Source organism: Crocodylus siamensis, chromosome 11, assembly GCF_052110815.1.
Source record: "Crocodylus siamensis isolate JL-2025a chromosome 11, ASM5211081v1, whole genome shotgun sequence".
Classification (NCBI taxonomy): Eukaryota; Metazoa; Chordata; order Crocodylia; family Crocodylidae; genus Crocodylus; species Crocodylus siamensis.
Window position 1 is genome coordinate 22,812,684 of NC_143405.1, and position 288,358 is coordinate 23,101,041.

At 45.9% G+C, this 288,358-nt stretch overlaps 3 protein-coding genes, 1 non-coding gene and 1 pseudogene across 16 annotated transcripts; 3 read left to right on the forward strand and 2 right to left on the reverse strand.

The window, feature by feature from the left end:
• Window positions 1-4,807: 4,807 nt before the first annotated feature.
• Window positions 4,808-161,287, reverse strand: HEMK1 (HemK methyltransferase 1, mitochondrial release factors N(5)-glutamine). 11 transcript variants are annotated; one of them, XR_016438467.1, is made up of 16 exons: window positions 161,200-161,287; window positions 159,703-159,909; window positions 158,858-159,344; window positions 158,234-158,325; window positions 156,232-156,325; window positions 127,389-127,550; window positions 125,347-125,411; window positions 121,492-121,541; window positions 119,088-119,193; window positions 114,945-115,040; window positions 112,593-112,706; window positions 110,848-112,294; window positions 89,696-89,815; window positions 86,181-86,346; window positions 65,927-66,039; window positions 4,813-6,279 (listed from the first exon to the last, which is right to left on the reverse strand). XR_016438467.1 is itself a non-coding variant. In XM_090021817.1 (12 exons), the coding sequence occupies exons 3-12, from the start codon at window positions 159,116-159,118 to the stop codon at window positions 6,267-6,269; spliced, it is 1,053 nt and encodes a 350-aa protein (XP_089877943.1). In that variant the 5' UTR covers window positions 159,119-159,344; window positions 159,703-159,909; window positions 161,200-161,287; the 3' UTR covers window positions 4,808-6,266. The 11 variants fall into 11 exon arrangements, 6 of the variants coding, with proteins under 6 accessions (XP_089877943.1, XP_089877940.1, XP_089877937.1 ...); XR_016438468.1 differs by lacking the exon at window positions 65,927-66,039 and adding an exon at window positions 25,663-25,724 and having other exon boundaries at window positions 4,814-6,279; XR_016438469.1 differs by lacking the exon at window positions 65,927-66,039 and having other exon boundaries at window positions 4,815-6,279.
• On the forward strand, window positions 16,481-16,712 carry LOC149855602 (U2 spliceosomal RNA; annotated as a pseudogene).
• Window positions 16,746-16,942, forward strand: LOC149855603 (U2 spliceosomal RNA). The gene has a single exon (XR_016438601.1). It is a non-coding gene; the product is annotated as a U2 spliceosomal RNA (small nuclear RNA).
• Window positions 161,288-165,008: 3,721 nt separating the features above from the next.
• Window positions 165,009-191,278, forward strand: C11H3orf18 (chromosome 11 C3orf18 homolog). Of its 3 annotated transcripts, none has more exons than XR_016438529.1 (5): window positions 165,009-165,526; window positions 173,229-173,639; window positions 178,360-178,385; window positions 181,477-186,022; window positions 186,121-186,488. XR_016438529.1 is itself a non-coding variant. In XM_090022449.1 (5 exons), the coding sequence occupies exons 2-5, from the start codon at window positions 173,406-173,408 to the stop codon at window positions 186,625-186,627; spliced, it is 471 nt and encodes a 156-aa protein (XP_089878575.1). In that variant the 5' UTR covers window positions 165,009-165,526; window positions 173,229-173,405; the 3' UTR covers window positions 186,628-191,278. The 3 variants fall into 3 exon arrangements, 2 of the variants coding, with proteins under 2 accessions (XP_089878575.1, XP_089878574.1); XM_090022449.1 differs by lacking the exon at window positions 186,121-186,488 and adding an exon at window positions 186,547-191,278 and having other exon boundaries at window positions 181,477-181,606; XM_090022448.1 differs by having other exon boundaries at window positions 181,477-186,488.
• Window positions 191,279-197,949: 6,671 nt separating this feature from the next.
• Window positions 197,950-222,509, reverse strand: LOC149855605 (uncharacterized). The gene is made up of 6 exons (XM_090022597.1): window positions 222,451-222,509; window positions 215,069-215,291; window positions 211,924-212,007; window positions 211,369-211,416; window positions 207,421-207,511; window positions 197,950-198,035 (listed from the first exon to the last, which is right to left on the reverse strand). Exons 2-6 carry the CDS (start codon window positions 215,159-215,161, stop codon window positions 197,950-197,952), a joined length of 402 nt encoding a protein of 133 aa, XP_089878723.1. The 5' UTR covers window positions 215,162-215,291; window positions 222,451-222,509.
• Between the last annotated feature and the right edge of the window lie 65,849 nt (window positions 222,510-288,358).

Sequence of the window (288,358 nt, forward strand, 5' to 3'; positions counted from 1 at the left end):
CACCAGTCGGTGCTCCCCATTCCTTGGCCAGCTAGGGCCAATTTTAGGCAAGGCATGTGCAGTCACCCCCGTGCCCTCCTACATGTTGCCTATGTTCATGAGGGTGCTGATAACTTCCCAGGACCCTCCCTTTTTTTTCCTTAAGATCAAGGTGTGTCAGGTGATCTGAAGGAGGTACCCCAGGGCACAAACCATATTTCCACCCTCCTATAAGGGTGCTGTGGAATTGAGTAATTAGTTCTGCAGTAAAGTGTCACCATCTACACGCGCACCCATATTAGGGCACAGTAAATTAATCAACTCCACTGTAGGGTAGTACTGTCCGGGACAAGAACTATCCTACAATGGAGTAATTTATGCCACTGCAATTGCATGTGTAGATAGTGACTGGGGGCTGCAAATTGCACTGAAATTTATTTCTTCATCCTAATTGCATTTATAGATGCACCCAGGAGGAAGAAAACAACTGAATCTGTTAGAGCACTAGGATGGGAAATATTCAAGAAATGCCTAGGTATCAAACCAACATGTTAAAGCTGAGTATATGAAATTGAGTAATTCTGAACTCAAGCTAGTACAGCTGTGGAGTTAACTGAATTCTATCTAAAATTTTCAAAGAGTTTCAATTAAATACAGTAAGTAGCTTTCCAGACTGAACAATCAATGCCGCATTAAACAACTCAACCCAAAGGCTGCTGCATTTCCCAGTGACTCATGAATACTGAATGGCAATTGCATAACATGTAAACTGCTTCAGCATTCTTTGAGCTGAAGGACACTATATACATATATTTATTAACATTTATTAACATTATTCCAACATCTACTGCCATTTCTGAGCTACATCCCCATCTTAAGTCTCTGCTCTCTTTACCTTCTTCCCAAATGGCTGCATTGCAGCTGGAAGAGAAAGAAAGGGAAAGGTGTGAGTGAGAGGATAAAACAAAGGAGTGGAATACAAGATTAAAAAGAAATGAAGACATATGACTTCGAAGGTGTTGCAACTGCAAGCTACTATGAACATCCTAGACGGCTTTCCAGCAACCACCAAACAAGAATTAAAATGTGTTTGCAAGGTAAAAGCTTCTTCCTTACTTTGTGCTATTTTTAAATTGAATAGAAGCTGCATCTGACTGAACTGATGGGGATACTCACATTGTCTGACTCATACTAAGGTCAAAACAAAAGGCCATGAGGATTTTTCAGCTTTATTATGCTGCCAATATATTCACTTCTTTCTAGTGAGTCCAAATTCCATCCTGAGCTACTACTGTTCTCATGGGGCCCTATTGCCAGTGCAGGCAAGTGTCATTACCCTTTTGCTGGGTAAAACCAAGTTGCACCTCTTAGACTGAAGGTATACAGCACAGCTCAGTCCCGGAGGAAAACAGAAAAAAAGTTACTTTATGTCATCTTTGCACCTTCCTGCTTCCAGGCTGCTTTGGTGGCCAAAATGGCATATGGCATAATATAGACAGCCCAGGGGCCTCCTCTCAGGAACATACAAAGGAACACAAGACTGGAAGGGGCTTCCAGGGCCCCAGAGTCCAGGCACCTGCACTGGCAAGCAACAATTTGTTCAAAAGGACCCACAAGATTGTTTGTTCCAGTATTATCTCCACACTATAGCCAGGTGAAGAGGAAAGAAGACAAGGAACCTATCAGTGCAGCGGAAGAAAATCAGTTTGGCTGTACTATGTGCAGAAGAGCATATGAAGTTGTGTGGTCCGAACCAAGCTACTTATGGGATGTTGCTCACTTCCTCCAGTCCTCAGCCCTGCCCCCCTCAGCTTCAGCCTGCATGGTTAGCTCACTGCAGCAGCATAGATAGATGCAATGCAGTGAAATGCCTCTGAAGACTTCTCCCCTGACCATCCAAGGGGCTTTTACATAAGTGTATCAGGGATATAGTGGTGGACAGAATCCTTCAAGTTGGAACATCATTTCTTCTAGGGAAGGAAAGAACCTGTCCCGTTCCTTCTGTTAGATTAAGCCAAAGATTATTTATAAGAGATTAACTCTGAAGTAGGTACTACCAGGAGTCATAAAACATCTTATTATAAAACCATGTACAGAAAAAAACTGAGTCTTGCTTAGTGGTCTGAACAGCAGTATCTCTCAAAGACAGAATGAAGTAGGCTACAGGTGACTCTCATACTGTATCTTACCTAAAAAGAACAAATGCATGGGGTAATATATGGTAAGTATAAATATCAACCTGTCTAGTGATTAACGTTGGATAAAATATTCACAATCATGCCTGTTACCATGTAACTTCCATCTTTGCTTGTTTTGTAAAAAGAGAAAGAAATTTTGCTTGTAAAAAAAATTAAAAATCACTTTTGGTGACTTCCTGATTTGTAAAAAGGTACCTGAAATCCCTGCAGGTTCTTCATCAATATGAGCATTATCTGCTAATAACATGGCATACTACTGAGCAGACTGGCAGTATGAAACAACTTTAGCTACATACACCAATAAGAGTAACTGAAAGACAGGGAATCACTTGATTTTTTTTTGCCTTTTAAATGCAAATATGAAATTTCTTGTTTCCTTGCACTCTATCCTATTTGTTGCTCTAAAGAAAAGGGACAAGTAGAAAAATAAGTGAAAACTCAGAGATATTTTAAACACATATATGCCCCTGAGAAAGGAAAAGAACAAAAAGTGAAAAAGGAGAGGTGAATGGAAAGGAAAAGAAATGAAATGGAGGTCAGAAAGAAGAGTAAAGGAAAATGAAGCCACACAAGAAATAAAATGAAATAGGGAAGAAGTTAGAGATCAACAAACGAAGAGAAAAGCTTTCTGATAAAGCTCTTTCTCTTATTTTAGCTCACAAAATTCATATACAAACTGTTCCAGCAGTGCTCAAACACACTAAAGGTATTCTGTGTAGCCAAAGGAAAACTCCGCTAGTCCATAGTCTAGTCTGCCCTGTCTCAGGGGTGGGTAGTTGTTTTTTTTTCTGCACTCCTGTGCTGAGCCCTGGACATGCCCAGAAGAGGCAGTATGTTACTTCAACCCAGTCTACCTGATGTGGTTCATGGGTGCTGAGTACCTGCTAATTTTTTTCATTGGGTGCTTGAGCCCCAGAGCACCCATGGAGTCAGCGCTTATGCTCAGAAGCCCTTGCACAGGATTCATGATAGAGAGGTAGGGGGTATATCCAGGGAGTTCTGAAAAAACTAGGCTAACAGTCCCAAGGCAACAGTTGGGAGAGGATGTAGGTGAGAATATCCAGTGGTTGCTCTAATTTACAGCAGGAACTGCAACAAGAACAGAGCAATGAAGACCCCAGAGAGAGGGCACAGATGAAGTGGTCACAGAATTGCCATCTAGCAAGGACTTGCTACCGTGATAACTGTGCACCTTAGGATAAAGAACAAAAGGGAAACCGTGGACCCTTGTAACGTAAAATCTGCATTGAGCTGCTCTACTGAGAGTAGGTCTGTATCTTCCTACCAACTTTGCCAGTGAGAACAGCCTTTTTTGTTCATATTTTAAAACCATGGCTCGGCTTCATAAGGAGCCTTGCTTCTCATTCACATGCAGTGACATACAAGCGCAGTCTGCCCTCATGTGTGCAGAGCAGTTTCTGTGAATGAGTACATTACAGTATACAGCTTCAAGGTCGGCAAGACTGTGAGAGGGGAAACACGAGTGGGATGGCCCTGCCACCCTTTTGCAGAACTATTTGGAATGAACCAATAAGGGAAGCCAGAACGTAAACTAATCTGAAGGGTATTATAAAAGTTAAATAAAGGTCCCTTCACTTTTATTTCAATGAAATGATCATCTGCACTGGGGTGCTCAACCCCCAGGCCATGGACTAGATCCAGCCCCCAGCATTAGGCCATCTGGCCTACAGAGTTCCCCACAAGTATGTGGGGAGCCCCATAGGCTCTGGCCTGGTGCACTAGATCAGCCCCATGCCATTTATCTGGCTCACAGAGTCAAAATGTTGAGTACCACCAATGTATCAGATTTTGCACAGTCACATAATGAAATGGAAGAAAGGGGATGTTCTAGGTTGGATGCAATGGTTCCCTTAAATTAAGTTCACCATTAAGCTTCTTTATACAACCACATAGTTGAAGAAATACAGGTTTCCCTCACTTTATGGGGTTTCTGTGTGTGTGAATTGGCTCTTACGTGATGACCCTTTTTATACCAAAAAAATCATTATATGCGAGGTAAATTCACTCTTATGTGATTGCTGTGGTGGAAGCCCGCAGCCCGCAGTCAGCTGCATTGGGTGATGCATTGTGGGAGTGACGCTCACCAAAATACAGTCTCCTGCATGCATCTGTGCTCTTTGCTCATTGTCTGCAACATGCGTTTCTTTAGTTGTCATCCCCATTATGATAGTGTCCTGTGCTTGTGTGTACTGTCTGCTGTTGGTGAGTACCAAAATTGTCTTGTAAAAGTGGTAGAAATGGGCCTGGGGGTCAGTACAGTTGAGGTCTTGGAACATATCCCTATTTGTTACATTGTAAAGTGGGTTCCCTTTATGTGAATTTGAGTTACGCACCGTTTTCCAGGAATGCATGTACAACATAAAAGCGAGGGAAACCTGTAGCGGTCTCCACCCCAAACACAGGCATATGTCACCACCCAAAACAAAGGCATGTGTGAGAAGTTTCCGCTGACTATCATTTTTATGAAGGTTTGTGTGCCTACTCCAGAAAAAGCAAAGATTGAGAGAAAAAGTAGTAGGAAAGCACCAGACACCTGATAAAAGCCTAGACTAAATGCTTTTTTGCAATGATGAGTGCTAGCTGAAAGAGGCCTGGAGGTACAAGCAAAGATACCATCTTCTACCGCTTGGTGCCTGCTGAATTCAGGGAAGTGTATCTTTGTACAGACACTGTAAATAAACAGCATTGCATCAGAGAGACCCTTGACAACATCACCAATTTTGCCTTCTACCAGGAACAAACCACACAATTTTGATTATTTGTCCAATTGCATGGCTCAAAAAGAGATAACAAGAGTTAAGGTCACAACCTTAATGTAAAGTCCACAAAAGCTGTCATATTATCCACAAAGGATGACCACAGTAAATTCTAAACTCAAGAGCTTTTATTCAGAAGTAACACCCCTGTTAAATTCATAGCTCTTGTTCATGTCAAAACTAAATGCCATTTTTACTACTTACAACCAAACCTCCCACATAACATAGGCCAGAGAATTTTACCCAGTAATTCCTGATACAAGCTCAGTAATTTGTAGTGAAAGCAAACATCTCTTTCAGATTCTGATAAAATGGGCTTATTACACGTTTAACTTGTACAGAAAAAATGGCACTAAATTACAAGAGTACTATAAGTAACTACAGGATTCAGTGCGTTAGAACTGAATCCCTACCTGCCAAGATTATTTTGTCTCAAACCCCTTTTCCTGATTTTAACTCCCTCCTCTGTGTAACTAAGTGTAGCTGAACATAGAAAGCAGTCTAAATATTAAAACTCTATAGTACTGGAAAGCTATGGGACCACATGCAGAGTTAATTTGCAAGGAGGCAATAAAGATAAGGTTAACTTGTAAGAGCCATGCTGAGTGTATTTCCTTAATTGCTTTGCAGGGTTTCTGGAGAAATCTTCACATCATTTCCTGTTTTGAAGGGAGGGAACAAGCAGCAGATCTGTGACTGGGCCAGGAATAGGTGCACAATTAACCGAGGTAAACAGCACCAGGAAACGGCATAGCAAGGGGCAGCACATACCACCCTGAAATGCCGTTCAAAAAAGTAATCATAACGGTGACATTTTCTCATGTTGCTTCTATTCGAGGATATGCTTTCCTGAGGTTTTGGGATTTGGAAACCTGTTGGGCAAATAGGTCTGACACCCTCTCCAACCCTTCACAAAGAGGCTGTGACTGATGGTGGAAAACTCTGACCTTTTAACCCCATATCCCCTTTTCAAATTCCAGTGGTCACTAGTATCTTTTCCTATGTAGTGAGTCTGGCTCTCCCCCCCTCCCTCAAAGTAAATAAACCAAACAACCTAACTGTAAAACTGTTCTGACCTGACAGCAGCTGAAAAAAAAAATCTGTTGAAGACCTTTCCCTGCTGCCTGCTTTCCCTTCCTCCAGATTCTCGTCCCGGGGGCTGAAGGTCAGGGCGCTAGTTCTTTCGCTCTCCTTGGAAGGGCAGAGAGAATTCCAGGAAGCTTCCTCCAGGACCCGCAGCCACAGTTCCTAGAACTGGAATTCGCAGCTGCTGACTCTGCTTGAACTCTTCCGAGAACAGCTGGGCTTTTAATCACTGTCCACGGCTGGGGAGGAAAACAAGAAAAAACAACTGAAGAAGTGGCGGAGAGCTTGTGTGGGGTGAAATCAAAGAGGGAATAATCCTAAAGACCAAGCAATGAGGTGCTCGTTGGTTCATGGGGTGCATTTCAATACCCCGTGTTGCAAGAATTCTAGGCCTTCCCCACTCCTCTGCCAGCCAAATCCCAGGCAAGATTCTTTTCACATTATTTTTAACTGTTGGAGAGCACACCGATCGGAGCTCTGAGCACGGGGGCAGGCCGTCTGAACTGTCAGCTGATGCTGAATGAATCCCAGCTCCCTATGCTGACTCTCTCCCTCCATTGCTGGTATACCACAGGATTTGCTTTCAATAATCAATCAGATCCCTTAAGCTTGAGAGCAACTCAGTGACACTAGGCAGCAACAGTGAGGTGTTGATGGGCTCTTGATTTCATTTCAGGATTTAGTGCATGTTACACATTTAGATGTTTTTGATATGAAACATTCAGGATGGAATTTACCCCAGTGCCATCTTGAGTCTTGTGTGAGCAACTGGCCTTGGAGTGTTTTCCCACAAGAGGATCAACCACTGTTGATTTCCCCACACTAGTTTTTGTGGCTAAATACCTGTGCTGTGTGTTAAAGGAATTATGTGACTAAGATACTGAAAACAATCAGTCGTATACAAAGCATCCTTTTAAAGTTTTTTAAACCACCACTTTTGTGCATACTCAAATGGGAGCTGCCTCCTCCGAGTACTACTCTAAACAGTTTCATGTACATCTTATCACACATTTGGCTGTAAAATGTAGTTTTAGGGAATGAACGCCTCTAATTTTAGCTAGTTATTTGGTGGGTCAAATTCCTCCATCTGAGGAATTTGTGTGCAGCCCATCTGAGTTCACGTAAGTTGCACCAACTTATGTTCCCCAGAAGCTGGAACTGAGTAGAGAATTCAGCCCACCATCCAATTATTAACACCCATGGCTTCTGACTGACTGCAGGTTAGTCTAGGGTTTTCAGAGGCCAGACTTGGAAATAAACTGTTCTTAAAATAACAGTGACTGAAAATAATAGCAAAAAAAAAAAAAAAGAGAGAGAAAGAAAGAACATCAGAAGGTAAAAGGTAGTAATGAGTAAAATGCATTTCCTTGGTCCTCCAACAACACAGTCTCTTTCAGTCATATGAATTGAGGTGGAAGGCAATGATCCTGCTCCATTTACAGTGTTTCCTGGCCTGCCCCCAAGGCCACAATACAGTTTATTTAGTTTCCAAAGGTTAAAAGAGGATGTTTGGGTAGCAGAGAGAGTTTATTATGGACTTTCACCCTTGGCATCTTCAACTGACTGGCAATTCCACAAAAAAAATATTTATTGTTACTAAAGTACATTGAAAGGGAGCTTTGAAAAGGAAGGAACTCATTCTCCTCTCATCCACATCATAAACCCACCACTATCCTTTTGGTTTCTTCAGGGCAGGTGACAAGAGGAGTGGGGGAAGAGGGGGAAAGGAAAATATTGAGGTCTAGAGCTTTAAATTAATTTTAATCCAGCAGCAGGTATTATTATCCTGCCACTGGTGCTACAGATGAATTAGTTATTATTTTAGACTCATAAAATGCAAAATTGTCACTTTGCAACAAGCCTTAGCAAGGGGGCAGTTCACTATTGTGTTACCCTGGGCACAGACCTGGAACCTGCCTGTGAACCAGACAGTCACATTTTTGTCCCCAGTTGCTCTGCCCACTGATAACCCTGTGAAAGAGCTGAAGTAAGAGTCCTTCTTGATAGGCATGTCACAAAACACGCAATCTAACCTGAAGTCATGGGCCTCATATAATCTGTGTGGGCCTCATAACTGTATGACTTCTTTCCTGACTAATCTTTGTAAGAGGGTTTGATATCCTTTGCAGGAAGGCATTCTAAGAGTTTTACATGGGTGTTATTTCACAGTGGTCAATACTCTGGTCTACAAGCTCAACCATGAGTAGCATCCCCAAGCCAAGTGTTACCCATTGACAGCAGTCATATCTGTCAAATGCTCCAGACAAGGCCAGACTGTGGGGAACATGTAGTGTCCAAACGGTTTATTTCAGAATCCAAGCCCCAGAGTTCTGTCTCAGGAGTGGACCCAAAACACTTCCAAAATTTTGCTACAACACATACAATTTGTAAATACTTAGTAACACAGCAGAAAGATCATATGTTTCAAACATATATGCTCAGTCTCTTCTCTTCTGTCCTCATTCACTGTCTTCCAGGTCTTTTTACCCATACACCTAAGCACTATTATGATGGGAATCTGATTGTTTACCTCAAATTAACTCAACCTCTTGAGCCTCTTCAGATATTCTTTGCCAACAGCCACAAATACTGTAACATTCCACACATATTTTAGACTAAAAAAAATATATTTCCAACCTAAAGGCAGGAATCTTTTCTCAAGAGGCTGTGAAAGTATTGTATATCAATCACTAACAAAAGCAAAAGGTGATTTATGATCAGGGATTTCCCCAACTCAAGGAGATGGCAAGCCAATTTTGTGGGCAGAGTGCAAGGTTGGCCACCATTTTTGTGGGCTTACCATGGTGCCCCCCCACTCCACTGATTGGCCAGTAGGCTCCGGTGCCCCACCCTCCACAACTGATTGGTGGAGGGCTGTCCATCATATGGCCATGCCCCTCACTGCTAATTGGCTGAGAAAGCTGTCCATCATGCCACCCCACTTCTCACCACTGATTGGTGGAGAGGGGTGGGGCCACATGACAGGCAGCCCTCTCAGCCAATCAGCGGAAAGGGGTGTAGGCAGCAGCCACTTTACCTGCTTGCCTTGGTACCAAGACTCCCTCTCCCCACTTCCCCCAGTGGGCTATGCAGCTGGGAGGACTGCTGGTTCCCAGTGGGAAGCCAGCATTTAATTTTTAGTAAGTTTTTCCCCCTGCAGTTTTCACAGAGATCACCTGATTTTGCAATTTCCACAAAATCTGTAAAATCATGATTTGGGTAGGTCCCTATTTATAAAATTTTGCACCAAGGAGTTTCTAGTCTATATAGACAATAAAGGAATGTAGGGAATGACATAAAGCAGCATGAATGCACAAGAGTTAAATGAGCAGCCCAATAGTATCACAACTTTTGTTTAAACATTTCAGCTTCTCCTGTTAATTTTTTATGTTATGGTTTCCAGTTCCCTGAGACTGTATTTTCCACTGCTCAGCACTACTGTCATGTCTTGCTTTCTGTATCTTTGTCACATATCACACCTCTGGGGCCGAGACATTCACACAGTGTTTTACGTGGGTGGGCAGAGACAGGAGCAAGTGAGCTGTCTGGGCACGATGCTTTCTTATGGGAACCATAAAAATCCTGTCACAGCTTGTGAACTCAGGACAGGTATAGACATTACACTTTTACTGGTATAAGTGAAGGGAAACTGTTCTATACTTGTAACAGAACAGAAGTTCATCACATATAGACTGGTTTAAAAATGGCAGAACCTGGTATAAGATTTAGCCCCACCCCACCACCACAAAAGGGCAAACGTGTGGTCTATTCACACGTTTACTGGAAACTTCCACATATTGAATCTTAACATATTCCCTGTGAAGAATTTTCATAAAAACAGCCACCAGCAACACAGATGTCTGTCTGCTAATAATACATCCAAAAGAAAGGGTCCTTGTCTCTCCCCCACTCCAAAGCCCCACTGCAAAGACGGTTATTCTCTTTTGCTTGTTTGGAGGAGCACTGGGGCAGTCAGCAATAACATGAAGATTAGAAGGCCTGGCACTGCCCAGAACTCTCCCAATTCTCTTGTATAACTTGTGATAAACCTCTAAGCTTATGACTGAATATCAACTCAAAGGGAGAAAACTGTGTGGACGCTTGAGGGGTATCCCTCAAGGCGAACAACAAAGGTGTAAGTAGTAAGTCCTATTTTCTCGGGTCTCTTTAGGCACAATGTTGCAGCATGCATTTTGTCATACCATTTAAGCGTTCTACCAGGCCATTAGTCTGGGGGTGATAGATTGATGTTCTGAGCTGCTTTATCCCCAATACTTGGCATGTAGCCTTTATCATGTGACATAAAGTTTGTTCCTTGGTCAGTCATCTCTCATGGTACTCCTACCCAGGAAACCCACTTTAGAAACTCTTCTACAATCTGTGATGCAGTAGCAGCCCTCAAAGGGATCAATTCTGGGTAACGCGTTGTGTAACTATTAATAACTAAAATATATCGGTACCTGGTACTGCTTTTAGTTTGGGGTCCCACAACATTGGGAGCCACTCGATCAAATGGCATATCTATGGTGGGCGTCACTTGAAGAGGGGCCCTGGGGGGCCACCTTTCATCAACCGTTTGGCACTCCCTACCAACTTGCACCTGCGAGTTAGTTCTTTCTGCTTGTTGAGCCAGAAAAACCATTGATCTATTTTAGCCAGGGTCTTATCACCTCCAAAGTAGCACCCTATTGGCATTGCATAGGCCAAATCCCATGCCATTTTCCTAAATGATCAGGATACCAGCAAGTGCCACATGTTCTCATTTCTCATCCTCCCCTTCTTTACCCTGTATAACAAGCCCCTTTTAACCTCAAATTAGGGGTCACTTACATGTAAATCTGGATGTACCACCTGGCCTTCTATGCTAAATACTTCATGTTCATGTATCCTTGCAAATTCTGTCTCTTCATCTTGTGCAATCTTGAATTGAGGTCCCATGGTACTATGCTCCAGGTTCACAAATGGCTCCTCATCTGAGGATGTGACCAGCCCTTAAGTTTGAGCTCTGCCTGCTTCTCTTCCTCAAAAACATCATATAGGGGCAGCCAGTTCTGGCCTAGTATCATTTCCCTATCTAATTCTGGGGCAAAACCTACTCTCATCTAGCCCTTTCTATTGGCCACCCTCATGTCCATATAGCCTCATTCATATTGGTCTGTGTGAATACACCATTCAATCAGATTGTGGGGTATCAGGTCAGCCCTCAACAGCATTTGCGAACACCCTATATCCAAGGTGGCTTGTACCTTTCTACCAGCCACCCAAGCAGTGACTGTGGGCTTATCCCACACAGTTATCTCATCCCCACAGCCAAAACTACAGTCCATATCTTCAACTGCATTGGCATCCCCTTGCTTTTCTCTAACCATCTGGCCCCCACTGCCCTGTTTCCATGTCTAATGGGACCCCTGCTGACACTCCCAGGATACATGGGCAAAATGGCTGCACCTGTAACACAACACCCCCTTCCCACTGTACTTTTGTATACTCTGACAGCATTCCTCCTCATGGCAGGCATTACTCTCCGTACTTCTATTTACTCATTCCTTCCCTATCTCACTTTCAGAGGCTGCAAAAATGCCTTCACAATCCTTAGGGTCTCTTTAGAGGATCTGGGCAGATGCCTCTTGACCCACAGCTGAGTATCCTTTTCTGAGTTTCTTACAAATTGTTCTAATAGTATTTGATCAGCTAAAGCTTCCCTGTTAAACATGGTCAGTGGCACCCACATATTAAGGAGGTCTTTCAGCAACTGCATGAATACTCTAGGTTGTCTCTTCTCCCTTCCCTTCCTGGCCCTAAAGCATCTTTTGTAATGTTTGGGCATGATTTCTAGGTGGTAAAGTATTGCAGTTTCAACTTTATCAAACTCATAGGCTTCCTCACTTGGCAATGCCCTGTAAGTCACCTGAGCTTTGTCTATTAATAATGACCCTAACTGACTGGCCCATAATGCCTTATCTAAACCAGCTTGTAAAGCTTTCCACTCAAAAGATTTGATATACGCATCAACGTCATCCTCTTCAGTCATTTTGTGCATCTTGAAAGATGTCTAGTTGTGTCTGATTCATTCCTGTTGCTGTAGGGCTTGCTGCTGCTGCACTTCTAATACTTTAATGACAGTGTGCAGCGTTTGTCCTAAGATATCCACTTGGGACATCATGCTTACATCCATTTTGGTGTTTGCCTCCAGGGTCAGGATATCCCCCTCACTCCTGGCCAATGCACCAAATTGTAATTGGCATGTCAGTCTTTACCCAACCTCTTGCCCTTCTCTGGTCAACTAGCCTCTTCTGTACACTTCCAGAGCGGCAGTTTGGCTTCCTATGCTGGCTTACAAAGGTGCCGACTATTCTCATCTGCCACGACTCTGATGTTAAAACTTTGTTAAGGGAGGAGGTTCTTACAGTGTACAACTTTGGCTCCCATCAGCCACACAGGCTTGTCAATTGGGGTTTTGCCTTCCCTACACCCCACCTAGTGCCAACCCGGTGTCTGCATCTTTTTCAGAATGTGTAAGCAAAATAGCTCCAATCAGAGTCCTTAAGAACTCAAAATCACAATTACCAGCACAATGTCTCTGTTGCCCACAGATGCTGGGCTGTAGCCCTCCTTGATAATTAAGTCCAGTAGCCCAGACATGGTCACAGCTATTCAGGGTGGTCCCAAAAGGGGGTTAGAGCACGCACTGAATAGTGCTCGTTGCTCCCCTTACTCACGATTTTGCCGCCCTCCTTTTTCCCTTTCTCTTACAGGGCTCACCACGTTCCAGCTTTAATTGTCTGGCTCCAGATGCCATGTCGGTTCTCTGGGTAAGTGTTCTGGCTCCTCCGAGCCAGCCCTGGCCGGGTATGCTGGCTCCCACCCATTGCCCCTGTCGGGGCCAGCTTTCACTGGGTGCTGCTCTTCACAGCATGGGGAACTCACTTCCGGTTCCCCAGCTGATTCCCTCTGGCCAGTTTTTATGCCGGCATGCCTGTTCCACGTACTTAACTGGCACCGGTATGTGCTCCCACACCAGTGCTGTTTGTTCTTTTTCCAACCTCACCGCCAAGGACGCTGACTGGATCTTTGACTGCTCCATCATTCTCAGTAAGCTGCTACTCATGGCAGGTACTTCCCCCATGCCACAGTTGGCCTGTGGGTTGTATATTGCTAACTACTGCTCTACAGATTATGCAGCTGGCAGCAATCAGGTCCACCTACATTTGTCATTCTCTTCTTGTTCCCATGATAACAGTAGGCACTTCATGCTCTGTCCTTCTCCAAGAGACCCAATTTGATGCTTCCGCTTTAAGGCAGTATCCCTGAGTCTGCCTCCTTACATGTTCTACTGATGGTTATACCTCTATAAACTGGGTGAAAATTATGAATGCTACAGCAAAATGAACCACATTGCAGCAAAATGGTTTCTCTGGGTTGACTGACTGAAGAGAAAAGGGATAGAGGGAGCAGGCCAAAACAACTGTTCACCTCTTCTTGAGGAATTGGTATTCTTCCTCCTAGTCTTTACTCAGATTTGGCCCAAGCACCGAAGCTCTGAGTCCCAGAAGTAAAATACAAAACGATTTTCACCCCTTGTAACATAAGTCACAAAAATTCCTTCTTTGTGTGAGGAATTTCTGATGTGGACTATATGGCCTGCTGCCATTGGCCATTTTCTAAAATAATTCAGTTTTTTCAGGAGATGGAGTCCTATAAGGTATCTTAGCTCTGTCCTTTACTGCTTCTCATAGCATGAAAATCGCAAAATCTGGCATTGTCCAATGAAAAAAAGAAAACTTACTAAAAATAAAATATTGGCTCCACAGAGGGAACCAGCAGTCCTTACGGCACTGCAGTCCAGCTGCGCTGCCTGGCAGAGTGGGAAGGGAGGAAGAGGAGGCAGCCCACACGAAGGATAGCTCAAGATGGCTGCCACCCCCATGCTTTGCTACTTACTGGCTGAGGGCAGCCTGTCACGTGGCCTCGTCCTTCATCACCAATTGGTGGCAAGGGGTGGAGCCATATGATAGACAGCCATTGAGGCCAATCAGCAGCAAAGGGGGGGGCCACCTGGGCCCCTTAGCCAATCAGAAGCACGGGAGGCCCTGCACGATCAGCTTATAAATATGGCAGCTGGCCCCGTGATCTCCCTGCAAAATCAGTTGACAGTCTCCTCAAGTTAGGTAGACCCCTACTTGTAACCCTGATTGTGGTTCATCCACGCTCTAGCACAAGACAACAGAAAAGGACTTCTATGGTTAGTTTGGAGATGGAAACTGGCTCTTGCGCTTGTATTCCACATAAGTGGCAATTCTATTCCACTCAGTTCAAGTCCTGAGAATCCACCAATGATCTACTGTATAACTTGACTATAAGATGACCCCCCACCCCAATAATCAGATTCCATATATGGAAAATTTATAAATTTGTTATAATTTTCCAGGTATAGAACATAATTATTGGAATTTGCTTTGAATTTGTACTCCTTCCACTACTACAGCAGGAAAATAAGTTTGGGTGGTAAGGTAGCCCCCCTACCCTCTGCCTCCAACTTCTTCTCGCTGAAGTCCCTTATTACCCCACCCGCTGTCAGACCCTGCTGTCCCTGAGCGCATGGAAGTGAGGGGCAAATTTGAAAACACTAACTTTATATTATGGGTACCCATAGACTTATTTCACCCAGAATTGATGCCTTTTACCTTTTTTTGAAACTGCTGCATGTTTTAGTACAGGTACTCCATAAACACAATTTTAAGCATTACTTTTGTACCTATTTATATATAGTACAAACTATGCATGATATTAGACCAAAGGCAAAAAGCTCACAATTTACCATATAGATCATTGGGCTGGGATCTAGCAGAATCAACAGCATTTCATTGCACAGTAACCCCATAGCTCAGCACTGCTCAGTATGTGTGTGCAGTTTCGATGCCCCCCACAAAGCTTCCTTGTGCTAATTAGTTGGGGTGTGTGAAGCTTTGGTCCCTGATTTGATTTGGTGGAGATTAGGCTAAATTCAGTGGCCAAATCTCCGAATCCAAATCGAATTAGAGAACCCTTTAATCTCCCTGAATCGAATCAGAACCCTCCAAATTGATTCAGAGAGATTCAGAAATTGATTCAGATTTGGTGATTCGGACATAGACACAGCTTTAAATGTTTTTTCTACATACCTTGGGGTACCAGGCAGCTCATGAATGCTGCGATATTGGGGTGCATGGAGTGTCCCATAGGAGCACTGGGGGCTCCCCAGTATGCTTGGCAACAGACCCAGAAGTGGAAAAAAAGCACTTTCAGTCCACTTGTGGGTCTGCTGGAGAATGCACAGGGGGGAGGGGCTGTGCCCACCCTGCTTAGCAACTGGTGCCACCTGGGTCTGGGGGGGGGTACCTGAGGTCCCCCCGCAGCCAATTGCCAAGCTGGGGGGCATGGGGGCCCCCATAGCACACTCCCTGCTGGACCTGGAAGTGGTTCAGAAGTGCTTCTGGTCCACTTCCAGGTTTGCCACTGAACACATGGGGGGCCCCCACATACTGCTATGGGACTCTCCATCACCCCCAGCATTACAGCGTTCACGAACTGTGCTGATACCTTAAGGTATGTAGAAAAAACATTTAAAGCTGTGTCTATGTCTGAATCACTGATTCTTTGAACCAGAGTCAAATCTTCAGATTTGGATTTGGCCAAATTGAATCAGCGACAATGAGCCAAATCAATGAATCAAATCATTGTCCCCAATTTGGGCTGAATCTGAATTAAATAGGGCCTGCTTCACACACCCCTCTAAGTAGCCCCCTACTCATGACTAGTACCGGGTGTTCTTGCCATGAGTCTGGGGATCCTGCAAAATTTTATACCCAGATGAGGCACAGGGCAACCTGGTCTGGCTCCACCTCTTGGAGGATGGGGCCACACTAAACATATGCAACAGGCTGAGAGAAGGGGTGACAGAGGGATTCTGGGTGAACTGTTTCAGGTCCCATTTGGTGACACTTGCCAGACGTTTATGACTAGTAAAGAAAGAGGAATCACTAGAAATGGGAAAGGAATACTCAGCTCAGCTGTGGAACTGAAGAGGAAGTTAAAATGTATTCAATTAGTGGCTCACTATGACTTAAAAGAAGCTGGTGCTGAGAGGGATGGAGCACGTAGAGCACTACCATATAGCTTACTTAGATGAGTTATACTAACTTCCCTTTGTTTGACCTGGTATTGCAGTGCTTCCAGGACCGGTACAGAAAAAAAAAAAAAAAAAGCTTGTTTTCTTATTCAGACAGGCTACCCTAACTTAGTTTAGGGGCAGGAGGTCTATATTGAGCAGATTCTTTTTGGTATTGGGTGGTGGAACCGGAGCGTGCTCCATCCGCTCCATGCATTGACCTGGTATTGCAGTGCTTCCAGGACTGGTGCAAAAAACAGAAAAAAAAAAAGAAAGAAAAAAAAAAAAGCTTGTTTGCTTTTTTTTTTGTGTGTGTGTGTTTTTTTGCACCGGTCCTGGAAGCACTGCAAAACAGAAAAAAAAAAAAAAAAAGGTTTTCCCAGGGTAATTGTCTCTGATATGTCCTCCATAGGAGGTCTATATTGAGCAGATTCTTTTTGGTATTGGGTGGTGGAACCGGAGCGTGCTCCATCCACTCCATGCATTGACCTGGTATTGCATGCTTCCGGGACCGGTGCAAAAAAACAGAAAAAAAGAAAAAAAAAAAAGCTTGTTTTCTTATTTACCTGGCAGGGGAAGTAGCATGACCACATAAGCAGGCTCCCCAGGACAGGTGATTGTCTCTGGTATGTCCTCCATTGGAGGTCTATATTGAGCAGATTCTTTTTGGTGTTGGGTGGTGGAACTGGAGCTTGCTCCATCCACTCCATGCATTGACCTGGTATTCCAGTGCTTCCAGGACTGGTGCAAAAAAACAGAAAAAAAAAAAAAAGCTTGTTTTCAGGGGTTCTTTTTAAATCTGTTTGATATTGCCTGTTTTCTAATAAAATGTTACCCCCCCCCCCAAAAGGTAGCTTGTTTTCTGTCTGCATTTCTATAGAGGTAGCGGAAAGAATGGGCCAGAAGGAGGGGATATAGTGCTCTGGCAAAGGCTGGACTTCAGGGGGTTGTTTCAGCCCTGTATAGATATAGGACAGCCTAAGGGATAGCTTTTCTTGTCAGAAAGAGCGAGTGAGGGCTTTGTCAGTACTTGTGTTACGTATCGATGCGTGAACCTGTATTTATATAAGAAGCAAGGGTAAGATGTTCACTGGATAACACTGCAGTTTTAAGCAAGTGAATGAGACATCGTTTATCATGTGAGTATTATGTATTTTCTTGAAATTGTATTTGTATTCTCTTTGTGAGGCCTCAGTTGGGGTCCTTTTTTAAATCTGTTTGATATTGTCTGGTTTCTAATAAAATGTTACCAAAAAAAAAAAGAGAAAAAAAAAAAGAAAAAAAAAGTGGCAGGGGGGACCTGCGTTCCTCAGATCTGTACCCAGGGCAGGTGCAGGCTATGGGCTCATGCTCCCACCTTGCTTCCCTCCCTTGGGCACAACCTGGCGCAACTGGGGACAATGGGTCCATGTGGGGATTCCTAGCTATTGCAAGCTCCCCCATGATCTGGCATGGCAGGGAGTGAAGGAGCCGCATAGAAAGCTTCCTCATCACCACTCATCCCCTGCTGCCCAAGCGATGCGCCTGCTACGTGCGGGGTGGCAGTGAGGGCAGTGGCATGGGGCTGAGCCCCTTAAATCAGTAGGAGCTGGAGGTGTGTCGTTAAGGCAGCGGGAGGGGAGCTCACAGCAGCAAGAAATCCCTGCTTGGCCCCAATGTCCCCAGCCACACTGGGTCATACCTGCTGGGCTGGGGAGGCCCAGGGGAAGGGAAGCAGGATGGGAGCTCAAGCCTGCAGCCTGAACCTGTGCCTGAGCCTGTGCCTGCCCTGGGTACAGATCTGGGGGGCGTGGGTCCCCCTTGACCCTTGGGAGTGCACGTGGCAGGAGGGAGCTGGATCTCCCCTGATGAGCCACCCGTAGCCCCATCCTTTTCCCTGCTGGGGCCTTACAGCCACACATTGAGGCTCCGGGCCCCAAGTCCCACCCAGCTGGGCAGTAGTTCCCTCCCTACAGGGGCCTCAATCCCCCTCTACCCCCACAGTTACCTGCTGGAGCTGCAGGCTGCTTGGGGTCATGTGCATATCTATGCACATGGAGCCCCATTTTTCCGCCTTCCTCCTGATCCCTCCCAGCTTCCTGCAGGCTGGAACTCTGTCAGCCTGCAGGGAGCTTATTGCAAAATGGCAAAATCCACGTATTTCTCTGGTAAAATTAGAACTCCACATCTGCCTCTGGTAAAAGGCAAAATCCGCAGTTTACTCCGTTTTTCTGTGGGAAATGGAAAACCCAGATCCCTGCCCATCAGTGTGGTTTTCCAATCTGGGCCATGTGTTTTATAGTAATGCTGAATGTTGGCAGCATTTAATAAACTTCACAGTTGAAAAAAAAAGTAGTGCAGAGCAGGAGGATTCATCAACCTTTGGCATTAACTGCTTTTCAGGCATGGGCCACATGTAGGGGGTGCACGTGCACCCGCTCAGTGCACGTGGCCCCCCAAGAGTGAGCACTCTTAGCTTAGGTGACAGGCAGGGGGGACAGGCAGAGCGCTGGTGCCCCCCCCCCCCCGAGAAGTGCCTCTGGCACTTCCGGGTTTGGTGTCCAGGCTCAACTCCCTCACCCCCCTACCCTGCCGCTAACATTACTGTGGCCGCCTGCGGATGGTCCCCGCTTGGCCTGCCCTCACTGCTGATGCCTGCAGTGCTGCCTGTGGGCAGTTGCTGTGCCCCCATCAGCCTCAGGAGGTACACATTGCCTATGTCTTCAGGGACTCAAATGGGGGAACAGCATTATATTCAGGCATTTCAATCTACTTATACATGTTCAGTAAGTGCAACAGAATCTGCCCCCCAAGTGTCTAGGGAAAGAGGGCTGGTTTCCATTAGGCTTTAGAAGTCAGGTCATGAATTCCTGAAAGGAGAGCGAAGACTGAACTGTCCAAGGAGAGAACAAGAGTGCTCAAATCCTTACCCAGCGTTCCAAAGATCTGCTAAGCATCAGCCAAACAGTGGCAGGAAATTTTAAGCATGCTTTTAGATTGAAGTGACCTAGAATATGTTGCACAATCTTCAGTTTTCAAGAAAGCTGTAGTACATTTACAAAGAATGTGCTTCAGAGGAAAAGGGAAGTTATTAGTCTGACGTTAGTGGGTGCCATGGGAATGCACTAAAAAAACACAAACACAAATGAAATCCATTGAATAAATGTTAATAATCCATGAGTATTTGTTTGCTTTTTCTTTCCCTGTTTCTTTCAGTCTGTCCCTCATTTTTATTTTCTTCTTTCCCATTTTTTTTTCCTTTCTTTGTATCAGTCTCTGTACTACTTTTTTTTTTTCCCTCTTCAAGGCAGCATGTCATTCTTTTTTATTTTTGCCAGGTCTCTGCTCTCAGTGCCTACAATCTGAATTTTTCCCTGCCCATGTTGCCTCATTTGCCTCTACTTTGGCACCCTCACCATCTTTTATTTCCGCCCCTAACCCATCTTCCTGCCAGGCCTCAGCCATTTGTGGCACCTGGCTCACATATTTTAAATGCAATTCATATTGGGAAAACAGACACTTGCTAGACTCTAGGTAGACCTAGAAGAGGATAAAGTGTCTATGGCTTTAAAAAAAGCCCACACTCTTTCTTGCTGCTCTTTGTTTCTTTGCCTTCATCCTTTCTGAAGGGCTCTTTTCTCTGCAACGAAGTCAAAGGGCTGTACAACATGATATGAGTTTAAACCGGCGACAGATCATTATTCCTCAAGTCACTTCATCCACTATACAAACCATTGCCATATCTTTTCATGGTCCACATGGGTCACAGTTTCACCTCATCGCAGTCAGTGGACACATCTACACAAGATGCTGGCTGCACAGTAGCCAAAACCTACTGTGCAGCAGTGTGTCACAGCACCAACAGTGCTAATACACTACTGCACTGCATTATTAGGCTACTGTGCAGTAGCATTACCTAAAAGATGTTTGCCAGTGCTACTGTGCAGTAACTTCAATTACTGCACACTTATTCAGTATTTCCTAATACAAGTACTGAATATTAGGGATGTGCAAAGTGGGCCCTATTCGATTTGGATTCGGCCTGAATCAGGAACAGTGATTCAGTTTGTTGATTCGGATCACTGCCCCAGTTTGACTCAGCCGAATCCAAATCTAAAGATTCAATGCTGATTCAGAGAATCAAAGATTCATAAATAGACACAGCTTTAAAAGTTTTTTCTGATTACCTCAAGGTACCAGCATGGCTTGTGAATGCTGCAATGCTGGGGCAGATGGAGCATCCCATAGGAGCGTTGGGGGAGGGGGGGTGCCCTCCATGTGCTCAGTGGTGAACCTAGAAGTGGACCTGAAGTACTTCTGGTCCACTTTTGGGTCCGCTGAGAAGTGCACTGGGGGGCCCCCTGCAACCTCCCTGCCTTGGCAATCAGCCATGGGGGGACCCTGGGTACCCTCCCTAGACCCAAGAGGTACCAGTTGCCAAGCTGGGAGGGTGTGGGGGGGGTACCCCCTGCACACTCCCCAGCGGCCCCGGAAGTGGAACAGAAGTGCTTCTGGTTCACTTCTGGGTTTTCTGCCAAGCGCATTGGGGAGCCTCCCACACTTCTGTGGGATACTCCATGCACCCCAGCATCTCAATGTTCACGACCTGCCTGCTACCTAGAGGTATGTAGAAAAAACATTTAAAGCTGTGTCTATGTCTGAATTGCTGAATCTTTCCGAATCAATTCGGAAAGATCAAAGGGTCTCCTGATTCAATTCAGATTTGGAGATTTGGCCACCAAATCGAGCGCCGAATCTCTGCTGAATTGAATCAGGGACTGAAGCTTCACACAGCCCTACTGCATACCTTATGATTCTGCAGCTCCATATTTTGCCATAGAATCTGCCCCTGAAAACATGCTCCCGATTTTAAGCATCCAGCAAAGCAATACAGTTTTTAGCCTTGAGGACTGGGCAGCAAACCGTGAAAACATGAACACAATGTTGCCCATGTGGGTCCACAGATGGCCTGAAACATCGCTGGTGTGATTGTGGTCATACCAATACTCAATGACAAAAACGTCAGTACCAATGCTGACTTCACATTCATGATGGAACCTTCCACCTAATGCGTCCTTCTCACTGGCCTCGTTACTGCCAAGCTTTGCCAGTTTTACCAGCAGAACTTCCAATGGGTCTGTACTCAGAGCTCCTCTGCAGCAGCATAACAATCCTTTCTGCCAGCAGATTCACATCACCTCTGCCCAGCAAAGCAAGGCTTCCTGCTACCATCTGGCAGAAGGTGTGCATAGAATTTCCTGGGCCCTCAGCTGCCTGCCATGGTCCACCCAGAAGTTTGTGCCTTTCCAGAGTATGCTTCATGTTTTGCCAATGTAGTGCTGAGTGGAGCTGCTAGAAATGCCAGGGTGTGCACATGCTCCAGCAGCTTGGGGATGGTGGCTGCTGTCTGCTGCTAGAGCTTCTGGTGGCAAAGCAGCATAAGTGTAGACCTAAGAAGTCTTATCTTCCCCTCCCCAGGTGCCTTGATGTCTTGATTTCCGTTTCCCTTGATGGGAATATAGTTTGCAATACATCACAGGAAGAAAGGCTCCATAAAGCAAGAATATAATGTAGCATACAGGAAACTGAAATAAGGACTTAACAGTGTTTTAAGATTACTAAGGCCAACACCTTTACAGACAATATTGGACCGTCTTTTGGGTTCCTGCCTTATTAAATATGATTTGGATGTGATCAACTGGTATCTGTTTAGGGAAGCTGCAGGGAGCTTTGACTGCAGATGTTATGTGCAGCATACTCATTCTTTCCCTCTTCTCAGCAAGCTTGGGGGAATGAAACAAAACAAGCTCTAAGAACGAGGGTGTCTTGGCTGGCACTGTCCTGCCATACGCCTTCTGCAGAACACCCACCCAGCCAGTCCCTCCCCTCTCTTCCATGTTGTCATTTTAGCTGGCAGCTGGTGTCTTCCAGGAAATCAGACAAGACAAGAGCTGAGTCACTCTTCTGCTAGCTGCCCAATCAGGTGGCAAGGATCAGTGACTGTAGGAGGAAACTCATTTTAAAAAAGCAGCTCTTTACTGCTTCTCAGGATCTGGCTTCTATGTAGAATGACACACAAGAATGAGATCAAGATCTTGGATGGCACCACCCAAAAATAAACCAGAAGGAAGTAAGACTAGGGGAGGGCTGGGAGAAGGGGAGAACAAGTACTAGGTCAGGCATGTGCAACCCCAAGTACATGTCAGGACAAGAGCAAAAGCTTTGTACTAAGAACAAGAGACTAAACCTAATCCCCTCCACTTAGCTTGCCTGCTTGAAGAGTTGTAGATCTCCCGTTGTTAGCCTGAGAGTCATGCTTTTAACACACACGTCTCATGATCTTAAACTAAGCCCTGTTTTGGTACCAGAAAACTTTGCCAGTGTGTAGGGGAAAGAGAGGCTGCTCCTGAACAAAGCAGGGCAGATTTGGGATGAATACAGGATTCTCAAATCCTGCCAGGGTGAATCTGGTGTAAGTGAAAGTATGAAAGCTCTTACGGTGCAAGATGACAAACAGACTCGATATTTTTAAAGGCAGCATTTGCACACGGACATTGGAACCCAATGGTCTACGGTCACAAATATACCACCAGTTCCTGACAGGCTCCAGGGATTTCTGCACCACTGCAATTCATGCTGCATTAAAAGGCAAAGCCTATTTTCAGGATTTTATATGCACTTATATACCACCAGTGAGGAAATAAATACAGAGAACTGTTATGATCCTTTGATGTCAAGGAAGTTAGAGAAGAACTGGTAAGAATGTCCTCAATGATAGAAGTACAAGCAGCACTAGTGTTATATATGCATTGCTATAGCCAGTGTTATCCACTGCTAAGAATCAGGGCTCCTGAGAACCCCAACACATGCCCATGCATACGCACACACTTGATTCATTCAGTAAAATTCCCCTGAAGTGATCTCTAAACTGAGGGTCTACAATTTTGATCCTATGTAAATTAAAAAAGTAATTCTAGATTACTCATCTACACACCCACATGAAGCAGGATGGGTGACTTCAGAGAAATATCATGACTGAAATGTACCAAGTGAAAAGTATGACAGGATAAGATATTCAATGCCATTTCAGTGAGACAGAAAGTGGGCCAAATTAACATCTGGTGTAATTATGCTAATTTCAAATACATGAATTTCGCCATGGGCAATGTTTGGCCAGGAACATTTACCTCATCAAATATGTCAAACAACATCAATCCAGGATACATGTCTAATGAAAAATGAGGCAGACACTTGCCAATGCCCTGCAGTTTTGCTCTGTGCTGGAACACTGGGTATGAAGCTAGGAAGCTTTGACAGCTCCACAGTGTAGTTTAACAGTGCATTCCTCATCAGGTGTTTCAAAATTAAAGTATCTCTTTTTAGAAAGCCACATTTTCCTTTACCCAAGCTATGGTTATACACATATTTTTAACTGAGACCACAACATGGAGTAAACACTAGTACTTGGAGGCCTAAAACTATTTAAATAAACATGAAAGTTCACCCATGGTCTGGATACTAGCTCCTTTAAAAAAAACCAAACAGATTAAAAACATTCAGAAAATGGATAAAATTGTTAATATTTCTATGTCCTAAAAGCTAATTGATTAAGGGCGAGTACTAAATAATAAGCTTGTGCAAAGCAGCTAGTATTTGCTTTGGATTTGGCCAATATGGGGGACAATGATTCGATTCGGTGATTTGAACCACTGTCCCGAATCAGTCTGGCTTAATCACACAGTCCCTTCCCCATCTGCTGTCCCAGCCTGGCAATGGCTGCCACACCTGCCCCAGCTCCTGGCACTTTGAAAAAAAAAATCCCCGACTCACCGGCTGCTGCCGGGCGGGGGGGGGGGGCGATCCCCACTGCCCTCCACTGCATGGGGGCTCTGCACGAACCCCCTCCCCCCAGCCCCCCCATGGCTGCCCCATTCACCCCAGCTCCAGCCCTTTAAAGAAAAAAAAACTCCAACTCACTGGTTCCTGCCCGGCAGGGGGTGATCCCCACTGCCCCCCCCCACCCCACACCACATAGGGGCACTGCACAAGCCACCTGAAGCCCTGAGGCTGCTGCAGGAGCCAGTGATTCCAGGCCTTTTTTTTTTTTTGTTCTTAAAGGGCCAGAGCTGTGGCAGGCAGGGCAGCCATGGGGGGGAGCTGGGAGAGTGGGGATGTTGGGGGGCTTGTGGAAGATCCCCCCATGCAGCGGGGAGCAATAGGGGGCAGTAGGGATCATACCTTGGCCAGGCAGCACCTAGTGAGTTGGGGCTTTTAAAGCACTGGGAGCTGGGGTGGGCAGGGCAGCCATGGGGGGGCTGGGGGAGCAGGCAAGGGATGGAGCCTGGCAGGGGTCCCCCCCAAGGTCCCCTGCCCCCTTCTCCAGCCCCTCCTCCCCTGCCCCCTACGTACCAGCTCCATGTCAGGTTCCAGCCCCCTGCTGCAGTGGGTGGGGACTGCCCGAATTGTAAAAGCTCTCCAAACCTTTTCCGAATCAATTCAGAGAGCTTCGAATCAATATGGACCTTTTTATTTCCCCCCCGATTCAATTCACATTTGGAGATTCAGCCACCGAATTGGGCCGAATCTCCTCCAAATCATATCAGCACTCAAAGCTTTGCACGGCCCTACTAAATAAATAAATAACATACTTTTTTTTCCATGGCCCATATTGAAAAGGCAAGAGAACCCCAAGCAAGAATACCCCAGAGTTGCTCTACTGCAAGCACATGCAGTAACTGACTCATGATAAGGTGTGAAATGAGTCTTCATGCTTTAGAATTTATTCTACAGACAAGTCAATAAGGCAAAGTAGGGAGAGAGTCACACTGACTGAGCCAGCAGCTGGACTTTGAACCTTCAATTTCTTGGCTTCTACACAGCCAAACACAACTTCATCTGAAGGCACCTTTGCCATCCACCAAGTAGATTTGAATGTGCAGTGCACCTGACCCATGAAATTAAAATACAGCTTTTTCCAAGGGGCACCATTATGAAGTGCAGGGATGGGAAACAAAACAAAATAGCTAGCAGCTTAATGGGGGTCTGTACTATCAGTTTTTAATCTTTTTTCCCCAAGAGACATAATCAATTGACACTCATATAAAGTAGTGCATGTATAACAAATCAGGATCCCCCCAGAACTTCAGGGCTGTCACTCTGACGTGTTGGGACTTTTTGGAACTCCCCGAGACCGAATGTTTTTGTCCCCAGAGTTACTGGCATTAAAAAAAATCCTCTTTAGCCATATGGGTTGTGCACATACAGACATTATCCTGAACAGTTCCGATTCTTTACAGCAGAGAGCAATGTACACTTGTGTACACGCTTGTGCCTGCAAGCACCTCTATTCATAATGTATGCTTCCAACAAAAGCTGAGTTACAAAACTATTCTGATCACACACAATCAACTGATCAAACCAAAGACAAGAACCATGAAAAGCATGGTAGTGTTCCTCCTATGCTTAGAGGCAAAGGGTGGTATGAGCTAGGGCTTACCAGCATGAGTGACTTTGTAGTGGAGGCAGGTGAACTGAAACCTGATTCATGTAACTTGAGCCCTGGAGAGTAAACCAGAAATAAACAATATTATTCCTGGAAAGAAGGGGTAGTAGCTGTCCCTCTGCCAATGTACACTCTAGTCCAGAGCTTATTAGCTACAGATTCATTTCCCTGCTCCACCTCCCATTGTCAGGGCAACGCTCCCAGGCCTTGACGTCAGAGCCGCCTTTTGCCACACAGACATTCCCCTTTTGCAAGTCTGTTAGACTTATTCATGGAGCTGGCTGTGCAGAAGAGTCTATCCTGACATTGCTCCATGCCCTCCGGAGCTGCCTACTTGGGCAGGCTCCGCCACTGGAGCTCAGGTGGCCACAATGTCCCCTGCCCTAGCAGCAGGGAGCTCCCAGCCCCTGCTCTGAGATCACAGAGCTGGGAGACCTTATCACACAGCCTGAACCCCACAGTCATGGGACCCAGGCTGGGAGATCCTTCTCTCAGGGACTTGCGTTCTCAAACAAATACTGAATATACTCACTTGGTTATTAAATTATACAATATGGGGGATGGGGATGCTCTCTTTCAATGAATTCCTATGCAGAAAGATACAAACTACTCGGCATCACAATGCAAACTTTACAGGAACATTTGAGATGTACCTGCAGTGACAACTCCCAAGTAGCCTCTGACTGCTACAGTTCAGACAACAATGTTAATGGTCAAGCTGCTTCTACAGATTCAGCTCAAAAGTTTATACTGTCACAGTATCAAAGCATGTGTGGACAACACAAACACAATAGCAAAGCCACCAGCAGACTGTATGTGTTGGTGATCTTAACAGCTGGAGATTTCCACCAAACTACCAGCATAAATGGTACCTTTCGGGTCTTCTCCAGGTTTTCTGATAGTAAAAGACCTTCCAAAATTGTGTTAACCGGTGGGTGACATCCAATCCACCCCATATGTAAAGAGACTTACAGAAAATCTTTTCTGAGCATTCATAGGAACCATTCCTGCTTGTTGAGAAATCTGGTAGCAGCTTGACCTAACTCACATGCCCGAGCCCTTGGTCCACCTGAAACCTGGTCCTTCTTGGAACCAGACCCTCTTTTCTGCAGTTCCATTGGTCATCTACATACCAATTTTGTAGAGCAATACCTCTGTTAATAAACTTCCCATCACAAAGTGCCTTCATTTATATACATTTTCATTTTGGACTATGTGAAGGGGGATTGTGCAAGTAAAGGTGCAGCTCCAATTTTTCAATCAATTCTTATAAATTTCAATATGTCAAGATACAATCTTATTGCCTCCCACATCATTAGAGAAATGAAGGGTTTCCATTACATGTTGGCTCCTTGGAGGTATTGCTTCTCCATCATAAACCAATGGGATCCAGGGGAGCCTCCTGGAATTTCCTCTCTGGTTTGAAGCCAAGGTGGCTTTTACTTCACTATCAGTGTTTTGTTTGCAGTAGCAATCTTGCTGTAGTGATATAAAGGAAGAGCAAGCAGTCCTGAGAGGAAGTGAGTCAGGGAACCTGTACTGTTTCAGAGAGACGTGTGACTCAGAGCATATGGTGCTCAACTTGTTCTCCAGAGCCCTGTAGGGGGTGATAAGATTGTGTAATCCACAAACCAGCTCACTGAACTTCCTAATTCTGCTGATCCAAGGGAGGGGTGCCCTTTCTGCGTACTGCATGTTAGCTGATTTCTTAGAATAAAACCACCACGGCTCCTGGTGAAGTAAGAAGCAGGATGCTGGGCTCCCTGCCTGTGCTGACAGATGAACAAGGAGTCACAGAAGTACTGAATTTATTAAGAACTCAACAAAGATTTGGCAGAAGCCTCTTGTTTAGTGTTCTTGCTTCTCCTTCACAGAGCAAGAGTGTGGAGATACAAGTGCTGAAGGACACAGACAGAGCAGCTCTGGGGGGACTTAGAGTGAGGGGGTCCTAAGGAGAGGGAGGGAGAAGGAAAGAGAAGGAGACAAAGAGAACAGCAAAGTGAAAACAATGAAGATGAAGGTCAGGAAGCAGGAGATCTCTTGAGCAGTTCTGCACGTATGTGGAGACAAGAGGCTGACAACAAAGGATAACTAAGAGAGTGGTTGCAGAGAGGACAGAGACAGTGGCTGCAAAAATTCAAAACTTGGAGAAACCCTAGAAGAAAGATAAGAAGGGGAAGATAATGGCAAAAAAATATGGGGGTAGCGCAGGAAGAAGGTAAGCTAAGTGATTTTTAAGGCAAAGGGATAATAGTGGTAGGAATTGTTTGCAAAGGGCAGGCAAGAGAATCAAGACAGTAAGAAGGAGTCTGAGACGTGGCCTCTCTTCAGTCTCAGCATAACACCAGGGAGATTGTGGTTCTAGCTTCTTCATGCTTGTTCACAACAAGGGCAGTCCCCAGGAAGCTTGCACATGAGTGTGTCAAAACAGCAAGATCTCCCACCAGGTGTGAAGGCCAGTTCAGTGTTTATATATTTCCCTAAACAATTGCGTCCTGGGCTATGGTTGGGACCCCTATGTACAATTACAAATACAAATAATAAATTGCAATACCTTAACACGCTTAGATATTTCCATAAACTCAAAACTGTTAGAAAGTACTTTTTTTTTTTTTAAAGCTCCAAGCTGTTCTCTCTGGAACAAGACCATGCCTGCAGAGTTTCCATCCCCACAAAAATGTGAACCATTTCAAAATGATTGAGAAGAAAGATTAATTGTGGAAATAACCAAGTGCTCACTGCCTCCAAACAGAACAATTTTCCTGTGCTGATGAGAATGCAGAAATGTTACTACTAAAAACAGGTGTTTTCCCCAGCAACTGCACAAAACCTGTCTCTCTACCATGTCTAACAAGGCATCTTTTTCTCTCACTTTTGAAGTTCATTTATCTTAAAACTTTCAAGAAAACCTATGATATAGACTGTGGTAGGAAAATCCAGACCTTGCTGCATGGAAAGTTATCTTTTATAGATACATTTCCCAAAAAGAATCATTTTGCTCTTTCCACAGAGCTTATCTTTCAGAGTCTCAAATTTAGGTGCACACTCTACTGCTTTTTAGCTCAAGCCATAGAAAGCCTGTGCTTTTTGGAACTGGAGGGTGTGTGCTATAACCCTTATTTTGCTATGGCATTTTGAATGGCATTAGAACTCAATGGCATTTGACTGGATTAGAACTCAAGACCTGGATTTAAGTCCCATTTCTGGCCCAAGGGCTCCTGTGTGAGCTTAGTGAAGTCACTATTTGTGCTTCTATTTTCTTTCCTACTGTTTGTCTTTCTCACTTGTTCAGAATGTAAGCTCTTTGGGTCTATGTCACTGCATATTAGGATTGTGCAAAGCTTCAGGTGGTGATTCAGTTTGGAGGAGATTCGGCCCGATTCAGTGGCCGAATCTCCAAATCTGAATCAAATCAGGGGACTGATTAAAAGGTCCGAATCAATTTGAAGCTCTCCAAATAGATACAGAAAAGATTCGGAGAGCTTCAGTGATTTGGATAGTCCTGTCCACTGCAGCAGGCAGTCATGGTGGGGGGGCTGGGAGAGTGGGTGAGGGATGGGGCCTGTGTGATTTGGAGATTCGGCTGATTTGGCAGCAGCCTAATCTCTGAATCAGATTCAGCTGAATCAATTCAGGACAGTGATTCAAATCACTGAATTGAATCTCTGTTCCCCAAATTGGCCGAATCCGAATCTGAAGTGAATGCTAGTCATTTCGCACAGGCCTACTTTCTTGTACTACAGAGTACAAGAAAACACGAATCTCTTTTGGGACCTCAAGACTAGAAGGTCTGGCTCCTCTGCTCAGGGTCAAACTGATCACTATATCTGGGATCAAAAAGGACTTTTACCTCATGGGCCGTGGGTTTTTGCCTTTCTCAGTAGTAGGGGGCATGGATTTCTTCCTGGGGTTTCTCAAGGGTATTTTAACAGGCTATGGAATGGCAGGACATTGACAGTGTCCTCTTTCCTCTGCTTTACCTGTGGTAAGTTAGGGTATTACTGGTGTTTACAGGCACTGTCCCTGGTGAGGGTTGCAGTTTTAAGAGTATGTCAAACAAACACTTCTGTAAAATGGCTTAGATCAGGGTGTGTATAGACTCCACCAGAAGTGCAGGGGAGCCCTGCCCCCTGCTTCCTCGCGGAGTCCCGTGACCTGCATGGCAGGTCAGGTAAGCCAGCCAGCTCTTTCACAGTTCTCCGAGTGTGCTCGAGTGCGGGGAGCTGCATGTGCACCACAGGGAGCTGCATGTGCACCATGGGGAGCCCCGCGAGATAGAGGCAGGCTGGTCACCTGCTCCCATGTGCCATGCTGGCTGGAGTCATGCACTGTTGGGCAGCAGCACCTGAGTGCACCATGAATGCCCCAAGTGCCCACTAGCAGTTGCTGCTGCCACAGGCATCAGGGGCTATGCCCCATGAGTGGGAATGTGTTGGGGGCTATCCTTGTGTTGGGGCTATCCTTGTGTTGGGGCTATCCTTGGAGTCCTCAACAGCTCATCAAAACTCATTAAGCAGCCCTCCAGATGAAATAATTGCTCACTTCTAAGTTATATACAGATGAACCTGCCTTAAGCAGAGGGTTTGACTAGATTAGGGTATCAATGATACCCAGATCCAGCCTGTGGAGCTGGCCCATGGGTCTTGGACTGACCCCATGTGCTGCATGAGGCATATGCTGGCCCTAGCCCTGCCCACTGCATGCAGTATGCAGAACCGATCTGATATGTGCTACATGCAGCATCTGTCCCAAACTGGCCCTGCATGCTAGCTCTGGAGTGGATCAGGCCCATGGACTATCCCTGTGCACCAGAGCCAGTGCACAGGGTCAGTCTGGTACAGGCACCATGTGCCCCATGCCAGCTTCATGCACTGCACGCAGTGCATGGGGATGGATCTGGCACATGCTGCATGCAACACAGGGACCCAATCCAGGGTGTGTGCTGTGCGAATACCTTTAACAGGGTTATGTATAAGTTGTTACATTTGCCCAGGGATTGCAGAAGGGAAAAGCAGAACTGTAGGCAAGGTACTGCTCTCTGAATAAACAAGCTTTATCATTCTATAAGCTTAACTCCTTGATCTTTTGAGAACACATGGTACCAGGATTGGGGTACAAGGAAAGGCAAAAAAATGGAGCAACTTTGAATTCCAGAAGAATTAAAGCTGTCTAGCAGTAGAGCAGAAAACTGGAAGAAATTTGAGCAGAGCTTCACCGTATATATGATGGCCAGTGGAGCTACAGAGAAGGAAGCTTCACTCAAAGTAGCTATTTTTGTTAAATATAGCAGGTCCAGAAGCTCTGTCTCTTTATAATAGCCTACAACTGTCAGAAGCAGAACAAAAAAGCTATGGCACAGTAATAAAAAAAATTTTGAGGAATATTGTATATCCAAACAAAATGAAACCTTTGAACGGTATAATTTCCACATGAGACAGCAGAAAGAATGTGAGACAATGGAAAAGTTTGTCAAAGTCCTTAGATTGCTGAGCCAGACATGCAACTTTGGAGAACTAAAAGAGTCCCTGATCAGAGACCAAATAGTATTGGGTATAAGGGATATAAGCCTCAGGAAAAGACTATTAGAACAGTGTTTCTCAACCTGTGGGTTACAACCCAAAAATGGGTCACAAGAATATATGAAAGGGTAGAAAACAAACTTTAATAAATGGATTCTCCTTTAAAGACAAAAAAGGGGGAAACTGTGGCTTTTCCCTTGGAGACTGGCAAAGTTCCAGCATGCAGGGGGCTGCTTGGGACCCCCATGCCCCACACAAACCCAACCCCTGAACTACACACTGGGGTGCTGGGGCCTGGGGGCAGGGGCCAGTGGTTCAGGAGTGAGGGGCACTGGGTGAACTGGCTTTGATGTTTACAAATGGGTCCTGGTACAAAAAAAGTTGAGAACCACTGTGCTCAAGAATCCTGAGCTTAATTTGGAAAAGGCAGTTAGAGATAACAAATGCCAGGCTGCAGAAGCTGGAGGAAAAAACAGAACAAGCTGAACTATATAGGATTACAAGACTGCAAAAACCTAAGGCAGCACATAAAATAATACAGAAAGAAGGACTGTCGCAGGCTCACACCCCACTCACCACAGCGTTGGGATCCCAGCGGTTGGTCAGCAGGTGGGTGAACTGGCACCACACAACCAGAAGAAGCCCCCATGGTTGGTCAGGCACCTAGAGCCCAGTAGCCAAACCTGGGGGGAGAGAAGAGGCAGTACTGGTGCTGAAAGTGGTTGCTTTTCCCATGGCTGCAGTGGAACTGGCAGATCCATACCAGGGGATTCCACCCAGTGAAGCCACACCTGCATGGCTCTCCTTTGGAACACCCAGGGAGAGCCTGAGCATGTGCCCATCTGCTGTTCTGGAGCAGGAGAATCTCCCTGGGGAAGAAACCTCTGCTAAGCTGGAGGATGCCAAAAACAAGCTGGTACACAAGGGACACAACCCAGGTAACAGGGTGGGAGCAGCAGCTACCAGGTCTGGTTCCACCCACACCCACTCACCATGAGCTATGCAAGGATGAACTGGTCATCTGGGATTGGAAGAGGACAACCCAGTGGTCACTGCCAGGGCCTGTAGAGAGGAAGACCCCACTCAAGATCCCTTCAATCCCATTCATCCCTCCTGAATGATCGCAGAGCCAGAGCCTCCCAGTGAGGAGTTATTAGAGCTGTAAATGTCACATAGGCATGAAGAAATGCTCCACAGGACACTATGCTACGTGGCCAGGTGCTAGCCAGCCCTAGGTTCAGGTCCAAGCCAGGGGGTACCTGCAATGGGGGACCACGTGGGAAATGGGTGAACACACATCTTAAGAATTTCCAGGCACTGAGACAAAAGCACTAGGCACAGTAGGCATCAAAGCTCTGCCTGTTGCATCAACCGAACTGTTTGAGTTAAAGTATTGTTCAGTTATCATTTCATTAGCCTGCAAAGCTGTGGCCATACTCCTGCTGGCATCTACTAGACTAGGACATAATGTGGCAACAGACAGCACCCTCGTTGCACTAGGACACCACTGAGGCCAATCCATACCACTTGAGTGGAAAGGGGTAGGGTGTAGGGGAGAAGAAGCCTCACAGAAGAAGCACCAACAGAGTAGCCCAAATTCTGAAGGAAGCCATTGAACTACACCTCCAGGTGAAATCTACTTCAACAACAAGTCGTGGTGGGTGAGTAGAACCCAGTGTGATGAAGCTAAATAGATAGGGCCTGACACCAGCGCTGCTGCAATCATGAGCCTGTCACAAGGACCTCACTATGAAGCAGGTGTGATGGAGCAGCTTTAGTGGTCCATCACTTTAAGGGCTAGACCAGGGAGAGGGCAGGTGCCTGACGACAGCAATTATTTAATGCTCAGCTCCCTGTGGTTGGGGGCAGTTTGAGATCAGCCAGCAAGGATGAAACATCTCACTGCTGAGGGAATATCTCTGGCTCCAGGAATATCCCAGAAGTAAGGGTGAGGCTATGGGGGGAGGAGGAAGCTTCAGTGGTCCTGGGCATGACCTGAAGCTGTACCCTATTGGGGAAGGGTGGTCTGGTGGGGCTCCTAGTAGCATGGGAGTCCCCACGAAATGCCAGACAAGTTATCTCCCCTGTGAAAGGTGAGGAGGGGCACCTAAAAACCCCAGGCCCCACATCCCTGGTGGGTTCATTCTACACAGGGAGAGCCCAGGCTCCTCAAGAGTCCTGAAGCAGGGTTCAAGTTGGTGGAGGAACCTGGAGCAGCACCTAGGTACCTCATGAGACCTGAGGTTGCAGAGGCCCTGAGAGGGGGCCAGGCACAGCTGGGGTCACCTGAGCCTCACAGGATGGAAGGCCCCAGGGTTAGGGGGCCAGGCATGGCAGCAGCCACCTAAGCCCTACAGGTTGGAAGACCCCAGTGGAGCTCCAATGAGGGGGCAGAGTGGATCCCCAGTGAAAGGAACAGAGGGCTGAGAGCCCAGTATGTGGTGCCAGGTGCCCAGTGTGTGTTTGTGTATATTTGTATGTTTGTCTGTCTGAAGGAAGAACACAGTGCAAACCACTGGAGGAAATATCTGTGAGGTATAGGACACATAAGGAGTGGCTGGAGTGTGTAAGCACTGCCCTATTACAACTGGGGCACTCAAAGGGCAGCCTCCCACCTACTTAACATCTTAATTAAATAATAAGGCATGGCAGGAGAGCAAGTCAGGCGGTTTGCCCAGATACAGGGGTGGGCTGATGCTGGTAATGGGCCTGGAAGCCGCCCTTGTCATGGAAGGCAAGTGGAGGCCAAAGAGAATTGCTTGAAGAAACAATGGTCAGCTGCAGATGCTGTGGGAGCTACCACAAACCCATGCAATGTCATGCATTTGGTAAGCACTGCAACAAATGGAAAACATTCAATCACTTTGCAAGAGTTTGCAGAAAGGGGTAGGATGCAAAACACAAGAAACAGCAGGTGCATGCTCTATGCAACAAGGAAAAGGAAGAATTCCTCATTGGCACAATGCAAGAAGTTCATTCTTCTGAGGATTGGACAATTACCCAGGATACCAATGAACTAATGATAACTTTTAAATTAGATGCAGGGGCACACGTCAATGTAATACCAGAATACATTGTTCAAAAATGAAAACTAAACTTGTGTACTATGAGAATAAGAAAGCAAAACTTAAAGCATATAATAGGAACTAGGGCTTCACGAAACGGCACCGTTCTGTTTCAACTTGTGTTTCAAGGCATTGAGGGAACAGTGTTTCATTTCAAATTTCATTTTGATTTGAAACTGCTGTTCCATTTCATTTTGTTGAAACCGTGATGCTGTTTTGACACTGTTTTGATGTTTCACCCACAGGCTATAATGGGGAAGCTCAAAACAGCCTCTCTCATCCAGCAGGCAGATCGGGGCCCAACTCTGGGAGGGATGCAGGGGCTGTGCCAGGCCTCCCAATCTGCCTGCCAGATGAGGGAGGGATGCCGCCTGGGACCGGGGATCTGGGGAAGGGAACTGAGCCCCATTGCTCAGTTCCCCTCCCCAGCACTGGGATCGATTGGTGAAGGGAACTGGGGCTGAGCTGAGCATTACCATCGGGCTGGGGAAAGGAACTCAGCACAGCTGGGCTGAGTTCCCCTCCCCAGCTCAATGAAACATTTCCCCAGCCCGATTATTGAGCTGGGGAGGTGAACTGAGCCCAGCTGGGCTGAGTTACCTTCCCCAGCCTGATCGTAGGGCTGAGGAGGGTAAATGAGCAATCAGTTCTCTTCCCCAGCCAGATTGCAGCGCTGGGAAGAGGAACTGAGCCAGGGCTCATTTCCCTTTCCCTGCACTATGATTGGCTTCTCGCAGCCCGGCCTCAGGAGGCAGGGAGAGCTAAGGCTGCACGTCCCACCTGGCTGAGCCTGGAGCCATTGGGAGCACAGCCCTTGTTCTCCCTTGTTTCCCACCACCTGGCAGCTGGCTGCTTCGCAACTTGAAATGTTTTGAAACTTTTTGACTAGCCTCATTTTGTTTCGAGGCTGTTTCAAAATCCTTCATTTCATTTTGATTTCACTGTTTTGAGCTCAAAATGAGTCAAAACAGTGTTGAAATGAAACAGCCAGTGAAATTTCGCACAGCCCTAATAGGAACATGATTACAACCAAGGGTATTTGTGCACTGTGTGTTAGACACAAGGGTAATATAGTAAAACTTCAGTTTGTAACCATCTCAGCAAAGCTAGTGCCAATTATTGGGCTGCAAACATGTAAAATTCTAGACTTGATTAAGGGAATGGATGTCATTGGGGGACTAGAAAGCAAGAACATAGAAGAAGAATTTTATAATGTGTTTCAAGGCATAGGGAAACTGTCAACTGAGTACAAGATAGAATTAAGAGAAACAAATGCTCCCACCATGCAAGCTCCAAGAAATGGTTCCTGTGTACTAAGGGAGAAACTGAAAAAGGAATTAGATAGATTAGTTAACATGGATATAACAGGAAAAGAAGAGCAGCCAACTGCTTGAGTTCATTCACTGGTTGTAACAGAAAAAAGAAAGATGGATCCTTCAAATTATGCCTGCATTCTAAGCAAATGAAAAGGTACACCAAAAGGGAGCATTTCCCTATTGCCACCAGAGAAGAAGTTTTTGGCAATATGGCAGAAGCTAAATATATCTCCACTTTGGATGCCTCTTCTGGGTTTTGGCAATTTCCCCTAGAAAAGAATAGCGCTAAATGTATGTACCTTCAATATGTCTTTCAGAAGGTATTACTTTTGTAGACTTCCTTTTGGACTGTGTTCTGCATCTGAAGTATTTCATAGAAAGGTGCAACAAATTTTTGAAGGTCTTGATGAAACTATGGTTTATATTAATGATGTATTAGTTTGGGGAAATACTATGGAATAACGTGACCCAAGCCTATGAAAGGCACTAGAAAGGGCTTGCAGAGCAGGTTTGAACCTGAACAAACGAAAATACAAATTCAGTGTCAAAGAAATAGTATATCTAGGAGAAAAGTTCTCTTAAAAAGGGGTGCAAATCAATCCTGGAAGGGTTAAAGTCATTACAAACATGCCATCCCCTACAGATAAGAAAGGAGTGCAAAGATTACTGGGAATGACCAATTTTGTAGGGAAATACCTACCTAACTTAGCAAAACAAATCAAAAACCTCTTGAGAAAAGAATGCTAAGTAGGTATGGGAACATGAACACAAAGCTGAATTTAAAAACTTGAAGGAAAAAAATAATGAAAGCTCTGGTGCCAGAATACCATGATCCTTAAAGATCCATTAAATTGTCAACAGATGTTTCTAAAGAAGGCATTGAACCAGCTTTGCTTCAAAAACATGGGGATAGCTTGGAGACCAGTAGCATATGCATCTAGGGCACTCTTTAAATTAGAGTGTCTATATGCACAAATTGAGAGAGGAAGTTTAGCTCTGGTAGTTGGCTGTAAGAAATTTCATGTATTCATCTATGAGAAGCCTGTGATAGCTGAAACTGATCATAAACATTTGGTAACTACAGCAAAGAGTTATCAGACATGCCACCCAGATTACAGAGACCTTTCTTTCAACTGCAAATGTATGATCTAGACATATAGTACACACCAGGAAAACATCTACTTATTGCAGATATGTTGTCCAGAGCATATGACACAACAGAAAATGACAGAATTCCAGACTCAGACATAGTACATGTTAATCTAATTAAAAGAGTGATTCCTGTCACAGATAAAATGTGGGTACTTTGCCAAAGCTACTGCTCAGGACACCACATTGCAAAAAGTGATAACAGCTATTTGTGCTAGTTGGCCTGGAAAACATACACCTAGCCCCTATGCTCAGTTCAAAGAAGAGCTGTCAGTACTGAATGGCATTTTGTTCAAAGGTTCACAACTTGTAGTTAGAGCAGTGCTAAAGAAAGACATGTTAAATAGAACACATAAGGGACCTCTAGGCATTGAAAAATGCAACAGGAGAGCAAGGGGTGCTCTATAACGGCCCAATGTCAATATTGACATAAAAGATGATGTAAAGGCTTGGACAATGTGCCTAAAGTACAGTTCAGCACAAACAAAAGAGCCCATAATGGTCATGGAGGAGCCCATTGCTCCATGGCATCAAGTGGGCACTGACATATTCATACATGCAGGAAAAAAATATGTATTAGTACTGGATTATCAGTATCACTCTTAAAATTGCACTGCTCAAAAGCACAACAGCAAACCATGTCATAACTCATATCAAATCAATTTTTGCTAGACATGGGATTCCACAAATTGTGAGAATAGACAACGGACCTCAATTCAGCTGTCTTGAGTTTAAAGACTTTGCAAACAAATATGGATTCTGCCACAACACTTCAAGTCCTAAATACAAACAGACCAATGGTCTGGTGGAAAATGGAGTACAAATAGTGAAAAATATTGTCGAAAAACGCTACAGATTCACACGCTGATATTTACCCATCACTCTTAAATTACAGGGCAACACCCATGAAACATGGATTGTCCACAGTAGAAATGCGGTTTAACAGAAAACTCAAAACCAGGCTCCCAAATCTGGTGGAAGATGCTCATCAGAATGAAAAGCAAGACATGAAAACACTTAAAAAATTGAAAAACTCAAACAAAAATTGTACTATGACAGGAATCTAGGAAGTTACCACAACTGCACAACAAAGATATGGTGCTTATTTTAGATGGATGAACATGGAAACAAAAAACATTAGTTTCCCATCAAGTAGCTCCCAGATCCTATAAAGTAGTCCTGGAAGGACAGTGTTAAGAAGAAACAGGCAACATTTGCAGCTTGTAAAGGGGAGAAAAGAAGCATCAAGAGATTCACCAAAGGAAACACAGCTAACATCAAAGCAACAAGAAACAACAGAGGAGATTGCAAATAACACAGAAATAGAGACATCTGAACAAGGAAACCAAACAAGAACTGAACCAATAAGGTTTGAGAATGCAGAGAAACTATGAAGATCACTTAGACCTAAAAAGCCAGTACAAAGACTAATACAGACCTGTTAAAATGTGCTTCAGTCATGGGTTGAACTAACCTGCCAGTGTTAGTATTATATGAGGATATGCTACATGTAAAGGAGGAAGATGTGTGGATACCTTTAAGAGGTATATATAATTTGCTACATTTGCCCTGAGATTGCAGGAGATAAGAGCAGAACAGCAGTAGAACTGCTGTCTGAATAAACAAGTTTTTTCATTCTATGAGCTTAACTCCTTAATCTTATAAGAACAACACATGGGGTACATGTGGCACCTGACTGACGCTGCGTGCTGGTGATGAGGCCGGTCCAGATCAGGTCCACGGACTGGACCCAGGCACCAGAGCCACCACACATGGCTGCTCTGGCAGATACCTGAAACAGCATGGTTCCCATGCTGGTACATACTGTATGCAGTGTGCAGGGCTAGTCCAATGCACAGGGCTGGTCCCAGGTTCTAGACCAGCCCTGTGTACTTGCTCTGACTAATGGGCCCTGTCTGTGGGTCTGATTTGGCGCACAGATCATGCCTGCACCCTCCATCCAGCCAGCAGGACTGGATGAATTGATACCCCTGAACTAGAAGATAGTCCTGAGGTCCCTTCCAGCCATACTTTTCTATGATCATAGTATCATGATGCTGTGGTAATATGTATAATAAGAACTCCTTGCTCTGTCTAGTACTTCTAAGACTCATGTCATGATATTCTTCTGCCTCAGCAGTTGTCCTGGGAAGGAGAGCAAGATTTTGGTCTCAGTAGGGGACAACTGATAGCAGAATTTTTAGTACCAAAAAAAGGACCCCAAAAAATCTATTAAGAAAAACATTAAAAGGTTAAGTCTTCATCCCCACAAGTGAGAGAGTAAAATTGATTTGTTTCCCTGTAGGAATAGCAATTGCTGGAATTCTCTGCTGGGTTTTGTGAATATTTCCATCAGTTCAAGGGAATATGTTGTGAATATTGTCATCAGTTCCCTCTCCGTGTGGGTGTATGTGTCTGCTTGGCTGGCAGAAGAACAAGCGGAGGTCAGACATTATGACTCAGCAACAAGGGGCAGCCACTCTGTTGCCACAGGCAACATCTGTGTGATTAGGGCAATGGTGGGGAAACCCCTGTTGCTATTTCCCTTTGGACAGTCATGCTGCCCTCTAGCACACTTCCCCCTAACTGTTATTTGCAAGGGTGAAGCTTCATCTAGCATGGTATGTGGTGATAAGCAGTAGTTCTGGATTTTTTTTTATTTTTTTTATTACGTTTGGCAAGTCTGACTCAGCTGCTGGCACATTTTCACCACACAGGATGCCTCAAGTCTTTTGCATTAGCTCTGCTTTTCCCTTCAAAGCTACATTTATAGGAAAGCATCAGGTGAAAGGGTGAATATTTTTCTGGTTACTGTTTTTTAAGATGCTGCCTGGGCCTGATCTGATTCCAAGAACTGAGGGAGCTGAACAAAGAAACTTTAAAGACTCATCAACACCACAAGCATCACTGTTCAATCAAGATCCCATGTGGTGAAGCAACAGCATGAATTCACACAGTCCAAGCTGAGACCACACAAAAACAGAGGGCTGAGCAACACATTCAAAGAACAGCCGGAGACAGTGCCTTCAAGCTGCATGAAGTGCTCAGCTCAAGCCGAACCCAAGTCCTCAGCAAACCTTTGAGGCAGCCTGCAACACAGTACAAACACCACAGATGGGGGCCCACCATTCATAGCCCCAGAATACAGAAAAGACTGGAAAGAGTGCCTTTTTCATCAAACTACAGAGGTCACCTTCTGTTGACTGACAGTGCAGGGGAGAAAGGGTGAAAGAAAGGAGAAGGGGCTGTCCAGACAGCTGGCTCTTCAGATTCCATGATCTGGGAGGGCTCTTAGAGTACAGCATTTTATGAGCTTCAAAACATCAGGTCTAGAAGTTGCTTAAGGGACTTAATCTTAAGTAAGTCTCTTAAGCAACTCCCTTAAGTCCCTTAAGCAACTTAAAGCCTGTAGGTTTCTCCATTTATGCTGGGAAGGAGGTATGGGGGAAAAGAAGGTACTAACCATATCAACATCAATAGGGCCCACTGCACCAGCTCTTCTGCCTTCATTCCCAATGCCTCAGCTGTAGCTGATTTCTGGAGTTTTCTCCTTTTACTCCAGCATTTTGCCATATCCCATACAAACCTGCAGTCAATTCCCTGTCTGCTACTGGAAATATCAACCTTGAAATCTTAGTCTATCCTCAGGTTAGCAATGATATCATAGGAATTCAGTAAGTATCTCCCCTCACCGGTTTCCCTTGCCTTGAGGGTTATCTGTTCTGTTGTTCTGCTTGGAAATTTGTTCTGTATATGGGTGCTGAATACGCTGAAGATACAAAACTGCAGCTCCTCAGTGCTCAGCTGAAGAAGGGACAATTTCAGATCCATTTCCCCAGAATACTGAGGCTGAGCAACTTGAGTAGCCTGAAGCAAGTGGAGAACCTGTACTGATTTTATGTACAAAGATGGAAAGGGGAAGGCTTTTTTTCTCACACCCTAGCGCAGACTTTCCCATCAACAGAAGGCACAGTACAGAATATGGGGAAACCTGCTGGACTCATCTTTCACTGGGCAGTTATATCAGGGAACATAATAAAAGGAACAACCAGAGATGAGCTGCCCTCCCATGCCACATCTAAACAAGACAGGGCATCTGCCACATTTTTTTACCAAAGCGCTTCACAAAGGCATTAGACCAATTCATGGAAAATAGGTCCACCAGGGCAATTTATCATAGCAGTAAGGGATGTGGCTTATAAAGGATGGAAGGCTTGAATCACCACCAAGGAGGAGTACTCAGCACTGGTACCTGCAGGGAGCGAACCAGGAAAGCCAAGGTTGCAACTGAACTCCATCTGGCTTCACATATCAAGAATAATAACAAGTCCTTTTCCAGATATGTAGGGAGTAAGAAAAAAAACCATGGGTACCACTGAACCCCTGCTGAACCAAATGGGACAACTGATAACTGACACCCAGGAAAGAGCCAACCTGCTTAATGGGTACTTTGCGTCGGTCTTTCATCAGCCCAAAGGGACTGCCCTGCCTAGCATGACGTGGGATGGCCAGGGTGAGGGTGTATTTATACCCAGCATCAGTGTAGACCTTGTAAAAGAACACCTTGAGAGGCTGGACACCTTCAAGTCAGCTGGTCCTGGCAGATTGCACCCTACAGTACTCCAGGAGCTGGCAGGTGTCATAACCCAACCATTGGCAAAAATATTCGAAAACTCGTGTGGTGCTCAGGTGAAGTACCTGAAGATTGAAAGAAAGCCAATGTGGTACCCATCTTCAAGAACGGGCAGAAAGTAGATCCCGGAAATTACAGGTCAATTAGCTTGACCTCAATCTCCGGTAAGAAAACTATCTGGAGAAAATTATCCGGCTAACTACAGGCCCATTAGCCTGACTTCTATCCTGGGGAAGATCTTAGAAAAGTTTATTAAGGAGGCCATCCTTGAGGGTCTGGCCCAGGCTAACATTCTAAGGGATTGCCAGCACGGGTTTGTTGCGGGTAGGTCTTGTTTGACCAATCTCATTTCCTTCTATGACCAGGTGACCTATCACCTGGACAAGGGAGAAGAGATTGATGTCATATATCTTGACTTCAAAAAAGCTTTTGATCTGGTATCCCATGATCACCTCTTGGCCAAACTGCCCAGTTGTGGCCTTGGCTCCACCACGATCCGCTGGCTGGGAAATTGGCTTCGTGGTCGGACCCAGAGGATTGTGATTGATGGCAGTCACTCATCATGGTGCCCTGTGACCAGTGGGGTCCCTCAAGGCTCTGTCCTGGGACCCATACTGTTCAACATCTTCATTAACGATGTGGACATTGGAGTTAGGAGTGGACTGGCCAAGTTCGCCGATGACACCAAACTTTGGGGCAAAGCATCCACGCCAGAAGATAGGCGGGTGATCCAGGCTGACCTGGACAAGCTCAGCAAATGGGCAGACGAGAACCTCATGGTGTTTAACACCAAAAAATGCAAGGTTCTCCACCTTGGGAGGAAAAACCTGCAGCACCCTTATAGGCTCGGCAGTGCTACGTTGGTTAGCACTACAGAAGAAAAAGACTTGGGGGTCATCATTGACCACAAGATGAACATGAGCCTCCAATGCGATGCTGCGGCTAGTAAAGCGACCAAAATGCTGGCGTGCATCCATAGATGCTTCTCGAGCAAATCCCGAGACGTCATTCTCCCCTTGTACTCGGCCTTGGTGAGGCCGCAGCTGGAGTACTGCGTCCAGTTTTGGGCTCCACAATTCAAAAAGGATGTGGAGAAGCTTGAGAGAGTCCAGAGGAGAGCCATGCGCATGATCAGAGGTCAGGAAAACAGATCTTACAATGACAGGCTGAGAGCCATGGGACTCTTTAGCCTGGAAAAGCGCAGGCTCAGGGGTGATCTGATGGCCACCTATAAGTTTATCGGGGTGACCACCAGGATCTGGGGGAACGTCTGTTCACCAGAGCACCCCAAGGGATGACGAGGTCGAACGGTCACAAACTCCTGCAAGACCGTTTCAGGCTGGACATAAGGAAGAATTTCTTTACTGTCCGAGCCCCCAAGGTCTGGAACAGTCTGCCAGCAGAGGTGGTTCAAGCACCTACATTGAACACCTTCAAGAGTAAATTGGATGCTTATCTTGCTGGGATCCTATGACCCCAGCTGACTTCCTGCCCTTTGGGCAGGGGGCTGGACTCGATGATCTCCCGAGGTCCCTTCCAGCCCTAATGTCTATGAAATCTATGAAAATTATCAAAGAGACCCTTCTTGATAAGGTGGCTGATGGCAACATCCTGAGAGACAGCCAGCACGTGTCTGTAGCGGGTAGGTCTTGCCTGACCAATCTCATCTCCTTTTATGACCAGGTGACATATCACTTGGACAAGGGAGAAGAGATTGACATCATATATCTGGACTTTAAAAAAGCCTTTGATCTGGTGTCCCACAATCTCCTCTTGGAAAAATTGGCCAACTGTGGCCTTGGCTACACCACAGTTCGATGGCTGGGAAATTGGCTCCAAGGTCGGACCCAGAGAGCTGTAGTCGATAGAAGCAAATCATTATGGTGCTCCATGACCAGTGGTGTCCCTCAAGGCTCTGTCCTTGGGCCGGTTCTCTTTAACATCTTTATCAAAGATGTGGACATTGGTGTTAGAAGTGCACTGGCTAAGTTCACTGATGACACTAAACTTTGGGGCATGGCATCCACACCTGAGGATAGGCTAGCGATCCAGGCTGATTTGGATAAGCTTAGAAAGTGGACGGATATAAACCTGATGATGTTCAATACCAGAAAATGCAACGTACTCCACCTTGGGGGAAAAAACCTGCAGCATGCTTATAGGCTCGACACTACTACACTCACTAATGCCATGGCTGAAAGAGAGTTGGGGATCAAGAGAAGGCTGAGAGGGGATCTGGTGGCCATTTACAAACTCACCAGGGGGGACCAGCAGGAACTGGGGGAGGCTCTGGGTTACTAGGTATAATGGCCACAAATTGTTAGAGAGAAGGTTCAGGCTGGACAGCAGGAGATATTACTTTACCATTAGGGCTGCCAGGCTCTGGAATGGGCTCCCAAGTGAGGTGGCGCTCTCTCCTACCTTGGGGGTCTTCAAGAGGAGACTGGACAGATATTTGGCTGGGGTGATATGATCCTGGCACCCGTTCCTGCCTGGGGCAGGGGGTTGGACCTGATGATCTGCTTAGATCCCTTCCAACCTTAAGTACTATGACACTATGATGATTGACCACAAGATGAACATGAGCCACCAATGCTATGTCGCAGCTGGTAAGCAAACCAAACTCTGGCTTGCATCCATAGATGTTTCTCAAGTAAATCTCAGGATGTCATTCTCCCGCTGTACTCAGCCTTGGTGAGGCCACAGCTGGAGTAATGTGTCCAATTCTGGGCTCCACAATTCAAGGATGTGGAGAATCTTGAGAGAGTCCAGAGGAAAGTTACCCACATGATCAGAGGGCAGGAGAACAGGCTTTATGAGGGAAAGCTGAGAGCCATGGGACTTTTCAGCCTGGAAAAGCACAGGCTCAGGGGGGACCTGGTGGCTGCCTGTAAGTACATAAGGTGTGTGCATCAGGATATGGGGAATGCCTGTTCACCAGAGTGCCCCAAGGGGTAACAAGGACCAATGGTCAGAAACTTCTCCAAGACTGTTTTAGGGTGGACATAAGGAAAAACTTCTTTACTGTCTGAGCCTCCAAGGCCTAGAATAGTCTCCCTCCAGAAGTGGTGCAGGCATCTACTCTGGACTCATTCAAGAAATGTTTGGATACGTATCTTGCCGGGATCCTTTGACCCTAGCTGACTTCCTGCCCCTGGGGCAGGGGACTGGACTTGATGATCTTCAAGATCCCTTCCAGCCCTAATAGCCTATGAAGTCTATCTCTTTATGCTTCACAGTAAGGGAGAGGGAGGTGGAAGTGGTTGGGGGGAGGCACATGTCAGGAGACAGATCACTCTTTACATACCCTGTTTCTAGTACTTTTCCTCTAAAGCATTTACTACTTACCACTGTCAGGGACAAGTTATTAGGCTAGATGGACATTTGGTCTAACTCAGTACAATAATTCTTATATTGTTATATTCTTACACAGTAACTTCCTACCCAGTATCCCAGCTGGTGTACAAATCTTTGGAAAGGACCTTTTCCTTTTCATCAAAACTCATTATAGGTCTGTCTCAGGCTCTCCTTGCCCTTTCAGGCACAAACACAATATCCAGCTTTATCCTGTCTTTATGCTGCCACCACCCACTGAGTGTCTGATGTCTTACGCAGAATCTGTAACATAACCTTTGCCTTAGAAAGAATACTCCTGTGCCCCATATCTTAGGCCTGTTCTTACTAAATTCTTTGTTCCAGATACCAAAGAATTTATTGATCTAGCTTTAATTCCTTCTCCAATCATTTATTTTAAAAGTCTTCTTCCTTGCTGCTCTGTATTTAAGGTAAAACTTTCAACAAGCCTCTTCTTGGTGTGAAATCATCCCATGCTTCACATTTCTTTTCCTGCTATTTCTGCTCTTTCATACGCCATTTTGTTCTTATTTACAATTTTCCTGCATTATCTGTCTTCTCAGCTATTATAAAACAGTCACCTCAGGCAATCTGCTTTCTAGATCAAGTTTGATTCTTCACAGACTTTAGACTCACAAAATATCAGAAAGGGTGTGGACTGGAAGTCTGTCATGTCTGTGCAATCAGAGTACTGGGTCAGCCTAAAAAAGGAGCTAGGCTATCCAGGATCCTACAGACGTGCAGGGAGCCTGCCCCCACACGCTGGAAATCCAGTGCATTGGATCAGACTCAATTAATGCAATAGCACAGTCAGTAGCAGTCAGGACTGGAACCCAGCCATTTGACTCAAAGGTCCCAACCAAATCCCAGATTCAGATTTGATACAAGTGGACACATCTTCTCTTAATTTACTGGAGTTTGTTGTCATTCACTCACAACTAGTCTGAATCTGACCTAAGTATCTTGGTATGAAATAATATTATTAGCTTTTATGTCATCAAACATCAGCAACATGTCCATGACTGGCTCTCTAGCACCTTCAGGTGCAGTCACTGTCTGTTATAAGAGGACTGCATCTCAGGGGGGCAGTCCCGTTGGACTCATCCTTTGTGCAAGGCTCCTTCTGTATTCAAGTCTCCTTTTCTTTGTGGAACAGCTGGCCAGTTGGGCTTTCAATCTGCTTGAGAAAACTGGTACTAATGTTACTCTACTGAACTCATTGGACTTACACATTGATCTTTTCCCACAAAATTCAGTTATTCCCACAAAATTCAGTTATATGCCAAGCCAGCTAACAACACCCAATCCTAGTCCTATAAGGGAGGTGCTTGTCCACTTTGCAAATTACTACCTGGTTCTGCTTGGCGCAGTGAGGGTTAAATATGAGCTAGGAAGAGAGAGAGAGAGAGATTTAGTGCTGCTCATCTTTTCCATTCAAGCCCATCCTAGCGGCAGAAAATGTTGGTTTCTAGATGCTTAGTGTCTCAGCAACTTCCAGGAACAGTGAGCTAAACTCAGCTGCTCTTCCCAGCACCAGCTGAGGGGGCGGCAAGGGATGGAGCTCGGCCCTGTTCTTGGAAGGCAAGGGAAAATAAAGCTTTGGCAGTATTCTCTGAGCTCTTCTCCAAGCCCTCTTCAGCAGTTGTACAACTCCCTGGAGTAAAGCTGCACTAAGGCTTTTTTATGAAACATTCAAGAGCATTGTAAGAGGCTCACAGGCAGTTCACAAGCAGAAAGAGGCTAAATTCATCAAATGAATAAATGATTAGCTCAGCTCAGCAAGCACTCATTCTCCCTGCACACCTCCCCTGAGGATACTGTTCAGTTAGTGTGTGACCTACTGTACATTTTAGTATTTTTCCTAAAATAAACACAGAATGCTCCAGAATCAGCCAGCACACAGCTGCCTACTTTGTCTCTCTACAATACAAATTACAAGGTCTACTGGGCTATCTGGACAAGTTCCAGCAGTGCAGCCCATGGATGGCGTTTACAACCACTTCGCTGCTATTCTTTTGTGGAAATGAATGTCTTTTAGCAAAAGATTGAAATAATCTGGGTGACGAGTTGTGCCACCTTTCACCTCTGACATGGTGGTTCAAATCCAGCCTTGGTCAGGTGTGCCTGAAAGTTTTTTCTGTATGTCAGTGACTGGCCTATGTGAACTGAGTTGATGGATCTCAATACTAGGGCTGTGCAAAATGGCACTGTTTCATTTTGCCTTGAGTTTCGACGGTTTGACGGAACAGTGTTTCGTCTTGAATTTCATTTCAAGTCAAAACAGCTATTCCATTCCGTTCTGTCGAAACAGAAAGGCTGTTTCAACACTATTTCAAGTTTTCCTGGGGATGGGAAGTCAGACCAGCTGGGCTGCTTTCCAGTCCCCCATGCTAAATCATGCTGGCCCCCCGCGATCACAAAGTGCAGATCACTCTGATCACAAGATGTCTGTAAAGTTCGCTGTACTGCCAAGTCTCAGTCTCTCATGTTTACCAGACAAAAGGAGGTTTTTTTTATTTTTAACAGGCATCAGCCCCACACTATTGTGAAAAAAGGAAGAAAGTAACATAGGCAGAACTAACTTCAGCAGAGAAAGCAATGCAAGTTGGCTAGATCATGTGATCTAGCACGGAGGACCAGGAAGCAGCCCAGCTGGGCGGCCTCCCTCCCCCTACTGGATCTTGTGCTGGTGATGGAAAGTCAATCCAGCTGGACTGACTTCCCATCCCCAGCCTAGGGTCAAAACATTTCAACTTTCGAAAGAGTTCAACCAGCCTCGTTTTGTTTCGAGGCTATTTCAAGGGCCTTTGTTTTCTTTTGATTTTCCTATTTTGACCTCGAAATGGAACGGCCAGCAAAATTTCACACAACCCTACTCAATACAGTCCTTAGCAAGTCTGTTGCCCTTGTGGGGAGTGTCAGCAGCAGGGCAAATGAAGGAATAAGCCATGGACCATTTCGGATCTATAGCAAGGCTGTGTGAAATGGAAGCGTTCCGTTTTGACCAGCTTTTGGACATTTCGACAAAACAGTGTTTCATTTTGACTTTTGTTTTGAGTCAAAATGGCTAAACTTTTCTGCCGTTTCAACCCTGTTTCACTGACAGGATATAATGGGGAAGGTCAAAACAGGCTATAACTTTGTCATTTCTGTCCATATTTAGGTGAAACTTGCAGATACAGTAGCCCCTTCTGAGGGCATGATTTGTGCCAGGTTTCAAGGAGATAGGTGCAGGGGGTTTGGAGAAACTGCACTCCAAAATCTGGAGAGAAAAACTTTTGTCATGTGTATGTGTTAAGCCACAGCAGGGTGAAAGCTGCAGGCCTGTTAGCCCCTGATGAGGCCACAAAGCCTGCCATGTTTCAAGGAGATGGGTGCAGGGGCTTGGGGAAAACTGCACTTCAAGCTGCAGACAAGCAAAACTTGTGACATGGGTGACACTGTGTGCGTTAAGGTGCAGCAGGGTGAAAGCTGCAGGCCTGCTAGCCCCTGCTGTGGCCACAAAGTCTGCCAGCTGTGAAGGAAATTGGTGCAGGGGGGTTCTGGAGCCCTGCACCCCTAGCTGCTCACAGGTTTTCCCCGAAGGTGCCCTGGTGAACAATTGTTCACTGAACCCTAGATGTACGCTTCTGACGTAGCGGTAAGCTGCTACCAAATCCCCTCTCAGCCGTCTCTTTTTCAGGCTGAAGAGTCCCAGGTCCCTCAGCCTTTCCTTGTATGGCTTGCCATGCAAGCCTCTGATCATATGGGTAGCCCTTCTCTGGACTCTCTCAAGCTTTACCACATCCTTGTTAAGGTGCGGAGCCCAGAACTGGACACAGTACTCCAGCTGCGGTCTCACCAATACCAAGTAGAGCCGAGTAGAGCAGGAGAATCACCTCTTTGCAATGGTTTTGCTGGAGCTGCATCAATTGATGCATGCCAGCGTATTGTTGGCCCTGCTGGCTACAGCATCACATTGCCGGCTCATGTTCATACTCTGGTCAATTATTACCCCCAGGTTTGTGGTGGCAAGTGATGGGGGAGCTTCAGTCCTGCTGCCTGATGAGAGGCAGCAGTTGCACAAGCACCCATGTCATGAGTTTTGCCTGTCAGCAGCTAGAGGTACAGGGCTCCGGAACCCCCCTGCACCGAACTCCTTGACAGCTGTCAGGCTTAGTGGCCGCAGCAGGGCCTAGCAGCCAGGCCTGCAGTAATTTCCCCTCCCCCATGCCCCAAGATAGACACAAGCATCCATGACATGAGTGTTGCCTGTCAGCAGCCAGAGGTGCAGGGCCCCAGAACCCAAAACCCCTACACCAATCTCCTTGACAGCTGGCAGGCTTTGTGGCCACAGCAGCGGCTACCAGGCCTGCAGCTTTCACCCCACTGCACCTTAACACACATGCAGTGTCATCCATGTCACGAGTTTTGCTTGTCTGTAGCTTCAAGTGCAGTTTTCCCCAAACCCCTGCACCTATCCCCTTGAAACGTGGCAGGCTTTGCAGCCTCAGCAGGGGCTAGCAGGCCTGCAGTTTTGACCTTGCTGTGGCTTAACACGTACACATGACACAAGTTTTTCTCTCAAGACTTTGAGATACAGTTTCTCCAAACCCCCTCCACCTATCTCCTTGAATCCTGGCACACATGATACCATCAGAAGGGGCTACTGTTCCTGCAAGTTTCATCCAAACCTGGCCAAAAATGACAAAGTTATAGGCTGTTTCAACTTTCCCCATTATTGCCTACGGGTGAAACGTCGAAACAGCGTCGAAACGGCAAAATGTTTCGACTTGCCTCATTTTGTTTTGAAGCTGTTTTGACCATATCTGTTTCATTTCGATATTGCTGTTTCGACCTCGAAACAGGTCGAAACAGCGTCGAAACAAAACTGGTGGTGAAATTTTGCACAGCCCTAAACTACAGGTGCTCAGTCCAGGTCAGAGCCAAAGCATGTTGCCACAGGGGCACTTCAAGGGAAGTTTACACTGCTGTTCCCTCTGATGTTACAGTAACTATTCAGTAGATAAATGAGAAGTTTTCAGTCTCTGAGTCTATCAGTCTGTCACCTATAACAACTGCTACATGGACTTAAAATGTTTCCCCCTTAGCAGAAGGAGAGCAGAGTGCAGCTCACTTTGGTCACAAGACGTCTGTAAAGTTCACTGTACTGCCAAGTCTCAGTTTCTCATGTTTACCAGACAAGAGGAGTTTTTTATTATTTTTAACAGGCATCAGCCCCACACTATTGCGAAAAAAGGAAGAAAGTAACATAAGCAGGACTAACTTCAGCAGAGAAAGCAATGCAAGCTGGCATAAACCAACAAACTGGTTTTCAAGTAGATGAGCATTTTCCATTACACAATTAAAATTTTTCAGATGGTGTCTAAGAACTGTGAAATAATAAGTGTCTTGCTCTTTCTCAGAGCATTCTGTTCCTCTTTGATGTGAGTCATTATTCGTCACTGCTGTCAAAGCTGGAATCAAAAAATGAAAAGGCTAGAATGAAATGCCTTTTTTCTTTTTTCACTGTCACTTGGGCAGCTCAGATCCCATCATTTGACCAGATCCTAACCCAGTAGAAATTAATAGGTCTGATTTACCCTAGATGAGAATCTGGCCCATTAGCCTATTTACACAGATACAGGCCCAAGCAACAGCACTGAAATCTAGACAAAGACCAAATGTCTGATAGCCCAACAGCTAGAGTTTTTGTTTGGATTAATTTCTATATTTAGTGTACAGTACTGTAACTGAAGCAACACAAATAAACCCATAAATAGACTAGTTTCTCAGTACTTAATCACAGACCTATTCCTGGAATTACAGAAGGCTGAAATTAAAAGCATGGAATTCATGGTAATCAAGCTCCTGGAAGGACAAAGAAACTGCCATCAGTTTAATTTGCAAACATACGTTCTGGTTAGCTAAATGTGCAGCTGTTAGAGTCAAATGAGCTCCACTACAGTCCAAAGGTCAGGAATTGCATGAAATATCTGTGAGCTTCCAGGAGAGAAAGCTCAGGAGGTTGTAGTTAATACACAAGGAATTACTGAACATGGCTTAATTCCAAGAGGACAAACTGTACTTGGCAACTTTACAAATGGTTTGAAGAATAATGATCCCTTATGCTTAGAAGTCATGATAACTTGGTTATACATTCCCCTGCAAGTTTATTAGAATACTTACCTGGATGGGCTGTATTGTAAACTGGCATGTACAGTATGTCTTTTTAGTATTATGGCATGTTATTTTGTGCATTTATAGTCACTGCCTAGGCTCTACCATATGAAAGCTTCAGAAAGATCTCCTGAATTCACAGAATACAATACAGCTTCAAAAAGGTACACTGGTCTTCGTCTAAACCACTGTTATGTATCTGTTGCTATCACATTTTTGGAGCCCAGTGATGACTGTAGTTCAGTACTGGATGAAGAGATACTTATAAACACGTTTAAAACATTTTTTTCTCCTGAGGCTGGCATGATAACTCCACTATAATATCCACATAATTTATTTCGTGTACAGCACCAACCACATTGCTAGCACTTAAATAACAGATTGGAAAATGAGAAGTGTATTAAGTAAGAATCTTATGTGAAATATTGTCAGGAAGGCTTGAGAAGAAAATATTGTCCGTAGCTATGAAGTACCTTACGAGCCTTTGTGATGGAAAAGCATCCCATAAAGCAGAAAACATTTGGCTTAGACATCAGTATGACATCCCATGGAGAACAGGTTTCTCTAAAATTAAATGTGGGACTGTTCACAGATGGGCATCTGTGGTCTTCTATTCTGATCATCCTAGATTTGGATATACCTCCATAGCGAGAGTCTGTAGGGAGGCTGTTAGGGAGTCTAAGAAGCAGACAGAACTCGGGCTAGCAACAGGGATCAAGGACAGCAAAAACTTCTTTAAATACATAGGGAGCAAAAAGAAAGCACCAGGCAATGTGGGGCCTCTGCAGGACACGCTTGGAAATCTGGTGGTCACACCAGACGACAAAGCTAACCTCTTTAACAATTTCTTTGCCTCTATTTTTCTGAGCAGGGACCAGGACTTCTCCCCTACCGGGATACTGGACAGACTCAGGAGTGACTCCACCAGGCCTAGGGTCAGGGAGGACTGAGTTAGGGAACTTCTGGAGGGGCTGGACGTGTTCAAAGCAGCAGGTCCAGACGCTTGCCACCCTAGGGTGCTGAGGGAACTGGCAGGGGTCATCACGGAGCTCCTGGCATGGCTTTACAGAAGACTGGAAGAATACCAATGTGGTCCCCATTTTCAAAAAAAGGAGGAGGGAGGACCCAGGCAACTATAGGCCTGTCAGTTTTTTTTACTTCAGTCCTGGGGAAGCTCTTTGAAAAAATTATCCCGGAGCACATCTGGGAGGGACCAGCAGGGGGAAGGATGCTCAAGGGCAGGTCCTGTCAGACCAATCTGATAGCCTTCTTTGATCAGGTAACAAAATCATTGGACGCAGGTGTCACAGTGGATGTGTTCTTTCTGGACTTCAGGAAGGCTTTTGACACTGTCTCCCACCCCATTCTCATTAAAAAGCTAGGTGACTGTGGCACTGATGCCTACGCAGTCAGATAGGTCACAAATTGGCTATGGGACTGCACTCAGAGAGTGGTGGTCGATGGGTCATATTCGACTTGGAGGGATGTGGGCAGAGGAGTCCCCCAGGGCTTGGCCCTTGGGCCTGTACTGTTCAATTTCTTTAGCAGCGACTTGGACGAGGGGGTGAATAGCACCCTGTTCAAATTTGCTGACGAGACCAAGATTTGGGGCGAGGTGGGCATGCTAGAAGGGAGGGACAGGGACAGGACCTGGACCTGGACAGGTTACAGAAGTGAGCGAATGTGAATAGGATGGGATTCAATACTGACAAGTGCAGGGTACTGCACTTGGGCAGGAAGAACAAACAGCATACCTACAGGCTGGGGAACTCTCTTCTTGAAAGCACAGAGGCAGAAAGAGATCTTGGAGACATTATCGATTCTAAAATGAACATAGGCCACCAATGTGAGGATGTGGTCAATAGGGCTAACCACACCTTGTCATGTATCCGCAGACGCATCACGAGCAGGTCCAAGTAGGTGATCCTCCCCCTCTATGTGGCACTGGTCAGGCCGCAGCTGGAGTACTGCATTCAGTTCTGGATGCCACACTTCAAGAGGGATGTGGACAACATGGAGAGGGTCCAGAGGAGGGCCACACGCATGGCCAGGGGGCAGCAGGGCAGGCCCTACGAGGAGAGGCTACGGGACCTGAACCTGTTCAGGCTCCACAAGAGAAGGCTGAGGGGGATCTAGTGGCCTTCTATAAACTTACCAGGGGGAATCAGGGGATTGGGTGAGACCCTGTTCCCCTGAGCACCTCCCACAGTAACAAGGAACAAGGGCCACAAGTTGATTGAGAGTAGGTTCAGACTAGATATGAGGAGGCACTACTTCACAGTCAAGGCGGCCAGGATCTGGAACCAGATACCAAGGGAAGTAATGCTGGCTCCTACCTTAGGGGTCTTTAAAAGGAGGCTTGATTACTACCTAGATGGGGTCATTTGAGCTTAAACTTAGTAGGGGTCATAAGAGCCCTGTATTCATTCCTGCCCAGGGCAGGGGGTCGGAGTAGATGATTTGCTCAGGTCCCCTCCAACCCTACTTCTATGAAACTATGAAACTATGGATACAAAAAAGAGATCAGTATTTTACAAAGATAAGCAGCAGCCAAGTTGCTCAGTTTTCTCCAGTAACAGCTCATCACTAGATTGGTATTTGATGGAAGTATTAGGTAGAAATTCAGGTCTAGTTCCTGAGGCTACTGGTCAGATAAGAACTCCTGTTTCAAAAGAAGCACTTCTATATTTCTGTTTCTTGTATTTTGATAAATCAAAACCTTTCTCCCTGCAAACAAGAGTAAATATTCTCCTTAGAAATGCTTTCTCTAAACAGTCATCACATTAATTTTGTTTACCACTCTTAGGTGCTCTTTCCATCTTGCAAATAGGTGTAAACAGTACTGAGGAACTATAATAATAATTACAAGCAGGGCCCTCAGAGACCTTTATGTGTTATTAACCTTCATTTATACATAGGGAAAGTGAAGCACAGATATCTTAAGGAGACTGAACAAATCAATGGACCGGGTAGATGAGGCTTTCTTCAAACAGCTAGTGGAAGTTTCCTGATCACAGGCCCTGGCTCTCATGGGGGGCTTCAATCACCCTGACATCTGCTGCTCACAAACGGATGAATTGGTGGGGAATGTAGTAGTGCAGGGGTGGGAAAAATGGTGGATCTGGCTGGCAGCTGAACTCCATTTCCCAGCAGTCCCTGCCTGTATTGCTGCTGCTGGTTTCCATGGAGACCCCAGAAGCAGCAGGGCCAAGACAGTGGGCAGGGTTTTTACGGAGACTGGACCCAGCAACTCTGGCAGGGTGTACAGCTGGGTAGGAAGCTGCTCTGGAGCTCATCCTGGGAGCTTTTGGCAGTGACAGCACTGTCTGGAAAATGGAGTCCACCCCAGACCAGGTCTGGCCCATGGGCCGGCCCCTGTGCATGGCAATTTGGGCAGCAGCAACGATGAGATGACTCCCAGACTACTGCACCAGGCAGCATAGTTCGGGGAGGAGGTGAGCAGCCAACTCTGGCAAAGAACAGGTTAGGGGCTATTTAGAAAAGCTGGACATCTTCAAGTCCATGGGGCCTAACGGAATGCACCCGAGGGAGTTGGACGATGTAACAGCAGAGCCACTGGCCATCATATCTGTAAACTCATGGCGATCAGGAAGGGTGCCAGGCTTTTGGAGAAGGGCAAATGTATAGTGCCCATATTTAAGAAAGAGAAAAGGAGGATCCGAGGAACTACAGAGCAGTCAGCCTCACCTCAGTCACTGGAAAAAAATCATGAAGCAGGTCCTCAGGGAATCCATCTCAAAGCACTTGGAGGAGAAGAAGGTGATTAGGAAGAGTCCGCATGGATTCACCAAGGGCAAGTCACGCCTGACCAACCTGACTGCTTTCTATAATTAAATGACTGGCTCTGTGGATGCAGAGACCAGTGGATGTGGTATATCTTGACTTTAGCAAGGCCTTTGTTATGGTCCCCCACAAGTTTTTTGCAGGCAAGCTAAGGAAGTATGGGTTGGATGAATGGACTGTAAGATGGATAGAAAACTGGCTGAATCATCAGGTTCAGAGGGTAGGAGTCAATGGCTTGATGTCTAGTTGGCAGCAGTATCAAGTAGACTGCCCCAGGGTTTGGTCCTGGGGCGAGTTTTGTTCAGTCTTCATCAACAACCTGGCAGATGAGATGTAGTGCATCCTTAGCAAGTTTGCAGATGACACCAAGCTGGGGGGAGTAGTAGATACACTAGAGGGTAGGACTAGGATTCAGAGAGACTGAAGAAAGGATTGGAGGACTGGATGAAAAGAAATTCCATGAGGCTCAATAAGAACAAGTGCAAAGTCTTGCACTGAGGACAGAATAATCCCACACACCGGTACAGGCTGGGACTGACTGGCTGGGCAGCAGCTCTGCTGAAAAGGACCTGTGTGTTACAGTGGACAATAAGCTGAATATGAGCCCTTGTTACCAAGAAGGTTAACTGCATACTGAGCTGCATTGGTAGGAGTTTTGTCAGCAGATCAAGGGAAGTGGTTATTCCTCTCTGTTCAGTGCTGGTGAGGCCACATCTGGAGTACTATGTCCAGTTTTGAGCCCTCAACTACACAAAGGATGTGGACAAACTGGAGAGAGTTGAGCAGAGGGCAAAAAAATGGTTAGGGAGCTGGGACACATGACTTACGAGGAGAGACTGAGCGAACTGGGCTTATTTAATCTGGAGAAGAGAAAGCTGAGGGGAGATTTAACAGCAGCCTTCAACTACCTGCAGGGCGGTTCCAAAGAGGATGGAGCTGGACTGTTCTCAGTGGTGGCAGATGACAGAACAAGGAGCAGTAGTTTCAGGTTGCAGCAAGGAAAGTTTCGGTTAGATTTTAGGAAAAACATCCTCACTAGGAGGGTAGTAAAGCACTGGAACAGGTTACCCAGAGAGGTGGTGAAATCTCCATCCTTGTGGGTTTTTAAGACCAAGTTAAACAAAGCCTTGGCTGGGATGATGTAGCTGGGGATGGTCCTGCTTTGAGCAGGGGGTTGAACTAGAGTACCTCCTGAGGTCCCGGCCAACCCTAATTTTCTGTGATTAAATGGTTGCTATTTCTGTTTGTTTTGTGAGTTCTGATGGCTCTTCATTGCATTGTGCATACAGCTCCTTGTCCTTGCTTTCAAGCCCCTCCATCAGACAATCCATGTCCCTTTCTACGTTCTCCTCTCTGTCCATATCAGTCTCAGTACCCCTTTCTTTTTCTTTTCCTACAGACAACTGCCCCAAATATGCCCTCACTAACCTATTCAGGAAACCAGCTCCCTCACCTCATTGAAATTCCTTCTGAAACACCTTTCATGTGATTTCATGTAAGGGGCAGAGGAAAAGGAAAGGCAAGATTATATTATTTTTTCAATTTAAATTTTGGGGGGAAATTAAGGGAACAACTAAGGTGACTGTATAAACCCATGGCATTCTTAGCTTGTAAGCCTTTTTTCTGGCAGACACCACTTTTCCATAGATTTTTATGCCAAAAGCAACCAAGAAGATCAGTCTAACCTAATACTGGCCACAAAGTTCCAGCTAGCAATTCCTACACTGAGTCCAACAAGCTGTGGTTGTGCTAAACCTTTTTAGACCCAAGGCACCCCTTCTTAGACTCCAGGCACCCCTTTGGCCAGGCTCTGGTTTCAGGTGGCACATGCTGCTGCCACATGCTCCACCCCACTTCTTTAGGTGCTTTTTTTTTTTTGACACCAGGATCTCCCTGTGTCAAAAAAATACTGCCATGCTGCAAATTAGCACCCTTCAAAGGATCTTGCGGCACCCAGGTTTCCCCACACCCTGGTTGAGAATCACTGTGTTGGAGTATGTACTTGAGAAAGATACCCAAAACTGATTTACAGGTGTTAAGGAAGAATGTCAGCTGTATCCCTTGGTAAGCTGATGCTATGTCTAACTGTCCAGACTCTAAAGTATTTAGATCTTTTTTCCAGTTTGCATTTTTCTAACTTCAGCTTCTAGCTACTAGGTGCCATAGGAGCTCTGTCAGCTAAATTAAATACATATCTTCTCCTCTATATGTTTGTGGGCTTTTAATCATGTTTGTGTACAGTACCTAGCACAACTGTAGCCGCTGGGTGCTACCATAAAACCAGCATACAATTAAGCTTATTATTTTAATTATTAATAATAATAATGAGTTGTTTCTCTTTCCCAGCACTTTAACCAGTTATAATCACCACTTGTTAATTCATGTTAAATTTAGGCTGTAAGCTCTCAGGTCAGTAACACTCATTTTGTGGCTTTTGTGAGACACTAAGCATGTTTTTGGCAGTCAGATGATGCTCAGACTATTCCCTTTCATATTTTCATGAATGCTTTTGTTTAAAATTCCAAATATGTTGTAATAAATGCAGGGACAACTTTTCTGGGGATCTAGCCCAAGAAAATGAAAGACTGAAGCACCCATATTCGAGTTACAAACACAGACATCAAACCCTTGAGGCACCTGAACTTCATGCATACCGGATGGGAACATGGGAGTTTTACTCTCGCATGTGTCCAGAAGTATCTGAGAATAGGCCTGAGCAGCATGGTGCCTAGCCCACACCCAAGCCTGACTAGGATCCAGACGCTCGCGTTTCTTTGCTAAAGTTCCTTGAGGTGCTCAATAAAGGAGTTGTTTTCAGATCGTGTCTACCACACACTGACAGTACCGTGCTCCTCATGAAATGCAATGCCAGCTGCCACTTTCTTTTGAATGTGGCTGAAGGATGCATTGCTCTCTTCAGGAGAAGGGCGAATGAAGTGCATCTTAAGTGGCTGTTTTGGAGTCCCCTGTGAGGAGTCTAGTACTTCCCATGCACCGTACATGGAACCTGAACATCTCATTGCAGGATCCAGGGCATATCTGGCCCCTTACCTCTCACAATTATTGGCTAACTGAACTGATTGGGTGGGGATTCCCCACCACACCCTGACTTATGGAGGGCTTGTCTTATGAAGATAATTTCCTCTCGGAGCAGCTTTTAATTCTCAATACTTCAGAGCAGGTCTCTTGTGGATATTGTGGCAAAAGATCCACAACTTTTTGCTGGGAAGTTATCATCTAGACTGTAGCATGGCATAGGCACGCGTCAGGGTCTTTCTTTAACTTGTGCTTAACAAACTATATTCTGAGGCCCTTGCCCCAAGGCATGGCATACGGAGAACAGGTGTTCTTATCCCACCTCAGAAGCTAAGCAGTCAGAGGACCTGGTGAGTTCTTGGATAGGAGATCTCTCGGAAACCCTGGATGCTTTAGGTGCGGGCAAAACAGCTTGTGAATATTACATTAGAGACACTGAATGACTAGAAAGACTTAATTTATCCCCCACTGTTGCTGCTGAGCTAATGGATAGGAAAGCAAATCTGTAATGATTACAAAATGTAAAAAGCGAAAGAAGTCTTTCTTTTTTACTTATATATCCTTTAGCCTTTGCATCAGTGGTCCGTAAATTACAGTCAAAATTTTCAAAAATAGGTTTAAATTAAATTAAATGGCAAAATGCAGGAGTAAAAAGGGAAAGGGGATAGAGGTAGAAAAGCTGGTGCAGTGGGCCCTGTTGATGTTGATGTGGTTAGTACTAGAGGAGTGCGAAGTGGGACCTATTCAATTTGGATTTGGCCCGAATCAGGGACAATGATTCGATTAATTGATTTGGATCACTGCCCCGATTAGATTCAGTTGAATCTGAATCTGAGGATTCACTACTGATTTGGAAAATCAGCAATTCGGACATGGACACAGCTTTAAAAGTTTTTCTACATACCTTGAGGTAGCAGGCATGGCTTGTGATCACTGCAATGCTGGAGCGCATGGAGCATCCCACAGGCGTGGGGGGAGGCCCTTCATGTGCTCAGCAGCAAAACCAGAAGTACTTTCATTGGGGAGGATGTGAGGGAGTTCCCCCAGGCCCACCTGGCTCGGCAATCAGAAGCAGGGGACCCTGGGTACCCCTTCAGACCCAGGAGGCACCAGTCACCAAGCCGGGGAAGCATGGAGGGGGGGAACCCCTGCACACAACCTGGTGGACCCGGAAGTGGGCCGGAAGTGCTTCTGCTTCACTTCCGGGTCTGCTGGAGAGCACGCTGGGGAGCCCCCCGTGCTTCTGTGGATGCGCCCCAGCATCACAGCATTCATGAGCCCCTGCTACCTAGAGGCATTTAAAAAAAACATTTAAAGCTGTGTCTATGTCCGAATCTCCAAATCTTTCCAAATCTCTCTGAACTGATTCAGAGGATTCTGATTCGATTCGGAGAGATTAAAGGGTCCTCCGGTTCCATTCAGATTCAGAGATTTGGCTGCCAAACTGGGCTGGATATCCGCCAAATCAAATCAGGGACTGAAGCTTCGCACAGCCCTAGTTAGTACCTTCTTCCCTCCCCCTCCCCCACCACAACAAAGATGGAGAAACTTACAAAAAGTTGCTTAAGAGACTTATTTAAGATTAAGTCCCTTAAGCAACTTCTAGACCTGATGTTTTGAAGCTCATAAAATGCTGTACTCTAAGAGCCCTCCCAGATCATGGAATCTGAAGAGCCAGCTGACTGGACAGCCCCTTCTCCTTTCTTTCACCCTTGCTCCCCTGCACTGTCAGTCAACAGAAGGTGACCTCTGTAACTTGGTGAAAAAGGCACTCTTTCCAGTCTTTTCTGTATTCTGGGGCTATGCATGGTGGCCCCCAGTCTGTGGTGTTTGTACTGTGTTGCAGGCTGCCTCAAAGGTTTGCCGAGCACTTGGGTTTAGCTGTGCAGCTTGAAGGCGCTGTCTCCGGCTGTTCTTTGAATGTGTTGCTCAGCCCCGTTTTTGTGTGGTCTCAGCATGGTCTCGGTGAATTCTTGCTCTTGCCTCATCATGTGGGATCTTGGTTGACATTTATGGTGTTGATAAGCCTTAAATTAGCCCCCTGCATCCTGATTTTGGTGGTTAAATAAATGGGGTGATTTTAAAATGCTAAGCGCTCAGTCAGTCTGAGTGACCTTACTGGGGGTTGCTATGTGCTCAGCACTTTTTAAATTATCCCCCTTATATAGGACTAAATTTTTCCACAGCACCTAAGTGGTTTAGGAGCTAACTCCCATTTAAGCCCTCCTAAGTCACATGATCTTTTGAGATTGAATTAGGATTTGGGAGTTAACTTCAGGGCCGTCTCTTTGAAAGCTTTGACTAACTCCACAAGTGATTCTCAACAGTAGATTGTAGTCTACTATGTTCAGGGTGTTACTCAACTTCCTTAGAAAGTTCTGAAAGTTTTTCCTACTCTGTGGCCTGAGTGAGGACAGCTGTATAAAAACCAGCTCTACAGATCTGTACATTCCCTGTCCCCACATGCAGTTTTTATGAACCACCACCTGGTGAGGCCTTGGGAGGAAAAAGCACACTGAACAGTGCTGGTGTTTAGATGGTGGCAAGTGGGTGGAGTTCAAGCCTTGATGAAATTACTCACCTAAAAGGAGTTTTGTTTCCATGTATCCTGAGAAACTCCCAGCAGCTCTCTAGGTGCACTGGGCTAAATCCTGTTGACTCAGCTCACTACTAAATGTGTTCAGCAAAAATGGGCATAGAAAGAGCGTGAGCTGCTGCCAAGCTCCCTTATATATATATATATAAAATGGGTGCTTCATTGTTTACCTTATGCAACAATCATAAAGTGCCTCAGTCTGTGAAGATTCCTTAATTATATTGTGGAACTTTTCCCTTCTTTAATTAATCATGAATCTTGGAAAGAGTTACATATAATAGAAAAGGCAAGAGCCCATATTTAGCTCCAGGTCATTCTGTTTTAACACAGTGCACTTACTTTAGATGGCTCCAAAGAGCAGGAGTTTTGTTATCAGTTTGAGGCTCCACATTTTAAAAAGGATATGGAGAAGTTAGAGAAGGTCCAAAAGCAGGCAACAACAATGATAAAGGGTTTGAAAGGCAAGTCATACAAGGAGAGGTTGAAGGAAATAGGCACATTCGCCTTAGGGAAAAAGTGCTTAAGAAGAGACATGACAGCAGTCTTCAAATACATAAAGTGTTGCCATAAAGAAGAGGTAACACTTTTTTTTCCTTGCTGTAGAGAGTGTGATGCAGACCAATGGCTTGAAGCTGTAGCAAAGTAGATTTAGATTTAGTATCAGGAAAAGCTTCTTCAGTGTTAGAACAGAGAGGCAATGGTATAGACTGTGGAGGGAGGTTGTGGAAACTCCATCATGGAGGTGTTCAAGAAGAGGCTGGAATTGGTCTGGGATATTCTGGGAGTAGGTATGCTTATGTTTTACAATGAGTATTTCTTATGCTTCTGGGTTTTGCTGGTAACCACATGGGGCTGGGATATTTTTCCCTTCCTGCTGCTATGTGTGTCGGGGAGGTAGAAGGTGAATGCTTTCACCTTCCAGAAAAAGCATTAGGGATTGACTGCAGCCAAGCCTGGGGATTTTGACTGGGCTATGCCAGTGCTCCTGCCTAAACATTGGCAAAGGCAAACCCCAGAAATTCCTGGCTAAAGGGTCTTGTCCTTCTGTTCAGGGTTAGACCAATGGCCCTCTTCCTTAGATCTCTCAAGCATTTCTTAACAACTTTTGCAGCAGCAAAACGTTGGATGCCATGGTCCTTCTGCTCTACCCATGGTAAGTTAACATGCTATTACTTAGGGTTGGGACAGGGCTGACTGAGTTGTTTTGTTAAGAGGTTAGACAACGGATTTGTACAGGGTGGTTTGAACAAGGATGATCCTGCCTCAGGCAGGTGGTTAGACAAGTTAAACTCCATCAGTTCCTTCCAGCCCTACTTTTCTATGATTCTGTGATTTGGGCTCTAGAACACCCCAAGCTTATTAGTCTGGAACTAGCCACCCACTCCCCCCACATGCCTCCTGCCCCACTCAGAGTTGTACCCAGCATTGTAATGGTGTAGCTAGGATGGGGGAAAAGGGGCAACTGCTCTGGGTACTGACTTGGAAGCATGTGGGGAGGGGAGAAAAGGCTGCCACGGGCAGCCACACAGTCATAATTGCAATGCCAACAGTATGGTAGCAACTGGAAGGTGTCACTGTCCTTGTGCCCCAGGCACCCAGCCACATAACTAGACTGTTGCAGAATCCTCTCCAGTAGAATCTGGGCAAGTTAATTTTCCCACCTTGACCTCCACCCAGAACCCATTCAGAGAGGGTGTAGAAATCCAGTTCTGGTTCTTCTAACAGGAGAGGCTCTTCTAGCTTGAAATATTTGAATGAATCAGACGGTTGGAAGGAAATCTCAAAGGTCATCTGGTTCAACCCCTTGCACATATGCAGGAATGAGATTCCTAAACCAACCCTGTCAAATGCTTATCTGACCTCCACTTGAGACTCTCCAGTGAAGGAGATTCTGCAGCTTCCCAGGGCAGTCTGTGCTGCTGCCTTAGTTATCAGGGCTGTGTGAAACGGCACCGTTCCGTTTCCACTTGCATTTCGAGGGAACAGAATTTTGTTCTGAATTTCATTTTGATTCAAAACCGCTGTTCTGTTTTGTCAAAACAGTTTCGCTGTTTCAACGTTTTGTCCATAGGCTATAATGGGGAAGCTCAAAACAGCCTATAACGTTGTCATTGCTAGCCTGATTTGGATGAAACTTGCAGGAATGATAGCCCGTTCGGAGGGCATGATGCCTGCCAAGTTTCAAGGAGATAGGTGCAGGGGCATTGGGGAAACTGCACCTCAAACTCTTGAAAGCAAAACTCATGTCACATGTACATGGTAAGCCACAGCGGGGTCAAAACTGCAGGCATGCTAGCCCCTGCTGAGGCCACAAAGCCTGACAAGTATCAAGCAGATAGGTGCAGGAGTTTTGGGGACACTGCACCTCAAGCTGCAGGCGAGCAAAACTCGTGACACAGGTGACACTATGTGTGTTAAGGCACGGCAGGGTGAAAGCTGCAGGCCTGCTAGCCGCTGCTGAGGCCACGAAGCCTGCCAGCTGTCAAAGAGATTGGAGCAGGGGTTTTGGGTTCTGGGGCCCTGCACCTCTGGCTGCTGACAGGCAAAACTCATGACATGGGTGCTTGTGCAACTGTGTCCATCTTGGGGCACAGGGGTTGAAAACTGCAGGCCTGCTAGGCCCTGCTGTGGCCACAAAGCCTGCCAGCTGTCGAGGAGATAGGTGCAGGGGGAGTCTGGGTTCGGGGGCCCTGCACCCCTAGCTGCTGACAGGCAAAACTAGAACACGCCGCTCAGCGACTGACACCAAGGCAGAGCGCGGGGCAGTTCAAACAGTGCTGCCTTCTGTGCAGTTTTTCCATCCCTCCCCCAGAGCACTGGGATTGGAAGGGACCTCAGGAAAGGATGACAGTCATTGGCCAGCTACACAGCCAATCAGAGCACCCCCTCTGCCTCTCTTTACTTTAGTTTCTGTTTCCATTCAGAGAAGCCCAGCTTGAGCTTTGAAAATCAAAATGTTTCGAAAATTTGGAAGTGTTTTGACTTGCTTAGTTTTGTTTCAAGGCTGTTTCAAAGCTGTGTTTCAGTTTGATTTCACTGGTTCAAGCTCGAAATGAGTCAAAACAGCATCGAAACAAAACTGTTGGTGTAATTTCGCTCAGCCCTATTAGTTATGCTAGAGGGAAGGAGAGTTTATCTAAATAAATTGCAGTGAAGTAGATTTAATACAAATATGTTTGAAAATGTAATTTCATAGATTTCATAGACATCAGGGCTGGAAGGGACCTCGGGAGATCATCGAGTCCAGCCCCCTGCCCAAAGGGCAGGAAGTCAGCTGGGGTCATAGGATCCCAGCAAGATAAGCATCCAATTTACTCTTGAAGGTGTTCAGTGTAGGTGCTTGAACCACCTCCGCTGGCAGACTGTTCCAGACCTTGGGGGCTCGGACAGTAAAGAAATTCTTCCTTATGTCCAGCCTGAAACGGTCTTGCAGGAGTTTGTGACCGTTCGACCTCGTCATCCCTTGGGGCGCTCTGGTGAACAAACGTTCCCCCAGATCCTGGTGGTCACCCCAATAAACTTATAGGTGGCCATCACATCACCCCTGAGCCTACGCTTTTCCAGGCTAAAGAGTCCCATGGCTCTCAGCCTATCATCGTAAGATCTGTTTTCCTGACCTCTGATCATGCGCGTGGCTCTCCTCTGGACTCTCTCAAGCTTCTCCACATCCTTTTTGAATTGTGGAGCCCAAAACTGGACGCAGTACTCCAGCTGCGGCCTCACCAAGGCCGAGTACAAGGGGAGAATGACGTCTCGGGATTTGCTCGAGAAGCATCTATGGATGCAAGCCAGCGTTTTGGTCGCTTTATTAGCCGCAGCATCGCATTGGAGGCTCATGTTCATCTTGTGGTCAATGATGACCCCCAAGTCTTTTTCTTCTGTAGTGCTAACCAACGTAGCACTGCTGAGCCTATAAGGATGCTGCAGGTTTTTCCTCCCAAGGTGGAGAACCTTGCATTTTTCGGTGTTAAACACCATGAGGTTCTCGTCTGCCCATTTGCTGAGCTTTTCCAGGTCAGCCTGGATCGCCCGCCTATCTTCTGGCATGGATGCTTTGCCCCAAAGTTTGGTGTCATCGGCAAACTTGGCCAGTCCACTCCTGACTCCAATGTCCACATCATTAATGAAGATGTCGAACAGTATGGGTCCAAGGACAGAGCCTTGAGGGACCCCACTGGTAACAGGGCACCACGATGAGTGACTACCATCAATTACAACCCTCTGTGTCCGACCACGGAGCCAGTTTCCCAGCCAGCAGATCGTGGTGGAGCCAAGGCCACAACTGGCCAGTTTGGCCAAGAGGTGATCATGGGATACCAGATCAAAAGCTTTTTTGAAGTCAAGATATATGACATCAATCTCTTCTCCCTCGTCCAGGTGATAGGTAATTAGGAACAGAGGATTGGAAAAGACCTTCTGGATTTATCTAGTCCCATGCCCTTCAATCACAGGCAGCACATTATATTATCTCTTTCATGAGCTCGTAAAGTTCCAACTTAAAATCAGTTAGGTCATTTGGCTCTACTGCTCCCTTTGTAAAGCTGTTCCAGAACTTGACTGTTCTCAAGTCAGTCTTTCCTCTAATTTCCAGTTTAGATTTATTCATAGCCAGTTTATATCAATTATTTCTTGTGCCACCATTATTCTTTCACACAAATTGCTCTTTTTCCCTGTCTGAAAAAAAGATATAGAGAACCACTAGTGCTTTTAAGAGTGATAAATCTAGAGTTGCTTCTCCAAGCATGTAGGCCCTTGAAGAGTTATATAGTACCTGAAGGAAAACACTGTGAAAGGTTTAGCAGCACAAGGCTAGGAAGGCAGCATTGTTCATAAATGATGAAAGCACAAAAGAATGAATTATACCAAATAATATCATACCAAAAAAATGAGACAACTGTTATCCCACTTTACCATGTACTGTGTACAAACCACTTTTTTTTCAGATGAGCTAGTTTTGAAATGCTTGAGAGTATTTTTGTAAGTTATATTGGCCCATTTATTTTATTCCTCTGTGTATATACCTAGGGAGTCTTCATTGTACACTGCCAATTGTACAACCACTCAGTGGCAGAAAAAAAGAATAATTTTAGAAACCCCCAGAAATGCCATTTGTGTATTTGTGGCAGTAAAGCTATGAGACTCCATCAGGAGAACTGGCAGAATTTGTAATTGCATTGCTACTTGGCATGGACATTATCTTGAAAACATGGAAAAATTCTTTGCAAGGAATCTGGTGGCACAAGTGGTCAACTTAATATAATAAGCTCAAGGAAGCTGAATATAAGTACCCAGTCCTCTTAGTTCAGTTTAATTATCTTGAGTCTCAGTGGCAAAAACTGAAATTGTCGTAAAGCAAATAAATGAAGGACTGAATGAACCATACAGCACCGCTCACCTGCAGTTCACCAGCACAAATCTACTCTAAATTTCTGGTGAAAATGTATTTACCATCTATTGACTACCCAGTGATCGTGGCAGAAATTGATCTGAGCCCTAAAGAACAGTCCAAGTGAAAATTTCCCTTTGTGCCAGATGACAGTATATGGTAGGTTCTTAAACAAAATTAACAGCCCTATTGGCTTACTATTTCTTCAGATGAAACCAGTGTGGGAAAAAAAAAAACCTACCAGTTTCCACCAAGGCATCCATTTCCTTGTGCAGAGAAGCAGCATTACAAAAATTCATCAGCTTTAGCCCACAGTTGTGAGCAGAATAAGTAGGGTAGTAGAAAACTGGAGACCTATAGAACCGGAGAACAAAAACCACTTGGTTTCTTGGGCAAGGGACAGAAGTTACACATAAACTGATTTAAGTGATCAGAAACTGGTTTAAACCTGTAACAGAACAGAAGCACATAAACGAGTTTCAAAATGGCTGACACCGGTTTAAGATAAACTTGGTTGAATGCAGCATCAGACTTAACTGATTTGAGTCAAACCAATTCATGAAACTTCTGTCCTGGTTCAAGTTAAATCACAGTCCTCCAGGATTTGCAGCCCTGGGCTAGACTGGGCTGTCTGCTCCAGAGAGCAGGGCTGGCCCTTCCCCTCTGCTCCCTAGCTGGAGCAGTGAGGGCTGGCTGACAATGCCCCCCACCCAAACAAGCCCCAGCTAATATCTAGGGCCAGGGAGGAGGTTAAACACCCCTTCCCCTGCTCAAACTTACTGCTAGGTGCAACTATGGACTACAAATCCCAGAGGCACCAGAAAGCAGGAAGGAGAACTGATGAACAACCCTGCAGAGTCCTGCTGTTGTAATTCTGGACTGCAAATCCAGAGACCTTGGAGGCAGCAGGAAGAGGAAGTGAACATGCAGCCAGAGAGCCATAATCTAGTGCCCCCCAGTACCTGGTCTTAGCCATTGTAGGCATGTTGACTACATTTCCTGAATCAAAGATAAATGTCTGTTCACTTCTGTTTCAATTTAATCTGTGCAGTTTAGACTAACCTGCAAAGACTGAATTGATTCAGCCTCTGGCTTTTTGACTGTCTGTACCTAACCTTAGAGAACCCTGAAGGTCAGGTTCATCTAAGCAGGGTGGCATATGGGAGCTTGAACTTTTGTTAACTGAGATGTACTTACTTTATGGGGAGGGTCAAAGGCCTTCAGTCTCATGTTTGGCTAGCATTGAACTTTGACTAAAATAAAAATTAAAAAACTGGGGTGAAGGGAGGCAGAAAAGCCCAGAAGTCCACGTTCTAACCCTTGCAAATATTTACTTTCATGGAGATTTTGCTTCTTACAACATTTCCAGAAGATCTAGTTTTCAGTCATTGCTGTAAACTGATCCTGCATGTGTCTGTCATGGGACCCATGCAATCATTGCTATTAAAAGCTCCATTTGAATGCAAGAGTAAAAGAGTGATTCTCAACTGGGGTTCCATGAAATCCTTTTACAGGTTCCACAGGATTCAAACACTTACCTATGATTTACAAAATAAACCCAGAGATTTCAAATAGAAATCCATAGTATCATAGTGACCTGCTGTGGTCTTGCTAAGGTCTTTGCAAGAAGAATTGCTCTAGTATTTTTCCTATAGTCAAAAAATCAGCAAAAGCTAAGTGCTGGGATTTTCCAAGAGGAGACTTGAGTCTAAAAAGATTGAGAACCATTCCCTCTGACTCTCTTATCAAGTCAAAAAGAACACAGTGGAGATCTCATTGTAACAACTGAAAGTCTGAACGAGGTAGTGAAGTATACATTACATATATAAATGTACATATTTAAATGATCTATTCAATCATAGCTAGCTCATGTATGGTGTCTTGCACACTGTAAAAGCTACAATATAATAAATAATAATGAGGATTTAAATTAGGTCATTTTTCAATTTAAAAAAAGGATTTTCAACCAATCTGAAAATGTTCAATTTTTCACTCAAAAACAATTTTATTTTTTAGGAAATTTAAAAATATATATATTTCCTGTGAAAAGAAATACATTTTACAATGGGTTTTACTAAGGAAATTCTTTTGCTTATATCTGTTGAAATAGATATTTTTATACTATTTTAGGAGTGAGATTTTCCAAAAGCGAGCAGACATCACCGGTATTAAAATAAAGCCAGTGCTAAACACAATCAAAATTTCCACTTTATGACAAGCAAAAAAAAACCTATTTTTTTTTTAAAGTATGATTCCGAGAGACATAAGCAGGAGGTTAAGAGCAGTGTTTGGCAGCACTCATTGACCAAACAAACAAGGGTTTTTATAATGATGCACTTTAACTGGACTCCCCATATCTCTGACCCCAAAATGAGTTAGAATGTATATTCACTAGCTCCTTATTAACTTCAATGTCCCAACTAGAAGCAGGATCAGATATTAAAAAACATTGTGCCATCTGGACAACCTACAGGAAGAAACAATTGCTGATACTGAAATGATTTTTAAAAAAGATTATTTGCTGCCTTTGAAAATATAACACGGGGAATCTAAGTGATTTTTCCGCACAGTCTGAAGTTGAGCCCTTACGGGTCGTTTTCTTCCTTGTGGTGTTCTCAGAGGCTAGGGACAGTCATTCAAAAAGCCAGAGCTTGAATTGATTCAATCTTTGCAGGTTAGTCTAACTTGCCTAGATTGAACCAGTTTGCAACTAAACAGACATTCCCTCAGGCCAGGTGCCAGGGGGTGCTAGAGCATGCTCTTCCCTCCAGGGAGCTGTGTGGCCAGGCCTGGCAGTAGCCTGAAGTGAACTGGCCAGGGAGGGATTTAATTCCCCCCTCCCTGTCCTACAGACTCAAGCCAGGGTCTGCTGGGCACTCCCCTTTCACTGCTGCAGCAACAGGGACATGGCCAAACACCAGCCAAAATGGCCCTAAGGCAGAGGGTGTATGCCTGCCCTGACTCCTGCCACCACCACTGGTCACTCCCTGCATGGGGTGAGCCACAGGATGGGCCCCCTCCTGTCCCCCCACATATGGGGCTGTGCCTGCTGGGCTCTGGCCATGCTGCACCCTGCCTCTGGAGTGATGAGGGGGGAATGACCTTGATAGGGGCAGCAACCCCTGTCCTGGTGTCCCAGAGTGCAAGCTTCTCCCCACCTGGGGGGGACCACACTGCAGGGCAGGGAAAGCTGCCACAGACTGTGCAGGGGGAGCAGTGATGCTAGGGGAGTTTGGGGGGCTATTGCTGTCTCTGAGCCTGTGCTGCCACTCACCCCACTCGTTCCACAGTAGCTCTGCCTCCTTGCACATGGCCCCCCTGCCAGGAAGAGGTTTATGCTCCCTGGACACCATGGTAGGCGCTGCTGCCCCCATCAAGGGCTCTGCCTCCTCGCTGCCTCAGCAGCAGGGCGAGGGCGCAAGCAGAGCCGAGCTGGCATGGCCCCTTAGGTGGGCGGGCAGGTAGGAGGGTTAGTCCCCTGTCCCTCTGGTGTCTGGCAAAGGGGACATGATGAGGTTTATCTTACCACTTACCCCATGCAGGCTGCCTGAGCAGTGGAGCTACCCCATGTCTCCCTGCCTGAGAGCGAGGGGATGGATCATGGTGGTGGCGCCCCCCCTGTTGCCTGGCCCACCAGGGAGGGGAGGTAGTTGGACAAAAGCCAGGTGGACACGGAGCCATGGGGAGGGGTGGAGTGGGGTAGACATGCCCATGCAACCACCCTTTCCCTGTGCCCAGGGTTATTGCATGCTGACAGCAGCCACCATGAAACCACTGCCCCCTGCCCTGCAATGGCACTGGCTCTGGGCCTCCACCGCCTGGGGGGGGGCCTGGAGCTGGGGACTGGAGCAGGGCCAGCCTCAGCTGCACTGCCAGCCTGGAGGGGACAGAGTCCCTTGCAACCCTGCCCTGCCCACCTTGGGCCATCCCTGGGAACAGCATGGCCCAGCCTGGCAGCTCCTTTGTAGGCGGTGCTGGGAAGCCAAGGTGGGACAAAGGTGGGAGCAAGGTGCGCAGGCTGGGAGCAGGCAGAGCCTGGCCCCAGCTGCACCTGCACTGTCCTGTACGTGAATCAGGGGCTGCGTGCCCCCCTTGGCTCCCCGGCACACACTTTGGGGAAGCTGCCAGGCTGTATGGGGATCTTCATAGGGACAACGCGGGGTAGGTGCGAGGGTGCCCGGGGCTCTGTCCCCTGCATCCTGGTGGTACAGCTGAGGCTGATACCTCTCCAGCCCCAAGCTCTGGGCCCTCCTGAGCAATGCAGGGCTGGGGCCAGTGTGGGGAAGCAGCCGGGGCTGGGGGGCGGCAGTTTTCCAGGGGCTGCCAGTTCCAGGCAATGACCCCAGGCAAGTGGTAGCCGCATAGGCACAGCAGGCCCAGCCCCGAGCCTGACTCTGCTCTGCTCCCTCCCAATCGCAGCCTGCTCCAAGCCCCACTCCCACCGGGGCAGTGCAGGGGCACATGCATTCACACTCAGTCCCCCCCAATTCTTTTTCTGCTTCCGCGTGTGTGTGCATGCGTCTGTTCATAGCAGGTGTGAAAGTGTGTTTGTGTCTGTGTCTGTGTGCAGAGTAGAGGGCATGTGCATGCGTGAATGTGTGCGCTTGTGCTTGTGTTCATGGTAGGGAGAGTGTATTTGTGTCTGTGTGTCCATGTGCAGAGTGAGTGAGTAGAGTGTGCACGTCTGCATGTGTGTGTGTGTATATGTATGTATGCATGCATGTATCTGTGTTCCTGGCAAGAAGAGTATGTTTCTGTGTGTCTATATGGAGAGAGTGAATGAGAGTAGTGTGCTCCCCTCTGTGTACACCTGTGTGTGAGTGTATGTTTGGCCATAGCAGGACAGGGGGGGCAGGGAGCAAGGAGAAGAGGGGGGCACGTGCCCCCCACCAGCCCTAGCAGGGTCCACCCAGCCTCCCTTGCCAGCACCAGGAGAAGGGTCCCTGCCTCTGCCCAGCAGTCCAGCTCCCAGGGGGTAAGGCAGCCTCCAATTTTGTGTTTACCCAGGGCCTCAGTACACATTAATCCACCTCTGGGCATGGGGCTGGTTGTAGAGTGGCAGGGCATGTGTGGGGGGTGCAGGGCACAGGACCAGATGTGGAGTGGGGGGGTAGCTTGTGTGTGGCCAGATGTGGAGCAGTGGCCACATGGGACAGTGGTTGGCAGCAGCGGCTGCCATGTACAAGCTTCTCCCACCACCCAGTTCCTGGGAGGCAGCGGTGGCATGAGGTGGTGGGCGGTGGTGCTCCTTCCCCACCTGCCCCTGCCCCCCATCATTCTTGACAGGCATTTGGCTAGTCCCCCCATAACAGCAGTAAGTTTAGTTTATAAAATTATGGCTACACTGTGCACAGGCAGCAGGGGCAACAGATCTATCTGTGCACAAAATTCAGTCTGAATGGCAAGGTATTACCAGATGCAAAAGATGGTTCAAATGGGAAGTTTTAGGCATGCCCAATCACAGTGACTGTTACCTGTGCATTGTGTAGTATCAGAACAAAATTCTACTAAAGGTTGTGTAGCTTCATTTTTATTATTACTATTTAAATGTGTCCCCCTCCTCCTCACCTCAATTATGTCACTAGTGTTGGACTTGGGGCAGAAGTATAGTTCACCTAGCGGATGGCTAAAGTGTAGCTTGTGATTGCTTCTGGGTTACCTGACTAAGTATGAGTCATTCTGTTATGCACTCTGGGTGCATAAATTCCCTCATGGCAGAAATAGGGTGATAACTCGGACTTGAATACGGGCATGAATATAGACTCCAATCTGATGGAAGTGGGTAGGATGGTGAGCACAAGAGGGCAAGGAAAGGAAGAGATGGATGGTGACTGGGTGAGGAGTAGAAAGTTGGAACTAATTAGGCTGAGCTGCATAGACAACACAGCAAAGAACTGAGTAGTGGAAATGATATACCAGAAATTAAATTGTGGTGTTTGTTGAATACCTCCCCCACAAACCAATTTTAATGGAAGCCAAACCTTTACTCCATGGTCATGGGCATTATGGGAAAGCTAAAAGACAGGAATTTCCTGATTTGTGGGATTTTATCAAGCAACGTTATGTCAGTGTCAGTTATTTCTCCAACTGATCTCTTCACCATGGCCAAGAACTTTTTTGGTCCAAAACCCTGAATCCAGAGCCTTCATGTTCCCCATACCACCACCTTCCCCTGGACATGTTGTTTTAAATATAACTTAAAGGCAGCAAGCAGCCTGCATCCCAGCACTCAGATGTTAAAAGGAAATCCCATGTAATTTAAACTGTTCCTGCTGCCAGCAAGAGGACCCATCCTAGTTACCAACACTCTGGGCTCCTATACACCTGCAGGGAGGCTGTTTCAACACACTGCAATTACAATGCATCAAAGCAGACTTGACTGCATCTGCTGAAGCCTGATAATTGCTGCACTCCAGGAGAGTCCAGCATCATGTGCATCATTGTCCCTGTGCTGAAACATGGTGGCAGGGGCACTTTAACTAAAGCTAGTTTGACAAGATTTTTTTAAAGCACCCCCGCCATTTTCAGTGTGGGGACGCTGATGCGTGACACTCCAGGCATTTCAAATTAGCGCGGCTCCCAGACCCATGTTAATTACACTCCCCCCCCACCTGAGCACATCTATAAACGCCCCGATTCCAATTAACAGTGCACTTCCACTGGAAGACAACTGCTACTAATGGAGCCCTCCACATACAAGAAGGTTTGGCCAAGGTTTGTCCCTACAAGCCCAAATCTGCTCCTAGCCATAGTGGCCAGCCACAGTTGGAATCACTAAAGAGTAAGATCATGTCATTTGATGCTGAGCCAAGCTATAGTGATTGGGTGTGGGGTATTTGGGAATTTTCTGCTGCTGCATTCCATCCCTTATAGGTATGATAAAGGGGGTATTTATAACCTGTTATGGCTGGCTCGTCTTTCAGGGTAGGCTCCAAGATCCAGCCCATAGGTCCTTTGAGTTCTCCAAGGGAGGAGAGAAAGGAGAGGCACAGAGCTCTTCATGCCTTCTTGATGATGACAGAACTCCTTTTGATCCCTAACCTTTTCTCTATAGCAGCAGAGATCCTGGCTCTGTGCAAGCAAACATGAAGCAGTACTCTCTCTCTTTGCATATAGTCCCAGCTGCTAGGGCTAATGAAGTGACTTCTGGGAACATGACTGATATTAGTATGTTATGACAAGAGGAAGAGTGGTTCACTTGAATCAAAGTTCAGGAAAGGAGAAGCCCAGATTTGAATGAACAATCTGTTGCTTCCCAGCATTCCTGCATCTAAGCTTCTCAAATTTTTGTTTTGAGCTGAAGTAGATGACTTCCTACAGTCCCTTCAAACTCTACTTTTCTATGATGTGATGATGCAGTGAAGAGGGGAATTCAATCTTTATTCTCAGTCTGGGATTCCCTTTGACTGTTTTACAAATAAATCTTCAGCTAATACTAGGAGAGGTCACTCTCGAGGTGAGTGAAATAGGGGAATTCAGGTTCCAAGGTAATTCAATCTTGTTCTTACTCAACCCTGGTTGTGCAAACAAACTCAAAGCTCATCCAGTTTATAACATTATCCTACACTGTGTGCTGTTTGGGTTCCACATCCTGCCCCCACACCTAATAAATGCTACCCATTGCCAAAGTGAAGCTGATGCAATAAAATCCTTAGCTAAACCCATGGGCTTAACAGGGTAAACAAACCCTTAGCGCAGTGGCCCCCAGCTCTGGCATTGGTCAATGGAAAGACTGAAGGCTTACTTCCAGAGAAAGCCTGACTACCTCATTCTCAGAGGGCAGGATGGCACTTGTGTGTGAAAATTCAGCTGTTGGTTTAAAAATCTCCAAATTCTTTTCAACACAACAATTCTGGCTGTCAAACTACTGTCCAACTTCCTCCTTCTTGGAGGTGACAACATGGATTGTTCCAGGAACGTGATTTTCCTTCAGCTTGGGGGTGTTGTTTGGCACCCTGTGTCAGATTTTACACCATTTCAAGTCACCATAACAGTGCTTGTGAACACGGTTGCTTAAAGACTTATGTAGCCATTTGCATTAACCTACTCTGCAGCAAGCATCTGGGTCCCCCTGGGGGCCACACAGGACAGGTTAACAAGTTTTGTAACAGATTTATGAACCTAATGTGGGAACAAAGTGTTAATCAGAGACCTGGCTTAGTTCCCCATGCTTGTTAGCAGGCTAAGGATAGTTCTGCAGTTAATGCACAGTCAACAGATAGGAGATGCACATTTTATTCCTGGCTCTGACCCAGGGCAAGTGATTTAACATACATGTTTTCCGAAGTGGACAATAATGTGGAGGACTGAACTTCTTGGATGCCTGACTTGAGAAGCATTACAGAGATAGGGTAGGGACAGACATTCAAAAAGCCTAAGCCTGAATTGATTCAATCTTTGCACGTTAGTCTAACTGGCTAGACTGAACCAGTTTGTAACCGTACAAATATCCCCTCTGGGCTGCGAAAATACCAGCACATACCTGTAGTGGCTCAGGCTAGAAGCCAGGGGCCACCAGAGCAGCCCTCCCTCCCTTCTACAGAGCCAAGCTGGGGGGGGGGGGCTGTGGCCAGGACTTGGCAAGATGCTCTGATTAAGGAGGGCTCCCCCCCCCACCATTGCTCCTGACCATTGAGGAAGCCAGCTGGGAGTTACACAGCATTTACTTACATAGCACATACATAACAGCATTTATCAGCCCATCAAAAAAGCAAAAGCCTGTCTCATTAGTTCAAGCTCTTCTTTAAAACTATTTTACAAGGAAGGAACAGAGGAATATTAGCAGCTGCTAGGGCTGTGAGAAGCTTCTGGTCCCTGATTTGATTTGGCAGAGATCTGGCCCAATTTGGTGGTCAAATCCCTGAATCAGAGGACCCTTCAATCTCTCCGAATCAAATTGGAACCCTCCGAATCAATTCTGAAAGATTCAGAGATTTGGACATAGACACAGCTTTAAATGTTTTTTCTAAATATCTCTAGGTAGCAGGGACTCATGAATGCTGAGATGCTGGGGTGCATGGAGTGTCCCACAGGAGTGCTCAGCACCATGCTCAGCAGCAGCCCTGGAAGTGGACCAGAAGCACTTCCGGTCCACTTCCGGGTCTGCTGGGAAGCACGCAGGGGGGGCCCTCTGCGCCCCCCTGGCTCAGTGACTGGTACCTTCTGGGTCTGGGATGGGCACACAGGGTCCCCCTGTGGCCGATTGCCAAGCTGGGGAGGCATGGGGGGGCAGCGCCCCACACTCCTGTGGGATTCTGCATGAGCCCCAGTATCACAGTGATCATGAGCCATGCCTGCTACCTCAAGGTATGTAGAAAAAACTTTTAAAGCTGCGTCTATGTCCGAATCACTGATTCTCCGAATCAGCATTGAATCTTCAAATTCAGATTTGGCCAAACTGAATCAGGGACAGTGATCTGAATCAATTAATTGAATCACTGTCTCTGATTCAGGCTGAATCCAAATCCAAACTGAATAGGGCCCGCTTCGCACACCCCTACCAGCTTCCTGTAAATTAGCTCCAAAAAGCCCTAAGCCGACACTGTCATGTCTTCCTTTTGTCCTGTCTTCCATAGCACAGACTGTAGGCAACATGTGGTATGCTAGCTAATGCTGAGAGGTGTCTGTGTAAGGCAGAGGAGACAGGGGAATCCCTGCTTGAGCAGAGAGCAACTGGGGGGAGCAGGGGGAAGCCAGGCATACACCCTGTACAAGCAGTCTCTGCCAAAGCTCCAGCTAGGGTGCAGAGGGGCAAGGCCAGCCCTGCTGGGCTGGAGCAGAGATCAGAGCCCTGCCCAGTGTTGCAAAGCATCTGGGATACTGTGGGACTCTGGTTTAACTTAAACCAAGAAGGGGTCTGGGACAATACATAAACTGGTTTGACTCAAATCTGTTAAGTCTGTTACTACATTCAACCAGGTTTTATCTCAAACCAGTTTCAGCCATTTTCAGACTGGCTTATGTGCACTGAACATCTGTTCTGTTACAAGTTTAAACTAGTTTCTGATCACTTAAACCGGTTTATGTGTAATGTCTGTCCCTAGCCATAGTGATCACCTGCAGCCCCCACTAATGGCAAGTTGTGGCTGTGGACACTCAGGAGCTATGATCAGCCTGTGCAGTAAGCTTTAATACCCTGCAGAAATACAAGCTACTAAACTGCAGGGGCCTTAGGCAGAAATAAGGGAATTACTAAGGATGCACTGAGATTTTTTGCACTTATACTGATGGCCAATTTTTGACGAGCCATATCGGCCGATACGGATCTGATTGTCGATATGCAGCCCAGCAGCTTGGAGACCAGCGTTGGGCTGGTAAGTCTGTTGTGGCAGAAGGGGTGGAGGGAGGGAAAGGGCTTGAAAGGGGTGCAGATTGAGGCTCCTGTGGTGAGAGAGGGAGTGGGGCTGGGGCTGAGCCAGGGGCAGGCACTGCCCATCTGGAGTGGGGCATGGGACAGAGCCACAAGTGACCCAAAGAGGGGGCACAGGAAGGGGTAGTTCCCACTGCATGGGGGGGCGTGTGCCCCTGGATCTATAGGTGGGGTGAGGGCAGGCTGCTGCTGTGGGCTGTGGCCAGGGCTGTGCTGAGCTCTTCCCAGCAGGGCGTGGGGCGGGGCTGGGCTGAACTTGGGGCAGGCAGCAGCAGCACTGGGAGGGGGACTACAGGTGGGCTGCAGATACCCCCAAATTTCCCATAGCCCCCCATAACCCCCTCTCCCAGCACTACTACTGCCTGCCCCAGGTCCCCCACCCTGGAAGAGCTTGGCGCAGCCCCAGCCCCAGCCTGCCTTTGCCCTGCACACAGATCAGGGGGGCACACCCCCCCACGTCCTCCTGGGGTGCATGCAGCAGCAGTAGCCACCCCACCTCCCCCTGGAGGAGCTGCTTACAACTGTCCCACACCCCACCCTTGCTGGGCAGCACCTGCTCCAGCCCCAGCCCTTGATCCATTCCCTCCCTCGCTGCAGGTGCCTCGATATGCCCCCCCCCACACCCCTTCTCCTCTCCCACAACAGACTTACCAGCCAGACCTGGGTACTCTCCAAACTTCCGGGCTGCACTCCTGGCTGCCTGTGTGCTGTACTGCAGCTGCATGCATGCACTGGGCAGTTATCGGCCACATCAGCCAAAAAAAGCCAATTGCCAATACTGTTGATTTTCCTTATATCGGCACCAGTCCAATATGGGACCAATGTATTGGTGCACCTCTAGCAATTACATTTTCCTAAAGATCACCTTAAGTTTTCTCCTCAAAATATCCCCACAGAGCAGGTACTGCACCTCTGAAATCAAAGGGAGTTTTGCTCATTACTTCAGTGGGTGCAGATTTAGGAATGTAGAGCCCCAAACAGATCCTAAACTTTTGAGGTTCCTTTGAAGCATTTTCTTTTCTACTTTTAAAGCTTTATAAGGAATTAATGAGGATGATGCCAGAGCAGTCTGAGTCAAGCTAAAAATAGTCACTTATACACTGGAAGGATACAGAACGTCATGTGCATAAACAGAAGATAACAGTTATTAACTCAAAAGACCAGGAGATCATAACCTCTACTGACTTTGAACCTGATTATCTACTGCTCTGTGCCTTGGGCAGTTAATTTTTCATACCCATACAAAATATTACCATTTTGATTGGTGTAAACAGCTGTATAAGGTGAAGCTCAGAACTGTTTTATTCCTCTCCACCAGTTCAGGAAGAGAAGTAAGGACCTGTCTACACACTAAAGACCTGCACTTAAATCAGCGTGAACTTACTACTAGTTTAGTAGTGTCTTACATCAATTTAGCTTATGCAAATGGAAAAAAAGGATGAGAGAGAGAAGAATAGCAGAGGAAAACAGAAGGAAAGAAAAGATCAGTTGTGTGCTTTAGTTGCTTTCAGTTACATGCTACGTGGACCATGATATGAGAGTTTGTAGAACCTCTCAGGAGAAAGAGAGATTTTCTATAGGTTATGAGTATCTTGAAGCATCCTTTTCTCTAAGAAGTGTTGAGGACTTGCTCTGTTCTTACTTACTTAAGATGAAAGCTTAGTCTTTTCAACCAACCAAGACAGCTCTTTGAAAAAGGGCTCATTGCTGCTCAAGTTCTCTAATCTAGACTGGAACTGAGATATTTCCATCCAGGCATAACAGATTCTATTTGGCCAGGCAGGTGAGGAAATATTTTAAATATAAATAAAAAGTATTAAGTCTTCTCAGAGAGGACAAGTCACAGATATCCTCCAGTCTAAAGCCACTGTGTGAGGAAAACTCCCAAATCAAATCTCTGCTGTCTAATAATTACAGGTACAGTGACACCTAAACAAAAAAACTCCTCAACTTCTGGAACCCAGACAGAACACACATAGGATCTGTAACATGGAACAAAAAGATATCCATTTTAACCAGCAAGTCAGGCAAAATGCACTGGGCCAGGGCTCTCTCTTTTCCATGGCAGTGCTTACTGCACTGGACCACAAAATCAGGTTCTCTCTTGACTGCTCTCCTTCTGCTTTCGTGATACTTTCATTGCTCACTGCACAGAAGGCAACATTCAATAGGAGGAATGGGAGGCTCTTCTCCATCCTGCCCAGCCCAAAACGTTGAAGTTAGAGCACTCTCCTGAGAAATGCAAAATGGGAGTTCAAACTCCTTGAGGCTGACCAGGGCCAGGTTTTCCACCTCTTAGGCAAGGGTGTAAGCTATTAGGCTATTGGGCAAAAGGCAGGAACACTGAAGTCAACACTGCTGCCTGTCAGTTCAACACTCTTCAAGCAAACAGATGTATCCCCTCTAACAAAGTCATAGCTGGCTGGATCCTGACCTGAAGAAGGTACCCACAGCAGCCCACTGTGAGACAAGAGTTATGCACCTTCCCGGGTGGAACAGGATCCGCCTCTGGAGAGGCATTTAATTGCCTCTTGAGAAAATCATATGCTTCCCTAGGTGGAAAAATAGGACTCTGAGCAAGATGCATTATTTTGGGATAAGTGGAACTATCTCTGGGTGTCTAAGCTGCAGAAAAGGATCTGGGCCAACATGACTCAATTCACTGCAGAGAAACAAGGCTGCTAGCTCACTTTCCCACTGTGTCTTGAAACCCACCCAAGGTTGCTTGGGTTGGGAGGGAGGTAAGTGCATGTTGGTAGCCACTTTCTCTGATAGCTTTTCTCCCTCTAGCACATATCAGCTATTAATGGACATGTTGGCTGCTTTGCATATAACGTTTGCCTTGGTACCAAGACAAGAATCAGGGTGGACCACAATAAGTTGAGTCTACTCAGAAGTCAAACAGAAAGCACTTCAAAGAAATAAATACTAAGCAGAAGTGCAACATGGGCATTAAAGCAGAAACAAACAGATTTCCCTAGGTAATGTTCTCCCGTGCTCCCACACATGCCCTGGACACAACCTGAATCTGTTTTCCTTGTTCTCCTTGTGTCCTGTGAAGTGCTAAGTATTCTTAACTCCAAATGGCTTCAGCTTGCAAGAGACCTGTCCTTGTCCTGTTCACCAACTGTGTTACTTGGAACAGGGATCATTATCTGCTGCTTAGGATGTACTGTCCCCAGGGCTGTCCCTGGGGTGTGTGGCAAGTCAGGGTGACCACCCCAGGCCCCACACTTTGGGGGGCCCTGTGGAGCCAGGCAACTCCGCACTGCCTTCACATCTGGCCGCTCAGCACTCCCCCTCCACCACTGAATGTACCAGCTTCCTTGCGTCAGTGTGGTGGTCTGCTTTGAACTGTCAAAGCATGTCCTCCTGGCCTCAAATGGCCAGGAGGTCAGCCACCCCATTTGCCCACCAGGTGGGTCCTGGGTGCCAGCCCTGAATAGGCACTTCTGCCTGGGTCCTGCCACTTGCCTCACTAGCAGGAATCCTGATGTTCCCTATTTAAAAACTGCAAATTCTCTGATAAAAAATCCCAAATTCACTCTTTAAATTACCCCAACATCCATGTTCTTTGACAATTATAACAAAAACCACTAGATCAGTTGAGCAATGTTTTATTGATATATTTACCATTTTAAAGCAATTTGGAAGCCTACCAGTGCACCTATCATCATAAAAAAATAAAGTCCAAAGATCCATATGGTTTGAAGTTTGCTTTCGCTTTCTTATCATAGAAAAATTAGAGCTCCCTCTAACCCCTTCACTAACTAGGATGTGGGGACAGCTGCCTTTGCAGCCACAGCTCCTGCCCTGTCTGGCAGCTGGGCACATTGGGTGTGTGATGAGAGGATGTGGGGTTTGCAGGAGGGGGTGGGAAGGTGTTGTGGGGGGATGTTCAGTGTGTAGGTGGATGTGAGGGTAGATGTGGGTGGGTGTGAGGTTTGCAGGATGGGGGTGGAGGGGTGTGTGGGTCAGGATGCGGGGTTTGAGGGGGGAGGCCGCCACACACCTGTCCCCCCACCCCCTGCTGCAGTGCACAGCCTTTGGCACTGGCAGCAGCAGCCTGCCAGGCCATCAGGACTATGACTGGATATCAGCACAGCCCTGCAGCTGCGCGTCACCTCCTGACCCTCATGGAGAATGGGTCTGGCTTGACCCACCTCACTACTGCACACCTTTGGACAGGATCCATGGGTGGTGGCAGGAGCCATCCCACTCCTGTCCAAAGGCATGCTAGAGGGGTGGGCCAGACTGGGCTGGGCCCATTCTCCAAGCACAGACTGCGGGTGAAGCAGCGCTGCATTGGGCATGGCCTGGCTGGCTGCTACCACCGGGTGTGTGAGGTGTAAGAGGATGTGGGGTTTGTGGGTGGGTTTGTGTGAGGGGCTTGAGTGGGGGCTGCCACACACTTGCCCTTCCCACCTGCCTCCTGTGGCACTGGGGGCAGCAGCCAGCTGGGCACAGCCTGTGGCAGTGCAGTGCAGCATGTATCGAGGCCACATCAGGCAAAATGGACCCGGCCCAGCCTTCCCAGCTACCGCATAGTTTTCCCGGTTCTGTCCAAAGCCGTTCACTAGTGGGACAGGCTGGGGCAGGTCTGTTCAGCATGTACAGAACCTGCATCAGGCAGCGCTGTGCTACTGCAGGCTATGCATGCAGCCGTGTCATGGCCCAGCTGGCTGCTGCTACCAATGCCACAGGGGGTAGGGCAGACATGTGGCAGCCCCCACTCAAGCCCCCCTCCTAACCCTCCCACAAAACCCCACATCCCTCCACACACCCCACCCCCACTCCTCCCCACACCCATAATCCTCCCACCCCCACATTCTTGCTAACTTACCTGGGACAGGGCCCAGGTCCCAGTCATGCCACAGCTTTGCTCCACTTCTGTTTACCCCAGCATGCTAAGGGAGTGTGCCCCACATGGTGGGGCAGCAGAAGCATCATAGCAACACTCTGGCTTTCTGTAGGGTTTTGGGGTTTTTTTTGATACCTGGATTTCCAGGTATCACATTTAGAGCCTGCACTGCAAATATGCAGTGTGGGGAACATTACTTTGTTCCCAGTGTGCCTCTTGCAGCATCTCAAACTGCTTTGAGATGCTGCAAGAGGCATAGTTTCATAGTTTCTAGGGTCGGAAGGAACCTGAGTAGATCATCTAGTCTGACCCCCTGCCATGGCAGGAAAGAGTACTGGGGTCAAACGACCCCAGCAAGGTGTTCATCTAACCTCCTCTTAAAAACCCCCAGGGTAGGAGCCTGCACCACTTCTCTTGGAAGTTGGTTCCAGATCCTAGCCGCCCTGACCATGAAGTAGCACCTCCTGATATCCAGCCTAAATCTACCTTCTGCCATCTTGTGACTGTTATTCCTGGTCACTCCTGGCAGTGCTTGGGGGAACAGGGACTCCCCCAGTGCCTGCTGATCCCCCCTGACTAGTTTATAACAGGCCACTAGATCCCCCCTCAGCCTTCTCTTTTGGAGGCTGAACAGGTTCAGGTCCCGTAGCCTCTCCTTATAGGGCCTGCCCTGCTGTCCCCTGATCATGCGAGTGGCCCTCCTCTGGACCCTGTCCATGCTGTCAACATCCCTCTTGAAGTGCGGCACCCAGAACTGGACGCAGTACTCCAAATGCGGCCTGACCAATGCCGCATAGAGGGGGAGGATCACCTCTTTTGACCTGCTTGAAATGCATTTGTGGATGCATGACAAGGTACGGTTGGCCTTCCTAACTGCCTCCCCATGCTGCTGACCCATGTTCATCCTGGAGTCAATGACGACTCCAAGATCCTTTTCCACCTCCGTGCTGACAAGAGGGGAGCTCCCTAACCTGTAGGTATGGCGCCGGTTGTTCCTCCTGAGGTGCATCACCTTGCACTTGTCTGTGTTGAAACCCATCCTATTCTTGTCCACCCACCCTTGTAACCTGTCTAGGTCTGATTGTATCCTGTTGCTTCCTTCTAGTGTGCCCACATCCCCCCACATCTTAGTGTCATCAGCAAATTTGAACAGAATGCTTTTTACCCCCTCGTCCAAATCACTGATGAAGATGTTGAACAGTGCAGGCCTGAGGACCGAGCCCTGCAGAACCCCACTGCCCACGTCCGTCCAGGTTGAGAAGGACCCATCCACTACCATCCTCTGGGTGCAGCCCTCCAGCCAGTTGGTGACCCATTTGACTGTGTGGGTGTCTATGCCACAGCCCTCCAGTTTCTTAATGAGAACGGGGTGAGAGACAGTGTCGAAAGCCTTCCAGAAGTCCAGGAAGACTATGTCCACTGCTACCCCTGCATCTAATGATCTGGTGATCTGATCGTAAAGGCCACCAGGGTTGGTCTGACAGGACCTGCCACTGATGAACCCATGCTGGTTGCCCCTAAGCATGCAGTCCCTTGCTGGCCCCTCCTGGATGTGTGCCAGAATAATTTTCTCGAACAGCTTGCCTAGGATCGAGGTAAGACTAACATCCCCGAGCGACTGCAGTATAGTCATCCCTGGTGATGTCCCCTTCTTTCCATTGGGTGTATGCCTCCCTTTTAGCTAGGAGACATTCCTGGATGCTTTTGGTGAGCCATGGAGGCTTGCATGCCCTCCTGCTCCCTTTGATCCTCGTTGGGATTACCTTCCTTTGGGCTTGGAGGATCGTCTCCTTAAGGAGCAACCACTCTCCCTGGACACCTGGCTCCCCTCCCCTCTGGGACCTCAGCGCTTCCCCAACTATCCTCCTTAGCTCATTGAAGTTTGCCCTCCTGAAATCTAGGGCTGCTGCCTTACTGCAGGCCTTTGCCACCTTGCGCTGGATAGTGAATTCCAGCAGGTGATGATCACTGTCACCCAGGTGGTCGAGCACCCGCAGCCCCCTCACCAGGTCATCTCCCCCCCACCAGGTCATGCATGTGCGCACTCGTCTGGATGCACCCCTGAAGTGCAGATGCCTCGCTCAGCCTAGCTTCCCAAGTCTTCATCTTATTCCACAGACTCTCTCATGGAATTTGCAGTAGCTCTACTTCTGCTTCTACTATTGCTCGACACCTACAGCATTTTCCATCTGCAGATCACAAAATGCTTCTCTAGCAAGTCCAAGCTCCAGGGGAAGCTGTAACACCCCCTGGTAGCTGTGCAGCTGCTGCCTAGCTACAAGTCTAATGTTGCCTTCCCTTGAGTGCTTACTTGCCATGCCTTGTTCTTATTAAAGGTTGAATAGGGGAGGCTTCCCACAAGCCTTACTGAGCCTCAGTCCTGGCAAATCTCCACCAGGTTTCTCCTGAACCTCAGTAGTTTCAACTCAGCCCTCACGCTCAATAGGCCCTTTAGGCCTGCCCATGCCTCTTCAGGGCAAATCTAGTCTTAAGGGCTAATTGCATGCCTCTATTAAGCCACTACACTATGCCCCAAGCCTTGCAGATGTTATCGTTGAATGATGTCACCTGATGTTTTTTTCTACTTAGCCCCTCTCCAAGCTTCTTAATACTCTTAGACCCCCTGGCCACCTGTACAGCTAGCCTCTGGGACCCTCAGGTCTGACACGCAACTGCTACCTGGGCTCTTGGACTTTCTGGTCTCATGCTCAGTCGTCTTTGGGCCTTGGAAACTCTGGTCCCACACACAGCCAGCCCCTCCATGTTCTCAGACCATGGTCCCACCCTCTGGCCACCTGCACAGCCTCTCTGGGTTCATGAACCTTCTGGTCCAGCTGTTGTGCCTGTGGACCCTCTGGTCCAACTTTCAGCCAAGTCTCTGGCTCCTGGACCATGCTCAAGCACTCTCCTTGTCTTTAGATCTTCTTTGGTCTTGCTCTTGCTCGGCTCTCCTTAGTGCTTCGGGATCCTCCGATTACATTCCCCACCCCTCTCTTGGCCTTGGGTTCATGGCTCTCCTGATCCTATTTCCAGCCCTTCCCTGGATCCTGGGCTCAGGATCTTTGGATCCCCACCCCCTGGGCTCATGAACTCCCTGCTGGGCCTCACTTATGGGCTACCAGCACTTTAAGCAGGCCTTGAGCTTGCCATTGCAGGACTCAGCTAAACCACCAGTGCAACTTAATAATAATCTTCTGCACTCTCTGGCAGACACTAAAACATTCTCGGTTATAACATAAAACAAAAGCCACCTGCCAGGGTACCTTCCCTTGTTCCCAGGCCTGCAGAGGTGCTTGCTCAGTTCCACAGTCACTTCAAGGACCTGCTGCTCTGCTGCCAGGAGCTCCTTACTTCATGACTCTCAGGCCCAGGGCTTATATGGCTCAAGCCACGCTGCTGGTTCCATGAGTCCCTAATTAACCCCCTTCCACACTTGAAAGCTGCCTCTCCTGCTGCTTGCTCCCTTAAAGAAGAAACAGGCTACAGCTTCATATAAGTGGGGACTGGATTCCAAAACTTTTACAGATGTGGAAGCATGGACACTGAAAGGTAACCACACCTGCCTATTAGGGCTGTGCAAAATTTTGATGGGCATTTCATTTTGAAATTGTTTCAACTTGTTTCAAGCTCAAAACAGTGAAATCAAAATGAAACAAAAGGCTTTGAAGCAGCTTTGAAATGAAACAAGGGCACTCAAAACATTTCAAAAGTTTTGAAATGTTTCAAGTTTTGAAGTCAGCTTGTTTGCAGCTAAACAGAAACTAAGGAGAAGGAAGGGAAAAGCTGGGGGGGAAGGACTGTTCCGATATTAACATCTAGCTCTTGGTTCAATACCCCAGCTCTTTGATCATTTCCCCAGCTCTTCCTGGGGAGCGTGCAGGGTTTCAGCAGGCTGCTTCTTTTGGAAGGAGGTTACAAAACATGATTGCTCTGATTATTAGGAACTTTCTTCTAATTTCCAGTTTAACCTTTGCTTATGAACAGTTTATAAACATTTTTTGTTGTACCAACACTGATTTTACATAGTTCTTCTCCCTCCCTAGTGTTTATCCCTGAAGTATCTTAAAAACAGCAATCTTATCCCTTCCAGCTTTTACTTGCTGGGCTACATAAACCAAGTTTTTCTTTTTTTCTCTCCTTTTCTATTGTAATCCTATTAATCCTGCTCTATATCTGTTCCAGTTTTAGTTCATTTTTCTGAAATACAGCCAGCTAGAATGGTATAAAGTCTTCCAGATGAAGTTTCACCTGAGCTGTCTACAATCATTAATATTTCTTTATCTCTACTATTTCAACTAATACATTCTAAGACCTCATTTGCTTTTTTAAAGGCTACACTACATTGGTGTCTGATAGCCATTTCTGTGAATAACTAGTATGCCCATATTCATAGTATGCCCATATTCACCTCCTCTTCATCATTTCCACTTGTTGAACCCTGGTGCTGTTCCATTTATAAGAAATTTTTGTTATGAGTTCTTAAGTGCATGACCTTGCACTTTGTACCATTGAATTTCATCCCATTTAATTACTTCAGTCCTCAAGGTCATCCAGTTCTTCCTGTGTGATATCCCAATCCTCCTCTGTGCCGAATAACACTTTTTAAATTTGTGTCATCAGCAAATTTTATCAGCGCAGCCTTACTATATGTGCTAAGGTCACTAACAAAAATATTAACACAAGATCAATCCCAACACAGTTCTCCACTAATTGCTTCCTTCCAATACATTATATTACTTACTGGAATATCTCCTTTAGTTAGTTCCTTACCTATCTTACAATTTTTATCCTAATGCCGAAATAATTTCTTATGTCATTGGCGATCCCTCACGGTCAAGAATGATCACCCCCACAGGTCAAGTAAAGGGCTGTAAACGAGTCCACTGATAGCTAAGAATCCTAGAGTCACAGACTGTCTGGTAAATGCCATAGGTGGTGGTAAAAGGGAGGGTTGGACCATGGCAACACTGGTAGGTGTTGTAGGGCTTTGGCTTCTTCTTGAGTGGTGCCTTGCCCCCCACCCCCCGTGACATCAGGGTGGGATCCCAATTTGGCACCACCTACATGATCTGATTGCTGGTCCTGTTTCCTGCCACGCCTTTGATGTTACTCTTGAGAGACAGGCCTTGTAGATGGTATATGAGATCTCACATGTGGGCTTCTTTGTGGGGCTCCAAACCTGCCTTTTACCCCACCCTTATCACCTCCACGGCCAAAATGACCCTTGATCTCTAGAAGTCCTGCTTGTACGTGATGTCTTCTCACCTATGGCGTCCTGCTTCTTGAGGGTGCTGACCTCCTGGCGATCTTTTCTCCACAAGCCATTGTTTGAGTTGGACTCAGGCCTTTGCAACCAAACTCGCCTCACTCTTGAGGTAACAGGAACTTAGGGATAATGCCACTGGCGACTGAAAAAGTAACTTAGGGATACCTGCAATGGAACAGAAAATAAACAGCATCTGCTGATGGCACCCTGGGTCTCACCTCCCAGGCGACAGATCCCAAGTGGGACTTTCTCTCCCCATTTAAGAGTTGTCTGCTAGGCTCAGTGGCTCCCTGCTGTGCCTTTTTTGGTTGTCTTGTGGGGTCCTCCTATGGGCCCCTGCTCCTTCCCATCATGGCCCTGGCTGACCTGAGGCTGGGTTGTCACATCCTCTCCAGGCATTGCCCTCATTGCTGGCCTTGGCCACTCTGCCCGGCTTTCCTTTGTGGGTCAGCTTCAGGCTACCATAGGCCTGAAGCCCAGTGCCACTGCCTGCCCCACCATCTACCATGACCCCCGCATCGGCCCCTCTTCATGGGACCCCAGTGGGCTCCATGCTGCTGCAATCCTGGGCCCACACCACACTCCTTGCTCTTACCATGCCCCACTGTGGGGCTTCTACCTTCTCCTAAGGGTCTAAGAAGCATTGCTAGAGCTTCCTCATCATGTCCAGCAGCCTGGCCTGACTCTCCTTCTGGGGTGTCTCCTGGGCGCGCTGCAGCTTCCCTGGTGCCCTGCTCCCCAGCACTCTCCGGGCAGTGTCCCTCCATTGGTGTGCTCTTCTCTCCCTCGGTGTCCTCCAGCTGTGCTCCCAGCTGCCTTTTGAAGAGCCCATGCCTCCATCCGGCCATACCCTCTTTCGCCACTGATTTGCAAGCTCAGGCAGCTTGGAAACTGCTGTGCCCAAACCTGCTGTCCCAGTGTCTCCCTGCAGCTGTTGCTCACTGCTGCCCCCGGTGGTGAGTACTGGGTTGAATCAGGAGAGAGTACCAAGGGGTGAGTTGGAGGTGGGGGTGGGGAGCTCTCACACATGGATTTATCAGTATTGTTTCCTTTTCATTTCTGTCATTTTTCTGCCTTCAGGGCAAGATGGTTTTCCTCAAAGTAAGATGTACCTTCTCTTACAAGGTGTCAACATGTAGCTCTATCCTGGGATAGTTTTTCCCAATTTGTGGTGTCAATGCTGCACTCCTTAATGTTCACCTTGAGGGTGTCCTTGAAGTGTTTCCTTTGGCCCCCATATGTCCTTTGTCCTTGCTTTCATTGGAAGTATAGCAGTTGTTTTAGTAAATGTACATTAGGCATGTGCACATAGTGCCCTTTGCACCACAGCTGATGTTCAATAGTGAATGTTTCTATGTTGGTAGTATTAGTGTCAGTGAAGACACTGGGACTTGTGCAATGAGCCTCCCACTTTATGCCAAGGATCTTTTGGAGGTAGAGCTGGTGATGGTGTTCCAGGATTTTCAAGTGGTCCCTGTAGGTCCCCCAAGCTTCACAGCTGTAGGGAAGAATTGGGATTATCGCAGCCTTATATCATAGGAACTTTGCTTAAGTCCTGATGCCATGATCATTGAATGCATGATGATTCAGTCTTCCAAAGGCAGATATGACACATTTGCTCCTACACTGGGTCTCCTTGATATTGGCCTTCTTTGAGAGATGGCTGCTGAGGTATGCAGAGTGTTCAACATTCTCCAGCTCCTATGCAGCAGTGAGGATCTTTCCCAGGGGGTTGATTGGCCTGGAGCTGGCTGATAAAGCACCACCTTTGTTTTTCCGATGTTAAGGGTAGGTCCCAGGCACTGGTATGCTAGAGAGAAGCAGTTAAGGGCCATTTGTAGATCCTCCTCTGTAGATGCAATAACAGCACAATTATCAGCATACTGAAGTTCCACAACTGAGGCTTAAGTAACTTTGGTTTTGGTACAGAGGTGGGAGAGATTAGAAAGATTCCCATCCATCCAATGTCATGTGGCAGATGGTCAGGGATGAGCATCATGATGACAGCAAGAAGGATGGAAAATAAAATTGGTGTGATCCTGCAGCCCTGCTTGACTGGCAAAGGGCTCCATAGCAGAGCTACTATATAGGATGGGGGCAATCATCTATGTGGTCATGAAGGAGTCTTAGGATGGTGATAAATTTTCCTGGGCAGCCAAACTTCAATAAAATCTTCCATAGAGCCTCATAGTTAACACAGTCAAAAGCTTTCGTCAAATCAATACAGGACATATATGGTTCCTGGTGTTGTTCTTGGCATTTTTTCTGGATCAGCTGGGCTGCAAAAATCATGTCTATGGTGCCTCTCGATGGTTTGAAGTTGGACTGAGACTCAGGAAGGATTTCCTTGGCAAAAGGGAGCAGCTGGTTCAGCAGAATTCAGGCAAGGATCTTCCAAGTGATGGAGAGGTGGGTGATAGGTACCACAGTCAGACTTATCTGCCTTTTTAAAAATGGTGACAATATTGGCATTCTTTAGGTTAGTAGGAACTTCCCGAGTGTTCCAGATTTTGAGAAACAGTGTGTGGGGCTTGCTGGTCATAGTTTTCCCACCAACTTTGAAGGCCTCAGCTGGTAGGCCATCAGAGCCAGGTGCTTTGTTTTTTTTCATCTGCCTTATATTGCCTGGTGAACTTCTTCAGAGATTGATGGACTGGCAAGTGCTTCCCTTACTGGATGCTGTAGGATGGATTCATCCATCATCTTTTATTCTCAGTTCAGGAGCTTTTGACAGTCCTCCTTCCAGTGGTTTTTGATGGACTTGTTCTCTTTGAGGAGTGTACTGCCATCTTCAGAGCTAAGTGGGATGAGTCCAGACGAGCTTGGCTTATACAAAGCCTTGATTGCACTGCATGTCATGATTGTCAACAAATTGTTGAATTTCTTTCTCCTTCTCTTCCCACCATTTGTTTTTGATTTCTTGAATCTCTCTCTGAGCCTCACCTTTAAGCAACTGAAAAGTTTCCTGTTTGTCACTAGATGTAGAATAGTTTTTGCCAGTGACATGAAATTTTCCCTTCTGATCAAGAAGGGCTTTGAGCTCAGCATTTTTTCATCAAATCAGTCCTGATGGCATCAGGTGATAAAGCCTCATGGATTTCTCTCTCTCATGTGTTTGGAAGGCTTCACGGTGTCTAGGGGTTTGAAGGCATTTGATGTTGTACTGTCTATGGACTGATTTGGGTTGATTTTGATGTTTCAACATAATTCTAATGGACATGATGGATCTCACTAAGCAATGATCAGTCCAGCAGTCATCAGCTCCTCTTATAATATGTGTTTGTCTTTTACACCACATACTCTTATGATGATGAAGTCAAGGAGGTGCCTTGTTTCGAGCAGGGGTGTTGCCATGTTGTTTTGTACCTGTCGAGTTCTCTAAAGATAGTGTTAATATGATAAAGTAATTATCTGCACATTTACTGAGTAAGAGGATGCCATTGGAATTGACCTTGCCCACCTCTTCCTTCCCAATGGTGTCCCTCCATATGTTTAAGTCCCAGTCAACTCTCACCTTGAAATCTCCAAGAAAGATGATCTTATCCTCTTTTGCATGTTGGTCAGGATTCCATCAATGTCAGCATAAAATTGTTCATTCTATTCTTCCTTGGCATTGATTGTTAGGGCGTATGCGCTGATGACAGTAGCAAATAAAGTGTTGGTCAGCTGGAGCGCTCATTAATGCCAGCAAAGAATTCTTACGAAGCTCCATATCAAATGCTTTTTGCTAAAGCTCAATAGATAAGGTCTACTGCATTTCCCTTTTTTTAGAAAAGTGGACAATGTATTAACCCATATTACAATTCATCTCATTTCCCAGTTACCTCCAGATCTTTCATCATTTTCCTTCAAAGTTTCTCTGAAGGCCTTCTATATTATTGAGGCCAAACTAATAGGCCTCTTAAGTCCAGGCACTAAAACTGCTATCGTTTCACCACCTCAGGCTTGATGAATTTATTAAAAACTTTGCTACCAGGTGTATGATTGCATGAGGCAGTTCTTTCAGAAATCCAGGAGATGATCTAGTATCCTCTCCTTAATTTAAGACCATTAAATTCTTTGAAGTTTGTTTCTACCCCATTTGTTTTCCATACCCTCATTCTCATTGTTCATTTTGCTTTTGCTCCCCAAACTCAACATCATTCTTTCTGGAAGCAACGAATGTATTAATTTTTCATTTAGTATGAATTTAGTTTTCAGCACAAACATAAATTATGTTTACCCTCTGCCACAGTCTCAATGTATGGCAGCCCCTTTTCTTTCTTTGTTCTCTTCATTTACACAGATGAAGAACTTTTTGCTGTACAGTTTATTGTTCTTGATAAGATCCAACTCAGCTTGACTTTTGGCAATTCTCACTTCTTGACCTGTACAATGCAGCTCTGCTGATCAATGCTTTCCCCACACTTTCCTTCTAGGCTTTTTCCTTATTCCTAATCTATTTTTCTGAGGCAGTGGGTGCATCTACATGTGCATTAATGTACTTTTTCTAATGTGCATTAAATAAAGCACCTATGGGCACCTATACACAAGCACAGAGACTCCTCCAACATGCTGGAATTCCAGTGTGTTGCAGCAGACTCAATTAAATCAAGTCTGCTGGAGCGTGGCAATTACTGTACTCCAGCAGCCTCCTGCATCCAGTGGATTAGCATCCCCGTGCTTAAAAAGGGTGGTGAGGGCACTTGAACTAAAGCTCATTGAACGAGCTTTAGTTCAGTCGCCCCTGCCACCATTTTAAAGCATGGGGATGCTGATACATAAGATGCAGTAGAGCTTTAATTAGAGTGGCTCTTGGAACTGCTCTAATTAAAGCGTCATTCTCTACCCCCCACACACTCAAATTTTAGCCTTTTTTAAAAATGTAATCTTCATAATTTTACAAGAAGGAAGTTTTACCACCTGAAACCTGAGACCTTGCTCTTGCCTTTGTTGGAGGTAATTTGCATTATCACACTGCCTAGAGATACCTCACCAGATAAAAAATTCCTGCCCTGAAAAGCATTCCATCCTTTTACTTTTCTGCAAAATATGAAACATCATAACCACAGTAAATATGCATGCCACCAAACAACTTTGAGGTAAACAGACTAGTCCAACTTTTCTCTGAACCTCACCTGCATAAAATGAACTGTTCCAAACAGGGGATTTTACCATACCTTTAACTCTTCTATGAAATCTAAACTTTCATTTCAACCAGGGAGAACTTTTACAATCTTTTCTCCTATGCTTGAAGAAGGGTGCTTGTGCCTGAAAGCTTACAATTAAAGAATTATTTTTGCAAAAATCTAGGTGATCTAATAAAAGATATCCCCTCTATCATGAGTTCTGATTCTTTTTGCCTCTAGACTAATATGGCTACAACCTCTAATGTGAGGGCATTTATACACATGCTCTGAGAGTGGAGGGAGGAGGGTGCCTTTAGAGCAGGTCCAAGAGCCGCTCTAATTAAAGTGCTTGGAGTGGTTTGCGTAGCGGCATTCCCATGCTTAAAAATGGCAGCAGCGTTGCTTTAACTAAAACTCATTGAACCTTAGTTGAAGTGCCTCACTACCATTTTTAGGCACAGGAACACCGATACATGAGACACTGAAGTCTGTGGTAATTACTATGCTTCAGCAGACTCAATTAATCAAGCCTGCTCCTACACACTGTAATTACAGCACATTGGAGCAACCTTGCTGCTTGCATATAAGCGCCCTGAGGTACTAAATGAATGTGTATTAGGCTATGCTCATGTATAGTAGCACAAATTCACACTTTTTAGGTAATGCTTAATGTGCAGCAGTCTATTTTACTGCATATTAGTGGAATAGCACATTTTATGCGCCACTTTAATGCATAATAAAATAGGTTACTGCACATTAAAATGCATCTGCAGATGGGCCCAGTTATTCCTCCAGTTGGTTCTGCAATATATTCATTATTAGGTCCCCAACATGACTTGAAACAATTCATGATCACTCAATCCAAGATTATTTTCTATAACCAGCTATTCTAAAATACCCTTAATATATATGAATATCTGGAAATATATGCCACTATCAGTAGCATTTACCTCGAGTCATTATATAGTTAATTATACAAATCCTTATAGCATTTTTTTCTTTAACAGCATTACAGAAGTCAAGATCCAAATTAAATGTTGGGGGTTTGTAACAGACTCCCAGCACTATCCCAATAGAACCCTTTTTTATCATTGTTCCCCGAAATGATTTTGACCCAAACAGCTTTTATCCATTTCTTTACTGTCTACCATTTTGTCTTCATAAATGCTACCTTACCACCTTTACCTTTGATTCTTTTCCCTGAACAGGTCATTTATGCCCGTATTCTAGATAGGACTGCTATTTCACATTGTTTCTCTTATTCTTCTGATAGCTGGCTTCGTGCACTGCATGAGCAGTTCAAATACTTTATTTTGTTACCTAGGCTTTGGATAGACACTTCATTTGCTTCTTACTACACACACCCAGTTCCCTGGCAGACCCAGCATGATCCTTTGGCTAAATGTATTGTCTACCTGACTAGCATTTTCATTAATACTAACTTTTTTTTCCCTCGCTGTCATCCTACCAGCTGACACTTTTATCTTTTATCTGGTTTTCCTCTTCCTCTAAAATAAAATTAGTCATGGAGAATACACAACCCTTTCCCCAACTTATCCCCTTGTTCCTTTAGTTTAAAGATATTCCTAACAGCCATGCCAGCTTTGGTCCCTGAGGGCCAGTTCTCCTGGTACTTGGACAGAGTCCAGTCATCAAGAAGTATACTTTCTCTGCAAATGCATTCCAGGGAATGCATCACCTTCTGGATAGCACAAATCCTTAAAGATCTGTTTATCTTCATCACTGAATATTGTGTGCCTTTTTGCCTTCCTTCTCTAGGACTGGAAGAATACTACAGAAGATCACTTGGGCCTCCACTTCTTTGAGCATCTTCTCCAAGGTTGGAACAGCAGTCGGCTCTTTCTTGCCTCCATCAGGACATTTTTCAGCATTGTGTCTGTATTTCGTATTCTTGTACCCAGCAGACAGCAACCTATCATTCTATTCTCTGGATCTACTTTGGGTGACAGGCCTGTCAATTCTTCAGAATGAATCTCAGCCACTTAGATCTGCTTCCTCCTGATAGTGGTGTAAATTCCTCATCCCATTACTTCTATTCTGCCTTCTGTCTACAAATGAGTCTGTCGCTTGTTCTCTCTCTGAGAAGCCCTGACAGAAGTTACACCTAAGACGTGATTAACTGGCTAATTACATCTTTAAGTAGTAATGTGGCCACACAGTCAATTAATTAATAGCATGATAAAACATGGAATAAGCCATAAAGTTATTATACAAAGGGCATATCTACATGAGAAGCTTAACGGCAAATGAGCATAGTTTTCTGTGAAGTAAGCGCATAGGTCTACACATTAGAACCCAGAACCCCCCCCTGCACCCATCTCCTCAACAGCTGGCAGGCATCATGTCCACAGCAGGGGCCACCACCCCTGCAGTTTCCACCCCGCTGCACCTAAACACCTGTGTCACGAGTTTTGCCTGTCAGCAGCTTGAGGTGCGGTTTCCCCCAAAACCCTGCACCTATCTCCTTGAAACTTGCCAGGCTTTGTGGCCTCACCAGGGGCTACCACCCCTACAATTTTCACACCCCTGTGTTATAACACATAGACGTGACATGAGTTTTCTTTCAAGAATCTGGGGTGCAGTTCCCCCTGAATCCCTGTACTGATCTTCTTGAAATGTGGCAGGCTTCATGCTCTCAGCAAAGGCTACCACCCCTGCAAATTTCATCCAAATCAGACAAAAAAACAACAAAGTTATAGATATTTCATTGATTCCCCATTATACCCTACGGCCGGATCTCTGAAGCGGCTCCGAAGCTTTTCCAAAGCATTTTGGAAGCTCTGAACCACTTCAGAAAGCCTAACAAAACCAGTGCTTTGATGTGGACATGCTGCTTCAGATGCAAAAGCATCCGAAGCTTCTCTGGATCCGAAGCACGATCCGAAGCCTCGCACAGCCTTACTACACATGCACATGCTTACTTCACAGTTAATCTCCCTAATCCCAAGTAAATTTGCTACCTGCAAATGCAAATAGCCAATTTACTTGGCATTAGTAACGGTGCCAGAGCACTCACGTAGATGCCTGGCTGGGAGCCAAATCTGCTCCTGGTCCACCATGGGGTAGGAGATAGTCCCTGCCCAGGCTCTTGTGGTGGGGCCCACCCCAGCAGCAGGCAGCTTCTGGGGGCAGGGAGCTATGTCCCCCTGCCCTGGCAGCAGCAAGCTCCAAGCTCCCTGGCTCCTAGATTGCAATTACACAGCAGAGGCTGGGAGATCCTCATCTCCCCGCCCCCGCTCTGCCATTGTGATCAGGAAGCAGGAGGCTGGGAGACCCTTATCCCCCAGCCCAAGCCCTGCAGTCACTGCAAGGTCTGAGAGCAAATCTGCTCCTTAATTCCTGCATATGTAGACACTTACCCAAAAACACTTACCGTGCAGTACCATATTGCACAGTAAATCTAGGCTGAAGAAAGTGCATGTGTAGAGACACCCAAAATGTGAATAATTTTGTGGGTGGTTTCTATCACACCTTTAACTGAACATATGGCCAATATACCCAGTCTCTGGAGCACACTGAGGCTCTTCAAGACTCGCGTGCTCCAGGTAATGGGAATGCCTGTCAGCTGACTGGAGCTGCCCTCCATAAGAACGTATGGAACCTCTGGCTACCATCTCCTTCTCTGGTTGGGAGTGCCCGTCAGCTGACTGGGGCTTCCAAATAGGGGAGCGCAAGGTGCTATTTAGTTGAGACTTCCCCTGTATTAGCAACATGGTGTGAGGGGATCTGATGCCTCATCATCACAACTGTGTCTCCTGCCATGCATGATAGAAAGCATGATTGCTGGGAGCACACATCAGATCTCATTATGCCTTTAATTTAACATCTGTCAGGGGCCAGAGTGTTCTGTATATCACCTTCATTCCTCCTCTGGTTCTAGTCACTGACTATTTCCATTGTGTCCTCTTCTGCAGCTGGCTGCCTTCCCTTCTTCCTTGCTACCCTGGTTAGGTTCACACTCCAGAGGTACCTGTGATGCCCTTGGTGGCCACACAACCCTTGCCCTGCTCCAGCTCTAGAATGCCCTCCCTTTCTTACTCTCCTGTCATACCTTAATGTAATTATTTGATTGGAAAAGAGGCTGCCTAATGGGTCCTAGAGTGAGTGCAGTTTCTCTAGATGCCAGCTAGTTCTTCCTAGCTCGTGCTGGTCTCCACCCTGCCCTTGCTAGGTGGGCCTTTTGGCCCATCAGTGCCCTTCCCCAGGGCACCTGTTAGCCTTAAGGATTAGTTACAGCCTCCAGCCTCTCCTACAGCAATACCCATACCTCACAGGTGTTTCCACTTATAATTCTGGTGGGCCCTGGGCCCCAATCTGATACCAGACCACCTCAGACCTTTACACCTTTGTTGGGGCCTTATCCTTTCCATCCTAAGCCCCTTTTCTCTTTCACCAGTTCCCTTAGCCTAGTCCCACTGTGCCTAACCTGGCTTCTGGTTTCCAGTCCTTAACCACCAAATCTGACTTTGCCAGTGCCATGTCCTGGGCAATACCCTTGCACACACATAGCATTTATTGATCACTTTATGGCCACATCAGTTCTGCGTACCCCTTACAACCTTTTTAAGTACTGCTAGGGGTATGCGTACCCCTGGTTGACAACCACTGCTGTAGCCCATTGTGCTGCTGTAGTGCAGCTGGTTTGGCAGTAAGTACTTGTAACAGGTAAATCTCCAGGTACATGTTCCCTGGCAGCTCATAATGGGCAGCTTTTCCCACTTGAGGTTTTCCCTGTTGCTCTTCCACCCTTAAAGTAACAAGAGCCTTTGGCTCTGTTATACATCCCAGTCTGTTTCTGCCTGTTTTTTCCCCTTTATTCTCCAACACGGCTAACTGATTTCTGGGCTTTATTTTTTCCTCCGCTGGCTGGTCTCTTCTACTGCCTTCTCTGCACAGTCACATCCTTCTTTGTATCCTTATCTACGGCTTTGCTTTTCAGGTTCTCTTGTTCTGCAGGTATCTGCAAATCTTGAATTGTCCGTGTCCCGTCCTTTCCACACATCTGAACTTCACTGTTGTCTCCAGCTGCATTTTCTAGTCCTTGGATTTTCTCTTCCGTGAGTCCTATCCAGTAACACGGATAAGAGGTTTCTGCTGGTATGCACCTGAAGATAATGTCTGGTCCACAGCTTCTATATCCAATCATCTTTGTCATTGTAGCACATGGATCCCAGGGGTAGCTGTGACACCCCCTGGTGACTCTGTAACCTGTGGCCCACTCTGCCTCTAGGGTATCCTCACCTCCTAATCCACCAAGCCTAGATGTACCTATTGTATAGAAATGGAGGCTTCCTTGAGAGTCCTAGAGTAAGCCTTACTCCATCCACTAGTCAGCAGGTCCCTCCTGCACCACTGGCCCTGTTCTAACTCCTGAGCTGCATGGGCACTCTCTGCTCGTCTCTGTCCCAGGGGACCTATAAGCGTTAGGGACTAATTACATGGCTCTGTCCACCCCTACACCCCATCCCATGCTTCATGGGGACTGCTATACTACCACTTTCTCTTAGAGCTTTGGCCTTCTCAGCTTATACCCTCTTTCTAGCTGGGGCTTCAAGGCCAGATCCAATATAGTGGGCCCAGGCTAGAAGAACCAGCTCTAGTCTTGCCCTCTTGGGCATCAGGCCCATGGCCCTTTTCTGCCAGGTCTTTGGCCCCTGTTTCCACCTCTCTCAGGTGCTGGGCCCTGGCCCCTCTCTCTGCCCCTCTCAGGTGCTGGGCCCCTGGCAGGGCTGAAGGCAACCACGTGCCCTAGGGCACTAATGGAATCTCCAAATGCCACCCCTCATAGTCCCAACCCAAACCACTAATATGAACTGTAACCAAAAGATAAGCCCCCTGGCTATAACAAACTCTCCATTCTGGGTCCACCCATATCAACAGAAGGGGAAGCAGCACACTGCCCCTTTAAAAGGGAAAACATTCCCTTACCTCTGGAACCAGGATAACCTCCCAGCTGTGTGTTATATCCCTGTGAGCTCCCAGAGATTTGCTGGTAATCCAAGGCAGCACAGCAGTCCATCTAGCATCCCCTGGTAGCTTTCCTGGCCAGGAGCTCCTACCCCTGCAGCTCGCAGGGCTAGACTGCCATACTAGCTCAGGCCCTAGGCTTATATGCCTTCCAGGTCCCTGCTCCCTTCCAAGCAGGAGACTACCCTAGGCTGTCTGCAGATGCCTGCTGATCCATCTCATTGACTGGTTACCTTGGCCACCCAGTTGCAGCTGTGCCCTGCCTGGCCTACAGTGCTCCCTCTCTGGGCTGCTTCACTCTTAAAATAAAAGAGCAGGATCTCTGTTCCAGTCATCTCTGCAATTTGTTGGGTTTCCTCCACTGCTGTCTCCCTTGCCATCATCTTTTCTTCTTCTTCATATCTTTAAGAAGGAAGAGTCTCCCTATGTGTACTCCCATGCAACCTCTTTGGCCCCTATTGATGGTCTCATTACTGCCTCCTGGGCTGGTAGGCACTAGGGCTGTGTGAAGCTTTGAGTGCTGATTCACTTCAGAGGAGATTCGGCTCATTTTGGTGGCCAAATCTCTGAATCCAAATCGAATTAGGAGACCAATTAAAAGGTCTGAATTCATTCAAAATTCTCTAATCAATCTGGAAAAGATTCAGAGAGCTTCGGCCATTTGGGCAGTCCCCACTCGCTGCAGCAGGGAGCTGGACCCAGACTCCATGCTGGTAAGTAGGGAGTGAGGGGGGGATGGAGGGCCCTCCCCCCAGGCTCCATCCCCTGCCTACTCCCTTGGTGTTCCCTGAGCGCCTCCCAGCCCCCACCATGGCTGCCCCACCTGACCCCAGCTCCCAGTTCTTTAAATAAAAGCCCCACTCACCAGCTGCTGCCCTGCACTGTGTGGGGGACCCTGCCACAAGCCTCCACGACTCCCACCCACTGTCCCAGTCCCCCCATGGCTGCCCCGCCCACCCCAGCTCCCAGACCTTAAAAAAAAAAGCTCTGACACACCGGCTGCTGCAGCAGCCTTGGGGCTTCTGGAGGTTCATGAAAGAGCCCCCCCCATACAGCATGGGGCTGCGGGGTCAGGGAGTCAATTTTTTTTTTTTAAGGGCTGGGAGGTGGGGGCAGCTGGGGCAGCCCGGGGATGGGGAGTGGGCAGGGGGGAATGGCGGAGCCCTCCATGTGGTGTTGGAGGCAGCAGGGATCAGCCCCCCAGTCTGGCAGCAGCCACTGAGTGGGGGCTTTTTTTTTTAAAGAGCTGGGAGAGTGGGCAGGGCAACCATTGAGAGTGGGCAGAGGATGGGGCGATTTGCATATCAGACAATTTGGCAGTGGCCAAATCTCCAAATCAGATTCGACCAAATCAATTTGGGACAGTGATTCGAATCACCAAATCAAATCATTGCCCCCCGAATCAGCCGAATCCAGAGCAAATGCTAGCTGCTTTGCACAGGCCTAGTAGGCACTCCAAGTTGCCAGTTTCTTGGCTTTTAAAGCCTTTTGCTTAGAGTCAAACCTGTCCTTTTATTTAAGCTTTGGAAATTAGCCCATTAGCTGTCAGAGTGCCTACCCCACATCATCAGTTGCAAGGCATGTCCCCTACTCACGACACACAACCCTGAAGCAGCCTCTGAAAGCTGGAATCAAACCACAGACCCACCCAACTACAACTGACAAACCAACCCCAAGCAACAGACAAGCAAACAAAGCTGCTTACCCTTGACATAAACAAAAACTGCTCCTTTCCTACCAGGGTAAATCCCAATATGTAGACGTAGTAGTGCAGAGCCTTTTGGATTGCATTGGAAGCAGCAGCAAAGATTTTAAGTTGACAAATTAGGTAAAAAATCTCTCCCCATCTCCCTTCTCTGTCCTCAGCCACATATGCCCCATTGCTGCCCCTGCTTCTGTCCCCAGCTAAGGGGGCTCCAGAGCCACTCCTGTTGGCTCCAGATGGGAACAGCGGTGGCAGCAGCAGCAGCCAACACATTCCTTTTCTCTGCCCGGTTCCTGGGTATTCCCAAGTACAGGGCCAGGAAATCCACCTGCCACTGTCTTATGCTGAGTTTACTGCAGCAGCTCAGAATCCCCTCCCCACTGTGAAATGAATAGGGAGAGTTGTGGCTTGGGAGGCTGTTGGCAGGAGCAGCACCAGCACCAGCCTCTTCCCAGTGGGGGGCTGGGTCTGGGCTCAGCTATCTCATGAGTACTACACCTCTGTGGGCTCAGCTGTGTGAGATGGGTGGACAGCACCAGTGGTGCTGGGAGGGGTGGATACAGGGGGGCTAAGGCAAATTTGGGAGTTGCTATAGATCCCCAAGCCTCCCCCTAGCCATGCCCCTGATTGTTGTGGGGAGGGCTCCAGAGCAGCTACAGCTGGGGTCAGCAGGGAACACCTGAGGGGGGCTGGGAGAGAGGATCCCACCTATCCTCCCACCGCTGCTGCTCTCCATTGCTGAGCCCTGCTGGAATAAGGGAGGAGCAGCTCTGGGGAACTCTCTCCCCCTTTATCAGCCTGAGACAGCAGCAGCAGCTACTGCAGGTGAGGGAGGGGCTAAATGGGAGGGAAGGGGACGGGCTGCTGAATAAGGAGTGGAAAGGATGTGATGCTAAGAGCAGGGGGGATGAGATTCTTAACTCATTTGGGGACTTCTTGTGTTATAATGTCTACTGGTTTTAAGGTGGCACAGGGCGCATCTACACATACAATTAATGCAAAGCAATAAACTCTGGTGTATACTGTGCCAGAGTTTATTGTGCCCAGGCACTGCATTTACCTATGCTTCTGGGACTGCAGGATGTTGATCTGGGTTGAAGCAGCCCCAACTGGCAGGGGACCCGAGGAGTAAGCTTGCCAGCCCAGGGCTGTTTCAGCTTGGTTCAACATGCTGCTGAGGGGCTATCTAGGACATTAGGGTGTTCCTGTGTGGGGCTAGCCAGCAGGCAGCCCTCACACCGAACCACTGTGCCTCAGCCAGTCCCATCAGTGTCTAGACGTGTGTTCCTGTGGAGTAAGTAACAGTGCTGCAGAATAGGACTTGTATTCACAAGTACTAACCTACAGCTGTATTAGTTTACTGTGACCTAATAGGTCTGCATGTGTGATCTAATTAGTAGGGCTGTCAAACAATTAAAACATTTGATTGTGATTAGTTGTGCAATTAAAAAAAATTAGTCTCGATTGCAATTTTAATCACACAGCTAAAAACTCAAAATTATGCACAATTAATTTAGATTTTTTTTTTAATCACAAAACTAGTAACGATCAATTTTTTTAATTGTTTGACAGCCTTAAACATTTAGGTAATGCATAACAAAACAGAGCAGAAGCAGAGGGGTGAAGAACAAGGTAAACTAAGGACAAGGGTGTAGGCATAAGTCAGGAAGTCACAGAAGTCTCCCACAAAGGGTTTGCTAAAGACACCAAGTTAAAAACCAGGAAGTCCCTAGGGAGGACACTGAATCCATTTGCTAGCTAATGGCTACATTGAAACAAGTAGTTCTTTTGCCACATACTTACATTAGTGACTCCAATAATCTGTGCTAATATCAGAGTACTACGGAACCAAATTGTCACTCACAATGCTGTACTGCATCCGTCACCATTTCCCTGCCTCTGCTCCCCCCTCCCCTGTATGTGATGAGATGACCCATTCCTTGTTGACCAACATTTGATCTGCAGTTCGTGGCATCTATAGCCATCCCTCATCAACTCTGGGACACAGAGATGGAATATAGCAGAGGGGGAACACTTCTTCTACAACCTTTGTATCCTTTTGGCCTGCATTTCCTAAAGCAGACTGGGTTTCTCTGTATTAATCATATGCTCCTGCTCTTATGCAATATGTTTTGTCACTAGTTCCTTCTTTCTTCTTGCACATACCAACAGGAGGATGCCCGTTGTTCCCATTCTTGTCCATCTTGGTCCTGTAGCATTTGGAAAGAACTATCATAGCACCTTGATCTGCAAAAGGCATCCTTGTAATGATGCTCAGAATACTCTTGGACATATCTTGTAGCAATGACTTCTCCCATTTTTCCTAAATGGACTAAGGAGATCCTCCTTCCCCCGAAGCATTCTTATCTTCCCAGGATAGCACTCCAATGAAATACCTGGACAGACTGCTTCACAGAGGGTTGGAAAAGCTACTGGAAAGTTTGGGAGGGAAGTGTTGGGCACACCTACACATGCGCTTTAATGCACATTAGCCTATATTAATACACATTAAAGCAACACTATAAACCTGTGCTATTTAATGTGCATTAAAATAGGCTAATATGCATTAAGTGTCACTAATAAACCATATTCTTTAGTTAATGCACATTAAGACAGGCTAATGCACATTTTCCTAGTACCTCACAATGGAGCTCCTAGATTTAATGCTCATTAACTAAAGTGTACTAATGCAAAAGTAGATGCACAAGTAGATGCTGTGGTCCAGTAGATAAGGCACATCAAGGCATTTGGGCTCTATTCTTAGCTCTGCTGTGAACCTCATTGGAGACTTTGGGCAAGTGCCTTCTCCATTCCCCGTCCCAAATCTGCTTTGCCTGCTGAGTTAAACATTTTTTGGGGCAGGGGCCATCACTTATTATTTTTGTGTACAGTGCTTAACACATTGGGACAATGATCTTACAAGAGACTTCGGGTGTCACTCTAATACAGCCAGGAATACCACCTCAGCCCTTCACAGCAAAACTGGAAACCTGTAACTTTACACTGTTATATCATTATTCACCTGCGTGCTGTGTTTACAAGTCAGAAAAGAAATATTCAAAGCTCAGAGTCGGGGTCTTATGAGTCACATTCTCCCCAGTAATGTAGAGAGATTAACTGGAATTTAGATGCTTCGTTTTTGATAATGCATGACAAAGAATGGACTACAGCTCTCTATCCTGTTGCTAGTGGGGCACACAGGGCTGCTAGAAATAAGGCTCCATTTTTCTAGGCAAAGCAAGATACTGAGATAAGGGTGGGAATCTTAGAGCGAGAAGATGCCGCTTCCACACCATTTGTTTATGATGACAACCACATGCAAGCACATTAGATAAACACTAGAGGCCACAGTATATGCCTGCACTGTTTTCCATTGTTATCTGTATTAATAACATATTAGATGCCAGTCAGTGTACTGTAAAAACACCACTGTTCTTGGGAACAAAATGTAGACTCATCTTTCTCAGCATGCTGCAGCAGGATCATTTATGTCTGTGCGTTCAATTTTCATGAACTTACTGAATTTGTTTTAAGAAGGGCAAGCAGTAACAAAAGGGTGTGCTCTCATGTCCTTTGGTTTCACACAGGCAAAACACTGCTGGGAATCAAAATTGTGCTAATACTGCACTGTTTACCTCCTGCCTTGGTTGCTGGGTGGGGCCTAAACATGAGGTAAGTAAAGAAACTTTTTAATGAGGGTTAGAATATGCTGAGACCTGTATAAATGGCAAGTAAGGAAAGGTAATTAAAAGATATAACTGTGGCCCTTTCAGACTGTCATATATGTGCGTATCCCTTTTTTACTGTAGTGTTTGAGCACCTCATGCCATTTAATGTATGTATCTTTACTGAAACCCTGTGAAGTAGGAAAGTGCTATTAGTTTCATTGTACAGATGAGTATCAAGGCAAAGAGACTAAATGACTTGCCCAGTGTTATACAAGAAGTGAGTGGCAGAGCAAAGAACATCTGAACTGCTGGGACACTATTCATTTATCCATTCTCACACCTCAGTCTTGCCACTTGTAGATTGGCACATGTAGGGCAGGCAGCTGTGCTGAATTTCCAAAAGGGGGTAAAAGCAATGGCAGAATTACCTGGAGGAGACAGGGCAGTGAGAGCCACACTCTACTACTATCCTGTTGTTCACATTTCCTTTCTGTCCCCTGGCTCTTGATTCACATAGGATCTTAAACATAGTGTTTTCTCCCACATTACTTGTACGCACAGTGCAATACATTACAATTATGTTGACTAAAAAAAAAAAATCTTGCTTGAAAAGCATTTAACTTTCAAAGGCTCAGCCATAGCCAACATCCTGGGAAAACTGCATGATAAACACTTAGATGGGATGTGGTCTGAATCACATTACATCACTGTTGGTATGTCTACATGAGACATTACTGCGCAGTAGCATAGTTTACTACACAGTAATCATGTGCGTCTACACGTGCATATGCTTACTGCATAGTAAACCTCACTGATTGCGAGTAAATTTGCTACCTGTAAATTTGCTATCTTTCAATTAGTAACAGCACAGTAGTGTTCACATGGATGCCTGACTGGGAGCAAATCTGCTCCCAGTTAACCACCCTCCAGGGGGCAGGAGATTCCTCCCTGCTCCTGGGAGCTGCCTACTGCTGGGGCAGGTGTTGCCACCGGAGCCCAGGCAGGGACTATGTCCTCATGCCCCAGCAGCAGGGAGCTCTAAGCCCCTTGCTTCAAGATCACTACTGGGGAGTGGGGGCTGGGAGATTCTTATCTCCCAGCCCCCATTTCATCATCCCGATTAGGGAGTGGGAGGCTGGGAGACCCTCATCTCCCAATGCCAGGTCTACATTCACCGGGCCAGTGCTGGGAGATCCTTATCAGATAACCATATCCCAGTACCAGGCCTGACATCACAGAGCTGGCCCTGGGAGATAAGGATCTCTGAGGGCTGGCCCCATAGTCATGAGGCTAGAACTGGGAGCTCCCCACTGGCGGGGGCTAGGGAGCCTGTTTCCTGCTTAGCTCTGCTGGGTGCACACAGGCAGGGGAGCTTGTTCCCCAGCCTGTTCCGTCTTCACAGAGCTGAGCAGGGAACAAGCTCTCCAGCCTGGTCCCCACCCAACTCCCCAGTCATGGAGCTGAGCGGGGAACAAGCTCCCCAGCCTGTTTCCCACCCAACTCTGTCCTCATGAAGCTGAGTGGGGAGCAGGCTATACCCTGAAATTGTGGATCAGGGGCTGAGATGTGTCCTGGTCAGGGCAGGTCCCAGCCCTATGCCCTATCAGGGGATTGAGGCATGGGGCTTGGAAAGAGCTGCAGGGGTGGGGTAGGTCCCAGCCCCCTGTTCTGATGGGGCAGTGAGCAGTGAGGTAGCTTCCAACAGATCAGAGGAGGAGGATGAAACCTGCCCATCCCCTGAAACTCTTTCCAAGTCCCTTGCCTGTGATTGGGGAGCCAAGGCCAGGAGCTCCCTGCTGCTGGGGCAGTGTGTACTGTCCAAGCCCCAGCCAGGGCTATCTGACTAGGGCTGGGACATTGTCTCCTAGCTCTGTGGAACAGCTGTCTCCTGGCCCCATGCTCCCTGCCAGTTCCTGGGCTAGCACCCAGGGGGAACCTAGAGCTCCCCCTGGTGGTGGCAGGGGGCCATTGCAGGGCCCCAGGAAGGAGCAGTTTGCTCCCATTAGGATAAAATCTGCTCCCACTTCCCTGCATATGTAGTTGCCTTTCCAGGAGCATTTACTCATGAGTAGTTTACTCACAAGTAAACTGATCCCAGTTCAAATGCATCTGTAGATGCATGCTGTGAGAAGATTCTGTAACCAAACATATTCAGTTATCTAACATTTACCTGACTATGCTAACATGTGTACTGGTCTACTCCCTGCTCCTTTTCAGGTATAAATTATCTGTAAGGCCAAGTTGTTTATACATATTCCTTTATGAAGGAGACCATGTCAGGGTCTGCTGGGACTTTTACCTACCCCACGTGGAAAAATAGGCAAGTCATTAAAAATTCAGCGAATGGCACATGCATCTTTTTCACCCTCTGAAGTGCAGCTCTTCAAATTCTAGCTTGTCAGCCCTGGGAAGTGCCCAAGGCCCAAAGGCAGCAATTAGGGCTGTGCAAAACACCACAGTTTCATTTTGACATCCGTTTTGCCATTCCAAAGGGACAGCGTTTCATTTCGCCATTTCGTTTCAAAGCATTGTTCCATTTCGTTTTGTCAAAACTGCTTTGCTGTTTCAATATGTTATGACGTTTTGCCCATAGGCTATAATGAAGAATAATGAAAATGCCTAAAACATTGTTATTTCTTGCCTGATTTAGATGCAAATTGCAGGGATGGTAGCCCCTTCTGGGGGCATAAAGCCTGCCACATTTCAAGGAGATAGATCTAGACGTTTCTGGGAAACTGCACCACAAACTCTTCAAAGCAAAACTCGTGACACTTGCGAGCAGTGGCAGCCTCCTGTCATCTGGTATAGGCAAAGGACTGACTGGCTAAGCAGCAGCTATGCAAAAAAGGACCTGGGGGTTACAGTGTACAATATGCTGAATATGAGCTAACAGTGTGCCCTTCTTGTGAGAAGGCTAATGGCATACTGGGCTGCATTAGAGTGTTGCCAGCAGATTGAGGGAAGTGATGTGGCCTCACCAGTGCCAAATAGAGGGCATGTGGCTCAATGATACTGATGCTGTCTTGGGTTCTACCCTGGACCCTTGGTCCCAATGGGGCAGAAATTTCCTTACTGCTCTTTCTTCATCTTATCCAAGGTCAGTAGCTGGGATCTGAACATTCTTCCTTTGTACGACAGGAATCACAGCACTTTCTGAGCACTCAAGGGAGGTGTTGCAAGAATAAATGCGTTAGTGATTGTAAGTTCTCTTTATCTTTATATATGTGCTGGAATGCCATAATTAGAGACCATGATTTCTCAGGGTAACCTCTTTTATTGGACCAATTGTACAGTTGGGATAGTTAGACAAGCTTTTGAATGCAAATCATGAACAATGTCTTGCATCTGACACCTTGGCTAACTCTATCTCAAGTATACAGTTGGTCCAATAAAAGATATTACCCTAGGAAATCCTTGCCCCTTACAAAACTTCTGGACCATCATGGCTGCAGCATCACTCTTACACTGCCAATAACCAGAAACAGAACCTGTACATGTATTGCAGAACACTGGAGTACTGTGTCCAGTACTGGGCGTCGCACTTCAAGGGGGATGTGGCCACCCTGGAGAGGGTTCAGAAGAGGGCCACCTGCTTGGTGAGAGGGCAGCAGGACAGGCCCTATGAGGAGAGACAGAGGGACCTGAACCTGTTCAGCCTCAGCAAGAGGAGGGCAAGGGGGGACCTGGTGGCTGCCTACAAAGTCATCAGGGGAGATCAACAGCAAATAGGTAGAGCCCTTTTCTCCCCAGCACCACCTGGGGTGACAAGGAACAATGGTAATAACCCGATGGAAAATAGGCTTAGGTTAGAGATCAGAAGTCGATACCTTACAGTTAGGGTGGCCAATATCTGGAACCAACTTCCCAGGGAAGTGGTCCTCACCCCTACCTTGGGTAAATTCAAGAGGAGGTTGGATGATCACCTGTCTGGGGCCTTCTGAACCCAGAATATATTCCTGCCTGTGGCACAGAGTCAAGCTAGATTATCTGTTCAGGTCCCTCCTGACCCTAGCTACTATGAAACTATGAGAACAGATGTTTAATCAGAAAAGAAGCTGACTCTGAAATAAATAAGATTAATCCTTATAAGTCTAAATAGGTCTGTCTGTGTGTCCTCCAGTTTTCAAAGGTTATGCCTAGAAGTGCTTTCCTGATATAGGAATAAGCTACAAGGTCAAAGTGCTCCCAGAATGGATGCAGCTCAACCAAAAGAACCAAGCTGGTATTAATACAGTAAAGCCTACAAAGCAGTTTTCCAGAAAAAAGCAGCTTTGCCAATATGCCTGCAGCTATGCCAGGGCCCACCCCCCTCTGGCACATCTGTGTTGTTAGGGATCACATATCTATCTCTTTCTGACACTGCTGGGCTGGCTTTGTTTGGTAGTGTGTACACTCCCTAACACTAACGTTGCTGCTGTAACTGGGCTCACAGCACCACCTACAGGAGCTTCATCAAAGACCACGCTGTTTCTAACCAGGGAGTCAACCGGTTTGAATTGGTACTTCGACATGAACCCAAATTGGAACAGAACTATTTGTCCTCTCCTACCAGACCTGAACTGAAATCAAACTGAAACTGCTGGTTCATTATGACACACAAAATAAAATAATATAATATAAAAATAAAATAATGCATAGATATGAGATTGCTACCAAAAGGTATGCCTAACAGCTCTATAGTGAATCCTCAGGATTTTCTCTGAACTTAACATTTCTATCATGGTTCATTTTTTGGGTTCCTAAGTCTACATTATTAATAGACAATTGAGTCAAATGTATATGAATAGCTGTTAATGCTACTGCTTTCTCAATTAGTGGATTCTTATTCTTAATCCCTATTGTTTACCACTGTTTTGTGTTACACTGACCATATAATTTCAACTGTCCATTGCCAAAGCTTGACACTTCATGCAGTTATAGCACTTTTTATATGGAAACAGATTGGAAATAGAGGGATACCAGCCCAAAAATGTAAGGGGGGGACTGCTAGTAGGAGCTGCCTGTGCTGTGTTTTTTTCTGATAAACTAGTAAATAAAAAGTAATTAGCAATTACATAGCTTTAGAAGGTTGCATTCATGTGACCCCTCACTGATGCTGCCAGGAAGGACTGCTGCATCCCTTCCCCTCTCTTGCAAAGCCAACCACTTAACTGCGCAGTGAGTTAACATGAAACTGATGAAATAATTGACATGTTTGTTTCTGCTCTTGCCACCTCCAGATGACAACATCATGCTTGTCAATCATGCCACGGATGCAGTCCTGATGAACCACACCCAAAAAGTTAACTACAATGCAAACTATTTTGGATTCCATGTTAAAAACAAAGGAATCACAAAATTGATAAAGCTACCTTATTGGATGCTTGCCTAGAATTGGCTGCTGTAAATGGAAGACCATTTCAGCTGATGGAAGAGTCATGATTACACAAAATTGTTGACCCCATTCTAGCAAGCTTGGGGAAAACTCACAATGAATGCTCAAAATATCTGAAACAAAGCTGCCACTTTTGCTGCCCCCATTCAGGAGGGAATCTAAAAAACAAATTAAGGGAAGATTAATTTCATTGAAAGTGGACAGTGTCACACGACTTGGCCACTCGCTTTTAGGGATTAACATTCAGGCCACAGTTGCAGAACAAATTGTTCTTCAAACTTTTGCACAGGGAAATACTTCTTCTGTCTATACAAAATCACTTTAAGAATAAGTTCTTAGAGGGTATGTCTACATGCAATGTTTACTGTGGAGCTGCCTATTAGGTTGCAGTAAACTAATAAATGCTGCAGTAAGTTAATACTTGTAAATACAAGTACTAACCTGTGGCAACTTTATTCACTGTGCAGCAGTGCACATTTATACGCTGCTGGGCCTGGCTGAGGCACAAGGGTGCATCAGTGTGGGGGCTTCAAATTTATTCAGTCAGCACACAGATGCAATATGACAAAGCAGATAATAGAAGACAGTATCTTAGTTCACACAAATTGTTCATGAAATTATAATTGTTTTGACAACACAAAAACCCTGCCAAAGTCATGTAAAGTTGAAGTCAAATGCAGTTCAGTAAAAAAAGAACATTACTTGTATAAACTTTACATAAGCAGTATACATTTGTAAACGTGTCTGTTTTAAAAGTCTATTTCTTACCCTGAAACTGGTAAATTCCTTCTGTGCTGTGTATAAAAGAAATTTTATTTGAACCAATTGGAACCAATAACCAAATCACTATTTATTTATTTTTGGTGGCTTGAACAAGAACCTTAACCAAACCCACTTAAATACTTGCTCAATTCCCTGTTTCCAACTCTGTTTCTAGGAAAGAGACCAGTCCCAGTAGATAGTTCAGTCCCTCTCCTGTTTCCGCTTTCCCCTTTTTTGCATTCCTATGCCCCCCCAAGAAAGTCAGTCATCTTCCAGACCTCCCAGGAAAAATAAATGCAAATATTAGTTCAGAAAAAAACAAGCCACTTCTTTGGTAAGTTTTCAAAAGATGTAAATGTAGGTCAATTGCCTGAAAATTCAGCCCAAGACACTGATTCTATCAAAATGCAAACAGTAGTATTAGCCTTCTATAACTTCACTAAGCAACTATACACTGTCCAGAGAACTAAAACACAAATTAAATCATTTGGATGTTAGAATCTCTCTGCTCAGCTCTTTTGAGAGCAAGAACTCTGGGGGTATCACAATGGATCTTTGAAAGCTGTCCCATCCAAAATGTGATTAAAAGTCGCTGTGTTGAAGAGTCTGGGCAGATGTGTATCAGGTGTTGAAGTGCACACTGTACTGTGCAACCTTGTCTCCTTACAAAAGAGACTTTGGCAAGTGAATGGCTTCTCTGGAGACGGAATGAGATCTCTCTCTACTTGTCCTCAGAAAAAGGTCAGAAATTTCACATGACCTTCCATACTATGTAATCACTTCACAGCATAAAGGTTGTGCTGTAAGCATTTTTTATAAACGTGATAATTATAGGAATGTAGCACTTGCCCTACTGGATTAGACTTAAGTCCATCTCATAAAACATATCCTGCTCAGGGCAACTGATGCTTTCAAGTGAAACAACAATGCTCCCTGCCAGCAGACTTGACTTGCACGGGAGGGTTCATCCCAGATTCCTACAAGTGACCCTCTGAAGAATGCACTATGGGGGGAATAAACACTCTTAGATCAACAAATTATGCAACCCCTTTAAAATATCCTGCAAGAGCAAGTTATACTTGTTGACTACATTTCATGTTTAGTGCCTGCATCCATTACTGAGTGTGGGAACTGCTTAAATTCAGCTTAAAAACAACTGTTCCACTTCAGCTGAGAACTACAAGTTCTTTTTCTTAACCTACATAAACACGTTTTGGATCTTCCCTGCACTGAGCTACAAAAGTGCTAAAAAAAATCATCTAAGATGGAACTGGATATAAATCAGGACTACACCTAGTTCCTAAACTCTCAAACATGGAGTGAGATGCCCTTTAGGAGGGTCCCCTATTTCTAGCTTTGCTGTAGCTCTCATTAGATTGTTCTTACCATGTTTTCCTGGAGAAAGAGGAGGAAGGTTTTTTTCCTTTTTTGTGTGATAGCTACTGAATATTAGAGGGCCACAGCACACACAACTCATGTAGCAGGATCACAGGGCCCAAGCTGAGTGCACTATGGGCAATGGTGACATGGAGCTAGGTTGTGAATGATGGCAGTAATGATGGAGGCTTTGGCTAAGCCCCTGGAGTTGGGCTGAGGCCCAGACTGAAGGCTAGGTAACTGGTATATCAGTCAAAAGTCGAGGTGCATTTGCAAAGCCCTCTCCAAGACCCAAAGAGTGAAAAACAGAGTAGGTAAAAGTGAGAGAGGCCAAGTGGAAAGTGATGGAGTGAAAAGAAGGGCAAGGATGACGGAGCTAAACTACACTCTTGTTTCAATAAGCCTTAGAAATTTGGAGCTTTCTAACAGCCCCACAATGTGCTGCAATTTGTGGTGGGTGGCACCAGGCTCTAGTTAAGTTTGTTTGCAGCCACTCCAGCCTGGGAAGATATCCTTTAAACACCTGGCACATTCTGAGACCACAGATAAATACATTCCATATGGCTCTGCTCCCCAGCAGTAACCCAATACAGGCTTCTATTTGAATCAACTCCTCAGACTCTTCCTCAGAGCTAACATTAGGCAGCAGATGAACTGGCCACCAGGAAAAATAAATCTACTTACATTGAAATCCTTCCATTATTTACAATAGCATGTTTTGTCAGTCTGCTGCAGGCAGTCTTCTTTCCAAGTACTTTCAGGCAGAACCACTGCATGGATCACTTCTCCTTGTTGAAGAAATAGACTTTACCTATTCCAGGTGGATTAGGGAAAGAGTCAGGAAGTGTGGGTTCTACATCAGACAAAGCCATCAACCTGCTGAGTACCTGTCCCTCCATGTGCCTCAGTTTCCCTACCTGTGAAATGGGAGAGTAATACACTGATCTTCTGTGTAATGTGTTTTGAAATCTATGGGAAAATGCACAATGCAGGTGGATTTATTATGCAGTGGAATGTGTGGATCCAGGCCCCACATCATCTTTAAAAATATCTCCCTCTTGACAGCTGTTCTTTTGAGTCACATTTTGAATTAAGGCTCAATCTCATACAGTGCTAGTTTTATTGTGACTTTTTATTTCTTACTGTTAGCATCCATGATGTGCTAGGTGATAAATTGACACACACACCAACTAAACACTAGAAGTCTTCTTCCAAGTCCTGTTGAGCTGGGGCCCCTTCAGGAAAAGGACTTTGAAAATAAAATCTTCGTGCCAAAAAGAACTCTTCTAAATATATCCCCCAAATCTTCAGATGCAAGGCTTTGCCTTGCCAGTCTAAAACTAGATTTTCCAAAGAAAAGTGAAGATTTCCCAGTAAATTTTGGTTTAGGCCCATCCCAGATGACCCCTCAGTCTGGGTCCAATTATCTGCAGAAAGATATCTCACATTTAGTAAGAACTACACATGTGCTGATTGTTTACTGAAAGGTCATTCAGGAAGGCTGGGCAGCACATGCTGCTTTACTACTGTTGGGTCAGTCAGCAACAGTAGGCGTCCAGAATAGAACTGAATCCAAAGAGGTAGTTTGGTAATCTCGCATTAGACCCACTTGAAATACTGAAAATAGATGCTTAAAAAGAAATGAAAAACACTAAGACCATTCTCATGTTGGTAAAGCTCTCAGCTCTTCACTCAGCACAAGAGTCATATAAGCATGTCATTTGATGTATAAAGCTATATTTTTGCCACACTTATCTGCAGCTTTTCGTAACAGCAATGAGATGTAATTCCCTCTGGGCTGGAATCTCATCGCTATTAATTGCTCTACCTAAGTGAGCAAGAAAGCTTTGTCTGACCATCTGGGGAAAGCAAAACACCTGTGCAGATCCTTAACTAGGCCCTCACTATTGATCCATCAAGTGAAATCCATTACCAGCTATGGAGATGGTCAATACATTGGGAGATCAAAACACCAGAAAATGGAATGGTAGTCCAGAGTCATGTTACTGTGTTGAGTTCGAGTGGATCTGTCAGCAAAGAACTCCCAAGATATGCATGTTGGGATGGACGGAGACATTCCTTGGGTTCCAGTCACCTGCTATATGTTTTTTGAATGTGCAGAAACCTTGGCCTGTGGAATATAAGAATGAGCACTGCCTTAAGTTTTGCCAGGGAAAATGTGAATCTATGTCCATCACTTAAAACTCCAAGTGCCCTCAGATCTTATAAGCAATGCAGATGACTCAGAAATGCTTTTCAGTGCCATCTGCAGGTTATACAAGAAAATGGAAGAGTCTGAAAGAGGCATGCATTTAGGAAGAGGACACATTTGACTAGGGACTTTCTTTGAGTTTAACTTCAATACCCAAGGGTGCAGAGTGGTATGGGATGCAGTTGTATATGGCTGACAGAAGATAAAATATACTTACTTTCCACAGAAGTCCTTGTGGGTAGCACAAAGAGAAAGGAACAGGTCAGGACGACTTTGCAGCCAGTTCTCTACCATCTCTGGGTGCCTTGGATCAACTTCTAGAAACACACTCCTGAAAGTAGATATAACGAAAATGATGGATATTTTCTTGTCTCAGCTTAGAAACTTCAGGTTCTCCTCCCCAAAACTGGTTCATATAACCTGGCAAAGGAACCAGCTGACCAGCTTGTGTTGCCTGTGGAACCCACTGGAATTCAATGATCAAACAACTGGCTTTCTTTGACCTGTCAGACAAGTGTAACTCCATTCCTGCAGCTCAGCAGGGGTCTGGATGCCTGAGTTGTCAATATTGATGATACTTCTTGTTAGCAAGGGGGAGAGGAGGGAAGGGGAGGGGCACCACATGATGGTTAATGGAACCAACAATCTCTTGGGCATGTATTATGGAGGAAATTTATCCCTCAAGAAACCACCCCCGGGTAAATTTTTTTCCTCTGAAGTTCAATACATTTTCTCACCTCCATAAATTTCACTTCTACAGAGAGGTTTATCATGGCTCTTCCTGGACTTCAATCACTCTGTTTAGCCATTTGCCTCTTTGCAGCCTTCTTTTTTAATCTTTTCCTCTGCTACTTTCCTCTCCCTACTCTTTTTTGCTTTTTGATCTTTACTTTCCCCACTTAGGTAATGGCCATCAACTAGCAATGCTAAGCACGTAGGATCGATGGCAAAGCACATAATCTCCCCAAGTAAGTATGTTAATGGTCTATACATTTGGCTTATGCCACTGTCATTCCCTTCTAACATAAGAATAGAGAATGGGGTTTTTGTTTACCACTGACTGAGCGTGTCTACGTATGTATATTAATGCAAAGCATATCGCATCGGAGTTTATTGCTCCCAGGCACCATGTTTACATGTGCACCTGGGACCACAGCACATTGAGCTGGGTTGAAGCAGCAACGTGGTGCTTCAGTGTGGGAAGGCAGCCCACTGTGCTGAAACACCCTTGCGCCCCAACCAGCCAGGTCAGTGTCTACACAAGTTGCTGTGCATGAAAAAACTCCACAGTAGAATAGTACTTGTAATTACAAGTACTAACCTGCAGTGGAGTTAATTATAGAGGTGCACCGATAGTTTGGTCTGATATTGAATCGGTACCAATATAAAGAAAATGTCTATATTGGATATCAGCCCGATGGGGCCGATACTTTGGCTGATAGATGCCCGTGCTGTGTGCACCTGCAGGGCAGCATGGAGCAGAGCCAGCAGCATGGAGAGCTGCCTCCAGCTGATAAGTCGGAAGGGGAGGGAAGGGGCATGGGGAAGCAGATCAATGTCCCCCCTGGTGACGGAGGGGACAGGCACTGCCCAGGGGAGGCAGGGGGAAGCACGGGCTCCTGCTGCTGCTTGCACCCCAAGAGGGCAGGGGCAGCAGGGAGGGGAGGGATGCCCTGGATCTGTGCGGTGCAGGGTGGGCTCCAGCTGCGGGGTGGAGGTGGAGCCGGCACTACGCGAGGCTTTTCTTGCCGGGGGCTGGGCTTGGAGCAGGCTCTGGTGGAGTTGGGAGGAGGCAGCAGCAACCCCAAATTTTGCTTCAGCTCCACTCCCAGCCATACGCTGCCTTCTGCTGCAGCCCTGGCTGAACGCTCTGCCTCCATCCAAGTGCTGGGAAAAGTCAGGGCTGTGGTGGGTGGCAGGACAAGGCTGGAAGCAGAGCTGCAGCGAAATCTGGGGTGGCTGCAGCCTCCTCCCAGCGCCACCAGAGCCCATTCCAAGTCCAACCCCTGGCAAGAAAAGCCACCCCGCAGCTGCAGCTCGCCCCGTGCCATGCAGATCCAGGGCACATGCTCCCCAGTCCCTGCCCTCCTGAGGTGCAAGCAGCTGTGGGAGCTGCCCCCATTCTACGAACCATGCCTCTGTCCCATGCCCCTCCAGCTCCAGGCAGCACCTGCCCCTGCCCCCTCCCTCACCATGGGGGGCATTGATCTGCCCCCTCCCCTTCCACCACATTGGACTTACCACCTGACGGCAGCTGTATCAGATATTGGATCAGTATCAGCCAATATGCCTCCTTAAATATCAGCTATTGGTATTGGCCCCCAAAATCTCTATCGGTGTACCCCTAGCTAATTAGTTTCCTGTGGCCGAATAGGGCTGCATGTATAGATGCTGAGACGTTTCCTGTGGAGCTATTTAAGCAACAGTGCAGATCTCATGTAGATGTATTCACTTTGTACCTGCTTTATATTTCTGAACATAATGTATTAGTGTAGAAGTATGAGAGGTGTGGTTAGGCAGAAGAACAGAAAAATAAAAAATGCACAAGCTTTATGATTAGGCCTCTTACCCATAATTTTTTAGAATACAAGGAGCCAGCTCCAGAATTCTTTTTATCACTCTCATCCCATCATTTCCCCCATCCAGGGCATCCAGGTTCTCATACCTGGAGGATAAAGACAAAGAATACAGCCTTTTATACATAGCAGTAAAATCTCCCACCAGGAACCTGGCACTAGGTGTTCATTTTAGTCCATACATAGAATTACAGAAAATTAGGTTTGGAAAGGACTTCAGGTGGTCATTTAGTCCAACCCCTTGCTCAAACCAGGACCACCCCCAACTAGATCATCCCAGAAAAGCTTTGTCTAGTCGGGTCTTAAAAACCTCTAAGGATGGAGGTTCCACAACCCCTCTGGGTAACTTGTTCCAGTGCCTTACTACCCTTCTTATAAGGAAGTTTTTCCTAATATCTAACTTAAAGTTCCCTACTGTTAACAATGGCTTGCAATCTTGCCGCCCATAGACAAAGTCAGAGTTTATGCAAAGTAACTTCGGCATTTATATTGATGGTGAAGTCTCAGTTCCCCCTGGCAACTCAGATGGGTGGTATGTAAAATAAGGAGAGTTATAAGGGGACTGTCACTAAGACTCAGCTGAGACTCTTAAGGATACACACAACACTTAAGACTAGATTAAATGTAGTTTCAACCTCAAGTGGACAGACATACAAGCCTGCTAAACTGGTTTAAAGCTGCCTAGAATGGTTCAAAAGCGCACCTAGAAGATCAAGTACTCTTGAAACTATTCACTATGAATGGGTTCAATTTTTCATGTGGACAGTAAACTTTCTGAGACATGGGTATGGTTGGTCCTCCATGCATCCCACACTGCATTGCTCCTCATTCACCGCCCCCCCTCTCCACTACTGTAACTGGCTATTCTGGTACATGGCTAGAACACTATTACTCCCCCCCTTCCCCCCCCCCCCATTTGTTGGCATTTTTTAAAATCAATGTGCTCCCTTTCATTGCTTGTCCAATAAAAACTAACAACCAGCCGTGTTCTCATTCCCACCCTGACCGCTGCCTTTCATCTGCATCCCTAGCCTCTGGGAACTCAAAAATATGGGTCCAAAAGTTCTTCCCTCCCCCCAGGCAGGCAAATAAACTGCAGAGATGTGTCAGATGCAGGCTAGTGAACTTTACTGAACTCATATTTAGGAGAGAAGGGAAAGCAGAAAAGTGAAAATGCTCCCAGACACTAGCCACTCAAGCCCCAGCAAATCCAAAAGTGTAGGCACCCCAATTATTACTCCTGTTGCCTCTTGAACCTAAGGACTAGAAACAGAACCTCAATATTCTTAACCAATGTACAGAACTGTTATTCAGTACTTGAGACTGTGCACCATGTTAATGTGTCCTATTCACATTTATCATTGATACCAATTTGATAGGAGAATGGGTAGGTTAGTAGCTGGTAAAGCACAGTATTATCACTTCTAGTTCAAGGATTGCCAAGAGCCAGGTCAGGCTGCCTTCTAACATAACATACCAGGTTACAGTACAGAAGACTGTACCTAACCCAAAAGAGATTGAGTTTTTATATCACTAAAGGAAGACAACTTCTCAAGATTTTGACTTGTTTTGCTATTGGTGTCTTGCAAGATATTGTCTTCAAAAAAAAAGTTCTATTTCCCAGCTAAATAACTCTCGTGAGACCCTAGAAGGCATAAAAGAAATCTAAAACCCAAACAAAGTTAAATATTTTATTATACAAAAGTCTTGGAATTAGAAATGGAAAATGTACCTTCAGAGAGTTTTTGTCAGATAAAACTGTTTTGATTAATCAGAAAATGTTCAAAAATCATATAGCTTCTGACAAAAATTCCTATGGAAAACGCAGAAAAATTAAGCAAAGATATTTATATTTTGGCAATGTCATGATTTCATTTTGAATGTTATTGTAACAGGAAACCAGAGGCTCCTGTTATTAGACAGGGGAAGACAAGGACAGAGGTGAGCAGGCAGGAGGAAGGAGGCAAGCTACACATCAACAGGCAGGAGAAATAGGCAGACACAAGCTGGGGGCTGCAGCTGGGACGCAGGGCAAGCTGGCCATTAGAACTAAAAAGGTACAATTGTGCCCAAGCTAAAGAATCACATGATTAGAAAGGGCCACGCTCCAAGGTACTCAAAAACCCTGCACTTTGAGTCAGGAGGGAAGTGAGGCTGGGCTTGTGCTCCAGAGGAAACAGAGCTCCTAGGAGGGAAAGAGCTGCCTGAGAGACCCTGACTGGCCCTGGAGACAGAGAGGTGACAGCCCAGTGGTAAGAGGGCTTGCCAAGTGTTGTTTTACCCAAGGAAGGGGAGGAAAGGTTTTTTCAAGTGGATGCTTGCCCTTTTTATTTTAGTTACACCAGTGGACTGGGTGTGGCTAAAAGTGGTGATGAGAAGGCCACGGGGGTGTCTGAGGGGCATGTGGGTGTTTTGAGGACTGGGCACAAGACATAGGCAGGCAGGAACCAAGAGCATCAATGCCTGAGATAGCAAAGGCGACATAGGTGTCCTGAGGCCAGGAAGACAAGAGCAAAAGCCAAAGAAGGGCAAAATAGGGGTGGCGCCCAAAAGCCTAGGTCCAGCACGGTGGACCTAGGCTAAAGAAGGGCACAGCCAGAAGAACGGGGCCAAAACCCCAACAAAAAACTGGAGACCTGGGTAGGTCACATACTGCACGGAGGGCAAGCTTACCTGCTGATGCGTTAACTGATATCATATGTGAGGCATGGCTGTAGGGGTGAAAGGGGGACACACATGTAACACTTAAGACTGGCGGGCCCAAGAAAATGGATATTGAGGGGAGAGAGAGAGAGAGAGAGAGAGAGAATGAGAGGGGCCCCCATAGACTCACTGGTCCTGGAGAGCCTGCCCTCATTACTTTTCTTTAATGTCAAGGTATGGCAGGAAAGTGAGCAGATTGAGACCTGGGGTGGCATGAGTAGGGGCTGGACAGGATAGAGATGGCTACTAGGAGGTATCACAGAGGCCCTTGGACTCCATTCTGTCACAGTGAGATTCCCCACTTTTGACATTATTTCAGAGCACTGCAGAAGTACTAATAACGTACAGTCTTGGAATGAAATAATGCACACACAAGGCATACTTCTGTTCTAATTAAAATACATAATTTCTTTCATCAGTTGTCCTTAATGCCTTTAAGTACAAAATAAAACAAAAATAAAACACTTGCATAAAATAATACAGATTAAATACAAGACAAAAATGAAAAAAAATGAAGGGCACCTATATACATACCCAATGTGTGCTAATTTGCATCCATCAGAGCAGACTCAATTAATCGTGTGCTAATTAGCACATTCCAGCAGCCTTGATATCATATGTATTCAGCATCCCCATGCTTCAAATGGTGGTGGGGTTGCTTTAACTAAAGCTCGTCAAACAAGCTTTAATTAGGGGGGCTTCTGAAAGCTGCTCTAATTAAAGCACCCCCCTACCCTGAAGTACATGTAAAGATGCCTTAAATTATTCTGTTGAAGTTCTAACATGAAAATCCTCCTAAACCCCCACTCTTTAGACTTCTCATTTTGCAGAAAATTTTGAAATTTCTCAAATAATGTAAATTCCAAGTTTTGACCAGTTCCAACTGAAAGAGACACAGACTCTTATTCATAAAGCTCATAGTGAAAAGCAGGTCAACTCCCTGATAGTCTAAGCTCCTCTGCTCTTCCAGGTTGCAGCCTCATTTGTACAATAGCTCCACTCAACATTGGAGCATAATACACAGGAGACACTTGGAAGCATGTTTCAGTAAGATAGCCTGGGAATGATGTGGATGACCAGTGTGTCTAACACCAGTTTGCTGTCCCAGGGAAGAAAAAAATCCTGGGGCTTTAACTAAGTTACAGAGAGCTTTCACATTTCTTTTGCCCAATTTCTTTTGCCCCAGATACCACTTGGAAGTAGTCAATCTCACCAAGGAGCAAACTGACCAAGAGGAAATCTCTGACTACAAGGATTCTGATGGTAATGGAAGGAACAGACTTCCTAAACGAATGTCATCATGCACTGCCCTTCTGACCCCCTGGCTAGTATTTCTTAACCACAGTTTTGGTTCTACAGCCTAAAAACTTTTCTCCAGAGAAGAAAATTAAATGGAGTGTAGGTAAGAGGCAGATCAAAACGTCCCATCTCACCTGAGGATCTCTGCAGCCAGATGAGCCATGTCTTCGTGGAAGACATATGGTGGGTTACTGACGATGATGTCTACAGGGCCCCAGGGGAGCAGCTCTTCCCAGGAACCTAGATCAAGAAAAGAATCAAGGACAAATACTAGCCCTAACCATGCATCTTCAAAGCTACTCACTGAGGCAATATCTCAATTAACAGCGACCCTACAGATCCAAGTTTGTGCATGATCATCTCTCCTTGTGGATAGGACTTCATCTCCTATCTTGACAGAACAATCTGAAATGGACCACTCTCTCAAAGAAATAAACATGGAAAAGCGCCTGTGTCAAAGGAGGGATGCTCACATGACCCCCTAAATGGTAAAGAATGCTTTATCCACCCAAACTTAAAGTGAATGTCATGGTATGTAGCTGGATTGACACAGAGAATTTTAGGGTGCACCGCAGGATGAGAGTTGGAATTTGGATAAGGCACCAGACTGACAGTAGCACAGAAAGAGGTGAGCCTTGTTCTATCTATAGAATCACAGAATCATAGATAATTAGGGTTGGAAGGAACCTCAGGAGGTCACCAATCCAACTACCTGCTCAAAGGACTGTGCCCAAACAGATCATGCCAGTCAGGGCTTTGCCAAGCCCTTAAAAACCTCCAAGAATGGTGATTCCACCACCTCTCTAGGTCACCTGTTCCAGTGCTTCACTACCTTCCTAATGAGAAACTTTTTCCTAATAACCAACTTCTACTAAAAGTGCCAAAAGATCACTAATGCCTGTGAACAGTCAAGATCTCAGTTGTCCCTATCGTCTAAGAAGTACCATATCCCATAGCGGCAAATTCAGGAATGAGACAAGAGGCGGGTACCCCACCCCCAAGCCTTGGGTGTGCCATACATACGTAGTGAACTCTGAGCTCAGTGCTTGGTCAGCGTGGGCTCCTGCCAGAGCTCCAAATGAGTAGCTGAGCTGTGAACTCATCAGCTGATTCAGGTGAAGTCTGGCTGGAGCCCTAGATTTCATGCAGCTCCTGAGCCCAGAACTGAATGCTGCAGCTATTCACCCTTACTCTCCTCTCCCCCCGCCCCAAATTCAGCAGCAGGGAAAAGCAAAGGATGAACTGCACTGGCAGCACTCACTAACTGGGCTCTGGAGCCGCATGAAAGCAGGGGCTCCAGGCAGACCCTGTGCTGAGAGCTCACATGTGACATCCACTGCACCATGCTCCCCACCACAAGGTGGAGGCATATGAAAATAATGGCCACATACTAACAAATACCAACTACTGCAGCACCCAGGTTTTCCTTCCATATCTCCAAGACATGCAGTGACTGGACCCAGAGGCTGCTTAACATGATAAACTGCAGCCTCAAATGGTATGTCCCTGGAGGAGTGAAGGGGAAGGGGTGGAGTTTGGTGTTAGGGGGATGCCTGCTGAACTGGGTGGGAAGGGAGGAAGAGAAGGGGCATTTATTTAGCAGGAAGGGAAGTAAGACACACTCATGGGGGGAAGAGGAGGAGGGGAATAGAAATCAAAATCTATTTGAAAGCAAGAGCAAATCACTGAAATTTCTTTGTAAGTGACAGACACTGTACAGCTGGTACACAGAGGGAACATCTACACAGGATATTTACTGTATAGCTGACTAATTAACTGCACGTTAAATATCTTGCTGTCTACACATGCGCCCCTATTAGGGTTTACAAAACTAATAAACTCTGCAGCAGGGTAAAATTTGTAAAATACAAGTATTACCCTGCTGTGGAGTTTTTTCATGCACAGCAGCACACATGTAAGACAGTGCCCTGGCTGGCTCAGGGACAGACTGCTTCGGTGGGGCTAGCTAGCAGGCAGCCTCCATGCTGAAGCACCCTCATGGCCCAGCCAGCCACTCCACAGCATGTGGACCCATTTGGAGCAGCCCTGGGCCCCCAGAGTCCCCTGCCAGCCTGGACTGCTCCATCCATGTTCCATGTGCTGCACACAAATAAGCTCTGGAGTTTATTCGTGTGCATTAGTTGCACATGTAAATGCACCCACTGAATTGCATTTTCAGAAAAGAAGGCTGTAGGTGTGCCATAGATGTGTGTGCTCACCTCTGTCCATGCCTCTGTCATATTTGTATATATACAGAGTACCTCTGCATATACAAATGAGAACTTGGCATCCATTTACCCATTTCCTTACACGTCCATTTTTTGGGCTGTTTCATACTCACAGTGTGTTATAGGTTGGCATTCAGTCATGTATATGGATGAAAAGGCACATGCGTGTGCCAGACCAATGTCTTAGGTTGCTGCAAAGCAACCTGTATGTCAGTACCAGGCCATACCTCCCACTCCCAAACCCTTCTCCCCTTATCAAATTAAAATGTTAGAAAATCATAATGAAAAAATATATATGAAAAGAAATTACTGGATGAGACATCATGGTGGAAAAGTCTTAGCCTGTGCTGGAGTTGAAACCTGAGGAGTGCAATCCATGAGGAAACAAAAGAGAAAAGAGAATTAGAGGTACATATGGATAAACAGAATATTATATTCAGGCTGTTCTGTAACACACAAATATTATTTACCTATGAAACCCCACTCTGCCGCTTGCCACAGGCTTGCCCACCATCATGAACTCTGAGCAAACTCTTGGAGCTGCTTTTTGCTTGCAAAAAAGCTATGCCATGCATTCAAAGTGAAGCAGATTCTCTGCACGCACAAAGACCTTCAGAGGTATATACCCACTATATGCCTCAAGTTCTCAATTTGATCCCCCACAACCTTTTGTTTATGGCCATTATAGATTCAACCCCTCTGTGTCCATGCCTACATTATACTCCAGGCTACACATACATGCACTTCATCACTGCCCCCGCAATTGTTCTGCCCTATCTACATATTCAATGTCTATATGGGAACCCACTGCCCCTGCACAGACAGAATACACATTTTCAACTATGCAAATATAGGGCTCAGCAGATGTAGGCAATGTGCTCAATATTTATTTTGCTTTATGCTTTTGCTTTGAAAATCTAGCTTTAAAAGAGTTCCAAACACTGAATATATTACAGGACTTCTAGGGACATGGTGACATTTGGGTTTCTGCAGCTGACATGGCACGACACCAGCATGCATAAATGTGAGGCTAGGATGTAAAAAATGCAAGGCTCCCAGTGCAGCTGATTCACCCTGCAAGATGCACACTCACAAAATCAGGCAATATTTTTTTAAAGATAGCTAGCTTATGGTCCTTTATGGCACAATGCAACTAAAAGAGACAGTAAACTTCAGAGTTACAATATCCTTATTTGGGCCCACTCTCCACCCTGGCATATTTATGGTCACCAGCAGGATCACACATAGTGGTTCTCAGCTTGCACAATATTATCCATGAGAACTTCTGCGCTATTGGCATCCTTGAAGCAAGCAAGAGACACAAGTACTTTTCTCTTTCCACTGAAGAAGAGGAGAGAGATTAAGAAAGGACACAAGCATGCATGGCACTAAGGTGACAAGAGGCTCTGCTGCACCTTAGGAAAATTATAATACTCAGCATTTATCTATCCCTTCAATCCAAGAAGCTCAGAAGGCCTTGTTAGCATTGGGTCAGATGCCAGCAGTGCAGGAGCAGAACTCTGATCCCACTGGCAAGAGAGTCATAGTTTGTTGCCATTATTATGATCCTTTCTGTCCTATATGCTGACAGAAATTGGACCATTTCCTCAACCTATGCAAGTTAGAACAGCCTGAGGGCTGCCAGAAGATACAGGGCAGCAGGCCCCAGACACATCCCAATACAATCCTGACATATCCCACTCCAGAATACTCCCCCTTCCAGGGGTGAGATAAAATTTCCTCTAAATTAGACACATAGGTTCAAATCCCTTGTAGGCTGCAATAGTAGTGTAAAGGGGGTTTGGACATAGGAAAGTCATGATAAAATTAACCACATAGTTTGTTGGGGACCTCATTTTACAGAAGGGAAACAGATGCAGAAAATGTCAGATAGTAGTGATGAGAAACTGAACACAGAGCTGTGGTTCCCCACTTGTGTGATTTAATCACAAAACCATCTTCCTCCTCCTTCCACCAGACTGCCTCTGGCCTTTGAGAGAACTCTACGAAGGCAGGAAAACCACGTCACTTTTTTAAAAAGCCACAGAAAGGTGAGATTTCTCAAGGCTTGTTAATAGAGGGAGACTGTTCACTGGTCAAGGTGTGACCTCCACAGTGGCACACTATGAGCACACAATGGCTGATTCAAAAAGGCTCTCTGCTCCTCTTCACATTTTTATATACATCATGCAGAAAAAGCTTTTCCAAAAGCTCTTCATAGCACTCTATCATTCTGTGAGGAATAACTCATAATTTCAGGGTTATCCTTTCAAACTTTCCTATCAAACATATCAGCAGCTTTGGGTTGCCCAGGGGTCCAAGGTTTTGCACTGTGAAAAATGTGCCATTCCTAAGCCCAAATGTGCTCTCCTGAAGGGTTCAAGAGCCTGGGTGTTGTGAAGGCAGAGCCTTCATCAGGGAAGGGAGGGCCTTTATCTGGAGTACACCCCTATAGGCAGTCTGGGAATGGTGCTGATTTACTTGAGAATGATTTCTCATCCAAACCCTCTCCTCTTGGGAAAGGAGCCATGACTCAGGACTGAACAAGAAGGCGAGTACCATGCTGACTCCGAGTCAGTGATAACTTTATTTAACCCACTGGTTTCGGTCAAATCAGCAGCAGGGTCACAGGCCATGACAAGACTATAAGGAACTTTGGTTATATCCTGAAAACCCAAGGTTGTTCAATGTTATGTTCACTGTGTCTCAGCAACTCCCCTCAGATTAGCATTATTAATGAGATGATTCCTCCAACCGTCAGACCTACAGACTTGCCAAGGAGGTGAAAGTCCAAAATGATTCTTCCCATTATATCATTGAGTTATAAACACCCTACAATTGAGGCAGAGCTTTGTCTGACCTTGCCTCATGTATCAACAGCCCATTTGGTCACTCACTCTCACAACTGCACTGGGAAATACTGGTTGTGTAAGTGAAAAGAGAAGGCAGGGGGCACAAATTCCATCTTCTGCTCTACTCCTGCACATCACTCCAGCCTTACATATGGGTTACTGAAATATCACAAGAGGTGGAGAACAAGTTCCTCAGTGTAGACACACTTGCCCTGTGCTTCCCTCATTCCCTTTTATAAGTCTCTGTGCAGGGGATGGCCTAAGGGAATGGGTGAGGTCAGTAGCCATAGGACATACCTCTGTGAAAATTCTCACTACTCTGGACAGTGAAACTGCCCACAGAGTGCTCTAAGAGTGCTGCTGTAAAATAGAGCACCTTTGAAGCTGCTCTAATCTATGCCAGAGACCATTTCATTTCCTAATGCAGCCTGAAATTCTGGGGACCCACAGGCATGAGCAAATCACCTTTATCACCCCCTTAACAGTCCTTCCTGCAGATGCGGTGCAAAATGGGACTCTGGGACCAGGAACTTTTAGGAAGCCAGTTTCTGTGTCAGTTATACCAGTGCAAATACAACAGAGCTTCCTCTAAAATAAAGCTGGTTCAGAAGCCCTTATAATTGAGTCACAGTGTAGGTGGCCGGTGTGAACAATAGCACAGTTCACTGCACCTTATTTCTAGCAAAAACCCAGACAGGAAGAAGGCTGTGGGACACCACATGAGCACACCAAGGGACACCCTGACAGTCTGGATAACACAGAAAGGTGAGGACAGAAGTAGGAGCCTGACTGAAAAGAGTATATCAGATTAACACAGTGAGTGAGATGCAGTGAGTCAGAGAGAGGGCCTGGAGTGCTGTGTTCCATCTCTAGCCCTGACTCACTCTGTGACATGCATGAAATTGCTTATCCTTCCTGTGCCTCAGTTTCAAAATTTATAAAATGTGGATAAGGTTACACACCCCAGGATGTTCTGAAATACATGGCAAGAAGGGGTGACAAAAGTTTTATTACTCTGCCATTTCCTTCCAGGCTGTTGCCCTGTCAAAGAGGATCCCCATGAAGGAAAACATTTGAAGGAAAATTTGTGGCAAAATCTATCATGTTCTTTGGATTCAGAGGCATTCCAGAGGTACAAGGAGGTGTACATGAGAGCCAAGGTGAAACTAATCCACTTTAGCCCATGAAAGCCATACACTCCAACTTTGGTGGCTCTGTACTTGTTTCAGGGAATCAGTCAAGGAGTCCTTTGATGATCTGGTACTTTTCCCAAAGAACTAAATGAAAAAATGAGTAGTAAGTGTGGTTCCTACCTTTGGGCATTCTCTCTTGTGAGGTTCACAGCAGCTACCTCTTTATCCACGGCTATCACCTGACTCTGGAACAAAATAAAACAAACCTCATGTTATATTTCTAATATTACTCCTGGCTCCCTGATTACTGGAAAATTAATCTTTGGCAAAAGGGGCATGCAAGATGAATAATGCCAAGATAATATCTTGGAAAGGTCTCTCTGGCTTTGGAATACCTAACAAATCCATGCTGTGCATGCTGAGACAGGTGACCCAGGAGTTTGCTTCTGCAGAGAGCTTCACGTTAGCTGTTCCATTCTACTCCATACAGATTCTTTTACTCTGCTCATCACTACAGTATCTGATTGCTTTCCTGTGGTGCATTAAGTGCTCCGAATACCACCACTCACATATTGTTTGATCTCTCATCCTTGCCCTAAGAGAAGTGTGCACAATGGACTACCTTATTTTAGTTGGGTGTGTTGGTTTTGGGGGTTTTTTTTAAATATACATGCTGCTGTGTTTTAAAATGCAAGAAGGCAAATCAAAAAACCATGTCTTGTCCCTTAGTTCCATGGAGACTTCATTCCACAGCCTAAAACTGGTCATCAGAAAAGTCCTATCTCCTGCATAGATGAGCTTTATCCATAGGGCAGAAGCCACAGTTGGAACAATACCTGAGAAGTTACCAGTTCCTTATTTTAACGAATCATTTTCAAGCTAAGTTCTGATTTGACACACACTCCATTGTAATTGCAGGGTGGGTAAGCCAGGGAAGAATTAGCTTTATACAGTAGTATAATTTGATCTATTAACTCAAGGCTTTTTGGAATTTGGAACATGACAGCATGTGGGTTAGGCCACTAATACAAGTTACAATCCCAGAATGCCAACTCTGTGGACAAGTTGGAGAGAGTCCAACGGAGGGCAACAAAAATGATGAGGGGGCAGGGGCACATGACTTCTGAGGAAAGGCTGAGGGAACAGGGCTCATTTAGTCTATGGAAGAGAAGACTGAGGGGGAGGGGTATAATACCAGCCTTCAACTACCTGCAGGGCGGTTCCAAAGAGGATGGAGCTGGACTGTTCTCAGTGGTGGCAGATGACAAAACAAGAAGCAATGGTATCAAGTTGAAGCAAGGGAACTTTAGGTGGAATATTAGGAAATACTTGCTCAGTAGGAGGGTGGTGAAGCACTGGAACAGGTTACTCACAGAAGCTGTGGAATCTCCATCCTCAGCGATTTTTAAGGCTTGGCTTGAAAGAGCCCTGGCTGGCATGATCTAGTTGGGGATGGTCCTGCTTTGAACACGGGGTTGGACTACATGACCTCCTGAGGTCATTTCCAACTCTAATTTTCTATGATTCTCTCGTCAATTATGACCAATATGCTAAGTGAGCAGCACAAAGCATTATTAGGGAAATTGAAACACTTACAGTTTGTCCTAGCAGAAAGCACACTTCAATTGTAAAAGATCACTGGTGAAGAAATGTGCGCTATAGTCCTGACCCTCCAGTATGTCTAAGGCACCAAGCTTTGATGCTAGTGTTTTTCCAAAAAGATAAACAGTTCTGGTGATTCTCCCTTCAAGGGATGGAGCAATCTCCAGATATGGAAAAAAAATGTCTCCCCCAGAGAATGCGGGCAAAGACTGTGGGTTCATATTTCCTCTCTGTCAAGAACTAAGGAGGAACTATTGTTTTCAATAATGACTGATACCTTTAGATCACAGGGGCTTTCATAGTTAATGGATCTCAGTCCTTCCTGTTTCCTTCTTTCCTCCTTTGACAGCAGGGGTGGGGATGAGGTCAGGGGAAATATCATCAAGGAATGAACGGGCATCAAAAACGCATCAAAATGGCCACTTCATAGCAGTAAAGCAAAGTTGCTGCCTGTCACATTTATCACAATTGACTCACTGTTCCCTTAGCCTCTGCCCATCTGTTTGCTGCATTGCTCTTTTGTCCTTATCTCCAACTGTCAGCTCATTAAGGCAGGGAACATCTTTCTGTGATATGTTTGTATACAGCCCAGTACAATGAGAAAACAGCATAGAGCTCACCTGGGGCAGCTTGCGGAGGAGACTCAGGGCAATGGCCCCTGAGCCACAGCCAATCTCCAGGATGACATGGAGAGGAGTAGTAGGAGGACACTGGTGAACTGCATTATCCAGACAGCTTTTATTCTTCCGAGATGCCTCTTCCAGAACCAAAGAGATGAGATCCTAAGACAAGAGGGACAGCCAGCTACTTATGTTCACCCTTATACTCAAATTAAATGTATCTGTATTTTAAAGAGCAACAAGCAGCAGCAGCTGAGATGGCAGCAACCATGCTGGCTCCCCAACACCACAGGTGCTCTGGGTTATAACCAAATCCAGAGGATACACACAAATCCTCTGAGATCTAGGGCCTTTGGAAAAAATAAGCTGCTGGAACACATCTCACCCCTTTTGTGTTCCTCCCGCAAATATTAATCATTCTCTTTGAAAGCTTTCCCTGTGACTATAAGCCTGTGATTCCTGAAATGTCACTCATTTTAAACTTGCTGGTAGCAAGACAGCAATCCCTAGCAGCAACTACTTAAACAATAATCCAACCTGTAAATGAAAAATAAGTGCAATACATCATCAAGTGGCCCAAACAAGTGGCTTCCTGAGCTGGCTTGCTATTGTAAGGTCACTTAGGAGTGGCAATCTGCTGGCATGTATATTTTATTCTGAAAAGTCATCAGTGAAACCTTTTTCAAAGGTAAAAATACAATTCCACAAAGAATGACATGGATTTTGCCAACAGATATATAAGCAGAAGGATAGTATCATAAAATTATAGGTCTCATTTTTAGCAATCCTTTATGACTGCTGATAAAATCCATTATGATCATCTCGCTATATATAGAATCACACAACAGCAACGTGTGAAAAGCCACATACATTTAATGCTTATGTAAACCACTAAGTTTTCACAAGAGTCTGAACAGGGTTTGCAGGCAATAGATCCCTTTTTACATATCACCCCAGTAACACACACCCTCTACTTGAAATCTGAAGTGGGTTAGAGTACAGTAGAAGCCTCAGGTAATATAGCATGGCTTTTACGAGGCTGTCTGTTTCTGCTGGCTATGCTGGTATCATCACAAACTGCTGTGGAAACCATTGAAGATGCTGCAAACCAGTGCAGCAATAAAGAGCTGGGGCAGAGGAGCCCTAGGAAATAAAGATTCTGCTTCCATGCAATAAAGCAATAAAGGGAGAAGTGGGGTGCTTTCTTAAGAGAGTATTCCTGGAAGTTCCCTACAAGGTGTGAGTTGCTCTTCAAAATATTAATGAAATGCATAAATATCCTATCACAATCGAGAACTGAAGTTTGCATGAACAGCCTGGATTGGTTCAGTGCCAACCTGACCTGAATCTGAAAGGCAGTTTTGAACTGCCCGATTTTTAATGGGAGCCCCTTGTTCATAGGTCCCTCTGACAGCACAGCAATAGCGTACATCAGGGGTAGGCAATTATTTGTCGGGGGGTGGGCAGGGGATGTGTACAGCAGATCTTGCCTGGGTGGTGCACAACAAGTGCAGTCCACAACCTCTGGGCCCATGGAGCTCCACATGGGGCTGAGGCCTGCCTACTCCTGCCCAGGGCAACCTGTGCTGCACTTCCACCTGCCAACACCCTAGCTCTGACTAGCGTGCACAGTTTCCTGGTGAGGCTGCTCCCAGTGCAGCTGCCAGGATACTGCTTGGCTCCCCTGCCTCCAACAGCCCCTCCTCCTGCCCCTGCTGTGCTGCTCCAGGTAAGGGGAAGTTGCAGCTGGGCAGCTCCTGCCCCAGCACTTGGGGCTCCGGCTCCTAGCCCCCAACCACCTTCTACCCACTCAGGCACCCGCAAGTTATAGCTACATTTCAGATAACTCACCTGGTCAGCAGCTGGATTAGCCTAGCTGAAGTGTGAGCAGTCATGCTGGAAAGCCATGCCCAAGAATGAGGATCTTCACTGATGCTACCCTCACCCATGTGTGTCATTAAGGAATTTGGGGGAGACACTGCAAGGCTCTTCATGCTTCAGTAAGATGAACTGCTCTAAGATTGTCTCAGAGAATTGTGGGAGACTCTGCCTGTCCTTTGGAGCACAGAGGGGGAACTGTGGGAAGGCAACACACGACTATCGGCATTCAAGATGTTTACTCTGCATCCTCATGGCAAAGTGTGCAGGATGACAGCCAGAGTAAAAGTGGCACCAGATATTAGCCAAAAGCCTCAACACAGACTTAAACCACCATAAAACTCAGGTCAGCAGTCTTCACAGGCAGATAAGAGAAGGGTTTGGGGCAATGCCTGAATAAGAGCCTGAGATACCTCTGCAGTAAAGACATACCAGGGAGACCAGAATCAAACCTGGTTTAGGGAAGCCACTGCTGAGGTGCTACCACAGTCTTCCTCAAACCTTTCGAGTACCTTGCGGAGTACTTGGCTAGTGACAGTTCCCTTGACTGCCAGCCACCTCCAGGCACTTGAGAGTCAGAGTTTTCAGAAGCGGTCCCATGTGATACAGAGGGAAGGGTCTTCACTACAACAGCACAGAGTAGAGGGAAGAAATATTTCTGCCACCTTCAGGAGGAATAGGGGTCTACCCAACTCAAGGAAGCAGCTGGCCAATTTAGTGGGCACATTGCAGGACTGGATGCCATTTTCAAGGGCACATCATAATGGGGACCCCTACGCCTCTGATTGACTAAGGGGCCCCACCCCCTGCTGCTGGTTGGTGGAGAAGGCTGTCTGTCATGCAGTCTTGTCCCTCCTCACTGAATGGTGGAGGGCAAGGCCACATGACAGGCAGCCCTCTCAGCCAATCAGCAGCAAGGGGTGGGTGACCACCCATCCCTAATTGGGCAGGGCAGTCTCCTAATAAGAACCTCAAGTCCTGGTCCTGGGCTGTGGGACTCAGAGACAGCATTTGTCCTGGAGTCACAGCCTCATGCAGGGATCCATGGGAAATGGCAGGTTTCCCCTTGCAGGAGAATACAATATACATATTTACTGTAAAATGTAGGTTGTATTTAATAACCACCCCCCCACAGAAATAAACACAGTTGTCTAAAGATTGTTCCCTTCTCTCTCTCATTAATATTACCATGGAATCAAATTAAGTCAATGCATGTAAATGTTTATCTCCAAGGAAAATGGAAATCTATAAGAAAATGTAAATTCCATGATTCAACCAAAAAAAGAGGAAAAGTATTGATAAAGAATCTTCAGTCAAATTGCAAGTGCTGCAACTATGTATGCATCAAAAATAGAACAATAAACACTGGTCTTGCTGCAATTATACATCATGCACATCATCTTTAATTGAGAATAGTAGGATACTGCTTTTTGCCATTCATGGCTTTCATCTCTGAAAATGCTTGCTCATTGTTTGCACTGGACACAGCTAAAAACACACACTTGCAATGTATAATGAATCTATTTAGGTTGCAGTCCTTGTATTCCTTCCCAGAAATTATAAAGGCTTTAACAGAAGCTGTCCAGAAGAGCTTGCAATAGTATCCTGCAAACTGTGCTGGTATTTTTCATTTCTTGAGAAATGAAAATAGAAATCTATAGTTCTCAAAGCTCAGAGAAAATTTCTGCCTTTCGGATGGATCAATTTCTCCTGCTGTCTACCACAGTATTGTAGAGCTGCTCTCAAATTTCAGTCTCAGGAGCTGAAATATTTATGGTGATTTGTCATGCGCAGTCTTGTACAGTAGTGGAAATTTAATTCAGGGTCTTCTTGCTCTTCTAAAGGCAAGCAATTCAGCAAAGTGCTTGCTGCTTCTCCAAATTTGTACTGTAATTTTGCTTTCCTAAAGGACTTCTGCTTGGACTCCAAGATTATTAAATACTTGATGTGTGTAGGTATTTTCAGCTTTCAATCCTCTGGGATGTCAGAGGTATAACTTTTCTATAGAAAACCTGAAGAGACAAGACGGTTTGTTTTTCCTCACATTCTCATCCACATATTTCCTCTAAGATACACATTTCTTGCCTTTGGCATCTGCACTGTTGAGAAAAGTAATACATGAATGCCAGATTTTGATCAGAACCTTTACTACTTTAATAACCGAGTACAAGTAGCTCTGTGTGACCCTGGTGACAAACAGGGGTTTACCAGTAACTCTATTACAGGCACCAAATAATCTCTTGACATCACATACGTATTTTTAAAAAAGCTTCTGAATGCATTCCAAAATCTATCACATCTTGGGAATGTTATGAACTTCCGAATCCTTCTTCTCATAGAATCACAGAAGTAGGGTCGGAAGGGACCTTGTAGATCTGCAAGTCCGACCCCCTGCCTGGGCAGGAGAAAAACTGGGCTCAAATGACTCCAGCCAGGTAGGCATCAAGCCTCTTCTTACAGACCCCCAGGGTAGAAGCCAGCACCACTTCCCTTGGAAGTTGGTTCCAGATCCTAGCCGCCCTGACTGTGAAGTAGTTCTTACGGATGTCTAATCTAAACCTCCTCTCCAACAACTTATGGCCGTTATTCCTTGTTATGCCAGGGGGCGCTAGGGGAAACAAGGTCTCCCCCAAACCCTTCTGGTCCCCCCTAGTCAGTTTAAAGATGGTCACCAGGTCCCCCCTCAGCCTTCTCTTGTGAAGGCTGAACAGGTTCAGGTCCCACAGTCTCCCACTGTAGGGTCTGCCCTGTTGTCCCCGGATCATGCGGGTGGCCTCCTCTGGACCCTCTCCATGCTGTCAACATCCCTCCTGAAGTGGGGCGCCCAGAACTGGACACAGTACTCCAGCTGTGGCCTGACCAGTGTTGCATGGAGGGGGAGGATCACCTCCTTGGCCCTACCTGAGATGCACCTGTGGATGCACGACAAGGTGCGGTTAGCCCTGCCAACCGTGACCTCGTGTTGTCGGCCCACGTTCATCTTGGAGTCAATAATGACTCCAAGATCCCTTTCTGCCTCCATGCTCTCAAGAAGTGAGTTTCCCATCTTATAAGTGTGCTCCTGGTTACTACTGCCCAAGTGCAGCCCCCTGCACTTGTCAGTATTGAAACACATCCTGTTTTTGTTAGCCCACCCCTGCAACTTATCCAGGTCTTGCTGCAGTCTTCTCCCCCCTACTAGCGTGCTCACCTCACCCCAAATTTTGGTATCATCAGCAAATTTAAACAGGTTGCTTTTCACCCCATTGTCCAAATCACTGATAAAGAGATTGAACACCGTGGGCCCAAGGACCGAGCCCTGGAGGACTCCGCTACCCACTTCTCCCCAGGTTGAATATGACCTGTCCACCACCACCCTCTAAGTACGACCCTTCAGCCAATCTGCAATTCATCTGACTGTGTAGGCATCAATGCCACAGTGGCCTAGTATTTTAATGAGGATGGGGTGGGAGATGGTGTCAAAGGCCTTGCTGAAGTCCAGAAAGACTATGTCCACGGCGACATCTGCATCCAATGCTTTTGTGACCTGATCATAAAAGGCAATCAGGTCAGTCTGACATGACCTGCCCCTAATGAAACCGTGCTGGTTGCCCTTGAGCATCATCCCTAAAGCCGGCCCACTGCAGATGTGCTCCTTGATGATCTTCTCAAACAGTTTCCCTGGGATTGAGGTAAGACTGACAGGCCTATAGTTGCCTGGGTCCTCCCTCCTCCCTTTTTTAAAGATGGGGACCACATTGGCTGTCTTCCAATCATCTGGCACCTGGCCTGAGCACCATGAGCGCTCGTAAAGCCGTGCCAAAGGCCCTGCAATAACCCTTTCTAGCTCCCTCAACACCCTGGGATGGAGAGCATCTGGACCTGCTGATTTGAATATGTTCAGCCCCTCCAGAAGCTCTCTAACCCGGTCGTCCCCAGCCTGAGGTCTGGAGGTGTTCCCCTCGAGTCCGTTTAGCATCACAGTGGGGAAGTCCTGGTCCCTGCCCAAGAAAAACAGAGGTGAAGAATTGGTTAAAGAGATCTGCTTTCTACTCTGGAGCAACCACCAAATTGCCCAGAGAATCTTGCAGGGGCCCCACATTTCCCGGTGTTTTTTTTCATGCCATTTTATGGCACACTCTAGCAAATGACAAAGAACAAACAAGTTGAAGTTTGGCTCTTGCAGGTTCAAATCTTCACCTAGTTTCTTCTGTGTTGTTCATAGAATTGCAGGAAAATCATCCACCCATTTTCATATTTGTTTGATGCTTTGTGTATTAAAGCTGGAGAAATCTTTGGGTAGATCTTTTATTAGACCAACTAAATAGTTGCAAAAAAGTTGGTATTTCCAAACTTTTGGACACACACATCTTCCTCAACTATTTAGTTGGTCTAATAAAAGTTACCGCCTCTACCCAAAGATTTTGCCTGCCTTTTGTTCTCAGACCACCACAGCTACTGCCTAGATCTCTTGTATTAAAGCTGACACTAAAATGGAATTACAAGATATAAGAGCCATTTGCTTCGCAAAGGCCAACACTGGACTGGACCAACTCTCTTGTAAAGTCATGTGCTGCTTCCATCTCATCTTTTTCTTTTAAATCTTGTCATAATTTCATCAACTGACCACTGGGTTGTAGCACTTGAGGCATTTGGTCCCAATAGCTAATTTTTCAGGAGCAAGTAGGTTTTAGACTGTAGAGGTATAGTAATTTAAGTAGATATCCTTCCTGATGCAACACATAACATAACTCTACAAACAGTGATTTTCAAACTTTTTTCATTTGTGGACCCCTAGAAAATTCTGAATGGAAATTTTGAATGGAGATGTGGACCTCTCTGAATTGTAAGTGTTGGTATTCACGTACTTTTGATTAATCGTAGTCATCTTTTGCAGACCCCCCAGGCATCCATAGACCACAGGTTGAAAACCACTGCTCTAGAGTAATTTGCATACTAACACATTTCTCCTTCTTCTGTCTTCTACAATGACATTCTGATGTTTACAAGCGTATTCTTCTGGGCTTTTTGCAAAATAAAGCACTTGTTAAGTAGTGTCTACCATTTTAAATAGAGTGTTGTTTTAAATCTGTGTACAATCCCCCCCACCTGTTACATCTAGGATTACTCCAAGAGTCTTTTGCTATTTTTGTCTGGAGAACTCCAGGAGGAGCCAGGCAAATTCCTCTGAACAACACACCAGTTTACTGGAATACTAGCAATCAGGCAAAATTATCAACAGCAGCTACATACAGTGGAGAATATAGTTATACTCACTAGCGGGTGGTGTGATTTCAGATACACCAGCATCTGTCCTTATAGTAAAGGCAAATTCCAGAGTCCACACACACATGTTTTTGTGCTTAGAGTTTTATATATTTCAAGTTTCAAATTTCTTGTATTCTTGCCCATTTCTCTAAGATAACTATCTCTTGGCCCATTCAGTAAGGAGCGGTAAAACTAAGTCATGAAATGAGACTGTGGTCTGTATCTGGGTGCATATTATCAGCATTGGTGTGGGTACCAAACTATTTATCACAACTCATTCAAAACTGCCCCTGATGTGGGTCAGCCCTCTTTCACATGCTAGTCATTGTTATTCAGACTGAACCCACCGTTGGAACTAGTTAATATGTAAGAAGGAATATAGATACATATGGAGTACTGAGAGGGAGAGGGCTCAAGGACTCCCCGATATATCTGTGGATCAAAGAAATTTTCTGCCACTCAAGCAGCTGAGTTTAAAATGCCTATCATAAGTCAGTATTAAATACCAGCTAGGGAAGCTGGGGGGGTGGGGAACATGTGAGGCACAGAAAAGGCCAAACAAAATGACCAGGGACATGGAGCAGTTGCCAGACCAAGAGACTAGAAGTCTAGGACTCTTCAGTTTGGAAAGAAGGCGGCTAAGGGGGTATATGACAGAGGTCCATTAAATCATGAAGGCTTTCTTCAAACACCTAGCGGAAGTTTCCCGATCACAGGCCCTGGTTCTCATGGGGGACTTCAGTCACCCTGACATCTGCTGGGAGGACAATACAGCAGTGCACAAGCAAACCAGGAAGTTTTGGAGAGTGTTGGGAACAACTTCCTGATGCAAGTGTTGAAGAGGCCAACTAAACGCTGAACTCTTCTTGACCTGTGGCTCACAAACAGGGAAAAATTGGTGGGCAATTAAGTCACAGATGGCAACTTGGGAAGCAGTGACCAAGAGATGACTGAGTTCAGGATCCTGAGGAAAGGAAGGATAGACAGCAGTAGAGTAAGGACCCTGGACTTCAATTCACTCAGAGAACTGATGGGCAAGTTCCTTTGGGTGGCCAGTCTGGGGGGAAAGGAGACCAGGAGAGCTGGTCCTATTTTAAAGAAACCTTACTGAAGATACAGAAACAAACCATCCCAGCGTGTAGGAAGATTAGCGAGTATGGTAGAAGACCAGTTTGGCTTAGCAGATAACTCTTCAGTGAGCTTAAACACAAAAAAGAAGTGGAAACTTGGACAAATGGCTAAGCAGGAATATAAGAGTATTGCTCAGGCATGCAGGGATGAAATTAGGCAGACCAAAGCACACTTGGAGTTACAACTAGCAAGGGACATGAAGGGTAAAAAGAAGGGTTTCTACAAGTATGCCAGCAACAAGAGGAAGATCAAGGAAAGTTTAGGTCCCTTATTGAATGGGAGAGGCAACCTAGTGACAGATGAGGAGGAAAAGACTGAAGTACTAAATACCCTTTTTACCACAGTCTTCACAAGCAAGGTCAGTTCCCAGACTACCACACCTGGCAGCACAGTTTGGGGAGGCAGAGAGCAGCCAACAGTGGCACAAGAACAGGTTAGGGACTATTTAGAAAAGCTGGACATCTTCAAGTCCATAGGGCCAGATGCAACACACCCAAGGATGCTGAAGGAGTTGGCTGATGTGATTCCAGAGCTACTGGCCAATATCTCTGAAAACTCATGGTGGTTGGGAGAGGTCCTGGAAAAGGGCAAATACAGTGCCTATCTTCAAGAAAAGAAAGAAGGAGGATGTACGGAATTACAGACCAGTCAGCCTCACCTCAGTCCCCAAACAAATCATGAAGCAGGTCCTTAAGGAATCCATTTCTAAGCACTTGAAGAAGGTGATTAGAAACAGTCAACATGGAGTCACCATGGAAAAGTCATGCCTGACCAACCTGATTGCCTTCTATGATGAAATTACTGGTTCTGCGGATGCGGGGAAAGCAGCAGACATAATATACCTTGATTTTAGCAAGGATTTTGATATGATTCCCACAACATTCTCACAAGTAAGATAAGGAAGTGCAGGCTGGATGAATGGATTATAAGGTGGATAAAAAGACTGGCTGGATCATCAAGCTAAGAGGACATTAGTCTATGGCTCAATGTCTATTTGACAGCCAGTATCAAGCGGAGTGCCCCCAGGGTCAGTTCTGGGGTTGATTTTATTGAATAGCTCCATCAGTGATCTCGAAGATGGGATGTAGTGTATCCTCAGCAAACTGGCAAATGACACTAAGCTGGGGGGAGTAGTAGATGCGCTGGAGATTAGGGCTAGGATTCAGAGAGACCTCAACAAGTTGGAGGACTGGACCAAATGAAATCTCATGTGGTTCAATAAGGGCAAGTTCAAAGTCCTGCACTTATGATGGAAAAATCCTGTGCACCAGTACAGGCTGGGGACCAACTAGCCAAGCAACGGCTCTGCAGAAAAGGACCTGGGGGTTACAGCAGACAATAATCTGGATATGAGCCATGAATATGCCCTTGTTGCAAAGAAAACTAAGGGCATGCTGGGCTGCATTGGTAGGAGCATTGCCAGCAGATTGAGGAAAATTATTATTCCCCTCTATTTGGCACTGGTCAGGCTACGTCTGGAGTACTGTGTCCAGTATTGGGCCCCCACTACAGAAAAGATGTGGACAAATTGGAGCGAGTGCAGTGGAGGGCAACAAAATGATTGAGGGGCTGGGGTACATGACATATGAGGACAGGCTTGGGGAACTGGGCTCATTTAGTCTGCAGAAAAGACTGAGAGGGGATTTAATAGCAGCCTTCAGCTACCTGAAGGGGGGTTCTAAAGAGGATGGAGCTGGACTCTTTTCAGTGGTGGCAGATGACAGAACAAGAAACAGTGGTTTCAAGTTGCAGGAGGGGAAGTTTAAGTTAGATATAAGAAAACAATTTCTCACAAGGAGGGTAGTAAAGCACTGGAACAGGTTAACCAGAGAGGCTGTATAATGTCCATCTTTTGAAGTTCTGAAGACCTGGTTAGATAAAGCCTTAGGTGGCATGATATAGCTGGGGATGGTCCTGCTTTGAGCAGGAGTTTGGACTAGATGACCTCCTGATATCAACCCTAATTTTCTATGATTCTATAAACAAAGTGAACAGGGAACTGAGATTCACCAAGTCCCAGAATACTAGAACTAGGAAGCACCCACTGAATAAAGTATGGAACAGATTTTAAACTAACAATAGAAGTAATCTTTTAAGCAATGTGTAGATAATTTATGGAACTCATTGCCACAGGAAGGGGTAGAGACAGGTAGCATAGCCAGGTACAAAAAGGGACTGAATAAATTCACAGATGATAGATCTATTAATGGTTACTGAACAGAAGTCGGAGCCATTTCCTCTGGTATCTCTAAATCTATAAGGGTGAATGCCTGGGGGTACTAAATAGGGGATGGATCACTGTAGAAATATCCTGTTCAATACTTTCCCTCTACAGCATCCGCTTCTGCCACTGTTGGAAATGGGAAACTGGGCTATGCGGATCATTGGTTTGACCTAATATGACACTTCGTATGCTCGTATAGTGTCTGTCGTTTTATATACAATATTGCTTTAAGCCTGTGTACTATATACTTCCACCCTTCAGATTCATAGTCACACACTCCTTGCCATACTGTGACGAATTGACTGGTGTCTCAGCTGCAATGCCATTATATGCAGGAAGCAACTGACTGGGCCTGGGTTGCACGCACCCTTGGGCTCACAAAGCAGGTGTTCCCATAAAATTTCCCCAAGGGGCCTGATCCATGTAGGCATGCTCAAATCACAACTGATAGCACAGAGTTCAGCTCCAAGCATGGCATTTGCACCCAGGAGAAGTAGCAGCAGTGGTGCCCATCTGTTGTAGAACTGCCTAGGAAGGAAGTGATACAGGGGCTCGTGCTGATGCTGATGCCTTTCTTTTATACAATAGCCTAGTAAATTGTAGAAGCCTGAGTACTTACCACTGAAAAGAGAGACCTAGTTTTAATTCCCTCCACAGTCTGAGGGGTTCTTCCAACCCCAGCAGAGTGACCTAGGGATTAGGCATGGTAGCTGCAGCACTCTCCTGGGAGGCGGTAAATAATTGATTGCTCCATAATCCTAAGTGAGCGCTATAAACAGCATAATCATCTTTGATCTCCTGACATATCTCTAGAAATCTGATTAGAGTGTCCCTAAGTTTTCCGTCCAAGTGTGTTTGTTTGTGGTGACGAGAGACCCTTTCTAAAAGATGTTATAGTAAAAAATACAGCTAACTACCTCTCTCTGTGGTCAGAAAAATCCACCTCATATTTCCCAAGTGTTCAAACATGTAGTCCCTGACTACAAATTACTTGTTTTTTGTCTATTTTTACTGCGGCAAATTAAAAATGTAAAAGCGACATTAATAATACACCTTTGAAATCTGGCCTAGTTTCAAACTAGCCCCATGGCAGGAGGTGTATTATGCACAGCAAGAATAAATGCTCAGTTATGGGGTTATTAAAATTCAAATGACTGTTTACAACAAATGTTATTAGTATCAATATGGATGCAGCCTACATACTAGAAATCCTGCTAACTTGAGTCACTGCAACCAACAGTGACAGAACTGAATGACCTACACGCTTTTCACTGGAATGGAGTGTGCACTGGAAACAGGGAAAATAGATCTGAAAGAAATCTCTTCTTGCACTCCCCACAAGAAACAACCCCATTCAGCAGCTTTACTCTGGCACATAACAGTCTTGGTGAGAGGGTTAATGAGATTCTCTCAAACTTCTGGCAGTGGAAATGAGCTACAGCAGAAAGGTGAGGGGTGGGGTGCAGAGAGATGCCCAAACATCTCACAGCTTGACTCTGAGAGCCATTACCATCAGTCCTCAATGAGAGGATACATTTCACCCAAAAGCAAGGAACAGCAGATGGGAGGCCTGGAAAAGAGAGACAGAAATGGGAGAAGGCAAGATCCAGAGAAGAAAGCTGATGAGAGGTGATAGGTTGGGATGGGCAAGCTGGGCCTGAGGAGCACTTACTGCCAGAATGAAAGCTAGAAAATTTCCTCCCAGAAGGCAACTCCATAGTCCACCAGATGGTTGTTGCCTCACCTCTGCCTGCCTGCCTAAGGCACGAGTGCCCCAATGCTGCGCCCTAATTCCATCTAGCAGCCTCACTGCACACCTTCACAGCATCTGCTTGCAAACACAACTTTGCTCCACTCTCCCTTGTTAGTCTGTAAAAGCAGCAAAGCTGAGACTCAAGGCTCTGAGGTAAAAACTCCCACCTCTATTAGATTCATTATGAAACCTTGAACAATTCACACTTTCCCTCTGTGCCTCAATCAAACAGAGGTGATGATAATTCCCTACCTCACAAGGGTACTGCGTAGTAGGGAACTGAAAGACTGTGTCTAAAAGACTGACATGTGCTATGGTGGCAGGGACCACAGAAGCACTTAGGTACCCACATAATACTTGTGAATCATATAATCACAGAAAAATTAGGTTGAAAGGGTCCTCAGGAGGTCATCTAGTCCAACCCCTGGCTCAAAGCAGGAGCATCCCCAACCAGATCATCTCACCCAGGGCTTTGTCTAGCTGGGTCATAAAGGCCTCCAAGGATGGAGATTCCACCACCTCTCTATGTAACAAGTTCCAGTGCTTTACAACCCTCCTAGTGAGAAAACTTTTCCTAATATCCAGCCTAAACTTCCCTTGCTGCAACTTAAAACTAGTGCTCCTTGTTCTGTCATCTGCCACCACTGAGAACATTTAGCTCCATCCTCTTTGGAACCGCCCTGCAGGTAGATTAGGGCTGCTATTAAATCCCCCCTCAGTCTTCTCTTCTGCAGACTAAATGAGCCCACTTCCCTCAACCTGTCCTCATAAGTCATGTGCCCCAGCCCCCTAACCATTTTTGTTGCCCTCTGCTGGATTCTGTCCAATTTGTCTACATCCTTTCCATCTGGGAGGGACCCAAAAATGGACACAGTTACGGATATGGCCTCACTAGTGCTGAATAGAGGGCAATCATTTCCCTTGATCTGCTGGCAATGCTCCTACTAATGCAGCCTATTATGCTGTTAGCCTTCTTGGCAACAAAGGCACACTGTTGACTCGCATCCAGCTTAATGTCCACTAAAACCCCTTCTTCTGCTTTTCTGCAGAGCTGCTGCTTAGCCCATCGGTCCCCTGCCTGCACCAGTGCATGGGATTGTTCCATTCTGAGTGCAGGTCTTTGCAGTTGTCTTTGTTGAACCTCATGAGATTTCTTTTGGCCCAATCCTCCAATTTGTCTAAGTCACTCTGAATCCTAGCCCTACCCTCCAGCATGTCTATTACTATTCTCCCCACAGTTCGGTGTCATCTGCAAACTTGCTGAGGGTGCACTCCATTCCATCTTCCAGATCATTTTTAAAGATATTGAACAAAACTGGCCCCAGGACCAACCTCTGGGGCACAACTACCAGCTGCCAACTAGACATTGAGCCACTGATCACTACCCACTGAGCCCAACAACCCAGCCAGGTTTCTATCCACCTTACACTCCACCCATCCAATCCACACTTCCTTAGCTTGCTTGCAAGAGTACTGCAGGAGGCCGTATCAATAGCCTTGCTAAAGTCAAGTTATATCACGTCCACTGCTTTTCCGACATTCACAGAGCCAGTCATCTTGTTAAAGAAGACAATCAGGTTGACCAGACATAATTTGTCCTTGGTGAATCTATGCTGACTGTTCCTAATCCCCTTCTCCTCCAGGTGCTTAGAAATGCATTCCTTGAGGACCTGTCCCCCGCATGATTTTTCCACAGATTCAAGTGAGGTTGACCGGTCTGTAGTTCCCTGGACCCTCCTTCTTCCCTTTCTTAAAGATGGGCACTATATTTGCCCTCTTCCAATCATCCAGAACCTCCCCTGATCACCATGAGTTTTCAAAGATAATGGTCAGCAGCTCTGCAATCACATCAGCCAAGTCCCTCAGCACCCTCGGGTCCATCTGGCCCCATGGACTTGTAAATGTTCAGCTTTTCTAAATAGTCCCTAACCTGTTCTTTCACCACTGAGGGCTGCTCACCTCCTCTCCAAACTGTGTTGCCAAGTGCAGTAGCCTGAGAGATGACTTTGCCTGGGAAGACTGAAGTAAAAAAGGAGTTGAGCACTTCATCCTTTTCTTCCTCATGTCACTAAGCTGACTCCCCCGTTTAGTAAGGGACACACACTTCCCTTGACCTCCCTCTTGTTGCCAACATACTTGTAGAAACCCTTCTTGTTACACCGCATGCCCCGTCAGCTGCAACTCCAACTGTGTTTTGGCCTTCCTGGTTTCATCCCTGCATGCCCAAGCAATATTCTGTTACTCCTCCATAGCCATCAGCCTAAGCTTACGTTTCTTGTTAGTGTCCTTTTTGTGTTTAAGCCCACTGAAGAGTTCTCTGCTAAGCCAAGCTGGTTGCCTGCCGTATATGTTAATCTTCCTGCTTATCAGAATGGTTTATTTCTGCACATTCAGTAAGGTTTCTTTAAAATATATCATATGATATATTCATTCCTATCAATGAACTCTTAAGCTGGGCTGATAGCAAGGAGGTGATCTTTTGCTCTAACGAAGGGCTCCAAGTTTCACTGACACTACACTGGAAGGGAGAGCTGAGTATGCCACAAGCCTAGTGACTTCTTTGATGACACAAGGTTGCTGGTAGCATCTCTGAGGCACAATTTCCAGGGTTTTTTCCTCACAAAAGAAAGGGGCTAAATATATATATATATATAGTTGGAAAATAATAGGGCAGCAGACCCTGGAAGGCTTTTTTCTCAGGAGGGAGGAATTTCAGCATCATAACTTTTTAGAGGATGGCCAAAGATTATGTATATAATATTGCTTGTTTTTCCTTACTGCAAGGCCCTCAAACATTCTTCTCTTAGCAAAGCAGCCCATCTTGCCCTCATCTTACTCTTCCTGGATGACTTGTTTAACTTCAGTGTCTGATTCCACCTAAGTTCATGCTGGGTTTCCCCTCCCCCCGCCCCCCACCCTCAATCTCCTGAGCTAATTGTGAAATAAGTGCAAAAATTCTGCAAACACCTCCAGTTTCCCCAGGAACCTTTGGCCCACCTCCTCCACCCACAAACCCCCTTCCCCAGCATTGGTGTTCTCACAGGTTCTTGGTATTAGCTCTCCCTTCTTGTGGCCAGGTCTCTTGTTCACTGTAATTCTTGGAACTGCAGCTGCACAAAGAGAAAGCGAGGACGCTGCCTGCCAGCACCCAAACCACAAGCTCCCCAGCTGTGCAGCAAAAAGCAACAGACAGTAAGTACATGGTCAGGAAGCTTTCAACATGAAGAGAGACAGAAGGAAACACATTAGAGATTCTCATGCTAGACCAGAAAAAGCACCTAATCTTGTTGGTTACTATTAGTTAAACTAAAATTGCTAGATCTGAACCAAACTTGACCCCTCTCTTCTATTCTAGAAAGACCTTCAGCTGGCCCTCATGACATCTAGGAGTCATGAATGCACTTGCTTCCTAAATATCTCTGCAATAAGACACAGGATGTACAGGGAGACTGGTTCTGAACAAGTAATTAAACTGCTGTCCTACTCCTGCATCCTATTACCTAACCAGGGGTGTCTAACTTATTTGGCCTTGTAGGATGGGTCCAAACCATGGGGCTTCTTGTGGGCCAGATGACACGGCTCTGGCAGTAGGGTGGCAGCTTACTGGTGCAGCTCCAGAATCCAGGGTTGTGAACACTGCTGCCGCTTGCCCCACACCCCCTGGTTCCCCTGCTGTGGACTTGAGCCACTAGCAGCCACAGAAAACTCTGAATTTGGCAATGGACAATGGAGTGTAGTGGCAAGCAGCAGTGGTGTTCACTCCCTGGATTCTGCAGCCACGCCAGTGAAGTGGTTTCAGTAGCTGTGCCCTTTATGGACCACCAGTTGGACAGCCTTGCATTAGATCATTCTGTCTCTCTACTTTCTTCTTTCTGCCAGCAAAAACCACAATGAAAACAGCATATGTGAGACTTAACTTATAATCATTCACCTCAGAAAATGGATCCCAAGCATAAACACTTCTAGTAAGGGAACAGAAATAGGAGAATGCAACCCACCAGTCAAAACTAGTTGATGCTTCTCCAGTATTGAAGAGCAAAATGGCCTACTTGCAAGTGCTCATTACGCCGTGATTGTTCAGTGAAATTATTTGCCAAGTCACTGGAATTTTACAAGTCAGTCACTCACAAGTACCTTGCAGATATTAAAGAAAAAACACATTTCACTGAATAACCTGTTATTCACTGAACCCAGGCCCATCTACAAAACCTAAGCTTTCTAAATTATCTTTCACAAAATACAGGCTAAAGGCAGAAAAGCCCATGTGTAATTAACCTCTTCACTCCATCCCTTTCTCTGTTGCTCATGATCAAATCCAGAGTGGATTCTGTATGAGCACTGCTGTCATGCTATTTCCTGGTAGCTCTAGGCCATGTGACTGTTGACACCAAACCCAAGATTATGGCAGAAGGAAATAGCCATTCTCATTGGGGAAGAGCTTGCTGGCACCCATAACCTTTCTAGCAGACTTATGGTTATACTACAGAATCTCTGCACAATTTAAAGCAAAGACGGTCCACACACACAAACTGCACGCACCATCTGCGACACCTGTGTGTGGCATATGGCCAATTTGGGAGGCAGTACAGTGGCAGAAGAGGCAGGGAACAGAAAGCAGACCAGCAGATCAAGAGGGGGCAGAAAGCAGAACAGTGGATTGGGCAGGGGAAGGGGATCTGAGCAGGACTTGTGGAGGGCACAGGGCTTGATTTGTGGCACAACTGGCAAAAAGTTTGGCTCCACCTAGTTTAGAGCCACTTCAGCCCCTGTCTGCAGTGCTAACTATAGCAGAACAGGGTCAGTGTTGAGGGGCATCTAGCGTAACAGTGTGTGTGTTATGAACAGGACTGGTACCACAGGGGTGGCTGCAGGCCAGGCCTGAGGTGCATCCCCTGAGCTATGTATGATTCCCAGGGGATAGGGAATTATTGTCAAATACTGGGAAGTAACTGTTAATTTCCTTATATATAATACAAAATTAACTGTATAGGGGCTGGGGCAGCAGGGAGAGGTTTCCTTCAGGCTTTGACTCTGAAATGCCCCACATTCCCTGGGGGCATCTCTTTAGGCTATGTTGCTCCTGCCTTAAATGCCTTGACAGCTGCAGTAAAGATGAGGTCCGAGAGGGCAGCAGCCACTTGAGGTGCAAGGCCTCCATCACTCTTGGACCACACATGGGTGGAGGGCAGAGAGCAACAGCAAAACCTAGCTCTGCACCCTTCAACATTCGAACACTTCCTGGGAATGTTTTTAGGAGCTCTTGCATTTCCCAGAAACCCTGATTCCCAGAATCCAGGACTTTCTGTAGAGCCTAATCTGATATTAACTCAATCACCCTGTTCTGTGCCTGTTTGTCCACTGGCTTCCAATCAATCTGTGGCAGAGTACTAAGAAGCCAAGCCAGAAACGTGAGCATATGGCAATGACCTTGGGAGACATGGAAAAAGAGCCCCCTTTTCAAATATGAGTCTTCTGGTTCAGTGCTCAGAAGGCAGCCAGGTTACAGCCAAACTGGGCTGCAGCTGTGTGGAGACAGAACACTTCACAGGCCTCATGAATCTGCTGTCTGGCCTTCGGGACACCTCTGATGGAAAGATTGCTGAGGCAGACATTCCCAGTGCTCTCAGGACAGCAGGCCAGCACCAGGCCATGCAATGGGGTCTCCATTCCCAGACAGAACAGAAGGTGGGAAAATCAAGAGACTGCAAGATAGCTGGATGGGTGCCTCCCATATAAATCTTCGCCATCTCAGTCATATCTCCTCATGAGCAAGCCTTTGACCTCCTTTGAAGCACACAGGCATTCTTCTCTTGCTATTGACTACCGGCAGGGACCACAGCCTGAACTGGGTGGGCTCAAAGCAGTGTTAGTCCAATCCTATATGGCAACCCTTCAGTCCCTAAAACCCTATTTACAGTACTGTAAAACACAATGGATTCTGCCCACACCAATTTGCAACATTTATTCAACGCAAACTTATCCCATGACTTTATTTCGGTAAACTCACCCAGCTCTGGTACTGCCTGTCCGCCCTGTCCTTTAATTGCCAGAACATGCTCTTTCCAACTGAGACCTGAAAAATACAGGACCAGGATGGGTCCCACCTTGAACAGAATGGATACAGCTGAGGAAAGGAAACTAAAAAGCCTTGGGGCTTGCAGGACTGGTGTCTCAACTACACTATAATGTCACCTACATCTAGAACACTTATCAATTAAATTCATGTCACAGAGGGCATATGCGCCACCAGAAGACAGCAATCCCCCTTTCTCTGCTTGGCATGGAGAGGGAGACATTGTCTGTGAAAAGAAAGGATAAGAATTTTTAATTTAAAATAGATGTTTTAATACAGCACACTGGCACCCACCTACTTACGACACACCTTCTATGCAAACAGACCATCCTTCCAGTTGATTAAAAAGCCAAAAAGAACCACTGTGACCACCTAGTTTGACCACCTACATAACAGAGGCCATATGGCTTCCTTGAATTGACTTTGGTTTGAACTAAGTCGCCTCTTTTAGGAAAACATGACATCTTGATTGAAAAACTCCGAGTCATAGAGAATCTTCCACAGCCTCTTGGTAAAATTGTTCCATTAATAATTAGTTACTCTGACTTAAACACATACTCCTCTTTCTAGACTGAATTTGTTTAACTTTGATCTCTAGCCTCTGATTCCTATTACACCTTTGTTTTATAAGGTATGTCTACAAGGCACAATACAATACTGTGCAGGGACCAGAAGCAGTATAACCACTTCCTGGTTTTCTTCCAGCTCACTGATAAAAATATGAAATAGTAAAAGACAAGAACTGATTTACAAGGGACCCCACCAAAAATAAGCTTGTGTGATGGTAACTCCCCATTCAAACTACACTTTCAAACATAGCAATGAGAGCATTTATACTCCATTTAACATGTGTCATGTTGTTACTGAATCGCTCTAGTTTCTGAATCAAAATGTTGTGTCTTATCAAGTCCCAGGCCTTGCAGAAGTCCAAGTGCCTGTTTTATCAGAAGATCCCAAAGCCCTTTATTAGGGTGCACAAACAGTATAAACACTTGTTCACAAACAGGAAACTCAGGCACACAGAGAAAGGAAGGAGAACTTGCCTTTGGTGAGAAAGTGGTAAACTTTGGAAAAGAACACAGATCTTGTGGCTTGTAGCCCACTGTTTCAACCATTAAACTAATAATGTCCTTCTGTACTTTCTGACAAATGACAGTTTGTAGCATTAACAGTCAGCTAGGAAAATAAATGCAGAATTTTTCATTAGAATTTTCCACTGAGCACTGACACTGGTTTCTCAGTCAGAAAAATACAATGCTGCTTACTCATAAAGCTGTGGAAAAATCCCCACCTTGCAATTTCAGTTTGAATATATAGGTCAAGAAATTCAGAATGTCCCTGTTCTTCTCTTCTTTTCTGTGGGTATGAATTCACTGAAAGGTTAATAATTAAAATTACCTAAAGTTGGGTTAAAATCCAGGTGCTCTCTCTTTGGGAGTACACGATTTTAAAAAAATCTCTCATACAAAAGAGATCCTCCAGTAGACACAAAGGGAGCAAAGGTTTTGGTAGGTATTTCCATACCAGAATATTGGGGTTAAAAAGAAAACACAATACAAGAAAAAGTTAGAAAATGCAGAAATAAAGCTTATATACTCCCCAAAACAGTATCCAAACCATCTGTCCCCAGAGATGCAGCCATTTTCCTTTCTTTGTGTATAAAAATGTTTCCCACAGAATGGGGTTTACAATTTGTTTCACATACCCACCATCTTCCACACTAAATATATAAACCATTTTGTGCTCATACTGTCCTTTTCTCTTTTCAGGGCAGTGTTCAGTTTTCATGATCTGGCCTCCAAATACAAGATAGGAAGATCTACTGAGGCTCTGAGATAGTGCTGAGATTGCTGTGAGCCAAATGGCTGTGAAGGAGTCACAGGGCCTCCTCGGGAGTCTCCCAACGCTCAGGTCAGGTGCTGACATTGAGGGTGGATAAGCCTGGAAGGATAACAGGGATTCTCCCTTCCTGCAACTCTTTCCACAGGAAGGCAAGTCAGAGTGTTCTGGAGGGATGCAGCTCTCCTCCACACCCTCACCAACCATCATCTCCAAGGTAGGGGGATAAGGGAGGGAGACAATTTTTCTCTAAAATCAAGTTTTGCTTTGCCTCAGTCTACAGCATCAGAGAACAGGGAGGGAGAGGGACGATTTGATACTGGAAACCCTAACAATCATTAACTACGAGAATAAGTTCTGGAAGTCAAAGGAACCAAAAGGAAGGTAGGTGAATCTGAGCCTGGAGTGCCCTCTAGGGGTAAAACACATGCTACCGAAAAAATGCCTTTCTAAGATGAACTAGGGAGGGAGGTGGTTAGCTGTGTAGAGGACAACACTCAAACTTCCTCCTATACATGGGATTAAGATAAAGCGTCATCTCAATCTGTAATTACCCATGTAGAATAATATCTGTCTCACCTCTGCTTTGAGCTAGCATTCACCTGATCGTTTTCCCTTGTGCAGTAAGGTGCTAAAGCTCAAAGATTAAGAAAAGGCCCAGTACACCATTTAGTCCAATAATCCTTCTCAAAAAAATCCTATAACCTATTGTAGAATTATATTCTAATTAGATTTAAAGATTTTTACAGCAGAGATGATGCTCCCTTTTGGTTCGCAGGGCACCTAACACAATGGGTCCATGCCTGGGACTCTTTAAGTACTATAACAAAACAAATTTTATTATTAGTACATCAAAAACAGGGGTTCAAATCAAGAATTGAGGCCCCAGTGCATTAGGCCCTGTACAAACATGTAGTAAAAAGGTAATCTCGTTTTCCACGTAGAGCCTGAGTTTAGAGGCTGGATCAGCAGAAACAGTACTTTCCCCAACTAGCAACAGGAACCCAATTTTGTATTTTTAAATACATATGCACTAGAAATGTAATGGAAACAACACTGAATCAACTAGGGAGCAGAAGCCTGCCAATATGGCTCCTCCCTGCAATCTAGGGTAGCAAATCCTGGCAGTGAACTGCCTACAAATGATCTACAGCCCATGACTTATTCACTGACTTTATTTGATGAATGATTTCTAACAACCAATGACGCTGAGGGCACTGCAAGCCGCTTGCTGGCAAATCACAAAAAAAGGAACAATTTTAGTGAAGACATTTGATTATAAATTGTTAAGAAGTTCTTCCTGTTACATGTACTCAGCAAAATGGAATTCCTGAAAAGTTGCACTGATAAGACAGGCTTGCAACACCCAGCACAGAACTCACTGCACAAAACTCCTGTCTGAGGCAACCTAGGCCAGCAGAGGGAAAAGGAGCTAGACACCCACTCAGCTTGTGCAACACACAGCACACAGCCCATGATTTCCTGGAAAGAACATGTGCATACAGCCAGCATGTTGCCAGGTGCTACTGAACAGCCAGATCTTGCCCCCATATTCTTCCTGTCCAAATATCCTCCCACAGAGCCAGTGCTTACAGAAGCGAGAACTAGTCCCAGTGCTGTTGTGGCTGTGACGTAAATAGTTTTCCCAAACACCTTCTGAGGCAACAAAAAACAACACCAGCTATCCGAGCTACCAACATTTTTGTCAGCTCTGGCCAGCTTTGGAGGTGGGTAGACTAGGAGATGGGGAAAAAAGGCCAGTCAGCAAAGATACAACAGCACTCTTCAACATCAAATACCAGCAGGGGCTGGATCAAAATACAACGGCTTTATAAACAGCCAACAACAGGTGCTCCCATTGCTGCAAGGGAGGAATTACAGAATCAGACCTGTGTAATGCACAGGCGCACACAGAGCAGCAAATGGGAAACTAGGCACACCTTAGCCTCTCTCCCCCATGCTGCTGCCAAATAGTACATGACACATGCAATGATGGTGATGAAAGAACAGAAAGCAAAGAAAGAGCACCAGCTGCAGGACAGCAACAGCCTGGTGTAGAGGCTGCTGTTGTTGCTCTTTTTGGTCATAACACGTTAGGTCCCCTTCCATCCAGCGACTGATATTATTCTCCATTCATCAGCACCCACTTGCTATCGTCACCTACCATGATAAGTTATGGTCTCCATACCTCTTATACTTCCAGATGAAATGCTGAATCGGATAAATCCTCCCTCCACCTTATGATCATTCACATCTCAGCTACTGGTTTTACAACTGGCTGCCTGACCACCTGTTCCTTCCTGCCAGGTTTGGTGAATTAGATTTAAATTAGTGAGTGGTAGGATATGCCATGTTTTCCTGCCACATCTCTCCTGTGGATGTGAAAATCATTCACAGGAAACTCAATGAAAGGTCTGTCTGAAGTTTTCTGAATTCTGACCAGGGCATTGACATGGGGTTTCTATCCCACAGGTGACCCTGGGAGAGTGTGACTGGCTGGGAAGAAGTGACATGACTACACTCTTTGGAAAAGGTATCATGGTTCAGGTTGTATCTTCGCTGCCCACTCCAGCACCTAGGGCCAAGCAAAAGGAGATATTTTGATCTAATCTAGGGTCTGAGTGTAACTGGCACAGTTACGCTGGTTAACGCCTCCACGAATAGGACAGGCATCTGGCTGGGGTCATCTGACCCCAGCACTCTCCTGCCTAGGCAGGGGGTCGGACTCCATGAGCTGTCGAGGTCCCTTTCAACCCTAGCATCTATGAAGGAACTTACACAGCTTGTTTGCATGGGGAACTTAGTGTGAAACGTTGTAGGGCAATGGTGTTCAACCTTTTGGCCCTGTGGGCCAGATGTGTGGTTTGGAGCTCGTGTGTGAGTCAGATCAGGCCCTCTGTAAGCCAGATTGGACCCAGGGGTCCAGCATTGCCCCCTGTGCTAGGATTGGGCCCTGGCACCGCCTCCTCCCTATCCCACAAACCAGGATTGGGTCCTGAGTCCAGCACCGCCCCCTTCCCCCTCATGCTGGGACTGGGTCAAGAAGCACTGGGACTGCCCCCTCCCACTCCCCTCATGCCAGGACTGCGTCTTGGGTGCTTGGCCCCACCCATGCGCAGCCCTGCACACCAGAAACAGGCACTTGATCCAACGTGCAGGGCAGGGGGCTCAACAGATGTTCACAGATTTGACAGCATGGGACCAATAACACCACATGCCCACCAAGAAATTTATGGACCCATGGGGAGCCTCTCAAGGCAGATGACAAAGTGCCACAGGCTGAATCTCTTGGAGGTCAGCTCTGTTCTGGGGTAAGATGCCTTTTTTAGGTTTAATTTATGTCACCTAGAGAGTGGTTTATGCCATAATCAAAAAAGACAAAAAATGAGCCAACAAAAGCAGCCAAATCAAGAACTGCTGTGCTCGGGGGAAGGGATAAAATTGGGTCCAAGTAGGGTAACTCTTCAGAACCGTGTTTGCCTCAGACTCCTGCAGGGGCATTGCCACACATACAGAGAGAGCTGGGACCCAAATGGTTCTCTCCCCACTATGGAGCCATTGGGGAAAACTGGGAGAAGTCAGCCAGAAACTCCAGTCAGTCAAAGCGGAGAGTATCAAAGCAGGGGCCTCTGGCCACTTGGAAAATTTTGCAGTTCTGACCATACTTCCTCTGCTGTTTACTGAGAAGCTGGTTCCTCTAATCCTGCCCCAACCTCATGAACAGTTTGCTTCATTCCACATCTACCTCTTTTACCCTCTCACAGTCAAATGTTGCATTCATGCTGCTGATGGAACACTGGTATGTTCTCCCCCTTCTCCTACCCTGCATGAGTCCTGTCTATTTAGAAGATCCCTACCTCCAAGATCTGAAAAATCTGCCTCTGCTTTGGAGTCTGTTACACATTGGGCTGTTGTCTTGGGTGCCCATTAGTCACAAGCATAATAAACATGATTGTCAATAATGAAGAGTCCGCATAATGGGTCATAATGGTTTTCCTATATAAGGATCACATAAAGCTGTTTGATGCAGACTACTCCTCAGTCAAAAAACTTGCACTGATTTTTTGTCTCAGGCTACACTAGCTTCTTCCCAGCACAGCATGGTATAGAACACATTAAATTTTGTTACATGTTTAGGACTGTAAATCCAAAAAGACGACAAAGCCAGTACAGAAATACAAATCGCCTGAGCGAGGGACTAACATTAGAGGGATGAGGGTGAGGAGGGGAACACAACTAGGTTGCAGAAAATACAATGTTAGCCAATTAAGCCCAGGGGTAGGCTTGTAATTTAGGCCAGCAGAAATACATCTACCCAGTCATGCAAACATACAGGCACGATAAGCAATTTTCTCTGGTATTGGCAACTATGGCCTACATATCATTCTACCAATATGCCCTCATTCCTGAGCTGGAAGAGTCATGTACTATGTTCATGTTCCTCCCAGTGGGTTAGGAGCACTTCATCTACACCAGGTGTAAGCTGGTATCTACCCTGAAGGAGAAGTCACAGATTGGAAGCACAGGTATCCATACTGCACTGCATGTGTGACCAGGAAGATTACTTGGACAAGAGTTGAGAGAGGCTGGTACTAGATAGGGCAATGAGAAGAAGTGGCAGAGAATGCCTCTACTCAGAGAATGAGGATCCCCAGAACCGAAGAGCAGCAGACTGAAGTAAAAAACCGCTTTCAGGCACTCTGCAGTAGAACTGCTGAGGAAGAGGCAGAGGAGAGACATCTACAGGGATGAGGCAGAGGAGGCAGCAGCATAGGGAGCAGGAAGTGCAGGGCCCCAAAGACAGGGGTTCTAGGACCACTGCACCAAGAAGGAAGAGAAGAGTGGTGGTGGTTGGTGACTCCCTTCTGTGAGAGACAGAGGCACTAATTTGTCACCCAGATTTGGGGGCCCAGGAGGTGTGGTCTCTGTCCGGAGCCCAAATTCAGAAAATCACAGAGAGACTGCCAAAACTCATCCATCCTTCAGACCACTACCCATTCCTGCTTGTCTATGTATGCACCAACGATACTGCCAGGAAGGACACTGATCAGATCAGATGCGACTGTGAGGCTCTTGGCAGCAGCATTAAGAAGCTTGCAGCGCACTGTGCTCCAGTGGTGTTTTCTGTGATTTTTCCCATGAAAGGCAAGGATCCAGGGAGAGACCACCATATCCTAGAAGTAAGCACAGGGCTGAGATGGTGGTGTTGATGTGAAGGCTTTGGCTTCTTTGGCAACAGGCAGATTTTCTTGGAAGGACAACTAATATCAAGAAATGGGATCCATATGACAAGAACAGGGAAGAGCACCTTTGGGCGTCGTTTAACCTAGACAACCTAGTAAGGATGGCTTTAAGCTAGGTTCCACAGGGGATGGTGATCAAAATCATCCAGCAGAGTGCACAGTTCAGAAAAGAAAGGACTCAAAGCAGCAACATACCTGTGGGAAAGGACCAGAAAACCATAGGACTGTATACAATGGAAGCAAGTAGGTCAAAATGGAAAATATGTCAGACGCATGTATACAAATGCAAGAAGCGATATGAGAAATAAACAAGATATGCTAGAAGCTGCAGCCTGTAAAAAGATCTATGATCCGATTGGCATCACAGAGACCTGGCAGGACAGCTCTTATAACTGGAATATCAACATTGAGGGTTACATTCTGTTTCAGACACGTTTGGGAGAATAGGTGTTGGTGTTGTCTTGTATGTCAAAAACACATGCTTGTTCTCTGGATCAGGAGGAAAAAGACAGAAAAGCAGCATGCATTTGGATGAAGATGAAATGTGAAAGATGAAGCATAATGGTGGGGATTTATTATAGGCCACCAAATCAGGAAGAGGAAATGGATGAGGCACTCTTAAAGGAGGTGACAAATCCATCCAAAAACAATGGGATGGTACTGTTACAAGACTTCAATTTTCTGGAGAACTGCTGGAAGAACAATAAAGTAAAATGTCAAACCGGTTCCTAACTTGTGCGAAGGACAATTTTCTGTTCCAGAAACTGGAGGATACAACTAGGAGATAATCTATCTTGGATTTTGTCCTGACCAACAAGGAAGAACTGGAGAAAGATGTGAAGGTGACGGGCTCAGTGATGTTCAGTGTGTTTATTAATGATTTGGATGCTGATATAGAAAGGCCCTTGAGCAAGTTTGCACATGATAAAACTGGGAAGAACAGCAAACATATTGGAGGATGTGAGTGCAATTCAGAGGGATCTTGACAGATTGGAAAGTTGGGCTAGAGCTAACAGGATGGAGTTCTATGCACTCAAACAGAAAGTGCTAAACCTTGGGAGGAATAATCAAAAACACAAATATAACGTGGATGACACCTGGCTGGATGGCAGCACTATGGAAAAGGACTTGGGAGTCTTCACCGACCACAGAATGAGTCTTCACCGTGATGTAACTGCACAAAAGGTGATGGTGGTTTTAGGATACATCAGTAGAAGCATTAGGTGCAAGCAGAGCTGTCCCTAGGATATGGCAAATCAGGGCAACTACTCCAGGTCTAGTGCTTTGGGGAAGCCCTGTGTAGCGGCCATGGCCCCTCCCACAGGACCCACCTGAGGCAGGCGGCTCAGCCCCACACTGAGGTAGAACCACAGGGAACCACGCCCCCCTTTGCAGAGATACCATGACCCCACACTGTTAAGGGGGGCCCCGCACAGGCTGGTTTGCCCTAGGCCCCGTATCCTTCTAGGGTCAGCTCCAAGTACAAGACATGGGAGATGAAAGTGTGTCTCTACTCGGCACTGGTTAGGCCTCATCTAGAGTACTGTGTGCAGTTCTGGGCTCCACATTTTTAAAAAGTATGTGGAGTTGTTAGAGAGGGTTCAGAATCAGGCATTCAAAGTGATAAAAGGCTTGGAAAACAAGTGATATGAGGAGAGGCTGAAGGAACTAAGCGTATTTAGCTTGCGGAAAAGGTGCTTAAGAGTGGATGTGATATTTGAAGGGCTGCCATAAAGAAGGAAAACACCTTTTCTCTCTTGCTGCAGAGAGAAGGATGTGAACCAATGTCTTGAAGTTGCAGTAAAGTAGGTTTAGACCGGATATCAGGAAAAACTTCTTCACTGTTAGAACAGCAAGGCAGTGGAGTAGACTGCCTAGGGAAATAGCAGACTCTCCATCACTGGAAATGTTCAAGAAAAGGCTAGACAGCCAATGATCTGGGATGATCTAGGCATAGCTATGAGTAGCTGATACAAGTTTATCAGCTTATCTAGGTTAGCTACAATGGGTATTCCCCATGCTTCTGATTTGCTGGTTGCCCCCAGCCCCACTTTCTGCTACATGTGTCGAGGTGTTTTTAAGCCTTCCTCAGAGGCACTGGTTACTGGCTACAGACAAGGCTGGGGACTTTGACTGGGGTGTGCCAATGCTCCTGCTGGAATCAAAGCCAGAGGTTCCTGGCTAGAGGGTCTTGCCCCTCCGCTCTGGGTCAAACTGACTGCCATGTTTGGAGTCGAGAAGAAATTTTACCCCATGGTCAGACTGGTATAGCCCATGGGGGGTTTTGCCTTCCTCTCTAGCACTGGGCATAGCCCTCTACCTGGGATCTCTTTAGCATATACTGACTACATTTAATTGATGCAGGCTGCTGTGGTTCCCTGCTGTGGCAGGTCAGAATATTAGGTCTGTGTTGTGTCAGGTTTGATGGTAGTCTTATGTAGTTTAGATTATGGATTGTATAGAATGATGTGGATAGGGCTCATCCCATCTCAGGCACAGAGTTAAACTAGATGGACCCCTGGTAGTCCCTTCCTGCCCTACTTCTCTATGATTCTATGATTTACAGGGTTTCCATGGAGACTAGCCCCAACAGTGATAACAGGGTGCACAGCTGGGCAGGGAGCTGCTCTGGGGCCAGGATCCTGCAGCAGTAACGCTGCGGTCCAGAGCCAGGGCAAAGCTGCAATCCAGTGCCCACACGCCCCAGTCAGGGGCTTGCAAGCAGCGGATCATGGCTCTGCCCTAGCTCCAAACCATGCTGTCACCAGTGCAAGATCCCAGCCCTGGCCCTGGAGCAGGTCCCCACCCAGCTGCATGCCCTGCCAGTGCTGCTGGGGTCAGTCTCCATGGAAACCCTGGCTCCACACTATCACAGCCCCACCACTCCCGTGGTCTCCATAGAAACTGGCCACAGCAATGTAGGCAGGGGCTGCTGGGAAATGGAGTTCACTGTGGGTCCAATCCAGCCCGGCTGGACTTTGCCCACCCCTGGCCTATGATGTTAAAGAGGAAAACAGCAGCTGGCCTAATGACTCATGAATTAAGCAATTAGCTGCTCAATCACCAGTGCTGCCCCACTCCCAGCAAGTGGGCTGGGCTTGCCACCACCTCATCCCTCCTTCCCCCACATGCTGCCCCATCTCAGGCCACTTGTGAAGCTACACAAGCCATTGGAATATCTTCAGTGTCCTTAGACTCCAGGGAAAATTATTACAGCTTGAGTGCCACCATAAAAAGGAAATGAAACCATTCCAGTTTCTTCCACCGGGGACTTCCTTACAACCAAGCAAGAGAATATATATATCCGCTACAGTGTGGAGCTGGGGAAACAGGCTCACCTATCCAAACATCATGGGTCAATAGCCCCAGACAACCTTCTTACATGGCACAGGATTAATCTAAAGCAAAGCAGAACATAGAATAATAGTTCATGTTCCTCCTTTCCACAGTCCTACCTCTGTTTCAGGCCGAGGAATGAAGACTGGGGGTCTCATCTTGAGGGTCAGGTCCTGGAAATCCCACTCACCAAGGACATACTGTACAGGCATCCTGAGAGAGGAGGAGGAGAGTTACACATTGCATTAGAACTAGCCTCCCCCTTCTAACAAGTTTTCAGGATTATGTGCCTCTAATAACGAATCTCCAAGGCCTGGACATTGACCCTGTCAGCCTCTTCCATCTTAAATTGCCCATAAACATCAGGGCAATTTAGGAGATGATGTTTAATACAGCAACCATTGCTAACACATGACACTTGTATTAGAATCCCTACACACTTCTCTGTCACGCATCATAAAGTTAATTCTCAAAGGAGAACTGCTCCATAAACACTGGTCACAGGATAACTGGGAAGAGGTACATTCAGGTCCCCTGAAGATCTCTGTTTCCCTAACGATCCAAGTACCTAATCATTGGGGAACCTGTTTTTCCCAGATAAAAACAACCTGCAAAATCTCTGATAAAAAATTCACAGATTCTCTGATAAACTCCCCCCCCCAATCCATTATTAAAATTAAAGGCTCCCCGACAGCTCTCCTGGCCCTGCTGGTTCCCTTCAGCCCCTGCCCCACAGCTTCTGCTCCCCCACCCCTGCTGAAGAGGGCCCCAGGCAGGAGGTGGCAGCTGCTGCAGCAGAGCAGAACTCAGCTCCCCCACTGCTACCTGCCCGCTGTGGGCTTAGGCAGGGGCTGCTCCCCATGCTGGTGCACGCTACCGGGAGGCAGGGGGACCCATATCCCTGACATCTGTGCACACTACCCACTGCAGGCTCCTACCCTGCTGCCCTCCTGACACTTCCACAGCCCAGCACGTGCAACCTGGCACTGCAAGCAGCAGAGCCACGCAGGAAGCTGCCTGCTGCTGTGAGCTCTGCGCTGCCCTGGCAAAGTATCCCCTGCCTGTATGGAAGTGGGGTTGCATGTAGGAGACGCTGGCAACACAGAGTTTGCGGTGGCAGGCAGCTCCTGCGCAGCTCCACTGTACCTCATTGCACTGGGTTCCACACACTGGACTACGGAGGCACCAGGGAGAGCAGCAGAGAACGAGCCCGAGCCCAAGCCCACAGCAGGCAGTCTGCCCTGCCCCATGCACAAATCTGGGGGGCATGGGTTCCTGCATCCTCCTGGGAGTGCACACAGCAGTGGGGAGCTGGCCCCACCCCTGGACAGGCCACCCACGGCCCCGTCCCACTCCCCACCAGGGCCCTAAGCACTGCCTGGCTGGGCTGCAGCCCTGGCCCCAACCCTGCACAACTCCCTCCCTGCTTCCCTATGGGGGCCTCAATCCCCACTCCCTACAACTTACCTGAGAGAGCTGCTCTCCAGGTTGCCTGGCAGAAATGTGCATATACATGCACATGGCACCCCATGCCTATCGGCCCTCCTCCTGCTCCCTCCCAGCCCCTTGTAGGCTGGAACTCTGCCATCCTGCAGGGGGCTCATCACAGAACTGCAAAATCTACAGGTTTCTCCGGTAAAATGAGAAATCCATGTTTGCCTCCAGTAAAAGGTAAAATCCACAATTTACTCTGTTTTTCAATGGGAAACAGAAAACCCAGATCCCTGTTAATCATTTCCTTGCCTCACATAAAGGCCCCAGCATGTCTGGTTCCAGGTGACCTACAGGCACCAGGCCCATTTTACTCCTTAAGCAAAGGATCCAGTGCATCAGTGATTGGCAGGAGTGGGGGGAGATGGAGACCATTTTTGCCACAGTTACAACAGACAAAGACACACCCAACATCGGTAAGGACAAATCTGTTTATAGAATATGAAAGCTGTACCACAGCACAATGACTATATAACCATTTAGGACAGGGTGTTCCCTGTATCCAGAAACTAACAAGGGAGCATAAGCACAAGGCACTACTAGTAATTTTTCTTCTGCTTTCAATAAAGTCAGAAGAAAATCCAGTGGAAATAAAGGAGGCAGGAATGATTTTAAGGGGGAAGATCCTACCTTTGCAACCGTTTTGCACTCAGCTGCTGGACCTGCTCCTGCTGCTCTGCTGTGAGGGGAGTAGATATGCTTCTGGCACTCAAGCTGTGGAACTGAAGAGGACATTGGCTTTAAACCTGGCCACTTGAACTTGTGCATCCTGCTACTCTCTCCCTTGACCAAGGCCTTAACAGAGACCTGATTATTTGCAAATACATAATATCCCATCCCTCTGGGATGCCAAATCACTGGCAGAATTTTCAGGCACGCTTAAAAGTGAACAATTAAAACTCTCTGAAATTACTTGCCATGTTCTGGGTTTCAGGAGCGCAGACAAAATTCAAGGACAATTGGTTATCAGAGCCAGGGAAGAATTTCATGTGCACAGTGCAATTAATGCTTACCCTTTCAGATCACTCAATAAAAAGCATTAAAGAAGAGCAAGGTATCTTCAAATAACCAATAGTGCTTTACAACCCCTATGTAAGGCAGGAAAATGTTGTTCTTTCCAGTTTACAGCAAGATAAAATAGGGGAATGGGGAGATTAATGATTTGGTCAAAACCTTGGAGTTATTTTATTGAGGATTCAGAAGTTCTGCACTGCTCTGCGCCCTATAACCATCCTCATTTTCACACCACTTAACTGTTTTTGCTCCCAGGACATAGGAAACAATATACTCGCTGGATTCTTGTGCTTCAGGGATCCTGTTAGCTTCAAACACTTCTTGCCAGTAGTTGACCAGATCTATGGCTGTCACCAATCCAGGTTTACCACTGAAATTCTGTCTCAGAAGAAACTGATGGGCATTCAATGCAGCACTTTTGATAGGATTAATTCCCACTGGTCCCCAGGGAGGCAGGAGGCCCATGATCATCCTCTGCAACGGGCTGATAAGAAGCTTCATTCTTCAGGATCAAAGTAAATTTTCCAAGAAGCTGAGTATATCCCTCCTCCCAGAGTCAGATTTAGCTGATTCAGTAAGTCCTAGGTTTTTGGTTTGTATCACCACAAGACACTCCCAAGTCACCATCTCATAAATGCCAACTGAACATTACTGCTAAAGCATTTTTATGTCTATGAGAGTGCAAAGGGCCTGCTGGCAGGTATCTCTTCATAGCAGTCCTGCTGACCTGGAAAGACAAGGGGACAGCACAGCCTGAATTCCTAGACTACTGCAGCATCAAACAAAATCCACTTACATAAAAAGCAGGCTGCTTTCCTCACTCACATGCCAAAGGAAAACAACTGATATCATAAAACATATCTATCTTTAAAAAGACTTAATAGTAAAATGAAAGGAACCTTGCAGGCACAGAATACTGGGAATAGGATCACTACCTCTTGACCAAGTACGCCTGGTCAATAGCACTTAAGGGTTATCAGTGCTAGCTGGGGTCCCCTTTGTAAAATAAGTAAACAGTCTCAGTCCTGCTCCCCATGAACACACGTTCACATCACAAACCACAATAACGTTCCACATTGTCTTACTTGTGTGCAAGCAGAATGAACCACAGAGTTCAGACTCCTGTCTGTATTATAGGATTGAGGCATGTTGGTGGAACAGCTTGCAAGAAGCCTGCACTACCATATTCTGTACTGCCTGTATAAACAGGATGATGGGCATTTTCGTGTCTCTCCTGGAGGCTGTGGCATCTGTATCATAACCAAGCTCCTCGGTTTTGCAGATCTTTTTGTCTGAGGATAGGCAAGTCAACACATTTGGTTGAGAAAAAGCCAGAATGCAGCTATGACTAAACAGTACAGTACAACCCCATTATAACAACCGCCCATCCCCCATGGCACTAGGAGAAAAGTTTGTTAAAAGAGGAAATTTGCTATAATAGAGTTAATCGATTTGCTGCATCTTAATTCAATTCAGTTCAATTCAATTCAATTTATTAAGGATTCTGGGTAAACGTCATGTTCCTGAAGACGCCACAACACACATACACCCGTAATATAAGTAAGTTTGCACAAGGTAATTGAGCTACAAATATTATACTAAAAATAGAGCCCAACATAAAAACATTATTAATATAATTGTATATCAAGCCATGAATCTATAATATTGTTGCACACAGATCTACAATTGAGATAATAAAATGAAATATAATGTTAAAATGGATCACTCATATTAGTAATAAAGGATGTTTAACTGTAATTGCCTCAACCTCGTAAGCAAAAATTGTGAGATGGTTTACTACATTTGGATGTTTGCTGTAAAAGCCAGATACATTTTTGTTTGAGAAATGTATCAAATTCTGCAAGTACAAGAATAAATAGGCTCTTCTTATGTTATTATGTAAAAAACATTGTAATACGTAGCGGATAGTATCTTCTAAAACTCCTGCACACACCGGACAACACCTTTTAGCCCTTCGAGTGGAAAATCTACCTCCAATGAGAAAAAAAAAATAGCTCTTGCTGTTGGGACCGGTAAGTGCCAAGGGTTGTTATAAACAGGGTCTGTGCTAAGGAGACACTACTACAGTCACTTCTTGGCTTTTGACCTTTCCTCCCACAGTGCAAGAGAAGCATGTGTATGCCCGGTTGTGCCCCACTGCCCTGGTTCCCTTGTCCCCCCTGCACTCGCCCATGCTCCAAGCACCCAGGAGCTGCCCTAGACCAGAGCCAGCCGGAGGCGGCCTGTGGCCCCGTCGCAGCCCCGGGAGCGGGGGGCAAAGCGGGGCAAGGGCCGGAAGGCGACGGGGGCAGTAGCAGAGAACGGGGGAACACGCTGAGGGGGCGGAGGACGAGGGCAGGTGCGGAAATCGGCCACCCAGGGCCAGGAAGGGCTCAGACAGCAGAGAATCAGGCAGTGCCGGAGGGGAGCAGAAGAGCAGAGGCTGGCAGGGCTGTGCGGCGCGCCTGGCCCTGCGGTGCCACGGACACTTTGGACCAAGCCCAAAGGCTCTGAACCCAGCCCCGGGGGCCGGGAGGGGTCTCGCTGTCGCGCCCGCGCCCACGCCCGCGCCCGCCGCTAACCTGGCGCTGCCCACCGCGCCGCGCCGCCGAGCCGGCCGGAACCGCGTCTGCGCATGCGCCACCCGGCTCTTCCGGCAGCTCCTGCTGCTCACGGGCTCGGCGCAGGGGCGAGGAGATGTGTGTGTGCGTGCATCTACGCATGCATAAACGCATACGTACCGGTGTACGTGCACACATACACACACTTGAGTTAGCCTATAACTGCTGCTCATCCGTGTTGGACTCAAGGCAGCCCGCAAGAGATGCCACTTTTTCGTTTTCGCTTGACTTTTCTGTGGCAAAAGGAACAGAGCAGTTTTTTGGTTGCAGAGAACTCAGGAAAGGTACCGCAGGGCAGAGCTGTGGATCCCTTTTTCAAATACCTGGGTTTATTTTGGGAATCGGGCTGGCACACCTGACAGTGCCTACATTGTGCAACCCCCCTGAAGGGATCAAGGGACCACAGTTGTGCATCGCTGGTCTATAAGGCATACATCTATCCTGCGTGTTTCAGAGATCAAGGGATTCCCTAGCAGAGCGAGTGCCAAGTGCTCCCCAGTATCCCTAAATCCCATTTTCTAACAAACCCCTTCCTGGGAATGCTGCCCTAGCCCCATTTCAGTTTCATAGTTTGTAGGGTCGGAAGGGACCTGAGCAGATCATCAAGTCCGACCCCCTGCTGTGGCAGGAAAAAGTACTGGGGTCAAATGACCCCAGCAAGGTGTTCATCCAGCATCCTTTGAAAGACCCCCACGGTAGGAGCCAGCACCACTTCGCTTGGAAGTTGGGTCCAGACCCTAGCTGCCCTGACCGTGAAGCAGCGCCTCCTGATATCTAGCCTGAATCTACCCTCAGCCAGCTTGTGACCGTTATTCCTGGTCACTCCTGGTAGCACTCGGGGGAACAGGGATTCTCTGAATCTGGAAAGGTTGCCCGTGTTGGACACAAGGACAGTCTCTTCTTAAACAGTTCCCTAGGACAAGGCCTGCCTTTTGGTAATGTATCTGGTGAGTCACTAGCCCAAAGGAATCCACAATAGCGTCCATTTGTCAACGAGTGATGATGGCTATCGCACCTATTCTGCTGACTGATGGTGCATTTTCTCTTGTGGTTGTTAGACTTGTGGGTCCTGCCACAGTAGTCACAGGTGTACATGGCACTAGGGGCTACTGTACTGACAGTCCATTTCCTTCTGTCATGTTTCTGTTGTAATTTAAGTAACCGTTTCTCATAGTGATGTTGTACTCCATGATTGAGAAGGGAGTGCCATTTTGTCCTGTCTCCTGCTAAGGCCTCCCAAAGGTTTGTGTCAATTCCAAAAGCTTTCATGTCCTGCTTGTAGACATCTTTGAAGCGCAGTTTTGGGTACCCTACTCTTCTCTTTCCACCTGCAATTTGCCCACACAGGATGTCCTTCAGGATATGCCCATCTTCCATCCTGCAGAGATAGCCAAGCCAGTGGAGGTGCCACTGTTTGAGTAGTGCAGTGATGGTTGGCAGGTTGGCTTTGGCAATGACCTCTGTGTTGGTAATTCTGTCTTGCCACTCGATGTCAAGGATGCTCCATGAGTAGTGTAGATGGAAGATGTTTGTCTTCTTTTTTTGATATGCATAAGTTAACCATGTCTCACATCTATGCACAAGGACACTAAGGATGCAGGGTTTGTACACAAGCACCTTAGTTTTGCTTGTGAATTGTGTATAGTTCCAGACTCATTTGGAGAGCTTACTGAAAGGTTAGCAGCCTTTCTGATGTACACAGTTAGCTCTTCATCCAATGACAGCTTGTTGCTCACTGTGGATCCAAGGTATTGCAGCCAAAACAGAAGCCCAAAGGAATATAGCCTCTGGAACACAGATCCTGGAATACAGCCTCTAGGTACTCCCACAATACAATTAAATAATGATCAATCGTTCAAGAGACCAGTTTCAGTCACTGATATAAGAGTCTAGCTTAGTAGTTCTCAGCTTGGCTAGACTGACAACAACCCTCAAAAAATGCCAGCTCATAGCTTTCACTTGTTTTTTCTTATTATGGAAAAATAATAAAGCAAGTCTTCATTTGCAAAGAATTCCAAAAGACTGCAACAAGTCAAAATGTTTTCAGCAGTACGGATTCTTATCTGAAATCTCTGGGCTTATTTTGTGAATCCAGACTGGGCTCTGTCTCCATGGTGTATGTTCCCTGGCATTGTTGCTGCTAAGTCTGGGATCAAAAAAGATTATGCCTTTGTGTTTGTTGGTGGGAGAAAGGCTAAGACTTGTATAGGTGTTTGCATATCGAATAGTGCTAATATTGTGTAGCACCCCATGGTACCCTTAAAAAGATCTCATGGCATGCCAGGATGTTGTGGCACTCAGTGTAATCTGCCAAGAGGCTGTCCCTGGCATGTCATTTCTCATTCCAGATTCCTGTTTGCAGACACACCATTATCAAAATGTTTCAAAGGGGTTTTTGTATCTTGTGTAGTTATGTGGTTGGTCAAAATACAAAGCAATGCTACTACACTAAAATAAACATCCCAACATTTTGGATGTTGGTGTTTAGTCATGTATAATCCCTGCCTATTCCCTACTGCCTTTAATTTTCCTTACGAAACCAATACTTCAGAAACAAATAACTACATACAGTTCTCCAGACAGGACTCTGTCTCCCCTGGTATATGTCCCCTGGCATTGTTGCTGCTAAGCCTGGGATAAAAAAAGATTTTGCCTTTGTGTTTGTGGGTGGGAGAAGGGCTCAGACTAATATAAAATGCAGCTGTCACATCTTTCAGAAAGGAGGATGTGAAGATAGGATTGATGGGTAGAAGACTTCAGAGTCCATCTTTGCTGACTGGGCCATTGGTCTGTGGATTGGATTCTGATTTCACCAACAACAGACAGATATTGTGGTGCTGTAATTCCAGTAAGATGCTCCTAACTGCCAAGAGTGCACAGGAGCTCTATTGCCTCTCTCTTCAAAACTTCCAGCAGACAAATGCTGAAATTACAAGTTGCTCATTAGAACTCTTTGGGCATATTTCATTTAACAAATCCTTGCTACTGCAGGGCCTTTGGCATTAGTAGTGACCTTTGTCAATCCCACTCTCTTTCTATGGCACATCGAAGTTCCTGAATATTCTTATCTTTTGTACTGAAAGTTTCAAGTTTGTACAGTGTATACAAATATACAGTATAGTATATAGTGGTTTGTGCCTCGTGGTATGCATGTGTGTTGTGCGGAGGGAAAGGGCACATTCTTATGAACATGTCTGGACTTCACATCTACTGCATAGTTGACTGTGATTGTGGGGGACTAAATTAATGACCCAAGTGGTCCCTTGTAGTCCTACATGTCCACTATACTTCAGTACAAAAAAGTTCAAAGTGCTTTAAAGATCCTCCAATGAAAGCAAAGAGGAAAAAATATTATGTATTAGCACTACCAAGGACCAGAGAAAACTGCACTGAGTGAAAGGCAGAATGGTTCTGCACTGATGGTGCAGGAACCAATGCCCTCTTGTAAATGAAGTTCCTGGTGATGCATTTCCCTGGCAAGAGCTGAGCAGGGCTGGCATTCCATATTCCTGAACCACTGGGAATACAGGGTGGCAAAACACCATCCCAATGAGGGCTCTGGCTGAGGCTCACGAACCCTTCCTTTTCCCTCTGCTCTGCAGAGCATCTGAGCAGCCTTCCCAACTGTCAGCACCGGGTGCTACAAATCCCAGCTTCCCACTGTTCAACCTCAGAATCGCCCTGCAGCGGCAACCAAACAGCTCAGGAGTGACAAGCAGCCTGGCCAACCCCAAGCCAGAACCCAATCCTCTCCCCACCAATCCCAAGCAGAAAGGAGATCAAAGCCCGAGATCAGAGAAAGCGGAGGAGAGGGTGGGCTGCTCCTGGCATCTTGGAAAATACAATGGCAAGTAGCACAATGACAGCAGCAGCAATAGGAGCAGCAGCAGGTCCCCTGTCTCCAGCATGGGCACTCTCAGTTCCACTTGCCTAAGGCTGCTCGTCATCCCTGTCGTCAGCCAAGAATTATCCATCTGCTAAGGTGGCTTTCCGGTATTCACTGGAAGCAGCTCTCTTTAGGAGAAGGCAATTGGTTTGCGTCCCCCAGCAAACACATCACAGAGACTTTGACACCAGGGTCCCACTTCAGGCGGGAGATAAGGAGGTCAGACAGACAGACAGACAGTACCTCTCCTGGGAAGGTGAGCAGTTACTGTGTCTGTGTGGACTCTGGGTACTCCTGCTGCCTGCCTGCTGGCTTGGGAGCCTTGGCCTAGGCTACTCTCCCAGTCTGAGACGGACGACTGGAACCAGAAGGGGAATCGACTCCTCATCTGGGAGGAATTAAGTAAGTGCTGATGTCACTGTTTTGTTCAGGCGCTGCAAGGAGGGCGGGAAACTGGGCACCAGTTTACAGCACTGAAAGTAGGTGGGAGGAAGGCAAGGGAGGGAGAAGAGGGGTGAAGTCAGAACAGGCTACTGGGATTCAAAGAGAGAAATGGGGAGAGCAAAAGCCTAAATCTGTGGTGACAGAAGCACAGATCACCCATCCACCACTGAAATGCAGTTACTCTCGGGAAGGAGTGTGGTAGTTATTTTATACCAAGTACTGTGTATTACACAATAATTTTTTAGAAAAGAAAGTGAAGAATCATTTCTGCACTGGGTGCTGCAGGGTGAAGGCTTTAAGACAAAAGGAAGCACCCAAGTTGGAATTTGTCTCGGACATTGTCTGATACAGGAAATGAGTATCCATCACTCCGTGCAGTGCTGCCACTTTTCCCTTATTCCACGGTCACATCCCAGCATGAATGGAATGAACTAAAGGCTAAATTCCATAGACCCCCCCAGCCGGAGGAACCCAATTTCTTGAGGAAAAACAAGATGCTATAACATGCTGATTTAAATCTATGTTGGTGAATGTTGTAAACCTTGCTTTATTTGGGGCTTTAAAATCTTTTTCTAGTTAAAATCAAGCTGTTGAACATTCCTTTATATGTGAAGTGTCTTTTGTAATACGGAATAATAGAAAATGTAATTGTATAAAGTCTAGTGAAGACCTGACAGACTCCCAGCAAACATACATCTCCTATGTCCTAAAAAATACATGGGAGATTAGGGCCTAGAAAGATTTATACAGCTGCTGCTTAAATAGAGAAGAGAAGGAAAGTGATCATCTTGCTTAGCAGGCAGATTTGCCTTCTGGGAAGCCTCATGATGCTGGGTATGAGTCCCATCAGTAATGGCTACTTTTGACAGATCTACAGCATTTAGTAACTTTTTACCATTCTGAACTGCTGTACATGAGTTAATCTGTTGAGGTGCCTCATGGTTCAAGCTGGGAGGGTCATTTTCTTGAACGAATTCAAAGGGATACCTCTGTAAGATGGGAAAGAACAGTGGCCTACTATGAAATTAAAGCCCTGAGCAATCTCTGCTGGGATTCTATTACCCTGATCATAGAATAATGGAAAAGGAGGGTTGGGAGGGACCTTCAGAGGTCATCTAGTGAGAGCAAATTTTTTGGCAGGTGTGGCACACATTACCCCTGTATTCTCCCTGAGTGCCACTCCTGTGCCCTCTCCATGCCCAATCTGCTGCTCTGCTCTCTGCCCCATCTGCCATGAGTGACTGGTGCCTCCTGAATCTGGGGGGGCACCTGCAGAAGCCGCTGACAGCGGCGGCCATGTCGGGGGGGGGCACCAACCCTACCAACAGCATTAGTGACGGCCATCAGGGTGGGCACTAGCCCCGCCAGGTGGGGCATGCGCAACCCTGTGCACCCCCTCCCAGTCGCCTATGCTGTCTGCTATTGTGTTGCCTATCCCTTCCCTGATTTATCATGTGCCACATACAGAGACTGCCCATGCCACTTGTGGCACATGTGCTGCAGGTTGGCCACCTCTGATATAATTCAATGCCTGCTCAAGCCAGTATCATCCCTATCCAAGCTGTAGATAGCTTGTTCCTGAAACTACATACTGGTAAATCAACCCTGTTGCACAACCTGGTGGCTGCCTATAAGTATATAAGGAGTGTACATCAAGATCTGGGGGGACACCTGTTCACCAGAGCGCCCCAAGGGATGACAAGATCAAAACGGTCACAAACTCCTCCAAGACCATTTCAGGCTAGACATAAGGAAAAACTTCTTTACTGTCCCAGCCCCCAAGGCCTGGAATAGACTGCCTCCAGACGTGGTGCATGCACCTATTCCAGACTCCTTTAAGAGACATTTGGACATTTATCTTGCTGGGATCCTTTGACCCCCAGCTGACTTCCTGCCCCTGGGACAGGGGGCTGAATTCGATCTCCTGAGGTCCCTTCCAGCCCTAATGTAGTTCCATAGATTTCATAGATTTCAGAGACAAGGCATATTGCCCAAAGACACCAAATCTAACCTGCCACAGGTAAAGCAGGGGAACAAGGGCTGTCAGTGCTGTGCTACCGCAAGGGTTGTTAAAATGCACTTGGGAGATCTGAGGAAGAGGACCATCTCCCCCACTACAGAGGAAAGCAAAAACCCCAGTCAGTATCAGTCTTCCTATGGAGTAAAATTCCTTCCTGATCCCAAATGTAGGGTCTAACCCTGAGCGGATATAGTAGGCAACCCTACAAAAATCATCTGGCTTCTCTGGTCCTTGAAACAGACTAGGGAAAGCATCTCCCCAAACCTTACCCTGAATAATTCATTGGCTCAGTAGCTGCTCTGGAGCCATCCCCAAATGTCTAAGGAAAATCAGGCTGGATCTCAGGTCTAGAAGCAAGGCATGAGCTAACATAAGCCAGAAGACAGAGTCTTCACTGCCTTTTGTTCCTGCCCCCATCCAACAGGGAGAGATGAAGGTCAAGGAGATCATTGAAACATCAGCTAACACCCCAGTCTTGTGGTGTGTGTTTATCAGTAAGGGGGATGGTGTTAGGAACTAGGGTGTGGGCAGTCAGAGGAGGTCACCTGATACATGAACAAGGTCCAAGTGCCAGGCTCCCAGGGAGCTAGGAGTCCAAAGCCAGTCAAAGGGAACTAGAAGCTGGTATCAGGGTCAGGGTGAGCCAGAAGTCTGAACCCGAGTCAAAAGCTGGAGCCAAATCAGGGTATGCCAGAGCCAGAGTCAGGGTGTGGTAACATTCAGAGCTGGAGCCACGTCAGGGCCAGAAAGCAAAGAATTAAAGTAAGGAAGGTCAGGAGAAAATTCCAAAGTCTTTGTCAAGACACAGTAGCTGGGCTAGCCTAGCTTTTAAATTTTGGAGTGAGGGTGGGGCCTGTTGCATGTAGCCTCAGGGAACTGACTGCCCTGATTGCCATGGTAGGACTGGCTGGACCCAGGGCACTGATCCAGGCTTGTTGAAGATGGCACCTGTTTCTCTGCAGCCTCAGGATGAACTGCCCTGATCCTCTGGTTGGGACCAGCTGGACTCTGATATGGCCTAATTACAAGCGAGATGGAAGTCAGTTCAGTGGATGCTTCATCCCACTCTCAGTGATGTACCGTGGGTCTCCAGCACCCAGGGCCTGCACACACCATTCCCCTCCAATCCTTTTCATAGCAATACTTAAAGTCACATTGTGTGATAAGAACTCTTAAGGGCCTAGCTGGCACCCCCACCCAGGCCGGTGGCCATGCCCCCCCCCCGCCCCATCAGTCCACCACTGCCCACTCCCCCGAGAAGGATAGTGATTAAGGCACCAACAGATATATAGGTGTATGATTGTGCCATAGTGGGTCATGCAGGCCATGCCAATGACTGGCCATTGACATGATGGTTTAAGGGGAAACCACAAGCTCTTGCACTGAAAACACATATCTCATGAGCCCACAGTGACCAAATGCCATGTGTTACAAGTGGTTGATTTACAAAGCATGTTTCTTTTTGGTGACAGTTCCCGCAGCAGCAGAATGAAAATATACCAATATAGCAGCAAATATGAATACATCCTTGCCCTTTTTATCCAGATAACACAAAGCACTTGGACAAGTACCATTGTCCTTGTCATAAATGGGAGAAAACTAAAGCATACCCATGACATGAAAACTAAAATTGAAGAAGCCTGGAGTCTTAGACTTGAATCAATGGCCAGTTTTTCAGAGGTGTTGATCACTTGCAACTCCTACTGTAGTCATATTTTGAAAATTCAGGCCTTAGGGAAAAGGCACAAGCTGTCCTGACTCCCAGTCCTACTAGACCTCAGCACAAAGAGACCCTGACAATATAAAAACACATTTGTTGATTGAAACATAGACAGTCTTGAGGCCAGGTTCTTGGCTGCTGTTGTCAGTGGAGCTACTCCAGTTCACCAGCAGTTCAAAATCTGGTTCCTGTGCTGGTCCTTCTGTCTCCTGTGTGTATGGAGTACACAGAAATAGAATGTACTAAAGCTATATATGATGTAGTGCAGGCTCTGGCCACACAGCACATATCAAAGCTGCTCTAGTGTTGGACCATTTTCAGCATCATCAGGAGAAGACCCGTTCATCCACAAAGAGCCCATCATTGTAAAAGCTGGGTCCCCCATAGAACCTGTAATACATTATCTGGCTGACAATCAAGGGAAGCTTAAGCTAGCTAAGCTAGAATGTGGCTTCAGAAAGGAAATATTATAATATGGCTTCTGAACTGGTCATCCAAGTCGTGATGGGTCTCTAACATTGTGAAAAATCCAGTGTTGATGGGGCCATAGGAGAATGCAAATCAAAGCCATATAAAGGAAACCTAATAAGGTAACCTCCCCACTTAAAAAAAAATATGCTTTTTGGAAATACTTAGCCAATTTGTAGCTGCCTCTGTGAGATGGCATGGCCGTACTACTATATTCAGAGAAGAGATGCTGATTTACTCTAGCAGAAGATATACCCCCTAATTAACTATTGACTGGGAATGGGTTGGCACCAGTTATAGATCAGTCAAAATACGCAGAACTCTGGTGATGACAGTGCGTGTGCATGCATGTCTAAAGCATGATGCTGGCCCCCAGACTGATTTTTGGAAACAGCCTCTGGTTTTAGAACCAAACCAAAACTACAGTTTCAAGTATGAGTTGTATGAATTCCAGATCCAAGTTTTGTAGCAACCCTAGTATATGAACTTTGTTTAATTCTTTAATACCTTGTTTGGGTTTTTCTTTAATTACTGTCATTAATAATTTCCCTGATTAGCACAGATGAATGAATCTCTCAAAAGGAGCTCCCCAGCCTTCCAAAGCCCATTCATTATTTCCCCTTCTTTTTCCTGAGCTGCCGTTACAATCATGAACTAGGTTAGGTTCAGCAGGAGGGAGAGGAAATAACTAGAACCGATGTGCTCAATAGGCCTAGACAATGAACATTATTTCATCAGTCCTCAAGCTACATGAAGATGAGCTTCATAGTTGGGTGGATGCCTACAAGGGTAGTTGTGGTCCACCAGATTTGTTTAGTAACATACCAGTGCCCCAGCATGATATACGAAGAGAACAGTGTCAACAGAAGTGTTGTTTTTAAGACAAGACAAGACCATTTTCCTAGCGACACGTGGGAGTCTGACACTTCCTCTCCCCCTAAGACATCTAGAAATCTGGAAGCTTTTGCTTCAGGGAGTTGTTCTGGGAATTATGGAATATATGCTCAGAGTGCATTGCAACCTCTGTGATAGAATAGAGAGCATATATAGATGCAGCACAAATGGCATTAGGAACAGGATGACTACAGCAGATACGCTACAGCATGGCTATTTGCCCTGAGTAATTTTGTTACTTCTATAATTAATGACAGATGCTGATCACTTTGTATAGTGTATTTCTGGGAAGCACTCAGAACCCCACAGCAACAGGGACTGGATAGGAAGAAGGAACTGGATCACCTTTGCAGTTCCAGCCTCATGTCCATCTTTACCTCTCCATCCCAGAAGTTTAACAGCTTACATGGCCTGGTGCGCATGCACACACCCCTCAACATTTCACAAGCCTTTGTGAAATTAGGTCTTAAAAAAAACAAAACACCCCAGTGGCTTTTCCAAGGACTTATAAAGTCTCCAAAATATTCCCTCCCCTCAGATATATCCACATCTAGAATTTGAACAGAAATATTAGGTACTGAAGTGCTACAGGTCTATGTTATTATCACTCTTTAAAGAACCCTTCAGATCCACTCCATTCTTAGGATTAGGGAATTACAGTTTCCTGTTTCTCCTACCACCAGTACACCATAGGAGAAGTAAGGCAATCTCCATCCCCAAACCATCTTTTTCAACCAGTCAATTTGTGTCATTGGACTACTTTCAGAATTGGGTGCAAGAAACCTGGCCTTGAAGCAGTGGCATAACTAGGGCAGAGGAACTGGGGTAGCTGCCCTGGGTGCCAACTGAGGGGGAAGGACCAGGGAGGAAGAGGGCAGGAGGTGGAAAAAGCTGTGGCTACCACAAGGTTGTGCCATAGGTGCAGTATCACTGCTGCCTCTGTGCATGACAGCCATCTAGGCAGCCAGCCACATCATTACACCTTTGCCTTAGAAAAGGGTTATGCAGATGCATTTCTTGCTGCTGAATTTATTAGTTGCTGTCCAAATGAACAAATCCTTTAGAAACAGGTGATTAGCAGCCACCAGTTACAGACTGCATTTGAGTGGGTTGACCTCTGTTTGTTCTGGTAACTTGCCAAATATCCCCTGAATTAAGCTTCTTTATAACATTTGGTGAAAAAAAAAATATTGTACCCACTCCCTCCAAGAAAATTGCCTTATCAGGGCCTGGAGCGAAGGGTTAAGAAACAGTAGTGGAGGTAATAAGTACAGCATCTTCTCAAGGACTCTGTCAGAACTGGACAAAGAATGGTTTTGGCTTGCTAGAACACAGCCTCAAGCTGGTGTGCTTCACATCTGTTATTTTACCCTTTCCCTCCAATAAGTTTCATTCCATCTTTGTACTCGTCTCAGTGGGAAAAACAGGAAACAAATCAGGAGACTTAGGAACATGCTGTTCATACTGGTGAGGGCAGCCCTGCCCCTCTTGGAACCAGAATAGATATATTCATTTGCAGTACAGTCTGTATATCAGGAATTGGCAGCCAGACAGCTCTGCTAAGTGCCCATGAGAAGGCAGAGCTGGAACAGCAACAGGAAAACTAAATCAGCAAGAGTTTGAGAAGGTACAAAGCAACAGAATTCAGTTATAGGTCGACTTTGGGTGCCTTTGGGAGCTCCTCTTGAGACTCCCTATCAGGTGGTCAGTTCTCACCATACTTCCTCCTCTCGTCTCCCCAACCCAGCTTCAAGTCAGGCATAGAAGGAAATTCCACAAAAGGGAACATGTGGAGGAGCCTGGCACACATCGGAGTCTCAGCATGCGGCCTCTGAGGCTTCTTCCTGGCTGATCTTAGTTCACTTGAGGACTGTTAGTCTCTAGTTCCTAGTTCATCCTAGTTCACCTGGTCTTACCCCAGCTGCCTTCACCTTATCCCTTCAGCCAGCCAATCTTCTAGCCAACTGGTTCCCAGCCCAATAACCACCAGACTCTGTCATTGGACTCCTTTTATCTGTAGCCCTAGCAAGGCTTGCATCCTGGCTGGGCAGTGGCCAGCTACCTAATTAACTGTTTTCTTACCAGTTGTGGGTGAGGCCCATAGGCCTCTCACCAACCAATTTTGAGAAAATGAATACTCACAGCTCCCACTGACTTGAGCTGAAATTGCAGGGTGCTCAATGGGCATGTCTACATAACAATTAATGTGACTGAATATACTCCAGGTCAATTTGAGCCAGAGTAAACTAATCTGAATGTCACTATCTACATATGCCTTTCAGTGCAATAATTTACTGTGATGCCAGATACCACTTATCTGGTGGGACTATCCAGCAGTACAGCAAATTAGTCTCCTGCGCAGTAAAGTGTCTCACATAGACATGCTCAGTACCTTTGAAAATTTGGCCCTTATCTTAATTTAGGTATCCTGAAAGACTCTAAACATTATTTTCCAAATAAATGACTGCTTTGGAAGATGTAATGGCCAGGACTATCTCTGTGACTTTCACAGAACATCTGTATATCAGTAAAGTTTTGTCTGCATCTCTTTTGCACAGGAAGAAGCCAGGAAGTTTCCCATGAAGGAGGTCCATCAAAGAAAATGCTACAGAGTAACTTTCACATGAGCTTCCTTGATAGTAGAGAAGACACTATGCTTTTTAACTGAAACTGACGAGTCTTAAGTAGGTGGAGACAACAGTTCAGTGCAAGAGGAGGTGGGACTCTTGTCCAGGATGAGTTACAGCACATCCTCTGTACATAATTTGTACCACACCAGCACTACCACCTCTGAACCTGATCCAGGGACAACTGTGGATGGGACTGTGCCAGAAACTGCTACCATAAGCCCTGAGACCACCAGCTTTAACAGCACCAAGATCCCTGATGTGGCCAGCAGTGGGCCTGGCATGGGCACAATGCTGCTGTCATTTGGAATCATTACAGTGATTGGGTTGGCTGTAGCTATGGTAAGAGACCTACTACCTATTTCCCTCTCTAAAAAGAGGGAATGTGGCTCTGATATATCCATATCTGTTTTGATTCACATCACTTGACCAAACTGAGAAAGAACCGCTACATCAAAAACCATGCAACAGTGCTGGGAACAAGAAGTTTCTCAAGGTCCATCAATTTTCAGTCACCAGTGCTCAGAAAGAGTTAAGCCTGGGAATAGTCCAGGTCCCCCCGAGCAATGATAATCCTAAAAAACTGCTCAGTAGTGCTAGGAACATCCTGGTTTGGTTCTAGGCAGAGTGCTTGGCTGGGCTAGGGGGATGCCAAGAACCAATTCCCATAAGGAATATTAGCATTTTATTTTCATAGTGTTGGGGAGTTTATGTAAAAGGTAATGAAGTAGTCTGCTTTCAGTTGTAAATCTGGAATAACTCCTTTGAGTGGACCTATCTACATGGGAACCCTTGAGAAGGTTAATCTGAAATAATGTTTTAAGTGGATTAGTTGAACCATATTAAAGTTTGGCATGGACACTCATTTAGATTGGGCAAGAGGTAGGGCAGCATAGCATTTCAGAGACTAACTGGTTCAGAGAGCTTGAGCTTTTTCGTAGTTTTAGTAGCATCTGAGGAAGCAAGTCGTTGCTATGAAAACTCAAGCCTCACCTAACCAGTTAGTCTCTAAGGAGGTCTTTACACATGCTCCAGGAAGAAAGGGGATGCTTTTATTAGAGTGACTCTCAGGAGCCACTCTAGTTAAAGTGCCCACAGCCATAGGCACTGAATACATGGGAACCCGAGGGCCCTGGCCCCATCGGGAAGAGGGTGGGGTGACCACCTGTCCCTAATTTGGCAGGATGGTCCTGAAATGGGAACATCAAGTCCCAGTCCTGGGCTGCATGACTGCCGGACAGCATTTGTCTAGGATTCGCAGTGTCATGTAGGGATCCAGTTTTTGTGTTCACCATGGAAAAAACACAGGAAGCAGCAGGTTTCCCCTTGCAGGCTGGCAGAGTTCCAGCCTACAAGGGGTGCCGGGAGTGGGATGTAGGAAGCACCATGTGCATGTGTGCCCATATGTATGTGGCCAGGAATACAGCCCCAGGCAGCAAGGGAGTAGCTCCCCTAGCTGCCTCCAGGTAAGCCTATGGGGGAGAACAGATTAAGGCCGCCATAGTAAGGGAGGGAGTGGGGCAGGGGCTGCGCCTGGGGGGGGCACTGCCCAGCCAAGGCGATGCATGGGGCCCAGGCCTGAGGCAGGGATTTGGACAAAGCCACAGGTACATGGGGTGGGAAAGGGCTGGCTCCCTGCTGCTGTGTGCACTCCTGAGAAGGGGGAATGAGGGGGCACATATTCCCTAGATTTGTGCACGGGGCAGAGGCAGATACAGGCTGCCTTCTTTTGCCTCGGGGGTCCCCTGGCCTTTTGCCCTCCCCCTATGAATTCTGCACTGACCACACTACCATGGCAAGGTGCCCCCTACCTGCCTGGCAGCAGCAGGAGTGGCCGCATGGAGTTGTGCCCCCCGTTGCTGCTGGGGAGCAGGGGACACCTTCTTATGGCAGTGTAGCCAGCACAGGGCTCCCAGGGGGAGGGCAGCAAGGCAGAAAGCCCTGAGCCTGCAGCAGGCAGCCTGCATCCATGCTGCTAGGTGGGGCAGGGGGAGACATCATCTAAGGCCCCCCTGGCAAAAAAAAAAGGTCAGCGCCTATGCCCGCAGCAGCTTATGTATTCAGTGTCCCATGCTTCAAAATGGTGGCAGGAGCACTTTTACTGAAGCTCATTCAACAAGCTTTAGTTAAAGAACCCCACCATCATTTTGAAGCATGAGGACACTGAATATGTGACACCAAGGCTGCTGGAGCATGCTAATTAGCACACTCCAGAGACACGATTAATTGAGTTTGCTTCAATTAATTTGCTCTCAGGAGCTGCTCTAATTAGAATGCTTGCAGCATCTTATATATTCACCATCCTGCATTTCAAAATGGTAGAGGGGGCACTTTAACTAAAGCTTGTCAAATGAAGTTTAGTTAAAGTGCCCCATTGCGGTTTTGAAATGCGGGACGCTGAACACCTGAGACACTGCAGCCCACTGGATTAAAATGTTCCAGGAGGTACCAGGTGGGAGAAAACATCCTAGGGTTGCCATGCTCTCCCCTAGCGCGTCCTACCATGCCAAGTTTGCGTTAATGCACCCTTGTTCTTGCCTGCCACATCTTGATCTTATGAAAGTTAAAGGGAGGTTACCTCTCGTCTTCCTGGTCACGGTTCCTACTACCCCAATCCTTGTTTATACAATGGGGTTCCGAACACCCCAGCCTTATGGGCTATGCATGGCTCCAACCACCCGCGTGCCATGCCCCAAGCCTCGCAGATGTACCGAACGTTGTTTTGTGTATCTCACTCTCTGAGCCCCACAGGCGCTCGGGCTTTCCACAGCCCTCTTTCTGGGGCTTCTCGCTGCCCCCCCCTCCAGGGCTTCTCTGGGGTCTCCACGCAGCCATGGCTCCCCTATGAGGCCTCCTCCATCCCCTTATAGCCTCACCCAGTCCTCCAGTCGTAAACTGTCAATGCAAATTCAAGCCCTTTGGCTATAATGTAAACCTAAGCCATAATCACCTTCAAGTCTGTCACTGGGTTTCTCCATCTCTCACCCGAACAACTGCCTGTGCTTTCTAGCCTCTTCCTTTTTCTCACTCCGGCAGAGCTCATACCCCTATGGCTGCTGGCAGGCAACTGCCTGCCTGGCTTCAGCCTGGGAGTTATATGGGAGCCAGGCCCTGCCCCTTCCGGTCCTCTGACACCTACCGGTTACCCTGGCAACCCACAGCTGGGCTCCTCACTTACGGCCCCACACGTAGCACACACCTCAGTGCCCTGCTACACAGGAAACTCAGTTAATTGACTCCAGCAGACTCAGTTCTAATCAGAACATGTCAGAAAATGCCCATTATAAATTAAAAGTGACCATAATTCAGTTTAGCTGAATTTACTTTGGAAGAGATTTAAACTAATATGAACTGAAGCCACCCTAATTCTGAATAAGACTGTCCACATGGAGGTATAATGGGAATCTGTGATCTGTCACTCAGTAGGTGAGTTGCTGAACTGGAGGGGGAATTCAACACTTCTGATTCCCCCTGTTTTGAATATTATATGTGCTGAGTAAAATTGTGGAGAAAGCCTCAGTGATGGGAGTCTTGTGGAAATTCTGATGGACACAAACTTCAACATCTCATGGATGGGGTTGAAAATTTTACTCATAGCCTGCAATAAAAATCTGCAGCAGCTGGTTCTACTGATTAAATTGTTGGGAGTTTTAAGAGAAATTGGCCTTCAAATAAAGAATTGATTCTTCTTGTTCCCTTCCACTTTCTGCCTAACAGGTGAATGAGCTTATGATCTGATTCCCCTTCCAGTTCAGCAACTCACCTACTGAGTGACAGATCACAGATTCCCGTCTCTTTGCTGCATATTCCTCTAATCAGCAGCAGATAACAACAGGTACCCTTTGTGGTAAAATAAGAATGTAAAACATGAAGGGCCAGGTCCTCAGGTGGTCTAAATAGTCATTGCTGTCCAGCAACCAACAGAGATACTAATCTATGCTATCTAAACAGCTGACCTTCCATGTGGTTCAGTAAGTCACAGGATTTACATTGATATACCAAAAAAACAGGTTGTGGCCCCCTTTTGATGTATAGTGACTACAGATATTGGTGCTTCCCTGTCTATGGGAGCATCTACACATGAAAATAATCCAGGATCAGTTTACTCTAGAGTACACATTCAGGGTCTCAGGAGCAGATTTGCTGTTCATGGCAGCCATTTGCTTCTGCCCCTGCCGGCCCTGAACTGGCCCCCTGCAGCAGCCAGGAGGAGCTCTAGGCTCCCCCTGGGTGCTAGCTCAGGGGCTCACAGAGAGCACATGGCCAGGAGACAGTGTCTCCTGGTGGGGGCTGCCTATTGCTGGGGCGGGCTTTGCCACTGGAGCCCTGGCAGGGACAATGTCCCCCTGACCTGGCAGCAGGGAGCAGGGGCTAGGGAGCAGGGGCTGGGGAGATCTTTATCTCCCAGCCTGATCTCCACAGTCATGGGGCCCGGGCTGGCAGATCCTTCTTTCCCAGTGCCAACTCCATGATCGGGGTCAGCATTAGGAAAGAAGGATCTCCTAACCTGGATCCCATGGTGGGACTTGGGCTGGGACATAAGAATCTCCCAGCTCTAACCCCATGATTTTGGAGTGGGGACTGGGAGCTCCCTGCTGCCAGGGCAGAGGGACATTGTCCCCGTGCCCTGGCTGTAGGCAGCTCCCAGGGACAGGGAGCAATCTCTGACCCCCTGCTGTTCAGCTGACCAGGAGCACATTTGATCCCAGTCAGGGGTCTATACTACTAATGCGCTACTGTGCATTACTAATCATGAGTAAATTTGCTACTTGCATTTGCAGGTAGCAAATTTACTCATGATAAGAGCCAATTACTATGCAGTAAACACCTGCACATGTAGATGTGGAAGCTTACTGTGCAGTAATTAGCTCTACTGTGCAGTAACATGTCTCATGTAGATGCGCCCTGTTATTCTCAGATTCTCAGCTTTTCCCAGCAATCCCTTCCAGATGTCTGTTGGGCTCTTCCTTTTCTGGACTAGACATGTCCTATTCAGAAGCCCAGAGGTCTAAGCTGTGACACTCACAGAATTGTCATAATGGCATTTCTTTTTTTCCTCTAGGTTCTGTACATCAGGAAGAGAAAGAGGTATGTGCTGTCTGTTTTTTGGGTGGAGCATTTTAATACTTCACAGCTAAGGCCAGGAAGTCTCCAGCCAACAGGGAGGCTGCAGAGGGTGGTCCCTTTGAGAACAAGACCTGCTGGGACCAACTCTAGCTGAGCCACTGAAGAAGTAGGAGAGAGCAACTGGTTTACATTGTGTATTAGGCTGCCTTTTAAAACCAGCTCCTGAAGGGTTCCCCTACAGTTGTGGTCCACTGCCTGTGGGATGAGGGTTTCTCAGAACTTCTTACCATTCATGTCTGAGGTGGGCTAAGGAAAAGGGCAGAAGGCAGGGTAGATTTGAACATTACAGACTAAGACAGAGATGCATAAGCTTTCATAAACAGAAGCTTACTTCATCAGATCCTAAACAGGCAGGAGGCCTGTGTTGGTATAAAGAACCTGCGGCCTGTGTAGCACTGAGAGCAGTGAAGGTCTGTTAAATTCCAGTTAGCCCCAACCCCATGTTTGCAGAAGGGACTCTGTTCCAGCGGGCTGCTTCAGTGATATTTCCTTGTAAGGTACATCTATACTGCAATCACAGCAGTGACAACAATGTGGTACAGAGATACCAGAAATAGTAGTAAACTACCACTGTAGCTGGGACAGATTGCATCTTAGTACAGGCTAACTGAAGGTGCTTTTGAAACAAGTTTTGCAGCCCACTGGAGCTTCATGCTACCATGACCAGACTGTTAACAGTCCCCAAGCTAGCTAGTTCAATAGGGGTGCACCAATATATCAGTCCATATTGGATCATCACTCATAAAAGGAAAATTAACATTATCAGCAATCAGCTTTTTTTGGCCAGTGTAGCCAATAATGTCACCAATAAATGCTGTGTGCATGTGGGCAACTCATCTGTTGGATGCAGCGGGGCAGGGAGAGTGGCATCTCCCCACTGTTGCATGTGCCACGAAGGGAGGCATGGGGGGCATGTGTCCCCCAGATTTGTACACAGGATGAGGAAGGGCTGCCCACTGTAGGCTGGGGACCCAGGTCTGTGCCAGCCTCTTCCTGGTGGGGGGGCTGGGTTAGTTCTGCACTGGGGCATGCAGGAGCGGGGGGGGGGGGCAGTGGTGGTGCTGGGAGGTGAGGCTATGTGGGGGGGCTATAGGGAATTTTTGGGAGGCTACAACTTACCCTTTAATCACCCCTCCCAGTGCCACTGCTACCTGCTCCCCCTCCCCCCCAAGCACAGCCCTGGCCCAGCCCCCAACACTGGGAAGAAGCCAGTGCAGCCCCTGGCTCCAAGCCAGCAGCAGGCAGCTTGTCCTCACCCCACGCAGAAATCCAGAGGGGCCACATGCCCCCCACGCCCCCCACAGGGGTGAGCACAGCCTCTCCTGGGGGTGAACCCCCTCCCTGCCATACTCCTTGGACAAGCTGCCTAAAGCTCTGCTCCACTACCAGTGGGGGCACATTCACTGCCCTGCCTTGGCAGCGCATGCCCCTGTCCCAGTCCCACTTCCTCCCTTCCCAAGGGGGCCTTAATATGCCCCTGCCCTACCCTCCACCCCTTCCCTCCCACAGACTTATTGACTGGACGCTGCTCTCCAGCTGGCTGTGCTGCATATCAGATCAGAATCAGCCGATATGGCTGATTAATAATCAGCCATTGGTATCAGCCAAAAAAAATCTTTATTGGTGCACCCTTATAGTTCAGTGCTGGCTCAGGTGTCTCCGTTTTCCACTGCAGTCACAGTAGCATGCCCTATGTCTGCCAAACTCCAGCTCTTCAAAGCTTCGGCTCAGTATGGCAAGTGTGGGGAGTCTAACACCCCCTACTTGTCTATGTAGTCCTGGAAGGAGTGACGGATGGCAGGTTGCACTCTGCTATTCCCAGGAGAATCCTATTTTGCACAGGCATTAAGCTTCCTAGCCTGAGACTTACTGGCTAGTTTTCCTACTAAACTCACTGCTGGAAATAGAGATGTGGGAAGAATACAGGGAAAGATTCTTCTTCTAGATTCCTCTGCCCTTTTTAATGGATGGGCACTTAGTTTGTATCTGTTGTGGGCAGCACTGCTCTTGCTGACTGCTGTTGGCGGTACTGGGCTGTACACAAACCTGCCTGATATATTTCTGCCAACTGTGAAATTTCCAAGCTGGTCTCTAAATCTAAAATTTGGAGGCTGAAGCATTTGGCCTGTAAACATAAAATTGCCAGAGCTGATAACTTAGTTGGCAAAGCCCATTTGGAAGCAGGAGGAGGGTGTGCTGAAAATGTGTCAGCCGAGTGTTTGCCAAGAGGGATATTTGCGGTTGCTCTGCCAGGAACAGCTCTGTAATCCATTCCACCCAGCACAGTCACACTCATAAACTGCAGCCATGGTCACAGGCAAGGACTCCAGCACAAGCACACATGCATGTCTGAGGATAGCAGTCACTTCCATTGCTATGTGATCCAGGCCAGGATGCAGGGCAACCCTTTGTGGTGATATCCAGCAACACAGCTTAAGACAGTCTGGATACCACAAAGAGCAACAAAGTCTCTTTAGATCCAACTGATACCCCAGGTCCTCTCTGCAAAGACTGAATCCAGACCTGAAGTACAGCCCTTGCCCACTTGAGCTGAAAGTGTAATTCGTTCAGCAGGGCTAGTCATGATTGTGGAGGGGAGGGACAACATGGTTAGCCAGTATGTGATGGCTCACTCCCAGCTGCGCCTTCCCAAGTGAAGCCTGTCCTGTATCAATTCCCTGTAGAGGCCACTGGCACATATATAACAGTTATCCCCACCAGATATTAATGGTTATTGAACCTTGGGACTTCAGAATAGGCATTTTCTGCTTCAGCTTGCAACGCAACTGTTAGTTAATAACAGGAGTAGATTCTTACCCTCCCAGTGAGTTGTAGTTATAGCAGAATCCCTTTGCTTCCTAATAGCATGAGACAGTACTGAACAAAAGCTCCCTTGGGTTCACATGCAGCTGTGGACACCCAGCCTGCACGCAGCTGCTCAGCGGAAGGGTGGAATGGGGAGAGGCTCACCTAGGCTGGGCTGGGGTTTCCATCTCTTTCCCCGTTTAGCAGCTGATTTTCATGTAACCCTTTGCCCTTCTTCCTCTGGCAGGTTAGAGAAGCTGCGGCACCAACTCATGCCCATGTACAACTTTGACCCCACAGAAGAACAGGATGAGCTGGAGCAAGAGCTACTGGAGCACGGGCGAGATGCTGCATCTTTGCAGGCCTCACAGAGCAAGGCAGGCATTGTCTACAGAAGACATTGTACATTGTCTACAGTCATGTGGCTCTTCTCTTCTCCAGTCTGTGCAGCGATGAGTGGTGGTTCTGTTCTCATGACTGGCACATGCATTGTATTTACTGTAGGATAATGCCCTTTCTGTGAGGCTGTGTTGATCAGGCCATGCAGGAGCTTGGGTGGGCTTCTCTAACCCATGTGACTCCCTTGAAGTTGGGAGGTGTGAGCAGCTTGGAGGGTCAATGGGGCAAGTGCCTGTCATTACTGGGTAGCGGTGGGAGAAAATTACGCAGAATCTTGTCTGCTAGGAGGCTGGGAGGTTTCAGCAGTTTACTGGAGGTTTCAGCAGTTTACTGGATAGGTTTACTATAGCTCATTTCTGGAGATGCCAAAAGGTCTGAGGAGGTTATTGGATAGAGTTGACCTTGGATGGGGGGGGTGTTAACAGACAGAGATCCCCAAATGCATGAGGGTGGCATATTTGGCTCACACCAAAGGACCTAACTATTTATAAACTACACATAAGGAACCTAACCCCATTCTTTGTCCACAAGTCAGCTGTGGTACAAGCATATCTTAGCACAGGCCTTGTTGTGGGAGGAGCAGTCTTCAATGTATTTATTACCATAGCTGTTTTTTCTTGGCACTAGCTCCAAAGGGCACAAGATCAAAGCTTGAATTGAAGAACTATGATAACTTGTGTCTCAACTTGGCTAGCTAGGGTCCATGTCTCTAGACCAGCTGAGTACTGGGGCCAATGTGGCCTAGACAGAAGAAAGGGAAGTAAGTTTCATCTTTTGCTCAAGTGAGAAGGGTTTGTGGATTTGTATCCACAAGACATGAGTTGTACCGTCCTGGCTGCCATGAAGCTCTGAGTGGCTGTGACGTGCAACCTCACTGACAAATCCACTAACTAGTTAATAAAGTGCTTAGACCCAAGTGGGTTTGTCAGTTCTATTCTGTTTCTGCTGGTGTAGTCCTAGCAGCCTTCAGAGAGCTCCATGCCAGTCTGCCAAGCGCACCAGGAGGTGGAAGAAGTGGGAAGGGGGCTTCCTCGTATGGCCTTTGGCAAGTTTCACAGCATTTTCTGTTTTCTTTGTGGAAAAGAGTTCTTCTAAAATGCAGAGCCTGCAGGGACAGCTGGAACAGGTATGTCTCCCAGCCAACAAGGTGACTGCAGCTCCTCTGTAGAGCAGACGTTGCTCCTTTCTTACATCTTCCTCAAGTGCTCCATGCAGCCTGTGGCGCTCTTCCCTGTGAACCTTTTTCTTGGGGGCAGGGAGTTACTTTGTAGGCCTGTCAGTTTTCATGCACATACATTTCACTTAATATTTTTAACTCATCTGTAGCAGATTTGAAAGAAACAGGAAATACAAACAAGTTGTAATGCCAAAGGCTTTTTCTCAAGGCAACTTTCTCCCTTCACCCATTGAAGCACAACTGTGAGATGTAGCAGTAAACTGTCGTTGTGCAGGTGGGAAACCCTAGAGCTATCAAGTAAACAGTAGTGATGTTTGCTGTTCTTTCTTCTCCTTCAGAGAGTTGCCATGGTAAATCCTTCTTCAAGAATTAACAGGGATAAACATAGGGTAGAGACAGAGATGAACTAGAAAACTTGATTCAATTCATGGAGACTTTAGATGCAGGGTTTTGGTGGCACCAGTGCATGAATAAAGGCCAAGGATGAGAACTGGCCCAAAGTCTTGATTCAGGTACCAACTCACTTCCCCCAAAACATGGGGTGTCTGTTCAGACCTGGCTCAACTTGGGAGCTACAAGGGATGGAGGGTAAGGCAAAGAAGACTTGTGTTCATTTTAGATGACTTTAGACTCTTGCATAACTTACTTTTGGTTGTAGTACAGTTTGTGGGTGGGTGTGGGCTTGTATGCACATGCCCACATGTGCTGGGGTTGATTTTTAGTCATAGAGGATTGTGTATTGAATATTTTGATTATCATGAATCAGAAAGTAATATGTAAAGGAGGAGTTCTGACTACATGCAGTGCGTGTAGGGGCAAACATTAAATGCATGGATTATGCATAAGGGGTGCATCTACACATGCAATTAATTTGAAACAAATAATGGCATCTGTTGCATTGGCATTTATTGCTCCCAGGCATACCATTTGAACATGTGCCCAGGACTGCAGCACACTGAGCCAGGTCAGAGCAGCCCCAGCTGGCAGGGGACCCAGGGCATCAGCCTGCTAGCCCAGGGCTGCTACAACCCAACTCAGTGTGCTGCATATGGGTTGGCTGGGGTACAAGGGTGCTCCAGCATGGGGCTAGCCAGCAAGCAGCCCCTGCACTGAAGCCCTCATGCCCCAGCCAGCCACATCAGTGTCTACAATGTGCGCTGCTGCACACACACAAAAAGTCTCCACAGCACAATAGTACTTATAGTACTACCCTGCTGCAGAGTTTATTAGTTTCCTGTGGCCTAATATGGGCATATGTGTAGACATTGAGATATTTACTGTGGAGCTAATTGGTCAACTGCAGTAAACATCTTGTATAGATGCACCCAAGATGCATAAAAATGACTCATCTAAGTAACACATGGAGAAGATCACCACAAACCATCCAGCCTCAGACTAGTGCATCTCTGCTATTTAGTAGGACTCCCTGGATCTCCATGGAGGCACTCCAGAAGGACTCTCTGGATCCCCATAGGGTCTCTTGCCCCACAGCTACCGTTGAAATGAGAATGGCTATTTTAACTGTTTAAAATAACAAGGGAATCAATCCAACATGGAAGGCAGTTTTGCACATAGTTGATTCCATGGGACCACTGAGGGAAGAGTCTTTTAGTTTTGCAACATTTAAGCGACAGTCCTGTACATATGAACTTCTACATAAAGGATCGATAAAGTGAGGCAATAAGACTCACAAAGGGTACAGGAGATAGAAAGCATTACACGTTGCTAATCCATGCAGGCCTGGATAAGCTACACCAGGGGTCAGCAAAGTATGGCCCGTGGGCTGACTCTGGTCTGTGAAGCCTTTGGATACAGCCTGCAGAGCTGTGGCTTTGGTAACAGTCAGCCTCAGGATGGATGGGGGAGCAGGGCTCTACCTATTCTGCACTGCAGCTGGGTGCCTGGACTTATGTGGGAGGGAGGCACTATATTGTTCCACAGCCTCACACAAGGAGAAACAGCAGAGGTGGTCAGGTCCTAGTACCTGCACTCCTTAGACCCAAACTGGGTCATTCTGGCTCCCCAAACCCTGATCTAGATCCAAGGGTCCAGGGTATGGCTCCTGTGACTTCAATATCTGGCTAAATATATATTTGTGTCTGCGGCAGGACACTGTTGGTGCCTGCCACTTTAAGGGCTGGGTCAGGCATCTAGCAGGTGCTTGATGGCAGCAGCCATTTTGAGAACCTAGTATATAAAGGCTGCAGTCTGTTGCTACCAGCCCAGGCAGAAATATTGCCTAGTTGAGCTGCAGCAGAAACAACCTTGGAGATAAGGGCAGGAACTTATGGGGATGGTTTGGAAGCTCCTGGTCCTCAGCATGACCTAAAACTGTACCCTGTCAGGGAAGGGTGGCTTGGTAGGGCTCCTAGTGGTATGTGAGCCCCCAGGGAATGCCAAGCCAGTTATGACCCTGGTGAAAGGTGGGTAGGGGTGCCTTAACCCCAGCCCCCACATCCTAGTGGGGTAACCTGGCAAGGAGGTCGGCAGGACCAAAGGGAGTCCAGAGGGGGGCAAGGTGCCCAGAGCAAATGGGGGCAAGGAACCCAGAGTTTGGCAAGGGGCATGGAGCCTAGTGATAGGTAAGGAGCCCAGAGGGTTGGAGCCACAACTGTGTGTGAGGGGCATGGAGCCCAGTGAGAGAGGCCAGAGTTAGGGGCTGGGATATGGTTACAACATGTGGATGGCATCTGCGAGGCTTGGGCTGCAGTATAGGGGAGGAACAGAGCCACAGATACCGCCTGTAGTATCGGGGCAGTAACAGGCAGTCTCCTGCATTATACCAACAGTTTATGGAAACAACAAAGTCGTGACAGACAAATCTGGGCAGATTGCCCAAAAGAAATAGGTGGGCAGTCCGGCATGAGATCTGGCCCTGAGCTTGCCCCCTGTTACAGTGTCACACTCGTTAATCACAGTTTTTCTAACCAGTATAACCCAGGGATGTCAAACTTGTCTGGCCTTGTGGGCTGAATGAGTAGCACAGGCCCTCTTCACAAGCCAGATCAGGCCCACAGGCCTCCTCTCCTCCTCTTCTTCCTCCTGTCTCTCCCCCTCCCACAGCATACCTGATCTGGTGATTGCTCCATCCAGTCTAAGACCCATGCTGTGTGATGGGCAAATCCTGGAGCAGCTAGAATATGCACCCCATGAAGCGTAGTGGCCACCCCACTTGGACTGCATTGCATGTGGTACCCACCCCAGCACCCCTGGGACTGTGCCGTGTATAGTACCTACTCCAGCCAGTCTGGGACCTGCACTGCACACTGCACCTACAAACACTGTGCAGTGTGGGTCCCAGACCAGCTAGAGTAGGTACCATATGCAGCATGTGTCCCAGAGTGGGTGCCATGTCTGGTACAGTGTCCACTATGTGAAGTGTGGCTGTTGTTCTGGTCAGACCATCACACATGATGCCCATTCTAGCCACTCCGGGATCCATGTTCCAAGCCATGCTCCTAGACATGCCATTAGTTCAAGAATGCTGGGGGAGAGGAATGGGGAATGGGAAGGGAGGGAAGGGAAAAGAAGGCAACTGGCCCCATGCCACTGGCATCCACTGAGCCCCTTGTGAGTCTGATCAAACCCAAGGGCAGCACTGGTGGCCCAGATGGTGGGGCTCTGTGGGCGAGATGCAGCCCATAGGCCTTATGTTTTACCCTCCTGGCACGACCCTTGTGAGGGGATGAATCCATGTATGATACCTTGCAGCATATCCCACCTTTCTCTGCTTCCTTGCAGATTCTTCTGACAAACCAAGGAGCCCTCCAGAGACCCAGCCGTCTTGTGTTTACAGATGTTGCTAATGCCATCAATGCATGAACAATACCGGCCCCTGCTTTGGGACTGTGCTGAGATTGGACAGGATATAGCCAAAGAACCAACCAATTAATAACTTACTACAAGCATGGGTGACATCACTGAGCCCAGCTGATTGCCCCATTGGTTTGTGTTGCACCTGGGGAGAAAGTGCAGGGCACTGAACCCACTTCAGGAAGCAAATACTTGATGGTGGCTGCAGCAGTTGTTGATGCATCCATTGCCCCTTGAAAGTCCTGAACTGCCATGCCCAGATCTCAGGGGTGATGGCAGTAGGCACTCTCTAAGTTGTGTGCTAATGGAGATGCAAATGTTCAGAGATGAGTTGGTCTCTGAACAAATTAATTTGAACTGAATACAGGGGTGGGGGGAGGGGTGTATATGTTCAGAAGGGTTCTCCCATTGGCTTTGTGTCATAACATCCCCGGAAGAGTCCTGCAGTATGACACTAGCATCTCCCCACCAGTGGCCTGCAGAGGCAGCAGCTTTCAGAGATGCTTGAGGGATGGCAGAGTCCCCTTGAGCCGGGAGCTAGGGCAGCCTGCTAGACAACATCCATGAGCATGCAATACTATCCCCAGGGGTGAAGATTGTCCCCCTTGCTTTTAGCACCACCCTTGGGCCAAGGGAGTTGTTCATAAACATATACAGAGGGTGGTGTCAAAGACTTTCAGCCTGGCCATTACTGGCTATAAAGGTGAACTGAAGGCTTTGGAAAAATAATTGATTGATTAAATGTCAAAAGAGAAAATGGTTCAATGTCCTAAATCAGTGATGCGGCAAGGCTGCAGGGGGACCCGTTCAGCTACTAGAGGCCAAGAGCTCTTATATCTGCCTGCAAAACCACCTCTTGCTGAGACACTGATTGATGCACCATAGGGCAACTGGGGGGGAAGGGGCAGTAGGTCAGCTGCCGCAGATTTCACATTTTTGGACAGGCACAAATATAGCCACCACAGCAGTGGTAGCTGAATGCACCACTCCAATCCGCACTGCAGCAGCCTGGGTGCTGCCCTGTGCATTGCAAGTGCCCTGGGCTTCAACCTGTCCTACTAAGCCTGTGTTGATGCTGAAACACCACAGTGCCTGAATGATTAAAATGGATGCTGATATTATCCCATCCACTCCTCTACTTTGGCTGAGAAAAGCCCCTTCAAAGCCAAGTCTTGAGGGGGAAACAGAATCCTTTTTTGAGGAGAAATATAGGTACATAGGCTTAAAATTAAACATTAATACACCTCCATCAGTAGTTACTGAAAATCTAAGCATTATTTATGTACCCACCAGAAGCTGCATTTAAGGTTCTTTGCATCTGGTACTGAAGCAGGCAACTCTCTGCCATGTGTCCAGCAGAATACTCCACTTTAAGAAATGGCACTGCATCCACTGATGCAGAAGTGCAAGTTCAGACTTGGGTCTTGGTGGGCAAAAACAGTCCTTCAGTTCATCTTTAATGCTGAAGCACCTCTCCTGCTGCAGTGCCTTCAGCTGATACCAGAAGGGAAGAATGCCAAAGATAGAACCTATGGGCTGAAGCAGTGTCATGGATCATGATGCAGCTATGCTGCTTTGGACACCTTAGCTTTGGGTAGTACAGAATGGGTGATCTCATATGCAAGCATTCGGGCAGTCACCAAGAGGAAGTGCAATTAGACAAGCAGCCAGTAGGGGAATGCCAGCAGTGAGCGGCAGGCCATGTATGGTGTTGCGATAGTTTTACAGAGGTCCATGTAGAGGAATACCGTATCTCTGAAGCACAGCTATTTGGCACAAGATAGGGCTGTGCAAAGAAACCCCAGCTAGCTCTAAATGAGTTAGTTTAGGTACTGGAGGGAGCATGAGCCACACTGTACTCTATCCAGGCTAATTACCCCTTTACCCATGTTCTTCAAGATGTCCAAATCTTAAGGCAATCACCCCATCTTCTCTTTCCCTTCCCAGCTATGAAACTGCAGTGGGACTCTGAGGAAACCTAGAAAATACGCGTGCAGCTACCTATTCATCACATGCTGACCTCTGTGCCTCCTTCCACCTGCTGGGTAAAAGTCCCATTTAATATATTCATGGAAGAGGTAGACTTAAATTTCCAAACGAGTGCGTTCCTTTGGGTTACTCTGGGTATATGCACCAAATCCAGCTGTTCCATATATGCAGTGCTGGCATAGATGCATCAGCACTGTCCAGGTACTGATCCTCTACTGGGTTTTCTGGCATGCATGCCTTTGTCAGCCAGACCTGGATTTTATCTGTGAGCTCAGCTAGGAAGAGAACCTGCTCCAGGGCTCAGAGTAAGAAGCTCACTTTTTGCAGTGGCAGCCACAATTTGAATGTGTTCCTAGAAAGGATCATTGTGCAAGGAGACATGGGCTGGAAAAGGGTCTAACAATTTGGGCTTCTCAACATAACTCCACCAGTTGGAGTCTGCCAGCCAGTTTACACTCCTTCAAATTATTAGTTTGTATTTTGCCCCCTTTTGCAAGTGCTAAGACCTGCTTATCTGCCTACTTCTATAGTGCTGTCTTGTGAGAAGTCCTTATAGAAACATCTCACCCATCCTTACCAGCATTGCTCACCTCACTGAGCATTGTGGGATCAGACCTTCCCCCCTCCCTCCCCAATTTTCCCTTTATAGTTAAAAGCTTGAGGACTTGAGGATCCTGTTTGCACCTGTGGGTCTTTGGCTGCTCTTGGAAAAGGACCTCAGCATACAGCCAGACAACACAACTGGAATCATGAGAAGGCAACCCAGCGCCTCAGCTCTAAGCTACTTGGAGTGAGAGCACTAATAAGGGATTGCTGATGACTTGGGGGTGGGGGTGTGAAAACAGTGGGCTAGAGCATCAGCTGGTGTAACTTGGCCTAGCTCCACTGGCCTCAATGGAGAGTGTGCACGTGGCTTCAGAAAATCTACTCCAAGTTATATAACTTGAAGAGCTGAACCAGATACATCACAGCATGCAGCCACCAGAGATCTAATATCGTTTTCAGTCAGGTCAGGAGTAGTAGCCAGCAGCTGCACCAGAGTCCTCCCAGGTAGACTTCAGCTTCAGCTGCAAGGAAGCTTTGATGCTTTTAGGACTACAATATTCTGCAGTTAAAAAAAACAAAACTAAATAAAATTGGAGTAATGGGGCAAAAAACTAACAATTTTGAAAGAATGATTATCAAAAACATGGCATTTTAAATGACTATGGAAAAAGGCAGCACACTGTGAGATGCTCAGAACCCAAATCCTTGCCCCACTCAGGCAATTGCAAGCTCTAGGCCAGGGGTGTCAACCTTACCTGACCCCGCTGGCCAGAGGAGTGGGGCAGGGCTTGGCCATGGATCAGATGGGGCCCATAGACCCCTTCTCCAGCCCTCTTCCCCTCAGGAACATATCTGATCTGGTGGCTGCTCCATCTGGTCGGGACTTGCACTGACAGCACACATAGCAACCCTGGTTAAACTGCACTGCTTGCGGTACCCACTCCAGTGGCTCTAATACTGTGCCACATTGCAGATCCAGTCCAGGATTCATGTTGCATGGTGTCTGAAAGCACTGGGTGCATCATCCTGGACTGGCTGGAGTGGGTATTGCATGTGGCATGTCTCAGAGCGGGCACCACATACAGCACAGTCCAGCTGGGGCAGCCACCATACACAGCGCAGCTGCTGCTTCAGCCATACTGCACAGCATGCAGTGCCTGTTCCAGCCACTCTGGGATCTACGGGGCACAGAGTGTGGGTCCCAGACTGGCTGAAGCCACTGTTGGAACAAGTATGCTGGGGGAGTGGGAGAGAGTTGTGTCCTGCACCTAACCTGCAGACTGGCCCCATACCATGTGTGGGTCTGATCAGACCCAAGGGCACCACTGCAGGGTATGGATGGTGGGGCTTTGTGGGCCAAATCCAGCTTGTGTGCTATTTGTTTGATGCCCCTGCTGTAGGCCAAAGCATCTGCCTGCCATTCATCTGGTATACAACACACGTCTGCCCTGTGATATTACTAAGGTACATATTAATAATATGTACAGGCATACCTCGGAGATATTGCGGGTTTGGTTCCAGACCACCGCAATAAAGCGAATATCGCAATAAAGCGAGTCACACGAATTTTTTGGTTTCCCAGTGCATATAAAAGTTATGTTTACACTATACTGTAGTCTATTAAGTGTGCAATAGCTTTATGTCTAAAAAACCCAATATACATACCTTAATTAAAAAATACTTTATTGCTAAAAATGCAAAGTGAGCAAATGCTGTTGGAAAAATGGCGCCGATAGACTTGCTTGACGCAGGGTTGCCACAAACCTTCAATTTGTAAAAAACGCAATATCTGCAAAGCACAATAAAGTGAAGCGCAATAAAATGAGGTATGCCTGTATTTAAGAAGCTTAAGGCGGAAATGCCATTCAGACATTCCTCTGGTATACACAGGCTCTGCCCTCTGCAGGAAGCCCTTACATCAATGAAATGCAACTATGAGGCTAAAAGAATATTACTAGTATTTGCTGGATTTCTACTCTAGTATTCTTTTAGTGTAATTCCACTTCCTTACCCAGTACTTGAAAATATACATAGCATTTAGTAGAAGCATTAAGATGTAATTGAACTCAAGTGTTTCTATGTTTTAAGCATTCAGATATAATTAAAGTATTTACATGAAATCCGATATGATTGTTGGTCTTTTCTCCTCCCATTTTTTTTTCTAGGAAGAAAGGTTGAGGACATCTATCCAATGCCAATGAATCTGTGCTTAGAGCTGTATACTTTATACTTGAGGCAAAACTCTCTTATCCCCAGCAGAAATAGCAAAGAAGTTATAGGGTTTTTGGCTGTAGCTGTGTTGGTCTAAGAACACAGGCAGGCAAGGTTCTTTGGTTAGATGTGATATATTTTGTTAGACCAACTGAATAGTTGGAAAAAAGTTCATAGCAGGTTTTTGGGTGCAGTCACCCTTCTTCAGGCCTAGGGAGTCTCTGCTGGTCTGAGACTCCAAGAATGAGAGAAGCCGAAAGATATCACATCTACTCAGAGAAACTTGCTTTCCAATGCATGTGTGGAAAATTGAGGAAATAGTCTCTTCAAGATTGAACAGGCAGTGTTTCTGCGTGTGCTTCTCTGCAGGAAGCATCTCATGCCCTGGGGAGCAGACAGAGAGGGGTGAGACCTTCCAGGTAGGGCTGTGCAAAGCTTTGAGTGGTGATTCGAATCAGAGGGATTCGGCCCGATTTGGTGGCTGAATTTCCAAACCCAAATCAAATCAGGGGACCAATTAAAAGGTCCAAATCGATTCAAAGCTCTCCGAATCTTCAGAAAAGATTCAGAGCGCTTTGATGATTTGGGCAGTCCCCAGTGGCTGCAGCAGGGAGCTGCGGCTGACTCTGAGCTGGTAAATACTAGGGGCGGGGGAGTCGGGGCTGGAGGAGCAGGGAGGGGACCATGGGGGGATGAGCACAAGCCCCCTGCCTCCCCTCAGCTCCCCTCCTCCCCCAGCCCCACCATGGCTGCACCCACCCACCACATTTCAACTCGGTACTTTAAAAAACGCCCCAGTGCTCACTGGCTGTTGCCAGGCGGGAGGGGGGGTGATCCCTGCTGCCCCCACTGCCCCATGGGGGGGGTCTGTATGAGCCCCCTCAACCCCCCCATGCTCCCCCAGTCCCCCCACAGGTACCCCGCCTGGGCTAGCTCTGGCCCTTTAAGAAAAAAGAAAAATAGAGACCAGCTCCAGGACTCACTGCTCCTGCAGCAGCTTCAGGGCTTTGGGGGCTCATGCAGAGCCCCCCACATGGCACGGGGCAGTGGGGATTGTCCCCCGCTGGCAGAAGCAGCGAGTCTGGGGGGGTTCAGGTTTTTTTTTTTCTTAAAGGGCCACAGCTGGCCCGGGCGGGGCACCCATGGGGGGGCTGGGGTCAGGGGGCTCATGCAAAGCCCCTGATGCGGTGTGGGGCAGTGGGGAGTCCTTCTTATCATTAGCATCTCTACTTTGACTTCTGTTAAAATCATTGTGGAACTGAGAAAAGGCTAGGGGGAAGCTGGGGCAGAACTGAGCGTCCCACGGCAGTATCTACTAGAGCAAGTATACTCAACTTATGGCCATATCATCTAGCCCACAGGGCTCCCCCCAAGTCAAGGAATTTGGCAGCACAGGAGCAGTGGTGAGCCTTAGTAGCTGCTCCCCTGCTGCCAAATTTCCAGACCCATAAAGAGCCCCATGAGCTGGACGATGTGGCCAGGCACATTATATTATTGGTCCATACTTGTATGAAGGGATAAGGCAGTGGTGCCAACCCCTTCACCCTGTGGACTGAACGGTTGATGCCAAATCCATCCTGTGGGTCTGATCCAGCACAAGGGATGGGGGTGGCAAAGCCTTGATCCAGAGGGTAGGGCAGGCACCACCAGGGCCAGATCTGGTCATGTGACAAAGGTCTGGTCCTGATGCAGGACTTGGAAATTAGGCAGCAAGGGGTGGGGAAGCAGTGATAATTGCCACTGTTCCCCCTCCATCAAATTTTCCAGCCAATGGGGAGCCCCACAGGCCAGATGATGTGACACTGCAGGCTGGATTTGACCTGCAAGATGGGAGTTGAGCATTCTTGACTGAGGACTTAATTAGAGTGGCAGTGAATATGGTAAAGTAAAGCAGATCTACTTGGGGAAAATTGTCTTTCATACAATTAAGTGGGAGGGGATGCTGCGTATGTATCTTCAGGGAAGCAGTATTAATTATTCAGGTTAAGCCAAAAGAGATTTTATCTGGCCTGACAAGCAGGTTTGTGTGAGAATGCATGAACTAGCAGCGGCTTCCATCAGCTGCTACCTCCAGCCCAAGGAGAATGAACTGCATCATTACAGCATGCTGTTACTGACAGGTCACTAACCCCTACATTAGTTATCACTTCCCTGTACCTCCAGGAACTGCACCATACAGACTTGATCACTTGATAATCCCACTTTCTGAATCAGTTGAAGGAAGAAAGGATGAAAAACTCAGTATCTTGTGATGTGCAGATACCTTCTACTGTCTTTAGGTTTATTGTACATAAAGAAGGAACAAAACCCAGGAAAACTGAAACTAGATATACTCTAAAACTTATGTCTTTATTAACAATGAAATCAAAGACTAACACCAAAATGACACTTTGCATATGCCTGGGTCAAAACCTGAAGTGTTTATCTAAATCTCAAATGTTAAGAGTGAGGTAAAATGGATCTGGACCAAAGCTTGATTTTCAGTTTACAAAGTCACAAACTGACAGTTTCACAGAACAAATCTACCATAATCCCAAAGCTATTTTGACCTGAATTCAAATATATTTGACCTGATTTCATAGCAAAAATTTCAGATCCATCCATTCAGGTGCAGGATTTTGGTTTGAGCCCATTGCTTTGGGTAAGAGTGAAATGTTAAATATATGGGAAATAAAAAACAATCTATACCTTTTAGAGAACTACTAAATCTATAGGGTGAAATCCTGGGTCAGTTAAAGGCAGTGGGAATCATATCCCTGACACTGATGCGGCCAGATTTTTGCTCCCAGTTTCTATATAAATATTGAAACAAAAGGATACAGATCAAAAGTTTTACAGCACAGCTCTTTTTTGAAGGAGCTCAACAGACAAAATATCTCCTAGCAATATGGAATTTTGCTCATTGTTCCCATTGCAGTCATTTTTGTCAGCCTTTTTTGCCAACTCTTATGGCTACTCAGTAAAATAGAAAAAGGAAGCACAGAGCAAACAGTTTTACAAGACAGAGGATCCTTTATGACAACCATGTGCCAGAGGAGTGGTTCTCTCCACCTGAAAATGAAGATTTCTCAGCCCTAAGACAACAGTTAATCTCTCCTCACCTCCTCTTTGCATTTTTCCATGCACACCAACTGAAAGAGATTGATATAAATGTAATGAAAATGTTTGGGCATCATTCATGCTAGTTAAACAATCCACATATTGTACAAGTGTGCACTCCAAATTCGGGTGGAGAGAAAATCCTGGCCTGCCATTTTGCCAGTCACAGGTGAAGAATGTTAGCTAAATCTGCACTAGAGTCTGGCTGGCAGGACTCACAGGTCTCTTAATACACTTGGAGTCAAGTAAAGAAGTTGATATAGATTTCCATCCATGTCCAGACAGAATGGCTTTTAAAGTCTCAAGATGAACTACCACTGGATTACTGTATCCACTTGATATGAAGCCCAGGTTGAATATTTGAGCTGAGGTGACCAACCAGATGTTTTAGTGGAAAGTACCATAGGTTACAGATCTGCCAAGTATGCTACTGCATTCAGATTTAAAGTTAGAAGTGGGTGGCAGTGGAAGTGTTTAAAGGCTTAAGGAAAATGCAGCAGGAAACATGCTCATTCCTCCCCTTCCAAAGGCTCAGCGTTGCTCCTCTGGAGGAGGAGGGTGGAAATCACAGATCTTTTTCCCACCAGGGCAAATGCAACACAAGCTAGTCTTGGGGATGGCTGGGACACCCCCTGGTGACTACTTATCCCTTGCTTTACCATGATCTTCCTCTTCTGCTCCCCTGCCACACCTCAATGTCCTTATACCTTTAAAGGAAAGAGAGGCTGCCCCAGGGATTTCCGCTCATACAAAACATGCTCTATGTACCTACAGAGCAGGGACAGCATTATAAGTAGAGTACAGTCTTCTCCCACTTCCAGCAACATGCATCATTTTTGATGATGGGCCACCATAGCCTCAGAGAAGTTTAGCCCCTCCAAAGTCTATTTAATCCATGGCTTCTTTGGTAAGACGGTTTGAATAGGAGCCCGGCAGGGCCAACAGAGCTCACTGAAACCACCAAGCTCATCCATATAGACTACCATAAGCAATCATTAAACAGAAACAAGTATTACAGGGTGGGCAATTACTTGGGCTGGGGGGCACTTAGGGAGTGTCACAGGCCAGGCCAGCAACATGCCCCTTCTCCTGCTGTGCCAGGACAGCAGCCCACCCTCCTCCCCCATCCTGAAACAGTCTGAAACAGCTCAAAACTCCTGAAGGGGTTCTGTCCTGGGGCCTGGCCCCACACTCTCGCTGCCTGGCGAGCTGGGGGTCTCCACGAAGACCAGCCAGTGACCTGCACAGGCAGGATGTGCTCAGCCAGGTGGATGGGTGGGTAGGGCTGGGATCAGGATCAGAGTGGTGACAGCACAGGGCCAGGGCCAAGGGCAGAGCTGCGATCTACTCCCCACACCCCTTGCCCATGGAACTGGAACCTGTCACGGGGGCATGTGGGCAACAGATTGTGGCTCTGCCCTGGGCACCAGCCCCATGCTGTCACCATCCTGCAATTCCAACACCAGTCCCGCGTGTCACACTCCCAGATACTGCTTCCTGCTTGCCTGTGGCCCCATCCCATCTGCCCAGGCCAGCAGGCCCTGCCCCCGATGGTGGGCACAGGGTGGACTGACCAGGGTGCCCAGGAAGCAGGACTGGGTCCAGCGGCAGTAGCGGAGACCAGCAGCAGCAGCAGCTGGAAGGAGCCACCACTGTGGGGAATTCTAGGAAGGAAGTCTGGCTGCCACACTGCCCCAATGCCGCTGCATGCCCGGGAGTGGCGGGACCACCTACACCTACAAAAGTCCAGGCTGCCCCCTGTGCCTGGGCTGGGCAATGCCAAGGAAACTGCTGTGGGCAGAATAAAATCCCTTGGTGGACCAGATCTGGCCCGCAGGCTATATTTTGCCCACCCCTGAACTATTAGAATAAACAAATAAGGCATTAAAATCAATAACCGAATCAGAGCCCTAATCACTGCTAAACTGGGCTCGATTTAATCTGAGGAGCAGAGGTTAAGAGCTCTATATTCTACTACTCATATTTAGTTACCCTCTGCCTAATAATCCACATCTATTTCTGTGCATTACATCAATACCTGCTAAAGAAAAAGATTTTTTATGAATTATTACTATTTAAGTTCAGTTTATTCAGCCATTATACATTTCCTTTCTATGTTCCTATATACTTAAAGCTAGTTATGTCCTTTTAAATATTTAATATATTGTAAAAGTGTCTAGATATACATCTTGCTGCATAAAACTGAAATATTCACTTTGTCTATTTTATGAAGCAGGTATCTATTCCAACTGCTGAAAAATACCAATAGGATTTTGGTCTTTGTGATGGATATGAAAAACACCCTTAACCCCCAGAATTTGGAGAGATTGGCTCGGACACTAAAAATGAGCCTGAACTTGGGAGGAGACCTACAAATGCATGCGATAACCCAGAGCTGTTGTTGTTTCTGTCTGTGTTGCATCCCAAGGGAGTCCTGAAATGTAAAGGTAGGAAGTTGCATCATTTTAACACTAGAGGCCGCCCCACACCTCATTTCTAACCAGGCAGCTATGCACTGGTGATAATGTATCATGGAGTTTGGAGTTGATACCACCACCAGACCTTAGACTCATTAAGGAAGCAGCCTTTTATCACTTTAGTTTTTTATAGATACTCATATTGATGAAGAATAAAATGCTGGGGTGAAAAAAAAGTCTCATTTACTTCCCTGAGGGTCTGATGATAGACTAGCTATGGGATATTGCTCTGAAGTGATGACTAGAACAAAAAATTAAGGCCATCAACCTACGTGTTTCAGGATAAAAGCTGTTCATAGGTAAGGGAAAACAAATTTTAAAAACATTTCACAGTTACAGTAGATAACACATTAGTCTTACACTTTTCCCTAAAGTATCTAGATTTCCAATCACTCAGTGTCAGACCTGGCAGAGTCTTGGTCCACTGCAGTAGGAAATTTCCCAAGTTTTTCTTCTATTATTTGGATGGAGGGGAAGGAATCCTCTGACCCAAGGAAATGAGCACAAGGCCAATCCAGGAACTGATACAGGAGAGCAGCTTAAATACTGTCATGCCCCTGTACCTCTAGATGCTAGTGGTTATTGTGAGAGTACAGTCATTGGCAGTCTAACTGGATTATAAAACAATTTCTGTAGATATGAAGGCAAAATCCCTTCTTTCTGGGACTCTGGCCATTCATAATGGCACAAGGCACAAGATTGTTACAAAAAACCAAACCCCAGCACCCCCCAACCCCCTCTCCCCCCCCCCAAAAAGAAAAACAAACAAACCCCAAAACAAGAAAACCCAAGACTTTTAAAGATAATCTTATCCTTACAAAGATTTGCTACCATCCAGGTGAAGGAATCCCATTCACAAGGAGACTGCAGTTTTTTCCAATATATCTACCTGGATGTCATACTTGAGGTCAGTGTTTTTGATAAATAGCAAGGCTTTACTGAAACAATAGCTGGGGAGAATATGAAGTAAAAAAAAACAATGCATTTTTTTATTTCCTAATCCAGGAGGTTACTGTGGTGAAGCTGAAGTGGTGCTCAGAGATCTCCTGAGGCCTGCAGTCTTGCCAGCCCTGTAGCCATCCTTTCCAGCAGTGCCTAAAAGACCATAAGAGAGAGGAGATTAAAGCTTTCTAATCAGTAAGACAACTGCGCACACCTTCTCATTACAGGGGCAGTGCCATGTTAAAGTATTCCAAGTATCATGAGATCCTTGGGCATGATGCAGCCTTAAGGGCTTCCTTCCAAACCTTCAACACACAAAGCCTCCAAAAACAACAGTTAAGTCCAGCTTGGTTGTTGCTATCATGAAAGCATGGCTCAAGAAGCTCCAAGTTTCTCAGAAGGAGGGAATGAAGGAAAAGGAACGATACTGGGTAGTTTTGAGGAGGTGATCTAAAAGGACCTCATAAAACATCTGATTCAGTTGCCAGTAAAGTCCACTAAATGTGCTGGGTACTAGCTCAGGCCCAAAGTTTGAAATAAGCACCTGAATACTGTGATGCTTACTTGAGTACAAGCTCAGACAGCTATGCAAAAAACACTGCAAAAAAACATCTTCTGGTTTTCCTGTGCAGGTATTCAGACTACATCAGATTGCAGCCTTCTTGGCTTAAAATATCTGAAACTATCATGACTACATTAGTTATTGATGATTTAGCTAAATGTTTGTCTCAGGATTGAGACCATATTACAGAAACAAAAATTATATTTAAGTTCTAATCAGCTTATGCAATGTTTTGATCATTTTTTCAAGTCTGAGATAAAAAGATGGCCACAGCACCTCCATCACTAGAGGACATGATACATCATAGAAACTCATACCAGCATAAGTGGCAATGCAAACAAATGTGAACAGGAGTAAAGGACCAGCTTTTATTATACCCATTAGGCAGAAAGTGAATTTAGTAATCCTATTCCACTGGGCTTGAGATCCTGAAGATCCTCAACCATGACCGGCACATCACGACAAGAGACATGCTCGGATGGGATGGGCTCCATCTTTCCCCTAAAGGTAAGTGTGTGTTTTCTTCTAGGTTGGCGGACCTCCTCTGGTGGGCTTTAAACTAGGCTTGTTCGGGGAAGGGGAAGAAGAGGGTGGAGGAATCATTGGACTGCTAAACCAAGCAACACCCACAAGTACAGCCCAGCCTAGACTGACGAGCAAAACATATATGCAGGTAAGTGACAGGGGCCAGAGTAATGCTGAAAATAGGGGGCCAGTACACACATCCACAGGAAGTCTCAAATGCCTCTACACAAATGCGCATAGTATGGGAAATAAGCAGGAGGAACTTACCCTCCTAGCTAGCTGACACCAACCCGGACATAATGGGGATCACTGAAACGTGGGGGGGCTCAACACATGACTGGGTGGTGAATGTCAAGGGCTATAGGCTGTACAGGAGGGACAGGATAGGAAAGAAAGGTGGGGGCATGGCACTCTACATTAAGGAGGAATACCCATCCTCGTCAATTAACAAAGAATCAGAGGAGGGGCACTCTGAAGTGCTTTGGGTTAGAATACAAGGCAGTTGAGGGGAAAGAGACTTAATGGTGGGGGTCTACTACAGACCACCCAACCAAGGGGAAGAGCTAGACCAGGAATTCTTAAGTCAGCTCACGGAGGTAGTTAGGTCAAAGGACGTGGTCATCATGGGTGACCTGAACTTCCCGGAGATCTGCTGGGAAGAGCAGTCAGCCAGGTCTGACCATTCACGTAGGTTCCAAGCCCAAATGCAGGACCTCCATCTAACCCAGGAGGTGCACAGCCCCACCAGGGGGGACGCCTTGTTGGACCTGGCGCTGGCCATGGGCGGCGACCTGGTGAGGGGGCTGCGGGTGCTTGACCACCTGGGCAACAGTGATCATCGCCTGCTGGAATTCACCATCCAGCGCAAGGTGGCAAAGGCCTGCAGCAAGGCAGCAGCCCTAGATTTCAGGAGGGCGGACTTCAATGAACTAAGGAGAATAGTCGGGGAAGCACTGAGGTCCCAGAAGGGAGGAGAGGCAGGTGTCCAAGGAGAGTGGTCGCTCCTTAAGGAGACGATCCTCCAAGCCCAAAGAGAGGTAATCCCAACACAGATCAAAGGGAGCAGGAGGGCACACAATCCCTCATGGCTCATCAGAAGCATCCGGGAATGTCTCCCAGCAAAAAGGGAGGCGTACACCCAATGGAAAGGAGGGGCCATCACCAGGGAGGACTATACTGCAGTTGCTCAGAGATGCAGGGGGGCAGTCAGGAAGGCCAAGGAAGAGATGGAACTGGGACTAGCTTCCCAGATCAAGGACAACAAGAAATCCTTTTTTAAATACATAGGGGGTAAAAAGAAAGTTCCGGGTAATGTGGGGCCCCTGCAGGACACGCTAGGAAATTTAGTTGTCACACCAGATGACAAAGCCAACATATTTAACGATTTCTTTTCCTCCATTTTCCTAAGCAGGGACTGGAACAGCCACCCCCCCCCCGCTGGGCCCCCTTCAGGCCCCAGGAGAGGCGCACCTAGGCCAAGGGTTAGTGAGGAACTAGTTAGGGAACTTCTGGAGGGACTGGATGTATTCAAGTCAGCTGGTCCAGACAATCTCGACCCCAGAGTACTAAGGGAATTGGCTGAGGTCACTGCGGGACCCCTGGCACAGCTTTACAAGCACTCGTGGTGCTCTGGTGCGGTGCCAGAGGACTGGAAAAGGGCCAACGTGGTTCCCATCTTCAAAAAGGAGAAGGAGGAGGACCCGGGAAACTATAGGCCAGTTAGTCTTACCTCGATCCTGGGCAAGCTTTTTGAGAAAATTATTCTGGCACGTGTCCACAAGGGGCCAGCAGGGGAGATCATGCTTAGGGGCAACCAACACAGGTTCATTAGTGTCAGGTCCTGTCAGACCAACCTGGTGGCCTTCTATGATCAGATCACCAAATCCTTAGATGCAGGGGTAGCGGTGGACATAATCTTCCCGGACTTTCGGAAGGCCTTCGACACCGTCTCTCACCCTGTTCTCATTAAGAAACTGGGGGACTGTGGTGTTGACACCTACAAGTTAATTGGGTCACCAACTGGCTGGAGGGCCGCACCCAGAGAGTGGTGGTGGATGGGTCATTTTCAGCCTGGAGGGATGTGAGCAGTGCGGTTCCCCAGGGCTCTGTCCTTGGGCCCGCACTGTTCAACATCTTCATCAGCGACTTGGACAAGGGGGTAAAAAGCACCTGTTCAAATCTGCTGATGACACTAAGATGTGGGTGGATGTGGGCACACTAGAAGGGAGGAATAGGCTGCAATCAGATCTAGACAGGTTACAAGGGTGGGAGGATAAGAATAGGATGGGATTCAACACCAACAAGTGCAAAGTGATGCACCTGGGGAATTAAAACCAGCACCATACCTACAAGTTCGGGAACTCCCTTCTTGTCAGTACAGAGGCGGAAAAGGATCTAGGAGTCATCATTGACTCCAAGATGAACATGGGCTGGCAGTGTGGGGATGCAGTCAGGAAGGCCAACCGCACCTTGTCATGCATCCACAGATGCATCTCAAGCAGGTATATGGAGGTGATCCTCCCCCTCTATGTGGCACTGGTCAGGCCGCAGCTGGAGTACTGTGTCCATTTCTGGGTGCTGCACTTCAAGAGAGATGTGGACAACATGGAGAGGGTCCTGAGGAGGCCATTCGCATGATCAGGGGGCAGCAGGGCAGGCCCTACAAGGAGAGGTTACAGGACCTGAACCTGTTCAGCCTCCACAAGAGAAGGCTGAGGGGGGATCTAGTGGCCTGTTACAAACTAGTCAGGGGTGACCAGCAGGCACTGGGGAAGTCCCTGTTCTCCTGAGCACTGCCAGGAGTGACCAGGAATAACGGTCACAAGCTGGCAGGGGGTAGATTTAGGCTAGATATCAAGAGGCGCTACTTCACAGTCAGGGCAGCTAGGATCTGGAACCAACTTCCAAGAGAAGTGGTGCAGGCTCCTACCCTGGGGGTTTTTAAAAGGAGGTTAGATGAATATTTTGCTGGGGTCGTTTGACCCCAGTACTCTTTCTTGCCATGGCAGGGGGTCGGACTAGATGATCTACTCAGGTCCCTTCCGACCCTAGAAACTATGAAATATAATAGTAATAACAATTATTATTAATGTAATGTGAATTATCAAATACTTCTAGACAATCAATTAATTAAAGAATTAGCCAACATTCAGTTAATCCCTGCAATGCTCTGCAATCCTTCATTGGCTTCTGTCAGGCTCCCCTAAGGGTGTCAACACCACTTTTGTTCTAGGTATTGGTAAATGCATTAGTTTTTGTTGTAACATGGCCTGGACCTTATCCCTCTCATCCCGCTATTGTTGTTGCCTATCTGAGACCACCTCTAGCTAAAAAACTGGTTCAGACCTTTTGGAATCTATTCTTCCATAATATACATACTCTGGGGATACAAATTCACGTGACAGTAGGAGTATCGCTTGTGACACAGATGCTAGGAGTATGCTGTCCTGGCCATCCTATACTAATAGCCTTAATTAATTTCTGCAATCTCATCAACATTAATTCTGGCAATCACTACCCACATTTTGGAGCCCAAACAGTTTTTTGTTGCTTTTAATAAATCATATTGTTATGTATATAATTTAGATAGTATATCTATGGCCACCAAATCTCTCCCAGCTTTGTGTTCAATTTGAAAACCAATGATTTGTCACTGCGAAAAAAATCTCTGTACTATTGAAAGGATACTTGGCAAATGCCTTCTAGCAAGTGGTTAAGGGTCAATTTCAGATAGTACTGGTCACCTTCTATAAAAAGACATAAAATCTATCATAACTATAACCTAAAATAAAGACACTCTCACGGACCCAGAGCGGCAGCCTTCCATCTTCAGCTCCCTCTGTGCAAAAATGAAGTTTATTTCCTACCTATGGGGACTTTTTACCATCTTGTACCATCTATATTTTTCCCAGAGCCTGACGAAGAGACTTTAATCCCAAAAGCTTGCAGAAAAGGACAGTTTTCTTGTGATTTTCCAGTTGGTCTAATAAAAGGTATCATCTGGGAACCAAGAGTTCTAGTTTTTTTGAATAACCTAAAATAAAGCCTTCTTCTCTATTTGATGATGCTGGCATTCACTTTTTGTTCATTCTATGGTGGATAAACCAAAGGTATTCATTTCTGACCATACCATGGTGAGAGGATTGTATCAATACCCTTTTACCATATTTATTTAGTTCTTTTGGGTATATATTCAAATGATTCTGTCTCTTTTCTTATAGTGACAAACGGGTGCACAGTCTCTCTGTTGGTTCTTCCACTCACTCTGATTCCTTGAGCAATGAGCCTGTTGCAGCTCCTATTTTAGCTTCTACCTTGGAGTAAAGGGAAATTTCCTAGGAGTTTAGATTCTGTGGGAATTGAGACTAATTCAGGCTGTATTTTGTGCTCTTGTGCTTTGTTACTTTTTACAAGATGCTCTCAAGCTTTTACTCAATTGTTTTGATTCTTCCAGTGAGAACCCTTACTTGATGAGACGAACCACTGGACAGATTTTAACCCAAAATAGTACTAGAAAGGGAAAAAAAAGACCTATTACTAATTGTATGTTTTCATTTTGTTATTTACTCAGTCACTTTGTAAGTGCCCATAGTGGAGATAAACTCACCACTGTAAACCCTACATTTTACCCATTTATTTTCTTCTGTCTGTGGATTTTCTTTTAGTTTTAATTCCACTGTTTCTGGCATTATATTGGATTATGCACCTGTGTGTAACCTAATAATAAAAGTTGTGCCTTCCAGACTGATATTCCACTCACCGGCTGCTGCAACATTGTTTGTTGCTCCCCTGCAGCATTCCTCTGAGCTACTGGCTGCCATTCTCTTTGTCTCTCCTGTGCGCACTCTGCCATCGCCTGTACACATTTGCTATTTGAGATGCTTTGTTGCTGTTCTTGTACTTTTACCAAGTCCCAGGCATTATTTTGGCTCATGGGGTTTGTCACAACACATGCAGCTCTGTGTGCTATTTTTTGGCACTTCTAGCTTTGAGCTCTGCATGCTTTTCTGCCTCAGCTCCTTTCCTCTACCACATTTTAGCATTGCTCTGTCGTGTCCACAACGTCTGAGCACTGTTTTACCTCCAGGAATTTCATTCTGGACTGGGATACTTGCTTTACTTGGAAAATTCTAGTTGCTTTTCCAACGGTTAATGTTGTATTTCCCTTAGTCTAACTCGAAGCTTTGGTCCCAGGTTCCAACTAGAATCTGGTCTTATCAGAGAGTTAGTTATTCCTCCCAATTACAATACTAGCTCTTCAGCTTCCAGTCAGTTACAGACTCTTCTGTGTTTTCATCTTCTTTTTGTAACCTCAGATAAAAAATACACCATTCACAGGTTTTAATATTGATGAAGAGTGCAGTACTCTTCACATTCCTCACAGGTGGCCTCCTCATTTTCAGAGATTCACTTCTGCTAGGATTGTAACTGCTCCATTCTTTTTCTACACGTGTTTTCTTAATTTGTTTTGTTCCAAGGAATCTGACAGAAGTCTCCTTCAATCAACTGTTCAGGAGCTTCTGTACACTGTAACATCCAGCTCGAACTGGCCTATACCAGAAGCTTTTAAAGACACATATCCCCACACTAACAAACCTCCTCTATGTTCTTCCAGGTGGTACTTGGTACCTGCGTGGCCTATTCTCTGCTGCCATGCCAATCATTTCTTCCCTTTGTTTCTGATGAGCCACAAGGCCAGAATAGGAAAGTGTGTCCCAAAGAAGATCAGTGAGATTCCTCTGATCTGCAATTGGCCCCATGTTTCAAGGAAAGCTGGGATGGCAACTGGACATAGCACAAGAAAAGGAGTAATACAAGCAGCTTACAGTTGGGCAGTACTCTTAGAGTACCAACAGGAGTCTGAGGGAGCGAACAATGATGGGAGATGGGCAGGGTAAAAACAAAATCAAAATCTCCTTCCAAGGCCTGGCAGCTCTGACTGTGGAGTTGGGGGCTTCCCTTTGCTCCCCTTTGTTTCACTAGAAAGGATGATTTATTACTGAAACAGTAAACAAGTCAAAACTTCACGTGTGGTTTAAAGGAAGAATGTGACGCTGGCTTCATTCATCTGTCAGCAGCAGCACTAGGTGAGCACCCAGCCCAAGGAACCAGAGACATATCAATGGTTGGTGTCACCTCAGAAAAGAAACAACAAACCTATGCAAAGCAAAATCTATGAGCTGTTAGGAAACCCCCTTCTACTGCCACACAACTTGGACAGCCCAGTAATCAGGACCTGGAAATACCACAGAGAGGAGGAGTTCTGTCTGCATGGGGCCTGGCAAACAAATTGCAATTTCTGAAACTGTCTTCCAGCTCTTCAGGTCTTTCCCCCGGTACAGAATCTCAGAAGTCCTGCACATTTCTGGTTCCTTCTCTCCTCTTTTCTCTTCCTTCTTGCTAAAGGCTAGGAGGTGGTCAACAAGCAATCGATCAGATCACATCCATGGTTTGTTTTTTAAATGCGTGCCTTGACAGAGTTCTCATATCTCAAGGGACCATCTACATTAGTTAGAGCTTTATCTGGTACAATCCCAAAGATGTGCAAGTTTCCTGACTCACTTCCATTCTACCACCTCCATCCTCACCTGGTAGCTCTTAAATAGACATGCCTGCAGCTTTTCAGCACAGGATTTGTGGGGGAAGAGGTATCTCACAGTGGTTGTATTGGATTATGCACAGTGCAAATCCTGTCAGTGGCACAGCTGCATCTTAGTCGATTTTTAAGTCTGAGGACCTGCATCTTTCAGAAGCTAGCCATTTGGGCATTGCTGCAGCTGCGTCTATCAAGTCTCCAGAAACTCAAAGCCAGTAAATTATTTCTTCCTTACACAAAAGAGTCCAATATAAGACTACCTCTCAGATTCATTTTCAGGCCGTCATTTGAATAAAAGTTGCTACGAATTACTCTCAAGATAAGGATCAGATTTCATTCTATGTATGCTCAAGTATTACTGCTACACTTTCATTTTACTCCAGGACTCAGCAGCCTTCCTGTCTCTACTGCTATAATTGTCTTACCTCCATCTAAAGAACACACATCTCCACCTCCACACCACAACATACAGAAATAGTTAGCAGGATGCTACAGTAGCACACGCTGCATCAACATCTTGCACTCACCACAGCATGTGCTTATCCAATCGTATCTGTTTCTGTAACCGGAGGAAAATGTATTCCTCAAGCAACTGTACTCAATCCAACTCAAGCTAAAAAGAAGAAGAAAGTACCATATAGGCTGTGGTTTTGAGTGATGCTAAGAGCTCTACCAAAGTCAGAAAACAAGCAGAAAGCTGGGCAGGAAGTGAGCTCATCACCTATGAGCCTGTGGCTGTGCTGATGTCATCATGTAACTCAGTGGCAGGAAGTGATATGGGAGTGGGAGTCAGAGAGGAAACCGATTTGAACAACTGAGGTTAACATCTCTGGCATTTGTCATATGGCATTTCCAGGGACTTTCTAAGAAACCGAGATTGGGTTTGGCCGCTTCACTTCAGTTAGTTTGCTTTGCACACCACTTTAAACAACACTAACAGTAGCAGGATAAGGGTGCAGCTGTGCCAACCGCACATCAATGTAAGTGGCAACATCTGCCTCTGATGTAGCTGGTTCCCTTTCACCACTACTCAAGGGAAAATGTTTAATGAATAGCTTCCTGCAATGTTTATTGAATATAAAACTCCATTTGTGTTAGAAATGGGCAAAGAGCAAATTCTAGCCTCAAATTCTTCCAGATTTGTGATGGGTTCAGGTCTTGGAGGATGTCCAGATCCAGTTTCTTAAGACAGTGGTGTCACTTTTCTCAGATGTCTTTCATCTCAGACAATCTGAATAAACTTTGCAGTCATTATATCTAAGGCGTACGCAGTTGGCAGTTCATCTACAGTTGAAACATTGGCATCTCAAGCAAAATCCTAGCTATCATTTAATGGCACAGAACCCCACCCAATACTGCACAAGGGGAAGACAAAAGGAATATGATACCAAAGACAGTGTGTAATTATCCATATTGAAATTTGTCCAGAATGCTAGCACCCTCAAACCACCAGAAAAAGTGCCAAGAGAGCCTTAATTCATACCTTAAGGCAAGAAGGGACTGCTATGAGCTCCTGTATAATGCAAACAATATAATGTCACCGATAATTTCACATGTACATTGCTAGAAAAGGGAAAGCACAGTGCTTCTCTTCCCCATTTCTTCCTCCTTAGCCATCTTAACATCATGCTGGAATATTCAGAACTGATCTAGAGGGGAATATCACATACCGGCTTAGAAACACTTTTTGATTCAGTGCTTCTTGTAGATCTCCCATTCAAGTGGTAATGCACCCCAACAACACACAGTTTGTAGAATACACCAGAGTGCCGTAGATTCACGAATGCATTCAGGGTTTACTGTAAGGGTAACTCTATACATTAACCTCTTGTCATTCTATTCATTTAATCACAAACCTTCTGTTGCCAGTGATGAGTTAGAATTAAGGTCATTGCTCCCTAGAGGGGATTCTTCCTGGGATTTTTTCTCTGGGCTCACTAGTTGAGGCTGTAAAAAGAAACAATCAGTGAACAAATACAGAAATCAGATGACAAAATACAAAATGAAAATAAAGCAAACAGTGTCAATCCAAATAAAATAGTCTTTAGTTTGTGTCTTCTTGAAAATGCACTCTGTCCAAATACTGTGCAGCACTGAGGTTGTGAAGTTGTTCATATTATTCAAAAAAAAAAAAAAATCAAGCCTGGATCAAAGCAAAAAACGAAGCAATAAAATCTCAATATTTAAAAAAACTGAAAACCCAAAAGGAATTAGGGCTGTCTGAAGCCTAAACCGTACCCTGGTAGTTACAGCACTGTACTGGGAAGCTAAAGAAATGGAGTTTCAAACCCTCTGTAGCTAATGAGGGCTTAGATCAGGGGCAGGCAGTGTCCAGACTACAGGCCACATCAGGCCTGCAGCAGACTCCATTTCCCAGCAGCCCCTGTCCAGGTCACTGCAGCCAGTTGCCATGGAGACCCCAGGAGTGGCAGCACCATGACAGTGTAGGCCTAGGGTCTCCACGGAGATTGACCCCAGGCTGGCAAAGCACACAACTGGGCAAGGAGCTGCTCTGGGGCTGCGATCTTGTGGTGGTGACAGTGTGGTCTGGAGCCTGCGCAGAACTGCGATCTGTTGCCCGCACACCACTGTCAACAGATCCCAGTCCTGGCCCCAGAGCAGCTCTCCGCCCAGCCACACACCCTGCCAGTGCTGCTGGAACTGGTCTCCGTGGAAGCCCTGGCTCCATGTTGTCGTGGTACCGCTGCTCCTGGGGTCTCCATGGAAATCAGCAGCAGCAATGTGGGCAGGGGCTGCTGGGAAATGGAGTCTGGCTCCTGGTCAGGTCTATCATTTTGCCCACCCCTGGCTTAGACCCGGGATTTCGTACTTCTTGAGTGTGTGCCTTAACCACTAGGCTACTGGGCTAAAGCAAGGCATGGTTATGCTACTAGGTATGGGTTTTTGCATAGCTATAGTTTCAAGACTTAGACCTTACTGACCTAGCTATGCAGGTATGGAGCTGTATATCTGCCTGGCAGGAGTACAGATCACTGAACATGCCCAACAGCCATGTGGACACTTGCATATCCGAAATGCACATGAAATCAGATGACAAACTGTGTGCAAATCCCAAAACAGCAGTTACACGGCCAGTGAAGTGCCATTTGGGTGCTTAAAATAAAATAGGATTACACCCCTAAATGTCACAAGGCCTTACCAGTGTTGGCTGTAAGTGGGCTCTGATTAAATCAGTTTTAGTAAGCCAAGAAGAACAGGGAGGGGACAGAATGTGAATCACAGACCTCCAAGAAAGAAAATAGGTGCTGCAGGAAGTGATATCAGTGATTCAGTGAGGAGAGAGGGCTCCCTTCTCCTCTGTCATTTCTATGACAAAGACCTGCATGATAATAGGGAGAGCTGCACTCTAGCAGTTGCAAAACTGAGGTCCTGACCACTTGTAGGCATTTAATACTCATCGTATTTTCACCCCAAAGCACTTGGGAATTTATCTTTTGCCTCCCTAGAGTCCCATGTAAAGTCATATAAATCAATGGACCTCCCGAACTGCTGAACCCAGTATCTGCTATCACAAGCGCCCCCATCAACCTGCCAGCTTCCACAAACATACTGCACTTCATGCTCCTCTGTTCGATGTTCCAGACTATTCTTCTGTTTCTATCACTCCAGTTTTATATTGTTGTGTACTGTTAAAAACTTGCCCTGATCCATCTGTACCCACTCACTGCCCTGAAAGAGCCAAGGATCCTAAAGAAATAAAAATGTAATGATGTAACTGAAGAGTGTATCATGATGCATATGCACATAGATGCCAAATTACTGTTGCACAGGCCTCTAAGGTTCTGCTCTTTCCTAACATTTAGGTTGTTTGACTTTACAGATTTAACTTGTTTAACCAGAAGTGCTTAAAATTAGAAATTCTAAAATTATTATATTTCTAAAATTATTATATTTGGCTTTATTCCCATCACTCTTGGAGACAGTGCATCTCCACTCATCGGTGGTGAACTGCTGCCTTCTCACCCAGAGTTTGAGTAGAGACTCCTGCTCTGGTGGTAGTTGGTATGGCAGTGACTGGTCTATGTCTGTCCCCATTCTCATCTTCAGTTGAATTATCTATTCCATGATGCACACATCAGTTCACTCAGAGGACTCTAGTGCATTGTGGGAAAGGTAGCTGAGTCAGGTATCCTGGACTACAGAGAAGTCTAGAGGCAGGAGGCACATGATGAACTTTAGCAACTCAGGTAGACACTGAATAATGTCTGACTGACTAGAAACAAGACATTAAGGGAACCTACACATAAGCCAGGAAGCTACTCCAACACACTGTAATTACAGTGAACTGGAGCAGATTTGATTAATACAGTCTGCTGGAGTGTGGCAATTACTGCACTCCAGCCAGCCTCCACATCTTGTGTATCAGTGTCCCCACATTTCCAAATGGCACTTTAACTAAAGCTCTTTCAACAAGCTTTAGGTAAATTGTCCCTGCTGCCATTCTGAAGTACGGGGACACTGATACATGAGATGCTCCCCTGCCCCCACACTCCAGGAGCATGTGTAAAAATACCCTAAGATTTAGTTCAATTAATTGAGATGCTCTGATTTGGATCAGTCCACCCAAAAAGAAATGTTTAATTTGGATTTTATTGATATTCCCAGAAAACGTTTCTAATTATATCCAGATCCTGATATATGACCCTACTAATGCAGTCTCTGACCACCTCAAATTCTTTAAAGTATTTTGCTCACAGTACCCTGGGGAAGTAGCACAGTGTCATTAGCCCCATTTTACAGATGGGAACTGAGACACACAGAGGGTCTCCCAAACTCTTGACTATTGCCCTAACACTGGTCTTTCATCTGTTGGACCAAGTTTTCTGTTTAGCCCAACAGCAGCACACAGCATTTCCTAATCCCACCGTTTCTGCTCTCTTACTATACCTCACCTCACTTGTATTGAGAGGTGACAGGAATATGTCCTTACACTCCTGTCTGGATGCTGCCATGTTTCTCCCAGCATCCTCTATTCCTCTCCAGCCCTCCCCCACCCGCAGCCCTGGTCTACAGCTGTATACAAGGCACACAGAAGAGCTGCAAAACAGAGTGGAGTGTCATGGCTGAGCCCATCTCCTTCCTACAAGTTGCTGTCAGTTTAACCACAGGGCAGACTGTATCAGCAGGTGTTTTACAAGATGGTCAGTGCTCTGTATCTTGCAGGTTCCCCCACAATTATCCTCTTAAGGAAACCTCAGCTTTTAATATATTTACGTTTTTAGGTTTCTGTAACTCTATAAATAAAAAGCATTGGCTTTCTGATCTCTTATAAGCTCACAGTTCTAAATGACATGGAAATAACAGAAATAACGTTTCATGACAGCTGCCAGCACCTGGTTTTTCCTTGCTGGCCCCAGGGGACAGAAGAGTCCTTTAGCATCCCCTGAAGACTACAGTTGGGCTACTACAAGCCAACGGGCAAGCAACTGATGTCCAGAATGAAAACTAAGCATTCTGCCAATTCTTCTCTTGGACTTTAACCCTCTCCCCTCACATTTAAGCACTGCAGTCTACTCGCTGGAACAGGTCTACTACTCAATGCTCATTTCATGCTGATGCTGTCTCAGCCTTCTGATGCTGGTGGTTTTTATTCCTGCTAAGTGAGTCATCTTTCCCTGTGCTGCAGGCTTCATCTCCTGTTCCCCGCAAGCCCAGTTATCCTGGGAACTCTATTTGAAGGACACTCCACCATTTTTCTTCTCAGTGCAAATGTGGTTTCCTTCATTTTCTTCTCTCAAAGAAAGAGAGGGAATTAAAGGGAATGTTGACCTGACTGTACTTACCCACTTGCGGGGTCTCCCTCTTGGTCTTTTTGCAAGTGGAGATTCTACCTTTAAAAATACAAAACAAAATGAAATTAAATGAGAGTAAGCCATTAAACTTGATCAGGAAGGCTTCAGCATAGCATCTACAAGTGTGACAGGTAGGAGAAGGAAGGCCAAGGGTTTAGATTAGGAGAATGATAAAGAAGGACTAAACAGAGGAAACAGCAGAAAAAGAGCACTAAGAAAAGACTGGCAGTGATCATATGGCAGTGAAAAAAGAGGAAAAGTAAGGTGGCAGCTGTTAGTCAGACAGCTCCATCAGATGAAAAACAGACACATTTAGATTAGAACTACATCACACATACCCATAAATTGCCATCCCTTACCACAGCAGTTCCCAACCTAGGGTCAGGACCCAAATCAGGGTTGCAGAGAACCCTCAGGAGGGTCAAGGTATTCAAGAAGAACACTTCCAGGTTCACCACCGGCACTTCTAGGTTCGTCTCTGAGTGTGGCACAGGCACCTAGGGGACACCCCACCCCCTCCAAAACGGTTGGGAATCACAGCCTTACTGTCTGTCCAGAAGTAGTATTCAATTTTTTGCTTCCTTTTGGCCTTCCACGTGGCTTCTTTAGGGGCACCAGTTCCTCAGGCTCCTGCTTTGACAAAAGGATGAGATCTATTACAACAACTTTCACACATCTAGCAATCCAACAACATACGACACTGGTGCCTAGCATTTCACATTCTGTGGTCCTTGATTAATGGAGCATTGCTGGTACTCCGTAGAGAGCTGGCTGTCCTCCCCATTCCTAGATGCTAAATACTACTTCAGCCTTACATGACAGCAACAATACACTGACCGACAAGAACCATGGACCTAGAGATAGCTCATCAGCCTGAGATGTGGGGAAACAGGATTTAATTCTTCACTCTGACCCAGATTTCCTTTGTGACTTTGGTTAGTCACATAGGGCATGTCCAGCCCATCCCCATGTTTTGCCTGGAAGTGCCACTGTTCAGCAAGCCTCACTCAGTTGTTCCTGTGCCATGTGCACCAAATTGCATGACGCCTATAGCTGCCTTCAGGTGGTGGAGTTGTTGGTTGTAGCTGTGTTGGTCTAAGGATGTAGGCAGGCAAGATTCTTTGGGTAGATGTGACGTCTTTTATTAGACCAACTAAATAGTTGAAAAAAAAGTTCTTTGCAAGCTTTTGAGCACAAACACCTTTCATCAGACATAGGGAGACTCTGCATCATCACAAATTCAACAATAATCATGATGAACACTATCCAGAATGGTAAAATACAAACCACCATGTACAAGAAACCCACAGAATAATACACATATCTACACAGAACCAGCAATCACCCTAAACACACCAAAAAAATGCTGTAATTTATAGCTGAGATCTCTGATATCACCAAATCTGCACTGAGGAGAATACCTGCTATCATCACCCCACAAATCTCAAAAGGGCTTTCACCCAACAAGGACACTCCTCCAGAGAGATAGATCACACTTTTGAAAGATCCACCTGGATATGCAAAGAATTCCTGTACAAAAAGAAAATCCCCACGAAATGCACACCATTAGTTATGACATACCATCCTTCCCTGGAATGTATACGGAAAATCCTCAAACAATTGCAACCCATTGTAGTAGAAGACCCAATTCTTAAAGAGACCTTTCCAGAACCGCCCATCCTAGTCTTTAAACAAACACTGAACCTTGCTAACCTCATAAATCAGAAGCAAACTTCCTATGACCCTGTTCACCAGAGCGCCCCAAGGGATGACAAGGTCAAACGGTCACAAACTCCTCCAAGACCATTTCAGGCTGGATATAAGGAAGAACTTCTTTACTGTCAGAGCCCCCAAGGTTTGGAATAGACTGCTGCTAGAAGTGGTCCAAGCACCTACTCTGAATGCCTTCAAAAGACATCTGGATGTTTACCTTGCTGGGATCCTATGATCCCTGCTGACTTCCTGCTCCTGGAGCAGGGGGCTGGACTCGATGACCTCTCGAGGTTCCTTCTAGCCCAAATGTCTATGAATCTATGAAATCCAATTACCTGTGGGTGCCCACTTCTTACAAGGCAATCACTGTCTCTCCAATCTCTCAGTTCTAATCCTCAAAGGGAACTTAAAAACAGCATTCATGGATGAGCCTACAAACTTTACTTCATTAATCTACTGGATACAAAAAAAATCATGGACTTTATATAGACATTGAATACCTTGCACAGATGGCAAAATATTGTTCATTTCAGCAGGGTGCTTGGTATAGGGGAAAAAAGATCACAGTCTCTTCCCCCATTGCAAGTCATTTAGAAGCAAAACGGGTTAAGCACCCTAGTAGTCCTCAGTGCTACAAATACCAGGTTAACTCATCTTGGAGTAATTCACAGTCTATGTGGACATGGTCTGCTGGCTTGAAGGTAGTGAGGACAGCTGGGGACTTGCTACTGCCAGCAGCTGTGCCAACGTGTGTATGCTCTTTCTTTTCTGAGCAGTAGAGTGTTTTCCTCTCAAGTTTCCCTCCTCCCCGCGCCAAATTATGCCTGCCCAAATTAGTCGGTAACTCAAGTAAACCCAGCCTTGTCTTTGTCAGTAAGGCCATTTGTGGACGTGCTCACCATTTTCTAAACCAGCGTTTCTCAACCCATGGATTGTCACCGACAAGCAGGTCACAAGAATATGTGAAAGGGTCATGAACGAACTTTGAAAATGGATCAACTAACTTTAAAAATGGATTTTACTTTAAAGGAGAAAAACCTGGGAAACTGCACATTATCGGTTGCAGGCTGGCAGAGTCCCAGCCTGCAAAGGACTGCTTGTCCACCCCCCTCCACCGCTCTACACCCCCCTCTGCCCCACACACTGTGGGGCTGGGGCAGGTTGAGAGTGAGGGGCACTGGGTCAGGACTGGCCATCAATATTTACAAATGGGTCCTGGTACAAAACAGGTTGAGAACCACTGTTCTAAACTGTATTAACTGATTCACATCACACAGTTCAAATCAAATTTCAATTCAAATTAAGGGTGAATAGAAGATCAGTAATCATCAGCCCCTTAGACCCAACTGGCAGCTTCTGTGCCTGGGCTTATGCATTTAGCACTTGCCCTTGGAAGTATTTAGGAGGCAATAATGAGACTTTAAAGCAGTGTTACATTGTTGCAAGCTGACTGACAGTTATCTAAAGTGCTGTTCCAGAAGCCTTCATGGGTGCACCTGACCTGAGTGCTGATGACCATCTCAGCCAATGTGTTGGGGGCAGGTCTTCCTCACAGACCAGTGGCCTATGCACTGGGGCAGGGCTGGGAGCTTAGTCAGGTTAGTTGGCACATTTAACTTGGTAAAAAATGTTGCTTCTCTTGTGTTACAAAAATCCAACTGAGTTTCCCTTGCAGGGACTGATATTTGCAATGCTTATCTGCCAAGTTCCTAAGGACTGGTTTTCCTAAAAGCAACAATTAACACTATTTAAATTGCCGAGTTCAGACTGCTCTAGTCTGCATTAACTTTAAATCTCATTCAATGGACCGTTCATTCGGACTGGAGCCATTTTAATTCAGGCTATGGACATCCATGCATATATAATGGCGGTTGTAGTCTGGACTAAACCTAGAAAAACATAACATCTATAAAAAGCTGCTTTCAATCCCTAATACCCCAGCATTCCCTGCTGGGCTTTTAGGCCACTAGGTACTCACTTGTGGCTGTTTCTTTGGCCTTCCCCTCTTTCTCTTTGGCAGTTCAGGAGGAGGGGATGAGCCAGGGTCCATTTGTTTCTCGTTGTTGCTCATGGTGGCACGTCCCACAGCTTCCAGATGGTAACCCAAGAGATTACTTTTCCATGGGCACCTGACACAATAGAAATGAAAATCTCACCTCCTTGCTCTCTTTCTCCTTTCTTATTAAGAGACCTTTTTCCACCTGCAGGGATATAAATAAGGACAGTCAGGCATGAAAGCTTGCTACTTTCCTGCTAGTGAGAAGGATTTACAGAGTTCAGGATACGGCAGCCTTCCAGCAGCACAGCAATACTCTATAAGCACTTATTTATTCCCACTGCCCCTCTCCTTTCATTGCTGTTTCTTCTAAAAAGATGAATTTAGTGCTGGTGTTTGTCCTCAAGGCAGAAATGTTTTTATAATTCTTCAGGTACCGTGTGGACAGCAACAACAGAAGGGAGGACTTAGCCCCTGACTTCTGGACTGTTAGAGCTTTTGCTGACAGGTGTTATATTAATGTTGCCATTTTCTATAGGATGGAATGGCATTTGACAGACACAACCTGGCTGTGGCAAATCAGGTCTAGGTCTCTCAGGCACATTTTTGTTCAGATACAAGAAGGTATCTTGTTTGGACTCTTTACATTAGTTTATTTGAAATAGTAATTTCACTTTGGCAGAACCACTCTACCTCTTCCCCAGCTTCTCCTACCCAATGCCCCATGTAGAATCCTCTGTGGCTGAAACAGTTCTGGTCCAATTTGTTTGGCTCCAAGAAATAGCTTGAGCCATGAGCTGTTGATGGAACATGAGAAAACCACATAACTTTCAGAAGTGACGGATACATTTAGGTTTCCAGTTTTCCTGCCTTTGAATGAAACTTCAGTTCCTTAGCCACTTTTGCAGGTGTGACATGTGGTGACTCAAGTGGCACACAGAATCCACGGGAGAATGCACCATCAATGCACAGCATAGCATTACAATATTTTCTTCATTGTTCTAAAATAATGCATAAGGGAGCAGAAACCGAATTCAGTTTCTGTTTGTTCATGAATAACACTTAAATTCCAACCAGGTGGTCCTTTACAAACCCACAGGTGTTGCTGCATGCTCAGCTTTTTCCGTCCACCCAACTGACAAGATGGAAAGACCTTAGCTTGATTCTCTGAATTCAAGTAAAATGTAGGGTAAAATCTGGCTCATGCCTTGCATCAACAGAACCAAATGAATTCTGTTAGTCAAAGCATCTGAAAAAGACAAGCAGGAGGCAGAGCAAAGAGAAAACTTTTGTTCCAATATGAAAACTAATAACGATTTACTTTCATCTTATGAGAACTTACTTTCACCTTCCAAGAAATCAAATGCTCATATCTGTACTGACACTACCAGCAGATCAAGAGATACTGTGCCCCTAGACTCTGTTAGCACTCAGATGTTAGGGAAGTTCAATGATATTCCCAGAAAAGGGAGCTGTAGCAACAGTTTGGAATACATTCTCTTCCTGGCAGATTCCTGCATGAATAAAGAACTAGAACGGATCTTCTAGGCTACCAAGCGCCCTGCTATTGCAGGAAATCACATCATAAAATCATTTATATCAGCTAATCAAGTTTCATATTAAACAGCTTGCCTTTTATGCCCACAACCCATATTCAGAGGCTATTCCAGAACCTCAGTACTCTGATGGTTAGAAAACTTCAAATTTTCAGCCCACATTTATTTACAATGAGTTGATATCTTGCTGTTCTTTCACAAGAGTTGTCCTTTAGTTTAAATACCTCTTTTCTCTCCCTGGTATCTACCCCTCTGATATATCTATAAACAGTAATCACTTCCCATCTCAGCATTTTTTGGGGGGTGGGGTGGGGAGGGGGGTGCCTATGCTAAACAAAACAAGCTGCTGAGACTCCTCTCATAAGAAAAGGAGCTATGTTCTCCTAATCATTCATGAATTCCTCCTCTATATCTATTCCACTTTAGTTCATCTTTCTTGAATAGAGATGATCATAATTGCAGACCACACTCAGCTGAGGTCTTAGCAGTGCCTTGTACTGCTTATTGAAGAAATCTTACTGATGAAAAATAAAAGTCTTTCCCCATCTCACTGGAAATTCTTCAGGTTAGGTCCTCATGCCTAACCGGCCCATCACATTATCTGAGAAACATGCATGAAGGAACAGTTCAGCTGGAAAAGAACAGTTTGTATAAAATATCAGCAAATATTGTTTCGAAGTGGATACAACCAGCCTCTCAAGGGACCCTGCAGATGTCTGAGTATTGGTTCTGCCTTTGCATGCCTACCCATGACAGTACAACTACTTTCCTTTGAGGGTCATATCTAAAGCAACTCATTTCTACCTTATGTTTTAGTGGTGGTGAAAAGTCCTCAACTCCTAGCCTAGCAGACTAAATAATCTATTTAGTCTTGTAGGGCTCAATGTGGGCAGCAGCTACACGCACTTCCCTGCTTCATGCCTGTTCTGCAGAAAGAACTTCTATTTGGATTCATAAGGTTCCATTCTTCCTGTGTGATCTGGGGGAAATCACCTAAATCCAAGAGGTGTCTCAGTTCCTTCCAAAAAAATGAAGATACAGCCATGGGAGCACAGGGGAAATATTTGAACAGCTGTGAAAGAAATCAGCCCTTTGTCATCCTACAGAGGAAAAAAGATCACCAAGGCAGTCTCATACCACCACCAATAATAGTGACTCTTTGGATCAAAGACCAGTCTACAAGGAAATCTCATGAGCAACCAACTCATTTCACATGGGGTGTTCAGGCAACTTAATGTGAAAAAGGGCTCTTAATTGATTCAGGCCTTGTTGCAACCAGGAACTTAGGCATGGAAGCCACTATTGCCTCTTACCTAGCTCCTGAGGCTTTGGGTTTCACAACAATGTCAGTCCACACCATAAGAGGAATTTCTGGATAGAAAACCAAAGTTTAATGCAGTTCCAAACAATTTGTTTCTCTGCCTGTTCAGCCTCCTCACTCCGACACTACTTAGATTAACACCCCATCTACATTTATGATGAATTTTGCCTGATGAATTTTATACCCGATTGTATAAATCTGGTCTTCTCTTTATATCTGGGGGTTCAGTTGGTATTACAGTCCCTCTCCCATCTCAGTTCTGGTGGTAGGGTACATATGGGGAGCGAGTTCCATAGACAGAGCCATCCCTAGGGTACGGTGAATCAGGGCAATTGCCCTGGACCCCATGATTTGGGGGGGCCCCGTGGAGTCGAGCAGAGAAGCTGCAGGCCCTCCTGCAAGGCTCCTCTGAAGCTGGTAGGTCAGCCCCACACTGCAGAAGAAGCACAGAGACCTCCTACCCCTTTGTGGGGGTACCATGGCCCTGTGCAGTGTTAAGGGGCCCCACACAGGCTTATTTGCCCCAGGCCCTGCACCCCCCTAAGGTCAGCTCTGTCCACAGATATCCTGATCCAAGACCAGAGATGACCCTGAAGAGTAAGACTAAACCTATGTACCAGAGGATTCAGAAGCAAGTAGAAAATTGAGGGAAGTTATCTGATGTGTTTTCTAGTCTACAAAAGTTCATATCTACCCTGCCTTCTGACTGACTTCAGACAAACATGACTAATTATCTCTCTCTTCTCAGTAGATACTCACACTCAGGTGGTAGCCATGTCATGTTGTACAAGCTGGAGTTTCCAACTAATCTTGACTTGCAGCTGTAGGAATAGTAATTATAGTTTCATAGTTTCATAGTTTGTAGGGTCGGAAGGGACCTGAGCAGATCATCTAGTCCGACCCCCTGCCATGGCAGGAAAGAGTACTGGGGTCAAATGACCCCAGCAAGATGTTCATCTAACCTCCTCTTAAACACCCCCAGGGTAGGAGCCTGCACCACTTCTCTTGGAAGCTGGTTCCAGACCCTAGCCACCCTGACCGTGAAGTAGCGCCTCCTGATATCTAACCTAAATATACCCTCTGCCAGCTTGTGACCGTTATTCCTGGTCACTCCTGGCAGTGCTTGGGGAAACAGTGACTTCCCCAATGTCTGCTGATCCCCCCTGACTAGTTTATAACAGGCCACAAGATCCCCCCTCAGCCTTCTCTTGTGGAGGCTGAACAGGTTCAGGTCCCGCAGCCTGTCCTCATAGGGCCTGCCCTGTTGTCCCCCTGATCATACGAGTAGCCCTCCTCTGGACCCTCTCCATGCTGTTCACATCCCTCTTGAAGTGCAGCGCCCAGAATTGGATGCAATACTCTAGCTGCGGCCTGACCAGTGCCACATAGAGGGGGAGGATCACCTCCTTGGACCTGCTCGAGATGCATCTGTGGATGCATGCCAAGGTGCGGTTGGCCTTCCTGACTGCTTCCCCACACTGCTGGCCCATGTTCATCTTGGAGTCGATGACCCCCAGATCCCTTTCCGCCTCCGTGCTGATAAGAGGGGAGTTCCCCAACCTGTAGGTCTGGTGCCAGTTGTTCCTCCCCAGGTGCATCACCTTGCACTTGTCTGTGTTGAAACCCATCCTATTCTCGTCCGCCCACCCTTGAAACCTGTCGAGGTCTGATTGTAGCCTGTTGCATCCTTCCAATGTACCCACGTCCCCCCACATCTTAGTGTCATCAGCAAATTTGAACAGGGTGCTTTTTACCCCCTCATCCAAATCGCTGATGAAGATGTTGAACAGTGCAGGCCCGAGGACCGAGCCCTGCGGAACCCCACTGCCCACGTCCTTCCAGGTTGAGAAGGACGCATCTACTGCCACCCTCTGGGTGCGGCCCTCCAGCCAGTTGGCAACCCGTTTGACTGTGTAGGTGTCTACACCACAGCCCCCCAGTTTCTTAATGAGAACAGAGTGAGAGACAGTGTCAAAAGCCTTCTGGAAGTCCAGGAAGATTATATCCACTGCTACCCCTGCGTCTAACGATCTGGTGATCTGATCGTAAAAGGCCACCAGGTTGGTCTGACAGGACCTGCCACTGATGAACCCATGTAATGCAGTCTGAAGCAAAAGACCATATGAAACAGTTGCTAGGCCTTCACTAGATAGGAACTGGTCACTCCTTGTTTTACCAATATTTTTGACTCACAAAGAACTTGGGGAAGAACAGCAGCATGCATGGTTATTAGTCTCCCAGGTCATGCCATCAGTATAGCCAGTATCAAAGGAAGGTACCATTAACCTGAACCCTGCAGTTTAGGGGTGGAACAGAAGCAACAAACATTTCCTTTCCATTTTTGTATTGCTTGAAAACCCCAGTCTTTTTCATCCCTGGAGGCTACACATGTTGCTGTGTGATAAGCAGTCTCTGCCAACAGGACTCTCCCCTTCTTTTGGGGTAGTACACAGCAGACTGGATGCTTATCTTGCTGGGATCCTATGACCCCAGCTGACTTCCTGCCCTTTGGGCAGGGGGCTGGACTCGATGATCTCCCGAGGTCCCTTCCAGCCCTAATGTCTATGAAAAAATAAATAAATAAAAAAGACTGGTAGCATTTAATCAGTAGGATTCAAATCTCTTCAGGGTGTCTTCCTAGAAGCATGGACATAGAATGGCACATATCATGGCATCAAGTTACAGGGTATTTTCACATGTGCTCCAAGAGGAGGGGGGTGGGGATGGCACTTTAATTAGAGAGGCCCCGAGAGCTGCTCTAATTAAAGTGCCACAGCGTCTTGTGTATCAGCATTCCTGTGCTTCAAAATGGTGTCAGGGGCAGCTGACCTAAAACTTATTCACTGTCACTGAGCTTTAGTTCAAGCACCTCCACCACCATTTTGAAGCATGGGGGTGCAAATACAAGATGTGGGAGTCTGCTTGATTAATTGAGTCTGCTCCTATGCACTGTAATTGCAATGCATCAAAGCAGCCTCTGCGCTCATGTACATGCACCCACTGACTCCCTGGAGGGCAAGTGGCAACTTTCTTAGCACTGCTGGATGTTGTTGGACCCAACCAACTCTGACCTTGACACTTTACCATCAGACTGGACAGATCAGACAGAATACCTGAGTAACACTGCTGATTATGGATGTGACTAAAACAAAGATAAGACTGAAATATTAGCACATAGAAGATCTGACAATAGTTAGCACAGGGGAAAGACACTCAGGAGATCTACTTCTATTCCTGGCTCCACCACAGATCATATTCTTGGGCAAATCACATAATCTATTTATGCCTTGCCTTCCCTGACTGTCAAACTGTGGGATAATAATAAGTATCTTAATATTTATTCACTCGCCTTGGGATAAAGTTTGATTCCCTACTGTTTGTTAAGCACTTGGAGAACCTCCAGGGAATGGGGTTGAACATGCATGAAATATTAAGTGACTGTAGTAGAAAGCTTCCTGCAGCTGCTGTGTTTGTACACACAACATCAAGCAGTCAGGATTAGATACCCTATCTACCAATTGCTAGCCCACATCCTGCTGAATGGTGAAACAGCCTTACTGACCCCTAGGAGCCAAGTTCCCAGGAGGTTGACTTGGCGCACAGCCATAAGCTAACAGTTCCTCACCTAGAATCATGGGTCTGTGGCAGCAGCTTCGGGGCAGGATGTTGAAGGGCACGTTGCTGAAATACTCAGCTGACCTGGGCATCTAAATCAATAAGTAGACCCAAGCCAAAGGGAACAAGATGGAATGCAGCCATCATTCAGGGACACTCATATCCACCCCACTCTTGAGGTCATTGTCGCAGGTCCCAGACTCCCCCTAGCGCCCTTTCACTAAAAGCATGAAAAAAACCCAACACATCTTGCCTAGATTTACAGGTCCTGCCTAGATCCAGATAATTCCAGTTATAATGTGCTTCTGCTTATATATCTCATAGTCTTTGTCTCCGGTACCAAATTCTCTCAAAGACACCAAATTCCTCATTTTCTAAATTTCCTATTCAGACACTTCCCCTCAAAATCCAGAGCCCATGGAAATCCAGAGAACATCCAGTGGAAATAATCCAAAACTAACAGAGAAATAAAAGAATAACCATTAACACACCCTTCTACCTAAAAGAAATAGAATGATATTTGCCTCTTATCTCAAACGGCATCCTACCCCTGTGCAAATCCTTAACCCTCAGGAAAATCATTATAATACCCAAAACCAGCTACTACTAGCATTTACAAGCCACCTTCCATGTCCACACCCCCAGGAAATGGTCCTCTGCGTGGCTGGAGAGCACAGACATGTCAGGAACTGGGCACAAAAAAGAGTAAGGTGCCAGACATTGCTCCTTGACCTATATCAAAGCAAGACTAAATAATTAATAATCTCCACTGTATCAGGTCTACGGCAATCTCCCAGTTTCTAAACAGATGAGCTCTGCACATGCATTTCAAATGCAGGCTTGGTAGCACAGTAAAAAAGGAGCAAGATTACCTGTCAAGAACTTGGACAGCTCCACTTGACCAGGTGTCCCAGACCTAGGAATAAAGACAAGAGACAAAGAGACAGAGATATCCAACAGCTCACAGTCCTCTGCACCGAGGAGAGGGAGTTAGTTTAGGTGTCTACACATTCATTTCAGGAGCTGTACAACAAGATGAGCGCTATTTATTCTGCTCCCAGTTAGCGATATGGAAAGCAGCATGAGCACTGCCTGTGATCTCCTTCTGATGGCAGTCCTGAGTAGTGACAGCAAGTGAAACTTAAAAAGTTCATTTTAACTCAGCTGGAATCTTATAGCAAAATGAAAAAAAAAATCCCCAACCAAACCACCAAGTGAGACAGCCCTTACAACTGCCTTGCCTACTAAAAATAAGGTCAGTTTTCAAAAGTGAAATGAATGATCTGAATAGAAAGGGCAGATCATTTCACAAATTCCCCATTTCCAACAGGGGCCAGTTATATTTTCATTGAACTTAGATTGTGAAGCTACAAAAAGTGTAACATCAACCTGGCTTGAGATGACACAAAGCAGTTAATACCCAGGATACAAAGTCCTCTCAGGGACTTTTGCCATGAACCATGGATAACATACACTGTTGGACACCAGTCTGGGTTAGAGCTTGGGATACTTTGTGCAGTTTAAAAAGTTGCTGTGTGGCTCTAAATACTGTATTTTATAGTATTGCTGTGAGTGGTAACTGGCTCCTGGCAAAAGTCCCTTAGAGAATTTTGCAGATAAGAGCACAGTATTTTAATGTGCATGTTTTAGTATCTGAAACACCACTACACAGATGTGTAAGATGACTTTTAATACCTCAGGGTCAATCAAACCAGATGTCAAAATATGAACCACGTTTTATCTTGATCCACTCCCTTTGTAAACACACTGAAGAAATTAAGAGTCAGAATCTGATATCCATCCTCACATCAGGTAGACACTTCCTTATACCATTAATAGATTTAAAATAACCAAGCCTAAATAATTTTTCTCAGAACTGCACATAGAGATTCTCAGTGGGGCTTAGGTTCCTGGGTCATTTAGAAGCCTAAGTCCCATTTTCAAAGTCACTTGAAGCCATTTGAAAATTTCATCTTTAGTCATTCTTTTGTAGCAAGGTTGATCTGATAACAGAAACTCTGGACTGGGATTCCTTAAATTTGTGTTTACATCCTAGCTCTGCCACATACTTGCTGAGTGATCTGGGGCAAATCACTCGGTGCTTCAGTTTCCCATTTGTAAAACAAGGATGACAACATTAACTTGGCATCTTGCCTAATCAGAATGTGAACTCCTTGGGGCAGAGATGTCTCCAACTATGTGTTTGCACATTCCTTACCATGTGTGGGCTCTAATTTTGGTTGCAACTCCTAAATAAGTGGTTCTCAAACTTTTTAGACTCAAGACTCCTCACTACACTCAAGGCACCCCTTGGAAAACGCCAGCTCTTAGCTTTCACTTGTTTTTTGACCACGGAAAAATAATGAAGCAATTCCTCTGTGAAGAACTCAGAAAGACCACAGCATGTTAAAATGTTTTTGACACTACAGATACTTATTTGAACTAATCTCTGAGTTTATTTAGTGAATCCTGTGTAAGCATTTGCACATCTAAAAAGCTAATATTGCATAGTACTCCACAACTTAAAAGTTCTGTGCATAGTACTTAAAAGGATGTCACAGGACCCCAGCACCCTGGTTAAGGATTAGTGGCCTAAACGTTAATGAAATTTAAAAAAAAAAATGTAACTGTTATGAGAACCAGATATTTAATATAAACCAAAATCAATCTACAATCTTAAAGACTTCCAGTGACGGAGATTCCAAAACCTCCTCAGGCAATCTGTGCCATCATTTAACCACCTTCATAGTTAGAAAGTTTTCCTTATATCTAATATATATTTTCTTTGTTCAAGTTTAAGTCCATGATTTCTTGTGCTGCCCCTTGTGGACACAGAAAGCAATTGATAAATATCCCCTTCATAACAGCTCTTTTTGTATTTGTGGACTTGTGATCAACTTCCCTCCTAAATATTTTCTTCTCCAAACTAAATAATTCCAGTTCTTCCAATTTTTCCTTGCATTTATGTTTCCTAATCTTTTAATATATTTTTTTGCTCTTTTCTGGATCCTTTCCAATTTGTCCATGTATTTCTCGAAATGTGGACCCAGAGTATTAGACATTCTGGGGCATCCTTCACTAGTCCTGAAAGAAGTGGAAGAATTGCTTCCTGCTCCTTGCAAATTATATTTACTACACTCCTGTCTGTTGTTAAATGTTATTGCAACAGTAGCTTGCTGTCCCTTATAATACAGATATCTTTTCACGTAGGACTGAAGCCTAATCTGTTGCCCCCTGTTTTTGTAACTGCATTTTGAATGTTCCTTTCCAAGCACAGTACTTTGCCCTTATCTTTATTGAATTTAACCTTATCTATTTCAGATGATTTTCCCACATTTATAAAGGTCATTTTAAATCCAAGTCTTGTGCCTCTCTTAATTTGGTGCCATCTGCAGATTTACTAAGTGTATACTCAGTCCCATCCTTCAAGTCATTAATGGAAATATTGAGTAGTATCAGACCCATGACAGACCCCCAAAATATCCCAAGCGATACCTCTTTCCAATTTGACTACTCTTTGAACACATTTATTTAACCATATATGCACCTCCCTGCTAGTAATTTAAGCTAGACCGTACTTTCGTATCTTATTTATGGGCACATCTACACTAAATGCACAGTCAACTAATAGTAGTGTGCATTAGCGAATCACAGGAAAAGCCATGCTAATGCGCTAATGCACAACAGAATTAGTCTTCTGTGCATTAGCATCATGTAAAAAAACATGTGCCAGTGCTACTGTGCAGTAGTACCAATTATGGCACACTGATGCACATGTAGATGTGCTCTATGAAAATATGATGAGGATTATTAGGAGAGATTTTTCCTTTTTTAAAACACTTTTAATTATTGTGATGCCAGGCTATGGCTGTCTGTCTGGGGAAGGCTTCCCTTGCCAGTTGCTTGCAAGAGTAAGAAAACTGGAATACAAGCGAGCTTTTGAAGTCATCACTTTTATGGCAGGGTCATATGTGCTTATATTTAAAAACTATGAAATGGCTACTTGTTCCTTTTTAGGAAGGATCTAATTTTTATTGCAATGAAGCAGAAATCTCTGTATATGTCCTTATTTCCTGTCTGTGTTTTTTCTTCCAGAAAGTAAATTGGTCACAATACACAATAGACACCCCTTGGGAGTTTAATGTGGTACACCCCATCATTTGGACAGATATAAACAGATACAAGGTAGTTTCATCCACAGTTAATCTCTGTTCTCATTAGGACCTGTTGTACGCTCCAACCTTTAATCTTATATAAAAGTGTAACAAAACTATGTTTTCACAGTAATTCTCCACATGTGCTTATCATTCAGAATCCATTACTTTGCGCTAATGAATATTTTGGCTAGAGATAAGGCTGGGGTGAGATTTTGAAAGGATAAAAATATGAATTGTCACATCCTATTCTAAAATTGAAGCATGATGTTTAAGTTTATACTTCCTGATTTTTTTGTGGAGAGCAACCGTAACTCATGTGAAACAAAGAACGTTTGTTTCTGAATATAAATATGAGGGAATAACCAAGGACAGCAGTTGGCTAGAGCAGACAGAATAGCCTTACAACAAGGCATATGATCTCACTAGGTTATTCTTTTTAAGTCACAGTTTTCACTATGTTATAGAATCATACACATACCCATCCACCTGTCTGGTGATGCTCTATTCATTGAGGTTGCTTTAACTAATGGCTAGAATAAATTTCCACTTGAATTGCAGTTAATTCAGAACTGATCTTGATTTCAGCAGTATGGAGATGAGTGAGGTTTTATGTTATGTTAACTGCCCCCTTTAGAATGTATGTTTATGTCTTTTAATCTTCTAGTCTGCTTCAGCTGCACCAGAGAGAAAACCCATTACAATTCTTGGTGTGAAGAAGCCAGTGGATATACCAGCATTTCAGCCCCAAAATGCTATTGCAAAGCTGGATATCAGATGACAACCCGAACAGCCTGAGGAAAAAATTTGAACCCATAAGGTAGGAATGGCAGCCGAGTACGGCAGAACCATGAAAGCACAACCAGCTTGGAGATAAGTTATAGTTAGGCATCAACCATGGGGGAAAGCAAAGCAGCACAGGGTAAAAGAGACAGGAAGCAATTTATCTTAGCAAGAGGCCATATTAGACAGGCTCTTCCATCAGTGATGTGATCTCCTTCTAGTCCCACATCCTCACCATAAGCCAGTGGCCTGGTGTGACAGGATTTGCAGCCTGCACTGGAACAAAGAGGGTTTCCTGCCTTCGTCTGCACAGGATGTTCTATGGCCACAATTCACTCCTCACAGCAAGAAGCAGTTATTGCCCCCTCGTGCTATGCAGAAAAAAAAATATGGAGCTTGTGGGAGGGGGACACTTACATTGTAGGAAAGCAAGGTACAACTGCAATTATAGAAAAAAAAATCTGGTACCTGGCTGTATGTGGCCATTGAAAGAGGACAGCAAGAGTGGGCATGAAGATGGAGGTGCTCTTATGTCGGAGAATCCCCAGAAGAAAGGCTTCCATAGCAGGGGCTAGTCACTTCATCAGACCACTGGACATCCTGGTGTTAAGACAAATGAGATCACAGAAGTGAATGAATACAACAGAATCAACCCAAACTGCAGTGACAAGTTACACCTGTGACTGGAACAGAAGGAGTCAGGACTGGGAAGCACTAGCAGCACTGTGTGGAGCCCTAAAGCAGAAATAAGTAAAGAGGTTGCAGATAGGGACTGAGAGGCGTCAGAAGACACATAGAGCTGAGGGCTTAGACAATCAGAGAATAACAGGGTTCCAGTCAGGATGAGGAACAGGGTTGTGGGACTGGAAAGCCCAGGTTGAGTTAACAGCTAGACAGCAGGTCAGGCTGAGGCAGAGCTGTATATGAGGACACCACCCAGTTATCCTCCCTCTTTTGCATCTTTGATGTTTTTTTTTTCTTTTGCTCAAGCATAAGAAGTCAGTTCACTCAAAATGTTCAACAGGAACTCTTAGGGGTGCAGGGGGTCTTCCCTGGCATTGGTACTCTGTCCTATTCTATGGCAGTAAATACTCCCAAACAGTTATATTTGGGGAGATTGGCGAAGTTACTGCTTTTCTCCAGTCCTGTTCATAAGAAGGAAGCAGTACTATGGAACATGCCTAATCATTCTTTTCATGGGAATGTCTGTACCTGTTCTGCTGTGAATGTTGCTGCTGGTATATGTTCCAAGAGACATAAGGTCCCTTCTCTTCCTCTTATACCTACTGACCACAGAATGTTTTCAGCCAGGAATCTTCTAGCTCAACCCAATGAAACATCCTTCTAAGTCACCAGAAATTCTGCTCTTCCACACTGGACCAGTCACCACTAAAATACAATTAAGGAAGGCTATTAAACATAGATGGCATGTCCCTCTATATGGGAACATGTGTTTTCCCAGGGGCGAGTAGTAGCAGCACACCTTGTTCTGCTGCTACTTCTCCCTGGGGAACATCCATGCCATGCACGCTCTAACATGCAGCAGGTTTCCCTGGGTGGTGCCAGCAACTGTGCTGGCCCCAGCAGCCTTAGCTGGGGGCCTCTAGGAGCTGCAGCCATGGCTCTCCTGCAGCAGGAAGACTGGCTGGCAGCCAGAGCATGGCTCCAGCTGGCCAGACTCCAGTTTTGGGTGACATGTGCTGCCACCATGGGCGCCAATGCACTTTTTTTTTGGCATGGGTTTTTTTGACCCTGGAATATCCCAGAGTCAGCCCCCCTTTCCCCATTCACCCGTGCTGCAGAGTAGCAGTGCAGGGGCATCTACTTGTGTGGTGAATGGTGCTGCAGATGGGTCTGCAATGCCACATACCACATATCTGCACATGCCCAGACTCTTCATCTTGGGACTGCTTCCTTTAAAAAGCAGATGCTGTCCTAGTGTTTCAAGCACCCTCCAGAATCTGAGCTTAATTCAGTAGATCTTATTCTGCACTTTTACAAGAAAGTACTAGAAATAATTAGAGCCCACATGGGCATCTCAATGCGGTTCCCTAGCCACTATGATGGAGTCCTGAGGGCAGACTGCCAGATGTTGGTATTCCAAGGGAGGGTGGCGGATCTCACCAGAGCCCTAGATTGTCTTTTAGACTTCCAGTCTAGGAAGGGAGGCAGAGTGCATATTTCTAAAGTAACTTGGGTAGAAGGAAGAAGCAGTGACAGAGTTCCCCAAAGACACACCACTGGTGAGCAGATTTCCCTAAGGAACAGGTAGCCTTCAAGGTTACTGGCTAAATACCTTCCCATGAAGCGGAACACATCCTTTTGTCCCACTCTGTCCTGATGGGACCATTCAGCAGATTGCCAGGAAAATCTCACAGAGACTTCCATGGCACTAGTTGGAAAGGTACTTCATAGCCCCAAGACTGGTATGGCTTTGATGTTTGTGGGTATGATCTTCAAATACTGGGTCAGGTAGATTCATACCCCTGATGAGCACCTGAGACAGTTCTTACATTTGAACGCTAGAATGGGTGGAATATTGAATGTGTGGGCAGCTCAAAGCTGGATGCCCAGTTACATGGGCAGATAATGTTATAATAAGCATATGATGGGCAGAGTATCAGGCCAGATGTGCATCTTATAAACACCTCTGAATTTCTCAGGAACAAGTAGAAAAGCTTGCGTAACTAGGATGTCTTTAAGGAGAGACGTATTTTAAGTCTAACGAGAAGTCTTTAAAGAATGCAGTGCATTTACTGATGTACCTGCTCCCAAGCTGCACTCTTCTCATCGCATAGCTATAAGCTTCAGGCTATGCTCGTGGCAAGGTGACTAATGCTAACTTTGGTTCTTTCCACCAAGCAAACTTATAACAAGGAAATGAACCTCAGGAGGAAATGTTCCCTTTCCCAAAGCAAAGCCAAATAAAGTTCTCACCAGCTACAAACCTAGTATTTAAGAACTTGGGAAGGGTGGTTCCAAAGAGGATGGAGCTTAACTATTCTCAGTGGTGGCAGATGACAGAACAAGAAGCAATGGTCTCAAGTTGCTGCAAGGGAAGTTTAGGTTGGATATTAGGAAGAACTTTCTCACTAGAAGGACAGTAAAGCACTGGAACAGCATACCCAGAGAAGTTGTGGAATCTCCATCTTTGGAGGTTTTTAAGACCAAGCTAGACAAAGCCTTGTCTGGAATGATCTAGTTGGGGATGGTTCTGGTTTGAGCAAGGGTTGGACTAAATGACCTCCTGAGGTCTCTGCCAGCCCTAATATTCTATGATTCTATGACTTGGATCTAAAACTGATTTGCAGGACAACCACTGGAGGCTGAGAATTAATTATCTGCACTACTTTTTCTTTAGACGGCTTGGTCTCAACTCTCCTGAATGAACCAAGAAAAGGATCAGGATTGTGAATGGCAGAAGTTTAACATCATATTGCAATGGAAGGTTTGGGGATGGAGTGGGTTGAGGGGAACAGAAATTAATTTTATCTCGCTTTCAGACTGGCATGAACTGTAGGGTTTTTTGCCTTCCTCTGTAGTGGGGGGCATGGTCCTCTTCCTTGTATTGCTTAAGTGTATTTTAAAAAGGTTTTTTCTGTTTCTGCAGTGATAGGGCACAGAAGAAGAGGTCAGGCACTGGAGAGGGATCCAGGAGAGACCCCGGGAATGGCGGAGGCAAGGGATCCACCCAAACCGCTCACTGTGGTGCTTTTCTCCTCCCTGTACTGTTTTTTTTCTCCCTCTCATGGACGTCTCTCACCTGGTAGGAGAGTTCAGCCCAAGACCAGGCATCCACCCTGGAAGGGAAGGGAAGTGGGTCCCCAAGGAGGCTCCGCGGCTGAGACAGGGGCAGGCAGAAACCTAGAACAGTGAGGACCGTCCCCGGTCCCCAGCTGATCACTCTGGAGGGAATCCCCAGCCACTTAAGCAGTGCTTGACAGCGATTAAGACTTAGCAGTTCAGCTTTAAAGTCCCGGGGAAGAGATCGGGGCAAGAAGGTGGACCCCTGAAGATCCTGGGGTAACAGCCCCGGGCACAGAGCCCCAGACCTTGAAGAAGCCCCAGGAAAGGAAAAGGGCAAAGGTTAAAGAATTTCAAAAAAAAGAAAAGAAAAAAAGAGATATAAAAAATAAATCAATAAAAAAAGCGGAATTGAAAAGTTGGCTCCAGGCTTGTCCTTCCTTTGCTTCAAAGTTCAGATTTCAGGCACTGGGCAGCCCTGGTGATTGATATGGGTAAGAGACAGGCAGTCACCACCTTCCTTTTATGAAACTCCTATATCATCAAAGTCATGGCAGGCGGGAAAAGCAAGGGTGCCAGATCTCACCCAGCTCGACCATAGGGGTGCAGCCACCCCGAGGGGCCAGTGAGTGTCAGCAGGATGTCGGGGCACATGTCCTTACATGGTGACTGCCCAACATTTAGCAACAGAATTGTGTGTGTAGTTTTAAGAATAGGTTAGACAAGAACTTGTCTAGGATACTTTACGTAAGGATGATCCTGACTTCACCAGAGGGTTGGATTAGATTCCTAAGTCCTACTTTTCTGTAATTCTCTGAGCAATGCAATGTAAAAGTTTGGCAACTTTCTCTTTGATCTCAGTTTTCCCTTGGTATCAGGAAACCAAATTCTGATTTAAGCAACTTCTGGATTTAGTCAAAAGACACAGGGAGCAAAGGAGAAGGAGAAGAACAGCAAAAGGGAGCAGTGAGTTAAGAAGATTTATTCCCATTCCTTTGGGTTTAAGCAGATTGCTTGAAAAGTGACCTGTGAAGACCTGAGGAAGGGTACTTGGTACCCAAAAGCCTTCTATATCCCTCCTAAGTATACAGTTTGTTCAATAAGGTATCACCTAGAAATATAAAATATATATGGAGTAAATATATCTATCTTATTTAGTTAGTTTACAAAGGTGCATACATACCCTGCCTTCTGACTGACTTTAGACCAGAGCTAACTACCTCTGCCCCCCACAGAGTAAAACCATGAGTAAGGTTCTCCCTTTCTCCACGTGGTGGCAGCCTCCCATCACATTTCCCAAAGATGAGTTTGTCTTTTACCCGGTATTGCCAAGATGACACCTGCAGCATAAATGTGACCAGGTCAGGTTAGTCCCTTAAAACCTCCTGTGATGGAAACTGCTGCATCCTGGAACAGATGTAGCTAGTCAAATCCCAGCGTGTGCATTAACAACATAAGTATTGTTTTATTCAAGGCAGACAAGGTACTTTGGGTGAATCTGATATCTTTTATTAGACCAACTTAAATGGTTGGAAAACAATTATTAAGCAAGCTGTTGGGTTCAAAAACCCTTTGTCAGGCTACAGAAGTTTCTACAGTTGGTGTGTGGTCTTCCTGAGTGGAATGAAAAGTAAAGAAGCCAGAGGCTGGGCTGGTATGCATGCAAGACAGGTAGTCAGTGAAAATTTTCATTCCATCCAGGAAGAGCACACGCCAACTGCAGAAACTTCCCTAGCCTGACAAAGGGTTTTTGAACCCAAAGGCTTGCTTAATAATTGTTTTCCAACTATTTAAGTTGGTCTAATAAAAGATATCAGATTCACCCAAAGAACCTTGCCTGCCTATGTCCTTAGACCAACACAGCTACAACCTACACCCTTGTTTTATTCAAAGCATTCAGAATCTGCACACCAGGAATAGTCGCATAAAAATCACTAGAGACCTCTGCTCCCAGTTCCTCTCCTTTATCTCTCTGAGCCTGGCCTCAGACCTCTGTCTGCACATCCCCATGTCTCACCACAAGCTTCTGACTTTGCCATTTTAAGGTCTCCCCGCCAGACAGACATCTGGTGCTGTTGCTTTTATCGCCACTGCCCTCATTACTCTCCATGACTGCTAACTCTCATCTAGGAACCTGTTACAATTGGCTTATTCTGACAGCATGTCCTGTAGTACCACACTAAACCCTAGCAAGCTGTACACTCTCTGGGGCTCCTCCAAAGAATTATAGGTAAATAGGCAGTGGTGAACCAGCCTCTCTTACACCATCAGCATCGCGGACATACCACTGTCCGGAGAACATAGTATGAATGGAAGTACTGGATGTGAAGAGAGGGAAGGGTAGGGACTATGATGATGAAGTGTGTGTGTGTGTGTGGGAAAGGGGGGATGGGGGGACAGGGCAGATAGACCCTAGCCCAGAAACCTCTTTGCACAGGCCTTCTCTGATAACTAAAGTCTCAGTTTCCTTACTGGTTGGTAAAGCTGAAGGAGAACATGGTGCTGGTCTCCAAGAGCCTGAATGTCTGAAAAGGGCGCCTTATATTGAGAGGTGCTGTCATATTACACAGCATTGGATGTCAGACAAATGTTTGTAACAACACATACATCAATTACAGTATATTGGTAAGTATACAGTATACTGTGTGTGAAGAGCCCTGAATAGGCCTGTGTGCGAGTCTGGACTGGAATTCTGCTACAGGCAGTGACAGAGCTGCCCTCAGGCTCCTTATCTGCTAAACTATTTGTTCTGGGTTTTTTAGTAAGAATTAGTAGTGACTGATGTGTAGCTGAGTACTGATGATGATAACAGCTGAATCCCTGCAAGTGGAGTACACAGAGAAACTCTGCCTATAAAACTGTCCTAAAGGACCAATTCCTCCCCCCACCCCACTCCTTTTATTCCTAAATCTAACCACCACTCAGACCAAAGCACAATAAAGCCTTTGTGTTTTGAAAATAGAGACTCTCTGGGTGTGGTCAATGGTGTGGATGTGTGTTCTAGAAAAGTGGTAGGTGGTCAAAGATTGGGAGTCAGGAATAGAGCAAGCAAGATCTTTAAAGCAAGAAGGAAGGAAGAAAGAAGCAAAGGTACTGTTATTTCTGCTTGGAATCACTTTATATTGGTCACCAGTTCTGCCAGGGTCAGGCTAGCTGCAACTTGCAAGTGCTAAAGGACTCAGAAAGCCACAGACATCCAAGAGATAGTAATGTACATACAGAATAAATAACAGTGAGGATGCCGCTCCTGTGTAAGGACACTCTCCAGGCCTGCACTCCCTAGAAATTCAGAGGCAAGGACAGACTTACCCCTAGTGTGATTCCACTGGCAATTCAGGGTTTAGACCAGAGACTATTCTGACTCCTTCCCTTCAAGGAACACACCTGGAAAAGAGTATCTCAGGAGAGTCAACTTTCACTGCACAAGAGAGAAATTACCTTTGAGAAACCAAACAGCAACACAAGAGGCATTTCTTATGCACTGAACTTCATCAAGCCAACACTTTAGATTCTAGAAACACCCCTTAATAAGAATGGGACTGGGGAGTGGAAGGCTGCCTGCAAATGCATCAGCAAATTTGTCTTTTAAAGAGATGAACTGCGTTAGGACACTAGTGCCTGATCTAGCAGTCTGTTATCAGAGTGGGTGGATGTGACTATCACTTTTTGCTTCACACTGACCTCATCTGTAATGTTCCTATATGACTGGAGATTTATTACAATAGAATCTCATTGAAATTAATCGATTCTATTATTGGAAAGCCCAATGCTGGCAACAAGACCTAGTAAAGCAAGGTAGTTTCCTTCAGAGTCCTTTGACTGCTCTAAAGGTGGGACTAGCAGGCAAATATGTTGGCTGGCATGGTTGTCCACTGCAATGACCCAGAACTCCAGGAGAACTTCCTCTGGATGTATGAAAACTATTAGTGTCAGGTTCTCTGGATGGAGGTTTGCTCGTGCCTATTAAAATATTTGCTTTGCTAAGAGCAGTGAGCTTTTAAAAGGTAGGAATTTCCTCCTACAACTAGCAGGAAACAAGGTTGGCTTGTGTAATACCTAATACAGCAAGGAAGGTGACAAAAACAGGACAGTGCTTGAGAACACAGAAGATAGAGCAGTCCTGACAGGAGGCAGTGATCCAGACAGGAGAGGCTATTGTGAATTCAAAGCCTTGTTCTGGAGGGGTTTAAGGTGTAAGAGGAATCTGCCTGGAGCATACTAGCTCTCATGCTCTGGACTCTGTCCCCAACACCTGCTGCTTTATATCCTCCTTTTCCTCTGTCCCTTATTCTGATAAAATTTTCCTGCATGTTGTGCCATCCTGTCACTAACCCGGGTTCTGCTGCCCCTCGGACCTCTCACAAAGCTCAGGCATGCAAACTTAATGTTATTCCTCATTACCATTCTGAATTTTTCATTGCCCTCCACAATCTCAGCTGCTGTTATATTCTTGGCACCTGTGTAAGTGAACTCAAGCTTTGCTTTTCTGATTTTCTATTGTCTGTTTATTAGGCAGACCTTTGTGAACCCAGCAGCTCACACTTTCCTGAGGTGCCAAGTGTAAAATTAATATCGACTAAAAATCTGGGCACTTCTTTCTGGACTCAGAGCAGATATTTTGAGTTAATGGGAAAGCTATAGTATTTCACACCCATCATCAACTTTCTAAAACCCCTGAAAGCATGTGGCTCATTTATAACTGCAGCATTAACTCTTAATGGGCCTTGTCTTTTTATTGGTGGTCAGATGTTTCTTGCAGCCAGCTCAGTACTCAGATTGCTGTAGGCTGTTTCTGGGAAGCTTCCAAGAGTTATTACAGTCTCCCTCAGGCTCTTGTCATTTGCAAATCAGCCAGCAGGAGGTGCCAGTGGATCAAGTACCTGTCTCTCATGGATTCCCAATGCCAGTTGCACCCCTCCACAAGGCTCCTCAGCTGCACAGGCAGGTGAAGCCAAAGGCTCATCCTCAGCACAACTGTTTAATGATAGCTTTGTTGTTGTCAAGCTGGTGCAGGTGAAAAGTCCTGGCCTGCCATCCAAGTCTATTTACCCATGTAACAGATGTCACGCAAAGACCAGCTGTGCATGCTTTGTCTGCTCTTCCTGCCAACAGTCTTCCAACCTGATGCGGAGAACCCAGATCTAAGGTGAGGGAGCCAATCAGTCTTTGGGCCCTATGCCAGCCTTGATTTCCCTGCTGAGAGTACTACAAAGGAGCCGGGGGGAGGAAAGAGTGCAGACTGTGTAATCTAGTGCAGTAGGTCTCAAGTTTTTTTGTACCAGGACCCATTTGTAAACATCAATGGCCAATCCCGATCCAATGCCTCTCATTCCCGACTTGCTGCCCCCACCCCCAGGCCCCCCTGACCTACACACTGGGGGTATGTGGGGCCCCAAGCAGCCCCTGCAAAGGAAAAGCCACAATTTCCCACATTTTTCTCTTTTAAAGTTTATCAATCCATTTTTAAAGTTTGTCTGTGGCCCTTTCATATATTCTTGTAACCCACTTTGGGGTTGTGACGCATGGGTTGAGAAATGCTGATCTAGTGAGTCCTGGATCAAGACCTAAGCCTCCTTTTCTAATGTACAACAACAAGCCCTCAGAGTAGAAGGACTTTTCATCACCTTAACCACTGCTATATTCAAAACAAGGTTCTACTAGGAAAGCATAAAAGGCAGAATTGCCTTTGAATACCCTTTCTACTCCCTAGCCATTCAGCCCCTCCTTTCACTGTCAACATAGCAGAGGCAAACAACAATTGCTGGCAAAAATATCTGCATAAAAGTGCCAGATCTCTGCATAAAGACTGTAGTTTCTGGGCCCATTTCAAGATACTGTAGCTTTCATTGAGTTTGGTTGCTGTTATCTACCACAGTAAGCACTCAGGAGTGCTGACTGCTTAGTAAGGACCAAGGGCCTGATTCTACTGTTATACACCTTGGATGCATCTACAGATGCCATTAAGACTGTGATAAACTCCAATGCAGTTTGTTCCAGAGTTTACCACAGTGCCTTAATAGCATGTCTAGATGCTCAAACTGCTGCAATCCAGGGCATATGTGCAGATGCTGCACCCAGGACCACAGCAGTCTGAGCCAGGGCAAAGCAGCCCTGGGCTGGCAGGTGGCCTAGGGGGTGAGCCCTGGGCTCCAGGAGGTAGCATCAGGTAATGGAGGGGCTGGCTAGGGCACAAGAGTGCCCCAGGGTGTGGAGCCCTGTGGCAGGGTGGTAGGCAGGGGTCTGGTCCCCTGCTAACTGGGCTGAGTGCAATGGGTCAGCATTTACATGTACATTTAGGTGCAGCACTGCCGTAAGATAGTACTACCCTAACAGTACCATCTTACAGCAGCAAAAATCAGCTTGCTGCAGTCTTAATAACATTGTGTATGTAGTCTATGATGCTTTACACTGCAGCAAATTAGTCTACTGAGCAGTTAAGCACATGTGTAGATGCACCCCAAGTAGCTGATAGCAGCAGCATAAACTAGATGTAATACGTCTTCAATTCCAGGTGGTGCAAATGGCTACAAAGTGTCATACAAGGTCTCATTTCTGTCATTGTAAATCTGCGCTGAACAGCGTGATACAGTATAGACCTACCCAAATCAGTTTAATGGAAATCACAAAATCTGGCATTGTCTGCAGAAGTGGGCAATGTCCATGAGATCTGGCCGGGGGGGCGGGGGAAGGGGGACTTGCTGAAAATAAAAGGCTGGCTCCCCACAGAGGGAAAGGAGGGGAGTGCTGGCATGAGGGGGAGCTCAATATGGCTGCCACCCCTCCCTACTGCTTGGTGGAGAGGGATGCCTGTCATGTGGCCCTGCCCCTCTCCACCAAATGGCAGCAAGGGGTAGAGCCACATGACAGACAGCCCTCTCAGCCAATCATCAGCGATGGCTCAGACCACTGCAAGAGGTGTGCAGGAAGGGGGAGGGGGGCCAATGATCAGCCTGTGAAAATGGTGATTGGCCCTGCAATCTCTGCACAAAATTGCCTGGCTTCCTCCTTGACTTGGGTAGACTCTTAAGTATAAAAACAGTGGTTTTCAACCTGAAGTCCACAGGCCCCTGGGGGCCCACAGACTATGTCTAAGAGGTGTGTGAAAGATGACTATGATGAATCAAATGTATGTGAATATCTACATTTGCAATTTAAAGGGGTCCACACCTCCATTTGAAATTTTTTAGGGGTCTGCAACTGAAAAAAAGGTTGAAAACCACTGGTAGAGAGAGATCCAAGCAAGTTGTAAACAAACTGAGAAGAAGGGCAAATCCACCCACATATAGCTCGATGCTAACATAGTTGAACTGCTTTTAATACCCAATTTAACATGTTTAGAGCCAACTCATCTTTACTGCGGTCCACACTGTGCAGCATGACCTGAGCTACACTGAGGTTCAACAACTTACAAATGGCTTAGGGCAGCATTTCCCAAGTCATCTGTGCCCTACATGATGGTGCACATAGCTGAATGCTCCAATAACCTAGCTTCCTCTCCTCCGTCACAAAGTCCTCCAAGCAGCAAAGTCCATGTCAAAACTGTCTCAAAGTGGCAGATTTTTCAACCTGGCATGGGGAAACATTAGTCTAGTTTAACCCATTAGACAGAGTGATCATCTCCAAAGTCAAGGTTTGGATCTGTACAGTGAGTTCCAGGATGTTGACATGCAGAGCTCTGGTTCTGCTCTGTTTCCCCAGAACTCAGTAATGAGCTAGAACAGCATTTTTCACCCAATGGGTTGTAACCCCAGGAGGTTAATTGAGGGAGAGTAAGATCTTAAAAGTCTTACTGCAAAGAAAATCTCATTCACCACATACTCAAACCTTTTACAGTTGCATTACTCTCTGCTATCATCTGGAAACATACATACAAACCAATTATACTGGCTTATCATCAGTACACTTTATAACTAATTTTACATTAAATCTAAGAGGGAGGGGTCTTTTTCTTTTCTTTTCTTTTTTCTTTTTTTTTTAACTTGGAAGGTGTTGCTAACTTGTATAGTTTGAGAAATGCAACCCTGCATTAAAGTGCATGGGGCACAAGTCAGCTTGGTAGCATCACTTACGAACATTTATGAACTTGTCCCTTTGGAGTTACCCATATCTTCCTGAAAAATATTGCTCTGTACAAAGTCCAGTACTATTTAATGTCTTAGTTAAATAGTTGGAGGATAGAATTGACTAAATGCTTAGTAAATTTGTGATTACACCAAGCTGGGTAAGGGAGACGGCACTTGGGAGGATAGGATTAAGAATCAAGATAACCTTAATAAATTGGAGATATGTGTAGCAGGGCACTAAGGTGCCTGCTACTTGGAAAGCCGGAGTAGTGGCTCAGGTGCTGGCTGCTAGGGGCAACCAGGATGAGCTGAGGGTCCACACCTGGAGAGTCAGCTGAGACAGTAAGCACATGTAGACAGGACCAAGAAGTGCTACAGTACACAATGGGATTCAGAGAGTATATTCTATTATTAAGCAGGGCAAACAAATTGTACAAAGTATGTTCAGCATTCCTGCTTCCCCAGAGCACACCATAGGCCTCAAAGCACTTCACAGAAGTAGAGAAACATTATTTCCGCAGATAGGGAAATGAATACACAGATAAGTGAAGAGACTCAGCCATATGACAAGTTGGGGGCCTACTTAGGAAGAGAAAACCTACCTCCCATTTGCTAAAACAACATGGATTTCAAGGAATGCTCTTTTTTAAATAAAAAGACACGTAGTCTATTATCTGCAGATACTTAAAAACAATTGAACCTAGACCTGTTAAAGGTAAATTGCCATTGCCCAAATGAATGCAGCTTGTTTTATGGGATCAAAGAAAAATACCAAAGGAACCTGATTTCTGGATTATATACCAGCTGTAAAAACTGTGGGTCACAGAATGCTCCCCAGAGAAGCAGCTCAGACACTAATGAAACATAGCACCTATAAACAGTGTAATGAAACCCCAATACTGCATACTGGTCTGCACTAGGGCTGCGTGAAGCTTCGCCGGCTGTTTCATTTTGACACTGTTTCAATGCGTTTTGAGCTCAAAACAGTGACACTGAATTGAAACAAAGGGCTTCGGAACAGCCTTGAAATGAAAACAGGGCATTCAAAATGTTTCAAAACATTTCAAATTTCGAAGCACCCAGGTGGCTGGAGGCAGGGGAGAGGCAGGGCTGCGCTCTGAGTGGCTCCACAGCCCCATGTGGCTCAGCCCAGCAGGCAGCACAGCCCTGGCTCTCCACACTTCCCACCACTGGGCTGCACTCCTTGGGGCTGGCAAAGCCGATCAAAGAGCACCGCCGGCATTGCCTGCCTCTTGGAGCCCAGCCAGCCCCATGGAGCACAGCCTGGAGTTGGGAGGTAGGCAGAGCCAGTGCTGCACTCTGCCTTTCCTCACAGGGCCCAGTTCCACGGGGCTTTGAGCCGCCAGGAACTGAGCCTGGTGGAGGAAGGTGAAGCGCAGCCCCAGCGCTGCTCTCCCATTTCCCCCACCAGGCTCAGTTCCATGGGGCTGCAAGCTGCTGGGAGCTGAGCCCGGTGGAGGGAGGTGGGGCGCAGCCCTGGCGCTGCACTCTGATTCCCCCCACCGAGCTCAGTTCCGTGGGGCTGTGAGCCGCTGGGAGTTGATTTCCCCAGGCCGGAAAGATCGGTGCTGTCGCTGCACCAGCCAGAAGCACCAGCCTCCTGTCATCAGGCAGGCAGATCGGGGGCTCGCCCACACCCCCAGGAGGGCTGCAGGAACTATGCTGGACTGCTCCTGGGGGTGCGGGCCCCCAATCTGCCTGCCAGATGACAGAAGGCTGGTGCTGCCAGCTTGTGCAGCGGCAACACCGATCTTTCTGGCATTGGGTATGGGCTCACAGGTGCCAGCATCAGTCTCCTGTGATCTGGGAGGCAGACTGGGGGCCCACATCCCATGGATCAGTCCAGCACAGCCCCCGCAGCCCTGCAGGGGGTGTGGGGAAGCCCCCAGTCTGCCTGCCGGATCACAGGAGACTGGTGCTGCCAGCTGAACGCAGTCCATGCTGGGAAGATCAGTGCTGCCACTGGCCCCAGCCAGCAGCACCAGCCTCCTGTCATCCAGCAGGCAGATCAAGGGCTCCCCCGCATCCCCGAGAGGGCTGCAGGGGCTGTGCCACACTGCTCCTGGGGGTGCAGCCCCTGCTCTTCCTGTCAGATGACAGGAGGCTGGTACTGCTGGCTGGGGCCAGCAGCAGCACTGATCTTCCTGGCACTGGCTGCAAAATAACCAATGGGCAAAACATCAGGACAGCAGAGTTTCAACTAAACGAAATAGAACAGTGTTTTTGAAACTAAACAAAATTGGAAATGAAACACTGTTCCGTCGTAACGCTGAAATGCAAGTCGAAGCGAAACAATGCTGTTTTGCACAGCCCTAGTCTGTACTGCAGGTATATGGCAATATTTCGGGTGCACAATGTGAAGCCTTATGATTAGGAAGTATCTATATCTGTACAACTACACACTGGAACTACAAACTGTTCTTTTTACTCAGGATAGGTGGGAGTTTCAGAAGCACTTGGTATTAGTTTAACTTGTCTCCTACTGAAATCAGCTGGAAACTTTCAGAGCAGAGCTAGAGGAGATGAGAATGTCTGAAAATCCCACCATATGCATAGGAGGCAGGTAAAAGAGACAGAAATGCTTTGGCATTGAGTGAGAGTCATTGCTTCACTCAGTTCATTAACTAAATACTTTGTCCTTTAAGAAATGTGGCACTGGAGAAAGTCTTGTCTTTGACTAGGGACAGACATTATATGTAAACCGGCTTAAGTGATCAGAATCTAGTTTAAACCTGTAAAAGAACAGAATTTTTAACGCACATAAACCAGTTTGAAAATGGCTGGAACTGGCTTGAGATAAACCTGATTAAATGTAGTATCAGACTTTACTGATTTGGGTCAAACCTACTTATGCAATGTCTGTCCCAGACCCCTTGCTGGTTTAAGATAAGCCAGAGTCCCCCAGCATCCCAGCATGCTCTCTGGGCTGGGCGGGGCCCTCTGCTCCACAGCAGGGCTGGCCCCTTCCCTCTATTCCCTGGCTGCAGCTCCAGCAGAGACTGCAGGCATCTGCCTGACTTCTGCCTGCTAAGCAGGGATTATTCCCCCCACCCCTCTGCTTTACAGACACCTCTCAGCATTAGCTAGCAGACCACATGCTGGATAGTCTGTCCTGTGGGAGACAACAAAAGCAGACAGGCTTTTTAGAACTAATCAACTGGTATCTGATAATGTCCTTCCTTGGAAAAGCTGTTTAAGAGCTTCAACTAATGGAGAAAGACTTTGTTTTCTTAATGGGTTGATAAACATGGAGTTAGGGGTGATAAACATTCCCTGCTGGGCTGCTCCCTAGTCCTGCTGGGGCCTGGCCACACACCCCTCAGCTCAATACTGTGGAAGGGAAGGAAGGGCTGCTCTAGCACCCCCTGACTTCTAGCTTGAGCCACTGTAGGCATATGCCTGCTTTTTTTTTTCAGTTCAGCGGGGATGCCTGGGTAGTTACAAACCGGTTTAGCCTAGCCAGGTTAGACTAGCCTGAAAAGACTAAGTCAATTCAGGCTCAGGCTTTTTGAATGTCAGTCCCATGCCTTTGTCTCAGAAGATCTTAACAGTGCAAAAATGGATGCTCCAAACTCTTCAGCTGTTTTAAGATTAGCTGAAATTACTTACACTGACCACATTAGGAGAAACTAAATTATATCAAGAGGGAGCAAATTCCCTGACTACTGTAGTATTCCTACCACCCACCATCTCACATCAGTAAATTTATGGAAGTCTAGATGAGTCAAATCTGAAATGGGAAACGAGTACTCGGAGCCCCTTTTAGGAGGTTGGTACAACTCTCTTCAGTTAATAGTAGAAGTTAGGTAATGGACAGGGCTCAAGGGAACCAGGGTCAGCACTGTACCATCAGCGGGTCAGGAAGAGGAAGTACAGTACGTTTGGTAATTGGCCTCTCCATGCCCCAGCCAGTGGCTCATTGTTCCTTCTGTTCCTGCCTTTTCTCTGCAGGGCTCCCTATCCTCAGGCTGAGAACATTTCCCCCTTGGAAGGGTGCTGGCTCTTAAGGGACACTGCCACCAGGCTTTTCAAATTAGTTCAATACAAGGAACTAGGAGGCCTTTCCAGGGAACTGGAGTCCCCTTCCAGTGGGTGAAGGGGACTCCACTGCCTTTGGTTGGAGGCCATTCCAGGAGACAGAGACCAGTGATGGCACTTTGGCACAGGGCTGCCTTCAGCAAGTCACACTAGGGGTGATCTCTGACCACCAGATCCTCTATTCCCAGCTTGGTGCCCTCCTGCACTATAGACGAAGATTAGGTGCTGTACTGGGGTTCACTTACTCTGATGGCAAACACCATTGTCTGATGGCTAAAAATGGGCAGCTCTAAGCATAACTGCCTGAGGCTGGTCTGCTGACCTCCCTCACTCCTAGCTACGGCAGCCTTGCTGAAAGAGCTGAGTGCTTCTGGTGGGTTACAAGTGATTCTGTTGTCACCAGGAAACACCATCTGCTTTTATTTTTTTTAAAACTTTTACAAAAAATAAAAAAAATCTAGAAATGCCTTTTCCTCACTCTTCCGCCATATTTTTCCCAAAGAATGGACTTCTGATGATGGAGGAACTCCTGACAAGCCTCTCATTTATTTAAATTATATTTTAAAATGAGTCAGTGTTAATACTTTTTAGTTAGCCAGCTAGGTGCTGTTCATTCCCATTAAAATAAACTTACTTTTTAAATAAATGAATGGGACATTAACTGTGTCAATAAAACTGGTAAGTTTAGGACATATGTTCTAGGATCAAAACATTTTCTGAGGCTATACACAAAGTTTGGCTGTCTGTGTGCACAGGCAATGTTTAAATCCCTATAAAGCACCTTAAGCAGTTTGCATTCCACAGATAAAGGAATACTAAGTTCCAAAAAAAGAAGCCAGGCCTTGATTCCCTAGGCATTTACACGTTGTGCTTAAGGGTGAGGAAGAGAGTAACCTCACTGAAATCAAATTAAGCATATGATGTGAGCTAGTAGGAGTGATGCTTTATCACTCCGCTAATCTTTATTCCTTCCTTGTGTAAATGCCACAGTGTCATAGAGCACTATGTAAGAGCTAGGTATTATTTTTATCTGAATCTACGTAGTAGTATATTTAGATACAGCATGGCTGCATTTGTTAATTGATACTTGTAGAATTATGGGTCACAGAATCTTAATGAGAAATGGTCACTGATTGCCATCATTATTATGCCGTTTGTCTAATCAGAAATGTGAAAGTATGCATTATTTAGTAAGCTGTTTATGCCTGGAAATAAGGTCAAGATTTTGCAATAATCATACAGTTATGATTACGATATTTTTCTTTTGGAGACTCTAGCGTAAATTAAACTGACTTAAAAAAAATATCAAGTCTGTCATTGCATCCTTGCAGGGCAGAGTTAAGGTTGTTTAAGGGTCTTACCTGCATTTCAATGCACTAGCGTGCTCAGATTCTTTAAATCCTTCATCTGAATGAGATTCCCTAGGAATCTAATGCTCTTTTTTTTATATAGTTAAAGGTTGCTGTGATACTGTTTTACACTTAAGGCACAAGTATGCACTCCAAATCTCAAACTCAGTGGGCATGTCTACACAAGACACTATGTCACCATAGTGACAAGCTACCGTGACGTAGTATCGGTGGGCACTAACTGTGACGCTGCTGCTACTGCTCAGTAGCTAGTTGCTATTGCACAGTAGGGTTGAAAACGAGCTGTGCACTGCCAGGACTGCACAGGACTGGTGGGTACTGCACAGTCATTTAGTACTTGCTAAATGACTGTGCAGTACTAACTGTGCAATCAGAGGCACATATATACGCACCCAGCATAATTTAGCTGCTTTCTTGACATAAGACCAAAGGATCTTTAGACTCTAATCTTGCAAACACTTTTACACATGCTTGTTCCAGGGGACTGTTGATGTGTGAAAAATACTTGAGAACAGTACTGATACCAAAGTACTTGTGGTATGGGCTTATAGCAGAGAGTTAGGCGTTCTTGGGTGGGTTAACTTTAACATTCTCTTCCATTGTGGGTTAACACCAGATATGCTCCATGCAGCAGCCCTAAATATTCCACAAGAAAGCTTTTTGTGTATTAATATAAAGGCAAAAGCCAAGTTGTTTTGATTTTCCTGGCCTGAAGGCAGATTGCATAGTTTTTGCTCCCTGAACCAAGGCAGTTGGCGTTAAGCAGTGAGCCACGGCTTTAATATGCCTGCTTCTACAGGTACTATAGTTTAATAAAATGCACTGTAGTGAAACATTCATTCTCAATTCGCAGTAAATAGTTTGAAAACCATTCCCCATCTCTATGACTTGCCCATGATATAGCAGGGATGTTTTAAGCTTGGTTCGCTAATGCAGCCTCAGAAATTTGCATCTGTTCAGAGAAAGATTCAAGGCAAAGGAAAGTGGATACTAATACAGGAGTCTACATCTGGATTGGTGAAGCAGATAATCCGAGATTAATTTCATCTGACAAAATAAATCTATTATTAAAGTGTCAGACTCTGGTGCATAACTAGTAGCTCTGAGAAGGCTGGAGATGCAATTCAGTGTTTGCATTTGTGGAGTCACGCGTTTGGTGTTGCCTGCAGCTGTGTGACATTCCTATGGAAGAAGCTAAAATCCATTTGAATAGGGCCAAGAGTCTCCTATTTTATTACTTAGGTCCTTTGATTTGACTGAGCAGTGAGCCTCTATGGATAGGTCTATGCTGCTTCCCCAGCACTGCTGAGTACATTGCCAATTGCACAGCACATCAGCCAGACCTAGAAAAAAGGCAGTGAAGACAGTGTGAGGATGCCCCAGCTGCCACTCTTGAGATGCCCATCACAGTAGTGCTTGAGGGCAATGACAAGGGTTCCATCATGGTGGCTTTGCTTCCTCATTTTCAGGTTTGAGCAAGGTTGGAGTGGATGGGCAAGGTCATATTTCTTGGAGGTGCTCTCAACAGCACAGGGGGACCAGTATAGACATACCCTCTATGAAAGAGTCCCAATCATTAACTGCAGACTGATTAATACAGGGCTTGTCAAACTCAAAGGTGGACTGTCTACCTACAGCCTAGGCCTGGGAACTTTATTTAACTACACAGACAAGGATCAGGAAGGAAAGGTACAGAGGGATTCAATCCATAATGTCTAATTCACTACAGCCCTGCATCTTGTGTGTCAGCTACAGCAGTACAAAGTAAAGGTTAAACTGGTATATGGCACCAATTTTGCATTGGTGTCAGTGACTATACACAGTGGGCACATCTACACATTCATTAATACACCATAGTTACTGCACATTAAGTTTACTACCTGTAATAACAGGTACTAACTCAATGCACAGTAACTGACGCTACTGTGCAATAGCACCAGCGCATGCCTTTTGGTGACACTAATGCACAGTAGCCCAGTTCTACTGTGCATTAATGCAATAACATGGTGTGACAGGAGGCATACTTGGGGTCAAGCTGTCCTGCTCACCTGTCTATATGGGGCAGTCTGCCAAGTCTCCCCTGCCACAACTTTACTGGAATAAACTGGTGATAAATGCGGGAATCTGCCCATTATATGCCCTGATGCCAGAAGTCACTATCCATAGCTCTGTATCTCCCCTACACCATGGCCCATACCTTGAAGATGGCATCCGGAATGTAATTGTACTCCTGGCCTAAAGCCGGACCAAACTTAGTCCTCTGTCAGGCCTCTTGCACACACTCATACTGCCTCTCTCCCACTGGGGCCTCCTTCACTCTGCCCTCTCTCACAGGGTTTCTCGCTAGCCGCATGATACTGTGCCCCCTTCACTCTGCCCTGCTCCCTTTTGGAGCAGCTCCTGTAGGGATCTGATGGGGCTTATCAGATTCACTCTTTGACATTAGGAGGCTTTTAGTTATTTACTGTTTCTTGTAAAAGCTCCCTCAAATGATAGACCACTTAATTTTCATCATATTGCACCAAACTAATGAACCTCTGTCACCCAATGAGTACAACTGTCACTCAATGAGGCTGCAACATGCCGCCTGTTGGCCTCTCCCGTGATCCTCATCTGGGTAGTGGCCAGCCAATGCACTGGGCATTGGGTTAAGCTTGCCCCAGCCCCTCACTGGGCAATTCTATACACCAAAACACACAACACATACACACACTCAATAGTTATGGGGCTGGCCCATGTGCTGCCCTTCAAGCAGTATACTCAGCATGGCCCCCAGTGATGCCCTTTAAGCCCCTTCAGCCCTACTCAGCACCTCCTAATGCACAGTCCTTCAGGCCGTAAGGACACACCCTACTCTGTGTGGGCCACACTACTGCCCCCTCTCTGAGTTGACACTACTGCCCCTGTCTGGGGCCTCTGGGTCTTACAGCCTTATGGGGCTCAGGTGGCTGTAGATGTGCCTGCCCCCCACTCCTTCATTGGGGGTCTTACAGCCCCTGGGGCTCAGGTAGCTGTAGCCATGCCTGGCCCTTTTACCCAGTGTTGTGGGGGCTGGGGTTATTAAGGCACCCCAACCCACCTTTCACTGGAGGAGCTAAATGGTCATGGTATTTCCTGGGGGCTGCCCCAGCACAGGCAGTCCCACCAGGCCTCCCTTCCCCAGCAGGGTGCAGTTTCAGGTCATGCCCAGGACCGGGAGCCTCCTTGCCATCCCTATAGCTCCTGCCTTACCTCTGGGATGTTCCATGAGCTTCAGGGGAGCCAGCTGATGTTGCTCCCTTGGCTACAAGCTGCTAACTGCTGAGTGTCTGGCTCGCCTTTGTTTGCAAATGGCCACCTTAATCAGGCACCTGCGGGCTGCCTGCTCCCGCCCTTAAAGTGGCAGGCACCAAAGTTGCACTGCCACACACAGCTTTTGCCACGATGTGCTAATGTGCAGTAGAATTAACCTATAGAACATTCAGCGTCTCATGAAGACATGCCCAGTGTAGGGCAATGGTGAATGGGCTTACTGGGCTTTCCCTCAGAATTGATGCGAGTATCAGTGGAAGTCTCTAGGCTATATTCAAGAGTGACAAATGATGGCACATGTTAATCTCTGGGGAAAAAGTCAGATTCAAACACATGTACTAGGTACAGTACCTGAATTTGAATCAAAGTAGCAGTTAAGGGGTGTGCACTTCAGTATGATGCCTCTAGGCCATCTTGCCTGGTGTGAAAGAACAGGATAGAGAATGATAATTCATAGCCCTGTATCTGAACTGTGAGAACAACACACAGGTATTATATTTTTATAAGAAAATATGGCCACAGAGTGGTATAATAATAATAATAATATAATATAATACAATAAACTATAACTACATGAAATTACAACTCAGAGAAATGGCTTTGAGCAACAGAAGGGAAGCTGCCTGGGTTACCATTTTCTTCTTTCACTAAAACAAGACCAGACTGGCTGCTCTCAGAAGGCAAGGACAGACCATCACAAACCCTAGGCCAGGGGTTTTCAATCTTTTTAGATTATTGTACCCCCCATGGCAGCCAGACATGGAGCAGTGTACCCCCAGCCACTGAGCTGGGGTGAGGGGGGAATGGGGTGGTGCAAGGCCTGATGCTGAGCAGGGACAGGGCAGGGGGGTGCAGCTAGATGCAGAGCGGCACCTTCCCCTGCCCACTGAGGATGGACCGGCGGGCGGCGCCTGCGTGGCAGCACAGGATGGTACATGGTGGTAGTCCATCCCTGCCTGCCTGTGCATACCCTCTAAGGTCTTCTCAAGTACCCCTGGGGGTACACAGACCCCTGGTTGACAACCCCTGTCCTAGGCTAATTCACATCAGTCTTTACATTGATGTAAATTAGAGTAGGATCAGGCAAGATAGAAATGAAACTATAATGGGGTAGCAGCATGCAGTAGGCAGCTATCGCTGTTTCTTGTCACTAGGTCTAGCAAATGCCTATTCCAGGATGGATGTAAAAGATGAAAGCGAAACTGGTATTATACATACCAGTAGAGTTTTACCCTGATTGTTTCTTGAGAAATTCTCTACTGGATCAAGCGAAGTGGCCTCAGTTTAGGATTTGTAGTATCTGCCCACCGCCTTTTGACACTGCTGTAATGCCAGTTACATTGGTATAAACATGGTGCATCCAGCCTTTCACTTCCTCAACCCTTACATGATAGAAACTTAACTGCTCTTCAGCCTGGTGCCTCTCAAAAATTAAAAGGGAAAGCAGAAAGAACAAACCAGGAGAAGGGAAAAATAAACCATTTGCTCTTCAGTGTTCCCTAGAAAGGGCTCTTAGCTGCTTGTATTGAACTAATGCCTACATTCCACACACCAGACTACTCATTTCTATCACCAGTTTGTCACGGGCAATTGGGCCCTGAAAGGTTAATTATTAAATTAAGAAGATTTTCAAATAACACCATGGTTCTAAGTCAGCATAAATACATTTGAAACTTATAAATAATTTTTTTGCGAGTTGAAAAACTTACCTGCCCCTTCATTTAACTGCCAGGACCCAAATTTATAGAATGTCTTTGAAGATAGTCACTGATAGGGTAGCACAAGAAATGCTGGTCTCTGGGCCCATTCCTGCACCTATGCAGTCCCTTTGTGGGAGGTGTGATGTTGACTTCAATGAGATCAGCGTGAATTTTTAACTGCTAGAAAGGTCTGCTGGTTTACTTAATTCTTTTGCTAGTAATTGTATGAACCATTTATAGCTTTAGAGTGCTTTAACAAGAGTTGGACTAGCAGCCTAAGACTGAAGCTCATAAAGCACATGCAGTGACCAGATATGTTTCCCCATGTTTCTGCAATTGTCTTTGCCACTGCAACATGCTCATAAAAAACTGCCTCTAGGGCAATGAGGCCTCCATAGCTCAATAGCCTATGTAGTCTTGTCAGATCTTTGCTGGGATTAATGAGGGATCACAATTAGTGGCATAATGGTGATTATGTGGACGCTTGTTCCATGAGAACTTGGTGGTCATCTGGGAGCTGAGCCCAGTAGAGGGAGGTGGGGCACAGCTCAGTTCCATGGGGCTGCGAGCCACTGGGAATTGATTTCCCCAGGCCCCACACCAGAGCCAACCCAAGGAGGGTGCAGGGCCCAGGGCAAATCAGCTCATGCCAGGACACTGCACAAGCTGATTTGCCCGGGGCCTGCCTGCTGCTGGCCCCAGGTGGCAGCACCACCCTCCTGTAATCTGGTAAGTAGATTGGCAGCCTACACCCTCTCGGGGTGTGGGCAACTCCCGATCTTCATGCTGGATGGCAGGAGGCTGGTGCTCTCGGCTGGGCACAGCCTGTGCTGGGGGAAAAAAAAAAAAAAAATCAGCGCTGCCATTGGCCCCAGCTCACAGCACCAGCCTACTGTCATCGGGCAGGCAGATCAGGGGCTTGCCCACACATCAGGGACGGCTGCGGGGGCTGTGCCAGACTGTTCCGGGGGGTGCGGGCACCCGATCTGCCTGCCAGATGACAGGAGGCTGGTGCTGCCCCCTAGTGCAGCGGCAGCACCGCTCTTTCCAGCATTGGGTACGGGCTTCATGGTCATCTTCTCCATCAAACAGCACCAGAGAAGAGTTTTTACAGACCTGGAGCACATTTACACTGAACATCAACTGCTGGAAGAGGTTATACAGGTTTTGAGATTCAAGTTCTAACAGCTTTTCAACTCCTCTTTAGTTATCAAACAATTTCAAGGTGTCACCATATTGCTTTAACAAGAGTATTTTTTACCCATTCTGGATTCTTTATTTCATCTGCTATAAAAATATGATAACCTACTGTCCAAGAGAGACCTCTGCAGAGAACAACCATATAAAATGGGCAGAGCTCCATTATGGGATGGTATCCAAAGTCAACAAGACCAGGATCTCATGTCTGGTATCTCCTTTCTAGATGGGGATACAAAATATCTCATATGACCCAGGCCCTTGTTCTATTAAGGTTCTTACTCTTGTGGTAGCAAATACCTAATGGCCGAGAGGAAGGTAAGAGCCCCATAATACAACACTGCATATAGTATATGCATAATATAACACTGCATATAGTTGAAAAAAATCCCTCCTGACCCCTGGAAGGCGGTCTGCTTACACTCTGAAGCGTGCATTTTAGTAATCTCTATCTTAGCTTTCAATAAATGCAAATATTATTGGACTTAAATTCCATTTCTTTTCAAATGCTAGGGATATTGAGGACCTACTTGGGCAATGATTGCCAAATAACAACTATGGCAAAATAAAATTACACTTGATCTATACTCACCTACCCAGCTCATTGAGAGATGAAGGGTGATAACAATTTGGAGTGAATCATGTAGGGCTCCTAAATGTCCATATATGCTCCATGCCACAAAAGATTCATGTCATGGGTTATGACACTGTCTTTGTGCGGTCACTTTGCATAACTCCATTGTGAAGCAACATCTGATGCTGCCACATCACCACCACATCAGGATGCAATGTAACCAAAATTGCAGTGTCCCATCATACATGTCAAGTCAAAAATGTTTTAATTGTACTGGAAGCAAAACAGACCAATGGAAAAACTAGGAGAGTCTTTTACATCCTGGGCTAGGCTGGCAGCTTTTAAAAGCAAGGCATTAGAAATTTAGGAGGGCTACAACAAGAATCACACCAACACTGATCTTTTAAAGTGACCCAGAAACAAAAAATTAATAGCACAGCCTGATAGAGATCCTCATCTTTCCTGTGTTTGGCTTCAGTGTCACATTAGCTCAGCTCCCTGTCAAAACAAGTTCTATTTTACTGCTGTCAGCACTGTGGGCTTAACGTAGCTTAAGAAAAACATCTCGAGTATTCTTTATACTTCATATATCATCTCCAACAAGCCAGATAGCAGAAAACAAGCTGCTACTGTGCAGATGATTATTGGTGATCATGTACGCAGGCAGGCCCGACGATGGAAGAATAATGCTTGATTTTCTTAAGATCTGTTTTCAGCTGTGTGGAGCGGTGATGAATAATGACACTTGGGCTGGGGGGTGGTTGCGGGTGTGAAATTTACAGAACTTGTATCAATTAAGTAAACATGACACAGAATTTCAATGTCGAGGAGAAAACAATAGCACCAGAATAGCACCATTCCAGCAAGAAACTTTTCCAACAAGCCACAAATGTTACTCACTTGTAATTACAGACCAACAGAATCACTGACTGCACAAGTTATTTTCCTACCTCAGTATTGAAAAAGTGAGTTTAAGTAGTTGTAAAATGCAAGACAGAGTCAAGGTGGACCAGGAACTGAAGAAACGTGTTTATTTTTATTATTTTTATTTTACTTCTAATCTAGGTATAGTTAATAATGCCTTTGGGCTGTGGAATGGGCAAGATGACCTTAGAAGATCCACCCTATCTTTATTGCCTATGATCTTATGATTATAAAGGTTATAGCAATGATTTCCATTTGGTTTATCTTGCCTCAAATAGATCAACTGGTAATCTAATGGAGGCAGTAAGTCACTTCATTTCTCTTAATTATATTATTCTGGCCAACTTTGTTTCTATGGATGGTATTTGTTTCTGCAATCACAGTAATTTAATACTGTTATTGGCTGCAATCACAGAATTCTAAACAGGTTTCTATCTTTGTTTAATTGCAGCAAATAAGGACATTCTTTTAACACTATAGTAATGAGAACTTGGGGGATACATCCCTGAAATAATTCATGTCAATTTTCTAACATCAGCCTTTTAATTTAGGACAATCCCAAAAGATATGAAAATTGTTTCCCCATTCCAAGGCATCCCTGCCAGCATTTTGCCGTGAACTGTGTGTCTATTTTGTTTTGCAAGGCTTGTGTTTGAAAAATCTAATCATAATTTTCCACTGGCATTCTCTTGATGAGAGGGAACTTGTACTGCTCGTAGAAGCTAGCATTATATTCTTCTATCCTCTGTGCACAGATTTGATGGTTCATTTCCTTTTCCCAAGCTAACCTTGCATTGTCAATATTGCCCCGCAGTTGTGTAAAAAAACCCCACATGCAGTATACCTATTTGTATTTGTACCACAGATCTGATTATCTTATCATTTCCTTGCATAGCTCTCTGGAGAGGAAAAAGCTTACATAAATGAAATTCTGACTTTCCAGAGTTTCCATATTAATTCCAGGGACCTTTACAAAGCTAAACTCTCTGGCTGCATGATGGAATTGAAGCTGGAGAACCAGAGTTCAGAGGCTGAGATCACCTCTCACTCCTTGATCCATATCTGAGAGTACAGTGGTTGTGCAAGTAAGGCATGAAAGGAACACAGGGCTAGAAGATTTCTCCTAAGTCATCGATGACAGTCCTCTGCTACTGCAGACAACTATATCATATAGTCCCTTTCATAATATGACCAGGCTATATTTGTAAAGGAATTGTCTTTTTTAATTCCCACTATTTCTATTAGGAGGCTGCCCCAGAGTCCCTCTCTGCTGTGATGTTTAGGGACCCTCTTCTTATTTCCAGCCTAAATTAATTCTAGCCAGCCTGTACCCAACTGTTCTTGTACCATCATCATGATGATTTAGCTTAAACTGCTCTCTCTCTCCCTGGTGTCAGCCTTCCCATGTATTTCCAGGCAGAAATCAGAACAAAATCCAGCCCTCCTTTCAGTAGACTAACAAAACAGAGCAGTTTTAGGAGTTGCTCATACATTAGTGGTGGCAGATCAGAATATATTCTGCCTCCAACCTACCTACCAACTTTTCTCAGTCACGCATTTCTGGGTTTGGAACATGCTTGTAGGTGGGCAGAGTACGCTTGACCCAGTCTTCACTGGGCCCTGCCATCACTATGGCATAGAGAAACCATTCAGGTCAGATTCTATACCACATATTAGGTATTCAAATGGATTTAGGTGTCTATTCTATCTTCTTCAAATCCTGAAAATACATTAATTGATCCAAATTTGCAACACAGTACTATCTTACTCTTAAGACTGAGTCACAAAAAAAGCAACAAGGAGAAGGAAGATCTACCCACCCTGTACATTAATGGTTTTTACTTGAGCACAGTGGAAGAGGATCACATTTAGGCAGCTAAATCTACCTCCTTGCCTAATAATAGGAGGGATAGAGTCTGGCCCTATTAGTGTCCTCTCATATGATTGGTCTCCATTCCCCTGTTCCTAATAGCACTTTTCTAGACTTGTTCTTCTCCAAACATGAGTGACCAGAATTGTACATAGTATTCCAGATGAGGTCTTGTCAGCACTTTACATTTGGAGGTGAAAAGGAGAGGATATCAGGTCATCCCAAATCCAGAACTGGCTCATGCGGCAGAGGAAACCTCAGATACATCCTTGAATCACCAAAGCCTCATGTGAGATGCTCCTTAGATGACCACAAAGCTGGTGTATGAATTCTAGGATCACTGCCTGTCACCCTGGATGAGCCAGTTTAGGAATCTCTGCATGACACTAAATGGTGCCATGTACATATACTCTAAGAGCCCAGGGATTTTTAAATATCATTTCTAGGAGTAATCCAATTGCTTGTAACGTATCCAGTCATCATTCAAATAAGGTTCCTTGTGGGGGTGGGGGGTGAGAGGGGCAGTTTAGCCTGAAGATTTAAACAGATGATGCCAGGCTACCCAAGGGAATACAGCCCAGTAGAAACCAGGCTTGTGAGTTGGGTGGAGGGAAGAGAAAAACTGTCGAAGTCACTCACAAAAGCAGCTCTATATAGATGGGAGGAAATGACAAGTCACAGATTCTAGGGAAGGCTGCATCCCAGGACTCAGTGGCCTGAGACTATGGTGAGAAACACCTGGAGGTTTGGGAGGAAGGAGAGTCCCTGACAGGATTGCCCAGGGGAAAAGGGCAGCAGTTTCAACTGAAAATAGATCATACACTAGGGGTCCTGGAGGAGGGTCATCATTGCAGGGCCCACAGAAAGGTCTTCTTCTAAAAGAATAGTAGCTTGAAAAGGGTTCTCTGCCCTTGAAGGGAATTTTTTTGTCCAAACATCAGAGTTTCTGAAGTGTGAACCAGTTGCGCTGTCGCAGTGGCCAGCAGGGCAAGGCAATTATGTAGAGGTCTAATGAAAGGATATCATTACATGTGGTGTGCTCTCAGAGAGCGATTCCCATCAGACAGCTGCACCATGCCTTTTGGTTAAGGAATTCTCATGTCCCTGACTTCCTTCCCCTCATTTTCCCTTCCCTACCAAAATAACTACTGCTGGCCATTTGATAGTGCCAGACAATTAATGACTGCCATTGATCACTGAGCTCTCAGCACCTCCATCTCCTATACTACATATCATATCCCTGTGAGAGGCTGGCACTGAAACCGTTAAATGCCACATGTGAAATGTTGTCAACCTGCAAAATCCCATTGGGCAGCTGCTGTGTACACTTATCTCCATGCGACCAGGCTCTGCAGTCTCCCTGGCTCTAAAGAAATGCTAATTTCCCCAACAGAATAGGCAAAGGGAGTTCAGTTCAATTCTATTTCCCATGGGATATATTGCTTCTCCCACCACTTTCTCTCACTCACACCTTCCCTATGTCTCCCTGAGCAGGGCATATCTTGACCCTGCCAAAAATCCAGCATTTCTTTCAACTTTTCCCCATGGCTACTAGCCTGTCAGATCTAGTTCCCTTTCAGCTCAGAGTAAGGGCATCAGAACACCCATTAATTTCAGCTGGAATAGGAGTGATCCTCCAGCCTTATGACTCATTTCAAGCCAAGGCCTTTTTTCCTGGCATCACAAACAGCTCCATTGTGCTTACTGACGTAGTTTCAGGTCAAGCTGTCCAATCTAACCTTGGCATTTACATTGTGCCCAATCACCACAGAGTCCACTAAAAAAATGGAAAATGCAACATTTTCTTAACTACCTTATAAAGTGTTGGACCGCCCTCTTAACTGTATGACCCAACCTAGATACGAATCGGTAACCATAGTCTGGGGAGTGGGGATTTCTTTCCCTGTAACACATTTCATACCCAAGCCCAGAGCCTCTCACAAGCTGTACAAAGTGATGGCATACATGTATTTACACAGAAGGCACACATCATGTACATACTGCAATTATACTCAGCAATGGCTTTCAGGTTAGAAGGTCTTTGGAGCTGCTTCAATCAAAGGGAATGCTGGTTATGATACCAGGCTTGTCCAGGTACTCCGGATGAAAAGTGCCACGGGAACTTTAACAGCCAGCAGAGACAGCCGGAAGGGAGGCACCTTGTTTCAGCAACTTACTATTCTGTAATACCAGTCTCTGTATCACGGGCAACAGCCCATGTCCCAGATTAGCTGCCCTACAGAAAAGCTATCTACAGCTGAACAATGTACAAATGGAATGAGTGGGATAGAGAAGGGAGGGTAGATGCTTTAGGAAAAGAAAATGAATGTCCATTTTCAATGCATAGTGATTTCTGTGCATCTCGTGTCCTGTCACTGCAGCTGCTTCTGGTAGTTCCACAAACCAGCCAAGAGAGGGCACTCTAAGAACAGCTTGTCTCCATCTCCCCTCCTCTTCCTTTCTGAGCCCAGTCACATCACTATTCCCTGTGCCTGGTCTCTGCTTGCCCTTGCGATGCCCTTAGAGCACACACACACACATTGAGACTGTGAGACTGTCCTCTTCAACCCCTTCTTGATGTCCTCGTGCTCTAAGGAAGGAGCTAGGTCTCCTCCCATCCTCGAAGGGAAAGCTCAAACTTTGCCTAGCTATGAAGGTGACAGGCAGAGCAAGAGCCTCCCGTTGACCACATCCAGAAACAAATTGGGCCAAGCAAAATTCATGTTCAGATTCATATCAGGTTTTCACGGCATTGGTAATAATAGTCAAGGCTAGATTTGCAAAAGTGCACAGAATCTCCCATTGCAACACTCACGTCAGACGAAGGAGAACGCAGCACCAAATATGCTCTGTGTCCCAAGTCCTTCCAGACCTTCCCAGTCAAATCCATGGAACTGGAAGCCAGACACCTGGACAATATTTCATGGACTTTACTGTGAAATAATAACAAGAACATTCAGAACATGTGACAATGTCAATCAGCAAAGCATGCCATTTAGGGATGAAGAATAAGGAGTTGTCTGCCCTCCCCTGCTACTGTGCAAGCCAAGTACAAATGGTATATTTGGGTCACATCAGCCAAGCTGGAACAGGCTTGTCTGGATTTATTCTCTCAGCCTCGGCCATGTGTAGACAAAACGAGACATCTGCACACAACACTTTAAAGCAGGCTAAATGCTTTTGCACCGCTTTAATGGTGATGGTGTTTGCATGCCTCAGAGGTGTATTGCGCATTAATTCCAGCCATGGTAGGAAATTCAATGGTGTAATGCACCTTAAATGACTTGGGGCACAGCAAACTAAAACTCCATCAAGGAGTTTTAGTTTGCTACCCCAACAGCTGCAGAGTGAAGCACTGGGCTCTGTGCAGCTCCACAGCTCTGCAGGAAGCCCTGCAGGCAGCCTGGCAGCAGCCCGGGAAGGCAGGCTCTACCCAAGAAAAGTGGCAAGCTTGATCTCTGCCCCCCCCCCCCCCCCCCCACAAGCCTTGCCTGCCTGCCTGAGCTACGCAGGGGCCTGGTGCTTCCCTCCGCAGCTGCAGTGCCCCCCAGGACCACCTGAGCCAGATGCCTGCGGGTGGGTGCCGCCTGTGGGGGCCCACCGCTGCCATGGAGGGAAGCACCAGTCCCTGCCACAGCCCAGGGACCACTCTGTCTGCCAGTAGCTCAACCTCCCCTCCCTGCCGGAGAGGCAGGTAAGTCAGCTGGGTGTGTACATGACACAGGGGTTTAATCAGCCCTAAATTGAAGCAGTGTTTTTTAAAACCCACTGGTTCAATTTAGGGCCTCCATTTCATCTACACGCATCCCTTGATGTCAAAGAAGTTTTCTGGGAAGTAGTTCACACTTCCATTCTCAGGAGACAAGGGAAGGATGGATATCCCTCTGTCATTGCTGGTAGCCTCTCAAGGAACTGAGGTGAACTTCTTGCTTACGTGATTTTTTTTCCCATAAAAAGCTATAGGTAAGTTGATGGAAGTTTATTGTTCTTGTGAAAGTGGGAGAGGCTTAGGAAACAGGACGCCTGGGTTCTGTTCCTATTTTTGCCACTTCCAATCTCTATGAACTTGGTCGAGTCACTTCCACCACTTTGTTATTGCTACCCAAGTTTCAAAAAATTCCTGTCTCATCTCTGGTTCTCTTTTCAGATCTGAGATTGACTCCCTATGCTAATGTTTCCTCCCCCCTCCAATCAGTCTGTCTTGTCTGCCTAAATGGTAAGTAGTCTGGGAAACAGACTGTCTTTACCTCTGCAGGGTTTGTACAGTCCTTCACCTAACGGAGCCTGAATTTTTGTTGGTGCTTGTTGGCATTACCACATTACAAATGATAAATCGGTTTACTCATATACATTTCTATAAAATCTGTCTTACCTCACCTAATTTATAGTTTACCTAACCTACCAGTTGTAATCCCACAAACCTGTTTTGTTAAAAACAACTGAATATTCAACAGGTTTCTGCAGGGAGAGAATAGAAGGGCTTGCCTTTCATCAAAAAAGATGCAACTACCAAATGAAATGGGTGGCTTTCTTCCACACCTTCAACAACATCACAATTACTTCTCGTAAATTAGGTTATGTACCAGATGACTGATAAAACTGCTAACTCTCCTTTATGGGTAGAAACTGAACATACACTTATGTTTCCCCTACCTCTATCAACAGTTATAAGCTATACTTATCACCATTTTTCTAACTGTAAACCCTACAATTTTTCCTACCCAACAGGCTTCATAAAATTTGGCAAACTTACTGAAGTTTCATCCTTCATTATACCCTAAGGCCTCTATTTAAGGAAATCCCTTTTTGAAGTATGGGTCCCACAAAGTGATGTGGAGAAGTGGATGGATAAGGATATTGTGCTTGTAGAACAGCTTCTAGTAGGAAATCGTATTAAACCCTTTTCTGAGTTATGTGATGTATTTGACCTTTCAAAAACAGTTGAATGGCAATATATGCAGTTGCATCAAGTATTAGAAAATCAGTTTGGACCTGAAACTTTAGACGTAGCAAATACTCCAGGTACATTCTGGATATTTTTTGCTTTCAAATCTGCTTCTCTCTCTCATGCTTTGGCATCAGTCCATAAATATGTAATGTCACATAACAGACCTGATACAGCCTATTTACAACTGAAACGGAATAAAGACCTAGATGCCAGACTCCCAGTAGAAATCAGCAATTCACAATTTTCAAACATCAACAACTGATCTTAGACTTCATCTCACACAACAAAAGATCATTTTTCATCTGCACTGGGCTCCCTCTAAACTTTAAAAAATAAATATACTGCCAATACATATGTGTTGGAGATGTGATGCATGCATCACTTAGTCTCATACTTTGGTCGTGTCCTGTCATCAATTACTCTTGGAAAGAAATTACAGCTATAAAAACTAGTAGGCATCTGTGTCTCATAAGACAATAGAATTGTGCTGAGGCATCAGCTCACTGAACATCCATAAGGGTGACTCCCACTAGCAAAGGCAAACTGTAGCATCCCTCTATTTACAAAATGAGCTGAATTTACAAGTCATAACTACTGCCTCCCATGTTGAATCCTCACCTGAAAGATAAAGCAAATAAAGCAATAAAGTGATCTCTCCAGGGTGAAAAGGCCTGGGCAGTGTACATGGAGACACTGAGATGCCCACACACTGGTGTCCCCCTCTTAACCTTGCTGGTTTAATCCAAAGAAAAGGCATTTGGTTTGAATCTTTTAAGTCAGGGGTGTCAAACACTTCCAGCCGTGTGGTGCAGGCCCAGTCTATAATATAATAGATAGGAAACAACTCTAATATTATAAAAGCCTAAGTCTGTCTGTCTGTAACACTTTATTCGCGCTCTGATTGGGTGACGGAAAGGGTGGGGGAGCTGAGGTCAGCAGTGCTGGGTCGGCTCCCCCACCCTGCTCCCTGCAAGAGGCAAAACAGTGGCAGCATGTGGGATTAGGTGGCAGCATGCCATCCCAGCTCCTTTCCCACCCCCACCCCTCCGTCATTCTTGACAGGCAATTGGCTAGTAATATTATAATAAGTATATATGAAATAATAACTATAACATGGTTTTAAACACCGCACCAATACATTTGGCACTGTATTTTTAAGTATATCCCTAAGGCAGGAGTCTCAAACATATAGCTTGTGAGCTGGATCTGCCCCACAAAGCCACACCATCTGGACCCCAGTGCTTCCCCTGGTCTGAGCAGACCCACACAGAGCACAGCACATGCCATATCAGCCCTACGGGCAGGGCCTGGGAGGCATACCACAAGTGGCAACCCCTGATCACTCTAGGACTGCGCCACGTGGCTGAATGAGCACCATAAACGTTCCAGAGGGGCTGGAAAGGGCACTATAGGAGGTGCAGCCCAGCCAGGGGTGTGGGACAGTGATCTCAAACTGGCCAGAGCTGGTCTCAGCAGCTGTAGGGCTGTGCTGCACCTAGTGCCTTCTCAAACCAGTCCAGGACCAGCACTGCACACAGCACCTGTGAGCACCTTGTGTAGTGCAGGCCCTGGACTGTACTACAGTCTACCTCCTAGGAACCCTGGAGGTTGCTAGGACAAGCACAGTGTGCGGTGCAGCCCAGCCGAGTAGGCCTTGAATGTAGTGTGGCACTCGTTCCAGCTGCTCTGAGATCTGCCCCACATGCAGCATGGATCCCAGACTGGCTAGAGTAGGTGCTGGATGCAGCATATTTCGGAAGGCTTGTGGGTAGGGGTGCGGGAGGCAAGGAGGGAGAGGGGGTCTGTGGGCCTGATCCAACCCGTACACCAGTCCTGCACCACACATTTGGCCCACAGGGCTGAAAGTGTTTGACACCCCTAACCTAAAGAAGTCAAACTGAATGCTTCTCAGATTACACTCTTACAGTGGGCCTTATTAACAATATTTAGCATTAGCAACATTACTGCACTGGAAAAGTAGGACATCTTCAAAGGTCAACATCTAGCACAATGAGTTGGCCCAGTTGGAGTCTATGGAAAGAGTCATGTTTAGCAGGCTTAAATACTTAAAGCAGTTTGGTGCAATTGGGAAAGTTCTTAGAATATTTTAGTAATTAAACTATTATTTCTTGCACACTTTTTTCTTCTATCTCCCTTTCCCCTGCTCCTTTCTTCTTTTCCCCTTTATTACCTGTGACAGGCATGTACACAGTTCAGATTGACATAGATAGTTGACATGTATGAGTGCCATGGATTTTTTCATTATTGATCTTTTTAAAATGCAACACAAATCAAAAATACATACATGTATATGTACTTCTAATTTTTGTGTTGCATTTACAAAAGAGCAATAATGAAAAAGTCCATATAATGGCACCATATTAAAGTAACCTTGGTACCACCTGAAAAAAGTAACTTAATAGCCCATTCCTATAACATAGATGTTCAAGAGGTTAGTGTTGTCTGCACACGCAAAATCAAATTGTGTTGTGACTCAGGTGAGTACTGCAACACACTTGCCAGAACTGTGTCTCACTTCCTTCCAGAAGTGGAACTAGGAAGTGATATGCAATCTCCAAACATTTAGCATCCAACTGTGTGTCAGGTAAGTGTTTTCCAAGAACACGCTGTCTCACAAGATTCCCAGCACTTCTGCTACTGACCCTTGTTAGGATACTGCAAGAAGAGCGTCTAATGAGGTTTTACAATTCTTCTGGTCTGGAAAGGAAGCCAGACATGGTAACAACCATCTATCCAGCTTTGGTAACAACTTGGTTAGAGTTAGAGTCTAAGTAGGGGTGGAACATGTTCTGTTCAACCCCAGGCCTGGGAGGCTACATCTGTTCACAGACTTGAATACAGGCCATCCAAAAGCATTGGTGAAGGATAAAAGATACGACCGGGGGAAGGCTGAAGCCATAGCAGGTGCACAGGGCCTCTGTATAGTGTAACTCTCATCCAGGGGCTACATCAGCAGGTCTGTTAGCAGAGCTGCCTGACAGCAGTGAACACATACTTCCTGTGTGCTGTAAAACCAGACTCCACAATGGACAGCATCGGCTTGGTGTAGAACAACTTGAAGACATTTGTGTAAGACTCCTCCCAGAAAACTGGTGACATTCAGAAGTTTTTTGAAAGGATAAGGCCCAACTAGGGACATAGAACAAGAGTGAAAATCAAGAACTCCAGGCCTCCAATTCTCATTCTGATACAGAGGCCCAAAATGAATATACAAGACTCTGGGCAAAAGCATACAAATTAACACTTGCAGATATAGATGCTTGTGCACAGCTGGTGCGGTAAAGTGCCCAAACCCTTGAGCCTACATTTTAAAAATGGTTTTTCTAACACTTTATGTGAATACAGCCAAGTCACTTCAACTCTTTGTTTAAGTCCTCCCTGTGGGAGATTTAGTTAAGGTTTCTACTCTAAGCCTAACATTTCATGAATACAAGGTCTTGTAGCACAGCCCCAACAGCAACAACAAACTGTCAAAGGTCTGCCTGAGACTAGTGGCCCACTAGGCTAGCAGGTTTAATGCAAGCTTGCCTCAGCAGTCTTCACATACACAGGCTTGAATTTATTTTCCTGATTCCACAGCATTCTTGAGAAGCAAGCCAAGAAGCATGTCTGGTGCACCATGCCCTCTCTATTCACCAGCCTTGAGGTTGCCCCTGCTGCCACTTTCAAGCATGCAAGAAACAGAGATCTCAAAAGAACTGTGGGAGCACATGCAGAGCAGCTTCTCTGCCTCATTTCCAGGCTGGCGCAAGCAGAGTGAAAGGCAGAGACTTCTGTGGCAGGGCCCAGGGCAAATCAACCTGTGTGGGGCCCGGACACAGCGGTGGTGGTGGGGGAGGAGGGCAAGTGGCCAGACGCAAAGCCAACCCAGCTCCACAGAGGCCCCCAAAGCACAGGACCCAGGGCAGTTGCCCCAATTTGCTCCCCGCTAGGGACAGCTCTGGTGAAAGGGGCTGGGCATGGTCTGTCTTTTGGCAATGCTCTTGAGCGGGGCTGCTAAACATATGGCCTGTGGACCAGATCTGGCCTGTACATCTGTATGATCCAGCCTGTGGGTCACTGGACTGGCTCCGGCCCTGCGTGCTGCCTATGGTGTGCAGGGTGGACCTGGTGCCATGCATGCTGCAGGCAGCACCAAGGGTCTAAATGGGGCATCACACATGGCCCGCTCCCTGAACCCCCTATGCTGTGTACAGCTCTGGGTCCAGCCCTTGCACTGTGGGCAGTGTGTGCTCCATGCTGGCCCAGGGGTCATATGCACAGAGGGTACCAGGGTTGGCTGGTCTAGCATGTGGCATGGGGCTGGACGACCCATGTGTACAGGATCTAGCACAAGGGGGCCAAGACAGGGCATGCACTCCATGAGATGCCCTGCTGCTACATGTGGTGGCTGAGACCAATCCCATGTGTTGCCTGTAGCATCTGATCCAGCTCATATGTCATGTCTAGTACATGCCCCATGCTGGTCTCAAGGGCTGTTGTAAGCCCCAGGAGTTGATCCTGGTCCAGTCTGCAAATTGACTCAGGTACACTCACCTGGCCCATGAGGTTGGATGAGCTTGGCACACCTGTCCTTAAAAGTACCATGGAAGTATACTCTTTTTCCATCTAGCATAAGGAATGTTGACTTATAACCTAGTGTTACCAGTTACTTGGGTCCATCAGACAGGTCACCACTGTAGAAAGCCAGATAGTGTGAATATACTCTGGATCTAGTCTTATGCTAAGTTAAGGCTCTGGTTGCTCTAGCCAGTTAAAACACATAGTCCATCAACTGGAACAGCTATGCACGTTTGAAAGCAGATACATAAGTTTATCTCAGCGGTCAATGTGAGTGCTTGGGAACAGTGCCAGAGAAGTATTTATTACCCTGTTTGAAAGGTTTATAACTCAGCCGTGTGAGTTCACTTCAGGGTGAATCTTGGCAGATACCATAAGCTGCCAGCCCAGGAGCACTCCCCACCCTAACTGTTTTAGATTATTTCATGTGAATGAGCTATCAGCCATAGCCAAGCTGACTTTTACATGAACTAATTTGTGGATCTGCTTCCGACTCATTGGCAGGCCTGACCCCTTCTATGGGCGGAGAAATATGAGACAGTGAGCTTCCACCAAAGAGCAGAGACCTGTGGATTTACAGCCAAATGTTGTTAGTTCTATCACCATGTTCCACCATGTACTCTCTATGATGGAGCTAGAAGTAGGCATGGCTGTAGGTCTAAAGAAGGTGAAACTAAAAATGAATGAAACAGATATCCACCCCATCCACTTCACCAATCAGAATACAGGAAATGTCTGTGCTTATTGTAAACCGGGGTATGCTGGTTACAGCTATGGCACCAGAGAAAAGAAAAGCAAGCTATCTAGACTCCAAGATGAACATGGACCGACAATGCAAGGTCTCGGTTGGCAGGGCTAACCACACCTTGTCGTGCATCCACAGGTGCATCTCAAGTAGAGCCAGGGAGGTGATCCTCCCCCTCTATGCGACGCTGGTCAGGCCACAGCTGGAGTACTGCGTCCAGTTTTGTGCGCCCCACTTCAGAAGGGATGTGGACAACACTGAAAGGGTCCAGTGGAGAGCCACACACAATCCAGGGACTACAGGGCAGACCCTACATTGAAAGACTGTGGGAGCTAAACCTGTTCAGCCTTCACAAGAGAAGGCTCAGGGGGGACCTGGTGAATGTCTATAAACTCACTAGGGGGGACCAGAAGGGTTTAGGGGAGATGCTATTTCCCCTAGTGCCCCCTGGCATGACAAGGAACAATGGACACAAGTTATTAGAGAGTAGATTTAGATTAGACATCCGTAAGAACTACTTCACAGTTCGGGCGGCTAGGAGCTAGAACCAACTTCCTAGGGAAGTGGTACTGGCTCCTACCCTGGGGGTCTTTAAGAAGAGGCTTGATGACTACCTGGCTGGAGTCATTTGAGTCCAGTCTTTTTCTCCCACCCAGGCGGGCGGTCGGGCTTGAAGATCTACAAGGTCCCTTCCAACCCTACTTCTATGATTCTATGATTCTAGACTCCTCAGAACAAGGAAAATATGGCAATTTTGGTCCTACTCCCTTTTACTGACATCCTCCTTTTCAAACGGTGGCACAGAAACACAAAAGGAGCATCACTTTACTATCAACATAATTAGAGAAATACAATTCTCCATGGGGAAAGGGTTGCTATTATATCAGTATAAAGATGCTTAGACCAATCTAGCTTATTGTTGGTATAGCAAATATATAAATTGATATAGCAAAAAAAAAAATCTATTAGCAAAAAACCCCTGTATTTAGATCTATCCCGAAACAACAGATAAAAAGCCTATGTGACTATGAAGTTTCAAGAGTAACAAGGAATGAGTACAGTGCAGTATTTGAATGAGGCTGTGGTTTTGGTGGTTGTCATATGTCACTTCCCATCTCCGAAAATGGAGCAATCTCTATCAGAATACATTTTTCTCCTGAATGCAGTCCCTACCGAAGATGAACCATGAAAATAAGGAAAGATTTTCCCTCTATATATCAGACTAAGATTAGCTAGGCTCAGGTTGAATTGAACTATGCTGCTTGAAACAACGGTGATAGCTACCATTTTACAGGCATAGTCATTCTGAAACGCAGTTTTGTGACCTAAATATCAACACTGTCAATTATTTCTCTGCCAGAAACACAGGAATTGTGGTTGAAGTTTGGAAAATCTAGTGAAAAGAGCACTGGATTGGGCCTCAGTTCTTTTCCTGTCTTAACCACTGGCCTGCTGGATGGCATTGAGCAAGACACTTTTACTCTGCATGGCTTAGTTCCCCTATCTGTAAAACAGGGATTACAACACTGAACTCTTACATACAGTGCTTTGAGATCTATCAAGGAAAAGCACTGTCTGAGTATGTTCTAATCCCTAATCTGACCCTGGACAGATGAATTATGACCTTTTCTCCTTCCTCTGAAACATCTAACTTTAATTAATGCCAGGGACATGATTCTGGACAAGATAAAACAGAGTTTTGAGAGGATGGCAAAGTGTCCTTACACAGTTTAACTAAAGACATCCTTTGACAAAATACTAATATCTGATACATTTTCAGGCAAGATGGCTTGGAGGAAAAGATCACTCCACCAATTCCAATTGCAGATGTCAGCAAAGGTAAAGCAAGGGATGTTTCACATAAAAAACACAAGCCCCTGCCATTCAGAACAAAGGACTATAGTTACTACCCATCAGAAAGCAGTGGGGCATCCCACGCACCGAGGCCAGCCTTTAGATGGAGACACACTCACATTTACTAAACTAGACGGATCTTTGTAACCCATTGATCCACTAGCACTGGCACCAGGGAGTCATGTGGGGGTGATGATAAATATAAACAGCATCCAAACCTATCTCAGTGTGAATGATACAGTAGCAAGTACATGGTAGGGTCTGGGGAAAAAAACCCTTTAGGCCCTTCTTGCAAGCTCAAAGTGAGCAGAGATAGCACTTAGAAATAAGCACACACACAAAAAAAGGAGTGGGAGCCAAGGGAGCCTTAATCCATTGCTACACTGTTTATATTATACTCTCTACTATACCCATATGTTATTTTCCAGATTCTGGAAAAGTGTCTCTGAGGAAGTAAATTCCTTTCAAAATATTCAGGTTCCAAGACATCAGTCCTTCCCAACCCATAGCACAGAGCCTACTATACTGTCAGGGCACTGTTTACCATGGCAGGAAGGCACATCTCCAGAGGGGCATTCTGCAGGTTAGGATGGAGCTAAATAGCAGAAGGTTGCCAATTGTTTTGGCTTAGTGAAGAGAGCACCGACTAGGCAGTAGCTCCACCCCATAACTCCTAGAAAGCTTCAGACAAGTCATTATAATTCCTTGCACCTCAGACTGGTCTCCTGCTCTTTCTTTATATTTGATTTCAAGACCCATATCCAATAAAGGACATACATAGACCACATTGCCCAACCCTTAAAATTGGAGTCCTAAGTTTAGAAGGGATGTCAAAGATCACCTAGCTCAACCTCCGGCATATATGCATAATGCACCATTCCCAGACAGATACTTGTCCTACATACCTGGACCCCAGAAGAGACTCTAGCACCTTGACTGAGACACTTGGGCCCCCATACATGTCAGGTGCCTCAAAACAGCAATCCAAAACAGGCAGCAAGGTGAGCGAGAAGCTGCCTAAAGTTAGCTTCCAAATAACTTCCTAGAGATAGAGAAAACATGCCGAGGACAGATGTGCCTGAAATCCTGCCTTTTGATGCCGCACTTCGGGTTCACTCAGGATCCTCACCCCAGGATTCTCACCCTGAACCCAAGTGCTCCTGCTCCCTCTTTCAAAAAAACTGAGCAGCATTCGCTATTTCCTTTTAAAACACACGTGGAGAAAGAAGAGGAAGGGGAGTGAATTCATCCAGAGACTTCATAAATAATACAGACACAGTCTGGGAGGAAGGGCTGGAAGTCCCCCCTTCCACGTGAGTGCCCTAATCATTCCACTACACTGTCGTACTCACTTCTGCTCCTTCTTGCTGATGAATCTTGACTTCTTTCCTCTGCACAGATGCACAGCTTCAGCATGAGGGGAACACAGTGACCCACCCACACATCCGAAGTAGCCCATTGCCTGGTGACTGGAAGATGTCGTGTTGACTCCCTTCACACTAAGAAGAAATGTGCTTTGGTCTCTTAGAGTGCTTTTGCATGTGCTCCAGAAGTTGGGGGGGGGTGGGGAGAGAAGGGGGAGCAGCACTTTAATTAGAGCGGATCCAAGAGCCACTGTAAAGCATGGCTGCATCTCATGTATCAGTGTCCCCATGCTTAAAAAGGGCAGCAAGTGCACTTGACCTAAAGCTCATTCTACGAGCACCCCCACTACCATTAATAAGCATGGGAGTGCTGATACACAAGGCGCAGGAGGGTGCAGCAATTGCCGCTCTCAAGCAGACTCGATTGAGAATTCCAGCACATCAGAGCAGCCTCCACACTCATGTGTAGTCTCCCTTGTATGAGTGTTTTAACCTCAAGATTAGTATAAGTGGTGTGGAGCATGTCAACACCTCCTCCAATGGCTGTATTCTAAGAGAAAGCATGAGCACCCCGTGTTTTGAGAAGGCCAATCTTATTGGTCTTAGACATGCTCTGAGCCCATTGGATCCAGACCCTCACTGGACTTAGGTGGAGGAACACTGAGTTTCTGGATCCTGATCAAGCTCAGGCATGACGGAGGGCCCACGCTGCTTGGCCTTGTCAAAACTGAGGAGCTTACAGGCCTGTGAGGAAGCAGAATTTCCAAAGCAGCTCTACAGTCCAACACAACAGCACCTTAAATGTTCAGCTGCTTCCAGGGTTAGGTGATAGCTGAGCTGGAGGGCAGGGGGACCTCAGGATTTTAACTTTGGTCAGACTTAAATCCTACTTTAGATTCCAAGTCCCTGGGATCTAGCCCTAAGCTGTTCAGGAGAGAGAAAGCCTTTTTTGCATGTAGGTACAGTGCCAGCCAGTAGGGCCAAGATCCTCACTGGGGCCATAGTGGCCAAGAAGTCCTGCTGCAGCTCCCAACTTATCATCTTGGCTCCAGCTTGTTATTGACTGTTTATATTTTTGTACTGTTTACATCACCTCTTAAAATAGAGACAAATTAAACAAAAAATCTATCTTTGCTTTACTTTGATCTTCTAAGTCCTGCAACAGTGAGACTGGATTAAAGACCACAGGCCAAGCTCTTCCATCCAGTCCTCCCAGAACATAAGGCTGCTTGCTCAGGAAGGTCTATTGTTAGTGCAACTCAACAACAGCCACAGTCAGAAAGCAAACCATGATAGCAGTCTCACTCTGTAACCCAGCACTGTCCCTGTAGGAACCAATTGCTATAGCAGGGAGACTGGAGGCAGCAGATAAGCCACAGCTGGATGATAGCAATCAGCTGCCCAGTGATCAAGGGAATACAAAAAAAATCAAATAGATTTTGATTAGGTAGCTACAGCTTTTCATCCATCCTAAGAAAAGAAAAGAGAGGAACAGGGTAGGGGAAAAGGGATAAAAAAGCCTTTTTCAGTGCTTTACGATGTCAGGTCTTTTTAGAAATAGACTTCTGGGTTAAGCAGTTACTTCAGACATGCAGGTACAGGCATTTTTTGGGTGAAACCGAAAAACAGTGGTAGAAAAGAAAGGCAGAGAACAGCCATGGACTTCAAACTCTGCCTGAAGAAGACAAGTTTCAGAGTGAGGACTGCAGTTCCTGATGGAAGGAAAACAAATTATCATACATCCATTCTGCTCCCCCATGGCCAGCACAATTAGACACAGACCTCTGAATTCAGAAGGAAAGAACCACTCTTTCAATTTGCAGTGCTACAATCATAGCAAGAACAAGCAGGGGCCTGGGTGCAACCAAGGTCATTCTCCCTTCAATCTACACCACTAACTAGAATGTCGACTGGCCTTGAGCACCACATCTGGTTATAAAAGCCTTTAGCAGAAGTAGAAGATCACCTGTGTACCGGATCTCCAAATATTACCTGTATTCCTCAACTAAATCTAGAGCCAGCCTGGCTTGCATTTTTGTCCCAACTGGAATGAATACTGGGTACAGGCGCTGGCAGAAGGGGAGAGAGAACCTGAAGTTCCAAATGCTCTTTGAGCCTCAGCAAAGGATGTACCGAATCATATGAACAGGGTTGCCAAGGCATCTTGTGTGTCATATACCTCTGGCAGCTGTCAAGCATCCTCATAGCCCAGTTGAGATTTCATGAATCCAGCTGGACTGCAGGAACAGTTTGCAATTGCCACCATAAGCCTTCAGGGATGTGCTGGCCTCAAGTTTCTTGTCTGGCTGTTTCTCCTACTAGATCCAAACAAGAGAGGAGCAAGTGGCAGCTAAGGCAAAAGGCAGCAGGAGCAAAGAAAAATGGGACCTAGTACTAGAACTACACACCTGCAGAACCCACCTAGCCCAGCCCCTGCTAGCCAAGTTGCACACATTTCCATGTTCTTTCTCCACCATTGCTTGGGGCTGGGTATGATAACCAGAAACCATATGCAAATTAGCAGACAAAATTTGTATAGCATGTCATACATAACAGATGTAGATGTGGTTTGTTATCATATCCAGAGGGTAACTCCATTCTCTCATCCTGAATAAATACAACAAACAAGAAGAAAAACAGTGAGCTCACCAACGGCAGCAACCATAAGTATCCATGTGCAGTGTACACAGCCAGTTGGCAAGTCTGTAAAGCAAGTGTATAGCAACAGTTCCAGAGCCTCTACCTGGGCAGATACTAAACAGGGTAAAGGCAAAGTGAAAGTCAAAGAGCATGAAAGAAAAAAGGTCTGTGGAGCCAGGAAACTGCAGGGTATAAGATGACAGAGGCTGGTAGCAGGGTCACTGTAGACAAGGTTCAGTGGGGCGGGGGCAGGACCTCAGGGATCGAGGAAGGCAGAATAAACTGGGCTTCAAGTTTTTCAGACCTTTGTCTTAGAAAGTTAAGTCTCAGTATTTATGTAGCCCTTCTCTCTGGTACTGTTCAAAGCAACAAGAGCCAGATTCAGCTCTACAAGGGTTCCTTTTAAAACGGACAGGCACTACAACCTTGAGCTCCCACTCTGAAACCTAACAAAATTATACACCTTCCTGGACACTGTAAACAGGCAGTATTGCCCCTCTCACATGACTGGAGTTTCCACAAAACAAGGAAAATTTTACTAAGGGGGAAGCTGCACAGTAGTAATTTAGGAAAACAATAATTCAACAGTAGGTTTGTATGAATAACTGATAAAACATGCACTTCCTCTTGAAGTACCTGTGGCAGCAGTCCTTTGCCTCAGTGTCCCTTCTAGACAGTGTAAGCAATCTGACTGGGAGGCTCCTTTTCACATATCACTTTGCCCACCTCCCTCTTTACACCATCCCACTCAGTGGGATGCAAAATCCTCATACCCATGGGTATGCTGAGGTCTCTTTCAGCTCCTGTAGGAAAAGTGCTGCCCCTCATTATTCATTATACCACATCTTCTGCATCTTTCCAGTTAGGTCCCAAGGCACTGCCACCTTGCTCCAGGAGAATTATCTCAGTTCTGCAGGTGCTAGGTACAATGGGGAGCCCTTACTGGAATTCATTTGGCTCTGCTGTTGTCCTCAGCAGCTTCACATGCAACAGCCAGAATGCCATCTCCACAGCTTTGTTCCCCGCGCTTTCTTCTTTACTGACAATGCTTGATCCAGATAGTTAGGGTCCCAGCCCTCCTATGATTATTACAGCTCTGTCAGTGCTGAGTAAGAAACAGAGCCAGGTCTCTCCTGCAGTTCATTCAGCTCCATCATTTTACTATGGAAGAACCCTTGCAGCACACTCTTTATGCAGCATTCTTCCCATCGCACACACAACTCTGCCTAGCAGGTGGAAATCCAACACCTCTCCATCATTCTTAAGCTTCACTCCCCAGAGGTTTACAAGTAAAGACATCAGTATAATGAACCCTTTGCTTGGGCCAGTTAGTACAGCTCTGTTTCCCTTTCACCACACAATAAGGATAATGGCATGTAATTACCATTATAGCCCAAACAAATGTGAATTTTAACAAAAACAGTCCAAAGATCTGCATTGGCACAGTAGGTGTCCACTAAACAACCCTGGTCTGCTCATTCCATCTCTTCTTCCAGATCATCACTAGATGGCAAAAGAGAGCTCCTTCACCTATGTTCCTCAGCCCACAGGGCTATATTCATACAAACCCCAGCAGGTTTATTCAATGCAGCATTTCTAAGCACAGGATTGCATAGAGCTAAGTAAAAATCTTGAGGTTTGGTCCCAGCATGCACTGAGTGCCAGGTAAAACCTGGGATGGATTCTTTGGAAATGGTCTATACATCAACTGTCCTGGTCAGCAGGGAGGAGGCACTCCTGGAGCACTGTAGGATGGAATCACAGACTGACCAGAGTCATTTTTCATTTCCAATTAGCTACATGCTGGATTTGTGCTTTACGTAATTTACTTCTCGGTGCCATACACAACCCTGTTAATTATTGTCACAGCAGGGAAGTTTCTGGCATTTCAAAGAATAAAATATCACCCCTACTTCTCAGGTAGGAAAACTAGGAAATGGAGCAGCAATTGTGTATAAAATGACTACTGTAAAAAGCTCCCTCCCCAAGTACTGAGATCATTTCTGCAATTCTGTTAGCCAAATCAGAGGGAAACTTAGGAAAAGGAAATATTATAGGTAGTGAAGCAGTAGAGAAAGATGTGGAAAGTTTCCAGTTATCCAGTATCAGCCTGCCCCTGCCCTACACGTTGTAAGCAATGGCATAGCCAATTATGGGAGAAGGCCTTTCCAAGAGAAATAGAAAGCAGGGCAGGAATTCTGGCTGTGAGGAAGCTCCCAGCATCTCCCAGCAGGGCCATTATGGAAAGCTGGGAAAACTTCTAATTATTCAAGTCCTCCAACCAGAAATGGACATTGGATAGGCACAAGAATATACACCATCTACAATACAGAATCTCTGATATACTCAGCATCACAACAAAATTAGTGTTTGTTTCAGTGGGCAGTCACATCTTGCTTAGATCTGGGCTTTGAAATAACCAGTCTTCCATGAGTTGGCTGATCAAGGCCATGGCCTGCTTGTACACATACATCTACACTTTTTGGGTAGACTCCACTGTCTAGCAGCTTCGCTGGAGGGAAAGTTTAAGCACTTCGTGATGAGAAAACCAGCCCACTGACAAGGAGGGAAAATATGGTAATGACAAAGATCTCTGCTGTTGATCATCTGTGAAAATACAGGACCAGAAGCTACACTCCCAGAAGGCTGCCTGTTCGTATCTGAGATGCCCTGTTAGAAAACTTGGAATCACTTATTAATTTAGTGAAAGCTCCTTCATTTTGATCCTTTGTCTGTGTTAATTGATTTGCTATCAATAACTTGCATTGATTAGGTCTCCAGACCTGGCAGCAGCTGAAGATGGAGAGAGAATGTCTATTTCACTCTTTGCAGAGGATTTCAAAGCCTAAAATGATTTTAAAAAGCTGTCACTAAAATGGCTGATAAAGGGGGTGTCATTCTTTTCTTATATGCGATGAAACTATGCACAGTTAACCCTATGCATGTCTAAAAAATTGCATGTCTAAGACACCCACATAAATTAAGGGTGAGTATTAGACCTACGTTACTGTGCCACCTTAACTAAAAACATTTCCCCTCCCAAAATTGTGTCAGATATGAGGCTTAGAGTGCCAGTGGGGGCATGAATCAAAGGGCTGAAAATGTTAACTAGTTAACAGGCTAAGGGGCTTCATCAAGAGATGATGGGCACCAAGAATAGTAAAGTATCAGCAGATAGTGTTGTAAGGAACAGTACAGGGGAACAGCAACGCAGGAAAACCCTACTATTCCTCTACAAGACTGCCCAGCAGGAGGCACTGTAATATGAGTTAAAAGCACTAGATATGAGCAATGGTACAGGTTACTCTAGGCCTCGGGTGGCTATTGGTTCTGTTTTATATTGGACCATCTTGTTTTTAAACCCATTGTTCCCTGTCCGTTCCTGAATGAGGACTGGACTGCAAAAAGCCCTTTTTCAGTTCATTGGTGGAAATGCTGGAAATGCATACCAACCATTTGTCTCCCAATTGTATTGGCTGTCCCTAGAGGTAGGGTAGTACACAGCCAAGAGGAGCAGGGCTCCAAGCCAGCCAGGGATGGAGGGAGAGAGGGAAGGAGGTGGAGGATCCCAGAGCCTGGTCCCTCTGCTCCTGTGCATCACTGCATTTGTAAACACAGCAAGAGCCAAGGCACTGCTGCGTGCCTGAGCTCCCTGACCCTGGGCTGGGCATTTGCTGGTGGGCCTGGGCCCCAGGGGTAGCTGAGCTGCCAGGGCTGGGCAGTTGGTCTCCACACACACACCTATGCACTGCCTCAGCACAAGGCAATGGCTTGGAAAGCAGGCAGGTGGAGCACTGTAGTTGTGTCTGCTGGAACACTGATAGGACTGGGAGGAGACTCTTGTCACTGTGTTTGCAACTACGCAGCAGCCCAGTGAGTCCCTGGGGCATCCTGCTGCGTGGAGAGGGGGACCTTTGGGCAGAGGGGCCTCTGGGCTCTTGGGCAGCAGGGCCAGTTCTTTAAGTTATTTCTCCTCCAGATCAGGCAAACCTGTTTATTGCCTGGAGAAGGAAAGGAAGGTCCTGCTGGGCAGCTGGCTGCACCACCACAGGCATCCAATGCTCACCAACCCCACTCAGCCCAGCTCTGACCAGAATGTGGCCAGGGTAGATTCCCAGGGGCCGAGTGTCTGTGCTAAATGCTGATATGGGGGGAGGTGAGGCCCCTGTGCAGTGTGTGCCCCTGGTTCCCAAGTGTGGACCTGGGCTGGAGTGAGACAGAACAAGGAGTAATGGTCTCAGGTTGCAGCAAGGGAAGTTTAGGTTAGGTATTAAGAATAATTTTCTCACTAGGAGGGTAGTAAAACACTGGAACAGATTACCCAGAACAGTGATGAAATCTCCATCCTTGGAGGTTTTCAAGACCTGGCTAGTAGGGCTGTACGAAGCTTCAGTCCTTGATTCGATTTAGTGGAGATTCAGCCTGACTCAGTGGACAAATCTCCGAATCGAATCAGAGGACCCTTTGATCTCTCCGAATCAATTTGGAATCCTCCGAATCAATTCAGAGAGATTCGGCTCTTTGGACATAGAGACCGCTTTAAATGTTTTTTCTACATACCTCTAGGTAGCAGGGGCTCTGATGCTGCAGTGCCGGGGCAGATGCAGCGTCCCACAGAAGCGTGGGGGACTCCCCAGTGCGCTCGGCAGCAGACCCAGAAGAGCTTCTGGTTAATTTCTGGTGGACCCAGAAATGAACCAGAAGCTCTTCTGGGTCCACCAGGGAGCGTGCTGGGCCCCCCACCCCAGCTCGGCAACTGGTGCCTCCTGGATCTGGGGGCGGGCATCTGGAGTCCCCCCACAGCTGATCACTGAGACAGGGGACCACGGCGTGGGGAGGGAAGGGGGGCAGTGAGCTTCCTGGCAGACATGGAAGTGGACCGGAAGTACTTTCAGTCCACTTCCGGGTTCACTGCTGAGTACGCTGGAGAGTCCCCTGTGCTGCTGTGGGACGCTCCATCAGCCCCAGCATCGTCGCAATCACGAGCCGCACTGGTACCTCGAGGTACGTAGAAAAAATTTTTTTAAAGCTGTGCCTGCATCTGAATTGCTGATTTGCCAGATCAGCATCGAATCTTCAGATTCAGATTTGGCTGAATCGAATCAGGGACAGTGATCCAGATCAACAGATTGAATCACTGTCCCTGATTCGGGCTGAAATTGAATCGGACAGAGCCTGTTTTGACAAAGCTTTGGCTGGGATGATTTAGGTGGGGATGGCCCTACTTTGAGCAGGGAGTTGGACTAGATGGCCTTCTGAGGTCCCTTCCAGCATAATTTTCTATGATTTTATGGGACCAGATCCCAGTGGGGGGAGAGGGTACTTGAGCCTCACACCTGCTATGCCCCGTTCTCTGAAGGCCGGACTGCCTGGGGAGAACGGTAGAGCTGTGAGATATGTGAAGCCACGATGCAGAAGGTGAGAGGCGAGGCTCCCAGCTGGCTCACCTGCAGAGGCTCACAACCTTGCTGCTGATCCTAGCACTTGCTCTCCTTCATTTCATAGGGCACCATGCATTCATTAGCATATGGTTCATGCGGTCTTTTTGTGGTGGCCCTGCCCCTTGCTGCTGATTGGCCAAAAGGCTCAGTGCCACCATTCCTCACTGCTGATTGGCCAAGGTGACAGCCCTGCCCTTCATCACTGATCGGCCGAGGGGGATGGTGGTTGCTCCTCACCAAAGGCATGTCCTGTAGCCTGAAGATGTGCCCGTGCCCACCATAGCCCTGATCCTCATTGCTGTGGATGAACAAAACATTCTCAGCTGATCCATTTCCAGTATCTATCCCACAAGCGTCATCACCATGAGAAAGGTGGTGATAAACATTATTCCCAGCTCTTTTAAGTAGGAGATGCTGTAGTGAATGGGACAAGACTATTGCCTGGGAGGGAGCTCCAAGCTGTCTCAGCCAGAAGCACTGTAACAAAAGGGGCAGGAGTAACAGCTCTCCGCCCAACTACTCTAGTCCTGACCCTCAAGAAGAATCACAATTAGGGCTGTGTGAAATTTCACCGCCAGTTTCGTTTCGATGCTGTTTCAACTCATTTCAAGCTCAAAACAGCAACATTTAAATGAAACAGAGAGCTTCGAAACAGCCTCGAAACAAAATGAGGCAAGTTGAAATGTTTTGAAATTTTCTAAACGTTTCGAGTTTCGAAGCTCAAGCTGGGCTTTCCTGCTGGGAAACAGAAACTAAAGTAAGGAGAGGGAGGGGGAGGAGGGGGGAAGGGGGTGGGGAGGAGTGCTCTTATTATTGACTGTGTAGCTGGCCAGTGACTGTCACCCTTTCCTGAGGTCTCTTCCAATCCCAGTGTTCTGGGGGAGGGATGGAAAAACTACAAAGAAGGCAGCAGTGTTTGACCTGTCCTGCTTTCTGCCTTGGTGTTAGTTGAGTAAGGGCACACCTTAACACACACACACACACACACCCATGTCACAAGTGTTGCCTGTCAGGAGCCAGAGGTGCAGGGCCCCAGAACCCGGCAGCCCTACACCTATCTCCTCGACAGCTGGCAGGCTTTGTGGCCACAGCAGGGGCTAGCAGGCCTGCAGCTGTCACCCTGCTGCACCTTAACACACACAGTGTCACCCATGTCACAAGTTCTGCTTGTTCCTGAAACCCCTGCACCTGTCTCCTTGAAACTTTATGCCCTCAGAAGGGGCCACCATTCCTGCAAATTTCATCCAAACCAGGCCAGAAATGTCAAAGTTATAGGCTGTTTTGAGCATCCCCATTATAGCCTATGGGTGAAATGTCGAAACAGCAAAGCTGTTTTGACAAAACAAAACAGAACAGCAGTTTCAAATCTAAATGAAATTCAAGATGAAATGCCGTTCCGTTGAAACGTCTAAATGCAAGTTGAAACGGAACGGTGCCGTTTCCCACAGCCCTAATCGCAATAGGGATGCTTCCATGTCAGATGGTACTGGTGCCAGGTTGACTTTAGACAATTCAAGTCTTGAATTCTGAGTAACGCTTTTCAATAGGAGGCATGCCCTGGGATTCACTATAACCCAGAACCTGAATAAACCCAGCTGGCCACTGCTGAGTAAAGACATGTATCTGACCTTTGGGAATGCAGACCTTCAGAGCAAAACAATCTAAGCGTGTGCACTCTCTACACCTGCACCTTGTAAACAAACTTCATTGCACAAATCCACAGGCCAGTTGCAGCTGCCCTTGTTAGAAGTACCTGCCCACAAGCCTAGCTAAACCCACATACAACCTATCCAAGCCTGTTTTGCATGAAAAATATATTTCATCCTTATTAATGTGTCTACAGTAATGCCGATCGCTTCCGTTGAGACCAGGACTCCATTGTGCCAGACACTGTACAAAGAGAGGACAGACAATCCCTCATACTGTATGCACGGTAGCCAAGAGAGGCTGCTCCACAGATGTCCCACACAGATTTGCTGTGAGATGCATCAAATAATTCCTCTTACTTGATTAGACTCCATTTCATGCCTCCTTTTAAATAATTCTCCCCCCTTTTTTCTTCTTATTCTTCCTGTCTCCTTCTCATCCATCTTCTACCCCTTGTTCCCTTCTCCCTTTCCTTTTCTTCATATCAAGCATATGTAGGGTTACCATATTTACAGTTCCAAAAAAGAGGATGGAAGAGGGTATATGATTGTGGGGGCCAGAGATACGCCAATGCCCTGCCCCGGCCCATTCCATTGCCCCTCACTCCCAACCCACAGACTGCTGGCCCTTCCAATGCCCCGCACTCCCAACCCACAGTCCCCCACCACCACAGCACCCCTCATTCCCAACCCACAGCCCCCCAAGCCTTGTCAGTGCCTCTCACAACCCATAGTCCCCTGCTCCCTCCAGGCCTGTAATGTCTCTTGGCTGCTCCACTCCTGTGAGCATGGGCACTGGCCTCGGTATCGCCAGCTGGGCCACACAGCTCCTGCTGGCCCTGAAGGGCTCCCCCTGCACCTCTTCCCCTGCTGGAGAGACAGGTACATTTCCTCAACCCCCCCATCTCCCAGCACCCTGACAGCTTCCTCCAGGGCTGGTAGGGTCCCCCCCTCCCCACACACACATGCTCCTCCCCAGATAGTCCCCGAGCCCTGGCCCTCCAACCCTTGCCCCCCAGAGACTTGCCTACATCCAGCTGCTGGGGCTGCTTCCACCACCCTGCCTGGCTGCATGCATGCCAGCCACATGGGTGTACTCCCTGCCTGCAGTCACCCTCCCCCAGCTCTCTCCATCCCCAAGTGACTCCTTCCTAGGGCAAGCCAGGAAAAAATTCAAAGCCGACTTGACCAAAATCCTGGATATTTGATCACATTTAAAAAAACCCAAAACTCCCAGACAGAGATTGGAGGATCTGAAAAGAGTTTTGGATATATGCTAATCATAAGTATATGTAACACTGGTGGGTGCCAAGGGGCCCATTACCTGCAGCTGCTCTAATCATGATAGTGGGCATGTCTACATGAACAAATACTCCAAGGTGGGTTTACTCTAGAGAAAATTACTCTAGAGTAAATCCACCCTGGTCAGACATCTACATGTTCAGGGAAGTGGGAGCAGATTTGCTGCTCATAGCAGAAGTCTGCTCCCAACCATGCCAGCCCTGCACTGGTCCCCTTCAGTAGCCAAGAGGAGCTCTAGCCTCCCCCTGGGTGCTAGCCCAGGGGATAGCAAGGAGCACAGGGTAAGGAGACAGCTGTTTCCTGGCAGGGTCTGGGAGATTGTTCCCTGCCCCCATGAGCTGCCAGCTGCTGGGCTAGATTCCACCACCACAGCCTGGGCAGGAACAATGTACCCCTCCCCAGCAGCAGGGAGCTCCCAGCCTCCACCCCACAAGTGGGGAACAGGGCCTGGGAGATTCTTACCTCCTAGCCCCAGATTCCCATTCACTGAGTTAAGGCTGGGAGATAAAAATCTCCCAGTCCCTGTTCCCTAATCATGGGCCTGGGTCTGGGAAATAAACTTCTCCCAGCCCCCGACTGCAGAGTGGGAGCTGGGAGCTCCCTGCTGCTGGGGCAAGGGGACATTGTCCCACATCCAGGCTCCAGCAGCAGAGCCCACTCCGGCAGCAGGGAGTAATCTCCCACCCTCTGCTCCCCAGGAGCAGGTTTGTTCCCAGTCAGCTGTCTACATATGCTGTATGGCACAGTAAGTAAACACAAGGAAATCTGCTACTTGTATTTACAGATAGCAAATTTATTCACAATTAGAGCAAATTACTGTATACATGTCTGCATGTGTGGAAGGTGATGTTTACTGTGCAGTATTTCATTTTGATCTCCAGTAAAGCATCCCAAGTAGACATACCCAGTTAACTCACAGGTTAGGGGTAGGTTGGTACTTGGACTACGGACTTCTATAGAAACCTCATGTTTCTGAAAGGAATTAAGACAACTTAGCGATTAGTACCCCTTTTCTTCTACACCCAAAACTATAATCTAGCACTCCCTTGAAGAAAGTACCATCTTTCACATGAGATGATAGCAACTCACATTCATGAAAGATGACTTATTTTTTCACAGTACTGAAGAAGTTGTCAGCCCTAGTGTCCTGGCTAAGGTATAGAATAGCTATTTATATTCTTCCTACCTAAACCCTAAAAACCACTCTTGCCTTCTCAGCTGGACCCAGTGCACCTCCTTTCCCAAGTCATTGTATTATTTCTATGCACTATAAAAATATCCAAAATCTTTCACGCTGGTGGTAGCTTCATTTCTGCAATGGCTTAGTTTAAGTGATTGCTATATATACAGTTCCCTACCTTTGCCAAGTGCTGTGAAATGGAAGGCATTGTGTTGTAAATATTTAAAATGGCTATATTCTAAAGAGAAACTTTTGTCCTCATTTTTAAGATTGTAAATGGAAAACTGAAGGAAGTGAAGGCGCTTTATGTTGTCTTCTAGACATTAGTATGTTAGACACTCATATGCTGTGGTGATGGGCATATAATAAAACCCAGGTAGACTATTTTTTCCAACTGCAAAGAACAGATTTTCAGCCTGAATGACCTAGTTTAGATTAAGGGGAATAGCCAAACAAGAAAGAACAAAAGCCAAGTTTTCAGGAGGCACAGTGTATACCTGCTTCTCCTGTAAACTGCTACATAAACCCTTTAGAAATTTAGAGGTGAGCTGCATGGAAATCAGTCTTACTAACGATGGTAGATAACCAGATAAGTCTCTGCTATCAAGTAGGATCCTACATATGAATCCAGGGAAACCACTTCCATTTGCAATAAAAACCTCAATAACACTTCAAGGTCTTCAGTGTTGGCATCCAATGGGAAAAAATATATAACAATTTAAGACTGGCATAGATATGTAATATGCACAGCACAGATGTTTTATTTCCTTGCAATTATATATATATAGTCCTCCACAAAAACCTTCATTAACTCAGAGTTAAAAGTTGCTCATATACATTCCCTATTAACAGCATTTCTAAAAAAGTACTAGTTAAGAGATCATCAACCTCCAGATCAGCTTCAGCTCGTACGCACTGATGCCCATTCGTATCAGACACAAGCACACTTTTTAACAACCATTCACAATACCCATGTCCAACTCCTCACAGTTACACTCAGTTTCTCTGCCCAGGAGTTCTGGGGATTTTTGTTTTGTTTTGTTTTGTTTTTTTAAAATCATGTATTAGCCCAACTTAAATATATGTTTATACCAGCTAGTTTCGTAGTTGGTAGGGTTGGAAGGGACCTGAGCAGATCATCAAGTTGGTAGAAACATTTGCAATCTTTATGGCAGAATGGAAACATTTACTAATGAAGTTGAGTTAATTGTCAATCAATTGTCTTGGGAGAAAACTCTGCTGTACACAAAACCTCCAACAGACCCTGAACTGTGACCTCAGTGATATTAAGATCTCTTCCCAGGGGACATATACAAGATGTTTTTCATTGCTCAAGAAGTAAAAGCCTTCAAGTTCTGTGTCTGAATGCAGTTGTGAAGAGACAGATGTGTGTCTTAGCTCAGTACATTTACCCTGTGTTAGTACAAACCGACATTGCTTTTCAGCTTAGCTTTTGACAGGCAGCAATAGCTGTATCAGTAGCAGGCAAACTGCAGTAGTTCATTCCCATGTTTCAGGGGATCAAAGAAAATAATTCATTTTGTTTCTGATCTTACCAGCTGCTTCAGAGACTTTTATCAATTTATAGTTCAGAAACTCACTGATATTCACAAGAAAAGTATGGGACATGCACAATTCTGCTCTCTGCAAAAGTCATTTTGCTTTCCTTTGCTTTATACATCAGTGATGGCTGACTATGGGTGTGACATTCCACTTGATGCTTGGAAAAAAAATCTCGTTTTCCTAAACTGGCCCAGTACTCTGAATATTCAGCTTGGTTGCAATAGCGTAGTGGCTCAGATCCACGGGCAGGACAGCAATGTCCATTTTGTCCCTTTAGGTCTCATTTAATAGAAAGGAGAATTGGGGATTTCATCAGCTTTTTATAAGGGCAGTGTGCGTCTGCAGGGCAGTAGTTGACAGCAAAAGGCTTTGAGTCTATGACCAGCTCTGTACTACTTGTAACATTACAAAATACAAACAAGAGAAATAAGATGAACAGCATTTATCAGGTAATATGCATACTGATTGGCAGTAGCTTTGATTATTTGCTTCTTATATTCTCATTCTCAGCACAGTGAAAGTACCACAAAGACTGGAAAAGTTCCTGCAGACTCTTTGAATGATAATTTGTAAATTATGCTCCTAACTTCAAAGACTTAAGCTGGGTGGAATAGGATTGCACTTAGGCAGAGGTGTAACTGGACAGTTTAGTGCCCCAGGCAGGACTGACATAAGGAGCAGCATTAGTTGCTGTGCTACCAGCAAGTGGTAGTTGGACTGGCAGTACACCTACTACTATTTTTGCCCTCCCTTTTCTCCAGTTCCCCTACCTTCCTGTCAGGCCAGGCCTCTCTTGGTCTGCTATCTGGTTCCATGTAAACCAGTACAGCCTGTTCCACGGTCAGGTTGTCAGTGACTAAACCAGCACCCCCACCTGGGCTAACCTGGGTGAGGAGAGCGTGTGGACACCTAGGAGAACTAAAAACAAGACCTGTCAAAGGACAGATAAGCTCCCTCTGAGTCAACAGCTATCCATACCTGGAAAGGAGATGGGTGCCACCAGGTCCTTTTTCCCCAAAGGATCACTACTGATGCAAAGTAGCTCAACTAACCTCATACCAGATATGTCAAGGCCTGGGTATGGAGGAGGTTGATTACAGCATCTAAGATGCTCCAATGGCCGCAGCAGCCTCAGAACCTGCTTGACTCAACTTTCCCACCCAGAGCCAGTATCCACTGGTGGTACCACCCTTTCACCCTCTCCCCCTTTCTTACACTATTGCACTTAAGTGCTAATAGGTGAATAGGATGTGGCCATAAACCTCTACAGCTGCACTGTAACCTTGCCAGCAACCTAAGCAGCTGCTCAGAAATCTATAGAGCAGATTCTCAACAAGGGTGCTGCAGCACCCTGGGGTGCTTTGAGATGCTTTCAAGGATGCCAGAGCACTGCATACAATGTTTTAGCACTGTTAGGTGTGCAAAAATGATTCACAGGAGAAACCCAAAGATTTTCAATAGGAATACACAGTGCTAAATACCTTCTGCCCTGTTGTGATCTTTCTGGCTTGTGCTCTGAGTTCTTTGCAACTGAAAGGAATCTTCTATTATTTTCCCATAGACAAAATGGAGTTAACAGTAAGAGTTGGCATTTTCTGAGGGGTGCCTTGAGTCTAAAAAGGTTGAGAACAAGCTGTGTTTCCCTTGAATTGGGTTTGTCAGTCACAGATTCATCAGACATCTGACTAGACCTCTTACGTGTACACCTTGATCCAGAGGATCAACAGTTGACTAATACAATAGAATAACATGGGAAGGAGAGTAGTTTTGTGGCTAAAGCATAACATTGGGAGACATGAGGTGCATGTGCTCTTTCTGACTGTATTACAGATTTTGTGACCTTGGGCAAATCCACTGTCTGTTCTCTGCGCCTCAGTTTCCCTGTCTGTAACATGGGGTTGACATTATCTGCTGCACGGGGAAGTTGTGAGGATTAAAGTTAGTAAAGAGACACTAAACTCTGAAATGTGGCTGAATATATAATCATTATTATGGATAAAATGAGATTTATAGAGATAAAAAGCTTTATTACACGTATATGCTCACAGAAGTACCAGTTGCCATATTGTTTTGATCATGCTAAACTCATAGTGTGCTTGTTCTGTCTTTCATTTTTATTTTCTTCTCTCCATCCTGCCTATCAGAGCCTACAATGAAGACATTGCCAAGTGCCTCTTGTGGCTGTGTACGCAGTGATGCTCTTCACTGCACCCAGCAGGGTGCTGCCTTTTGCACGCCCAGCACCTGTGACCTGCAAGGCTCAACAGTGTAAACAAGAGAGAGACAGAGCGCCAGTATGATCAGCGATCAGAGCCTGTTTCGGGGAGAAAACCTGTAGATCGCATGGTACCCCGCATTCCAATTACCGCTTTATCTCCTGATCACTGTGCAATTAACTCCTGTCACCAAGCCTTGCCAGTGTTAGGCACGCATGGAACGTGAAGTATTCTCCTTACAGAGGTGTCATAAAGCTCATTGTTTTCTTCTGATGTGTTCTTTATATTTAAATAATTCTATGCTTGGGCAATAATCTCATTGGAAAGGGGACTGATTTCTGTGACATTTTATTCATTGATCTGGGATGGAGAGGAGTGGGCGGTACTTATGACAATGACCTCCAGATTTTACTACAAAGAAACTCTTAAAGTTTTAACAGGAAAGCAGCTAGACAGAATAAACCAAGACCAGCCAATAGATAAGGCCTTTTAGATTTCCCTGCAAGCTCATCCACGGTCCCTGAAAGTACTCCCAACTACGGCAGCTGGCAGTTCCTTCTCTCAAACCAAGCTCCAGTCTGTGATCTCCTCTGTTTCTGTTTCTCAGGATCACAATGACCGGTTTATTTTTCTTGGAGGACCACTAAATGACGAATACCAGTTTAACAGCGCCTAGTGCCTAGTCTGAATTGCAAGAAAGTTTATTTTGGAGGAAAAAAAATCATCCAAATAAAAGACTCTTACCCTAGCGTTGTTACTTCTCCTAATTACCAGTCTGGCAATATCTGAGGCTTTCATTAAAGCCCCAGTTTCTAGGACCATGTAGTCAGGTGAGAATCTTATTCTTTTTTAAAATATAATAAAAAATTAAGTTTCTAACCTTCAGGGTTGAGGAGGAAAGCTGGAAAAGTGACCTGTACATGTCCTTTAGACTCAAAAGCCTATATAGAAACTGGCAGACAAGGTTCTTTTGGTAAAGCCAATATCTTTCATTAGATCATCTATCTAATGAAAGATATCGGCTTTACCCAAGAACCTTGTTTGTCTATGTCCTTAGACCAGCACAGCTACAACCTACAGCCCTGAAACGTATATAGAAACTCTACATTGTTCACACTGGTTATTTTTAGGCAATATCATGATTTTGGAGGGCCCAGAACATGAAGCTCAAGTACTTGGGGATGACAGTTACAGACCCCAAACTGCCTAGGACTAATATTGCAAAAAAGACCCCTCTAAAAAGCTCTTTTAAGTACACAGCATTCCTCCTGAAGCATAGTTGAACATTTGTTGAGAAAACACCCTGAAACTGAGCACAAGAAAAGCATTCAGTGTGAAAATTAAGCTTTTAACATTTCTAAAACACCCACAGAGACAACCAGCCATTTGCTCCTCTGAGGTGAAAATTCAAGACGGCATTCAGAGGAGGCTCTCATATGCTTTTAAAGTGTCTATAAGGCACCTGCTCATTATGTACATCCAAGCAGTTGTAGATAACACTTCAGGAATGGCATTTTGCAACTCTGATACAACTGGATGACTACTGTTTATTTCACTGTTATGAGGTACCATAATAGTTGAACAATATAGCCTCTCTTTACATCTCATTCATAGCTGGGAAAAGGTTTTTTGTTGCCTGCTGCTAATGGGATTTTTCTTATCTATAAAACCAACAATAATAATGATGTTTTACTCATCTGTAAAACCTCACATTCAAGGAACCCAAAGTACTTCATAAAGATTAAATAAGGTTAGCTTCATAATGCCTGTGTGAGGCAGCCAAGATAATGTTAGTATCTGCATATTACAGATAAAGAAAATAAGGCCCAGGAAAAATGAGGCCCGGGGAGAGTAAGTGACTTGTCCAAGATCAACCAATAATTCTGTGGCAGAACTGAGACAAGAAGCAAGAGCATCTGGCTCCTACTGCAGTAAGAATCCCCTTATACTGGGAGTAAAGAAGGGGAATTATGCAAGATACATCTAAAATGGAAGCAAGAGGGGATTTCCAACCACTGTATTTTTTCAGTACAAAGGACATTCTAGTTTACCTTTAAATGGAAGGCATCAATCTTTATAGGCTTCATAATAACAATTTTAAAATAGTTTTGGCCCAAAATTGGGGCAGCTGTATTTACTCTGCCAACATATCACTTTCATATCAATTTGTTCATAGCTGTTCCAGATACCATTATATATAAATGAATACTTCCCTCACATTTTTGTCCATTGGTTTCATTTGAAACAGGAGCCTGCAAGATATGGCACCTCCAGGATATTTCATTCTGCCTATTTACATGCCACATTGTGGCTTATGCCAGCCAAAAAGACACCAGTGGAGTACAGAAATGCCATCCCCATAGGAATTAGAAGAAAGCATAACAGGAATTAAAAGTACTCACCAGCTTGGAGGAGGAGCTGAAGCAAGCATTAGTGAGTTGCCAAATGGCTGCTGTAGGGCTACAGCTGCTTTGCACTCCCAAATTTAAACGGTCACCCACAAAAAGGCATGCAAGGAGAAAAGGTTCTGTGAGCTCCCAACCTCGCAGAGGGGAGGTAGGTGCAAAGAATGTGCTGTTTTTGTGTGTCCCGTGGAAGAATTCATCATGGTGCTGCATTAATGGCTCACTCCTAAACAATTTAAGCTTCATTAATGTCAATCTCCTCACATACTTAAATAGCTTGCATTTGCAATCTTTTAACCAGATGTTCTGCACGAGTGACCTCACATGATGTTCCTCACTTTTCTATCAGCAGGTGATACCATAAAAAATCCACGTATTGTGGGTACTTTATTAAATACATCATGCACACTCTTCTAGGGAAGACTGATCTTTCAGTCCCTAATACTTAGGCTGCTGCCATTTGAGTTAAAAGAGACCTGACTCAGCCAGTATTTATTAGCAGCAGATCCCTTTCTAGTCACTAACGGGTGCGGGTGACAGGATGTTTCTGTCACTCAAGTGCACATATAAAAATCACACTGCAGAGTGCTCATGTGATTTTGTCCAATCCGAAGGCGGATTGGTTGGTTAATAGCTCTTAGCACCAAAACCAACAAGGAAGGCAAAACTACAGGATCTTTCAGTAACAGAACCCAGACTCAGCTTGTGCTTGGTAGTCTAAGGGTGTAAATGCTAGTAATGTGAGTGTTTTGGTCGGCAGGTTTTGTAGCCTAAATAAAAACAGCATTCTTCCTGGAAGGCAAATCACTAGATCAATGCAGTTCTCATTTTGCCGTCATGTGCATCATATATGAAAAGGATAAGTCTTTAAAATAACAACAGGACACTGAGATTGTTTTATCAGTTGTAGAATAGAGAGTCTGACAAGTGGTGTTTTATCCTTCCAGAAAGATGTCTTCAAGAAATGAAGTGCTTTTTTTATTTCTCATTCATAGGCAAGGGAACTGATGAGCAAACTGAAGCCAGACAAGTCGTTGGAACAGTTAGTCGGCAGCAGAGAGAGTGAGAAAGAAAAGGGCCCCTTGCACGGGGAGTCACGGGGAAATCCAACCTTGGATTTTCTTGAGATCCAAAGGGAGCAGATTCCCAGGAAGTCCCATGAACAGCACCTGAAAATATACATTTTCCAGTGAGTTACTAGCCTTATACCAGCTGAGACTACAAGGTAGAAAAATATCTTTGCTTTCGTAAACCACTCAGCACTGTAAATTCAGGGACGCAGAGCCAGCATCCTGAGTGATATGGCTGTCTGTAGCCACTGACCTCTGCTCAGCTTCAGAAATCTCCAGTCAGATATCATTAGAAAGGAAACCAATCAGCAGTCAGCCAGATGTTTAAAGAGACAGCCTACCATTCATGCAATCCTCTCTCTGTTGGAAGGGGTGCCAAGATTTTAGAAGAAATTCAGGAAACGTTGGAATCCAGTGTGCTAGAATGCTGGACTTTGATGGATTTGAACCAGCTGTTACATTTCTGGCGTGAGTGTGGACAGAACTGGCCTTAATTTTCTTGGGCAGGCTTGCATTTTGTTGCCAAACTTTTCCTCCCATAATCCACTGCCAGGTTAGTCCCTGCATTATCATACACCATACTGCACACAGGATTTTTGGAAGGTCAATTAATATATTCCATGTTCGGTAGCTCATTTTAAAACACATGCCTGTCCTGCAGATGTGAGAATCCAACTGCTTTTCCCTTCCAGTCATAGGTGGTATTTAGATATCTGATAAAGTACTTATATGCTTGCCATTAGCAGAACATCTTAATTCTCCACAGTCTGTAGTGTATTGTGCTTCATTCTGCTTCTCACAACACCCTCATGAACCAGGGCAGTGATATCATCCCCACTATATGGATGGAGGACAAAAAGTTTAAGAGCTAGATGTTCAAGTTAGGCATTGGTGCCTAACTTCCCAGTAAAATCAGATTATTTTGGAAAGTCCCTAGACATTTAACTTCTTATTTTAGCAGGAGTTAGCAGCCACTTGAGTTTACAAATCCTACTAGGTTTCTGTATGCTTGTCCTATAACAACTGATTTAACCTCTGTGATGAAACAGGGGCCTGGAGTATCCAAGCAGCAGGTAATGACCCTAACTATAGGTCTCTCTTTCCTTGGCCTTGGCCTTTTCTTCTAGAAATCACTATAAATTTTCCAGGTGACCTTTAAAAGGCAAAGGAGAACATATTTTTCCTAGTGGCCCACAGTTAGGGTACTCTTCTCTTTATGGGATACTTCCTGATCCTTTAATTTCTCCATTTTATCTTTTAACATTCAACTGAATTACAGTAGGGACATGTAAGGACTCCAAAAATATCTGTCTTGAGCCTTGTTTCTCATCCAAAGAGTTCTATTTTTATGTTCTCTGTGTAAACTATTGCCTTAGGTTACTGGTGAATAGATCTGGGATATAGAGAGAAGCTTGCATCTTAGCTCTAAGGAAGCTTCCTTAACCCAAATCCTGCTGGTGGCAGTCACATATGTTAGTGGCAGAAAAAAAAAATCCAAAATCATGGATGGAGAAAAACACTGGTACTGACAGGGAAATCAAACAGCCTCAGGAGGCTGAGGAGAAAGATGAATTATTTCATCATCTTTACAATGAAAGATGGCTGTAAGATACTGCTATAGGTATTGTAGGAGTGTAGTGGGATCTCCTCTATGCGAGTCAGTGGATGCAACTACGTGAGATGCTTTACTGTGTAGCGGTGCAGTTTACTGCACAGTAAGCATGCAGTAACTCTCTCATTCGATTCATCAGTTCTTCCCCACTTTGTCAATTCCCTTTTGGATGGACAGTAATCAAGCCCATCAAGGTCCAGCTAATCCATTTCTTAACTGGCCAATCAATTAACGGTCTTAACCTTACACAATTATTTGACTCTTCTCAACCCCCTGTAATTCAGCAAGTCCAGCAGGAGCCAATTTCCTATTTAAATTCCCTGCGGAAAAGCCCTTCTACTCAACAGCAACCTACCAGCTAACCAGGCACAGTATCCCTGTAAAGGAACCCTTCATGATTCTGCCTAACTGGTCCTGGGTAGTTCTTCCCTTCTGCTGTGGATTTACGGGCCATCTCTCTTATGAAAGATTTCTAGCCCTCAAC

Excerpts from the sequence above, each read along its gene's own strand:
- C11H3orf18 (XM_090022448.1), top strand. The coding sequence starts at position 173,406 with ATGAGTTACAGCACATCCTCTGTACATAATTTGTACCACACCAGCACT. Across the intron at positions 173,640-178,359 it reads TTGGGTTGGCTGTAGCTATG|GTTCTGTACATCAGGAAGAG; the intron begins GTAAGAGACCTA and ends TTTTTCCTCTAG. Across the intron at positions 178,386-181,476 it reads TACATCAGGAAGAGAAAGAG|GTTAGAGAAGCTGCGGCACC; the intron begins GTATGTGCTGTC and ends TTCCTCTGGCAG.
- HEMK1 (XM_090021814.1), bottom strand. The coding sequence starts at position 82,548 with ATGACTATACTGCAGTCGCTCGGGGATGTTAGTCTTACCTCGATCCTA.
- LOC149855605 (XM_090022597.1), bottom strand. The coding sequence starts at position 215,161 with ATGAGCAACAACGAGAAACAAATGGACCCTGGCTCATCCCCTCCTCCT. Across the intron at positions 212,008-215,068 it reads GGCCAAAGAAACAGCCACAA|GAGCCTGAGGAACTGGTGCC; the intron begins GTGAGTACCTAG and ends TTGTCAAAGCAG. Across the intron at positions 198,036-207,420 it reads CTCATCACTGGCAACAGAAG|GCACTGCTGGAAAGGATGGC; the intron begins GTTTGTGATTAA and ends ATGGTCTTTTAG.